The sequence below is a fragment of the Pezoporus flaviventris genome, unplaced genomic scaffold, assembly GCF_033815535.1.
Source record: "Pezoporus flaviventris isolate CSIRO_AGI_PZ_B2104156 unplaced genomic scaffold, CSIRO_AGI_Pfla_v1 ptg000007l, whole genome shotgun sequence".
NCBI classification, from domain to species: Eukaryota; Metazoa; Chordata; class Aves; order Psittaciformes; family Psittacidae; genus Pezoporus; species Pezoporus flaviventris.
In genome coordinates, this window is record NW_026892555.1 from 46,021,285 (window position 1) to 46,309,642 (window position 288,358).

Genomic DNA, 288,358 nt, shown 5'->3' on the forward strand with positions numbered 1-288,358 from the left:
AATAATTTTCTTTGACTAGAAGAGCAGGCTATGACTTATGAAGTGCAAAGGAATAATACACTGTGCTGTCAGCCTTTTGGTATGTTTGCCAGAGAGGAAAGTCAGCTTTTCTTTACCTTCAGCAAGTAAAGGAGCCTAGAAATTTTTCCATCTACACAAACACACAGCCACCATCTCCAGAGTGAGAAAGAAATACAGAGCATTTTGACAATTTCCCTCAACCACCTTAGTTTAATTTCCCTATTTTTCAGCTGTTCCAGGAGAATTTTCTTTCTCTTCTTATTCACAGGACTCCAGGGTGCTGTCACATATATCTCTGTGAATGATTCAGACCAGTAAGAGAGATTGAATGTGGAAAACTTACCTTCTGGTAATACCTACCAGACGTGGTAGTGACTCTGCTTAGCTGACACCTCCTGCATTGCTTGAAAGGGTGAGGAAGGGCTCTTGCTTCAAGGAGGCCATTGCTGGTAGTGGTGGAAACAAACATGCCCTTTCTTATTCGGAATTTTATGTAATAATCAAGATTTTAAGAAGCTTCTTCATTTCCACTCCCACAGTTTATTCCAAACTTTCACAAAAACTTAGCTGTGCAATCACAGTCAGAATTGAACCATTTCCATAGAGCATTTTTGTTTTGCCAAATTCCAGGGACAGAAATATACCATCACAGTTCTCCCAGCCCATTTTATTGCCCAGTGGTGTGTATGTCCGTGACATTTCTGTCCATAAGCGTTGCTGACATGGCCTGTCTGCAGCAATGTATAACATCAGAGGATTTCTGGCCTGTCTTCAATTCATAAACCTTTTGTTATACACCACTTGTCACTAGAGTTCAACTATTTTAGTCTGCTGTTAATATGTGATTTGTTTTCCCTCCTGTTTCACTGGTAGCTGGAGTGCCTAGTACAGAAGGGTTGCTTTCATCTCTGTCCTACAACTCTGTAGCTGCTCATTTTAGAAAAGAGTGGGGATATGTTAACCATGGTGCCAGCTTTTAGAGAACTGTGCATTGGCTCAGATTTTTTTCTTGCAAGACAAGATTCATCACAAGCCACTCTTAAAAGAAATTTTCAGGCATGAAAATTTGCTGCAACGCTGTTTAGCCTGTAGCCAGGAGAAGCTTATACTTTCACAGTCCTAATTTAATTTTGCTCTAACATGCTTATCCTTGTCTGGCTTTCTCAATAAGTTCTTAGCTGCTTCAAGTATGTAAATTTTAATTCAGCAATGGACGTAGGTTATTCTGGTCAATGAAGGTGTTTCTAAGAAGAGTACAGAACAAGACTGCAATTGAGATGGATATTTATCACTGGTGGAAGTAGCTTGGCTAAAATAAGAATGTGCCTGAATTTTCACCCAGGTGCTTTCATTGCAAGTACTTAATCCTGAACCTGCCTTCAGGCATACAGGAAGACCTGTTGGAGTCTGGGTCATTTGAGATCTGTGTTTCCCATTTAATCTTGCAGAATCTCATTAATTTTTTTGATGCTGCTTTTTCATTTCCCCTTTATCTGAAAACTCTGAATCAATTAATGTTTCCTTATGTTTCACCTTTCCACCTATAAGTTCCTCCTTTAAAAGCTTTCCATCTAACTGACAGCCTTCCTGTTGAGCTCAGATGTGTACCTGGTTTTTTTTTTGTTGCTGCTGTTGGATAATTTAGGCTTTGAGAAAGATCTGAGTCTGCTGTCATCTAGTTGACTTACCTCAGATGAGCTACTTACTGATGAGCTTAAACACTGAAGAAGTGTTTAATTGACCTTAACTTCAGCAAGTAAAGGAGCCTGGAAGACTTTACATCTACACACACATACATCCTCTTCAGAATAAGAGAAAAATAAATGTAGAGCAGTTTAACTTGTGTTTCATAAATAGTTACCTAAGCAAACAAATAAATGCTTGAGCCTATTGAAAGGATTTCTACTGAGGTTTCTAAAATCCAATACTTTAAAGAAACACCAGACCTGATGACAATCCAGCAAACCTCTGTATATAAGCTATGTCACAATCCTCAATTGAATGTTGATATGTGCAATATAAGAACTGTATAATCCAAGGCCTCTGCTCTGCTCAGTGAATGGGTGGACTGTGTTCAGGGTATTAGGTAGGAACATCCACCGAAAACAGCTCCTATATGTAAGATGCCTGGTGATATACGGCAGAACTTGGCATCTTTTGAGGGAGAATGGAAGTGCAACAAAATGCTTGTGTAGCTTTCAGTGCTCCCTTGGAGAGCTAGTGTTTTTCAGAGGTTCCAGAGTCATGAAGAGCAAATCACACCAAACTTCCCACAACTGTCCGAAAACAAGAGCCCAGATTCTCAGCGCAGTCAATGGAGAGGGGTGGTGATTGACAACTGAGAAGCCAGATGTCTGAATATATGAATAATTCTCAGTATGTGCTTCTCACTTCCTGGGTGCACAAATTTAGCCTCTGAGACTATTCCTGGTCCCAACTAAAAACATTTGAGAACTGTTATCTGAATGCATAATGTGCTACGTAAACCTAAATCCTGTGAATAATCAGACTTAAACATTTTAAATGTAACTGGAAATCAGCAGAGACAATTCTGTATCAGAGCAGTTGCACATCCACTGCCTTACTGCTCTTGGAGGCTACAGAGACTAAAGTACAGAAGAGAGCTCCACAAAAAATGTCTATGCTGAAATACCCACATCTCTAATCAGAAGAACTGAATAGCAAACAGTAAATGAGTCATAGGACCATATACTGCACAATGCAATTAAAGAAATATTGTTCATTTGTTATGAGAGAAGCCAAGTGGCTGGACTGTACAGCAACACCAGCATTCACAAACTAAGTGAATTACTGGCAGGAAGCATTCTGGTAGGCTTGTAGTCTTGCAAGAAGGGATGCAGAGCAGGAGACTCCTCCTGCAGCAGTAAATGCTTTTGTCAAGTATCCATTTGCTGTGAAGATGGTGATGGCAGCATTTACAGGACATTATAGTCTGGTATGTTCACAAATAGATGGAGAAAAAACTAGTTGGATGATGAGTCACACAAGGTAGACTAACAGATTTTCCCTACTAGTGTACCTGTTACTATTAGATTACTGCAGGGATCTATCCTGGGGGCCATCATGTTATCTTTGTCATTGTTCTAGAGGAGATGATGGAGTGTTCTCTCATCAAGTTTGCAGATCACACCAGATTGGAAGAGGCTGGTTGATGTACTTGAGGGCAGAGCTGCCATCCACAGGGACCTAAATAGACTAACAGGAATCTGAATCACAGAGATTCAGCAAGGACAAATGCAAAGCTGTGCACCTGTGAAGGAAGGACACCCCATAGCCTGGGGACCGGCTGCCTGGGGAACACCCTTGCAGGAAAGGGCCTGTGGATCCTGGGGGACAGCAAGCTGAGCATGAGCTAGCAGTGTGCTCTGGCAGCAAAGAAGGCCAAAAATATATGTATCTGGGTTGTATTAACCAGAGCATAGGAAGTAGATCCAGGCAAGAGATTTTCCATCTCACCCCCAACACTTAGACTACATTTAGAGTACTGTGCTCTTTTCTGTTTCCCCTCTCCTCCTCCCTCCCCCACAGTACAGGAAAAACATTGATAAAATGGAAGGAACTCAGCAAAGAGTCCCCAGAACACTTGGGTCTTGAGAACTTACCCTGTGAGGAGAAACTGAGGGATGAGGACTGGCTCAGCCTGCAGAAGAGGCAGGTTTGAGAGCACCTAGCAGTAGCCCCCCAGCACCTGTTGGAAGGTAATGTCAGAGGCAGTGCCAGGCTCTTCACAGCATGATGAGAAGACAAGAGACAAAGGGGATAAGTGGAATCAGTTGGGGTTGAGACTGGATTTAAGGAAAACCTTTTTTACACAGAGGATAACCTGGCAGTGGAACAGGCTGTCCAGAGAGGCTGTGAACAGCCACATCTTGTCTTACAGCTGACCCTGTGTTCAGCTGGATGAGAGACCTCCTGAGGTCCCATCCAACCTGACTTAATCCCATCAATTTATGACATCAATACTGGAATATGAAGTGGTATGTACATATGTGAGGAAATAAATAAAAATTTGCTGAATAATGAGAGCAAGCCAAAATACCGTTAATGCTCTGCTCTGAGGAAGGCCTGGGTCCTATGCAAAGATACAGCATGCAGCTACCTAATTACTGAGTAATAATGAATATTACTGAAAGAACGAAATTATGTTTTCACAGGCAGTCTGAATTCCATTATTTCCTGACTTTGAGAAGCTTGACTTTTCAGCCTTAATGTCGTTTTAACACAGTTTTCATGTAATATTCTATAAACAACACAAGAGGTTTTACACTGAAAATGTGCTTAGATATTTGTTTTATCACTGTGCAATAGGTTCCTCTCCTTGACAGATTGTCGTACCGATATGGCTTGCTTGCTTTGCACTTAATCATGCATGAAGCATAAACAGGGTGAAGGTTGTTTCATTTCAAAGTCTATGAATGGTAATCTTGCTGGCTGCTGCACTGGCCAAGTACATTAGGGTGTTATGCAGTCTGTTGGTTCAAGTGGCAGGCTTGTAAGTCCCAGGAGTTAAATGCTCATATTTTTGTACCTTCATGTTTGTCTCTGCCAACTGGACCTGTGTCAGACTGGTTTTGGACAGATCAACAGATCAATTCCTCTGTAATCAAACTGACATCAATCATCTTTTCTAAGAAAAAAATTAACTCTATCCCAGCCAAAACCAGGACACTATTGTCAACTAAGACCCAAAATCCCTGTCTACACAGAACTCTCACTGACATCATCAGGAGCTCTGATCATGGCTGCAGGATTTGATAAAATATGAACTGTTAAAAACAGGGAATATTTCAATAAAACAAAAAAATACAGCTCTATATTTAAACATAGAAGTTGTCCCAGTACACTAGTAAGAAATTTACCTAGCCTATATCCCTTCTGCAAAGAGATACATCTGCAAAGTCTCTGCTGCTGGTAATCTCAGATCATCTTGGCCCAATTCGTACATGGAACTGGCATAACATATCCCCTGGTGAAAAAGGTAGATAAACAGCATGGTTGTGAATATTGCATTTCATATAACTACTTCTTCATACAGTAAATAAGGGTTATTTGTGTGTGTGTGTATATATGTGTAATTGAGGAGAAAAAAATTTTTACTTTTTAAAGGAGAAGTAAAAGGGTGAAGACAAAAATGCAACCTATTTTATAACTTGCAGTATGCTCCCATCCTGCAAGACAGGTATACATCTGCTAAACTGGAACTGCTGAATCTTCACTGCCATTGCTGTTCCTTCATCTGCTACCACAAAGCAACAGCAACGACGGGAGGAAGATTTACACAGTTTATTACTATAAATTACTTACTTCTTAAGTGGAAGATAAAAAGTAAGCATACCAGAAAATATTCTTTGCATCATGTCCATTCATCTGTCCTCTTACTTCACCATACCAGAAAGACCCACTTATCACAATAAAATTTGTTTTTTTAAAGATTTTTAATAATGGAAGCATTAGACTTTTGCCACAGTTTGCTGCCACTGGCATTGGACTGAAAAGTTGATAGGGAGCTAACCTGTACTTGGCAGCAGAATAAGTCTCACACAATTTGTTTCAGATGTCACAGAAATGTTGCCACTGAAATTGCAGATATTCTGGTTAAAATAGCACCTAAAAGTAATAAAAAGAAGGCTTTTAATATCTGTTTGTTTGTTTTTAATTGCTGAGATTTTCAGGATCATAGTATCACAAGAATTGCAGTAAGTCCTTCTTATCCAGTACCTGCTTTCTGACCAAACCAGTAGGAAGTAAGTTGGAATTTAAGAACTGAGTTGCATTTTTCTAAACTAATTGCTAATGACAGAAGATACCCATTTTCTGTAAAGAAGGATGATGCACTAGCTGTTCAATAGCATTAACAACCTTCCCCCCGCGTTTTAGACTAAGTTTTAAAATATGACATGTAATTTTGACAGCTGGGACCAGTGGTTGAGCAGGTGTAAGTGTTGGAGTTATATGACCGTATGACTTCATTGTTTAAGCTTACACTTCAGAGTTTAAGGCATACGCATGTGTAGCAACCGCCATTTTAACTGCTAGGAGGAAGTGAACCAGCCATTTCCAGCCCTAAAAATATGAGTCTTTGCAGCTTGAACAGAAGGACTGCATTTGGGAGCTGGAGAATGTAACAGTCATAAAATATAGAGATCAAGAAAAGAACAGGAACTAAAAATTCAGTATATGACAGGTAACATATGGACACCAGTAATCCTGGTTAGAATATGGGAATTAAATTATGATTTAATAATATTATTTTTAAGACACATTCTATTTATTATTAAAAATTTGTAGCTGAATACCAAATTATATTTCAGGAATTAAACATTTCCTTGACTTGTTCTGAACACAAGGCATTATTTATTGGGTTTGCTCAGAAGTATAGATATTTTACTGCTTATCTCTATTGAATAGGTTGTCTCATTTAGTACTTAAAGAGTCTACATGCATGCAAAATTGATAAGTACAACTAGCTTCATAAGCTGCTCAGAAAGCAAAGATACCCATTTTTCACATTCAAATGCCATCTGGATCCCAAAAAGATGCGTTTTATGTATGACATTCACAAAGATTTGACTGATTCACCTAAGGTCTCATGGTTTCAATAATCTGGCATCCCTTCTGCAGTAGATACAAGACATACCAAAGGATTAAAGGTATCAAATATCGCAGGGCATTGAAATGCCATCAAGTAATTTCCAGTGCTGTAAATACTCTCTTGAGATACATGTACATCTTGTAAAAGAAGCTGTTTGCTTCAACGTGAGTTCAGTTGACACACATTTTACTCGAAAGGTAGGAGTTAAATACAGAGCTATTTTTTCTGACAATTCTTTCAATGATTTTTAAATGTCCTTGGACTGTTAGGTGCTTTACAGAGCTACAATATCCGTAACACAATTTTCTGTAATGAGTGAGACGGTACGTTTTTTAGTATTAGACCTAAAACTTTCTTCAGAGATTCACTGTAAGATTATTTATCCTATTGTTAGTGTTTGTAGCTATTTGTTTGTATGCCATTGTGGATTCATGTCAAAGGAATAAAAGAATACCACGTCTGAGTACAGGTGGCTTTTTTGTGTTCTTCAGCAATAGGAAAGCTCAGGTAAATCCCAGGCAGTGCAGTACTTCCAGAACCATGCTGGAGTCCACAGGGTAGGACAGATTGCAGAGGGATTCTACCCTGTTTAGATAGTCTCCTCACACCAAGTTCAGTCACTCCAAACTTTAAGATTTCATGGAGAAACATTTCTGAGCTGAGCAGATGGGTGAGAGACTGCGAGTAATGCTTCATTGGTTTATTTTGCTCCATAAAGCTTTACAGTTCCTCAATTAAAAAAAAAATAAACAGAGCTGAACAAAAGAAAAGCAGACACAACAGCACAAAATATCCCTGGCTCCTCTTCCTATGTTGAATGGTGAGGGCAGGGATGGAGTAGGAAGGCCCAGTTTGAACAGAGGTGGAAAAGTGTTAAGAGGCTCTGTATTTTGTCATCCCCACCAGACAAAGTTGTAGTAATATTTGTACCCTCCTAATCAGGTGACTTATTTTGATGAATTCTCCCTAGGTAAATGAGCCAAGAATGCCTCAATATTCTTGTACTGCATCCCAAGGTCCTCTGCATGACTGTGCTGAGCAGAGTTGCATGCAAGCCGTTTATTCCTTAGACCTATCACTTCATGTTCTCTGTGCACTCAGGTAAGTGGCACCATCACAGTACATCAGTAGCATTTTCTAGCTCTCCTTTGTTCTCTTTTTCAAACTGAAACAAGGATTGTTGGATCAATCTGGATCATAGTTATATCACTCCAAGACCTCAGTCTGGACGTTAGATTTTGCATATTCCTTCTAGTACTACTCACACACACTAGAGTGTCTCAAGAATAAATAAATCTTAAACGTGGTGTTTTCTTTTCACTCCCATACTACTGGCAAGGGGAGGGATTTTTCTGACTGACAGAATATAGGTCAGAAATTGTGTGAAAATACCACAGACTCTAAATGTCTCAGCTAAATCTAGGCCTGAAGTTCATTCTATTCACTTCTATGTTGCATCATGAGGTGAATTCGCAGATTGCACTTGCCTCATTGCCTCATGGAATTCTTTTTAAGTTTTTTTTAAAAACAAAGTAAAAAAGCTACTAGGTTTATTGGAGGATTTGTTGTGCAAAACTCTCTGTTCTGCAAGAGGTCAAGCCAGATGAATGCAATGGTTCTTTTTGGCTCCAAAATCAATAACTCTTTGGAATTACTGAAAAGACTTGGTATACTACTGCCAGCTCTTCAAAAGAAAAAAATCTATTTTCTATGTCCTTATACTCACCCTGTCCACTTTGAAATTATAGTGCTCATTGACAGAATTAATACAAGTGCAACTTCCAATTTAATTGATGTTGCATTTTTCAGTGTAGAAAATACAATTCTTTGTAGAAACTGATTTGTTACAAGTAAATAAAAGGTAATTATGTAGCCTGCTGTGCATTATGCTACATAACCCATTTAAGATCCTTCTCTACAGATGTTTAAGTCTATACAGATGCTTGTCAGCAGACTAAGAACATATTTACTGCATTTCTGCAGCAAGCTGGGACCAAAGTCACTAAATCTGCAAAATGTGGTATTGAGATCATACAGATTTTCTAGTGTCTGTCCAGCATTGCGTTGATCCTTTGTCATGGGGTTGTACACAAGTTACTTAGTTCTGCTTGTGAAGGCATTAATTAACTGAGGGAGAGTAGCCCACAGATGTAGCTATTTTTGCTTTCAGATGCAAACTGTGTGCCTGCAGCTTGTTTGTGTGCCTCAGCATTAGAATCCCCTGCAGTTCCGATTTGGCGGCTGGTCTTTTTGTTAAGCGTCAACTGTTTGAAGGGCAGATTTAGAAAAGAAAGCAACCAATGTGAAAGAAAATACATATTTTTTAAAGTTTAGCTTTTCCTGTTTTAAAAGCAAGGCTACGTACAATGGATCATAAAAGCATGGAAAGCAATGACAATGTCTCAAGTGATACCTACAGGAAACAAAACCCTGCAGAAATCCCAGCTTGCTGTCAAAACCAGTCCAAATGTCATACACATGGCTCGTACAGCTGAGTACCTGGAACCAGAGCGTGCTGAAGTGCTAAACTAGCTTTTGACAGCACTATGCTCTTACAGGACAGAGAGAATGATTTTTTCAATTCACCATATTTCCTTAGTTCCATTCAGTGACTGTTTAATTCAAACCTGAGAAACCAGCTGGGAGCTGAAAAAGCAGAAGGGCTCATATTTCTCCACAGACCTTTCAAAAAAATGGGAGGGGAAGAGGAGGAGATCTACTACCACTTCTGAAACCTTAGTGAGATTGGGACCAGAAAGAACTACTGCTGTTCAATTCAGCAGTAGACATTGTTCCCCTTCTTTAAAAAGTCAGCTACTGAGGCTATTTTCCCCCATTTGAAAATGTTCTCAGTACATTTCAGGCAGTTTTTCTTTCTTTCTGTGAATGGTAATTGAGCTTCAGTTGCTGTCCATATGCAGCTTGGTCCAAATCATAGATAAGAAAGAACCTAGCATTTGGTAAATAAGCAGTGATTTGGTTTCCCATTTTTGTAAAATGATAGAAATACTGAAGATACAGATAAGAATAAATATTATTAATTATTTCATTGTCTGAATCATGAGGGCTCGACTTGTGATCTGCAGGTTTTGTGTAGACTTCCAAGGCAACTCCTCTGACGCTTAGCCCCTTCCTCATTGCTGTCTTTCCCAGTGATTTCTCAGGAGCAAGCTGTGAGGCAGATGAAACTCTGTCGGCAGAAGCCTCGTCCAAGCTCTTCTCAGGGATGCTGCCATCAGGTGAGTGCACATACAGGTATGTCACAAGATGGGGACCGAAGGAACCCCCAAAGATCCTTTCCTATCTATGCACTCTAAGTGTGGGCTATTAATGGGCCAGCCTTCCTCTGACAATAGAAGAAGGTCTGAGAACCGCTATACATAACTTGCTTTAACAAATGTGAGTAGATCACAATGTGTAATAGCAAAAGGAATCAACATTTGCTTTGTAAAAAAGCTTATGCAAAATATGATAAAGATCATCTATTTAAACTGTGGGTTTCAGCTTGCTGATTTAAAATAATATTTTAAACTTTCTGCTTTAGCCAATGCACTAGCAAATAACTATGTCAGTATTCATAAATTATCTGTACCCTCATGTTCAGGTCAGCAAACAAGTCCATTCCCGAGCAGAGAACAAATTAATTCAAAATTGTTGATTTCCTTTAGGGGATTTTGTGTGTGTGAAGTTCATTAAGGGGTCATGTTACTTTTAGCATATCTGAATGAAAATTTAGATTCTTGCACCAAAGTGCCAGCCATGAAATGGAATGAGACATGTTGATTAAAAGGCATCAAGAAAAGGAAAAAAGAATATTGCTTTTCCAGAGGTGCAAATTGGAAGCCAGGCCACGGCGAAAAGCTGCTTGTCTGCACTGTTTTTTTCATAGCCTTCAGCTATCAAAGTTCTTTGAGGGAAACTGGCAGATTACTAGAGGTCTGCTAATACTTTGGAATTTTCAGTTTATATTCATTTCAAGCTGTTTCTTCTCCCTATTAAGGTTTTCTATATTTCAAGAACATAGCAATAGTATGACTACATTGACAGCGCTGCCTATGTGATAAACATAGGTGTTTCTGTGGGTAAAGATAATCTTCTGGATTTTAGTAGGCCCCAAATGGTCTTTATTCTGTATAAGGCTAATAAGAAAATTTTGAAAACCTTCCTTGCTGGGAGAAATATGTAAAAAAATACCCCAGAGTTTGATATGTAAGAACAAATATATAATACTAATTATAGGCAGTTTCTCATTATGATTGCAGAAAAGCTTCTATTACAATATATGACAGGGACCATATCTATAAAACAGGCTGGCTTGAGAGTCATGGCTTTATATTCACACTTTTCCTTTGGCATGCAAAAATAGGCTTTCTTGCTGAGAGAAGGGGAAATGCCTCTCTCAGTTTGGTACAAGAAGCAGCCAAAACCCAGGACATGCTGGTAAGCTGGGACAGTGTCCTGCAGCTGCAGAAATGTTTCTATTCCTTAGTATCAAGCCAGTGCCTAGTGAGAGAAATTGCTAGAAAAATAACAGTAAGCATTCACTGAATATCAATGCATTGGGGCTGTATTTTACTAAACTTCTGATCATCTTCAGCAAAATATAGATTTTCTTTATATTGTGGAGAAGGTAGTTTAGTTTTTTGCTGGCATTGTCATTAAAATAATTTTCATGTTATATACAAGATAGATAACTCCTGCTAACTTTGATCTCTGAAAGTTAAGGAGCCTCTCTTTCAAAAGCTGTGAAAATGCTTCATTACGTTCTTCAGATGGAGGCTTGTTGTGAGAGGGTTAGCAAGAGAGACTTCATAGCATGTTCCATTCTACTCCTGGCTTCCTGGAGTTTTTAAGCTCGTTTCCCTGATCTAAACTCTTCATCCTGGAGAAAGACAGCACAAACATTCCTCTTGTGATTAGGAAACCTAACATGTCCAGGTGTTGTCTAGGGCTACCTGTTTTCTAGTACTTCCATGCCAGTTCATATCCCATCTAGCTTCTCTTCCATTTAGTTGAAATGTAACTAAAACAAAACCAATTTGTCTCAGAGTACTCCTTCTCTGTCAGGAAGTCCTTTTGGGATTCTGCTGGACCAAGGGATAGCTGGTTTCTCTAGTGCATACTGACTTTCACAACCCAACATTTGGAGTGGGGTTTGAACTGAAGACAGTAATACTGATAGCTGCAGCAGTGCCAACTTCAGGCTCATAGATACTGTGTGCAGTGGTTTCCTGCAAATGTTGGATGGTAACCATTTCCATCTAACTAATTGCACTGATCCATTCTTCTTTCCAAACTATTTGGCAAGTTTTGCCAACATAGCTGATTTTACATTCCAACGAAAAAAGTGTTGGTTCCCCCACATTGAAAAGAGGTACAGATTTCCTCCATGAGGTAAGAAATAGTTATCTAACACTTATTTGACATTTTTGATATGTAATTTTAACTGTTCATTACAAACGCAGAACAGATATCGTGTGAGTTAGGGATTGCATTATGGATGACTTACAATATTTCAGGAACATCAAGTTATTAATTTTATTTTCTTTTTTTTTAAGAATAAAAAAAAATCAGTACTCAGTATTTCAGAAATCAAGTATAATACCTGAGCTATTGAAGGGATTTGCAATCAGGCAACCACTAAGGAATAAAAGGACTTTCCATATAGAAATGTTTGTCCAATTTTTGTAAGCTGAATAGTAGAATGGCAGATGCAATTACTGTCTTAGGTGTTTAGAGCAACAAGGTCATCTTTTTAGGGGTATGACATCACTGGAATTAAACACAGTGGAGTAAACAGAAGGGTTGGCAGATCCCATCTTCTTGTCACAGCAGAGGCTGCTAGAGAGTAAGGAACCTGATTTTTTTATTTTCTCCTAACCTAAACTGCCTGATTCAAGAACAACTATTCATATGAAACTGTAAGTACACACAGTGTTTACCAGCTTATTGCCATGCCAAGGGTAATGGTCGATATGAGCAAAGGGCAGAGTGTCGGTGGTATGTTGCTCTGCTGCCCAGTCTCATCGCAGACCTGAGAATGTTCCCATAGGGATTGAGGTACAGAGGATGCAGGCTAAGTCACTGCTTTTTAAGGCAGAGGGAATAACTTGTCATCTGTGGTGAGAGAGGCAGCGCCAGGACTGCCCATAAATACCTCACACAATCCTGTGTAGCAGATGGAGTTAAAACAGGAGAAAAACTCTTACATGCCTTGCATGGGTACATGTGTCATCTCCCAGTACTTGCTGAGGAAGGAAGAGAGGGCAGCTGTAAGAGAGCACCATAATCAATCTCATCATCCATCTGCGTTGGCACGCTCTTACCCATTAAAGGTTGAAGTTTAGGGTGGCTATAAAACCCCACCCAGAGCTAAAGGCAGAGCACTTATGGTAGAAGGGAAGCTGCTTGTAGAACTGTGTGGCACACATACAAATGGTTACTCGAAATTCTCTTTCCAGCTGCGCCTGCTTTTTGTGGCAATAATGTGAAATTTTTACAGATGACTATGCTATGACCTTGTTAGAAAAAGGGGCATTATGAAAGTAGGATGTGTCATAAACAGCCATTACTTCCAGAACTTGCTAAAAAAACACCAAGATCGACAAGGATATGCACAACTTCAAAAATTAAACTTAGATGATGGAGGTCTTGCAATGCAATAACTAACAGCTTTTCCAAGAGCCATATGATGGAATAATTCTCTCAAATGTGCTACCCAGTCATCTGGACATGCTGCTAAGTATAAAATACAGCACAATTACAGCTCTTTCTCTCTCAAATCAAGATCATTCCCTTTATGATTTCCCCCAGCTATATAACAACATAATTATTTTGCTTATATTAACATTTCTTGCTGAATATTGTTTTCTCACTCTGCAACTATTTAAAGTCAAATGGTGAGATTTAATCTTCTTTTTAAAATAATTCAGGGGGATACAAATTACTTTCAAATAAGCTTGCAAGTTTGTTTTCACTTGCTTCTGAGATATAAAAAAAATTGTGTGGCAAAAAACATGGTCTGAAACTTGAATTTATCTGGGAGAAGAAGATACTTTAAATAAAAGAGGAAATATCATACCATAGCAGCCCATTGTCCTATAGAATTAAGAGTTAATGAAAATGATTATAGCACTACCAACAGTGCTAATGGTGCATCCATACTGGTGTACTAAGCAAGGGCTCTTTATTTGTTTGTGTACTCCTTATGCATGTTTTTGACCAATGCTAACTAGTACTTTCCCAGCCAATGCCAGTCTATGGTGAGAGATAGCATGAGCCAGGGACCATCTAACTGGTTGCCAGTGGGGTCCAATAAGTGTAGTAGAAGATAATTTAATCAAGGCACAAAATGTGCAGTGACACTACCTGCAAGGCTAGAGAACAGGTCCCAGACCATTTCCTTTATTAGCATTTCCTACTAGGTTATTGCCATGACTTAAGTGTTTAACAGCATATAAACCAGGATGTGCTAGGATCTTTTCGTTACAAAAAGGTATGTGGGCCAACAAGTTTTGAAGAATATATTTAACCTTGAGTTGCTGACAAAGTTGTACTTTAACACAGCTTGGCAAACTGAGGCTAAAGAATAACAAGCATATATACAACAGGGGTTGACAACATAATAATTATTTGTGAAATGTGGTTACTGTTTTGGGATGTGGTTGATCGGAATATCACTGATGTTTATTATAGACAAATTACAGGATTTTTTGTAACTTACTTCACTTCTGATTTTCCTTTCTGATTTAGACAGTCTACATGCTGTCTGGTGGGTCAGAAAGCAGTCCATGCTCAGGGTTTTTAACACAAAAGTGGAACTGCATAAAACTTAGTCCAAAACATCACTGCTCCTCAGTTTCCTTTTTCACGCCTCCGTATACCCTCCCATTCAAGACTTTTTGGTCAGAGTTTCCAAACTTTGGTACCCGTTTTTACCTTCCCCATTTTACAAGCCCTCCTTTAAGCGTGGCAATTATGTGTCTCAGTGACACGTGGCCCAAACCAGTTTGTTCCCAGAGCATTCCAAAGTGATCTTTCTCTTTCCTCACAGAGAACCCTTCATCATTTTAAACCGCAATACTTACGTATGTGGTCGACAGGAACCCAGCTTCTACCAAAGAGCTACCCAGGGAAAGAGAAGGAGGGGAGGAAAAGAAAAGATGTCCGTCAGCCCCTTCCTTGGTATGGGAAAGGCACAGCATGCTGCCAGGTAGGCACAAAACTGCTATCAGCTGCCCATCCTCCCCTTCTCACTGCTGCTGCAGAAGCTTTGTGCCAAACGCCTGCACATTGAAAAACATTTGTTTTGCACTATAAAAACCAGTGGCTAACAGCTGCACATGTTGTCTCCAGTGTTGTAAACCTGTCATTGGTGCGGTATTGTTTACATATGGCTACAAGGCCCTCATAGCTGAGCATCCCTACGCAGTGCAGCGGCAGCCAACGCTTTCCTGACAGCTGTGTCAACTGGAAGCAGTACAGCCAGCTTATTTGTTTCATCAGAAGCCTCAGTAACCCCCACCCCAAAGACACAAATCAAATTCTTTCATTTTTTTAATGAGCTCTGTGTTAATAATAGATCAACTGCAGTGCAGATGCTGGAATGGAAATAGCTGGCATTTCCCTAACAAGGAACATAATTCTCCTAGAAATAATGGATCTCAACTGAAATAGTTAGAGCCAGCCAGGCAGCACTTATAATGCATGACCAAGTGTCCAAAATGAAATCAAAATCTGGGAAACATGCAAAGGTGCTAATTTTCTACATCAGTGGGATTTATCAAGTTTCTCCTGATTAATATGAAAAGTTGTTTTGTTCTTCCATTGATAGAGCTTTGTTTTGCTTGCACAGACTTGAAAGACATTGATTTAGATATTACAGGAACTTCTACATTGGTAGAATTCTTTTAAACCAGTAAATCAATTCTCTTGGCATTATAAATGGCAGTTGTTAAATAGAGGAATTTTTTTATCCCTGTCTTACTGGCAAGGTTTCTCTCTGTTGAGAGAAACGGTTATATTTTTTTATACATGCATATACCAAGGTTTTTCTTGAAAATCAAAGTTTAATTCATTGTTTTTCCCAACATCTTCCATTACTTAAGAAAATGTTTATTAATCTCCCTTGTTCATAAGGGTCATTTACCCAGGATTCTTCATATAGAATGATTTGAAGTTGCTTGCCAAGAAAGGAAAGAGAAAGAGATAAATGAGCATTTGCTTGAGAGCATGTGTCATCCCACAGAAATCTGTGCCCCCATCATGAAAACTGTTACCTTCACAGTGAGGATTATTCCATAGTTATTCCTTAGCTGAAAGCAAAGAAGTGCAGGCACATATTCTCCAACTCAGCCAGTGTATATTTGCTCCAAATCTAGATTAAAAACCTGGAAAATATCTCAAAGTTTTTCATGATGCTGTGTATGGAGCCCTGCCACATAGCAGAACAATTTCAAATTGGGAGGGACTATCCTCACTAGTTTATGGACTGAGGCAATTTCTTTTCACTTTCCACAGGATTTTATTTTGCACACCTTCAAGACCTTTAAGCATGTTGACAACTTTTAATGAAATGCTGCAGCAATTGCAAGTCATTATCATCAAGAGCTGGTGCCAGCACACAGCACAGAACAGAGCAACATGGTGGATGCACACCTGAGCTTTTAAATGGTTTTATTCTGCTAATACTTTGCTGACATAGTTATTTTGGGTTGGTTTCTGGAACAGATTTGGCCAGCAGTCACAAGTTCACTCCACTGAGCATAGTGTGCAAGTCCTGATCTTGCAGTGTGCTAAACACCTTTGAGTGAAATGCAGATTATTCCACACCTCCAAGGTTTGCAGCATCTTACAGCACTGGTTTCTTATATATCATCTTTCTGATCATTACTGATCTTACCCTTAAGCATTACTAATGCTACAATTATTAGTGGTAGCATACTTCATTAATGACTATAATAGTCCTGGTTTGCTGTTCTCTGCCAATTTGGGCTACAAAAGCCATGATGTTTCAAAACCCTTAGACGCTCATCAGAAAAATGTAGACAAAAATGCTGTAACTGTGCTAGAGAACTTCACTCTTAGGAACAACTAGGAGTGTGGTATGTACCCAGACTCACTGTCTAACATTATTTTGCTCAGAAGGGGTGACCACAGCAGTTTTTCTGCTCTAAGAATACATCTTGGAGGAGGTAAAGCACCTGCTGAAGACACATCTCCCCTCAAATGGAAATTCTACTAGTTAATACCCATACCCTGTGGCTGGGGCTCATTCTCCTGGTGGCTAGTGCTTATGGGCATACTGATGGCACACTCCTCATATCTAACAATAGTAACTTTTGGCCCTGCTTTGATTAGTAGTTCCTGGATCGATGGGTGGTCGCCAGGCAGCTAACTACTCGTTAGTCTTTGTGCTACCCAAAGGGCATTGGTCCTGGTTTATCTAAAATATTTTCTTTAAAAGTTTTGTCTTTGAACAAGGATTGAAAGCACCAGCCTGAACTGGCTCTCAATGTTATGTATTATAGATTATGCTAAATTAGATAGAATTTGAAAAATTACCTCTAAATGTCTCATAATTATTAATCATCACCCAGAGACTGCCAGCCCCCACAGGATGATCAAAGAACATATTTTACCTTTTTGGTGTTTTGCTACACACTGCTAAAGGTTATGACATTCTCATTCAATGCTTCTTACTCCCTTAACTTTAATGACAAAAACAGGCAGTGAAAATGTTAACACTTTTAGAATAGATTAATTTCAGCCCTCTATTTGTATTCATTGGTTTTATTACCAACATCATGTTATCTGATATGGTCTGGCATTTTAAAAGGGAGGATGACTTTATGCAGTAAAGGTAATAACTAATAAAATAATAAAATAACATAATGTTCCAGCAGATAAATATATATTAGCATTTTTTGGAACTAGACTTATTGGCCAGCTAACAGAAAGGGAATTAATCTAATTTATTGTTATATCATTTTAATCTAGGAATGTGTACATTAGTCTTTATGTGATTAATATACATTAGTGCCAGAGCACCCTTTTCATGCCCTTAGTAATTAGCTCTTGATTGATATGAGGCCATAACAGTGTCTACTTAAAAGCAATTACAGTCTATCATGTATTGGCCTATTAAGACTCCTAAGTTCAGGGCTCTTTCTCAAGAAGGTCTACAGATTTTTTATTTTGTCATACTGTAGTTGTTCCACATGGGAGGCCTAAAACTTTTCATGGCAACTTTTGTTGAAAGAAGAGCATCAAAGTAACAACAATAGCTGTGAAAAAAGACATCTAATCTTCTGTAAAAAGAGCATACAGATTGCAATATGTCACCCATTTAAAATGCTGAGTTTAACAAGTGAGGAACTGTGGTTTAGGATGCCTTATAAACTTGATATTTTTATCATTCCTCTTTTCCTTTATCCTCTAAAATATGCTTTTTTTCTGAATCTGAAGGCACCATCCAATAACATGGTACACTGCATGATTAACAATTAGTTGTATATCACTCTGAACCCCTAAAATTTGAACCAGTATTCAAAATTTTTAAATGTTATTAAAATTATTTAGATTCAGATAAGAAGGAATGGATCAATTTTTGAAAAAAACTATTACATGCACTATCGAGGTGTTTGAAGCTCAAGTATGAACTAAGCTAATTACACGAATTGCGTTGATCAAATTCAGTCTTCACAGAACTTGCAAAGAGAAGTTGAGCAGTGGAAAGTTAAATATAAAAGTGAAGGTGTCCTAATAAGGATGTGATTATATGAACAAAGAAGGAGTAGCTGAGGCTGACTTCTGAACAGCTTTGGCTCTTTTCAGATGGCAGAGCTGCAAAATGAAGATAGCATTTTTTAAGGTTTTACATAATTTAAATATCTCATAGCAAAGCTAAGACCCTCTAAAGTCACAGTGTGACCACGGCTGAGTGAGTGAGCCAGAAACATGTGGAAATGCTGCAGTGATTTAGTTGACCCTTGTCATAGAATCATAGAATTGTTAGGCTTGGAAAGGACCTTAAGATCATCAAGTTCCAACCCCCTGCCATGGGCAGGGACACCTTACGCTAAACCATATCACCCAAGGCCTTGTCCTACCCGGTCTTGAACACTGCCAGGGATGGAGCATTCACAACCTCCCTGGGCAACCCATTCCAGTGCCTCACCACCCTAACAGGAAAGAATTTCCTTCTTATATCCAACCTAAACTTCCCCTTTTAAGCCGTTACCCCTTGTCCTGTCACTACAGTCTCTAATGAAGAGTCCCTCTCCAGAATCCCTATAGGCCCCCTTCAGATACTGGAAGGCTGCTATGAGGTCTCCACGCATCCTTCTCTTCTCCAGGCTGAACAGACCCAACTTCCTCAGCCTGTCTTCATACGGGAGGTGCTCCAGTCCCCTGATCATCCTCGTGGCCCTTCTCTGGACTTGTTCCAACAGTTCCATGTCCTTTTTATGTTGAGGACACCAGAAATGCACACAATACTCCAGGTGAGGTCTCACAAGAGCAGAGTAGAGGGGCAGGATCACCTCCTTCGACCTGCTGGTCATGCTCCTTTTGATGCAGCCCAGGATACGGTTGGCTTTCTGGGCTGCAAGCGCACACTAAAGCCAGCTCATGTTCATTTTCTCATCAACCAACACCCCCAAGTCCTTCTTCACAGGGTTGCTCTGAATCTCTTCTCTGCACAACCTGTAGCTGTGCCTGGGATTGCTCTGACCCAAGTGTAGGACCTTGCACTTGGCACGGTTAATCTTCATGAGGTTGGCATCAGCCCACCTCACAGGTGTGTCAAGGTCCCTCTGGGTGGCATTCCTTCCCTCCAGCGTATCAACTGAACCACACAGCTTGGTGTCATGGGCAAACTTGCTGAGGGTGCACTCAATCCCACTGTCCATGTCAGCAACAAAGACATTAAACAAGACCGGTCCCAACGCCAATACCTGAGGGACGCCACTCGTTACTGGTCTCCAGCCGGCCATTGAGCCATTGACCACAACTCTTTGTGTGCGGCCATCCAGCCAGTTCTTTATCCACCGAGTGGTCCATCCATTAAATTGATGTCTCTCCAATTTAGAGACAAGGATGTCATGTAGGACAGTGTCGAAAGCTTTGCACAAGTCCAGGTCGATGACTTCAATTGCTCTACCCCCTGTCCATCAGTTCTGTAGCCCCATCATAGAAGGCCACCAAATTGGTCAGGCAGGATTTCCCCTTACTGAAGCCATGCTGGCTGTCACCAAGCACCTTGTTGTTTTTCATGTGCCTTAACATGCCTTCCAGGAGAATCTGCTCCAAGATTTTGCCAGGCACAGAGGTGAGACTCACTGGTCTGTAATTCCCCAGGTAATCCATTTTCCCCTTCTTGAAAATGGGAGTTATATTTCCCTTTTTCCAGTCATGGGGAACTTCACCTAACTGCCATGATTTCTCAAATATGATGGCCAGCGGCTTCGCAACTTCATTTGCCAGCTCCTTCAGGACCCACGGATGGATCTCATCAGGACCCATGGACTTTTGCACGTTCAGATTTTTAAGATGGTCTCGAACCAGTTCCTCTCCTACAGTGGGCGCAAGGTCTTCATTCTCACAGTCCCTGCATCTGCCTTCCAAGACTTGGGTGGTGCAGTCAGAGCCTTTGCCAGTGAAGATCGAGGCAAAGAAATCATTCAGAACCTCAGCCTTCTCCAAATCCTGTGTGAGCCAGTTCTCTCAAGAGCTTCCTGAGGGGGCCTACATTCTCCCTAGTCTGTTTTTTATTTGCTATGTAGTATGGTGCTCAACGTGTATAAAAATCTCTAGTACCAAGAGGTTACCATTACAGTCACTAAGAGAAATCTTGAGACTCATGTACCTTTTCTGGTGAAGGAAGGAAAGTAAGCTGCACGGGTACAAAATACCATCCTACTGTTAGCCTATTATAGGTTCAAACTAGAGCTGCATGTATGGACTATTTCTTTTAAAATAACCCATCTTTTAATGGCAGTGGTACAGAGCTCCATATAGTCCAGATTTCTGCCTTCTGTGTGAGTTGTATGAGCTAAATCTTGACTTGCTTTGTTGTTTTGGCTTGTGTGGGTGTTGCTCTGAAAAAAGATCAGTGGTGATTGTATGTATGTTCACCTTAAAACCAGTAGCAAATTTCTGTAGGTTTTTTTTTGTTCTCCAAATGATTTAGGTTCTCATGAGTCAGGGAGAGTAGAGCTTTTGATTTTTCTTTTTTAGTGCATGCAGCCTTGTTTCTGGCATCTACATCTTCTGTGGCTTGCTGATTTATCTTTCTGGTCTGAATTGCCCCTTTGCTTGTGTTCAACTTGATTTAAAGATGCGGTTTCATGGACACCACCACACTGAAGTCTCCAGTTTGCAGTAAATGCACCTGGGCCATTCACAAGAGCTATATCCATATTAGTTACTTTAATAATAAAATATTTTCCCAAAGCAATGATGCTAGAGGTGACCAAAAAATTTGGTAGAGTCAAAGCCATAATAGGTACAATCTACTCTATTATTTGAATATGAAGATTTCTTGTTCACTGAAATCTGCCACTAATATTGGTGTAATTAACGGTTTAATTTATGGCAAAAAGGCTGGCATGAGGAAGCCCAAGTGCATTTTATTCATGGTACCTCTTTAGCCTTCCTGGCAGTATACATATATTAAAAACATGGCCCAGTAGTGTAAGAAACACCAGTCTTGAAACCGATCTCCATTTTGAAAATTCTTGTTGCAGGAGCTGTCTATTGCCTACACCAACAGATGTGTGAAATTGTATCATGCTCAGCTACAGTTACAAGCTCTGTGCTGTTTTTCTTGGCCCGCTAAAAATTCACCCCCTGGAATGTCACTGCTTGCCTGCGCACCATTCTTCACTAAGCTCTTGTGGCATCTCTGCTGACCTGATGGCTTAAAACACAGCAGGGGAAAATGTGGAGCAAGCACAGAAGATTTAGGTAAAACAAACCTAACATCTTAAGACAGTGAAATCAGCACAACATTTGTGGGGGTGCAGTGCTGTCTGCTATATGAAACCTGCACCCATGGATCTGGGTACCTCATAAAGCTGAGAACTGAAAATGCACAGATGCCCTATTATGACACAAAATTAAGGCTTTGAGAGAGCCTCTTAAAAGGCTATGCAGGTGCAGGTTCCATAACTGGCTGGATGGCCGCACGCAAAGAGTTGTGGTCAATGGCTCAATGTCCGGCTGGAGACCAGTAACGAGTGGCTTGCAGGCCAGAAAGCCAGCTGTATCCTGGGCTGCATTAAAAGGAGCATGACCAGCAGGTCGAAGGAGGTGATCCTGCCCCTCTACTCTGCTCTCGTGAGACCTCACGTGGAATATTGTGTGCAGTTCTGGTGTCCTCAACATAAAAAGGACATGGAACTGTTGGAACAAGTCCAGAGAAGGGCCACGAGGATGATCAGGGGACTGGAGCACCTCCCGTATGAAGACAGGCTGAGGAAGTTGGGTCTGTTCAGCCTGGAGAAGAGAAGGATGCGTGGAGACCTCATAGCAGCCTTCCAGTATCTGAAGGGGGCCTATAGGGATGCTGGAGAGGGACTCTTCATTAGAGACTGTAGTAACAGGACAAGGGGTAACGGGTTAAAACTTAAAAGGGGAAGTTTAGGTTGGATATAAGAAGGAAATTCTTTCCTGTTAGGGTGGTGAGGCACTGGAATGGACTGCCCAGGGAGGTTGTGAATGCTCCATCCCTGGCAGTGTTCAAGGCCAGGTTGGACGAGGCCTTGGGTGATATGGTTTAGCGTAAGGTGTCCCTGCCCACAGCAGGGGGTTGGAACTTGATGGTCTTAAGGTCCTTTCCAACCCTAACGATTCTATGATTCTATGGGAAGACTTACAGTAAACTTCAGTTCTACTCTCTCACTGAGCTGGTCCTTCTGTCCGTCATATACGAATAACAAATACTCATATGAAATGCTCTTGTAAACCATAATGAAAAAATATCAGCTTAACTCTATATGTCATCACAAGCACAAGCAAAGTGACAACAAATGTATTCAGAGCAGAAATGAGAAGGTCTGTAAAGAGCAGAGCACTGAAACTCAGACCGAGCCTTCTAGGAGGTGTAGTGCAGATGAAAAGCTTGGACAAGTTCCGTAATGAGGCTCATGAATATTTAAGGCAAGTGCTGTCCACAGTAACAAGGACAATACAGATGCAAAGAGCCAGGATGTCTCTTCCTGCGAGTTTTCAAACTATGGTTTGAAAGATACGTACTTTCACCTTGATGTAGTTCTGGAGCAGAAAATAAATTAATTTCTGCAGCTTGGCTGACTCCCTCATTTAATACTGGCAATATCCTATATGTCCACAGGCATAAGTAAAAAGTTATGAATTGGTATTTTCAGAAGGTTAGCTAAGAAGAATATCAGCTGAAAAGAATGTGTAAAAGTCCTCTTTGTATAAAGCTAAGCAACACTGCTTGTGATCATTTATTTAGGTTGTGTCATTATAGGATCCAAGTTAAATGCAGAAATTCTGACAAGGCTTGAGCAGCTCATATGCTCCCCAGGGTATCTACTGTTTCTTATGTAGTTGCTGCTTTCTGGGTATTGTGAACAAACATATGAACAAGCTAAGCCAGGTGGGTCTTATGCCACTTCCAACATCCAAACACCTCTAAAGTGAAACATAGTGAAGTATACAACTTCTTTTTCATTAAGTTTGAATGGATGCATATAGCTATGGGCCATACCCTGAAGTCTTATAATAGCAAAATCCTCTTCGAAGCTGTCCAGCAGCAATTTACACTGTCAGCAATTTACAAGGATCTTTAGTCACCCTTTCCTCAGGCCTTGGCTTGAATGAGAGCTTGCCTGAGGAAAGATCTGAACGTGGTCTTTGCTGATTAAACGAGAGGTCATTATTAGTGTGAGCCATGCTCTCACTGGGTTGGCTTCTTTAGAACTTACACAGCTGTTTCTTCTTCAAGTATTTATATACATATATAAGCATTTGTCAGTCTTGCTGTATAACAAGGAACAAATACAAAGCAAGATTCCATGACGTTTAGAGCACTGCTGGTTTTCATATCAAGATCTTCCTCTGGGTCCTAAGGAAAGCTTTTACGAAACCAGTTCTACTCACCCTTGAAAACAGCACTTTGTACTCTGGTCAAGATGAGGGACGTGTTGCTGTAAGAGAGACCAGGGTGGACACATTTTAAAATGATGTGATCATTCTGCTTTTGCTCAACCTTATCACTGCTTTACATGTCTTTCTGTCCTGCTTTTCTTTCAAGAGGATAGTTTGATATAATTCTTGTGAGTAACTTACAGAGAAGTTAAGACATGGATTTTGTGTGTCCTGTAAAACAAAACAAAACAAAAAACCAAACCAAACAAATAAACAAACAAAAAAAAAACAACAAAAAACCTATAAGAAAATGTTTCAATGTATCATTAATTCAGTTTATTATAACCATAAAGCGTATTGACTAGGAGTAGTATCAGCGATACGGTTTTCAGTCCATTTTTCTTGCTATTGCAATAATGCCTCAGCAAAACTACTTCTTCTTCTCCTTCATGCTGTATACTTCCTGCACACTCATTCTTCTGTTAATACAACAGGGGAAGTTACGATGCTGAAAGCAAAACTTTCACCCTCTGATTTTCATAGAGAAAAGGCTGTATGATTTAATTGCTGTCTTCATTAGTGTAACTGAAAAAGGATTCAAAACTTGCAAGTTGCTAGCAAAACGCAAAAGAACTATCCATAAATCAGTAAAGGCTTGAGGACTTTGAATTATTTAATTCTAATTATTATAGTTAATTTAATGTAGCCTAGAATAAATGAATTGATTATTGATTTTTGTAATGACTTCAGAACAGGGAACTCTCACCCTGGATTAACAAATTGACCGATAAACTGACTACATTGTTAAACACTAGCCTGAAAGTAAAAGATAAGAAAGCACATGCTTTGTCCTCTGATCAAGCAAGTTGTCAGTCAAAGCTGCAGAAATATAGCTAAGGAGTTTAAGAATTAAAAAAACATAAGTTCAAGGCCCAGGAGGGGAAACATAAGACCAGACAATATGCCAATTAATGGAATTAAACCAAAAAGACTTAAAAGAGGTTTCCCTCAGGAGACAGCATAAAAGACAACACATAATTCAATAAGGACAAAAGCACAAAAGAGCTAACTACGAAAGGATCAGAGTATTTACAGATGATGGTGTCTGAAGAATTAAGGAACACTAGTTTGCAATTACTGTGAATTTATTGTGCCCCAGTAGCATGTTCTAATTTGGCCTGATCTCTCTTCTGAACAAATATACTCATCCTTAAATTCCAAAGAAAAAGAAATAATCCCTTTTTAGTTGCAGTCAGACTATGAAACTGATTATGATCAGCAAAAATTCAAAGACTGTAACAAACAAAGGCAACTTCTCTGAAGTTTCCTGTCCATCATCTGTATCAGTGTTTGCAGGCTTCACAGTAATTTATGTTTCATTTTAACAATGTTTTGCTCATGAAGTCCATCAGCAATACAGGTCCTCACTCTTCCCTTCCTGTACAATGCAAGGTAGGGAAGGATAAGACGGAGACAACAGCACAGAAAGTTCCTTTTTGAGAGCTGGACCCTGTCAGGGCTGGGTGTGAAGGTGTGCATGCAGCAGGAGTTGTTCCTTGTGCTGGGTTTATTGCTGAGGAAGCCAGAGCCTCTCCCAGGAAAGAGGTTCCACCACCCAACAGGAGATGCCTTTCAGAGAAGTTTTACAAACTCTGTGAGGAACATCCCTGGCTTTAATAAATGTCTGAGACTCACAGATCAAATTTTACCTTACACATTCTGAAGATATTTTAAACTAGAAAATGTGAGGTAATAAAACAGAAGCAGGAGAAAGTTTTAGTGTCTCTGTGATTGAGATTCAAAGGGCTTCAAATATTTCAACTTTACAGAACTGTAAGTTCAGAAATCTCAGTGAACCAGCATCCTTCACAAGGTGAAAACTGATGCTGAAGTATTCAGAAGGTCCTACAAATGAAACACCCCGGTGAGTAGCCACATCCCTCAGTGAACCCTAAAGCTCTGAACTGGAAGGGACATGGCCCTCAGTGGCTCTTTCAGGTCAGCAGTACGCTGTCAGTGAGTCTCGCTCCCCACTCACTGCTTATAAAGGGGGAAAATCTCATTCCTTTTTTGCTTCTGGCTTCCCACCCTATTTTATGTCAGGCTGGTCTAAATCAGAATTCTCAGTTACTCATCAGTATGCTGCTAATTGCTCATCTGCATGTCTTTAACAGTATTGCTTGCTTGCTATTGGAATGAAAGAGTTAGTGAGCTGGACTGTCAGCTCCAGTGAAGCCTTAGCATCCTATTTTTCAGAGGCAGGGCTGGGGATTTTGCTAGGACAGAGGTGGCTATTTTCTACTGCCAAAGCCTTATCCTAGCTACCAGCAAGGTCCAGGGGGTTTCCATCAAGGGGTTTCCAGCCCTGCCTGTTCTTTGTTTTGTGACCTGTTGTTATTCTGTTTCCAATTTTGCAATACAGAGCTTCCCCCTTTTCTTGCTGTAATGCAGCTTGTTTTGTATCCAATGTTTGAAGAAAAGACAGGAAAATGTAAGCTTCCTGAGGTAATTCTGATCCTCCAGAGTTAACAAACCCAAATATGCTGGTATAGCAAATCCAGACGAATTTGTAAGTGCAAGGACTTGGAAATCCTAAGCTGTTGGGGTCAATTTGCTGCCATGACATTTCTAGGATCAGGGGAGAATTTTCCCAGCAGTAATTAAGCTGTGCCTCTCTGTTCAGGGACAAAGAGGAGATGATCCCACAGTCTTAGGAAAACCTGTAAAGTCACAGGCAGGTACTCTGTCTTAACATTAGGTATTTCTCTCTTCTGACAACTCTACTTCTACCACTTCCCAGAAAGAACAGCAAAGCTATTACTCTGTGTTATGAACTAATAATTTGCCAAATTTATTGCAATAAATCAAATCCCTACTGAGCCATGTGCAGAGCAGAGTGAGTGGGTGGTAGAAGAGGGGAACAGGAAGTATTGGCACTTACACATTTGAAAAAGAGCAAATTGATATTTTTTAATTTGTTTAAACAAAAATTGCTCTGAGATGGAACACTGTGTGCTGTATTTTGCCTGGAGCAAATGTTTATGGCTGAGTTAGAAGGTTGTAGCATCTCATAACACTGCACATGCACGCAGACACACACACACACAAGCCAGTTTCTGTACAATTGCTTTACATCAGACTAAATCTCTGCTGTCTCAGCTATTAGTGGCTGTCTTGGGAGGCATCAAGTTTGAAAAAGTCTCTTATCCAACGCTGTCTTGTGTCAGCTTGTTATGATGATGCGTGGTATGGTTTTGTTATGCCCTCCATGGCACCCATCAGTACTTCAGGTAATGGCACAGGGAACCAAACCTAGAGTAGTCAAGTCCAGAGGAGATATTTTAATGGCAACTTTAAAAGTGGAAATGGTGCTTTGTTTTATTAGAAGAAGATTCAAACAAGTGCTGAATCTTAGCTGTGTATCTGTATAGGCAAAGTTAACTGAAATAACTCAATAATCACCAGTGTCGTTCTGCAGAAACATGTACGATATAAACAAATTCACCCATTTATATTTTTCCTTTCATATCACCTCTGGAGAAAGTGAAGACTTGCTGCTTTTACAATTTTTTTCCTAGCGTATACCATATAGCAAATGATCATTACATGGAATAGTGCCAGCTTGTGGTTCTGCAAATTGCAAATGTTGCAGGAAAGTGGTTCATCAGTTGTCTCCATCAGTGTTGCAAAACTAATTTCCTTTTTATGTTGAGGGAAGTGCTTGCTTCTTTGGCACAACATAAGTTGTTTTGCCCACACTCTATAATAATGAGCTGAGTCACTAAGGTATAATCTTAATAAGCAAAACAAGCAGAATAATAATTCAGAGATTGTGCTTACTGGGGTCTCCATATAGATTTCGAACTGCCTCTAGGACTGTTGTGTACATAAAAATCTATGATGTAAAGCTATGTAAGGCGGACACTGTGTCTTGCTCTAAAATTGTCTCCTGAAAGCCACAGAGTTCAGCCTGTGCTCAGGACTGCCCCCTTCCAATGAGCAAAGTTTCCTTCTATCCTGCCCAGAATCCCATGTGGCAAATGGGTACCACAAAATGAATAAGATCCTTGCAGTGAGAAAAGACTCGGCAAAGAGTTTTGAGGTTGCAATGTGTGCTGAATGCAAAGCGTTTCTGACTGACAGATCCATTACCACTGAGCACCCTGGAGGCCAGCCAAAGCTCCCAAGTTAGGGCACTAAAAGGTGTTTATTTCTCTCTGCCTTCCTCTCTCACACTCATGCATGCATATTCTGTTTTTAAGAACAATCAGCAAGACAATCCGCTGCAGGCATGTCTTTGGGAGCAGAGGTTACACTATCCTTTCTAAATGTCTTTTTTCTTCCTGGGAATTCTTTTTATCTTTTCTTTTTTTTTCTTTCTTCTAACACCGTAATGACATTATTTAGTATTGATAGTAAGGACAACACAGGCAGCACCAGACAAAATAAACATTGTAGAAAATCCCTGGTGAAAATGCATGTCGTCAGAAAGATGAAAAGGTACTATATAAGTAGGAAAGTACATGTCCTACATTCCAGATGCATTAGACCAATGTCCAGGACACAAGTTTCACTCCATGAGAATTTTGAAAATGTGGTAATTTTCTGAAAACAGAGAACTTCAAAATGCTTTACAAAGGGAAAGGTCTTTTTTGAAGTGAAGTGTATGAGTCACATGAGACTAAAAATACAAATTGCTCCCATCTATTACTACTTCTGAGGAGGTAGTATACACATCCCCTTGAATAAACTAAGTAGCATGTGAAATTTCCTCAAACTACTACTTTACATAACTCTCCTCTGGCTCAGGTACTCTTCCTCCTGCTCACCAAAGGCAGTGATCAATGTTCTGCAAAATGTAATAGCTACAGCCTGAGAGACCTAGCAAATAGCCTCTAGCCAAGAGGTGCCCAAGAAAACTTGTCCCCTGGCAGCATTTCTCTGCAATGACAACAACAAGGAACCTGAGACTTGAGGGCAGCTCTTGTGCCTATACTCAACAGACATCAATCAAATGGCTTATTCATTTTGCTGAGACCAGGAGGTGATGGTCTTTTGCACATTGGACTATTTTTTTTGTGCTTCTAGGTTACTGAATAGAGTAGCTTTCCTAACTGACTGTTCAAGCCTTCAGATCATCAGTTGTGACAGACCTGATTCTCAATTATTTTCGTATTTATGTTAGAATAAGTCACAATGAAGTAATGGTATAGTAAAAAGCAAACCAAGTTCAACATATGAAGCATTCTGCAAGCATTGTCCCAACTGAAAATTGGTTCTGGTTCATGAAGGGCTCTCTGGAATAGTAGCTGAATTATAAATCTTTGTAAGTGGGATAGTAATCAGCACCTGCTCAGAGGCGTAGCAGATGCCAATGGAGTCTTTCTGTTCTACAAATAACAATGCATACTCATAAATGCATGTTCTCTCCATGTTGTCAAAGGGAATGAGAAATAGCAAAGTAGTGAATTTTCATCAGTCAGTTGCATTTCGATGTCTGCTGCCAATTGTCTGTCAATCAGCTCTGGGGCAAGAGCACGAAAGAGAAGCTGTCTAGCAGATGGTGGAGAGTGGGAGAGGAGCCACCCACCCCACCAAATTCAGGCAGCAGCAGCAGCAGGACTGCTGCCTTCTGAAGGCAGAGTGTTTTCTTGTGCTTTTTAGGTTCTGAGTTTTTTTTTAACAGATATAGGCCTCATCACCTCTGCCACAGCCTGGTCCACGTTTTGTCATGCTGAATTTCCCAGGGTGTCCTTTGGTGCACAGTAACTGAAGACATTGCTCTCAGGTTTCGTTACAGGTGACCAGAAAGAAAAAGAACTTGCTTCAAGTCAGGACTTTGAGAAAGATCTCCATGTTACCTTCCTTCCCACAGACTCAGTTATCTAGCCACAAGAAAACTGTCTCTCCTCTGTCAGGTTTACCCCCTTCCTCTAACTAGCAATTTGTTTTGAGTTAAAGTAGACACTAACACTGAGGGATAGTCAACAAACTAAAAGACAAAAACAGTGAACAAATTTAACTCATTAAGTCCTTAAAAATCTATCCACCATGTTCGTTTTTGTATGCAAGCAGTCCATTAAAAGATTGCAGCTCCCTCCCATGTTAGGTCCCATAAGCATTTTGTGAAGCTGGTTTATGCCTTGTGATCAGAAGTAGCTGTCTCATCCCTTGGGCTTTTTGTTCTCTGAAGGACTGAGTTTGTCATATGATTCAGTCTCCTGATGTAAACAGCAATTCTTGTGAATTTTTCTATTCACTTTCAAGGTGTATTGTGCATAACAGCTTTAAAGTGTTTTCTCAGCATTTGTGGTTAATAGAATTTGTTCACAGCAATCTGTAAAAATCAAATCAAACACAGAAGAGAGTGTGAACAAAGCAATGTTTGAAAATGTGCATCTATCCTTAGCAAGGTCTGGGGAGGGAGTTACCTTGTGGGTGGTTGGGGGGGGGGGGGTATAGAAGGGAGTGTTCATCTGCTTTTCCAGTGTCTCTTTTGCTCTAGTGTATATTGTAGCCAGACTCATAAACCACAGAACACATTCCAGAAAAGACCTAAGATCTTCACCTCCAGCTATTCATTTCAAAGACTAAAGTACTGCAGACAGTCGTCCATCTGTCCTGCTTCTAAGATATTCCAAGACATTGTGCAACCTACAATCTACTTCAGTCCTCATATGCTTTTAGACCCTTACTTCCTTAACTAAAAAGTATTTCCTAATGTCTAAACTAAATCTCCTCAATTAAATACCTGCAAATAAATTGCTGCAAGTTAAACTTATTACTTCTTATACTACCCACAGTGGACTTAGAGGATAGTTATTACCTTTCTCTTTGGTTACACATCATTGTCCCTCTGTTTTCCATAGACTAGCCGCCCCCAAATCTTTTCCAAATATGTCATGTTTCTCAGTCTTATGTTCTCCCATGAACTGTCTGTCCTTTTTCTGTACTATTATACAACTCTTCTTCCTAGTTGTAATACTCAAACTGGATATAGTGCTTTAGGTTGTAGCCTTGCCAGAAAAAGAACACCTCGTTATAATTTGTTTAGGAGCAATCATATCTCCAATCTTAAGCATTCTCATCTAATGAGATTTATTTCCATCATTGGTAGAGAGCTACTGAAACATTGCAAAACCATTTGAAACCCTTAGGAAAACAAGTATTCTGAGTAAGCTTCATACCATATTATCCATATGAAATCGCAGAAATGTGTTAAAAACAGCCAGGATCATCTTCGTCATTGTACTTGTACTACGGCAGTTGAGAAAGAGCATTTCACAGAGTTTTCTCTAATATCTTGCTTCAAATTATCCATTAAGAGTACAGTCTTGGTTTGCTGAAGTCAGATATATATGAATTTAATTCTAAGTAAAGAATTCATCCAAAGTTACTTCATTTCCTGTCCTGTACTTTGAGTCAGTATGCATATTTGAACATTTCTAGCTATGGCTTAAATATGCTACTCCAGAAATAGGTGCCTGGAGCTGTTCTTAAGAGGATGTGCATTAAAACAAAGTGTTTTTTGAAGTTTGGCCAATCCTGACTGTGTTGCATAGAAAAAAAAAACTAACCAAACCAACCAAACAAAAAAAATAAACCCACAGAAGTTAGTTGTAGCAAAGGTAGAATGTGGTATTTTCATGGCATCAGAACAAAAAAATTAATATTTTACTTTTAAAAGAACTCTTTTTATGTTACAGAATAATACTGAAACTATATAAAATGTTTCATGTGCAAAAATGAAAACAATTTTTGTAACATCTTTTTAATGGTGAAGTAGAATTATTTTTCTTCAATACACATACAAAGCAAGGCTTGTTTCTAAGATGCTTCATTGTATGAGAAAATGCTCCCAATTACTCTATTGACTTTTTCACGCAAAGACAATAGCTCAAATCAGCCTAGCTTCATAATTCAATTTTTACCTAGTAATCTAGTAGTATATACACTAGCAGATACTAGTAATTTAGTAGTATTGTTTTGTTTATCAGCTGGATCCTAATAAATGTGATATACATATACAGTGATAGCAGGAGTAAATGCCAATGTTCTGGTATGTGTCCATTACTTCTATTCATCTTGTATATGACCAGAATTACTATACAGATGATTTATGGTTTGAAGTGGACATATCTTTCAAGGCAGCTAAGTTTTTCTTCTCTTTTTCCCATTCTTTTTATTTTAATCTGGATCATTTTAGAGCACCAGTTGCAACAACACAGCTGAGCATCATAGAAAGCAGTTAAGTCATTAGGCCAAAGCAGACAGGCAGGACCATCTTAATCTGATGGTTAAAGACACCAAAGCCAATACCTTCTTGCACTATGCTGTTCACAGCTCCAGCTTGCTGTCTTGTATTTCAGCTTAAACCTATTTACTTAGACTCTTTATTTGGGCTAAGATGAGTTTTGGGGACTCTGCTCCCCAGGGGTATTGCTCATTGGAAAGGAGACACAGGCAACAAGGGAGTACGCACTGCAGCAAAATTTGTCAAGGAAGATCTGTCAAAGACCATTACAAACATGTTTTAATACCTCACTGAATTACATTGAAAACTATAAATGAGTGTGAACTTCTATAATAGCTTTCCTTCTGTAGATTTCTGTTGTTTCATACCTTTGCTTGTCAAAAAAAGACCACAGGAACAGCCCAAGCTTTCATGCAGTATTTATATTTTTCTTCCCTCTGCCAAAGGCTAGAATATAAAATGAAAGACAAGCAACAAGAAACAACTGCTCTTGAATGTCTGAAGATTTATGTTGAACATACAGCTCTCAACTTGTTTTCTTTTCCAGATTGGCTCTTCTCTGTCTCTTTATTCTACATAACAAAAAAATTGTGCGTGCATGCACATGTGTAAGTAAATGTATAAAATTATACATAATTACAATGTTAGTGTTTCCTGGAAATCAGCAGCCTGAAATGACCGTCTTCTTTCCCTCTCTCTGTTTTTCTCTCCCAAATGTTAAATGTTTGTCAAAATAAGGATAAGAATAACTTGATTTTCTGCATTTTTGCTGCTCCATTAATACAGATGTTGGTGTCTTTTTACATTTATCACCCCCTTACCACATTTTCCATTTAATAGTTCATATCATCAGCCTACATACAAATGCATAAGGACAAATAAATATTGTTAATTTAGTGCTCTCCTGAGTGAGCTTTATGATAGCATTTTTGAATGACCTTTTCTGTTAAACAAAAATTACTCTAGTGCCACATCTAATTTATTACAGCCATAAATTCATACACCACCTTTATTTTTCTTTTTGCATAAATTGTCATGATTGTAAATACATCTACCTGGATATGAAAGGAAAAAAACCTGCTTTTTGTTATAGCACAGCGCTACACTGAAATACACAGTACACAGTGCTACATAGTTGGTGCTGTAGCTGCAAGGTGTATCTCAGGGGTCTGTGCTAGGACCTCTCCTGTTTAACATCTTTGTTATTGACATGGGTACAGTGCACCCTCATCAAGTTTGCAGATCATAGACTCCTAGAATAGTTAGGGTTGGAAAGGACCTTAAGATCATCTAGTTCCAACCCCCTGAATTACAGGGCAGGGACACCTCACAGTAATCCATGTCACCCAAGGCTCTGTCCATCCTGGCTTTGAACTGTCAGGGATGCAGTATTCACAACTTCCTTGGGCAACCCATTCCAGTGCCGCACCACCCTAACAGGAAAGAATTTCCTGCTTATATCCAATCTAAACTTCCCCTGTTTAAGCTTTAACCCGTCACCCCTTGTCTTGTCACTACAGTCTCTAATGAAGAGTCCCTCTCCAGCATCCCTATAGGCCCCCTTCAGATACCGGAAGGCTGCTATGAGGTCTCCACGCAGCCTTCTCTTCTCCAGGCTGAACAGACCCAACTTTCTCAGCCTGTCTTCATATGGGAGGTGCTCCAGTCCCCTGATCATCCTCGTGGCCCTCCTCTGGACTTGTTCCAACAGTTCCATGTCCTTTTTATGTTGAGGACACCAGAACTGCACACAATACTCCAGGTGAGGTCTCGTAAGAGCAGAGGAGAGGGGCAGGATCACCTCCTTTGACCTGCTGGTCACGCTCCTTTTGATGCAGCCCAGGATACGGTTGGCTTTCTGGGCTGCAAGCGCACACTAAAGCCAGCTCATGTTCATTTTCTCATCAACCAACACCCCCAAGTCCTTCTCCGCAGGGCTGCTCTGAATCTCTTCTCTGCCCAACCTGTAGCTGTGCCTGGGATTGCCCCAACCCAGGTGTAGGACCTTGCACTTGGCATGGTTAAACTTCATGAGGGTGGCATCAGCCCACCTCACAAGCGTGTCGAGGTCCCTCTGGATGGCATTCCTTCCCTCCAGGGTATCAACTGAACCACACAGCTTGGTGTCATCAGCAACGTTGCTGAGGGTGCACTCAATCCCACTGTCCATGTCAGCAACAAAGACGTTAAACAAGACCGGTCCCACCGCTGATCCCTGAGGGACACCATTCGTTACTGCTCTCCAGCCGGCCATTGAGCCATTGACCACAACACTTTTTGTGCGGCCATCCAGCCAGTTCTTTATCCACCGAGTGGTCCATCCATCAAATTGATGTCTCTCCAATTTAGAGACAAGGTTGTTATGCGGGACAGTGTCGAAAGCTTTGCACAAGTCCAGGTAGATGACATCTGTTGCTCTACCCCTGTCCATCAGTTCTGTAGCCCCATCATAGAAGGCCACCAAATTGGTCAGGCAGGGGTCAATTGCTGAGGTGAGTAGCTCGAGAGAGGACGCCTTCAACACCGGAGCGGGGGGAGATCAGCATCCAGCAGCCTCAACTCAGAGCGACAAGAGCCACCGAGGGAGCCTCAAGTCCTCAACAGGACCCACCCAGGAGCTGGCAGCTCAGCTGACTCGAGCAGCTGACTCACAGGGGGTGGATCCTGAAGCAGCGGCACCAGCCCTGGGTGGTTATAAACCTGCCCCAGGGAGCATGAGTGACCAGAAGCGCGGCAAACAGAGCGGGTTGATGCCCTGATAAAGAAGATCTCTACTGGTGTTGCCAGAAAAAAGCAGCGGGTAAGGGACTCTATATTGAAAGGGACAGAAGCACTCATCTGTCAGCCTGACCCTGTCTCAAGGGAGGTGTGTTGTCTACCGGGGGCACGGATCAGGGATGTTGCAGAAAGGCTGCCTGCTCTAGTAAGTCCCACAGATTATTACCCACTCCTGGTGATACATGTGGGTGCTAGGGACATAGATAGTAGTAGCCTGGGGAACATAAAGAAGGACTATAGAGCCCTGGGGGAGGTGGTTAGGGGCTCTGGAGCTCAGGTGGTCTTTCCATCAATTCTCCAGGGTACAGGGGAGGACCTAAAAAAAGCTAGGAGGATTGTCCAGGTTAATAACTGGTTAAAAGGGTGGTGTCATAGTCAGGGGTTTGGGTGTCTTGAACATGGGACCCAAGCTTGTAGGCCAGGTCTAGTGGGGGCTGGTGGAGCTGGTCTGGTAAAGAAGGGAAAGAGCAGTTTTGGTAGGAGGCTTGCCAGACTCGTCAAGGAGGCTTTAAACTAGATGTGTTGGGGGAGGGGGGCATCATTCCATCCCAACACACCCAGTCAGTTGCCAGAACCTATAATAAATGCTTGAAGCAATGTAGAGACATCCCAGCCGCTCCAGCCATCAAGCCAGCTTCATTTGGAGCTCGGCTCAGGTGCCTCTATGCAAATGCCCATAGCATGAGGAAGAAACAAGAGGAATTAGAGATGTGTGCACGTCTATGGGGGTATGATATAATAGGCATCACAGAAACATGGTGGGATGACTCCTATGACTGGAGTGTTGGAATGGAAGGTTACAGGCTCTTTAGAAAAGACAAGCCCGACAGGCAGGGAGGGGGAATTGCCCTTTATGTTAGGGATAGGCTGGAGAGTATGGAACTCTGTCTGGGGACAGGTGAGCAGTCCACAGAGAGTTTGTGGGTCAGGGTTAAAGGGAATATAGCTATGGGAGACATTACTGTGGGGATCTGTTACAGACCACCTGATCAAGGAGAACCTGCAGATGAAGCACTCCACAGACAGATAGGAAAAGCCTCCCACTTGCAGGCCCTTGTTCTCATGGGGGACTTCAACCACCCTGACATCTGTTGGAAGGACGGTACGGCCCCGCACAAGCAATCCAGGAGGTTCCTCGATTGTGTAGAAGACAACTTCCTTCTGCAAGTAATAGAGGAGCCAACAAGGAGAGGTGCCTTGCTTGACCTTGTGTTCACCAACAGGGAAGGGCTCGTTGGAAATGTGACTCTCCAGGGCAGCCTTGGATGCAGCGATCACAAGATGCTTGAATTTGAGATCCTCAGGACAGTGAGAAGAGTGTGCAGTAAGCTCACTGCCCTGGACTTCAAAAGAGCAGACTTTGGCCTCTTCAGGAACCTGCTTAGGAAGGTTCCATGGGATACAGCCCTAGAGGGTAGGGGGGCCCAAGACTGTTGGTTGATATTCAAGGATCACCTGCTGCAAGCTCAGGAGTGTTGCATCCCAACTAGAAGGAAGTGCAGCAGGAGGGCCAGGAGACCTCCTTGGATGGATAAGGAGCTCCTGAGGAAAATTCAAATGAAAAAAGAGGCTTATAATAAGTGGAAGCAAGGACAGGTGGCATGGGAAAAGTACAGGGATGTTGTCCGGGAAGCTAGGGACCAGGTTAGGAAAGCTAAGGCCCAGTTAGAATTAAACTGAGCTAGAGGTATTAAAAATAACAGGAAGGGATTCTACAGGTACATAGCAAATAAAAAACAGCCTAGGGAGAATGTAGGCCCTCTCAGGAAGCTCTCGGGAGAACTGGCTACACAGGATTTGGAGAAGGCTGAGGTTCTGAATGACTTCTTTGCCTCAATCTTCACTGGCAAAGGCTCTGTACAAAGCACTCAAGTCTTGGAAGGCAGATGCATGGACTGTGAGAATGAAGACCTTGCGCCCACTGTAGGAAAGGAACTGGTTCGAGACCATCTTAAAAATCTGAACGTGCACAAGTCCATGGGTCCTGATAAAATCCATCTGCGGGTCCTGAAGGAGCTGGCAAATGAAGTTGCGAAGCCGCTGGCCATCATATTTGAGAAATCATGGCAGTCAGGTGAAGTTCCTGATGACTGGAAAAAGGGAAATATAACTCCCATTTTCAAGAAGGGGAAAATGGATGACCCGGGGAATTACAGACCAGTCAGTCTCACCTCTGTGCCTGGCAAAATCTTGGAGCAGATTCTCCTGGAAGGCATGCTAAGGCACATGAAAATCAACAAGGTGCTTGGTGACAGCCAGCATGGCTTCAGTAAGGGGAAATCCTGCCTGACCAATTTGGTGGCCTTCTATGATGGGGCTACAGAACTGATGGACAGGGGTAGAGCAGCAGATGTCATCTACCTGGACTTGTGTAAAGCTTGCGACACTGTCCCACATAACATCCTTGTCTCTAAATTGGAGAGACATCAATTTGATGGATGGACCACTCGGTGGATAAAGAACTGGCTGGATGGCCGCACACAAAGAGTTGGGGTCAATGGCTCAATGGCCGGCTGGAGACCAGCAATGAGTGGCATCCCTCAGGGATCGGTGTTGGGACCGGTCTTGTTCAACATCTTTGTTGCTGACATGGACAGTGGGATTGAGTGCACCCTCAGCAACGTTGCTGATGACACCAAGCTGTGTGGTTCAGTTGATACCCTGGAGGGAAGGAATGCCATCCAGAGGGACCTCGACACGCTTGTGAGGTGGGCTGATGCCAACCTCATGAAGTTTAACCATGCCAAGTGCAAGGTCCTACACCTGGGTTGGGGCAATCCCAGGCACAGCTACAGGCTGGGTGGAGAAGAGATTCAGAGCAGCCCTGCGGAGAAGGACTTGGGGGTGTTGGTTGATGAGAAAATGAACATGAGCTGGCTTTAGTGTGCGCTTGCAGCCCAGAAAGCCAACTGTATCCTGGGCTGCATCAAATGGAGCGTGACCAGCAGGTCGAAGGAGGTGATCCTGCCCCTCTCCTCTGCTCTTACGAGACCTCACCTGGAGTATTGTGTGCAGTTCTGGTGTCCTCAGCATAAAAAGGACATGGAGCTGTTGGAACAAGTCCAGAGAAGAGCCACGAGGATGATCAGGGGACTGGAACACCTCCCGTATGAAGACAGGCTGAGAAAGTTGGGTCTGTTCAGCCTGGAGGAGAAGGCTGCGTGGAGACCTCATAGCAGCCTTCCAGTATCTGAAGGGGGCCTATAGGGATTCTGGAGAGGGACTCTTCATTAGGGACTGTAGTGATAGGACAAGGGGTGACGGGTTAAAGCTTAAACAGGGGAAGTATAGATTGGATATAAGCAGGAAATTCTTTCCTGTTAGGGTAGTGCGGCACTGGAATGGGTTGCCCAGGGAGGTTGTGAATGCTCCATCCCTGGCAGTGTTCAGGACCTGGTTGGACAAGGCCTTGGGTGATATGATTTAGTGTGAGGTGTCCCTGCCCACGGCAGGGAGGGTGGAACTAGATGATCTTAAGGTCCTTTCCAACCCTAATTATTCTATGATTCTACGATTTCCCCTTAGTGAAGCCATGCTGGCTGTCACCAAGCACCTTGTTGTTTTTCATGTGCCTTAGCATGTTTTTCAGGAGAATCTGTTCCAAAATTTTGCCAGGCACAGAGGCGAGACTGACTGGTCTGTAATTCCCCGGGTCATCCATTTTCCCCTTCTTGAAAATGGGGGTTATATTTCCCTTTTTCCAGTCCTCGGGAACTTCACCTGACTGCCATAATTCTTAAAATATGATGGACAGTGGCTTAGAAACTTCATTTGCCAGGTCCCTCAGGACCCGCGGATGGATTTTATCAGGAACTTGTGCACGTTCAGATTCTTAAGATGGCCTTGAACCTGATCCTCTCCTACAGTGGGCCTAAGTTCTTCATTCTCACAGTCCCTGCATCTGCCTTCCAAACTGGGGGTATAGTCAATGTGCTTGATGGCAGAGTTGCCTTTCAGAAGGACCTAGTCCGGCTGGAGGAATGAGCCAACAGAGACCTCATGAAATCCAACAGGGACAAATGCAAGGTCCTGTCCCTTGGGCAGACTAATCCCCTACAACACTATGGGCTAGCGACCAACCATCTGGGGAGCGGATAAGCACTTTCAGAAATGGTAGCAAACATGAATGCAACTCAAGCCATTAGTAATAAGCTGTTCTTTATCAGTAAGATGTCCTGAATTCCTCTTGGTGTGCTGTTTTCCACTGATTCCCAATTTACTTGTCCTCATCTCTGATACTGTGGCTAAATTCTTTATTCTGACAACTAGTAAGCTACAGCAAAGAACACATCCGGCTGAAAAGCAACCTACAAGAGTGGGATAAAAAGAGCTTTAGCCAAATCTAATCAGATACATTAATGGGATCAGATCTGGCTTAGTCTCCAGAGTAAGATAGAGAGAAACATCTACTCTATTTCTACATCTGTCTCTAGATCTTGTGTACAATGCACTCAAAAATAGCTGGTACTTATAAAAAGTTTAAGGCAGGACAGACTTAAGGTGCCCAGACAATTTGTCATTAGTGATGTGGATTGACATACTGTAAGAAAACAAAAAGACTAACTCAAGAGAGTTAATATAAAGTTGTCAGGCTAACAGCTGAAACTGTCACTTTCAAACATGACTTATGGCCCAAACAATTTCAATTCCAAGAGAGCTAGCAGATGAAGCTGACTCACCCATCAAAAGGATCTGCTTTGCAGGAGGTTCTATGTGTTAGGATGAGATTGATTTGTGAGTACATTCCCAAATACAATATATTTACAAATAACACGGAAAATACAGTGAGCAGTAAAGTCTAAAGTTTGCTGATGCCAAGAAGTTATTCAGTGTAATAGGGAGAGAAGCTACTGACAGAGTACCCATATTAGTATTTTAACTTTAATTAAGAATGTGTTTTTGAAGCAAATTTTATAATTCTCAGTTACTGCACTTTGCTTTGAGTTGCCAGAAGTCTTTGAGTGCACAGTCTAGACTGCAGCTTAGGAGAAACTGGGCTGGAAGATGTATTCTGACTACTAAATACTTTTCACTGTGTGCACCCAGGCTAGTCCCAAATAACCAACCACAATCATAGAATCATAGACTCATAGAACCATAGAATCACAGAATGGTTTGGGTTGGAAAGTGCCTTAAAGATCATCAAGTTCCAATACCATGCCATGGACAGGGACATGCTCCACTAGACCACACTGCTCAAAGCCCTGTCCAACCTGGCCTTGAACTCTGCCAGGGGTGGGGCTCCTATATCTTCTCTGGGCAACCTGTTCCAGTGCATCACCACCTTCATAGTAAAGATTTTTTTCCTAACTACCCCCTTTCAGTTTAAAACCCTTGCTCAATCACACACCCGAAAGGCATTTACTGTGAATGTGGGATTCTCAACATCAACTAAACTGTGTCAAATTTCTCCCTAAAACTGAGTTCCTTTAAAATCTGGTTTTACTGGGCTGTACCACTTACTAATCTATATCATAACAAAATGAAGCTGAAATTCAGTTTATATAAACTTTGAGTAATGCACTTTGGGGAGGTGGGGAACCTCTCTAGCATTATATATAAAACACTGGGCATCCAGCAAGATCTTGGGAATGTCTGATCCATGAAAAAAATAGATAAATGGCTCTTGTGACTCAAAATGGACAAAGGCAAAGAGTGACTGAGCAGCCTAGGAAAACATACAAGAAACCCACAACATCCTGACATGAATGGTGTTGATTCTCCAGTGTCTTTTCCAGTACTCTTGTACTGTCAGCCAACAAATGTCACTAGTCAGAACCAGGTTCAAAACAAAAGAAAGTGATTCTTGACCCATCAGCAGTGCACTGGTGAGTGTCATGTGGGTACGAATTATTTTTTCTTCTTTTATTATCTATTCGTGTTCACTGCTAGGACCAAACTGTTAACCTGGTTGGACCACAAGCTGAAACAGAAAAGGTAAAAAGACAAGTGAAACCAAAGGGAAGTGTGGACCTAAGAAAACTCAAAATCGCTGTATTTTAATCTTCATTTGCAAAATCTTCTGTTACACAATCAAAATCTCTTTTAGTCCTCTCAGCAAGGTCAGAAACAAAGTAAGATTTGAGTAAGAATCTCAATGACTTATTCTGTATTTGTCATCTTGAACACAGCATGTTTTATTTAAACTTTTTTTTGTGTGTATTCTTGATTGATTGTTGTGAGTAAGCAAAAGATAAAGTACATTTAAGGCAGTAAATCTTTTAGAGCAATGTTTCCCAACCTGTCTTCCAAGTCCAAGAAAGTCTACTGTTAAGAGAGGCTTTAATCACCGTATAGGAATGTCGTCACCTTCACCGGAATGCTTTTAGAGTACCTTGGCTTGAAAATTACTCTCTCCAAGGCTGAAAGGGAGACCTGTTCCATTTGATTTGGGGTCCTTGAGTGAAACCATTGAGTAATAACCAGCTTCAAGAATAGCCGTCAGTCTATCAGACTGAACTCAGAGCTGGAGGTGATCAGAAAACAAGAGAAATCTGCGTAACTTAAAGAGAGACAGAATGACATTTAAAGACACTTCCCCCTGAGCAAAGCAGAGTCCCTTCCTGAGCACTGTTCCAGACATGCTGGCAGAATTTGACTTGGGGGTGGTGTCAGACAGGCAAGGTAAAGATAAAAGAATTAGTATAATTGGAAGACACAGTTTGCAGGAAGCAAAGAATTGAGTTCTTTCATAGCCATTCAGTTTGTGCTGGCTGAGAACACCAGTTCTCTGCTTGTTTCCATACTACACTGTTCTTTCTGCTGCTTTCTGCAGTTTTGAATATATGTTTCCTGGCCCTGGAACTAACATACCATCTATGGCATGCCAGCTTTTAAAGTGGAGCACCTCAAAATGCTGCTGTAGCATACATAATTCTCTTGCATCCTGACAGTCCTCAATTGAACTTAATAATTACCCCAGGGAGGAATTTGGCCCATTAAGTCTAGCAAGACCTTGTGGTTCATCAAACACAGCCTTATAAACCCAAAAGATGAAAATCTGCCTATATTTTGTCTTCCCTTTTAAATCTCATAATATAGGTAGCTGTCATTTTCCAGCTGCCTATTCAATTGATTTATACTACTTATATTGATGACTTCAGTGCTTTGCTCCTTTTGCGTGAGGAGTTGGCCTGAAATGCTTATTTTCTACTTGCTGCTTTAACAACTTCAGTGCCATAGATCAAGTACTTGCAAGGGCTTTGCAGAGAATCTGGCGTTTCCTTTGTTTCCTGCTGAGTGCCACAGCTTGCGCTACATTTCCTCAGAGGTTTGAACCACCTTGACGCCCATGGCTGCCATCAGAGGGGTTCAAAAGCGTAACAAATGGAGAAGTTGGGACTCTGGTAGCATGTGATCCAGAGCCATGGTGGAGTGAATTCAGCTGAAAAAGCCTTTGAGTGCACAGTGACTGTGAGTATTGACAATGGGACAGGCATGATTCTAGACTGACAACTTTTTAACTGGAAACAGATGCTTGCTTATACATCCCTCTTGAAAGGGAAGATACAATAAGTACGCTGAGAATGTTCTTAATCCTTATCAGGTTCTAAAGCAATATTTTTGAAAAATTCACTAGTGTCTTTTTTCTGAAACAATTACAAACTCTGTGGTCACATTGTTGGTTATAAACAATCATTTATATCTTTCTCAAATGTTCATGGCATACCAAATCTAGAAAAATTGCTGTGTAATAAAATGGAGGACTGCCTGCACACATAAAAATAGAAATTTAGAAGCCCCAGTATAAGGAGTACTTTTATGGGTATATATGATGTTCAGGGAAGTACTGAGATGGCAACCATTACATATTGGCACATTTCAACAGCAAGTGACTATCCAACTGCCACTATAGGTAATTAACTGGGGCTTGTCATTTACTCAGTCCTGCAAAGACAGCCTTCAGTGACAGCCTGCACTTGTGTGAAAGCTAAAGGCTGAACTGCGTGAAGGTAATTTGTAATACAAGGTGACCTGGGGTCTGACTGATAGTCTCCTTTCCTCCTCACACCTGATCTGTAAATTTTAATGGTCAAAAAATCAGCTAACTGGTTAATATGACTTGAAAATATACCATGTCACCACATGGGGCCACCAAGGGGCCCTGAGCTCACTGTCATGACATAGCAAGGACCAATAGCTCCCACAAGATGGGTCAGCCATGGCCAGGATCTGCCTGTGGGGCATCTCTAGGGATGCCTCCCCACTGTCCTGCATAAGCTGAGAGCTGACATCAATACCGTGAGTGGGATGCTCTCAGGGCCTTGATTATAGTAGTGTACTCATAATAGTATCATTTGTTTGAGGAGCTATTTTGCTCCCGCCAAACTTGGATATTCCAGTAGCACAAACAGATCAGCCACATAAAAAAACTTTCTCTCTGCAGTGGGGCGTAAAACCACAAAGATTATCTGAGCTAATAGCTTAACGATAGAGTTCATATTGCCCAGTTTTCTGCTGGAAGCTGGTGCGCAAGAAAAACAGCTTACTATGTAAAAACACTCCTTTTTTAAGGTTGGTAATGACTCCAAACTGATATCTGGCTATGTAGCTGTACGAAATTATGGCAAGAATGTGTCATTCCATTATGAGAAATGAATATTGATGTCTGTTGTATATAGAGACAAATTGAGCTCTAGTGATTTCCTAATAAAGTAATTTGTTCATAGATCACAAGGGGATACAAGCAAGAAAATTTTAATGGTAAGGCCAAGGTAATTATTTTTCAGCATCAAATTGCACCTATACTACTGATCTGGTCCACATTTGCTGAACTAAATGATGATATAGAATGTCCTGCTGAGGTTCATATTCATCATTAAAAGCCAGTCCCGGCCTTTGACAAGAGGGCAGAGCAGCTCCTGAGAGGTAATTTAATATAATTAGGAGGATGTTATGTTTACTCTCTGCATGCTGTGCTTGCTTTAGATTAAATCTGACAACTGGAAAAGTAGAGGGACATTTTTGCAAAAATTAGCCTTGTCATCTCAGATCAAACTTTGCCTGCAGTTTATTCTCTTCCCATCTCTAAATTGCAGCTAATGAGAAGGAAGAAGCAACAGTAACAGTGCGTGGTTGATGTTGCTGGAGATGCAAAGAGAGTTGTGTAAGTTTTACAGAGACACTCAGGGGAGGGCCAGCTCTACTTTGCTGGGCACTGTATGTAGGATATTGGTGTACTTAAACAAGTGGCTTGGTATTTTTAACATGTACTGCACATTTCATGAAACACTTAAGAGAGCTTAAAATTTTCTGCTGTGTTTTCAATTTACAGTTATCAACCAGCAGTTTGTTGGGTTTTTTTCTGTAGGTTTGTTTATGCAAATGAATCCAACTTGTGTTTCATGGTAAGAATAGATTTTAAGACTTCTTGGTTGCTTTTGCTGACTTTTGCTGACTTAGTAGTCTTCACCAGCTCTCATGGAGCTGGTTTGTTGGGGTTTTCTTTCATGAAGGAGTTCCTATACCTTCCAAAGACCTGGGGAAGTTGTGCACATGAGTGTAATCAAAGTTTAAGCAATATTAATTATATCCAGCTTTTGCTCTCCAGCTCGGAACACCAGACTGTCAAACTGAGCTATACTCTACTGCAATGCCTACTTCAGATCTGGGGCAGGAGAGAACAGAATATTTCTTTTGGAGTGGAACTTTTCAAGGCAAGATGAGCATCGTGAGATGGAAAATTCAAGATAGTTTAATGACACCCAGCAAAGGGGTTTTCAGCAAAAATTCATGCAGTCTTTCACAGCATCTTGAGCACATGAGGATTTCTGTAAGCTAAGGCAGCAAGACTCCCACGAGCCGAGTACAAACACTAGCAAGATAAAAAGACTGGTGTCTGGTGGGAATTTATTTAAATGAAAAGACTTCTTATTTCAGTAAATCATCCTCTTGTTGTGTTCTCACATTCTACTCTTTAGGGAACTATTTCCCACGAGGCTCCCTGGTTCTTTTCTCTGAGCAGATCTCCTCTGCACAGGAACCAGACATGTACTCCTGTCATGAAAGGGTACATGCAGGCTGGTCCTGTAGGGATGAGGTCCTGCTGGTTAACATCTGCAAGTCTTCTCTCTCCTGTTGCTCTTTTTCTGAAGAACCCCATTTAGTTGCTGACCTGGAGAGGAAAGGGGTTTTTCTTTCAACCATCCCCTTCAGTGAGTGGATACATAGTCTGGGCTTGTTTGGGCTTGTTTGGGATCTTTTACCTTCCACAGACACTCCTGGAAGTTGATCCCCCATCACACCTGATCACACATTGAGCAAATCTTCCTCCCAGCACTGTGTAAAAACAGGTCTTCCTCGCAGGTGCCTCACACCCACCTTTGTGTCTTCTTGTCTCACACCCATCAGTTCATCTCTTCATTCCAGGTGGTGCAACATACTCCCACATAGCTTCTGAGCTGCTTGTTTTTTCTTCATGGTAAAATTCAGCTCTGGCCCAAAGTCAGCCTCTTTTCCCCCAGTTATCTCTGTGAAGATTATCTGAAGAGATGTGTACAGCACCCCTTAGAAATTTGATTTATAATTTACCTAGCTTTTAAAAACACTTCTTTTCATTACTGAGTTCAGTGTAATAAGTATGGACTATCGACAGTGAGGGACAATATGAGCTAGATATTGAAAGATTTTTCTGCTTTTTATATAACTGGTGCTGCAGTGCTGTATATGACATTGTCACTCTCTGAACATTTTATCCCTATAATACTGTTAAGAACAGTATCAAAATACCTTATTTGCTTTGCCAGTAGCAGTTATATAAATTAAGGATGCTCAGAAGCATCTCACATTCATATCTAGCAGCTTTGAAAAACAATCTAATTTTGATTGCAAGTGGCATAACAATCCCCTCCGTGATAAAACTATGATTTTTTTTTTCTTCATTCTTCAGTCTCAACTTTTGTCATCTACAAACATTAACAACCAGCTTCTATTTACCACCACTCTTCTGCTTTGTTTTACTGTATTTTCAATGAAATTCTGGGTCTGTTCACTTAAAAGGGATATGGAATTGATGCTAACATTTCTCTCTACCCAGGAGAACTGCTTTCTGTTTTCAATGACAAAACTCCCACTGCTTATTTGCAAATGGTGAGTAGCTATATTAGTCATGTGATGAGTCTTATGAGTTTTTAAGTGAGGTGACTATCTTAGCAAGTGAGCTAAAAGGAAGAACTTTTGTTTTCCCATCATGTTTGTTACACTGTCTGGTCAGGTTTATTTTTTGCATGCCGCTTTTCCATGAGTAGCAGGAAGAAACTTGCCTGTGTCTCCAAACCCTCTGGTTAAACAGGTGTAAATCACGACATGCTACTGATATAAAATCTGTATAAATATACGAGGCATCTCAAAATTAAAATAAACAAACAAACCAAGACTCTACTAAGAGTCATATATTTTAGTCATCATTGAAATATTGTGTCAGAGGCTAGAAAATATCTCTTTGTGGGAAGGTCTGGATGATTTAGCGGTAGCTCTGTTTTCAGACTTCTTAAAATACTGATTTATTTGCTACATAAATTAAGTATTGCTTATTTTAACTTTGAGAAACCTTTTACTGGCCTTTTTTTTTTCTCAGCGCACCACAAACTGTCAGTGCAAATTATGTTTGGTCTTTCACACAGGGCATATCCAAGCAAAGGCTCCTGCCTCACTGCGCTCACAGAAAGGATGGTACCTGGGATGGCTCTTTTGTTTCATCAGATGAATTTAGTAGTAGACTGAGAAATGACTGTTCTTTGTGATGGCAATTTCCAAGGAGTCAAAATTAGTCTGTATTTCACGTCAGTCATTAGAACTGTGCTGTAAGGAACTTAAATACAAGGCTGTTAGCAAAATACGAGCCTGTAGCCAGTCAATGAGTTCAACAAACAAAAGCTCTGGGCCAAATCTCCTTTAACTCCCCTTCTTTCCACAACCTAATTCTTCCCCTCTGTTTGCAGGGTCTGTATTGGGCCAGTGACCACTGCTTTCCCACAAAAGCTGCAGAATAGTAGGGCTGACACTCACGGGCAGAAATCCACTGTTCTTCTCTTGACCCCTTTTCCCTGGCACTGACTAATCCTGGGAGCAAGCAAAGTTGGGTGGGTCCAAAATGTATCTTTAAAGCAGACAAACCGAAAGGCTCAGACACAGTGCTCAGAGAACAATCAATGTAAATCTATGTGCCCTGATTTATAGCAGCTGGGGATTTGGCTCAGGAAAACAAGCAGCCTGATGGCATTGTAGAGGTGAAAATGCAGACAGAGTGAGGCCCACCAATTTTATTATGTACAATTCTGGGATGCAATCATTGTTCTTCTCAGAGGGAAGTGTCCTGGTCAGCCAGGCGCAAGTGCTGTCTGGAATTCATCAGCATCTGAGTGCTTACAGCCACCTATTTTAGTGCTGTAAATCAAAAGGATGCACACTAATGTTGAAGAACACTGTGTGTGTCAATTCATTAGTCAATGGAGTTGGAAAGATCAGCGTATCAGTCATGAAGATATATGAAGTCTGCCTCTTAATGATGTTAGCTTGTAGGCAGATTGTGATGGAACCTTTGTGGCCTGATGACTGTGTTTAATATGTGTAATCCATACCCCAATAAATCTGTGGCTGGCAAGACAGCACAGCCGCTTCGTTCAGTTTATGGAAGGAAGCACACCAAGCATTGTGGACAGCATTAAGATTTAACAATATTAGGCCAGAATATAGAGAAACACTTTATTGGATCCAAATTAAAAAATAATAATTATCCAATGAAAACAGTCAGTGTGGACTATGATGCTTTCCAGGGCAGGATAGACATCCATCAGATCCTATTATTGTTGCAGTCACTTGGTGTCTGTAGGAATTGGATGTTCCACTAACTGTGTGCAGCTTTAATCAGTCTAAAATTTGTCACTGCTCAAGGTGCAGCAGCTCCAAGTGCAGGCAGAAACTGACTTGCATCAAAAATGTCATACTGAAACATTGCTGAATGAAAAACAAACCAACAAGCAAAGGAAAGTTAATACATAATAAGGATTTCAACCACTCTTCATTCTTGATATATATACTATGAAAAAAAAAATCCTTATCAAAAGGAAAAGAGCTTGCAGCAAGCCTACTTATTTATAAAAAACTATTCTTCAACATTTTAAAAACCCTGACAAGGGCCAGATCCTCTACTAAGTGAATGGCCTTTTATAAAGTAATTGAAGCAGCAAAAATGTATAGCAACCAAAGACCTGGCCCTGTGTATTGCTCCCAGTTTCTGGCTTCCGTGGCTCACCACTGTAATAATGGGAAGCTGTGATTTACCTCTGCTTTCTTCTGCTCCCACATGAAAAGTGGGAAATTCATCCCAGCTTTTAGAAGACATTATTTTACAGGCAAGGCTCTCTGATAAAGCAGCGGTAGCATTTGGCAGTAGTGTTTTCAGCCACACAAGCTCTCCTCACTGACTGGAAAGCCAAACTAATTATGCCACAGCTAGGGCAACAGTACCATGTATAGCAGTAAGACTGGATGCAGGAATGAACTGCAAATATTCTTTTAATCACTGCATCGTAAACAGTGAGCCTGGTTCTGCTTTGCAAACAAACAACAGTGAGGTAACCGGAATAGCTGGACCTCAGAATAGAGGAGACCATATAATTTAGAGAAGAGGTTGTGAACTGCCTTGGCATTTAGTTCATGTTTATAAAAAATTTCACATCCTTACAGATGTGAGCTTTGTTTTTTTTAAACAGAGTTTAAAGCAATCAGGCCACCAGAAAGACTAATTTGGTGCATTACTGAGCAGGGGCTTAATCCTGCCCCAGGACACACATTGATCCTCAAAGATTTTTTTTGATTGAAGTGCAGCAAATGTTGAAATATTTCCGTGAGTATGAGGTAAGCAGTCATGAAACTTTGCAGCATATGAAAACTCAAGATAAAGGTATGGGGACTTAGCTGACAGCACTGAAACAAGCTTATCAGCTTCTGAAGGTGTTAGCAGTGATTTTAAATACCACCATTTGAGTGACATGGAACACAGAGCTGTACTTTAAAATCTGGATGAGAAAATCAGTAAGTAAACGTGCTTATAGAACAGGGCTTTTTAAATTAATCTTGCATGTCCTGAGTGACTTTCAAATATTGTAATTTTTCATATGCATGTTTATATATATCCATGACAAAGAAAAATGAAACACAAAAATTCAGAAATGTTTAACAGTGTGTGTAGAAACTTAAATCACATCTAGAAAAAATATGTGCTATTTATCAGGATTTTTGCCTGACAGTTGCAGTTTACGATATTTATCCTGCATTTGTTGTTCTAAAGCGCAGGACAGATAACGTACATTCAGCATTTGACACATTTCACCTTGCAAAGATCTACCCCTGTTCAGGTGACATTATTCCTTTAAATCACATGCGTATCAGTGTGAGGAATTAAGCTTGCCGTTAACTTTGTCTGCTTTATGTCAAAGCAGTTCTGTTGATCAATCGGTCAGAGGGAAGCACTGTTAGAGAAAAGGGTGGCCACTCCTGCTTTTATGTAAATCTTTCCGAGTGGGTTGGTTAGAAGACTAATGGCCGGAGGACTTAATTCAGCTGACATTGATTTGGAGCTGAAAAGGGAGGTTTTATTCTGGCAAAAGACTGAGGTATATACAAAGGAGGCTGTCTTAGCTGCCATTGTAAGAAGAGAGAGAAAAGCAGAAAGCTTAAATAAAATAAATCTTTCTTCATTCTCTTCAACAGAGGAGACATTTGCTTTCTGTGGAGAAGCAAAGAAAGACTCGTTTGCTTTAGATGGATTTATCATTTTCTAGGTCCTTATGTTAACAGTATTGTTTGAAGCAGAAAAAATGTTTTAGATACTTCTCTGCAAAATCCCTGCTGTTTTATACCACAAGTACATAGCTATTTTGAGTCAGAGCAAAAGACTCTCTAGCCCAGCATCCTGCTTTGACAGAGGACAATATTAAGTACTAAAGAAAAAGTTTTTTGAGCATACAGGATGTTTATTATGCCAATCTCTGGTGATCTGCAACTCAGAGACTTTATCAACAACTGTTTTCTTGTTTTTAACACACACTGGGGGACTGCTTTTTCACCTCCTGACTTATCTAGTGCTATGTTTGGCATCCAGACCATGCCATGGTAGCGAGTTCCATAGTTTGATTCATTTTTTTTTCTTCTGAACCTGAAGTGGGGTTGTTTCATTTGATGCATTGTTATCCTTCCACACTCACCTTTTCCTGAGTACCCCACAGAGACATTTTTTTGGGGTGGGGTAGTGAATGAGCTCATGGAAAGTCTCAAAGATGCAGAACATCTGGGCACAGGGGAGCCTAAGCAGGGGGGCTAGTGGTATAGGGTATTACACAAAATAAGGCTTGATGTTGAACATCAAGGAACCTCCACAAAATAAAGAAGAGCCAAACCCACATGAATTTAGTGTCTGCAGCAAACATTCAAGTATAGTTAATGCTGCGGAGGGAGGAGTTTGACCAGGGCTGTGACAAATGGTGTCAGCACTTTGGAAGACTTCCAAGGCAAATGCAAGTACAGAATTAATATATACATATTTTACATATTTAAAATGTACACCCAGTTCAGGTTTTGGGCAAACCTCTTTTTGCTGCAGGTGCGCGGTTAGTGATCAGAAAGTTAATGCAGCAAAGCATCTCTTATTATCTTTGGCTGTCTTATTCTATCTGGCTGTCATTCAGAGAATAGGAAGCTCAACACTGCATGGAGAATTGTCCTCTCCACCTGTCAGTGATTAATTTCACACATTCAGCTATCAGGGACTCTGTAGGAGATTCTGGTTATTTTTCTTTCCTGTCTCAAAGCAGAATTTACTGTCTGTACTAAATGAATTTTCATAGTTTGGGGGAAAAAAATCTCATTATTTTTCGACTGCTTTGGAATTAAAAATATTTGCATTTGTTGCATTTGAACCAACCAATTTATGGGTTTAATTTTTCAAAAGTATTATTAATAATATTAACACAAATAATCCCCAAGCAAGGGAAGGGGGGTTTGTTCATGTGGGTTTTTTTCTAAATAGAAAAATCTTGATAGATTTCTTCTCTACTGAGAGCTCTAAATGTGGATTTCTCATTATTTTGACAGGTCAAGAAAAGCCAGGTCTAAGGCTCCTTTTGCTTACAGTACAAGGTGCTCAGAACGCTCTGACAAATCTCAAATGTCCCAGGCACTGAAGAGAGCAACTGTTGACCTTGGTACAACTCCAGACCTCAGAAAACCCCAGTTCTAAGAAACCACAAGGCCTCCAAATGACTCTGTGATGCAGGTAAACAGATCTTTCTGCTACTTCCAGCACCCTCTGAAGTTGCCTTTGTTGAGCAGATGCTTTAGCTTAATTTGTTCTCTGAGAGATTGTGGCTCTAACAGGATTTATAAAAAAGCAAGGTAATGGGGAATAAGGGAATGTGGTAATGAGATAGAGGTGGCAGAGATCCAGATGTAAAGGATGATGCTATTGTTGAGAAAGTAGCTGAAGAGGTAGAGTAAGAGGTAACTCATGCTAATTGAGAGCTGAGCCAGAGGAGGGGAGAACAGGAATTCAGATGTGGAAGCTGGTGAGAAAACTAGCACATAAACAGCCTATGAGGAAGAGGAAATGGATACGATAAGCTATGAGGAACCCAATAAATTGGAAGTGGATTTACTGGTAGAGTGGCAGGGACTTGAATGAAGGGCAGGGGGGAGAAAGGGACAGAGAAATTTGTGAAAAGGGGAGAAAGGGACAGAGAAGTTTGTGAAAAGGGGAGAAAGTCTGTATTTAAAGGATTAGGAAAGAGAAGCAAGGAAGCATAAAAATCCAGGAATAGGTGGTAAAGATGTTGAAGTTGAGAGATGATGGCATTTTATGCAGACCCTGAGTTTGATCAGAAAGGGGATGATACTCAAAGGTCTGGCAACCTAAAAGCCAAATGGCCATGAACATTTACGAATCAGTGCCTTAACAGCAAAAGCTAAGGACAATGTCTGCCATAGGCATTGCTCTAGAGATCCGGGTAAATGATATCTTAAACATGTATTTATAATGTGTGGAGAAAGCAGTGCTTTATCATGGAGGACTTCCATCTGAGTGTCTTGCACTGCAAGTCTCATGTTGCCAGTAATAAAAAGTCCTTGGAATTTTTAAATGTTACTGGTGACAGTTTCTTAAATCAAAGTGCTGTGTGGAGCTCAGGGGATTTCTGTATAAGACTTCATTTTGAAATATAAAAAGGAATTGATTGGTAGACCAAGTTTGGTGGCAACTTCAGAGAAAAGAGACCTCTAACTTGTTAAGATTTGCTACAGACAAACAGAATAAAGTTCATGCTGCTAGCAAACAAATTTGAACTTTCAGCTTTAAAAAAAAATAAAAGATAAAAGTTAAAACAAAACTCACAAATGTTCAGGAAAAAAAACCCAAACCATTATTATTGAGTGGGAACATTAAAGTACATTCTACCATTTAAAGAAAAACCACAGTACAGTAAATAAGGAAGGAGAGTATGCTGCTTAGAAGTAAGAAAAGAAAATAAAACACTATAACTGTCAAATTTCTCTTTCCAATTTATGTACTATCATGGACACATCAGAAATGGGGTAATATAGAAAATTGGTAAGGAAAGACAAATGACAAAATTGTAACAACAGAATAAACAAGAAATTCTTGCACACAGTTCTTCATGATCTTTGTGACAGTGGCATGATCTCATTTCTAACAGAATATGGTAAAATATGAGTGGTGTAAAAAAGACTAAAAAGAATTTCATTTTGAAGAAACATTCAAGTTATGTGGTCACATATGAGCAGGAAATACTTTCCATTTTAACAGCAACTAAGGTTCCATAGCAGGTAGAAATAACATTGGCAGGACTAACTATCTTGTATCTGAGAGTATAAAAACAGATGGATGAGCCTATAGAGCTCAATTGTCAATATTTTTCTGTGTGGAAAGATCTGGAAATTTTGGTGTAAGTTTTAGGAAATACTATATGAAAAAATTCACCTATTTAATTTTGCACTTGTTAACTGTATGATACAGTATTGTTCAGGGTTTCATCTGTGTCCTACTTCCAGTAAGAATCTGAAAAGAAATCAAAGGAAAGAACTATCAGGAGCCAACTGAAGATATCTGTGTATGTGATGAGTGTCTATGCTAAATGAAACAGCTAAGCAAGAAACTGGCTTTTACTCATGAGACTGCTAAAAGTTGTATGGCTGGAGAGCAGTTTTGATGACCTGATGGTTTGTCAGGGCCACCCAGAAAGGGTACCTCCATTGGTTCCAGTGGCTGTTTCCATGGATCACAGACTTTGGAAGAAGTATATGAGCCAGAAAACAAGTCACACACAGGTCAATGGAGAGCCTAGATTTGTGAGAACACATTCACCAAAGCTTTCAAAAGTATTCAGGTGAAAAAGAAATTAAATGAGGAATCTTCGTGGATTTTTGCAATCCAAAAGAAAAATTATTTGTGTAAGTATTAGAAACTAGAAACGCCATTCAGAAACAAGTTTCTCAGCTTCCTGTTCACAGGAACAGGGCTCTCAGGATGTTTCTCTTTCCAATCCTGGAAGGTCTGGGGATCCTGGTTCTAAAGTCACAGCACAAGTGACATGGATAGAGTCAGAGGGAAAGATTTTTTTATTTGGCATTGTGCAACCTATGCTGGAAAAATGTGTCTGTGTCCAGACAGTTCTGGTTTCTACAATCAAAGAAGAATTTTGAAAAAAATTAGGAGAATGTTCTGAGGATTATTAAAGCCCTGAGAAACAAGACTCATAGTTTAGGGTTCTCAGCTGATTTATTTTAAGGAAAGACCAATGGGAGAAATGTTTTACCTGGAAGACAGAAGGTTCTTGCTCTCCAGCAAAAAGTATAACAAAATCCAGTGGAGGAAAGCTAAAGTAAAAATTGTTCTGTAAGTTAGAGTGAAAAATTTACCAATGTTCACTTGTTGATTCTGTATCAATACAAAGATTAAAATTGAAACCTAAATGTTTTTCTAAAGGATCTGCTCCAAAATACAAGCAGAAGTCACATTAGGTACACGACTGGCCCTTTTGCCTTGCAACTAATGAAAGCAAGTTCTTAGAAATGGGAGTGCTGTGACTGAAGTAGCAGAGAGGAGGACATCACTCCTCCTTTCCAGTGAATGGATTTTATTTAGCCAAAGGGGTTAGCTGGAGGAATGGGAAAGGATGAGTTTTGCAGGTAAGGAAGAAGGAACATGGTTTGAAGAAGGCAGAGAGTGGTAGGAGATAGGCATAGAGAGAGGCAACACTGACTTTTTGGGCTCATAATATTGATGGAAGTGTGAAGTGCTTGATTGGATGTAGAAAAGGAAATCTTGATAAACCCAGTATTTGTAATTGAACCCTAAAAAACAAATAGGAGAGGTGACATTCTGGCAGCACTGGACAGGATGACAAGCAGGGGGCTGCAGGCTAAAAACTAAGGGAAAGAAGTTTGACAGTTTCCACATTCACAGGCCAGGGGTGGTTTTTAAATGGGTGTAAGTAGAGCTGACTGACAACCTAAACATAACAGGAGAGGGAGAGGGTATCCTGTGAGTTCAAGCACAGCCAGCAGAGTGGCACACTTCTCTGGAGAGCTGGGGACAAGGCTTGAGGGAGTCCCCAGAGAAGAGGGATTTTGGATACAAAGGCAATGTGACTCTCCTGCACCAGATTAGAGGTTCCAAGGAAGACGTTGGAGATAATGGAAAGAAGAAAGATGAATATGCAGTTTGAAAAGGCTGCTATTTTTAGAGCAAGTAATGCAAGACCTCATCTGAGGCTGATGAGAAGCTGCTAGATCACAGAGATCAGAGAGGAGTCAAGAACAGGCGAAAGTGAGGAAATATGACAAGGAGAAGGGGAAACCCTCTGAGGGTGTGAAGGTTGTGGATGTATTTCTTCTAGGTGGAGATTAATGAGGACTTTGGGTTAGGTTTTGAAACTATTACAACAACTGACCAAGGAACATCAGAGGTAAGAGTTTAAGAGTGGGATTTGTGTCTCAGGAAGGCAAGCTGCTAGCACATTTTACAAATGACACATGCTCTGAGCAAGAATTTTCCAGAGGGGGTTACATTTCAGACCAATTGATTTTTTTTTTCTTTTTAATGCATAATTTATTCCTATAAGGGGACACACTGATCTGATTTAATTAGGCTAATTAAAGGTCTGTGTCAAATCCAGAAGTGAGGCATGTGGAGGTAGGCAGAAGGCGTAGGTGTGGAAAGATAGGAGGAAAAGTCCTTGTAGGGAGCATCAGTTTTCCCTTAGAAGAAAGTGACAGGAATACATGCAGTGCAAAACCTGAAAATCTGGATGCTACATAAATCTTGCATGGCTGAGTGCTAGGATGCTCAGTAGTGAAACCTGAGGCAGGCTGAACTATGGAAAAATAATTGTTTTGCTTGAATATAAAACTGCATGTATACAGGGGTGACGGTGGATTTTCCAACAAGTGCATTTCTTTGTATTTGTCCACAGAAGTAGGAGCTAAAACTAAAAGGGATCCAGGGGCACTGGCCATGAAAGAGAGGATGGAATTGTAACCCAAAGTGAAATTGAATGAAGGAAGTGTAAGAAAGACCAGGAGACTGAAAGTTACGAGGAGATGATAAAGCAGAAATTATTAGATTATCTGTGGCATCTGAAGGATCCGACCAATGTTAGGGGAACAAGAAGACTGAATGAGAGCTGGCAGGAAGGCAACAAAGCAGGATTTCTTATTCTAAGTGGTTCCATGCAGGGGATCCGTGATTCTTTTGAGAAGGGAGAGGGAGACTGTGGAACATCCCAAGTGTCTCAAGTATATGACAGAAGTGATTTAAGTCGTTTTTATCACCACTGAAAATAACAATTGAACTAAATCCAAGACACTGACCTCTGCAAAGGTATTTACTGCATGCTGATGAAGACTGATAATGTAGCCATAAATACAGCAAGTAGCTGGAAATTCACAGCAGAGAAATACTAAGAGCCCTTGAGGCTTTTCCTCCCCTCATAGCAGGTAGTGTATTTCAGCGAAGTGTGGGAACAAAGAGATGATAGCCCAGAAAGATTTATCTTCTTACTAGGGCTCTGTGTTGCATTTTGAGCTTGGATTCACTTCAGCCAACAGTTTTGTGATCTATCATTGCTTTACCAAGGAGCTTCAAATAGAAAGGCACATTACCAAAGAGAAAAAAATAGAAAATTACGCAATTGATATATGTGACCTTAAAGATCAATGAAATAGTTAACTTGCTTATAATAAATGTTAATCTATAGCTGTCCTGAAGCATAAATGGACAGGAAAATATTTATCATTCATATTACATAATTGCCAGATTAAAACAGTGGAGGCTGACAGCCAGGGTGAACAATTTACTGTTGTGAGAAAGGAATATTTTGTCAGATTTAATAAATAGCGAAGGTCAGTTACCACGCAGTCTTGAGGGGGACTGTAAAAGGGAGGTGGGTTTGGAGCACAAGACATTTCATGCAAGGAAAATACTGTCTGCGCCCAAGACATTGCAGCTAAACTACAAGATAACAGTGAAATGCTGCCAGTCCTTCCATTTTCTTTCTTGGAAAACTTGAACAAACAGCCACAGAAATGTGCCCCACGTCCTATTGCACTGCAACCCTATTTCTATGCGCTTTCCAAGAGCATTTGAGCACTTGGGCTTTCCGCGAGAAAATGGTCATCTGAAAAAGATTCTTAGCATTGCCAAAAAAAAATACCCAAAACCAACCCTTAGCAAAAATTAATTTTGAATTATATTCTTGCGCTGAAAGGTGTTAATGGCCATAGTCAAGTGGGGCTTTGATCTGCAGATAATCAACGGATTTGAAGGAGGTAGATGTGCTAATCACACAGGCTGGCACACCACACAGATGGGTATGCTAATAACACGGGCTGTAAGAAAGGATGAAGTAAGTATTGCAGTTTGATAACTGGAAATAATAGAAAGCTGTGCCTAATAGTTTGGATGGCAAAGAAGCTGAATTATCTAAGCTGTTTATAAATGTGAAGGCTTAAAGATCTATTGTGCAGAAGATGATGGGAAGGAAAAAAGAAAGTACAACAGTTCCAGAGAACCAACATAGCCTTAAGGTGTGGAAAGAAATATGGAACAGAGGAATGACTGGACAGTCTTGGAAGCTAAATACATACCTCCTTTTCCTCTGAAGAGAGAGCCTGGAAGCCACAGGCACTGCAGGAGCAGGGACACATGGGGCCTGGAGAATGGGAATGGAATGGGGAGGATGAGGTAGTAACCCAGCTTTTTCATTGCCATCAGTGCTGCAGCACTTTGGAGATGGTGGTGAGTGACTGTTACAAACACATTATTGTGAATTTCTGAATTGCTATTATTGCTATCGAATGCATACTCGAAGCTGTCCAATGGCAAAATAGGAAGTGTTTATTCACCTGTTAGGTATGTGGCTTAATTACTTCATAAATCACACATTTTAGGTAGGTTTCCCTCCTGAAAAAGATCTGGGAAAAAATCCAATTGAGAAATCTTATTAAAAGAGTAATACCATCCTTGGCAGAAAGATGCACTAAAATGCTGGTTCTGTTTAAATTAATTTTAGTGTTCCTAGTGATTTCAGTAGCACTATGATTTCATGGGTAATGTTGAAAATATCACACAAAATAATGGTTAATTGTTTTTCATAATTTGTCTTGTTAAGCTTCTGAGTAAGTAGATAAAGTTCACATGCAACATAAACTGTGCAATATGCAGCACTGGTGGATCAGCAGTTCAGTTGAGACTTAAATATTGAAATACTGGGGACAGAAATTAATATTTGCTTATTGAAGTTAAATAGAATTCTAATAGTACTATTTTGATTTTGCTATTACTGAAACTGAGCATTTGAAAGCTGTTGGAACAGATTTAAAGCAATGTGGGGAGAGGGGATTAGAAAGATATTCACACTTTGAAACTTCTTTGCCGTTGGGGTTTTAATGGAAATTTTTCCTCTGACAATTTAGGCTAATATCTCGTATGTAAGACAGAAGGACATCAACGTTGCTGACTGTGTGTGGCACAGTACTATAAGGACCAAATAAGCTCTTCAAGACAAATAAACAAATGGTTTTCTGAAGTACACACACAAGTATTATCATACTTGGTTTTCAAATGTACTACTTTATTAGCTATATCAGTGCTTGGCAGTCTGAAAAAGTCATTAGTGAGAATCTCTACATTAAGAAGGAGAAACAAAGAGATATTGACAGCATTTTGAATACCAGTGTATTCCCTTTGGTCAGAAAGATGGGTTAGTTCTGCAGAAAAAAAAACATAGCTTGGTTTGCTTTTCACATGGAATCTATTTAAATATATAAAATTAATAGAATTTATAAAAAAATCTATAATATTCCACTATATAAGTTTGTAATATATGTTAAATATGCATTTTTACTTGGTTGATGTCTGTGTAAATCAGCGCTTTTTTTATATGGTATCTTTATTCACAATGAAAATATAAATGAAGAGTGGACAATTCAGAAATGAAGGCTTTATTACAGATTTCACCCTTTGATGGCTTATCTTGAACAGCATCACTTGTTTTCTACTCGTTTTCATTTCATGCCTAGCCACAATAAGACAGCTTGGGCTCTGCCTTTATGATTTTCTTGACAGCCCCAAACCTGCAATACAGAGAGACTGCTGGTACCTGCGTAACAAGTGTTTAGGTTGGGGGCAGAGGTGGTGGGTTCTTAGAGCACAGTATGAGCCCAGTTTTTTACTCAGCATTTGAAGTGTGGGGAATTAGATGGAGATAGAGGAAACAGGGAACTTGAGCATATTTTTATTTTTCAAAGGAAGTAATTCCTGAGGTTTTAATGGTTGCCATTCAGCTCAATGTCATGGATTCTTAATGCGATTCTATACATGCTCCTTAAGATAAAGGAGTGGACGATGCTTTCAATGATAGATGTAAAAATATTTCTTTCCTGCCCTGGATCAGATGCTCAAAATTATCATCCTGAATGACCAGGAAACCCCCACTGGATGACTTGTGTATGGATGAAGAGGAGCCTTGGGGCTTCCTGTCTGAGTAGATATAACTTGCAAAAATGGGCACATGTCTTGAAGTCAAGTGTGATCAGTTCTGTATAGGCATAAAGAGGACCTTAGTGGTAACCTTAATAATTAAATAAGTTCATCCTTAGCACAGTATATACATATATATATGCATACATATATATATATATATCTCTACACTTTCAGCTCTCCTTGACTTTTGGACTGAGGGACAGCTGCTGTGCTGCCCATTGCCAGTCTGCACTTCACCCTGCACATTTTCTAGTGTCTGGCAGTAGATCCTGAGAAGAAGATGCCTCAGTTCTCCCCAAAGCTACCGTAAAAGCTGAAAGGTACCTTCTGGTGTGCCGTCAGGCACTATTTGTTGTTTACCTCACCTGTGCCAGGACTCCTGGCTGCTGTTACCAGTCACAGACTTGCTGAAGAAAGGTAAAAAGCCTGTAAAGAAGTTGAACTTGCATCATGACAAAAAGAGATGTGTTGTATAAACCTTGGTACAAAGAACTTGTTAAAATTGCCCAAAGGATAGAAAATTATCCAAGATCAGTTATTCAGCCGTTATTTGATGATCAAGGTAATTAAAACCAAACCAAACCAAACAAACCCCTCTGGCAATATTTGAATTTGATTACACTAGAGCTAAAATATCATTCTTGTTTATGGCTCTTCCAAAGCAGAACTTTGCTTTGCACTTTCCACAGCATGGATAAAAGGTATGACCTGATCAATGTGCTGTCCTTCAGAGAAGGGATAGGACCTAATGATTTCATAATTGGGTAATTATTTTTTTTTCCCTAGGTAAGTAATACTTTTTACCTTTAATCATGTGTTTATCTGAGACCAGTGAGAATACACAAAAGCAGTGAAAATGGTGTTTGCGAAAATACTTGTTCTTGCTGCTTCTGGTGCAAATATGTACTTTGGGCAGCCACCCTGTGCTGTGGGTGCTTTGCAAACACTTTCATAAAGGAACCGAGCAGGATTTGTTGGGTCTCCGCCAGCGAGGTACAGGCATTGAAAAGGCCTTATTTGGGTACGGGGCTGAAGAAGCACGGTGCAGCCTTTCAACAGGCTACGTTAAGGGTATGCTAGTGACACCTAGTGTTTCATATAAAAATGCTATAAAACCTGATGGATTTGCTTTATAAAGCGGCTTGCAGCAGAGAGTGAGATGGGTGCTGTTCGGGTGCCCCTGCAAGGGGCAGGGCAGCAAGGTCTTAGCATCCTTGGCAGTGTACAAGGGGACCAGGGGCTGTTGTCCTGTGGCCAAGTGGTCTCCTAGTCCATCTTCTCAAGCAGCAAGCAGTGTGTTTGAGAGTTAATCACCCTGCAACATTGCACGGGTTCTAGCAAGGTGACGGTAACAGTGTGGTCTGCCCTTCATATCCTTTCATTTTGCTATGCAAAATACACCTTTCTATCTAATAAACTGGCACAATATTTCGAGTCTGTGCTATTTTGTATATGCTGGAATGCAGGCCAGTCACTGATACACTATCCACCTACATATATACATACATAAAAACTGCAGTGGGAGTGGTACAAGAAGTAGTGTCCTACAGTCTAATCTTAACAAGGAAGAAAAGACAGTATCTTAGACCAGGATTGCAATAAATTCTGAAATAAGGTTCTAGCACAGCACAGAATTCGAAGCTGGTGACACATCACCCAGATTCAAGGCAAAGGAGAAGAATATTCCAAGGTCAATTGATATCACACAGCAACAACAGTTAATAAATTAAGTTGATGAATTCAATGTTCTGACAAGTAACCCTGACGTACCAGCAGCTCTTGCAGCTTTTTAATGTTTGGTTACTTAAAATTTCTGTTTCTAAAAATAAGGATAAAATCAGTTGTGAGATCATAAACCATATAAAAAGAGATGTATGCTTAATGTTGTACGACACATTTAAGGAAGTTAGCATATGAATAACTAATCATGATTACAAGTATCTCAAGACATGATTAATGCAAAAATACTATAATGTTGCTAGTAGAAATAGAATCTCATCTTCAACTATATAGAGATATATGATATTTTTATCCTTTTTTATATTTACCATATCATAGAATCATAGGATAATTTGGGTTAGAAGAGACCTTCAAAGGTCATTTAGGCCAACTCCCCTGAAATGAGCAGGGACATTTTCAAGTAGATCAGGTTGCTCAGAGCCCTGGAAAATCTGACATTAAATGTTTCTGGGAATGGGGTATCTACCAGCTCTCTGGGCAAAATGTTCCAGTGTTTCACCATCCTCAATATAAAAAAAATCTTCTTTGTGTCCAGTCTAAATGTCCTCTTTTTTTATTTAAAGTCATTACCCCTTGTCTTATCACAACAGGCCCTTCTAAAATGTCTGTCCCCATATTTCTTGCAAGCTTCTTTTAAGAACTGAAAAGTGCAATCAGGTCTCCACACAGCCTTCTCTTCTCTAGGCTGAACAACCCCAACTCTCTCAGCCTGTCTTCATAGAAGAGATGCTCCAGCCCTTAAAGCATCTTCTTGGCCCTTCTCCATTCTCTAAACCCCCTCTAACAGGCCCATATCTTTCCTGTATTGAGGACCCCAAAGATGGATGCAGTACTCCATGTGGGGTCTCACAAGAATGGAGCAGAGCGACAGAATCATATCCCTTGGCCTGCTGGTCAGACTACTTTTGATGCAGCACAGGTCACAGTTTGCTTTCTGGGATCACCAGCCCATATCCAAGAAAAAAAAAAAAAAGTAATAACTAAATTAGATCAAGTGAAAAAGTTACTGTAAAAATAAGCTCTCAGGCTGATTTATTGTGAAGAATCCAGACCAAAATTTAAGATTGCTGTGGCTTCTCCAGACTTGCACATATCTCTACATGATTAGATTACATCAAGGCTTCAAGGATGGAAAGCATTTCTAAATCAGAGACAAGCTGCAGGTCTGGTGTCTTACATTAGGTGAACCTAATATGTTTAGTGCTTTGAAAGTCATATAAAGTCACTAGAGACTTCTTGAATTACCTTTTGGAATAAATTCAGCATTTGTGTTCTTCGATAAAAACATGACACAGATGTCTGAAGCTTCTGAAGGTGGGAAATATCAATAGAGGACATATGAAGAAGACTGTGGAACACAACTGGAAAGGACTTAAGTTATCCTAGGAGGTACAATGGGACTGGGGAAGAACTTTGTTTCAGGGGCATAATTTGCACTAATTCTGTTCCTGATGCTAATGTATCAGTGTAATGTTTTAAGTTAGACTGCTGCTAAAAAACATTCATGAGTTAAGGTAAGTTTAATGCAAGAGTGTATGTAAAATTGGAAGAGGGCAAAAGTAAAACATTCCAGAAATACTGGAATACATTCAGATGAAGAGGAAAACAAACCACTGCAAGAATTTATATGTAGTATGGAGACACAATTAAGACATTGCTTTTTCTGTATGGACGAGGGTACTTGGTGTGGCTGAGTGTTACATACTGAACTTTAGCAACAGCATAAGCAAAACCACAATACATCCATAAATACAGGTTATAAAGCCAAGCCATATTTATAAAAAGTCTTACTTTTTATTTAATGCCCCTATATTCTGCAGATAGAGTATGGTACTCCCAGGTGAGTGAAAGAAATAGAATAAGTAGGAAGCCTCATAAGGACTGTGCCATGCTTGACAGTTGTAGTGGATTCTTATTCAGCAATTTCTTCTTTGGAATCAACTGCAGCAGGGGAGAAAAAGATGCTGAAAGGTCTATAGTCATTATGTTTCTGTAGGGTTCATTCATTTTGATTACTGCTGTTACTCGATTTTCTTGATATCTGAAACAAAACTGCAGTTCTCTACAGTTCAGCTCACTTTGAGACACCATCAGATTGGTATAATGCTCACAAGCTTTTGTTGAAGTGATGTTGACAGCTATTGAGTTCTAACTAGCACTGTTTTTATGCTTACTATAAATAATTGTTTTCATCAGCCATTTTCTCAACCATATATCCCTGGAGAAAGATGCAGCACGTAACAGGTCTCCACACGTATTAGCACTGATTTATTGTTTCACCTTCTTCATCTGACTATAAGAATAGTACAGGAAGAGTTATCCCTCCAGGCTCTAATTTACTCTTATTTTCTGTCTAGGTTTGGAGTTTGACTTTAGTGACTTTGGGTATGGCTTTTGCATTGTCTTCATATGAGCAACATTTTAGTAAGGGTATGTTGGGTAGATTCCCTTGTGCAGCATAGCTTTTTACACTGCTAAAGCAGCAACAAGAAGCTCTAATAGGGCCAGAAAGCGCTAGCAGAGAGTCCCCTAGGACAGGAAACTGCACAGCTTGACTCTACCACTGCATATCTGCCTGACTCCGTGCGAGTAGGGGAGAGAATATACTTGAATTCTTCTGAAGGAACTACAGAGGGGAACAGAGTAGAACAATTTTCCAGTAAAAGGAATAATACAGTTAAGTTAGATGGCTGAGAGAGCTTAAACTGCATCAGGCTTGGAGGCCTTCTTGTCCTTGCACTTGCATTGCAAGGAGCAACATCTTGAAGATGTTCCATGAAATATACTGTCCCCATTTGCCATGCAGGAGGAATGGTGTTTGTCTGACAGATTTCAGGAAGAAAAGGGATGCAGCTGGTGTTACTCCCTCACATCTCTCAGAGATCAAATGTGTACCTATGCCACTGTAAGGAACAAGTAAGGATACTGCTGAAGAGGGGATGGGAAAAGGGAGGAAGACAAAGCCAGAGCATCTCCAATGCTGCTATGAATCTACACCCTCAGAGAAGCTACTGACAAGTCTCCTGACTTGGGGTAGAGTGTAGAGCCAGTATGGCAACATGTGCCATAATGTGACAGCTTGCATATGGCACTACTCTGCCTTTTTGCTATATAAAAAAAGTTGGCGCCCAGAACTAAGTGGAGTCTCCTGCTTCCTATGTGAGGACTGGAAAACAATCAAAACAAAGTATAACAAAGTAATTCTATTAAATACACTTGTCACCCATGATCCATTGTATACAGGTCATATGAAGGCAAACTCCACACAGCTGTAGTATCTTTATGGAGTAGCTTCTGTCTTATTTTTTTCCAAAAAGATGAGTGGAAATGGGATTCTTAAGAATTAAAAATATTTTGGGGATTTTTATTCTTTTTTGTGAAATAGGTAAGAAATTAATTTATAGTATATGATTATCTTGACAGCGTCACTTTAATTTTCTCTTAATTGGTTGGCTGAATGGCTGTTTCCATGGCAGCACAGCAAATATACAGTAGGGGCACTGATAAACAGTGATGAATAACGGAGCAGCAGACTTCAAAGAGAATTCTTCATTAGTCTGTTGCTGCTTTTTACATTTGTCAGGTGGAAAGAACACATTTCACCACCATCCGTGACACCAAGATAAAAGTTGTTCAACTTCCAAAGGCCCTGTGTGCTAAAAGACAAGTTATTACCTTTGAAGGTAGGTCAAATACTGGCTTTAAACTATGTTAAACACCTCTTCTAAGAGTTAACTTGCACTACAGTGATGTACAATATTGAACGTCTTATCTGTCCTTGACAAACAAGTCATAAGCCCTTACCAAGCAACAGGGCTCTCAAGATGGAAGTGGCTTCTCCTGACCATTGTCTCAGCTTTTTCCAGTCATGCTCTCCAACAGAAGAAAACTCTTATAGAAAGCAAATTTACTCTCTACTTCGCTGTTCTGGTGTTCATTGTGCAATCTGTGGTGAAAGGTATTGAGATAACTCATTCTTCTGAAAGGCATCAAAGAGGACATCTCAGGAGGAGATGAAAGTGGAGGAGATAGCTATTGAGTGTGAGGCAACTGTATTGCCACAAATGGTGTTTAACCAAGATCCACTTCAGTTCTGCCTTAAATCATACACAGTTGTCAGAAGAAACCTGCCGTTTTGCAGAGTTATAGCAGCTGAAACACTGCTGTTTCAACAGAAGCTTGGTAGTTCTAGATGTGTCTTACTGCAAAATTTAAAAATTTCTGTTTTATAAGGGTTTAGATAAACACTGCGGAAAAAGATCAAATCTTTTCTCTCGAAATCAATGACAGTTTTGTCAAGAACTTAAAGGGAATCGGATTTTTTTTCCTTGTTCTCTGGGTTTTTTATGGTAATTCCCTGTTTCAATGAAACCAGAAGAGGCAGTACTGAATAAAATATTAAAATAATTATGTGCTTGTTTAGACAATCTGCAATGCAGGTTGAAATAGGAAGCTCATCTGCATGCTCCCAAGTTTTGTGGAAAGTTTTTCTGAACTTCCCCATATTCCAGCCATAAACGATACCTTTAAAATTTGCTAAAAAAACAGTTCTTATTGCCAAGACAAATTAGTACCCTATGTGAGGCAGCTGAAGATTTGCTACAATTCTTCTTGTAAAAAAAACAACCAATCTTAAATGGTTATTATAGCTTACCTCGATTACTATCCATCAGATTTTAAGGGTTTAATACAACAAACATTTATTTTGGTGACAGTCCTGGCAGAAGCAGCCTTCACAGCTTTGCATCTGTGATCAATTCCCATTCCTCCTTCTCCTACCTTTCCCTAAAGCACAAGTCCTACTGGTTTGTAAGACTTCATGGTTAACCATTGCTTTTGGGGGGCTTTTTTTCTTTTTAAATACACATCAGTTCTCATCAATTGCAATTGCAAATCTCAGAAAATGTCTAGTCACCATTTGAAAAACTTGCTTCCATCAAAGATAACTGAAGTTGGACTGAAGGTAGAAATGCACACAAATGCTATTTGTTTTTTAAGGTTATATTACTGTCCAATCCAGGAGCTTCAGAATTCATCATTACTTTTTCCGTCTCCCTAGATTTGTCAGGGTTTTTTTTTCAGTAGTACTAGTAGGAATCTCTGCTTTGCTTCATATGATTGTAGGGCAAAATATGACTTCCAGAAAAGATCAAAGATCACTTCCATCCTGTTCTAAACCACTCAGCAGTTGTTATAAATCAAGGCTTTTCCTCTGCAGTTGAAATGTGAATGATAACTTTCATATTCTGGCACTAGGATTTCTTTAGTGGCACACTGTGCTGGCACCCAGGATAATACTGGATAACAGAGACGTGTGGCATTTCTCAACCATTCCCATTATACAAGGCAGAGTGAAGCATCAGCATGGTGAGCCATCTGTGCTAATGCCGATGATGTTATTAAATCATTCATTACATTTCACAATTTCATATTAGATCATTTGAATTCTGATTTTGGCATAGTGCAGAGATTTCTTCCTTTAGAAATATGAACTCAGTATGCAAATGTGTTTGCCCTGTTTTCTAATAAATTCATGTTTGGGTTGAACATCCTTACAAGTGCTGTGGCTCATGTAATTATGCCCTCAGATCTCAATAACAGAAATTGAGCCCTAGTTCGTGCCTGATTAATTGATCAGTTTTTAGCACAAGTAAATTCGATGCATCCATTTCTGCCAACTTTTTCTGTCTACAAAACACAGTGCCACCCAGAGTTCTACCCTGTCCCCATTGCCACCTTTCATTGCCAGCAAGAAAAAGTATTTTTCTCTCTCTTTTGATATCACTTAATAGTAGGAATATTGCCCTAAAATCATATTATAGAAGTAAAATAACACTTCTGTTTCACTGGTCACCATCCTGGTACACACATAGTATGGTAGCTGACCTATTAATTTTAAGTAAGAGCTGAGGATATTGATAAGCAGACATTGCACTAGGCACTGTTCACACACTGAGTCTGACCTAGAGACCTCACAGCTTGGGTGAGAGTGCAGCCCAACAGACTAAGCGGGACAAAAGAATGGTTAAATAGGGAAAGAAAATTATAAACTCACAGCAAAATTATTTCACTGGAAATTTTCACTGACAACCTGCTTACATCTGAGAATTGCCATGGAGACATGGGTGACCTCTATATAACTAAGACAGTGTTATGGTTTTCATTTAAAACAGAACAAAGAATCCTTTTCCATGCAATTTAGTGGAATTGCAAATCACCACAAGATAATCAAAATATCCTTGCAGATGAGATAAAATAGCACATATGTGTCTGTGACTGTCTTATGGAAGTATAAAATATTCAACATGAGAGGCTGATGTTTAGATAGCTAATGAAGAAAAATATCTCACCTTACTGTCACAGACAATTTGCTAGAAGAAATACAAACTATAAGTGTTTTACATGATTGCACCTTTCATAAAAGAATTGTATATGACCTGCAAGTGCATAAGCCCCTATTCTGTTTTGCTTTCATGCAGTCCCCTTCAGTCTTTTGAAATACCTGTAAATAACAAACATAACTGTGAAGCGGGAGGGAGTGGAGAATCTTCACTGTGTAGATTTTACACCTGGTTTCCAAAGCATATGTAAGCTAAAAGGCAAGGGACTGTAAGATGCCTTAAGTCTTTGGCATGTTTGACAAAAGTTTGACCACACTCAAGGCCCAGGGAAGTGTCGTGGTTTAAACCCAGTCAGGTAATTCGTTCGCTCACTTCCCCCCCTTTCTTGCCCTCCCCCTGCTCTCGGAGGGACGGAGAGGAGAATCAAAAGAATGCAACTCCCACGGGTTGAGATAAGAACAGTTTAGTAACTAAGGTATAACACAAATCACTACTGCTACCACCAATGATAATAATGATAAAGGAAATAACAAGGGAATACAACACCTCACCACCAGCCGACCGATAACTTGCCCCCCCAGCCCCGACCAAGCACCGACCGATACCTCCTCCAACCCTGCAGTCTCCCAGCCCCTCCGGCTAACTCCCAGTTACATCCTGGGCATGACGTGCTGTGGTATGGAATAGCTCTTTGGTCAGTTTGGGTCAGGTGTCCTGTCTCTGCTTCCTCCTGGCTTCCCCTCCTCCCTGGCAGAGCATGAGGCTCACAAAGTCCTTGGCCAAACCAAAACATCTCTATCAGCTCTGTTCCCGAGCTGAAAGTCAAAACACTGCACTGCACCAGCTACCAAGAAGGAGAAAAAATGACTGCTACTGCTGAACCCAGGACAGAAGTGATCGCCTTGCCCAGTAAAGTAGCTTTAAGTCATGTTTTGAGTATCTCTAGCAATATGAAGGTGTTTCTGCAGGGTCCAAGGTCTGTCTTTGTCTCAGTTTGTGAAGTATATATAGTACTACCAGTACAGTCCACATGGTCTGGATGTTTGTTCTGAAAAGGGCTTCAGCAGTTAATGAAATTTTAAGAGAATAATGTCTTCTTTCCCCAAGTTGGTCTAAATGTACAGTGCCTTCTCCCCCTGCAGAGGCTCCTCACCGTCGCAGGGACTTGTGTGAATGAAGCCTTTCAGAACTGGCTGAGAACATAGGGCAACACAAAAGGCACAACAGGTCATGGTTAAGAATTGCTGCAATTAGTCCAGAAACCCAATGTAATCACACACAAAACAAAAACAAAACAAAACAAAAAAGAAATCCAACCAAGCAATCAAACAAACAAACAAATAACAGAGGGAAAAACATTTCTTTAGGATGGGGTTCTGGTTCTGCTATCCACTGACCATACACCTGATGGATAGTGGATAGTAGGACACAGACTCTGTAGGAGCGAATATTCAGATGTTCTCTAGCCAGAGGAGATTTTTTACAATCAGTCCGTCTCTGCACTTCTTACTCTTATTTTATAGATTATCTCCCTACTTGTCAGAACTGTAGCCATCTTACTGAGTCCAACTCGAGGAAAAGAAAGGGGGCAGAGAGAAGGCATGTTAGTAATGCAGAAGGACATGGGGACCTCCGGTGAGATGTGACACAGTCAATTTGTGTGTGATTGTTCTCCAGGCCATGAGCTGAACAATACAAGCTCAGGAGGTTTGCCCTCACAACACTTCCTCAGTGAGAGGGCCGGGATAGCTCTGGATGTCTCTGTTTCCTAACATGAATTCAGCTCTCATATGGAAGCATTTTCTTGTCTTCCAGCTAGAAAATCCTCATGAAGCTTCTAGGGTCCATTTTGCTTTCAAGCACCTCCATTCTGAGAGGCTCCTGATGTGCATGGTCAGACACACAGAAAAGCCAGACATACTTTTTAATCAACTTGTGCAAACTAAAACTTTTGGGAGCACATAATACAGATGAGAAGTCAATACTGTTTCAATTGTTCTTTTGACCCATTTTCGTATCCATTTTACCAAGTGCTGAAAAGTCTTCATTTTCACTTTGTCCACTATCATTAACAATGCCTCATGATGTTAATTAATACTGCAAGAGGCTAAACCTCAGGCTGATGGTCTCACATGTGGGAATTAGTTGTGTGGGTTTGTGGAGCAACATCTGCCTGTGAGTAGATTTTAAAAAATAATAATTAAATTAAACAGAAGAGAAGCTCTAAGCTGAGTCTGTGGCTAAATGATTAATATCGCTTCATGTTTAAGATTTTTTTCCCAGCCTATTTTGTTTAATGATTTTCAGCTATGAATATTGCATGTCCTTCTGCAGTTAATTATTTATGCTGATGAAACATGGCACTCTCTGTACCCTTTTTGGATCCTAATGGAAAGGAACACATTTTCTAGACAGTTCCTTCTGAATACTGATGGCTCACAGAGGCTTCTCTCATTGGAGGAAAGATCATCCTCAAGCCAGTTTAAGGAGGCTTGGAATTCATGGACAGAAACTATTATGAGAGTAGGGTCTTCACCGCTGGCCACCAGCTGTGCATGTCAGGCTGCCAGCTCTGGGTGGGCTTCAAAGAGCCTGGCCTCAGAACTCCTTTTGTTCCTGGTGGTAAAACCTTTCACATTAAAGATCAATTAATCAGCAGGATTTATATTTCAGAATTTTTGGTGCTTCAGGAACAGTTTGCATCTGCCCAGGATTTTAGACTGAGCTTGGAGTCTGGCTAAGCAGAACTTTGACATTTTTAGCTTTCCTTTCAAATTGGCATGAAAGCAGTCATCAAATATTGAAAACCTCCGGAGCTGGAATTATCTTTTTCACCCAGCTCTGATAATTACTGTTTATGGATCTCATTGCAGCCAGATATGCCTCATTCTGCGAGCTGATCTAGACAAGAGCTTTGGCTGAAAAAGATCTGCAGATATTATCTCTGCTATTGTGTCATTTTTAGTCAAAGAAACGTAAGTCTCTCCTGCACCACAAGTCCCTCTGAATTACCAAATCTCTAACAACCACTTTTGGTTGAGGCAGGTCTTCAGAATTTGACCATCAATCAATAAAGTGATGGCACTCAAATAGCTTGAATGGTGAAGAATCCAATGAAATATAAGCCCCAGAGAAACAAAGCTTCTTGTAACCATCATGATTACAAGACATTGGGTAAACCAATCCCACTTAGAAGCTCAGTGTACTTTGGTATCCAGGGAAGCAGAGCAAGGTGTTACAAGCTTTACAAACTCCACCTATTAACTACACATGTACTGCTATTAAGTTAAGGAGGATTCTTCTCCAGGGACAACAAAACACTATTACAAGGAACAAGAGAAGCATTTTTTACTGAACTCAGCAGTGAGATATAGAAATAACATTTGGTGGGACTTCTCTAAATTAGTATGTCTGGTGCATTGACTGTGATTTATACCTGTTTAATTAATCCTTTATGTTGGTTAATATGGAGATACACTTGAGCAGCTGCAGAATGCAGGTGCTGGAAAATTTGTGCTGTTGTTATGCACAGACAGCTGGAAGCAGACCCAAATAGCACTGGGATCTCAAACACCCCTTGCTCTCAAATGCAGAGGCAATGGAAATGGTACAGCCATGGAAGGGCTTCATCCCAAGAACGCCCTGAGGCTCCTACACTCCTGCCCTGGCAGGGGCCCCATTGCTGTGCTTGGCTCTCTGTCTCCTTGTTTTCCTCATCCCGCTAACCTCTTATGAAGAGAAAAATGAGACTGGGCTGACATCTGGTTTTGGGAAGTACTGTGTCTCAGCACTATGCCTATCGCTGCCACACACAGAAAAGTCTCAGCTGCCCTGGGGAGGATGAAGGTGTTCACAGATGTATTTATACGACAACTGGATTTTCAGGTGGTTGTTCCCCAAAATACTCATTCAGCCTTATATGATATAAGCACAACATACTGGTGAGAGCATCTTGGATGTCTGTTTAGGATATGGGCTGGGCAGAGAGAAGCAAGAGAGAAAGAGAGAGAGAGATTTCTCAGGCCTAAGGCCTGGCATTCTACTGGTAGCCACTTACATGAAATCAAGCTTTGACTCCCTGGGTGTCAGCCAAAATTGTGCCTGTAAAACCTAAGCTATTCTACAAGCATCAGCTACTCATAAGGAAGTTTGCGTATGTTCTTGACAATGTTGTGTGATTTTCTTTATCCCTTACAAAAGTTGTCATTAAATAATTAAAATGAAAGTAACTGCAACAACTCATGCTGATGGGTCCTGTTCAGATGAAATTTTCAAAAGCACCTGAGAGTATTTTCAAATAGCACTTTATTACCCTTGACATTTTAACAGGACTACTCAGGCTGGGTGAAAGTCTGTGCTAATGCAAGCTGTACCACTGCAAGCACCCCAAGCTAGGTCATTGTCAGCTAAATCCAGCAGCAGCTAGTGTAATGTAAACATATTGTCACTTCCTTTTGTACATTTCCCCTAAGTCCCTTTTGCCTTGAAATTTTCCTCTTCTCAGGATTGTCTAAGTTAAAAAAAAACAAAACAACAAACAAAAAACCACGTTTTCTGACTCCTAACAGTGACATCTTAAACAAAATAACTTCCTGTAATTCTGATAGCAGCCACCATCCTTATTTCCATAGCTTTCATCATTCACCTCTAATCCTTTTTTTTTTGCTTGCCATTATTTGTCTTTGCCTTTATTCTTTCTGATCACTATTGTTATCCAATTTCCTTCCTTCTTTCATCTTTCCCTAACTCCCACTGCATTTGTATCCTGTCATTTTACAATTTTGTTTTCACTCCACATGTAGCTTTCTATCAAATATAGAACTTTGTAACTGTCTTTGCCTTCATCTTCCTACCTTTTTTCCCCTTTTCTTAGTCATGCTCTGGGGATCAGACAAAGGCCAGCAATGCAGGCAGTTGCAGACTCTTCTCACACAAAATCTACAGAGCACAAGTGCTCAGTCTGCTTCCCTGATGAATGGCAGAACGGCCTTTGGCTTCGTTTGTGACTCATACTAGGCTGGAGGCTCTAGAGGATAGCAAATATCTTTTACCATGTAGTATGCAGTGCCTGGAACATGGGAGATCTGATCCTAATTGAGGTAGATTTTATTGGAGAAATAATAATAGTAATATCAGGGATTGTGGATGAATAATAATATCATCACAGGCTTTGGATCACTTGAGTAATGCAGGAAGAGATCAGAGAAGCACCTCTTTTACATGGGCTAATTGAGAATTTATTTATCCATTTACTTAAACTGTTATTTAAAAAAAAAGGCAGAAAAAAACAAAGTGATAAACCAATGTTTCCACTACCACCCCAGTAAAAACAAAACCAAGCAAAAGCAAAATCTCTTAAGAGATTATTCCATCCTAATAACCAGTTAGTCTAACATAAGGTCCATAGCGTGGCTTCATGCTATGTAAGAAAGAAGGTGGCAGAGGTAAACGAGATATTTCACCAGTTGCTCCCACAAAATTTCCATACCTGGGCTGTATCTGTCTTGCTCAATTTGATTTACTATTGTAGACCACTTGGCTATATATGACATGCAGTCATTTTTGAGGGGAAGGATTGCTCCCATGCCAGCAATCACGCAAAACAGAATAAACCTGAATATTTAAGGGAATTCCTCTTTCTCCTTTTTCTCCTCCCAGGTGGAATGGTCTTCAAAGTTCATAGATACGCTATCAAACAGACAGAAAATGCATATTTGATATGCCTTTTTGGAATTTAAGAGAATGGAAAATGGGTCATCAGCTTTAACAGCATTTAAAAATTTCCACGATACTGAGTTACTTAACTGAAGTTCTCAAATACAGCTGTATTTCTTTTAGTTGTCAAACATGGCCATAGTGAATGATTTCGTATGCTGTTCCAAGAGAAAGTGATCGTGTCCTTCTCTTGAGAAAAACTTGTCCTGACAGAGGTGTCAGGGACAATCTACTTCACTCAATTCAGGACTCGGCTCTCTAACCCTGAAGCCATTTGCTCAGCAGAGACAGATAACTCCAAGATGCTTCTCAAGAAAACTGAGCTCAAAGACTATGAGATTGGCAACAGACCTGCCCTATAATCACATTTGGGATGAAACCCTGCTCACCTCTATGGGAATTGTTCTTAGGGCTTAAATAGGTAGTGTGAGTAAGGCTTAGACCTATAAGGTATCACCTGAACAAAGGGTTCATTCTGTGTCGCTCTTGCAGACTGAGTTCCCTATCCAAACACATGGGAGCAGAGGCTCTCACGGACTTGCAATCACCAGTCACACTTCTCTGTCATTTTCATGCTTGCTCTTGCTGCAACACTATCTCTTCCCTCCCTGTGACTGTCTCAAAGGAAAGGAGGAGTGTTTGATTTCAGGCAGGCTGGGTTTCAGAGTTTCAGGTTGCTCAATTGTTCTGGATACTACAGTCTGCAGAAATTCTCCCTTCCTGCCAGCAAACACTGTACCATGTAACCCTCACTGATGTATTTTCATGAGTTACAGAAGAGCAGAATGACTGCATAGATAACTATATGTGGATATGGTTGTATAAACTCACCATTCAAATGCAGGTACTCAAGTAATGCCAGAGCTGATCAGGTAAACCCTCAAAACTCATGATTTGATTCTGACCCAGTAGTTGTCTTAAAACATTATAAGTTTCAGGGTGCTAACTTCAAGAAGCTGAACTGAGTTAGACATGCAGCCTCCTTCTATAGTCAATGAAAATGAGAAGCCACCTCCCTGAGAAGCCATCTCAAACCCTAACAGCACTGTTTGTGATAGGTCTGCAGGTGAGAATTATTCTTACATTACCTTATTTATATTAGAAAGGACTTATGGAGATCAGCTGTATGGGCTTGTGTTGGAGTAACACAGAGTGATGACCCACAACAGCAAGGAGGAGCAGTCAGTGCAACACAACCAAGGGCTAAGCACAAGCACCCTGTAGCCCCTCAGTGTCTCCAGGTTGCAGCTGGTGAGCTCTTGTCTTGGAAGAGGGCAGGTTGCAGGCTCAGCAAGGATGTGTAAGCTGTGAAGTGAAACAGATGCTTGCCTGTCATTTGACCTGCAGAACACGCTTCACTTTACAGTGCTCATTAGGGGGAACTACAGTTTCCTCTGCCAGCTTGGTAAATCTGTTTTCACTCAGACTGCATGCTTGATAAATTTATTTGTCCTGTAATGAATACCAATTTAAACTTCTCATGCAAACTTTTGTATTGTAAACCCATCCTACTGCATGGCTTTTTTTCTGTGCTGTGTGGAAAGCATCTCTTTGCATTTGTGTTTGTGCAGCACCAAAAGCTAAAGTATTCTTGGGCTGGAAGTAGGGTTCTTGGCCCTGCAACAATGAAAATGAAATTGACATTATTTGTTTTGTGGTGCTGCCCCTAGGCCTCAATCAAAAATGACACAAGACAACAGATGGATGCAAGTACGCAGGGAAAACACAAGACAAAACATTTATTCATTTAGTAAGCATCAGCCACAGTGCACCAGCTGCTTTGGCATTAAATATTTTGCAGGCAGCATTGTATAGATATAAAAATCCTAATAACTGTTGTTATAACCTAGCATATATGAGAGAAAGAAACAGGTTTTTATACTGTTGTATCATGGCACTGGAAAATGTGGCCATTAAAAGCAAACACCTCTGTAAGTATAAGCATTCAGTCATTCTTCAGCTGTAAATATTACATTATCCTAGACTGAGTCAAAGCTGATAGCTGTGTTCTCATTTAAAGCTGATAAATATCATATTAGAATTTTCTGACAAGCTCGCAGTATACAACTGGTTATACTCTGCACTACTGGCTAATTTTACATCTGTTCAGATATTTAAGCTATTCTGAAAATAAAACTTACCTCTTCCAAAAATGCTCCAGAACATATTAAAGTGGCACTGGTATATGAGACACATAAAAAGGAAAAGTGGATGACAAGTTTCATTGTAGACAATTAAATTAGAACAATATTTTTAAGATAAACTTATGAAAAAACAGAGATCATGACTGTAGATGTTATTATTTCAATAAACATGTATTAACTATTTTTGAAGCCTGGCTCAAATGGGAAAATATTAGACCCCAAGCTTATCACTCATTTACCTTCTGAATGGCATGGCTGTTTTGCTGAATTCATGGAACCACTGCGAATTTTTTTTTGACCACTGTGAAAGTTTTTCCTGTTTTTTCAGTTGGAAAAATCAAAGCTATAGTTTTTCAGGGCAATGTCCCAAGAATGATTAAACTTTGCTCAGGATAATTTTCTCAGACTTTTAATGTTATTCATGCTACAGCTGAGGGGGAAGAATTAGGCTTACCTAATTTCCATGTGTCTTTTAGTGACAAAGTTACATGCTGCATGCTGTGGCTGGCCCTTCAAGTATGACTATTGCGTTTATCCCCATGTCCAGAAGTTAACATGAAAGATGCTTCTCAAGAGCACATAGGGAGAGACAAGGAGATTTAGTTCAGGACAGATTCATTTAGGTCTAAAGTAAATATGTTTTCCCAGCAGCCTTTACTGCCAAGTTACTTTGTTTGACGCTTAAAAGCTCCAATTACCTGCTATCAAATTTTATAGCTTTTTCATCTGAGATAGTTTTTGTTGTGTTTTTTGTTTGGTTCTACGAGACCCAAAAAATTTATGGAAATTCTTCCCCCCTTACTTTTCAGCAACAACCTAAAGCGATTTTACAGCAAGCACACAAAAACATATGGAGAAAGGAGTTTATGTATGTAGCACATTGTATACTTAGACAACATACATAATATTTCTTCTTAGTTCCAACTATTTCTTTCTTTCTTTTTCTTTTTTTTCTTAAAAAGAGGAAGAATGACAGCAATACTGACTGAGTCCATTGAATTGGTTCCACGTGTGTTAAATGGTCTGGAACTCATTCCCAACCAAAAGAACTAACCACCAACTCTAGAGAAGGCATGTCAGATAAGGAAGCAGACCTCTAATTTTTCCAAACACTAGAGAAACATGACATGAGATTTGTTACTGCTTATGTTGAGGTCTTTTCTCTCATCAATAAACAATAACTGTCTTCCAGGTATTCGTTACATGTTTTGACAGCTGACAAAATCTGTAAAATACAATTCCTTGGTATATGGATTTTATGAGGTTCAGATGTACGTCCTCTGTAAAATCAAATTGTACCCTTTGCTACACACTTTTTAATATTCCCATTAGCTTTTTTCTTCTGAAAGTGGCTATATTGCTAGGACAAATGGAAGTAGCGAGAACCTTGGCTGGTTCCCAATTGAAGGAATGTTTGTGTAGTGAGTGTGCAATTTATAAAGCGTTTGTAGGTACTTGAGACGGAGCATATATTATGATAAATCTATTTTTCCAGTAAACCTTTTTTAAACTTCTTGTCTTACAGCTGGATTTAATATGTATTTTAGAACAGCTAAAAGATGGAATATCTGAAGCTATCCCTCTTATAGCTTGTCTTGTCTCCCCTTCTGGTAAAAATCTAAACTAAATTACCCACCACAATGGCAATACCCTTCTTTGAATAACTGTCGAGAGGGCTGGGGTGGTTCAGCCTTGAGAAAAGAAGGCTCCAGGGAGACCTTATAGCAACCTTCCAGTACCTCAAGAAATCTGGAGAGGGACTTTTTTCAAGGTCATGTAGTGATAGGATAAGGGGGAATGATTTTAGACTAAAAAAGGGTAGATTTAGATTAGACATTAGAAAGGACTTCTTCATTGTGAGGGTGGTGAGACACTGGCACAGGTTGCCCAAAGAAGCTGTGGCTGCCCCATCTCTGGCAGTGTTCAAGGCCAGGTTGGACAGGGCTTTGAGCAACCTGGTCTAGTGGAAGGTGTCCCTGCCCATGGCAGAGGGTTGGAACTAGGTGATCTTTAAGGTCCCTTCCAACCCAAACCATTCTATGGTTCTATGAATTGTCCTCCTTAGTGCTGAATTTTCAGTTTGGAAAGACATTTCTGTAGACAATTGTATTCCCCATTAGTACGAACTGAAAGTTACATATATTAACCTTTACTTTCCTCCTGGGGCTTTTATGAACAGAGTTAATTAGTTGAATTACAGCCTCATGGTTTAGGATGTCACTACAGCATGTTGTACACAATTACAGCCTTGTTGTATGCCAAGGAGGGTGTACTATTGCTTATAGTCGGATATTTTCCCGTCATGGACTAAGAGCAGCTTTTGAATTTTGACCATCTTCTCTTCTGGGCTCTTGACAGCCTAAAATGTCATGCTCTTAGAAAGTCATTGAGACAGTCAGAGTCAGCCCTTAAGACCTCTGCTGCCTATGGTGGACACTTTCTTCAATCGGGAAGTCGTTCTTTAGCAATGCTATTCAGTTTAGTTTACCACAAGGGGTCAGTAGAAATCAGTGAGAAATATTCCCTCCTCCTCCACCCCAGAAACTATGAAATGCTCACAGCCACAATGCCATTCCCTATTAGTTTCAGGAATTCGGTAAGGGAAAAACAGACATAATTGTTTTTCTTTACAACCAGACAGCTTTCAATACTAAAATATATGAGTGGTTTCCTAATATTACATAGAAGTTTTCTTTTGATCAAAGCCACTTGGAGTTCAAAAGCTTGTGTTCATTTATTTTTCCAGGAAAACTTTGTCTCTATACTTCTTTATTACATTTGCTAAAATGGGTACTTTGAATGTGGCATAGATTTATGATCAGGAAGCACATTTTTTTGTTTCTTCCAAACTATTCATGGAATTGTTTTTCTTTTAAAATTAATAGAATTAAGTTGAAAATTATTTTAAAATTAAATCAAAGCATGTGTCCTACTAAGCTCTGCGCAAGTAAGCAAGTAGTTGGGAGCAGTTGCATATCTTTTCTCTCCAAATGCTTATGTAACTAATTTTTATTTTATTCATGATTGCCCCATGAAAACTGTTCATCACACTTGCACTGTTCTCTCTGTATCACATTCCTTTCATCCTAAAGGATACTGGGGAAAAAAGATCAGTGGCTTGAAGTTCGACTCTCTGTCACTTTTTTGACAAAGCAGTATGCCTAGGGACCCTTCCAGACATAAATTACTGCAAATTAAAGACCTGTGTACACCACAGAGGGAACTGGCATCTCATAAACTTTACCAAATGCTATCTGACTATTTTCCTTTAGGCAGGTAGTGGGTCAAGCTGATGTCAGTTAATCTTAAACAGAAGCAGTGCGTTAGGTAGTGTTCATAAAGCCCTTGAAATTCCTTACTTTTTCTTGCCATAGCCTTTCATCCTGAACAGTTCAGATGTAAGGAAATGAAAATAATGCTGGGAAATAGATTGGGAAATATTTTGATTTTAATTTATTCAGACTGTTGCAGCAAAGTGGTCGAAATACTGGTAAAAAATAAGTCCAGTTGAAACTATCAGGGAATTATGGGATTGTAGATTGAGTCATTTGCTAGAAGTATTATTACACTTTGATTCATTTTTATGATATGGACAGCATAAGTGGTCGAAGACAGAACTAGACGGGGGGGGTTTGCCTCCAACAAATCAGAGTTTAGCCAATCCTATTGATGCTTGAGAAAAAAAAAAATCCATTAGTATCGCTGTACATTGACTTCACTGTGCTTTGTTCAGAGCTGGGGTATAATGAATGTGTGTTCAGTGTGGCATGCAGAAAGAGTATGCACAGTGAAAAAGGTTGATTTTTCATGTGTATTGCAAAGCCAAAGCCACATTACTCTTAACTCAGGCCGTGACATTCTTTAAGACTCTCACTGCTAATATGTACAGCAAAGCAGAGGCTCTGAAACACCATTTTTCTTTTGCAACATTCACAATTCATTGAGTATAAAATGCATACTCATCAAAAATTGTTAAAAGAATCTGATTTCAGTTGTAGAGCTAAAAACCAGTAGATTTGGAGTTGCATTCTGTTCTGTGCATTGAATGTCACAGGAAATCCTGAAAATGTAGTAAGAACCGTTCCCATTCTATGTTGGATACGGTAACCAGGACATAGAGTGTCTGCTGTTGCTGCACAGATTGCAAGATGCATATTAGCTGATGGCAGGTGAAAGTGGGATAATGGCATTGAGATGTTGGTGACACATGCTACATCCAGCTGAAATTTGCAAGACCTCACTTCATTTCCTGTTCCCTAGGGAACCTGGAGAGTCACTGCTACGGATGGAGGGAAAGGAAAAGCAAAAATGAAGATAAGATGCCCGGATTTATTTGTGATGAGGGAAACCAGTGCTGCTCTTGCTCCTTGACACCCAGAGAGGGTTACAGGCAACAAAATCTCTGTCTTGGATTCAGAAGACAAACATCATCCAGCATTCAGTGCATAGCAGCAAAAGCTATGTCACCACTAGTGTAAACCTGGAACATTCATGTGTTTCTTTGTTATCCTGATATGCAGCCAAACTCCAAAGAATAAAAATAAAATGTTTCAAACTGTAATTTCTCTCCTTTTTTTTTTTTAAACATGATACCTTGGCAAACTCAAACCCAGAATTTTTGAGGTACTAGAACTCATTTCCTCCACTGTGCAGTGTCACTCTTACTTTGTTAGGAACGTCTGACCAAAGTCATAAGGTTCAAAGAGCTTTTTTGAGTAATGGTTATGTCTGAATGCCTAAAGTGAGAATGGACCCTAGATGTGCCACATGCTGTAAATAGATATTGCTAGCGTACTGAATAAGCAAGGCAGAGAAAAACTGCTACTATCCCCATGCAGACTTGGAGAGCTGAGATACTGGTAATGACTAAATGACTTGCCTCAAGTCACATCAGAGCTAGAAACTGAACTTCAATGTCCTGAATACCCTTTCTGACCCTTAAACGTCCTTTCTTTATCTACTTACTCCTGCAGCCATGATCCAAACTGACACATGGGGCCTGACTGATGCACCTTATTGAGGACGGGCACTGTGCCGTGTCCTCAGGAAGAAAGGTGGAAAAGGGCCCCTGGAATTGAGCTCCAACATGCCAGGTGCTCACAAAAGAGCTCAGGTTGAAAGCTTCATAGGAGCTGTGAGAAAAAAATTATACTCAGTAGTGAGGAGAAAGGAAACTCACTTGATAAACACAAACTCAAGACATACTTAGAATCTGGGTATGCCAGCTGAACTTTCCCTGGGGCTAATTGCTGTAATGGCATGTTAAATAAATCCTCACTAAACTTGGTTGTACAACAGGAATGCTGTTTAAGTAATGAAGTGCTCATGGACAAATTCTCAAGAGTATTAGACAGAAACAGGCTTTTATTTAACTGGAATTGTAATATACAGGTTTGGGTTTTTTTCCATCTAGTTACTCTGGCCATCACAAATCAGGTAATTTTTTTTCTGTTAATCTGGGGCTGTTGCTTCCTTTTGCTATCCTGGGCACCTATGAATATAATACATGCTCCTCCTCTTTGCTTTTTTGCATTGTTCCATGTCAGACACAGGAATGTTCTTAGTCCATTACTGAACAGTTGGTAACTTCTGGGCTTTTCCTTTTCCATTATGTATGTGCTCAAGACAAGATCAAGCTGCTGGGAAATGGAAGATATTTATGAAGCGACAGTCTCCATGGTCAAGCCTCTTGAAGAAGGGTACTTCAGCTGATGAGTTAGAATGGGCTGTGCCTCATTAAATCTGGCAGTCCACTCTAAGGAAATGGAGGAAAAAAAAGACAGAGGAGTAAAGGATATTGCTAAAATCTAAAACTTAAATCTGAAAAGTTGCTCTCAGTCTACGTATATAGAAATTGCTAGATACTGTCATAAATTTCCTGATATGCTGATCATAATGGACAAATTACTGTAAGAAGGAGTGGAAAGGCTCAAATGGCTAATTGAACTGGAAAAATATTTCAGAATATTATCTAGGGTTTTGACAGATTCTCCACCCAGCAGGGCTGGAAACATGCCAGTATCATCATTCTGTAGTATTTTGGGCATTTCTGCTTCTTGTTGCATTAACTGGGATGAGCATCCTCATAGACAACTAACATACTGCTAATAAAATTCTGAAACCTTTGTAACGGTTTCCCTTTCCAAGGAAATTAAAGTAATGGTTAACCTAATGAGACACCCCAAAGTGTCAGCTGCAAGACCACTCCAGTCAAAGAAGGTGCTTTGTACCTGATTCATACTTATTCCTTATCTCTTCTGTGATCACTTGTGTGTTGTAAAGCAGCAGAATCACCATTTCAAATACATAGCATGAGTGGTCTTTGCAAGAGGTAAGCAGGAGATCCTTTTCTGAAATCCAGCCTCATGTCTGGACAAAATGCAATCATATTGAAGTAACCTTGCAAACTCCTGCCTTTTAGTGTTCAGAGATGCCTTTTATTCAAACAAATATAAGATAAAGATAGGAGTTTAGATGTCGACTATGGAAAAGGTGCATTACATATGTGGTGGCTTTTTCTTTTCAGGGAAAGTACACAACATTTTATTTTATTCTTTTGATAAAATATTTCCTTCAAGTGTTTTCAGAAGAGAACAGAAATAAAAGTATATGATTCTTCTAAGCCTTAGAATACTATGTTTACATATTAGGGAATCTATTTCATAGAAATCAATATATTTTCATTTCATCTGGGGAAGAATAATATTAGACCTTGTTGGTTCTTGGCATTTTTCACGCTCTGTTTGCAAAGGGAAACAAAGAATTTTACAGCTGCTTCCAAGAGAGCATATTATTAGATCTTAATACTGCATTTCCTCACAAACATTGATTTGCTGTTGTTATTGTTGTGACTGCATGCAGGTGGTCGTATAGTTTGAAAGAAATATACAATTAAATTGGTATCACAAAATTACACTTGGTATATTTGTGTCTGCCTAGGTCTTGGACTCAAAAGCAAGTAATCTGATTTTTCTTCAGAAATGGAAAACTCAATTTCCTCTTATGAACTCTTCAAGTGCTAACAACCACCAAGAGTGATAGAGAGGGAGGTTGCTTCTAACCAAGAAGCTTGCCAGTGGTGTGGGAGGCTGTTGTTGTTTAAGCCCAGATCTTCCCATTCTTCAGCAGCTTTCAACAGTCTGGGAGACATCCCTTTTTAGATTCCCACACACATTCCAGAGAAGTCCCATGATCACCAGGTGGTGTTTGGGCTGGATTGGGGGAGAGAAGGGAGTGTGAGGCAGAGGAGCTGGAGGAAGGCACTGACCCACTCTGAATGGTACCCTCAAAGTACTTCCCATTGAGCTATAGCAAGGACCTGAACCTTTTTATTCCTCCACACCAGTAGGGTTAGAGACCAATGGATAACTGGTGGTACATGTACTCTGATCAGAGATTCTTTACACACTGAAATTGTACATAAAGTATTGATAAGCTTTCTTTCACAAACTGATTTTTCTGTCTGAAAAATGTTTTCCTCTTCCCAGCCAGCTCCATTATGTATTTGCTAAAGACATGAATACATAATCATTTTGCTTCATTATTACTGGGGTTTTCTTTCTGTTGACCTTTATTCTGTCTGTTTAACATCAGAATTATAAAGACCATGTGAAGTGAATATTAAAGTATCCTATCTAGAATACATTAAAAGAGCCTGATTTTCATAACATTTGGTCCATGGTTTCCCAGCATCAGCCATATTTAAAAGTCTTGCTGTCTGTTTGAGCTTTTAGGCAACTAGATACTTCGTATATGTTTACATGTGTTGCAGCAAGGACATGAATTCTAATTGTCTCTAAATATCCCTGTGGATTTTAATTGCACAGTAGTAGGATCATGATATTCTTTCTTCTGAAAGGTTTGTTCTTACACATTAAAATTTATCACGGTCAGCAGAAGTCTTGTCCAAGAAACAATCATTTAACCCAGGCCTTAGCTCTGTGGTCTCTGAACAACAACGGTCTGCTCAGGTGTATGGTTATTGCATCTTGACTTTCATCTGTTAGTGCAAGGGATCTCCACTAGTGCTGAAAGGCATCAGGAGAAGACCAGTGTTGGCAGAATGAAAACAATGCTAACTCTTTATTTGATTGTTACTGTGGGATTATGCCCCTGCTTATTATCCATGATCCGTAGTGTCACAGCAAATACATAAGAGTCCATGATCAGGGATGGCTTACAGTGTTGGTACTGTGTTGGTACTACCCTCGGCTGTCCACCCTGACCATGGCTGCTGCTTGCCACCTGAGCCTCTCACTAAAACAAGCTTCATGAGCACAGGCAGGTCGCATGAGCTGAGGTATCGATGGCTGGGCAGGCAGATGGACAGGAAAGGTAATCATTCCTGCTCGTGAGCCTGGGCATGCAGTGAACACACTTGTAGCTAGCTGGAGTACATCATGATTCCTGGCAGGGCTTCAACTTGCAGAGTTAACTTTACTCAAAAGAAAACTATGCCAGATTCTGGCCTTTGAAGATTTCGGTAAGCTTCTTTTTGAGGGAAAAACGATTGCCAACTGGGATTTTTCATGAGTTGACTGCTTTTCAAAGATTTCTGTGAAAGGGGCTTGGTTAAGGGCATTGCTGGGGGAAACCAATTATAATTTTCAAATATCTTAGACTTAAATAAACATTTAATTAAAATAAGACCAGCTCTTTCAGCCATTGCCTGTCTTCTCCTGTTTGTAGAGTTGGGGAGTTCTGGGGAATTCCTGATACTACATATTTTTTGACAGCGTCAGCAAACTTTTCAAACTAACCTTCAGTATTTTCTTTCCCTTCCCTTCCTCCCAACTTCTTTTCTCAGATGCTTTAACCTACTTTTTAGTCTCTTATTTTTCCTGGTTTTCCCTACTTCTTTCAATCTCCAATTTTCTTTTAATCATTCTCTCCTTGCCCATTTATTCCCTGGTCCCTTTTCCATACTTTTTTCCCTGCTCTTTCTTCCCCCAGCCCAACTGTACCTCACCACAACCCAGGTTATCTCCACAATAGCCTCGGCCTAATGACAGAGGGAATACCCTGAAACATCAACTTTCAGCACCTGGGAGTCAGGAGGGTATATGTGATATGGCTTTTCATCCCCTCCCTGGTTTGCGTCACTCTTCTTCAAATGTCCATCTACCTTTGGAGGCAGCAAGAGATGTACCTAGGCTAGCAAGAGGCAGAATGGAAAAAGAAGATGATTTTTTCATTTGTTGAGCAGCTCCAGCTGCTGCCAGGCAGCCCAAGAAGACCTATGGGGAGTAGAGGTGTGACAGAGGGCCACAGCAAGGGCTGTGGGAGGGAGGGGATCCACCTGAATGACATGCAGCACACAGAAATCTGTTTCCACTATGGTACAACGCTATATTAAGCATTATAACCACAACAGCACATGCAACACTGAATGCTGAGTGTGAATCTTTGAAGTTATTAAAGCCTATAAATATCTTCAATAAAAGCAAAGGGAAAGTGTTGGCCACACCATGTTTTTATTTCAAAAACATCCAACTGGTAGTAGTTTGCCCCAGGTTTAAAGTTCTCCCACCCTCCAATATAATTTGATTTTAAATTGTCCTGCTTTTTCTTTTCCCTTTTTGCCCTTTTCCTCAAGGACGTCCAATGCTTAAGTATGTTTTCTTGGTAAGAAATTATTAAAGAGCATGATATTGCATTGAGATACAGTAAATGTAAACAGTATTATCATCCCTATTTTACAGAGGGACAAAGAAGGTATTGTGCAGTAGCTGGTGACATTGGCTGCTATTAGACATGCATTAACGCAATAAATTGTGACTGTTTTCTACATGTCTTCAAAAATACAAAAAATGCAGCTTAGCAAATAAGGGCAGCAAATAGATGTGTACCAACTACAAACAAATAAACAAAACATAGCCTTAGCCATTCCTACAGCTTTGTTAGATCTATGGCATTATTTGCAAAATAAAAAAAAGATAATTAAAATAACCCAGTAAAAAGCTCCAATTCTATTTAAAAGAATGTGACTGAATTCTTAAATAAGACTTCCATGCATGTTTCTGCTCAGGCTTGTCTTTCTACTGCTCCATGCTAACCATAAAACATGATTTTTATTTGCTATTTTAAACTATGCAAAATGCACAACAAAATCCTGTAAACTTTGCCTGTCAACCTTAATTTCAAGGCTTTTCTAGTTTTTAGATGTTTGATCTTATAAATCTTGTTTATCAGTAATGTCAGCATTCTTTGTCCTTTTACTGTAATTAATGTTTGGGAGATATTCTCCTTTACATCTGTGAGTACTATGTGAAGAACTATCACTTTCTTCACTTGTTAACTCATTCTCAAAAGCAGAAGAGCTTTTTAAATTGTCGTAGTGTAGCGAAGTTAGTCCAGGAAGATTCAACAGACTGGGGAGTCTAAATTAATGTGGATCAGGTGAGGAGATATTTCCAGAGTCACAGCGTGATATCCAGCCTGCTTACAAGTTCTGCTTCTGCTGTGACCAGGCTTTTCAAGACTAGAGGCATTTCAAATAAGGAAAATATTTAGATCCTATTGAAGTTTAACAATTTCTAAGTATCCAGAAAAAAGTAAAAACATATTCACAATAACATGTTCCTCTGCCAGCTAAAGTTTTTAAACAGAACTGGAAAGATAAGACTAAGTGTAGATCGCAGTCAATATCTTTTGTGTCATGGGTTTGATAGTGGTGCTCTGAATTTTGGAAAACAAATAGTTACTCAGTTGGAGGTTTGACTGCAAGCACCTTTCTCTGAACTCTCATACAAAGAGTCAGTAAAAAAATATAATTTTATTATAATCTTCTAGTAGATACATGTTTAGCTATGGTAAAGAAAAACAAAATGCAATAGTTGTCATTAGTCTTGTCCACACCATGAGACAACTACCAGTTTCTTCATAACTCCTGTCCCTCTGATAAAGATTAAATTCTGCCATCTGTTAAAATACAAAATGTAATGTAGTTTAAATTCTCATAAAGAACAAGACATGGAACGTAACTCCTGCTTTTCAGTTTCAAAGGTAAATTGATCTATAATCAATGTGGGGATTTTAGTCACATTCATGGCTTTTCAATTAAATGAAAACAATCATTTCAATTTTCTCTGCTTTCTAAACACCATTAAAATACAGATTTGGTGTTCTGTAAATAGAATAAAAATTTATATTATACCTATTAATATACATATGCATTATCTTGACTTGCACGTATCAGTTATTGCATAGTACATAGGAATCACTAAATACTTAATGTATTTTCACCTACGGAAAAAAATCCAGTGCATGACATTTACCAAACTACAGACATTTGACATACTAAGCATGTCTGAAAGCATCTCTCTTGTCTGACCAAATCACTAAATTAATAGTGCAATCATGTAAAACATCTCTTTCTACATAAAATTTTCATCATATCTTAATCGTCATTTGATATGTCAGGTCGATCATTTAGAGGAATAATTTCCACACAGGAATGAAGAAAAAAAAAATCAAAACAAAGCCAAACATTTCTCCTGTATTTAATAATATATATAAAATCATGTATATAATATTATATGTATATATATTAATCTCACAGGGTCTACTTCTTGCTACTAGGAATTCATGCATGTGAGTAAAGAATGGCAACCTTACCATAATTTTAAAACTCTAAATGTCTTTCTCATGTAAGGAATTAATAGCCAATGGGATTTGCTATATCTTAAAATATGAATAAAGACACAGAGCTCTATCTGAGGAATTAGATCTTGTAAACCATGTGTTTCTCTGATTTTTATGTCTTTCAGTTTTGTCGTGAAAGTTCATAGAATGTTATATACATCTCTGAGGACGTGTTTTGTTTAGTTCTGCAGTATCTGCATTCATATTTCCCCTACAGCACTTTTGAAAAATACTGCCTTCAGCAATCTGACAGCTGAAGCCACCTCGCCGCTACAGCACAGTGACAGCTCCAATGGCAGCAGCAGGAGTTTATTATGACTATCCCATGACTGCATTTCAGTCCTCATCAGTCAGGAGATATCCCCCTCTCCTGCACCGCAACATTTTTGATGTGTTTTGCAAAGCTGTAAATGACACTACTACTTGTGAGATAGGACTTTTAGATGGTGAACACTCTGTAAAGAATTACAAAAGTATCTTTACCTATTAACTGCTCCACTGTTTGCCAAGCTGCATTAAATTTAATTTAAAACTAAATTCTGCCTGCTGGCAGCAAAGCATCTCAGCCAGGGCTCGTGTGAGACTAGGATTTTGTTCTTAAAAGAAAAGCTGATGTTGGTTAAGTTTTGTCTTAGGCATGTACAGTAGTGGCAGATGTTCTTGGCAATTGTTAAATGAGCTCCAGATGGTAGCTTAGAAGTTTGACCTTAAACATTTTCTAACCTTCAGCTGTAATTATTAAATAAAGAGATGTATAGATGCATGGCTTGTTCAGTTTTTCTCCTGGATTTAGACTGAAGATAAAATGATGAGGTTCATCAAGAAGATGGATGATGATATTACCTTGTCTTGAATTCATTGAAAGTGAAGTTTGATAGAATCATCTGTTCGCCATTATCTATAAAAAAGATTTTAAGGGAAAGAAGTAGCCTGTTAATTTTATTCTTTTTAGTCCTCATAGAAACAAAAGAAAACCAGTTTTCTGTTTGAATCTTTTATTCATTGTTTGATAAAATTTCATCCATTTACACAGATTGTTTCCTGCTAGGCTGCTCAGAGTAAAGCCTGACTTGATGTGTTTATCCTAAGAAAGAACAAACGACTCAGCTCTCAGGTTTAAAGAATTCTTTTAATTTGCTTTGTTCTTCAAAATATAATGTGCGTATTTTTAGATCATTTACTACTCTTAGCAGAGTAATCACTACATAGTTTGCCAGAGACCATAAGAAAGACCATCTCTATGGGAAGCTTTATAATTTTGAAAATAACATCTAAAATCACTGGAATCTCTTGCCTACTAGAGTTATTCTTTACATGCAGAGGTAAAGAAGGATAACTCATTATTCATTTTCTCATTAGAAAATTAAACAACCTGTCATTGCAGTAGAACTTCTGTATACCACTTCCAGACTGGGTACATGTACAAGTGGGTGATTCTGAATGCACAATAGGCATATACTTAACACCATTGTCTGATTTTAAATTAATTGGCTTTCTCCATTAATTTCTTTTTTCTTTAATACACCCACTATTTTACCATTTACACATTTATTCTGAAGATGTATTCCTTCCAGCAGAGAGCAGGTAAAAGTCCATCACAGAACGGCATCAGGCACAGGACAGGAGCCAGGCCCTTTAAGGGCACAGGGCAAAGGCAGACCAGTGGGGGCACACCGCAGCTGGGCTCTGCACACCCCACTTCCCTTCTAAGGAAATTTTGGCAATGGGAACGGACAGGGCTGTGCCCATGTTTCACCCCAACATGGGCTTGAAGTAACAGGTTAAATGTGATGCATTCATGGACACCAGAGTACTAATGTATCTGGTAATTTCGACATAGTCATAATAATAAAAACATCAGATATGGTCTGGTCCTGTAGACCTGCTTGACTAACTTGATGTCCTTCTATGACATGGGGACCCACTTAATGGATGAGGGAAAGGCTGTGGATGTTTTCTATCTAGACTTTAGATTTTGACACCGTTTCCCACAGCATTCGCTTGGAGAAACTGGCTGCTCATGCCTCATACTCTTCGCTGTGTAAAAAGCTGTTTGCATGGCTGGGCACAAAGAGAGGTGGTAAATGTAGTTCAGTCCAGCTGGCAACCAGTCACAAGTGGTGTTCCCCAGGGCTCAGTACTGAGGCCAGTTCTGTTTAATATCTTTAGTGATGATCTGGAAAAGGGGATCAAGGACACCTTCAGCAAGTTTGCAGATTACACCAATCTGGGAGTGTTGATCTCCAGTACCACAGGCATGGGGAAAAGCATCTGGAAACATGCCTGGTGGAAAAGGACCTAGGGCCGTCGGTCAACAGCTGGCTGAACATGAGCCAGCTTGTGCCCAGGTGGCCAAGGCGGCCAAGAGCGTCCTGGCCTGTATCAGAACTAGTGTGGCCAGCAGGACCATGGAAATGGTTGTCTCCCTGTACTCAGGACTGCTGAGGCTGCACCTCAAATCCTGTGTTCAGTTTTGGGATCCTCACTACAAGACAGACACTGAGGTGCTGAACCGGGTCCAGAGAAAGGCAACAAAGCTGCTGAAGGGTGTAAAGCACAGGTCCTCAGAGGAACAGCTGAGGTTGTTTAGCCTGGAGGAAAGGAGACTCAGGGGGGACCTTATCACTCTCTACAACTACCTGAAAGGAGGTTGCAATGAGGCAGGTGTTAGTCTCTTCTCCAAAGTAATAAGCAATAGTACATGAGAAAATGGCCTCAAGTTGCTCTAGTGGAGGTTTAGATTGGATATTAGGAAACATTTCTTCAACAAAAGGGTTTTCAAGCATTGTAACAGTCTGTCCAGGGAAGTGGCCGAGTCATCATCTGTGGATGTTTTAAAAAGATATGTAGGTATGGTACTGAAGGACATGGTTTAGTGGTAGACTTAGCAGTGTTAGGTTAATAGATGGACTCAATAATCTTAACCATCTTTTCCAACCTAAATGATTCTATGATTCTATATCCTACTGCTTCAACCACATTTGGCACCTTCTAGTGGTAAAACACTTCTTTCCTTTTGAAGGAAAACAACTCTGGAAATATTGACTTGGAAATATTTAAAGGTTGCCATTGATCATATCTTTGACCCATAGATAATTCAAGAAAATAAGATCTAATAACATAGCTTATTAAAGCTGATGAATGTAATCAGCAGCTTTCAGCCTGACTGAATATTGAATGTTCTTTCATATAGCAATAATTCAAAAAAGTAAGAAGCCATTGCCCAAGGTAAATGGAAAAAAAAAAACATGAGGCCAAAAAGGGTTCCCTAAATTTAACTGCAAAGTAGTCAGGCTGTGATACTGATTTATGCAAATGTGCAGCAGGCAGGCAGGAGGACCCATCATTTAGGGACTGACCCTGGGAGCAGGCAGAGAGGTATGGGGACAGCTCTGGGTTGCTGAAACAGGCACCTCGCTGCCCGTGCCCATGCCCCATGGCTTGAGGGTGTAAAAGTAGACCCACAACGCCCAAGCGGCACCTGGATGTATAATCTGTGTCTCTACCCCACAGACTCACACACTGTGCTGCAGCCAGATATTTCCAAAGTGCACAGATCTAAAAGCTGTAATTAATCTTTCTGCTGTTAGTTTTTACTACACTTCACATATTGCCTGCTTCCTGGCAGAGCACTGTGCCCCATACACAAAGTAAAAGGTTCCTTACACAAGTATATAATCAGCACCAATATGATGTACCTGTCTTTCATAACCATTACTCATATTTTGGAGAGTGCAGATTGATTTTCTTGTCTTTGATGAAATATATGGAAAGCAGTTGAATTTTGATTTAAAAATACTAACTTGTACAACGAGTCTAATCACAGTTTGCTATAGACTTATTCATTATTGTGTTCAGACAAACAAAACCAACTGTTCTTTTCTGCATTTTCTCCTCAGAGACATCGTGGAGTGAAGCCTCGGTCCAGCTGACCATTCCAAGTGAGTGTGGTACAAGCTTATGCCAAGTTTGGGCTGTGAAGAAGGGAGGAAAAACAGTTTCTTTCTTTTTTAAGTTGCTGTAGAATGGAAGTTTTTATCTTGATAACCACGATGAATTCATTAAGTGTAATCTGAAACCAGCCTGGTACAAAATTGTCCTGAAGTCTGTTAAAATCAATGTAACTGTGGAGTGAGTAATTAGAATTCAGTCAACAGGGGAAGTTGCTGACTCTTAAGACAGAGAAATCAATATATATTTTGGCAGAAATCATAAATTGCAATGGCTACATTCAGAAGGCAACTTGTTTTATACTTTAAAGATTACCAATTAGTTACATCTTTCACCTGTACTTCCTTTGTAGGACTCTACCCAGTGCCCACAGAGATCTTTCTAGCCATACTGGCAGTTTTTCCCTCAATTGTGGAAATCTGACTCATGATTAGCAATTTTAATGTTCTGATCAACTTAGGAAAAATGTCAATTTAAAACAAGGAGCAGAGAGACAGAGACAACTTTGCTCATGGCATCGAAAAATTCACTCAGGCAGATTGCCTTAATACTCATGCTAACCATTAAGGTAAATACAAAGAGTTAGTCTGAAGATGTCACCTCACAAAAATTGTTTTGTTGGTATATCTGGGATTTGGAGCCTGGTCTAGGATAAAGCTGCACAAGGTTCTGGAATGGACCTAGAGGTGTGGAGAAGGTAGCTGAAGTGGTTACCACCTCACGGTACAAACTTAGGTGTTTGAAGAAAGAGGTTAGAATTCAAGTACAAAGTGTGCAACTTCCAAAGCTGTTAAGTTGGCTTCACAGTGAAGCTTTGACACAAACTTTGACACAAACTTCTGTGTTTTATTTTTAGTTTTGTTGTTTGTTTTTAATACCAAATCCCACTTACAATAAAAGCACAGAAAAACAATGTTAAATTACATGCAAATATATTTTATTACCTGGCTTGAGCCTCCTCATCAAAAATGAGCACTAACAATTATACTAAAAGCATAGAAAAAAAGTGAAACCACATGCAAATATATTGTGCTACCGGTCCTAAGCCATCTCATCAAAGATGAGTATTAATAAATTTAGCAGGCTTTTTGAGCAAGGCCCACCAATTTCAGTTGCTGAAGTTCACCTCTGAAGCACGAGAGAAAAGCAAGCAAACAACTTTCCAGAGTAAAATAAACAGGAAAGAGATGAGAGAAGAGAATGACATGCAGTATGTTGACCTAGAAAAAATGCTAAGTAATAGATTTTTTATCTGTGATCTGTAGGAGATCCTCAGTTCATCTGCACATGGTCTTGCTTATAAAACAAAAAATCCTTTTCTCAATCCTGCAAGCTAAGCTTAGCAACTACCCCATCTGTTGAGATATAGTAGCAGGCAGAGGCCATACTCTGTCACTGGGTGTTATTTGTATAAGGGGTACAGTGTAAGGTTGTTTTGCAGCAAGCAGTGACCTCCTTTTCAGCTGCCTGTTTGGGGATTTGTACTAGGCACCTCCAGACCAAGACAACATTTGTGTAGCGGCACGCTGACATCATTCCTTTGTTCCATGGGGACAGCAAAACAAAAGATCAGTGGGTTGCAAGTGGGTCCTGTATTTCTGTCATGGGCTGGTCGAGTCTTGCTTTCCTTTAGGCCAGAGTACAAAACCGCACCTCTTTGCAACTCCTCTGTCTCCTGTTCAGGTCAGCTGTGTGACTAGAGGCTGGTCTGTGCAATCACAGGAACTTATTGCTGATCCCAGGATGCCCTGGTTTGGCATTAAGGGTAAACCATTTTAATAATCTAGTGTAAATCTCAGTTTTGTGCATGTCTTCAGCTCCATCCTGCAGAGAAGCTCTTAAACTCTTTAGGAGACTCTGCCATTTCATATTATGCTAGGTAGGCTCAGCTTGCAAAAAAGGAAAGTACATCGGCACCAGGCTTTCTTTTTTTATCACTGCTAAATATCAGGCTGACAAGACTGATAATCTTTCTTGATTACTTCCTTCACGTTTTATTAGAACATGTTCCTGCATTCATTCAGATATTTAATTTCACTATTGATGGCTGCTTCCTAAAACACAAACACTTCTGTCTTGGTTTGAAAGAACGTTTATATGATATCCAATAATTGCCTTAAGTGACAGCAACCACCATTACTAGCTGAATGCATTCTCCAAGGTTGCTGGACTCAAGAGCATTTTCAACTACTAATTATTTTTCTTCATGCTTCTTTGTTTTTCCCTTAGTCTGGTAATTAATTTCTTCATTCCTTCCTCAGGTTTTCATGTTCACACACTAATTTTCTTCCTCAAGCTCCTGAAATGTTTTTGTGTACCTTAACCTCCGGATAGAGCTGCTGCCCTCCTGATCATGCACCTACTTATTACATGGGGCTCTGCTAAATGAGGTGACTCTAGATCTGCCCTCAGAAGAGTCCCTGCAGATTTATGCAGGTACGGCTAAATGTGGGATTAGTTATTTACAGATAAAATACCTTTTTGTCTGCAGGTCCTCCAAGCATGAAACATTTGACTGCTACATGTAGTGGGAAGGTCTAGACTTTTTGCACTGGCTTCCTGGCTGGGAACTGTCTTGTCAGAAAGATCCTGAGGAGCTGCTCTTTTGCTGCTTGATCAAGGGACAGACAACGCCTAAAGGGATTTTCTAAATAGTCATAGCACCACCAGGAGTTACACAGATAAAGACCTAGATGTGCTCAAAGGGAAAGCAGCAAGGAATTGCTATGGCTGTCAGACTGCAGAAATAATGACTCAGCCTCTGTGAATATGGAGGAGGGCACTGGCTTGGGTGATGACAGTGAGCTGCCATTATCTTCAGCACTCTCAACCCAAAGTTTTTGGCAGCATTAGTATGAAAATTACTCATGATCAAGCAGCAGAGCTCAGACATGCCAGAACAAAATGCGTTACATGTGCCCATTATAAACTGTTAGTTAGCAACAGGATCTCAATCACTCAGCCCTATGAACTGCTATTTTTGCTGTGACACGCATTCCTCATAGATTTTGCAATATCTGCGTGTAAATACTTTCAAATATTTACACTGATTTACAAGATCACTGTATGCAGTGGAAATGAGAAATGTGAAATTTGTTGACCTGCTCTGATCAAGTGATTAATATCATCTCAAATGAGAAAGTGTGCATTCTTGGAATACAGGATCTTTCATTATCTCATTTAAAGGAAAATTTTGTGTTATGAAGCATGTAGGCCTATTAAGTTATGGGAAAGACATTCTGTCTGACTGTTCAACCTACCCATACATGCAAAGCTCCTATACATTAAAAAGATGGAGAACTTATATGTACACTCCAAGACATTAAATTGCATGTAGTTGATATTGCAGCTTTTCCTGTCAAATTATTCCATCTTTTGGTTGTAATGGTGATAGAGATAATAGTGGCAGTTCTGGCTTTCTAACACTAAGATGGGTGAAAAAAGACATTGCTAAAGCAGAAAGTGTGGTCGTAACAATGCAGAAATGAAAAAGGACGCTCAGGGGCAAATGTAATACCTGGAAGGAGCTGCAACTCATTTATTGGAAATGACCAGGTTTCATACCACCCTCATCATCTTAAAGGATCACATCCAGTCCTCTCTGATGGCTTAAAAGTCTCTTTCCCTATATAATGCAATCTTTACAGACAGCTGCTAGAAAATCATAGAATCATAGAATCAATCGTTAGGGTTGGAAAGGACCTTAAGATCATCTAGTTCCAACCCCCCTGCCATGGGCAGGGACACCTAATGCTAAATCATATCACCCAAGGCCTCCAATGCAGCATAACGAAGGCAGGCGCTGAATATAAGATACATTTATGTTATAAGGTGAATTTCATACATTTTAGTTGAAGTTGATCCATCAGTTGCACACCATGATCTGATGTATCTAAATGAGAGGCCCCATTTTGCTGGTAGGGTCACAGAACGAAAATCGTATGTATAGCCTGCAGCCCCAGTATAGTATTACAGCACTATGCATGCACTTGCTGGGGACAAGGAGACCTGAGCAAACACTGCTAACTCTTTCACTCTGACCTCCTGTAGAGGATACCATAGCCTTATATTAAAAACACTAGTCTAAAAGCATGTTTGCAGATACTTGGAAAGAAAAGATTATCTCAAGGCAAACTGCCTCTATCTCATTTGCTAAATATAGGATAATTCCTTTACTAAAGCATCTCTCTTGTCCCATTCCCTCCATCCCACCATGTAAATTGGCAGTTGGTGATGGTAAGACTGGTGATTCAGCGGGAGCCTGATTTTTTTTCCATCTTGTTAGTCCCTACTGATAGTTTTGGGGCAATCCTCCATAAAATCTATTGTTTCACAGTTGGCAGCTAGCAGCTGACTATTTACTCTACCTGGAAGAAAGGATGTGGCAGTAATTTTCTGCAGGTCCTGGGGTGTGAGAAGAGCAATCACAGGTGAAAACTCTGGAGTAGTCCATGCTGCAGGCACAATGGGAGCCGAGTTTCATGTTGTGAGGGTCTGGACTTCCAGGTTAATAAATCCGAACTGCAGTGAGAGAATGTATTTGGTTCTGTGTGGTGTATGGACCTCTGACAGCAGGGTGTCAATGGGATTTGCTGATAATGGTTTTCCTGTGAGCTACCTAACATATAGGATTTTTTTACAGCAGACAATCCTGAAAATCCTATTTCAATTTATTTGCTTTTGAAAACACAGCTTGGCAGTTGGTTTTATTACACTGACACAAGCAGCAACTGTGTACCTAACACCAATTTGATGTCTGTGAAAGAGATAAAGGAAAATAAACAAAAAATTCCTGTTACTTTAATTCATTGCTGGAAGTTTCAATTGGTTTCATAAGCTTAGCTCTTTTTAGATGACCTGCAAATTTGAAACAAAGGAACATACAAATATATTGATAAATCAAAAGAGCATAAAACATCACATATGCATGTAAACTTAAACATGTCTTGACCTTACATATATAATCAAAAAATAGCTTAAGACAGCTGCAGATGGAAAATGTGGTCGATGACAACCCAAAAATGTCAGGTTAAGGATGTAACTGTGTACAGGGCCCACATTTCCTGCAGTTTCTTCTCCTAACATTCAAATAAAAAAACTTCAGTCACAACTGACAGAGCTTTGCAGTTTATAAACAACACAATAAATAATTTTATCTGTGCTTTAGTTTTACTGACAAATATTTGCCATGATGACTGTAAAGCTTTCCTAAACAATGTATTTTGTACCTAAGCATTTAGCTTTAAAGGGGTAATCATGAAGCAGAGCACTTATTTGTACAGCAAACAAAAGAATAACAGGCTGCTTTGTTTATTCTTTAGCTGTTTTCCCATAGTAATTAGGATAACCCCCAAAATTACAAAACAGCAAAAACAGTTAAGTTTTTCCATTGCCAAAATTTCATTAAATTCCCAAATATACGTTAAAAAAACAAACCACAAAACAAACAAAAAAAACAACCAAACAAAAAAACAACCAAAAGGAACCCCACCAAAATTAAAAACAAGTATAAACAATCATTCTACTTGTGAAGCCCAAATGAGGTGTGTATTAGTGTACTAGGAAAGGCTACATTTCATTAGTTGTTAGCAAGTGCTTAATTGCGCATAGAGGTGTTTTCCTACATAAAGGTGAGCCCTAAAATTATTTCAGATTCTCTCATGGAAGGGGTGATAGATCACATTCCTCTCTCCAGACATGGAATAAGTCTATAGCAATGAAAGCACTGCAGGAACGCATTTGCAGAAGTCCATAGTCTGAAGCCCAAGTTACTTATTGAGTAGTCTTAAATTTCATTCCAAAGATGGAGAGAGGGAAAATAACAACACCATCTGGAAATGGTGAATTCAATAGTCACAAATCTAAAGAAAGCCCTGGCCAGGAGAGTAGGTCATTTAAAGCATCCTTGAGAAAACTACCTTTATTCACCAGGTTTACAATGACATAGAGACAGAAAGAAGGTGGCTTACACTGAATTAATGAGTGAAATAGATAAATCCACTGCAGAATTCAAACACAGGGTAAAGGATGATTGCTTCCTATTAAGGAAAGAATCTGCTCTGGGTCTCGGTTTCTTTAGGAGGAAGCAATGATCTACCACCTAAGAGCTTACCACAAAGAATAGCAGTAAGCTAATCTGTGTCCTTTGGGAAAAAAATAAAGGGCATGAAATCAATGAGGGAAAACTAGATTGGTTATGAGGAAAAGTTTCCTAAAAATAAAGAACATCCTGGGAAACGTAATTACTAGAGAGAAAGTAGCCAAATCCTGGAGAGCATGGTTTATACACAATTGAGCTGAGCTGAGGCAAGGGAAATTAGCAGGAAACCTGTGAGATGTGTTAGATTTTATGATTCCATGGCTCCATCATGGCATTCACTTGCACTTTCTTCTACAGCATTTTGCAGCAGTGGAGCCTGAAGGCAGGAAAACCAGCTGTGGGTATGTGACAGGAGGGAAATCCCCATAGCTAGAGAACTTTCTGCCATCATCCCTGTTTCCAGAACAGCTCTAAGCCTAGTTACCAGCCTGAGCTGAAATAATGCTTCCAGATCTCCTCTTTGAACACTCCAATATTAGAAGCATACTTAGTTTTCCCAGGCTACTGCTGATTTTCGTGTGCAAAGTTATGCACTTTAGTGTTTGGAAAGCTTTATTATGCTACTATGAAGATACAAAGTTTAATTACCCATGCATGCTACTAGCTCCCAAATCCGTCTCATCTCCCAGTCTTAACTAAAAGCTCTTAGGAAGTGAGGTTGCTCCAGAACCAGGAGCACACATAATTCCAAGTAATGATCCAGCTAGAAGGAAGGATAAGACAATGAGATGTGCAGCTTCATCCACCCTGCTAGATCTTATGAAAAGCAGCACCACGATAGTCACCTCCATCAAATACTGCCAACAGATCTAGCTACATTAGCATAGTAATTAAACTAAAAGGTTATAGATAAAAGAAGATGGCCTACCAGACCAGTTAGCATTGTCCCCGTGTAATATCTTCATCTAAAAACCCAGCTGTGTTGCCTGCAAACAACAGGCAACAATGGGTTAACCTCTTGGTTATGCCCCCTCAAAAGCTATCCATTGTTTTATATGTATCTCAACTTCCAGCTAAAGGAAAGTGTGTAAAGAGCAGTGAAATTGCTTCCAAATCTTAGGCTAGCCAGCATGCAACAGACTACACTCAGTACAGAGCATCTGACCTTGTTTTCCTGAGACTGCCCTTGTAATGGTACTTTATGGAGCTGCAAGGCATAGTACAATACTGAAACGTGGCCATATGTAAATCATTATATGATGACCAACCACTTGGGATTAATGCCCACACTAGATTAAAATAAATAAATAAATAAATAAGTGTATTTCTTTTTCTGTCCCTTTCCTACTATACAGTGATTGATTGTCAGTCTGCCTAGTCTTTATGCTACTTTCTACCCTCATGTGCCCTAGAATTTCTCAGTAACTTTTTTTTCCTGGCACATATGAATACCATAATGTCATAGTTTGCTCAATGTTTGAATTCAGGCTGTCAGAATGGGTTCAAAATATGTCCGCTGGTTCAAGTAAGCAATGGAGACATTCAACATGTAGCACAATGCTGGGACTGGCTAAGAGAATTCTACACTGTTTTATTTCAATCTTCCTTTATCTGTGCTTCAGGGTGGCTGCCAGCTTGCCATGTCACTGTATTTCTGTTTTTTATTCCAGGTATTTTAGGCTGGAAGAGAAACTAGAATAATGGAATTACATATTTAATGGTATGGTGTCCTGTTTCAACAGATTGTGAATCACTTTGGAGGCACACTCAGTTTCATGTATCAGTTCATTTCTCTGTCGATTTATATAGACAGCTTGTCAACAGATGTTGAATCAGTGCTAACTTTCTACTACCAGGAGTGCTGTTGGGAGTAAGAGAATTTTGTTTGTCTCACATTCAGGGGATATGTAGAGAACAGAGCACAATATTCAGATTTTACTTCTCTGACATTTAGTAGTTATGTAAAAGACAGTAAAATTGGTCTAAGAGGGGTTGGGGGGGAGAAGAAGAGCTCAGGCTGTGTATTGCCTAAGAGCAGTCAGTCTTAGCTCAGAAATACAGACTCCACAGCAAGGAGGGAGATGATCTGCTAAGATCCCTTCAATCAAAATTGAAAGACAAGCATGAAGAACATATCCTTCAAGATCTTCATGAATGCCTTTAAAGTATTTAAATCAAACAATTAAGAAATTCACAGTTAATTTTGTGGTGAACACTGTGATACCAATAATTGAAACACCAAAGAAACTGTCTCCCAGCTAGGCATTCTAACACAATAGGCTTTTCTTTTCCAGGATGTATCTATCCTGGAAGAAAAAAAGAGAAATGTTTCCTGTTTTCTAGACCTAGGGAAACTAGAAATTACAATGTTACACAGATTTTACAAATACTGTTCAAAAGTTCTGGAAAAACAGACCTCTTTCAGAATCTTCTCATGGGAGTGATGAAGGTTTTCAGAGGAACTTCCTCCTTGCTTTACAAACCACATTTCAACAGAATCCTTCTGATGATAGTTCAGGACTTCATTCATTCATCTGTGGCAGGGTAGCAGTCTTCAGATCTCACTTTTGGAGATGAGACATTTCTGGGGAGAGCATGACAATCTGATTTTTAGATGCCCTATCCAGGAAGACAGCATAGGACAACTCACAAAGGATGGGATCACGGGAAACCCTTAGTCCAATCTGCAGCACACGGCTGGGTCAGCCATGGGGTCAGGCCAAGTTGCTCAGGGCTTTGTCCAGCCTTGTCCGGAAAACATCCCTGCATGGAGCCTGCAAATCTAGTACTTTAATCTAAGATGTAATGTATAATATAATAGCATGAGAACATACATACACTCTGATTATCCAGTGTTAGAGAAGAGGGAGTAAGAGAAGGGGAGCTAATCTTAACCTCCCATTCATATCTGTGACTGGAAGACCTCACCAGACTTTTAAATACAGAATGAATTCACTTTTTCAGAAAATCAATTTTTAGGACATCCTGAGGCATTTTCCATCCCTGCAGCTCTTGACAGAGTAGTGGCTGCCATTTGAAGAACATTTTAGAATGGCAGTAAGATAATACACAAACCTTCAGAAAAAAAATACTGCAGCTACTGTTTTCTTTCTGCTGTTTTTTGAGAGAGGAGCCCGTTAGAATAAAATAGCTTCACAGTTAACTCACTGAAGTGCTTAAGTCAAGTTGGGTTTGCTTTTAGAGACTTAAACACAAAACTTTGTAATAGCTGAAGAACAACAGATACTCTGAATTGCCTAATATTTCTGAATGAGCGCACAACTTGCTTCAAAAGGCTTTGATAATTACCCCGGTATGCCAGTTACTGAGCAAATGAATTTTATACTGAGTTGCTTGCAGTTTTTTTAAAGAAACAAGCAAATGCCCCATAGCAATGCTTAGTAGAGGCAAATTTTAGCCTCCTAACTGAGAAAAGGAGCATGTTGTAGGTGGTGTATTTCTAGCTAATTAGCTGAAAATTAAAAAAAAAGCTCAAGGAAATAAGATGAAACTACTCGCTGAATGGTTTATGCCCTGGAGCAAAAGATACCTTCATAAAGCTCTATATTGATATACAACACACAGCACTGAAACTGTGCCAGTATGGCCCGTCCCAAAATTCACTGCAGTAAATGATAATGGTACTTGGAATGAATTTCCATAATCTAAAAAACCCTCTGAAGGTCTAATCTTTCCCCTTTGGAACAGGATCAGGCCAAACAGGCACAGTTTTGTCCCAGCTGCTACCCGAGTCATGGTTTTCATATTAAATTATTCTTTAAACATAAGAATCACAGTTTCTGACTCTTTGAATGTGTATATGTGTGTGGGCGGCTGAGCTAGCTTTGCTGTAAACTTTGCAAAATCTCAGATGGAAACCTGGGCTGTGTGGAAAGCTGAGCAGGAGCAAGAGGTTTCCTAATAGCTCACAGCAATGGCTCACGTGGTTTCCATCCCACCCCACACCAAGGAAAGGCCCAAGTGCCAACGGAGTATTTAGGGGACTTAGGCAGTGTGCACTAGCAGTCGTTAGAGAAGCACTTGTGAGCACTGGTAACTGTAACCTACCCTCCAAACCAAACTTTCTTCCATGGCTGTTGCTGCTAAGCTGAGCTGAAAATCTACACAGAAAATGTGCTTAAAGAGCTTTAATTGGTCTTACTGTGGAGTAAAAGTGGTTTTATTTCTGCAAATTGACCTGCAATTTTTGTCAGGTTTCAGTTTCAATTCATGGCCCGTTACATTTCTTCTCCAACTGCACCTACTGCTCCTGTCATGGTAGACAAGCAGCTCAATGGTTAAAGTTAGCAGCGTCATCTTTTGCAAGCAGTGAGGCAGCTTTAACCATTTGCTGCTTGTCTACCATGAGAAGCCATGAGAAACATGCAGAAACCTGCCAAGAATAGGGTTTCTGATGCAGGCGCTGGCTCTGTACCAACCCCGCTGACACAGACAGACTGCCGCCACCTTTTTGTAATTCGTTTCTTTTTCGCTCCACATCAGGCTTCAGAAGGTGCTGATTACCTTTACGTAGCTGATGAGCTTCCTAACCCAGTGTCCAATTTCACCTGCATGTTGAATTTTTAATCTTGTAAAGAACTTAAATCCATAGCTGGAATATGCCCTCTGCACTGGAAGAACCTGTGGTGGAACAAGTATTATATAAGCTAAATGCACAGAGGGGAGGAAATTGGAGGGGGAGGGTATTTATCAAGCTGTAAAACAAGATTTGGCTTTATCCCAAAGCAATTAATTTATTCCTTTAACTGAAAAAAAAAATAATCAAGAAATCTGATCTTTTCACTGTTATATATAACTTCAATCAGTCAATGGGTACAGTCTGAGCAGATCAATCTGAAGAAATATGTTTGCAGCATGTACTTATTGAGTGAAATTAAATCTACAACACTCAGAAGGTTAATCTGTATACCCCTATTAGAAGCTTCAGTGACTTTCATTACAATCTTCTGAGTGTATTACCTCAGGAAACTAAAATTCAGTAGGCATGTTGTTTTTCTCTAAAATCTCACTGGCCATCAGGGACTAGTAGATCTGTAATCTGAATGCGAGGTTGCATTTTTTTTTTGTGAGGGCATATGGTTATCATAGTATCGCATGCCTGCCAGGTTGTCTAAAAAGGGAAGCATGCTCAAGTCTTGAAATAGCAAACAACTAGCATATTCTGCTGTTAAACCTACTTCCCTCCTTCCTCCCCTTTTATTTCGAATAAGGAGGCAGACAAGCTACAGATGTGAGGGAAGTAGTCTTTTCTCACCAGAACTTCAGAAGTAGATCGATGGGTGGCTTTAAAGGAAAATAAGGAAAAATCTGTGTTCTCTGGGTCTCTTCTCATCTGCTGACCCCTATAATGAACTGTGACCAGGGAGATACTCAAGTGAGATAAAAGAGAGAAAATTTATAGCACCACAGTGAAATTATACATACTCACACAACCAAACACAAACTGGAGCAGGATAGTTTAGTGCTTGGATTGGAAACCCACAGGAACTCCCCTGTGCACAGGTCTTGCCTGCCCATGGCTGCTGCAGATCCTGGGGCACTTTTCAATGAACATGTCTTATCCCCAATGTCTAAGCTCTGGTCAGGATAATTACACTCTGCTTAGTTAAACCCCCTGGAAATCAGAGCAGCACACAGCTTTCTACCCTGTTCTCTGAAACACTGCCTTGGAGCAGGTTGGTAGTGTTCAGCTTCACACCGAAAGTGACTGTTCTGCTGGCTGGAGAAGTGATCCCTGTGTGCTGGCTATAAGTGTGTGAGACGATTTGAGACCTGTTAGGGTAAAACATGTAAAAACATGAAGTGTTATGTCACTGTTATTCTAAGAAAGGCCTTTTGCCATAAGTGAGCAATGGGGCAGTGACTTGAAGCATGTCAGAAGTGTGTGCTGGGGTAATTCTAGGCATGTAGCACTGCAGTGAAATGCCTGAAGGGGAAGGGCTCGATAGAAGTGGTTTGAGCACAGCTCTGGAAAGTCCAGACTCCTCTGTGCTTACCCCATTTTAGCAAGAGCAAGAGCTATCTCTTCCAGGACTTCCTTGAAGAAACATAAGCGAAGCAGTACGCCCGTTAAAGAGAAATAACGTTATTTATCTACATGGCTAGTCTATTGTCAGAATAAGCTGATAACGTTTGCAAGGCACATACGAAGTGCTAATAAGCACTAATTAAATATTTTTTCTATGCATCCCGTTTCCCATAGACGACAGTAAAGTTTTTATGCTACCTGTTTCAGTAGCTAACTTACAGGTACGACTTGCCTTTACCTGGCAGTTTAGCTACATTTGTTTGCTCGCACAGGGAGCGGCTACCTCCGGATCTGTAACAGCAAACAAAACCTGTTAGCAAAGCGCTTAATCTCCGGGGCGCTCAGAGGTAGGAGCGGCGAGCAGCAATCCGCGCCGTCACACGGGCTCTGCAGCCACCGCGCCGCCGGGCAAACCCTCCCCTCACCTGCCCGGCAGGAAGAGACGTGCCCCCCAGCCAGGCCTCGGTGGGGGCTCTCGCTCAGGCCGGGGCCCCAAAAGTTTCGCGGTGAAAGTTTGAGCTCCGGCGCCTCCCGGGAGCGGCGGGCAGGTGAGGGGCTGCCGCGGGGGCCCCCACCCGGGGCGGAGGGAGGATGGGGGGGAGCGTGTGCGGTGTGTTGGGGGATTGCTGCGGGATGTCCTCCCGGACCCGCAAGCGGTGGCTCCCCTGGTGCAGAGCTCCGCCGGCACCGCCCAGCCCCAGGGCGCCGGGAGTTCACCCAGCGGAGGCAGCGCCGCCACCCCGGTACGTTTGTCGGGGACCGCCCGCAGGAGACGGATCGAGGGGGTGAGGGGGGTAAAGCGGGGCCAGTTCCGGCTGTCTGCGGCAAGGGGCTCTCAGCCCCCGGGGGCCGCCGCCGAGGGTCGTCCGTTCTCGCAGAGGGGGTCTGCCGGTCGTCCCCAAAAGTTTCGGGTAATGCGGAGCCCCCCTCCGCTCTGCAGAGCCACCAACTTTTCTGCTGACTCCTCGACCGCCCCACGCACCGTCATACTGCGGGAATCGGGAATTCGGGGCATGTCTTCACAGTTAAAAAACTCTCTAGTGGTGCCCGTGCGTTTTCAAGCAGTAGAGTGAGTGGCTGGGGCGGGCTGCAAGTCTGTTTGGCATGCTGTTAACAGTTCTGTTCGCTGCAGTCAATAAACAGCATCGTGTAAATTCACCAGTTTAAAAAAAATGCAAGATCCTGCGTTGACACAGTCCTTTTCTTACTCTCCCCTATCATAAGAGGACGAAGAAAGTCCACCTGCAACCCTGCCAGAAGACTGAGAGCTACCAAGTTGCCTTCCTGTTAGCTCCAACTTCCCAAAATACAGGTGACTTCCGTGGGGACTGCTTGCTGACTTCTAGCTGTGCTGCAGGCAGGTAAGAGCTATGCATGCCAGTCTTTGTCTGCTGCGGTGCATTGGGGTCCCCAGTCCTGACCGGGTGCTGTTGCAAAGAATAATAATGCTTTTTCCTTTTTTCAAAGCAAGATGTCCTGCAGCTGTAGAATGAAACCCTTGGTATGGAATAGTCTGGTAAACTGGTGAAGTTACAAACCCAGCACTTTAGTGCTGGAGTGTCTTCTCTGTTCTCTTTATATAAGCAAAACTTTTAATGACTCTGATGTGTTAACTTATGGATAGGACATGGATAGGACAACTCTGCATTTATCTGTTGTTAACACAAGCATACTTTTGTTTGTTTCTTTCTAAAGAATAATTAGTAGAACTTCAGCTTTGAATTAACCCACAAGTGGCTGAAAGTTGACATGTGGATTAAACTATATAGTCTGAAGTCCAATAGGATTTCTGGTTGAGGAGCAGGACCAGGTAAGTGGTTGTATTTGTGCATGTTCTCAGAAGCAGTGCAGGTGCTATTGACTACTTTCAGTCACCTAGTATGAGCCCTATAGAAAAATTTAATGGCATCAGAAATTGACATATGCTTCTTTACTAAAATAAACCTTGTTTGCGTCCATTGTTTCATTTAAAGGAGTTTTTTTCCTTTGGAAATATATTGAAAGGATAATGAGGAACTAGTGACTTTAATGGCCAAATCAAATGCAAACCATATTTTCTTTGCCACATTAATAATTCCATATAACATGTTGTATGCTTTAAAGTGCATTAATAACAAAACATAATTGCTGTAACAACATTGTGGTCTGCAACGTAACAAGGGAGAGTGAAGCAGAAAAATGTTAAATATATGCAACTTGGCTGGGTGGGAAGTTACTTTGATGGTGTTGGTGTTTGGAATTTCCTGACTGCTCTTGAAATTTTAAATTTTTAAGCTCTATTTTTTTAAAGGGGTTTTACTGTCTCAGGATTTTCAGTGGGTGAATGAAGGATGCTCGTTTTGTTTAAACAGTTCTCTCCTTTGACAAGAAATCCCTGCCTATTAATACAAAATACTTAATTATTTTTATCTTATGGAATGCTAACAAAATTCTCTTAACTCGATTTGCGAGGTTGGAAGGTAATAATCTTCCATTACTGCTGGTGATAAAAGTTGTGCAGGCCAGATGGTGTCTTCAGTTACATCTTGTCACTTAAAAGCATCTCTTCAGGTGAAGGAATTGCTGAGGTATCAGCAGCACTGATGTACCAATGGGCCTGGATGCTCTGTATCTCCCTCTTTGGCACCAGGTACTGAAACACTGTCTGTCATGGGTTGAGAGAGAAACTTCCCACTACGTTGCGCTGTCTGTACTCAGTCCTGTTGTACTGAGGCCTGCCAGATTTTTTACCATATCCCTGATCTGCCTCAGTAGATTCCTATGGACAGGAAGGGAAGTTTGGTTTGGTTTTTATTTTTATTTCAGCAAATTTTCTCAGCAGCACTGAGTTTGGTTATCTTGATCTGGTTATGCACTTAATTCAAACTTCTGGAAGGACTTTGACTTCACTCAATCATAATACTCAGTGTAACTTGCTAGACAAATTAAATGGCAAATATTGTATGTTTATTCTCAGCAAACACTGGAATAAACTAGAATGAAGAGCAGCCCTACCTGACAAGAGGAACTGTACAAGCGTTGTCGAGAGCAGGAGGTGTGCCTTGTGTTAGTTGTTGTGAAGCCAGAAAGTTGAGATGTGAACAGTGGAAAGGTGATCCTGGAGGATCACCTATGCATGAATTAGGACAGAAGCTAACAGATGAGAAGTGAGGAAGGAGGGGGAGCATTGAAGTGAGAAGATATCATCTTATTCTGCTGACTGAGCTAAAGTAGCCTGGGCCAGTGTCCAGCAGGACATTCCTTGGTACGAAATTTTCTTGCTGTGATGCTTCAGTGGAGGCATCAGAAAATGTGTTGCTTCTTGAGGTAAGGAAGGAAAGAGGGAAAAGAAGTGTGGGATTGCAGTGTCCTTTTCCTCCTTTTGCTTTCATTAATTAAGTTGCGTCTAAGGAGATGCTGAGAGGGTGGGAATTTGTGGTAACCCACACTAATATGAATGCTTTGACCATTATAAAGAGCATCTGTTTTTTCCCATTAGTATTCTGCTGGCTAAGACATGCATCTTGATCATAATTTTTTTGCAGGTGAAGGAAAAAGGTGGAGGGGAATTGACAAAAACATTTCTAAATTGTTTGAGGCAATCTAATGTTTTGCTTTTATATGGTTTTGATTTTGTGACTAAGTGGTGGTGCGGGTAACAGTAGCAAGGAAATCTGAAGTTAGCCAAGCATGCTGCGAAGAGGTGCCGTTGGTTTTGTGTGGTCTGGAATATGAAAAAGCCAGTAATGGTACCTGAGTGCTGGAGGTGCCTCTCCTCAGCTACAGGTGTGTTTGCTTGCCAGGAAGAGAAGGGTGGATGATGTACTGAAATTAGGAATCATGCCAAAAGCAGGAGGTGCACTCTTCCCCATTTTTGGGTGTCTGTGCTGCTTCAATTGCTTGTGTTGGCCCTGTTCAGGAATGTGAGTCTTCCAGCTGGACCCAAAACAGAGTTGGAAAAATGCAAGGGTTTTACATTAGAGGAATGTGGATTCCTGAAACTGTTAAATTTGACAATGGCATTAAACAATTTGGCCTCAGAAGTGAATGAATATACACGTATCAAGCTTCTAAATTTTTGGTGCAAAGAGGTCTGTGTTTTCATCTAAGGCATGTAGTGGTTTTGTCTGCCAAATTAACCATTTCTCCATGATAAATAAGGACAATAGATAGTAAACTCCAATAGGACCTGAAGTTTTGGGGTGTTTGGGTCACTATGACATTTTCTGTGAAGGCTTGAGTTGAAACATTGGGGTCCATACTTCCAAAAGAGATGGGAGGGAAGTCAGGCTAAAGTAAGAATCGAGTTCAGCATGGGTGAGAGGGATACAGCAGTTTCTTAGGCTACATTAGTTTCCCCTTTGCAAGCATCCTATTCAGCAGGATGGTCAAGTTATCACACCGTGGAGCCATGTTGCCCAGAACTGGAGGCAAGGAAAGATTTACAGCTTAACTAGGAATGCTGAACCTATGTCTGGATACAGCTGATCTCTTCTGAAAATACTTAGGTTGAAAGTAATTGCTTGTTGTCTCTTCCTTCACAGCCACAAGAGAGCATTCATCTTGATTAAAGAATATTTGCAGGTATTTCCTCTTTGCCAGGATGCTAGAGAGTGTTATTCATGACCTTTCCTTTTTAATACTGAAGGAGCAAATTTGTCAGTGTTTTGCAGCCATTTTTCAAGTCCTACTAGAAGACTGCTAGACACAGACTTTTCTTAATGTTGCTATCATTTTTTCATATGTGGGTTACAAATCACTACCTTAAATAAACTACTTATTCAAGCTGAAAAGCCTGAAAAAATCTGATAAGGTAGCAGAATAGCTTCAGATTTTGGATGGGTTTGATGTATTTAAAGTAACCTGTGCTAAAATAGGTAGTCTTAATTAAAACTGATGCTACTCCTGTTTAAAATTAATCTTAAAACTTGGACAACACATAAACAAATGATACAGTTTCATATAAATTAAATTTAAATAAAGTAATTGCAAGCAGCATGAAAACTTAATACAAAGATAATTTTAGTGACTGTGATGGTGGAGTAAATTTGCTGTAGGGTGTTTGATGGTTAAAAAGTGCATCTTGAACTGCTGTTGCCTTCTAGGAACTTCTGTCCACACAAAACTGAAACTACCTGTTCTGGATTCAGCAGTAGCAGTCATTTTTTTTCCTTCTTGGTAGCTGGTGCAGTGCTGTGTTTTGACTTTTGGCCTGGGAACAGAGCTGATAACAATGATGTTTTGGTTTGGCCAAGGACTTTGTGAGCCTCATGCTCTGCCAGGGAGGAGGGAAAGCCAGGAGGAAGCAGAGACAGGACACCTGACCCAAACTGACCAAAGAGGTATTCCATACCACAGCACGTCATGCCCAGGATGTAACTGGGAGTTACCCGCAAGGGTAGACTGCAGGGTTGGAGGAGGTATCAGTTGGTGCTTGGTCGGGCTGGGAGGGTGAGTTATCAGTTGACTGGTGGTGAGGTGATGTATTCTCTTCCCTTGTTATTTCCTTTATCATTGTTATTATTGGTGGTAGCAGTAGTGATTTGTGTTATACCTTACTTACTAAACTGTTCTTATCTCAACCCGTGGAAGTTGCATTCTTTTCAATTCTCCTCTCAGTCCCTCCGGGAGTAGGGGGAGGGCAAGAAGGAGGGGGAGTGAGTGAACGAGTTGTCTGACCGGGTTTAAACCACGACACTACCCTAGTAGAAGAAACATCTGTTTTCTTACCCACAGATTAAATTTCTTGGAAGTGCTCTTGATTTTACTATGCATCTGATGATGCAGGGCTGATACATGGTGCTGCGTGCAACCATGATGGTGTTTGCGCAAGGTCAGCTGTATGTCATGTGCTATAGATACGTGTGATGGCTGGTATAGATAAAGGAAGAGCCATCAGCACTGTTCCTTAAGTAAATCTTTTGCGGGCTTTAGTTTGATTAAACCAGCATTTTCTGACTTCCTGAGGCAGTAAGGTACACATTCCTTCTTCCTGGAACAGTTTTTAGCTGAATGTTACATGGCAGATGTGTGAGCCCTCCTGGTGGTGACAAGAGCTGGGCAATAAGGGATAAGGAGAGCAAGTGGCTGGAGAGGGTAGCAATGCCAGCCTCCACGTGTTGGAAAAGTTCATGGTTCATGGAGATGTGGTGTGAGATACTTTGTTTTCAGTATTATCCACGTGGCCTGAGGAAAGTTTTCTTGCCCACTCAAGGACACTAGGTCTCAGAAAGGGGGATTGATAATGCAACAGATTTATGTAGTCAGAGATGGAAACAAATGATAAAATCACAAAAGTGGGCTTATTTGGAAGAATGCCACTATTCATGGTTTGTGTCTGGATCACTAGCTTTTTTTATGATGAGAAACTTAGGAATCCCAAACAACTTTTCCAAAGGAAACTGATTCCTGCTTTCTAGTACCTCCAGTTTGATTAGTTTCTGGCAAAGATACCCATTCAGAAGTCCATGTCTTATTTATTTGGCTTTTTTGTTTCTATTCCAGATGCTGTCAATGTCATTCTACATGAACAACACAGCTTTTGTCTGGGGAAAAACAGAAGAGGTTTGTATTTGTTGGTCCTTTGACTAATGGTTCTTGAAGCATTGCTTATGCTGGGAAGCTTCTGTCTTGTCAGCAAAGTGACTTCTAAAGACATGCAAACAGTGCATTTGCTGCATGACTGAAGTTAGGTGCAAAGACCTAAGTAAACCTTTTGGCATAAAAAAGGAAGACTGCAAGTCCGAGAGTGCTGAGAGCACTGTAGGAGAAGGTGCAAGAGATAACAGCTAGTGAAGACTGGTTTTGCCCACTCTTCACTACTTCTTTCCTGTCCTGTGCATCATCACAGTACCTGCAAACAGGTACATGTATATAACACATAGGTAACGCCATATCTGCAGAATCAAGGCAGTAGGAACTAGGTGCAATAAAGCACCTAGCTGTCTTCCTTCCATGTTCCAGATTCAATCCAGATACTTCATGGCCATACAAAAAACTTCAGACAGAACATTTACGTTCTGTTAATGTCTAGCTGTCTTCTACGGAACAATTATGTATAAAAGCATTAATATTTAAACTCTGGTTTACAGTTTTTGCAGGCTAGTGTGTTGCTTTAGAGCAATGTATAGTCTTAATGGCACAGAACTGGGGAAAAAAAACACTTTAAAGCTCTGAATGCAGTTTTGTTGTTCTTGAAATCTTTTGTCTTTTGAGCACAGTTACTTTGTTCATTCAACAGCTATTTTTTAGTGGGAGTTCCTGCTAAGCCTTGTGTGTGTGTGTGTGTGTGTGTGTGAAGCACAGCAATTATAGATGTAACAGTGCTGAGTTCCTTAAAAATACAAACTTACAGAGCATGCAGCACTTGTACACTTCAGAATAACTCTTAAATGCCTGCATTTTTCTGTTTATTTGGATGCACATGTACTTTAGCTCTGTTAACAGATTTCTCTTGCAAATATTTTTCAGTAAACTGCCTGCCTTTAAAAGCTTGAGTTTTTCTTTGCATTCTTTGAGGGAGTTTACCAGACACATCTATCCAATCTGCACTTATAAGGGTTTCCATTTTGTTGAATTTTAACGCTTTTCCTTTTGCTGACCAGGTCAGTTTCAACAGTTGCTTTTCAGCTTCTAGTAACATGTTTCCAGCATTCTGATTCAGGTTAACGAGTTGGCTTTTTTATGACCCACAGTGTTTTCTATGTTCTGTTGTTATAAACTTAATTTTATAGCCTTTTCTCTGGCAGGGGCAGGGCATCAGGCATAATGCTTCCTTTTTCTGAGCCCTCTGCAAGAAAGTAATCTTTTTGGTAAAGTTTCACATTCAGTCTCATTTCTGTTGAACTTAGTGGTGAGAATTGGGTTTTTGCAAGTCCTCCAAGTTGCAAAATAGCTGAGTAAAAAGTTGATCCACTCATTTCCCTTCTGCAGCATTACTGATATTATCTTACAATGACATCTGCAAAACTCAACTTGGATTCAAGTTTGAGGGTAAATATCAAAGTGTGACTCCCGGAAGCATAGGCTCAACTGATGCCAAGGCACTTGTGAGCGGAATTGCGTTAAGGGGGTGACTACAGACATCCTTCCTTGGGCACACAGGGTCATGCAGTCCAGAAGCAGAGGCACTGTGTTGCCCATCACAAGGAACTGGCAGCACCAGAATGCAACCTGGCCACCCAGGATGCCTCCAGCTGCTGCTGTAGCTGCTCAGCTGTGATAGTTGGTGGGCACTGGTTGACTGGTGTGACACCTGGGCATCTCACTGCGGGTGTCACCTCCCTCCATTAACAACAGCAGGTGATGTTTGGTGGTGTGGAGGTGGAATGTTTTCTGCAGCCACCTTGAGAAACACTTGGAACTCATCCAGGGGTAGAAGGAGCATTGAGATTGTGAGCAAAAATCTAAGCATTGAAAACAATAGCTTGTAAAAGTTCCAGTTTGTATATAGTATGCTGTTTGCACAGTCTCTGATGAAGAATAAAAATGTAACACAAGAACTAGCTCCATCTCTTGTTTTCCAGCTTGGTGTGTCAGGGGAAGATGCTGAAGAAGAGGCAGGCATGCTGAAGATTTCAGGGAAGTGAGCCATGTGTCCCTCTGAAAGCTGAAAAGTAGCTCCCTGCTAGGGTCATGAACCTAAGACAAGTTTTTGTGTCTGTACTGATGTTTGGAGTGGCTGGTCTACTCCTCTTCATGTATCTGCAAGTTTGGATTGAAGAGCAACATACAGGTACAGTAGACTTTCTCGCTTTCTCTTTCTTTTTTTTTTTTTTTTTTTATGTAGTTGTGTCCTTTATTTAAAAGATTACTGTAATGTCTGTTGAATACATGTGGGTAGTTGGGGGATTCCCCCCATTTGGCAGTAGAATGGCACTGAAAACAGACTTGTTTTAATTGCTGCGCTTCATAAGCATTAAGAGACTTCTTGAGTCACATAAGATGCCCCCAGCTACTGGATTGTATTGTATCAGCTTCTTTTGCAAAAGCAAGTGATGCAAAAGCATACTGTGTATGTGTGATGCCAAGCAAGTCCAGTTTAGAAATAGTTCTGTATGGTGATTTTCTGTGGGTCTTGTACATTTATTGTGGCAAAGCAATTCTTTGAGAATTACTGCTATGTCTCGTAGACAAAAGCGGTCTTTACAGCAACAATGCTCATGTGGAATCATCCTATCCCATTTTTTCTGTTATTTGAGACAGAGTTAGATACTTAACTTACAAGACTTTTTTTATATATAGCAGCAGAGTCATATTGCAACTTCCGGTAAATCCGTGCTAGCACTCGGAGTTAGGCTTCCAAGTTGAATTTCTGTTATTCCTCATTTACCGTATTTTGGTTTGCACCACAGCTTGATCTGATTCCTTTATGGATGAAACTAAACTATGCTATTTATATCAGCCTCTAGCAGATTGTTAGTTCACAGGGTCAGCCTAAAGTTAGTCTGAAGTAACCCCCCTGGAAATGTGAGTAGGATGGTTGTCAATAAGGTCCTTAACACCCATTGTTATGCTCTGCAGGTCTACTTAGTTTGTGCCATGTTTCTTGATGTCATATCTTATCCTTGATTTTAGTTGCATACTATTTTTTGTTTTGGGGTTGTTAGGTTTGGCTTTTTGTTTGTTTGTTTCTTGTTTGTTCATTTTCTCACATTAACAATCCAGAATATTCCCAGCTTGTTAAGAAGTCCTGACATTTATGTCCTATCATCTCTTGCTCAGCTTCCATGTCCTCTGTAAAGCTCTGTAGTATGCTGATACCATTGTGAAGAAATACATCTCTAAAACTACATTAGTCTTCTGGCTTTATTGATCCGTGCTTTTTTTCTATATGAGCTGCTAGGCTCCAGGATGTTTTAGAGAGCAGTGGTGAGGGGGAGAACCTAGTGCATCACTCTTGCAATTGTTTGACAATGACCTTGAGGTTTTTTTTCAACTAAACTGCAATGATCACAACATTAATTTCAGATTGTTAATGTCTCTGGGCTGGTCCAAGATATTTGCAATCTTGTGTTTTGTTAACGTATGTTAATTTTGTTAATCTGTTAAAAGAGGTAGCACAGACTCCCCTGGGAAAGGTTCTCTTGTAATCAGCTGTTGACACCAGGGTGCTGGCAGAAACAGAGCCTGCTGCTGTGGGGGGGAGGCTTCCTTGAAAATCTCTGCTCTTGTCAGGAATGTAAAGGGCAGATATCCTTGCTTTCAAGGTAGTTCAGGAATGTAGATGAGAACTGTAGATTATTGATTTATTTACTTGCTGACATTCTTCACATTCCTTGCATCTTTTCTTGGGCTGCAATTAACCTTTTTTTCCTTGAAGTCCTCCTTGTTCCTATTTCTCACTGTTTTTTCCTTTCTTTTTGTCTGTATCTATCTACCATTAAAAAGAAACAGGAAAAAATATACAATAAAAGGGGAGTTAGAACACAGAGTATTCTTTTGGGCAACCAGATGCTTTCTTTGGGGTTTTCTTTGATGTATTGCCATAATCTTCAGGAGAGAGGCTTCTCCTTGTACACATAAGTCATTTCCATGTGAAAACATTTCTGTAATAAAACAGAAACCTTTGGAGAACAACAGAATGGTTAGAGAGCTTAAAGTGTGGCTGCAATTTTGAGTGCCCTTTTATCCTACTGGACTGCTGCTGGGACTGCACTTCAGCAAGATCCGAAAAGAAGAATTTTGGCATTGTCTACAGTTGCTAAGTCCTGCATGCCAGAAAGATCATGGTGAAAAATCAGTCTTTGGTGTCTGCTCTTGCCTCTTCTTCCAATTTACCATGAAGAGAGCCATTCTTTTTTATTTCAAACACCTGTATCTCCTCTAAACCTTCTGCAGCTCAGTTCTCTAATGTTGCCCCCTGTATGCTGCTTAAGAGCTGATATGAAATAAAACATATTTGCATATTCACAATATATGTTCAGTTATGGGCATTTTGCAATTTTTATGTTTTTTCCCCTCTTCTGCTGTGTTTTTCATATTGCTGTTTATTGTGCACTGTGGCTTTTTTGGGATGAGCTCTGTCTAGAAAATCCCAAATTGACAAGTATCATTACAAGGATTTTATGTGTTCCTTTAATCGTATCACTAGTCACAGCTGTAAGACAGCGAGATTTAATCTGCAAGTGGCTGAGCATGTGATTTGGTGTTCTATTAAGAAATGGAAACTGTGCCTCATGCTTCTCAACTGCCATGCTATGAGCCTGTAGAGACAAGTGTGTGTTGTAGGCAGAACTATTTTTATCTTCCACAGTGCCCTGCTCAAGACTTACAGCATTCATGTTTGTATTTAGTTGCAGAAGGATGGAAAGTTGGATGTGTTCGAGTTCAGGAAAGTATCTGTTCTGCATGAGTGAGGTGCTGCTGTTTGCCATGCATTCCTCTGAATATCTGACTTGAAGCCTTTATAAATCCAGAAGAGAGAGTACATTTTATTTGGCTGTTGTTTGTAATGTTCATATTTCTCAGGCTTTCCTAGCTGTGGTGTGAATGATTCCGAGTCAGATGTAGATACTGTAGGGAATCGGAAAATTGTGTGGTAATTTACTATTTCCTCATTAGAGTTTGTCCTACTATATTAAAGTCAGACTACTGCTTTCACATTACCATTCTCATTGCTACCTTTTATCTTTCTAGCTTTTCATAATTTTTCCCACTAGACCTGATGCCACTTTTTTTTTATAGTTGGATTCCTTTCTCTATGTCTCTCTTCTTTCTACTTGCTCTTCATACCTCTAAGATCCTAACTGTGATTTGATTCCCCCATTTGCCTTATTTTCTTCTAGACCTTATTTTATCTAAGCGTGTTTTTTTTCCTCATTTACTATTGCTAACTACTTCCCTCATCATTCAAATTATCCAGCCCAGGAACACCTTCCCTAATCTTTCATCCTGTCTGTGTACTTCAGATGCACCTGCAGGCTCAGCAGCTGTATTCACCTTTCAGCACAGCCACGTCTTTTGCTCCCTCTCACTGGGAGCTTGGGCTCTTCAGATTATTTCTAATCACGTTCATAATCCCTATAAATTAAAAAAGAGAAAAATCTTTCATTTTACAGGTGTCTAAGAAACAGATGGTATCTACACAGTGATCCTCTCTGATGGCTTTTCAGAGACATTAGCAGACTGAGAGAACAGGCGAGTTTCTTGGTTTGGCTCTGTGCACAGAGTTTATGAAGATAGGATGATTTATCCTTACCCAGATGTAGAAAACCCCTTCTGTGAGTGTCTTCAATTCACCTCAGTGGAGCAGTGTGGAACAGGCTTGTCAAGAAGAGTCCAGCATGAGTGTCAACACATGCAGACTTCATCTGTCTGAAAAATTCAGACATAATTGCTGATAATGCAATATATATGAAGAACTTCAGGTTCTGCATATATAAATAAATTCACTTCTTACATATAAACTCATATACATAGATAAAGCCTGATGTGAATTCACCTAAATCTCAAAGCTTTACTTGACAGTCTTCCATATGATCTTGCGTTCTTCAGTGAAAGCATCAGATATTGCGGCACTGATTAGAAAGCAATTACTATTTATTGCATGCTTAGTAATTTCCAGCACTGTTAATCTTACACAGGGGAAGCGAACTGCTGGGTCTTCCAGAACTGATGTGAAGTTTTATACCATGAATCACCTAAATTAGGGGGGTGTGAGGTGCAAGGGACACTTGCATTTTAATCCTGCTGTGTTATAGATGTGAAATTGATTTTAAGTTAGGGATTCTGATTTTGTACTTTAAAACTCTTCTTTTTTATGGGTTGTCTGATGTGATTTAGTGTGACTGATTACTACAAAATAATCTGTAAAATCTTTGCTGTCTGTGTGGGTTGATTTTTATTTAAACCTTGCCTGAGTGGAGCTACATGAATGTGGCTTAAAGTTCATACATAATGCATTGCAAAGGCAACTGTTTACACAGAAGTCATAGTTTTCCTAGGCAGTCTTCAGTAAAGACATTAAACTAACATATTTGTAGAAACCAGGTTTGTAAGTAAAGGAAAAAAGGATACTGCTCAATAGTAATTAATAGTCATGAATAATTTAGTTCTTTTAGTAACCTTGAAATATTTCTGTTGTCAAAGTCTGTGTAGTTTATGGGAGGCTTCTCTGCTGGAGAATGCTAATATGCAGGCATATCTTCCTGGTTTGCAATGTCCAGCTACTAATGAGGCTGTTCTGATGAGGCTTTACCTTTCTGGTTCAGAATATGCTGTCTTCTGTGTCAAAAAGTGTTTTTTGTTTCTTTGCTTTTTTAGAAAGCTGCCTCCTTAATGGGATTGAACAACAAACAAACAAACAAAAAAACAACAAAAAAGGAGGATTCAGTAGGATCAGTAAATGCTGCTTGGTGACCAGTTATAGAGTTGTTGGAAGTCCCAGAAATACTAGGTGAATTTCACCATATAATGAGTTTCCTTCCCCCTCTCTCCACCTCCCACCTTTAAGCTGTAGCGAGAGAACAATTGTCTGCGTTAAAAAAACTCTATTAAGAAACAGGTAGATATTGATACTTTGTCAAACCATAATGATCTAAAAACATAAATAAAACCCAAAAATAAGAAATCACGGTTTTCAGAGCTAGTGATTGTAGAGTCTCGCACCATCTTCAGCAGCTGCAAAACCCAGAAGCCTTAAGGAAAATAATTTAAATTTTCATACTGGTGCATATAACACGTAAGACTGTACTTTTCTGTTTGTGAGGATGTTCTTCCTAGATCTGTCTGTTTAGCAGCCCTCAATCTTGCATCTCCTTCACTTTTATCATTCCTGCAGCTAAATTGTATCTAATTTTAGAAATCCTTCTTTTTTAAAAGAAATTCTTGCCATGCTGGGTTTTTTGAGGGCATTGAGGAAGAGCATGTTTAAATTGGTGGTATGTTTTAATCATTCGGTATTTAGCTTCCGTGTTGTAGTGGTATTTAAAAAAAAAGAAAACTTAACGGGATGAGTTTTCTGTGGCTCCTCTCAGCTATAGATTCAGTAACATGTTTCTGCAGAAGAATGTGACATTTTACTTGTTATTGTGTATAAGCTTTTGACAACCTACTCAACCTTGTTCACATCTGGACCACAGAGATCTACTTCTAGAAAAGTGTAGCACATACCTTAATTATACTGGGGACACCTAAACATACTTTTTCTTCCCTATTTTCAAAATACGAATTTGAAAAAGAGGCTACTATAATTTTATTATATCTATAGGTAATATAACTGATCTCACTTTAGAATTTGTATTGTAACTGCTGCTGGAGGGTTTTGGGGCTCGGTATTGGAACACTTACATAGTGGGGTGCCCTCTTCCCTCAGAAGGTTGGGTGTCAGTCATGCTGTCTTCAAAATGCTGGTTTGAGTTGGATATGAAACATGTATTTTCCAGTTATTCAGATCCTTGGAGCAGAGCATCTATATGACATTTGTAAATGCAATTTTACATGGAGCTTTTAGCAATCATTCTATTTTGCGGCTATGCTTTGTTTTACATGGTATATGTTATTCAATTTCTGTTTAATTTTCTAGCAGATGTGCTGTCAATGAGCAGTCAATTTTCAGTTATTGTCCACCAGTGTTGTTGCTTTTAAAAACTTTCAGTTCATAGTACCTCTTCAGTTCCAGAAAGTCCTTCTCTTAGAAGCTGATCATTCAGGCAATGAAGCCCTGCAGTCTTGTCTCTTCAGTGTGCTGATTGTATGATGCAGTACCATTTAAGAAATATATATAGCTTTACACAGCAAGACTACCGTAGAGGAAATTTTCACCTGGCAGGTCACTTAGAAGTAATGGTAGAAAAACTCTGAGGTGAAAGTTTCTCTACTCCTGACTTGTTCCATTTTCCTTAAGTGTACAGCACGTTTTTAGAATAGCAAGTGGTTGCTGCTGGAGTACATTTAAGGCTGCTTACCTCTGTATCTGATGTTGAACTACTTTGATATGTCGCTTGATTACAAACAGTCCTGTTAGAGCATGTGATTTGGTCTCTGCCAAAAACCTTTGGCTTCTTAACTAGAATTAAATTAGAAATTCTGGTATTTGTTTTTAGTGTGAGTAAATGCATATATGTATGCATGCATGCTTACTTTTAGTATCCGCTTTATTTCCCTTCTTTGTGTGGGAGTAGGGACTGCTGGTGTTAGAAATATTTTGAAGAGAAATCTCATGGCTGTCAGGTATTTGGATACGTAAAGATCAGTTTATATGGAAGAAATGTTTTAGTGTTCAGCCTCAAGAGCCTTTGGTTCTGTCATTTTACTTCCATTTTACTCATTTGGTGTTACTATAAACAGGTTATTGCTATAAATTAGGGATAATTCTTGATCATCTTTCAACATCTGTGAAATAAACACTTCAAGAGGCTGACAGGTTACAAGTAATGGGAGCCATTTCAGTATACAAGGGATTAATGTCCTACAAATGACGTGTATGATTTAGCTGAAAAAAATGTGATGTACATCTCAGAGAAAAAGGTTCAGGGAGGAAAAAAGTATAGAAGATTTCCTTAGAAAAAAAATCAGTTGTTTATTTTTTCCTGGTTTTTTTGAGGTTTTTTGTTTGCTTGCTTTTATTTTTAATTGAAAGGTAAACATTATTGCGTGGCAGTATGGAGATTGGCTGGCTTTCAAGTTTGGGTTTCTGCTGCCTCAACTATCTCACTTGTGTTTTTTGGGGAGGGGGTGTATTTATGTTAATGGCATATTCAAAGAAAAAGAATGTTTCTGCATTTTTACAGTATTTCTGTGGAAGGCATTTCATGACTGCCAGTTTGAAACTGGGAAGATTCATGTCACATCAGCATATAGCGTTTGCCTTCCCAACTTTGAGCCTGGTGACTGTATCTGTAGGACTGAATGTAACTGTCTTCAGTCACAAAGGAGAATCTGTTGAGTATTATCAAATGCTGTGTTTAAACAACAACAACAAAAAGCACCTAAGAAACATTCCAAAGTTTGTTCACATCTATCCCAAGTCGGGATGAATGACTGAGTCAGCTTAAAGGCTCTTCTTTTGGTAAAACTGTAAATATTCATTACTCAAGAAAAACTGCAAGATATGCTGTATTTTAAGCATTGCCCTGTATAAAGATAAAACTGTTCCCAGGCATGTATGAGCTGCACTTGATATAAAATGATGGGGAATAAAATAGCACACATTCCATTTGCTTTGGATTTTGATTGGTTTGATCTTGATTTAGCTAAGATGTGCAGCAGCATCCTGTGCTGCCTGGAAAGCCTTAGTTGGCAGCAAGTGGTAACAGTATTTTGCAACCTATAAAATATTATTCCCTACAGTAGTTCTTCAGGAACTCCCACGCTTTCTAGTCCCACTCATATCCACGAAAAATGGTTGTTTCCTTACTACATTGAGAGCCTCCCCACAGTAACAGCATCCAGCACCATCATTGACCTCTATTAAACCTGTGTGATACCTGCTAGCAAATACAATTTGTTCCTCACAGCTTTGTTGTTTCAAATGACTTTGTTTATATTATAACCATGAAGCTTTCTGTCATGCAGTTCCTGGCAGAAATTCACAGGGCATAGCTCTAGCAAAATCTGTCTGAGTAGGCACAGTTTTTGTCTCTTAATCCTCTGGCTTCTTAGCAGCTTTGCTTACCACCATCTACAAGGGATGAAAACATGAGTTATCAAAATGTCTGAGCAATGATAAAAATCTCCTTTGTTTTTGTTTTTTTTTTTTTTGAGGTGACTAAGAATGCTAAGCAAAGAAAATTCAAGTCTTCACATCACCTATTTAATAATAATTTTCCTGTTTCCAGTTCCATTATAATCTAAAAATTAAAGTAAGACATGGTCAAAGCTAGCCTTTTCCAAACTAATACTTTCGGTTTGGTTTGGTTTGGTTTGGTTTGGTTTGGTTTGGGGATTTTTGTTGGCTCAAGGATGCTGCAGTGCTGAAGCTCCTGTAATGGCAGGAGCAGGATATGGGGTAACTGGTGTGAGGCAGTGGTTGTAAGGAGTTCAGTTCACGTGCAAAAACCTGCTGTGAGCCAAACAGACAATGGGATGGAAACCCTTAAGAAAGTTGTTAGCATTGGAGAATTGAGTTTCTTGAGAAACAGATATCACAAGGCAATACTTGTCTCCTGGCAGAGAATTTCATTGCCCTCAAATGTAATGAATGATGGCCTAATAGCCACAGTATTTGACATGCACCTCGGGGTATGTCTTCTGCGTGTCATGGACACTGGGTAACATCCAGAAAAGTAACTGAAGATCAGCAGCCTAAGGTTAAGAATAATCAGAATCAATATTAAATTTCACTGTGAGCGAATGCCAGGTGAAAGAAGATATGTTAACTGATTTTTATATTTAATGTGATTGGAATGGAGCAGGTCATTTCAGTACCAATTATGATTTAACAATAGAAGAACTTGCCCAGCTGTATGTACGTGTGTAAGAGCATAGATGGAGGAAGAAGCTGTTAAAGGTTTATAATACTTTCTGCTGCAGATATATTATAATCTAGGCTTAACACAAGCATGCAGTTAGAAACAGCTCAAGTGAACTTGGGGTTTCTTAGAGTCATGCAGTACCCTAGGTGTGGGAATATTGCCTCTTGGTAAGAGAAAAGAGGGTTTGGGGAATTTTGGTTTTGATTATGATCAACTAGGGAGATGTACGTGAGTTCTGGTAGCTGCAGCTGGAAGCACTCAGTTGTATTAAATAGAAACAGGGAAAATAGCAGTGCCTGATGCTTCACCATTCATCCACAAAATAGCTCTGTTAAGGGAAGAAAATATGTCCAATAGGAAATAATAAGTATAGTAAACACTGCTTACAAAGGCAATTTTCTCTCTGACTTTTGATCATACTTGATATTCTTGCTTAAACTTTTGAAAAGAGCAGACGCAGTTGTTCCTGCATTGCTGACAAAACCTCGTACTTTTTCTGTTGTTCAGAGGTGTATGCCATGCGAAGTTACTTTGACTTTCATAACCATACTGTGTTTTCAGATAATGGTATAGATAGGAGATAATGTTATGTTTAAAAAGAAAAGAATGTTCCTGCTCTCATGTAGGATGGTTCCCGAACACACATATGTGCAAGTCTTAATGTGAGCATGTCTTGCTTGCTTGCTTTGGGATGGGAGCCCTGGATATCCAGTTACACCTATTTGCTGTGATGTTCAAACAATGTTTTCCCTGCATAGCTGTGAGTTGCGGCATGATTCCCACCATTTTGGTTTGCTTTTAAAGCTGTCTGCTGTGGCCATTGTTGGCAGCATTCCAGTGGGAATGAAAATAGTGGCATGCACACTACGCAAACTTTGTGGGAGGTTCAGCTACTCCACTGTGCTCCACTGAAGGGGCCACAACATCAAGTTCATGCTCATGAGGGACACAGACTGTGCAAAAAAGCTGTCATCGATGGGGATTGTCAGGGGAAAGGCCACCATATATGTCCTTTGTAGAGGGCTTTTCAGGCAATAGTGGAGTAAGAAAAAATGTAGCTCTTTTGGTAAAGGCTGGCTACTAGTCATGGAAGCTTTTTGTTCCTTCCACCAAATATCCTTATGCCCTGCTACTTTTCAGATTTATTCTTCCTGACTTTGGTCTCGCAACAGTGGCAGCTAAGAGAGAGACTTTAGTTAGCAAAAGGTTAAAATTGGGTCAATAGAATTATACTTTTTGCTCCACTAATCTGTGCAAAATTATGTATTTATTCCTGGAAGAATGTTTAGTGGCCAAATAATGCAATGGAATCTATATTGCAATAATGTTATTGTATTAAAAAAAACCATACTACAGCATATTAAAGTATTACAGTATACTTTTCAAGTGAAGTATGGCAAGAAAAATTAAGAAAACACAGATGCATTAATTTAATTTTTCTTTTCTATTTTTTTGGCTCTTTCTTGCTCTCATTAAAGATTCATTAATGCACAGTATGCCTTGTCCACTGCTGAGAATTAATAGGATGCAATTTGTTGACACAGGTCATCACACTTGAATTCTGTGCAAAATGCGGCCTGTTACTTTAAACATGTTATATGTACATAATTCATTAAATGTCATTGCTTTAAGATGATTCTATAATTATGGTCAAGAACTATGGTACACTTCCGAGGAAGGTCTTCATCTCTGTTGTTGATGTAGGGCCAAAGAATCAAGACTTCTCATAAATTTCATCTTGATTTGTAAGCTATTTAGAAACACTCAAGCTGAGTAACTCCACTGAGCAGTTATTAATAAAGGCAGCAGAAATCTGTTTTCCTTAGAAACTGAAATTTCCACAGGAATATAAGATCCTCAAGATGTCTATACTATTCTGTCTACTGGCAATCTTCTAAGAGGTCACTGAATACATAAATTACTGACACTGGTGAAGAAATAAATCTGTCATGTTCTGTGATGGGAGGAAAAGAAAAAGGGCAGGCACAATGATAGAGGGACTGGAATTTACTTGGATGTTGTTTTCTCTTTTTTACACTTTTGCTATGGCAGATGCTGAATTATTATGCAATAATAGAATTCATTTGATATGAATAGACTCCTAATCACTAAAGAAATTACTTGTAGGAGCAAAATCATTAGAGTGAGAGCTGGCTGACTGGCCCCTGATTAAATGATATCCAGTGAAGCGACAAAATTTTTAAAATACACATTTTTACAAGAATTATTTGATGATTTTTTTTCTTCCTCTCTTATGTTAATGATTTGCTATTGCAGTCTTGGGACTGCTGGCAGAGGAAAAGAGATGATTAAAATAAAAACCTCTCAAAAAACCCTGGGTTTTTGCCTGACTTTCAATTTAGTTTCACTGGGTTGGGGGAGGCAACTCAATGTAACTGTGCAATATAAGAAATAATACAGGCATGAATATTATACTTTCTGGCTTTTTTTTTTTATTTGCTTTATCCTCTTACAGATGGCGAAATTAATTTTACCCTACTTCTTTTCTGTTACAATTTTTCACTTCAGTGTGTCCGTGTTGAAGATGAACAGGCAGATGAGACTGGGCTTATGTAGGCTGAGATAGTTGCAGTGAGGTATAAATACTTCATGATTTATTTAACCTTTGAGCAGAAATTCCTTTCTGGTAAAATTAATCTGCAAATAGCTGTGGTGTGCTATCTCTTAAGTTATGATTGATCAGGCAATATAACAAAACTCTATTGGCATCAGGTTTAGGACTGATGTACATATAAATATAACCCAGATAAAACTGCAGATGCTGTGACTGACAGGTGGGTTCAAGGTATTCTAGGAAAGTACAGTCAGTCTTGCCTCTCCTGATATCAAAATATGTATAGTATTGTACAGCTGGCATTAATATGCTGTGAATAAAACATTCTTGAGCCACAGCTGGGAGTCAGTTTAAGCAAGGACTAGTCTGGCGTGACCACACACCAAATAAATAATGGACTTTTTTGAAAGTTAGAAGTTAAACTTGGTATTTCAAATGGGCTAATACATACGGACTAATATCAGCTTAAAGCGATCGTATTAACTATTTGGGAAGGTCAGCTGTTTATTTTGGAAATTTTTGCTGTCCTTTCAGCATTCATTTGTGCCTGAAGACCAGGTAGTTTCACTGGGTCAGAAGACTGCCAGAATATCTAATTACAGAGCTGGTAGCACAGCACCTTTTTGGTTTCATCCCCCCTACAGGGGCCAAAGATCCAAGAAAGTATCAAAAAAGGGCTAGTTCAGTCTGTTCAGTAATGTGTTTCTTAAGCTGACACATTCACTAACAAATGTGGTTTGCAAATGTTTACCACCTGAGGTAAGCCAGAGAAAAAAAGATTCAAAAAACGTTAGGGAAAAGTGAGTGCTTTCCTGATCCTCAATAGGAAAGGAGGGTAAGCCAGGTATAACAGTTGTTTAGTTCTAACTTCTGTTACAAGAAATGTGCTAAATGCATATTTATTGTACATGTTCATGTTTTTCATGATTATGCCTTACTTTTGTCCAGCATTTTTTGGTAGCTCCTATCAGCAAAATATTTTTGCCCTTTGACAATTCTGTTTCTCACATATCAATAATTAGTTAAATTCTCTATCATTAAACCCTATTCCATTAAAAGGCAGCTGTCAACACACAGCCATTCTGAAAGGTAGGAATTGAAGAATTAATTTTGCAGGTGCCTTAACCTGGCCTGACTAATCTGGCCAAACCTTTTTTTTTTTTTCTTTGAGAAAACTCATGATATTTCAGGTTTTTCTAGAACTCCAGTTCTCACTGCTATTTCTTTTCCTGTCCTCCAAATATCAGGAAGAAGCTAATGCAGCTGCAGTTTGTAAAGGCTTAGAATGAGTGGGTGAATGTGTAGGAGCATCACCTTTTCTTTTTAGTGAGAAGTATATTCCTCATGGGAAGATCACTCTGTGCTTCCAAGAATGATGGTAGTTCTGCTGATCATTCAAATGATCAGTAGAATTAACAAAGAATTTTTTCATGTGAGGAACACTGAAGTTTGACCACTTGAAAGTACTTAAGTGTCTGTTCCTGTTTTCTTTATAAATACTCTTTTTCTTTGGTTCTTGTTTTTTTTTTCCTCTGACGTGATAGTGCACTTGTGCAACAAATAGAGGTAATGTTTCAGGTAGTTAAATTGCTACAGTCACATTTTGTTCTGAAATAAATAGCAATAAAACTGAACAAATAAATATGTTTGCATTTCATGTAGCATCAAATACTCCATCATCAAGAATGTTCGATTGAAACTGCACTTCTCTAGGAGCATTTTCCAGCTACTAATAAAACAAAATATTTGTTGTGGGCGAAGAAGTCCTAGCCTGACATCTAAACATATAATGGGAAGTAACAGGAAGTATTTTTATACGGAGGCATTGCTTTGTAAAGTTGCTGTGAGCTGTGGAAGGGAATGAGGAATGATGGAAGGGAGGGACGGCAGAGCCTGAAAAGGAGGTAAAATAGGTTTGGTGGTGTGACATTCAGGAAAACACATGCCTGGGAGGGACAAACTAGGTGGGTTCAAAAAACAGAACAGAAAAAAAATCCCAAATCAGAGTCCTGTGAGTTTTCTGAACAGGAAAGTTTAATCAAGTGGATCCATAAGTAGTCTTTTAAATGAGGAATGGTTATAGGACATAATGACTTAGCCTTAGACTGCTATGAATACCAGTGAGGGGAAGCATTCAGACTGCTACAAAACTGAAAGCTGTAAATTTCAGAGAAATGCTGCTTGATCTAAGCAGAGGGTAGTAGTGTAGTGATGTGATCACCATCTGCCATGTAAGATGTGTCACATAACCTCTAGCTTCAAGTATCTCAAGCAGAGGCTTATGAAACCTCCCACATGTGTAAATAAACTGGCTTTCAAGGAGTGAAATTTTGATAAGAGCAGGTCAGAGATCTGATAGACATTTAAGGGGAGAGCAGGTTGTGTATAAAGCATTTTTTCCGTAAAAGGAAGATAAGTATTTTTAAAAAAAATCAGTAACAGGTAGAACTGCATTTCTCTGCCAATGAGGGACTGAAATAAGGATTAGGTTTTGATTAGGATATTTTTCCATGCTTTTTAACAAAACATGCATCTCCTAGTGCCTAAGATTGAGAGGGAGAAAGAAATAAGTGAGGATTTCTGTGGGTTTTATATGAAACATCATGTCCTGAATGCTATGTTTGCTTAATGTTGCTTGTACAGTGATTAGAAATGGAGCTGACAGTATGAGTTGGGCAAAATGCTTGCTGTGTATGGATAGCAAATAGAATAGTGGCACAGCTTGTTTTTTTTTATCACCATGTAGAATGAAAGTTTAGTATATCAATCAGCTGCAACACCTTTGGGAACAGAATAATGATTAAACAGTGTTTGTGAAGCTATTGCCATCACCCTTGTGACTGCTTAGAGGAACTGATCTGCTGCCATTTCATCTCTGAAGAACTGTCTATCATTAGTGGAGATAGGTGCGCCAATTCACTTCTTCAGCTTAGAAAAACAGAGCATATGACCGCATCTGAGGGTGTGCTAGCTGTGAAACTGCTGCCTAAACTTTAGCAGACAAAAAATCAGTTTTCTTGTCTTAACTGACAATTAATGGGGAAGGTGACAGGAGAGTCAAATGGTTTCTGCTGAATGAAATTATTCAGATGTGAGGAATGCATGAATGGAAAAAAGTAACTTTAATAATTTGAAGCAACTTAACTAAACACCAATAACCATAATTTTTTTGAGGAAAAAGGTCCAAAAGCTTTGGTGGGTCAAAGACAGGCTCTAAGAAAAATAATGCTAAATACTAAATAGATGTAAGTAACTACAGTAACTTTCATAGAAATTTTCACTTGTTTTCCTGACAAGAGTTTACACTTGAAAACGTAATAAATGGAAAATGAAATTGTAAAACCTTTTTCATATTTTTGTGAGGACATGTTTTTCTTTGCATCCCAGAAGAATAAGGATCAAGTCAATTATGATTAAGGCTATGTGGAAAACTTTTAGAATAAAATTTACTGAGAAGTATCAATTTATCAAAGAAGGAAATAAATACAATAAAAAATAGAGGCTTGTTTATTTTAAAGAAAAATGTAATAAAAATTATGTTATTTAATCTCTGGGTTTGCTTTTTAAGAAACTGTCTGATTCAAAGCATTATATAGCGTATAGCATAAATTCACTATCCTGTTAAAAATGGAAAAAAACTTAGAATGTCAGGCTTTCCTTAAGAAGAGTAATTGAGGTTTCTACTAGCTGTAACAAAGGCCCCTTAAATTTATGCTGTTATATTGGAGATGTATTATAGATTGCAATATTTGAATTTTAAGAGTGAGAAGGCAAATTATAGGGTATCAATTTATTTGACAAAAGTACTTTGTTTAATTAGGTACAGTACTGCATAGACTGTTAGCAAACATTTTTCAGACTGTCCTCTAAAAAATGATTTCCCATAAAAGACCTTGCAACAGCAAATGATTAAGTTTTGATTTGAGATGAAGGGATCTCAGAATTTTGTGAGCAAAGTCTGCCTGTGCAGTTTATTGAGGGATGAGTTGGAGAGTCTGATAGAGAAATCTTATTTTTTTCTGTCCTTCATTGAACTTATGGGGAGATTATTTTAATTCTACTAAGTTACATTCTCTGATAGAAACTGTACTGTGTTTTGTTGGAACTGTTAGAGAAAGGCTACATTCCTTTTCTAATCGAATTCCTGAAGTGAAAAAAAAGGCAGCATTCAGTCACAGATTAAATAATCTCCAAAGCTGATCTGATCTAACATTTGAAAGCTTTCAGAAACTAATAAAAGCTCTCTCACGCTATAATTCCTTTCTTTTATGCAGAGAAACCTTGTGTTTGTAAACAAAATATATCCTTCTTAAAGACTAAATTTTCTTGGGGAAGACGTCCTCAAGAAGTCTGTTTCTAGTAATTGTCCAGTTAGGAGAGACAAGAATATGCATCTTAGACTTCTGAGTCTCTGCTGAAAAAGTTCAAATGCTTTGTTCGGTTAAAAAGAAAATAAAATTATAGCCAGTGCCTAAGCACATGGCAACTGTTTTGAGCACATGACTTCTAACCTGATAGTTTCTATCAGCCTGTCCTAATGCATGCTATACTGAAACAGTAAAGGCTCACTGTTGAATATAAAACAGCATTTGAGAAGGATGAAGAGCATCATGCCTTCTATATGTATAATGCAAATGGATGGGAGAAAGTGACATCTGCACTTGCTTTTCACTGATATGGTGACAAGAGATGGATGTGACTGCAGGTTTATGCATGCTTTATATGTTGGGGTTTTTTTTGCCTGACAGTAGAAATGCCAGTATAGATTTGACTCCTCTCTTGCTTAAATTGCAAAGCGTCAGTCAGTAGTTGCAGTGGTTTATGGAAATGAGGGTAATGTCAGCTTACTTCAGTGTTACGTTTTTCATGCTTTAAGCAAATAAGAGCAATTTCATAGCTTACTTTTAGACTGAGAAATTTTATCTGTTTTGGATTTGAGCAGTAATTCGTTGTAAAATGTTTCCCACACAGTACTGAACATGACATGACTGTTGTCACCAAGACACCTGAATGCTTTCAGCTCTTAATTTTAGAATCCTGAAATGAGCATCTTTAGATGCCCTTGTGTGTAAACCTGGGACATTAGTATGTTATGGTTGTGGAGTCTTTTGACCCCCGATTTAGTTGAAGAAGACCGAGATTTTTCCATTTCTCTGTTAAACCATGGTGATGACACAGGAATAAAGGGATTAGGAAAGGCTTTGTGAATTATGCATAAAGATTCATCGAGGAAGATGTAAAGAGATTTCAAGGCATAAATTGTATCTTAAGCCTAGGTACATGAATCATGAAATACAACAGAAAGAAGGAGACATGATGTAAAGGAGGGAATTTGAAAATAAATGTTAGGGTGAGTAGGCTGATCTTGACCACTGCAGTTGGTGGAGAGGGGGATGTTTCCCTTCGCCCTCCAAGATAACTTCAGATCTATTTTTCTCCTGTGGTGTAGTGCCAGTAAGGTTGGTGTCACACACTGGTTTGGACTAAGGTTGGCCAGAGAGTTGGTAATATTTGTTTGGAGCATGGGCAGACTGAGGGGAATAGGAACATTTGTCTGGGTGAAACTGAAAATGGATTGAGAGCAGACAGGTACAGTTGCAGTCAAGTTACTGGTTTGATGTTTCAAAGTAACAACGCTTTTTTCTTGTTTTTTTTTTTCTTCCTTTTTTTTTTCTTTTGGTTGTAATTACAAATCAAGTTTAATTATCCTTTTCTGAACACCTCCTGTGGAGCCGCTGTCTTTCCTGGGGCTTAAGAGAGAGTCTAGAAAGAGGCTGATTTCCTCTGCCTAAAATTAGCCTTGTGAATACCCCTTAGAGGTACTACAGTTTGTGTTCTCTATATATAAACATCTTAAAGAGGGTATGCAAAGGAAACACAGCCATGAATAGAAAGAGGTTTCATGTTGCTAGGTTATATAAAACTGCAAAGGTTTGCCAGATTCTTCCTTGGTTATTTAGCTTAGTTAACACTTTGTATGTTGTATAGTTCTGTCATGGTTTAATCCCGGCCAGCAGCTAAGGCACCTCATTGCTGCTTTTCACTACCCCCACCCCCAGGAGGATGGGGGAGAGAACTGGAAGAGTAAAAGTGAGAAAACTCATGGTTTGAGATAAATACTGTTTAATGGGGCAGGAAAGGAAGAAAATAATAATAACAATAAAAGAATAAAAAAAGGAGGAAATTCTTTCCTGTTAGGGTGGTGAGGCAGTGGAATGGGTTGCCCAGGGAGGTTGTGAATGTTCCATCCCTGGCAGTGTTCAAGACCAGGTTGGACGAGGCCTTGGGTGACATGGTTTAGCGTGAGGTGTCCCTGCCCATGGCAGGAGGGTTGGAACTAGATGATCTTAAGGTCCTTTCCAACCCTAACTATTCTATGATTCTAATTAGAATATGCAAAACAGGTGATGCACAATGCAGTTTGTCACCACTTGCCAACCGATGCCCAGCCAGTTTTCAAGCGTAGTATAAACACTACTTAGCAACAACTAAAAAATTCAGTGTGTTATCAAAATTAATCTCATACTAAATCCAAACCGCATCACTATACCAGCTACTAAGAAGAAAATTAATTCTATGTATCTAAACCAAAACCAGGGCAAGTTCAAGTTAACATATTAAAGATCCTTTTTAGAGATAAGTTCAGGTGATAATGAAGTGGAGATGCTCCTCTGTGCAATAGGGGGGTAATAATGCAAAATAGATCTGCAACATAAAATTATGCGGGGAGAAGGTTTATTTTGTGTGCTGCACCTTCTTTCAGCCATTATACATTCAGGAAGCTTCTTTCTGTTTTATTAAGGTAGATAGCTTTCATAGGAGAGGTGCTTCAGCCCCCTGATTATCTCCATGGCCTCCTCTGGAGTCGCCTTAACAGGTCCACGTCCCTCTTTACCTCTTGTGTTGACCTCAGAGCTGAACACTGTACTGCAGGTGGGGTCTCACGAGAGTGGATTAGAGAGGCAGAATCAGCTCCCTTGACATGCTGCTCGCACTTCTTTTACTTTCTTGTTTATCCTAGTTTAAGAACTGTCAGTAACTGGTATGTCAGTATGAATATTTAGTTTATTGCATTTAGAAGGCAGTTCTGTTACCTGTCTAAAATTTTCTGATTTTGCATGTCCTTTTGTTTGGCCCAATGAAGCAAAATAAAAATGAAAAAATAAAAATGGCAAAACACCCCCAAGAAATAGATATGCTTGGTTTAAAATAGCAAATATTTAATTAATAAAACAAATTTAAAAACTCAAGTCTGATGAATTCACAATGGAACTTTCAATAAATATGTCAATACCTATAAGGCAGCTGTGTATAACTTGAGTATTCACATATTAAACAGCCAAAAGAAGAGGAAAAATAAGATTTATAGTTCACTAACCTAATTTAAACTAGAAACACATATGAAGGTTAGTCTTGTATTTCAGCATCCACTTTGTCCAAAGGAGTGTTTCAGAGCTGTTTATATTAATGTTATTAAAGCTGATCATGGTGGTCTAACAAGGGTTGTTTCATAAGCCAGATATTTCATAAGCTACTTTAAACATCATAGATCTGTATTGCGTGCTTACTTTGGGGAGAGAAGGTTAATGTTAATATTTAAACATTTTGCATCAGGTAGAATAAGTCTTGATAGAGTCTGAATATTTCTGTATATAATAAGTTTTTACCATGTTCTATTTCCCTTTCTGTTGCCTCTCATTATCAAAAGCAAAGTAGACATATTTTTGATGGGTTTTTCTGAGCCTAATACAGAAAAATCTATGGATTCATACTTGAGCTGTAAACTGCTTGAATAAAGACTTGTTATAAAGTGGCAAATATTGGAGCAAAGACAGTGGAAAATGCATCTCGCAGTGGTAGAGATGGTAATTTGTGGTGTTTAACACCTCAACTGGACAGATAGTTCTTATTAAAAAGGATGCACTTTCTCAAGACAAAGTTGTTAAATCTTCTGTGCAGTGCCCAAACTATCACCCATATTTCCTTGATTATTCTTTTTATCTGAGCTTGACAGATTCACTGTTGCTTTTTGTTCTCCAATTTCTTTTGCAATTCCTCAGGCAGAATATTCTTATGGTTTTAATTTCAACAGCTATATATGATAAGCTATATTAAAGAAGGCAAAAAAAAAATTCAGAACCAATAAATAAAGAAGAGCAAGTTAGCTTAAGCACATTAACTTCCTTCCATTAACTGCTTTTCTGATCTGCACCAAAGAGCCTCAAACTACTTCCTCCTTTTGCATAAATGTTGTAATATTTTGTTGCTATGGTGTTCATTTCTTTAAAACAAAATGTTTATAATATAAGCTGAAGTGAAAAATTAGTCCAGTTGTACCAATAATCAGAGTAGGGTAAAATTGTTCTTACTTGTAGTAAAAAATAGAAAGCATGGCTATTTGTGGTTCATTTTCTCTTCTCTGGTGGATCCATAATTTAGTGCTGTTCAATGACTTCTTTTATTTGTACTGGTTTTATATACAAGTGGATATAGTTCATTATCTTGCCATGCTTACTGAAGGAAAGCATTTATTCCTTACCAAGGCTTAGATAGCTTCACCCATGCTTTTAACTTTCTTAACAGAATTTAGGAAGTGTTGCAAGTGATGTATGAATTAGAGGTTGCCAGACAACACCCTCCTACATGCTTGCTTTATATGTGGAGCAGGAAGAACTGAATCTAAGAAGACACTTGTAATATTAAAAGATTAAACTTCGGATAGTTCAGTGGTTGTTTGCTGACATAAAAAAATAGAGTACACTTTTCTCATAGGTGTATGAAAATAATGAAGTATAAAGTATTTTTGTGACTACTTATAAAAATAAAGAAAAGAGCAAAAAATGGAAATAGACTCATCCACAGATGCTTTGTTATATTATACTGCATTCTTCATGGATAACTGATCTTCCCTGCAACTTTATATGAGCGTGAGTGTGAGGGGACACAGAAACAAGGCAATTGAAGTGCTAGTCTTATTCTTTTTGTGATTCCAAATATAAATAGTTTATGCATTCAGTATTTTGGCATCTTAAAAGTATGTAAATTGGGTAAAACATCTTAGTAGTGATTCAAGTTTTCCATGGCATTTGATATCTAAATCATCTTAAAGACCATCCGAGGTTTAAAAGAAACCCTGAGAGGCAAAACCAACATAGTTCATGTTTTCCTATATATGGAACATAAAGTTGTTGGATTGCAAAATTCCTCACTGGATGTTGAAACCTCAGAATACAAATGGGATTTTAAGTCTCCTTCTTTTTCTCCTTTAGAAGATGGTGGCACACCCCTTTCCCTTTCTGGGGAGCAGCTAAGCCATAGTAGAAAAGATGGCTTCCTTGATGTTCAGTTACTCGTTTTTCTAATTTTGTTGTATGTCCCCCTTACTTATTGGTATGGTTTTGATAGTCTATAGGGGACTACCTATATTGGAAAATTTGCTTCTGATTTATATATATAATTTTTTTATACCTGTCTTTTTGCAGTACTTTATTTTTCAAAGTTGGGTTTTTCTGCTTCTAGGTCTTTGGGTTTTTTTCTGTAGTAGCAGTAAAAGCTCCTGTCTTGGCAGAATCTGCAGGATACCATAAGAGTTTGATGATAACATCTATCTACAACTGATATATTTGATTTTCAGCAGAGTTTCAAACATTACCTTAAGGGGGGTATTAACAACATAGACATTGATTCTTGAAATTTGCTTAAAAAGGCACTTTTAATCAGACTGAGTCCTATTTTGATGTTTTTCACTTAATAGCTGCACTGATGGTTGGATGTTATTATAGCATCATACTTCTCTTAAGAAAAAAAAAAAAGGTGAAATCTTTTGCTCTTTCTCTGTTGTCATTTCTCTTAATGAGTTATAGAATTGCTACAGAGGAATACTGTGAATTTGAAAAGCTCTGGAGAGAGAAAATAGTGGGAGAAAAAGAGTGCTGCAGACAATAACTAATTAAGTTAGTGATCAGTGCTACTTTAATAAACATTTTGGGGATGTATAGTCCATACTATGGCCTTCATGTTTTTCAATTAACAATAATTGAATCTAAAGCATGTTTCAAAGCATGCCCTAAAACTTGTAGAGTACTCTGGAGATAAAAATCTTTTTTGCTTTCATTTTCCTGTGCAGGAGAGATCTGTTATATTTCTCTGCCTCTTAATAATGAATGTTTGTGGCTTAAATTATAATCATCAGTTGAGACTGCAATTATTCTGTTATGAACAGAATAATTGATATCTGGTGGTCCATGGCCACCAGATATCAAATGCAGTATCTTGAGGCCAGATCTCTGGAGCCAGATCTGTTGTTTGGAAAGATAGTACAGAAGGATGCTGTCAGGTGGAATCAGAGTGGAATTCAAGTGGAATGACTTTTCCAGATCATGAGACATATTTTATGAGGGATGAAGGTAACAAAGGTTGGGAAAGACAAACTGTATTTAAGAGGAATTGTTTTCAATTAAGGTAGAAGAAAAGAACCACTTCTCAAACTTGGAAGCTCACTGCCCTGGACTTCAAAAGAGCAGACTTTGGCCTCTTCAGGAACCTGCTTAGGAAGTTTCCATGGGATACAGCCCTAGAGGGCAGGGGTGCCCAAGGCTGTTGGTTGATATTCAAGGATCACCTGCTGCAAGCTCAGGAGTGTTGCATCCCAACTAGAAGGAAGTGCAGCAGGAGGGCCAGGAGACCTCCTTGGATGGATAAGGAGCTCCTGAGGAAAATTCAAATGAAAAAAGAGGCTTATAGTAAGTGGAAGCAAGGACAGGTGGCATGGGAAGAGTACAGGGATGTTGTCCGGGAAGCTAGGGACCAGCTTAGGAAAGCTAAGGCCCAGTTAGAATTAAACTGAGCTAGAGGTATTAAAGATAACAGGAAGGGATTCTACAGGTACATAGCAAATAAAAACCAGCCTAGGGAGAATGTAGGCCCTCTCAGGAAGCTCTCGGGAGAACTGGCTACACAGGATTTGGAGAAGGCTGAGGTTCTGAATGACTTCTTTGCCTCGGTCTTCACTGGCAAAGGCTCTGACCGCACCACCCAAGTCTTGGAAGGCAGATGCACGGACTGTGAGAATGAAGACCTTGCGCCCACTGTAGGAGAGGAACTGGTTCGAGACCATCTTAAAAATCTGAACGTGCACAAGTCCGTGGGTCCTGATGAGATCCATCTGTGGGTCCTGAAGGAGCTGGCAAATGAAGTTGCTAAGCCACTGGCCATCATATTTGAGATAACATGGCAGTCAGGTGAAGTTACCAAAGACTGGAAAAAGGGAAATATAACCCCCATTTTCAAGAAGGGGAAAATGGATGACCCAGGGAAGTACAGACCAGTCAGTCTCACCTCTGTGCCTGGCAAAATCTTGGAGCAGATTCTCCTGGAAGGCATGCTAAGGCACATGAAAATCAACAAGGTGCTTGGTGACAGCCAGCATGGCTTCACTAAGGGGAGATCCTGCCTGACCAATTTGGTGACGTTCTATGATGGGGCTACAGAACTGATGGACAGGGATGGAGCAGTTGATGTCATCTACCTGGACTTGTGCAAAACGTTCGACACTGTCCCACACGACATCCTTGTCTCTAAATTGGAGAGACATCAATTTAATGGATGGACCACTCGGTGGATAAAGAACTGGCTGGATGGCCGCACACAAAGAGTTGTGGTCAATGGCTCAATGTCCGGCTGGAGGCCAGTAATGAGTGGTGTCCCTCAGGGGTCAGCGTTGGGACCGGTCTTGTTTAATGTCTTCATTGCTGACATGGACAGTGGGATTGAGTGCGCCCTCAGCAAGTTTGCCCATGACACCAAGCTGTGTGGTTCAGTTGATACACTGCAGGGAAGGAGTGCCATCCCCAGGGTCCTCAACAGGCTTGTGAGGTGGGCTGATGCCAACCTCATGAAGTTTAACCATGCCAAGTGCAAGGTCCTACACCTGGGTCGGAGCAATCCCAAGCACAGCTACAGGTTGGGCAGAGAAGAGATTCAGAGCAACCCTGCGGAGAAGGACTTGGGGGTGTTGGTTGATGAGAAAATGAACATGAGCTGGCTTTAGTGTGCGCTTGCAGCCCAGAAAGCCAACCGTATCCTGGGCTGCATCAAAAGGAGCGTGACCAGCAGGTCGAAGGAGGTGATCCTGCCCCTCTCCTCTGCTCTTGTGGGACCTCACCTGGAGTATTGTGTGCAGTTCTGGTGTTCTCAACATAAAAAGGACATGGAACTGTTGGAACAAGTCCAGAGAAGGGCCACGAGGATGATCAGGGGACTGGAGCACCTCCCGCATGAAGACAGGCTGAGAAACTTGGGTCTGTTCAGCCTGGAGGAAAAGGCTGCGTGGAGACCTCAGAGCAGCCTTCCAGTATCTGAAGGGGGCCTATAGGGATTCTGGAGAGGGACTCTTCATTAGGGACTGTAGTGATAGGACAAGGGGTGACGGGTTAAAGCTTAAACAGGGGAAGTATAGATTGGATATAAGGAGGAAATTCTTTCCTGTTGGATGGCGAGGCACTGGAATGGGTTGCCCAGGGAGGTTGTGAATGCTCCATCCCTGGCAGTGTTCAAGACCAGGTTAGCGGAGGCCTTGGGTGATATGATTTAGCATAAGGTGTCCCTGCCCATGGCAGGGGGTTGGAACTAGATGATCTTAAGGTCCTTTCCAACCCTAACTATTCTATGATTCTATGACTCTGTGATTCTAAGTCTGAGCCACACCAAGACATCTGGATATTGCTGTAAGGTAGGCATAGACTGTAGCTCTTGAAAAAAATACACTTGTGGTATTAGCTGAAATTTTACTCTTGTTGCAGGAACCTGGAACTTCTTGAGATGTTGAGCTGCATGCGCAGAACTAGCAAAACAGGATATGTTTGGGCTCTTTTGTGTATCTGATTAAAGAGTGAAGGGAACAGACCTAAGTGTGCTATATGAGCAATGAGAATCTTTCAGAGAAAGCCTAGATATAAGGAAAAGACTTCACTGAATGCACTGTTACAGGAAGCAGATTTTGTTTGATTGGTTAAATGAGGAGTATAAAGAGCAATGAGGTCAGAAAGATGTCTTGGTGATGTCTGTGAAATAAAAACTGTTAGCACTTAAAAAAGGCAAGTCAGCATTTTAAGCTCAACAGCAAAAAGTCAAATAGAAGTTGTAAAATGAGAAGTGCGTCATGATAATAAGGCATCATTACTCTGAGAGGTGGAGAACCTCAGTGCAATAGGTATTACCACAAAGTTTACTTGCACTTAGGACATTAAATTGTAGAAGTGAGCACTAAACCTCCATGCTCAGCATAATAGTATGAGGAGGTTCATACTGCATAGATGAGTCTCTAGAAATTCAAGTCTGGTCATCTAAAATACCAGCAGTAGGGGGATTACTCATTAATCACATTTGTGAGTCATCTCATTAGGTCAAATAGTAGGTGTTTTGCTATAGGTTCTTGAAGAAATAGCTGCTCATTAGGAGAGAAAGTAATTTCAGTTAGCTTTAAATCACCCTCACAGACACTTGATTGACAGATATATTTTTGAGGAGCCGCTGGCTATAAATTGAGCAGTTCTGGAGAGCTGTACTCCAAAACCATACTGTAATGTTCATGGGCTACAGGAGGCTCCATGCAGATGCTGTCTACAGCAGTGCTTCACTGGTGTGGTCCCCATGTTGGGGACTGCAGGATGAGAGGAACTTATCTTCTAAATGGGGAAGAAACTATCCACTGCTTCTCACTATTGCATTTGGGGATGCTGAGGCTGCATCAAACATGTCTTTTACTGAATTTGCCCTGCATGCTTTAATTAAGGTTCCTTACAACAAGATGCTACCTATTTAAAATACAGCCACAGTTCCAAATACCATCATACAAATGATAGGAGGGACAGATGGCAATTGGTTTTTTGTTAGGATTTTTTTTTTTTCAAGCATTTAAAGAAGAACAGCTATGAAATAAAACAGAATTCAGGTCTCTCTGCTTTGATCCCTTGCCCCTTTGACAGTGCTGCCTCTTGACAGACTGATGCTTCTTGGGAAAACAGCTTGGGTATCACTGCACATACTCTTTGCACATACTCTTTGAAGTGCTCATATCATCTCTATCTCTGCTGTCCTAATAACTTATTGCTGAGATAGCTAGCAACAGTTATAGGAAAGCATGGTAGCAGCAAACCTAAATTTAGTGAATGAGATAAAAATCTGCATGCAAAATCTGAGGTTTCCTTTCTGCAAACCAGTAAATCCTTTCCAATGAAAGCCATGTTTAGCTCTTTCCACCCATTAAACACAGTGCGACTGAAGTGTGGAAGAGCAGTCACTAACTCACAAAGTTTTAGTCTGGATCCAGGCAAGTGTCCCACTGTAGTGGTAAGAAGACTGAATTGTTCTTTGGATTTTAAAGCTCAGCTAATCTATGTAGTGGGAAAAATGGATGAGGCAATTCAGGAAAGAAAGGACAGGGCGAAAAGGAGGGGTAAGCTATCAAGTAGTTTTCTTTAAAGACAAAGTGGGAGTGGAAACTCTTGAATGATTGATCTTCTAAATGAAACTGAACTGCATCTTCCTTGAGTGAATTTTAAACAAATGCTGTAGTGTCAGAACAATTTATTTGTAAGATTTTAAACCAAATAGCTCTTCATTGATGACATAGCTACATGGTATGCCATAAAAGAGAATGTCAGAGGTACAAGCCTTCATCAGTATGACTTTTAGTACGTCAGTAATGATGTATGTAAGTGTTTAATCAATAAAGTACTTTGAGGTTGCCATATTCCACTTTTAAAACCAAATCTAATATTTTTTTTCAGTCTAACTAGTGATAACTTTATATAATTGTATGTAAAATAGTTTTTCTATGGCAGAAGTCACTTACGTGATTTGTATGCATTTATGTTACTTCAGGCTGCAAAACTTATTTAAATATATATGAAGGGTGCAAAGCAACAGCCATGTTGTTTGCAACTAGATATTTGGCAATTACTGCATTCTCTAAATTGTGTCTAAAAATAGCAACGTCACTGTGTTGGAGATGCCTTGGGCTACCTTCAAGCCAGGTAATTGTGTGTAAGTAGCAGTCTTGCTGCAGCATGAAATAATTCGGGGCTCATGACTTACCCTACTTCCCTAAGTTGTAGGCATGATTCAACTTCAGCGTAATTTTTCAGTCTTAAGAAATTGCTGCTCTGTCTGTATATTCCAAGTAGGATTTTTGACCTGCCAGAACATTTTCCCTTGTTCAAGACAACCAACTTGTAAGTTGTTGAGCCTGTATTACATCCTTTTCATCTTTTCCTAAAAAAACCTGACATTGTTAAGTCTTCTTCACTAAACTGGCATGGCTTCTGTCCTGCTGGCCACTTCTTCATTGTGGAAGAGAAGCAGTACCTCACCATACATGTCAGGCAGCCAGTCTTAGCTTTGTGCAAATGTGGCATGTTTTTACTCAAGATTTTTGAATGTCAGTATCCAAAGTAAAAAATATTTCCTTTTCGTGTGTTTTTTCATGCTATTTGCATCTGAGAATTTGACCATGGGATGATGTGAATACCTCTCTAACATTAGTCATAAACATAGCCTAGGACAACAGATGAGTTCTTGCTGTGAATAAGACACCAAGCTGATGCTTTTGATGGTCAATTTGCATATTTGTAAACTGGCCCAGGTTTCTAAAGTTCTCCTTCCCTTAGGCTAGAGAGTTTATAGTGCCATGAGCAGGACATTCTCTTCCTAGGTTTGTTTGCTATGGTTCTCCTTATTCTGCAAGAGCAGCTGCATTTGTGTTTAGGACCTCTCCAAAAAGTGGGAGAAGGTTTCTTCTCCCTTATGACAAGTTCTCATCTGACTTGTCCTCAGATTTGCTATAAAGGCATGAAGTAATTTTCCCGGGATCGAACAGTCAGAAATCTTATCACCAGCACTAGCTTAGTCCCTGGCATTGACGCTTTGGCTTCATCTGAGCCTTCACAAGGGAAAACATGACTACAATTAGGAATCTTACACCAGAATTGGTGCCCAAAACATGCCTGCAGGCTTTTGGATTTGTTGTGGACAGCAACATTTTTGTGTCTTTTTCCATGAAGAATAAATAGAATTGAGTATCAATTGAAACAAACTCATTTGAAACTAACCAGTAGACATTTTAAAACCCAAATGACTTGCCCAACTTAAAAAAAAAAATAATATCTACTTAGACACTTAAGATTCCAGTGCTTAGTACTTCTGAAAATGCTGAATGCAAACTTCTCTAAGCCTGTAATTTTAAAGCAGAAATGAAAGTTAATTGGAAATTATTTCTTTTAAAAAGGAAACTGTCAAATCATTCTTCCATAAAACAGACCTTTTTGTATTGTTTTCTGGCAAGACATGAATGCACTGCAGTAATGTATTCCAAAAGTATTTTGCATCCGTTTTTCTCAGGAAGAGAACTGTTTGCAGTTGTTATTTGGAAGGCACCAAAACATTAGGTAGCAGGAGTTTAAAAAAAAAAAAAAAAAGAAGTCCAGTGTCATTGCTGGTCTCTGGAGGTCATTTTTTGGTTTCTTAATTCTAGAGATGGTGAAAACTACTTCCATTATGGGGTTGATGGTACTGATTGCACCCATGTGTTTCCTGTGATAACCACTATCCAAGGCAGGAATCTGTATTGAAATTTCTGTAGCACTGTTTACCATCACTTTGTCAAAGCTCTGTGTTTGCTTTGAGCAAAACTTCAGAAAAAGGCTTACATTCCCCAGACACAGAGAAGATTTGGCGCAGTGTGCTGACATTCAGAATTTTTGCACTTCAACAGAACGGATGAATAAGGTGTTGAGTGCCCACTGTGTTGACTGGGTGCTTCTGCTTCTATGTTTTTAAGTGCTACCACCCAAATTTCTAGATAAGCAAATATACCAGAAGCTGATGCTCTCAAAGCTGATGCTTTCTGTCTTCAGTGATGGAAGGGGATCCTACAGAGATGGAATTGATTCTCATCCATTTGAATACCAGTGGGTATCAGTACTCCAAAATTCTTGGAAAGTCATTCAAGATCGTTTTTTTAGCCCATCCTCTAAGTAAGAGTGATGTATTTCAGCTGTGTACAACAGCTTTATGTTGTAAGTTAGTTTACCTTCAACTGTGTGTAGACAAACTGGGGCAGAGTGGAAGGGAAACACGGTGGACTGTCTTTCTTCAATTCATTAAGGTGATTTAAGTTGTAACACAGACAAGATCTTTTGCAGAGTTTTAAATGTGGGAGCAGGTTGTATTAAAGGACTTGAGAGAGTCAGAGAACTTAGTCCTGCTATTGTGCAGTACAATTATACAGGGCCTTGTCTGTGTTAGAGTTTTGCTTCATGTTTTCCAATTCACCTGAATGACTGCTTCTCACTACGCGAAAAGAGCCATTTAAGTCACATCCCATTCTTGTGCTCCTTAACACTTTTTGTTAGACAGAACTTTGTAACATGTAACTTAAACCCTAGTCAAGTCATTGGTAACTCATCCTAAACGTAGCAGATATGCAAGTAGGATGTCTGCAGGAATGAGTGGCTACATGGTACCCCTCAGTGGGTGCATGTGGACTGGTAGGTATGGCCAGTGGGATTTCATCAAGTTGTTTTACTTCACAAAGTGTTTGTCAAATGTGTATCTTGTGTTACTATGTCAGAAGGGCATAGAATGAATACAAATTTATATGTACATAAGCTCACACCAATAAACTTATAAACAGTATGTTAATTTACTTCATATATATGGTATTTTTCTTCAAATTATATGTAGCATGTTTCTGTTCATTTCACTGAATATTAGATAATACTCTCATCGCTAAATTATTTTTTTATAAAGACATGTCTTTAAGGCTCTTCCAGCAGTTATGAGACTGAACTTTGGTTTTAATCATTGTTGTGTATCTTAGTTATCCAAAAGGTCCATGTTCCAAATGAAATTGTACTATGCAAACTGTAGACTATGTTGGGGTTTTTAACATTATTTTTTCTTGTTGATGCATATTCTGAAAGTCTTGATTTTATTTTTTGTTTTTAAATCGGTTTCTACAAGGTGGTTTTCTTGTCTCAGATTTGTGTGTTCCTCATGGCACTTTTTAACAAAGAGAAACATTAAGCTTAAATGAACATCTCCAGGTAGCCTAGCAACAGGATATGATTAATAATACCTTTCACCTAACTGTATGCAGATAAATGTCTGAAAGTGAAAGAAAATTCAGAATTGGTTGGCCAGAACCTGGCAGTGAAGCGAGAGAGAAAAAGTAATATGATAATATCTTGTGATCTTTGTTAAAAAAAGGAGAGAAAATTAAAGATATATTTAATGGGTTGGATCTGCCTTACGGAGTAAAATACAGGGCATAATGGATTTTTTAATAACAATTAAATGGTGTACTAAGAGAAAGTATAAATGCCCTTGCTTCTCATTATTGGTTATCATCACTAATTTACCAGGCATGCTTTTTCATATGTGAGAGATAAGAAACAAATCCGTAGTAATTATGGGGCCATCACAGCTAAAATGAAATCTAGTATAAATGAAATGTAGTATAATTTAATAAACAGTCAATGGCTTTATAGTACCTTACCAGTGTTTTTAGGCCTGAAATGGACTTCCATACTAAGTGCTGTACTTTAAAAATATACTAAATATTGGATATGGCATTAAATTTATAATTAAAGATTTCTAGCAGAGAAAAGAAAAGGAAACTGCTCTGGACTTTCTGTCTGAAATTATACTACATTGTTTAGGTTTTCCTTAAAATTTTGTGTATGTATATTTAAAAAAAAAGGAATCTGAATTTTATTACTATATTTGAATTTTATGTATTTATGAAAGATTGGAGATACTTACTTTTCAAGCACTCAGAAAGTGTTAGAATGTGAGTTGGCCACACAAGCTTAATTCATTCCCATTTTGTATTCATTCTGTACAAAGAGGAGGTGCTGTGGGAGTAGGGTGAATATGGGATTCATTGTGTGCTTATTTTCTAATAGTGGAAAATTGCTGTTTGTATAGTAATAAAATGGAGTAATGCATTTCTGTGCCGAATGTAGAAGATCTAGTTATCTTGAGACAATCCCATGGACTGGCATAAAATCATAAATATTTGCCTTTAGAGAAATAACCTATTACAATGCAGAAGCACAGATTTCTGTCCTGCTCCTCAAAACCTGCAGAACCCGTTTTTTTCTATTTTCATATTACTTAATTATACTGATTGTGCTCTGTCTTCTGTGTGAAATCAGTAGAGATGTTTTTTTCGAGTTCATCAGATGGTATACTTTTGTATTTACTGCTCAGTGACAAAGCAAACCTGTGTATGACAGAAGTTGCAGGGGAAATGCTGTGAAAGGTTAGGTGTTGATTGTGCTCTTTGAAACTGTCCTGACACATTTTCATGGGCTAACATCCACCAGCGATCATTTCAGTCTTCACTTATTTTTTCTTTACGCAGTGTAATTCTTTAGTGCCTGGTGGAATTCCAGGTTTTGTTGCTAAAACAGAGAGGGAAGACTTTCTGCGTTTAAGAGGAAATTTACTTTTTTGTTCAAATTCAGTGTCCTACTGTCAAAATATCATTGTTCTTCTGAATTAGTAAGTAGGTCTATTTAAGCCTTGACATTTCAAGGGAAAGTTGCTGCTATTTTCTGTAACAGCTGCAAACCCCAGTTATTCAAAGTTGTTGTCATAGGTGTATTACGGTGTTTTAGGGGTGTAGCAGGGGAATCATTGCCTCATACCTAAGAGGACTGCCCCTCGTTAGCTGAAATGCCCTCCTGGAACAAGTCAGGCCCCAGTATTTGGGTTCTGTTAATTCTCTGCTGGAAAACTCCTGTAAGATTTCCAAAAAAAACCCTGGCCGTGGCCTTATCTTAGACTCCTTCCTTAGTTAACTGATGTTCCCTCTTTCATCTTTAGTTGTCACCTGAATCCATTTGGCACTTACCTGAGACCGACAGCAGTATCCTTTCCTGTACTGCCTGCTACATCTCCTCCTGTGAACATGTCAGTGGCTCTGCAGCTCCTCAGCCATCATGGCTGGTGTGGGCACAGGAGCATGACAGACCCTTGTGGAAGAGTAGGTCTGTTTGCCTTTGGTTTGACACCGTCAGGCTTGCAGCTACTAGCTGTGAAATTATATCACCGGACTACATGATGGGGCAAAACACTATTAAATGCTGCCTAGTATTACTCCTTGTGTCCGTTTGAGTATGGAACTGGAAACCATTGATCCTTTTATTGGTCACCTACAGCTACCTGTTGCATAGCAAACACTAATTTTGTTGCATATTGTATGCAAGGATGTGGGCTGACTGCATGGTGATGACATGTGCACATCTTTAGTTTTTCTTTCTTTGCTTAAATAACACCAAACCCATCAGTGTTGAGGGACTTCTCTAACGTGTCTCTCTAGTATTAGTAGAGAGAAGAATTCCTGGTTAGGAAACAAATACCATCCTTAATCTTGAAATCTGAGACTCCTCTTTTTGAAATTACTGTTAAGTTGTGCCATGAACTTACCTGAGATAAGATAGTGCCCTTATTTTGTAGTTCTTTTGAATGAAATCTTTTTAGATCTTTGCTTGTAACCTATCCTAACTAACTGGCTATGTAAACAACTCTTGGTGCTTTTACTTCTTTAAAGCAGCATTCAGCAAAGACTGTTCACAGAACTAGTTCAACTTGTATATCAGGTAATTATATATTTTCTGAGAATTACAGCTTCTAGTCAGTGCAAGATACTTGTGCAGCTGTTCTTCAGCTTTACTGACCTTCTATTTCGAATCAGCTGTGTTTGCTTGGGTTTTCTACTCTGAAATATATTTGTAAGTTTTTGGTTGAAAACCAACGAACAAGAAAAGAATGAAACTGAAATCCTCCTTTCTTCCTGGACTGCAGTTTCAGGATAGCATTTATTTTGCTGGTAAATCGTATTTTCAGCTGAAAGAAGAGAGACTTTTGTAGGCAGTTCTGTAAACTTAAATGATATCAGAGGTGATTGTTTTCAGACAAACTTCATTTTCCAACCAGTCAATTTTAAGATGGAGTATAAGTAACGAAACAGCTGCGCACTACAATTTTGCAAATGAATAGGATTTTGTTGTATAATGCAGCTCTGAAAAATAGGACATCTAAACAAGCAAAACAGTTCTGAAATTAAAAATTACTAATGTTTAAAAAAAAAAGATACATAGCTTCACACTGACTAAAGCCAGATACAGAAATGTTTCTCTGTAGTCCTTCTACTGTATTTGAATAGGTGGATGCAATAACCATCAGTGAAATAGGCTGTAATTAAATTGTATGCCCCCTGCGTAATTACTAATGAAAGAGTAATTACTTGTTTATTACACATTACCAAGTCTGAATTTTCAGAAGTTATGTGCAACCTGGAATGTCTCTGTATTGTGTAACTCAACCAATATACCTCATAGGAACCTCCTTTTGCAAGTACTGAATTTTCAGGTAAAGTGGTAAGTGTGTGAAGCTGCATCCATTCTGTCTTTTCATGTGAATCATAGTTGTGAGTCTCTTTTCCTTAGAGAACTGAAGAGGGTGAGGAGACTTGTTTGGCTTAGAAATGCAGAGGGAATTCTAAATGGAATTTTTTGCATTCTCAGGGTGTGTGAATGTGCGTGTTTTGCCCCTCCTGCCCTCTACCTCAGCTGCCAAAACACATTAGCATGTATCTCTGCCTAGCACTAAAGTGCTCTGTACTTCCATCAGGGGAACAGGTGTCCCTGTGTTTCAATTGGCAACTGCTGTGTTGCAAAATGCCCCCAAGATCCCTCTGCTGTTGACAGGGTCTTGCACCAGCCAGGATATCTGCTGCCTAAATTGCTTGTTACCAGTTAGCATCACCCCACACTCCATGTGTCTTAAGTAGTGGGAGACAGAATTAGACCTGCTCTTCTCTTTAATATCTCTCAAGGGTCCACTGGATCTATTTGATGGTGTAATATTTATGATGCAATCGTTAATATTTTCATTCTTGTGGAGGTCAGTGACATTCACAGAAGTCTGAGCAAATCCATTTGTTCACTGAATCCTTTTCAGCCATATCCACAGTGTTTCTAGATGGCCTTGCAGAGTTTTCAGTTTCACAGATGTCTGAAATGTTGACTATTTTATTTTTTTCCTTGGAGTAAGCAGAATTGGTTTATTTAATGAACAAATGGAAAAGAGAGGAAGCAAATACATTGGTTCAAATTGCTTCTGCATCCAGTTCAGGCTGAACGTGGCTGTTTCTCTTTTGTTACTGCTGCTTCATCAGCATTTACTTTAGTATTCCTTGATTTCAACTGTTTCTGCACTTTATTCTCGTATATTTGGGTCTATTTTCTTCCTGATCAATCCCTATCATGATTATTTTTAATATAGTTATTTTTTTAATGTCTTACTATTAAGAGTCACGTCTCTTTTGACTTCATCTCTTCACTCTTCCTTCTCCTTTTCCTTTCCCAGCTGTGTTCACACATTTCTTGTGGTGAACACTTCCAGTGATTTTCTCTTATTGCTGAAAATACAGCCCTTGGTCAGAGATCCTCTAACTGTCCTGCAACAACATCGTCCTTCCACTGCCAAAAGGAGAAGCTGTTTTTCATGTGAAACTGAATTAGCAGATGTTGTTACCTTTTAAGCCTATAACAAGTGATTTATTTTATTTATTTTTCTTTGCCATTTGAGAAGCTGCATCATGGTACTTCAGTGTGGTGGTGGTGGGTTGGTCTTGTCTTGGACTATTGGGCTGGGGTGGGGGTTTTAGTGGTTTTGAGGGTTTTGTTTAGAGGTAGCTTGTTTTTTGCTGGGCAGATATATTTTGGATCAAGGAAAATATACTTAAGAAAAAATAGGTGTACTATAGGTGTACACAGGAAGTCTCAATGTCCAATGGGACCAGCAAAGTAACATATGGAAAATGTAGTTCTTAACTATCAGCTCCATTTGACTGAATAAAGTTTTGTGGACACAGTGGACATGCCTATTTAAAACAGAGCCCCCCAATTCCTTTGTCTTTTTTTGATCTTTTTTTGGTGACTGCAGAACCTCTGGTCTGCCATGTATGGGATAACATCTCAAACCGTTTCTACCATTTGCAGGTGCAGAGGGGGATTGTGTGCATGTCAACTTAGTAGCAAGGGGAGAGTATAACAGGGAGGTTATAAAACAGGTCTTACCAGAGAATGGCAAAAATAAAGCTTGAGAACCCAAACGTAAATAATAAAGAGAATGAGGAATCTGAGTGAATGCTGGTCTACACTAGTAACAGAAAAAGGCATGAGAAGAACTGGCTTGTGCAGAAGGAGGACCTCAGAGCTCCTCAGCAGCGCCAACATCCATGCTTTATATTCCCACTTCCTCCTTCTGCAGGAGGTAAGCCCTCAGAGCTAATAAATGAGGCTTGTGATTTACTGTAGTTGATTTTTTTCCTTCTGTAAAGCTTGTGCTTAGCTTGTAACACTTGAGTAGACCCTGAAGTCAAGAGAGACTTTTCATGTGGTTAAAGCTAAGGGAGTGCTGAAGTGCTCTGCCTGGTTGATTTGTGCTTCTTGCTGCAGAACTGAGTTTTAGCACGCACAGTTTATTAAGGTCAGAGGAGGCAGATTTAGGAACAAAAGTTGCTGTACCTTAGGTTCTATTTCTGTGCTTCTTTCCACAAACTTTATCCCCACCATGCAGTGCTTCTTTTACCATGGCAGGGTCCATTTTTGCGAGTGTTTTGTGACTATAACTGGAAGAGCTAGTGAAATTAGAACCATAAAAAACAGGCAAACAGTAAATGCATTGAGAGGTGGAGTAAAGAAGATTATTTTTCCTCAGCTTTAATAGTGGAACCATAAGCAGCAAGACAAATAGGCTTAGAAAGGATAAATCTAGCCAGATTGCTTTTTTTTACCTTTCTGATAAGATTACAAAATAAGCAGATAAAAGGCAAGTGATATAATGCATGCATTTTAGTAAACCTTTTGATACCATCTTGCCAAAGCATACACAAATAATACATATTGGCTTGGAGAGAAACATGGTCATACAGACTGTAGATGAGTTGAAGGACTGTAAATAATGAGCAGTGATGAATAGTGATTAATTGAAACAGGGTGAATTGTACTAATGAGGCTCTGCAGGAGTCAGGATTTAAGCTTAAGTTTTTATTCTGTAACATCTTTATTATAGCATCTTTTCCACATGCTGTTGATTTTGCCCTTGTCAAAATTACCAGTGAGACTGCTAAGTAAAATATTGGTACCTACAGGGATTAGCCCTGGACAGAAGGCAAAATCAAGTAGTAAGGAAGATAAGCAAAACTTTTCTTTTTTTAAGTTTCATAAGGAGGGACTGAACTTGCTACTACTATTGGTAGCCATAGAAAGGTGTAATGAATAGTGGATTAAACAAGTGGGCATTCAGCTGGGTTCCAGAAATCCTTAAAGGGAATTTAGTTTTCTGTCAGGGATGTATTGCAAGTTATTGATCAGCTTCTTAAAGAAAGTTACTTAAAGCTTTGCTGCTTGATTTGTCACATTCTGCAGTGGAAGAACGCCATTAAATGTGTCGAAGGAAGATGGTGTGAATAACTTCTCTCTCTATAGTCTTTGTCTGTTCATGTAAACCCCAGATAGCTGGCCAGCAGCGTCCTATATAGAAAGTGCTACCCCCACTCCAGCTCCCACCCCGAAAGTCCCATCCTCCATATAGGAAAAAATTCTTTACAATGAGGGTGGTAAAATACTGTAACATGTTCTTGCCCAGAGAGGTGGTGGCTGCACCATCCCTGAAGAGATTCAAGGCCAGGCTGGATGTGGTTCTGGGCAACCTGATCTAGTTGAAGGTGTCCCTGTTCACTGCAGGGGGGTTGGAATAGGTGACCTTTGAAGGTCCCTTCCAACCCAAACTGTTTTATGATTCTATGACTCAATGCCACAATCTGACATCCTATAGCAGAGAGGTATTTGATGGTCTTCCCCTGGTGTTTACACCTTCTTTCTTGAAAACATGGAATGAAACTGAAAATGTCAACATGTAGTTAGCAGTTCATACACGCTCTCTGCAGCATAGCAGAAGTGTTCAGCTGTGTTATGAAGAATGACCAGGAAATAGCTTAGGCTAAATAACCAGTTTTAGAGTGCTGTTGCTCAAAGATGTTAACAACAGTAATGTAGCAGAACATCTAGAAAATGATGCCATACTAAATACCATCAAAACAGGCAGGAATGGACTAGATCCGCTCTGAATTCTTTTGTAAGGTTATATTCATAGAATCACAGAATAGTTAGGGTTGGAAAGGACCTTAAGATCATCTAGTTCCAGCCCCCCTGCATTGGGCAGGGACACCTCACACTAAACCATGCCACCCAAGGCTTTGTCCAACCTGGCATTGAACACTGTCAGGGATGGAGCATTCACAACCTCCCTGGGCAACAACATGTTACAGTATTTTACCACCATCATTGTAAAGGATTTTCAGTGGAAAGTGTTCTTTTTAAAATCAGCACTAATGGAAAAATATTTGCTTGGAGTTTTATTTTAGCAGATTGCCACCAAGTGTTGAAATAATGATTTGAATTTTTCTGGAACTTGTTTGTATTTTCAAAATATTATTAGGCAATAGGTAATAATTCCCTTACAAATGACATGACATATAAGGCGAACACATAAATGGTGTGTTACAAGTGGTCTAGGTAAAAGCCTGTGTGAATCTGTCAATGATACAGTAATCAACACAGTACTGGCTTTTTTTCACCTAAATCTGCCTCTCTGAGATTGTAATGACAAGTTATCACTTGCACCTAAATGTGCAACTGCAATTGTGATGTCAGGAAATAATGGAAATTTGAAATTGGCAGTAGAAATTTTCTTTAAATTGTCATATGGGATGCTGTGGATATATGTTTTGTTTTGTTTTTTTGTTTGTTTGTTGTTTGTTTTTTGTTTTTTTTTTATTTATCCTCATTTACCATGCCCAGAAGCCACCTTGTTTAAAGTTTTCTCTGGGGATGAAATTGTGTCTTTCAACTAGTTCTGAAATTACTGTTTTACTTTAGTTGGCATACAGAGTATCTTGCCTATGTATTGGGAATTAAACAAGGATATCAAAGGATATAACAACAGCAATGTTTTATATCAGCAATGAATTTGAAAAAAAAAAAAAGGGAGAAACAATTACAGTTGCTGCAGAAATCTGAACTTGTAAATGCAGACTTTTAATTCCCTAACCATCTTGAGGGAATTCTACCTTTGTTATTACAAAATGCATCAAACTAATTTTGCTATCCATTTCATGTGGCAGTTGTGATAAGTATATGAGCCTGAATAGCAAATATGAATCCTGTATGCAGGCAGTAAACAATTAATAGCATTTCTAAAAGTTTGGGAAACATGGTTGATAAATTTTCCCTACCCATGAAATGTTGCAGGTTCATTCTGCCACTTCTGGTAATTAAACCTGTATGAGACGTAATTAAGCGCTGTTACATTTCTCATGTTGCTGCTGCTGCTTGTCTTCTTAAATCTAAGCTAAAAGAACAACAAAACTGTTTTCCTCCACATCTTTTAGGTTGAGTTGATGCAGACTTAACACAAATGATTATGAAATTAATTAGATGTGAAAGTATAGTTTTAGTTGTGTGCATAGCATGAATTTAGAAAAAGGAAGAAAATACAATTAGAGTAGTAAAAGATGTGAGTTGGATATAGATTTGTATGTAAGGCCACAAGGAAACTAAATAATTAGTTTGAAAGACTGGCAGACAGTGACAACTGTTTTGTATTTGAAGTATATCTCATAGTACTGTACACTTCTACCATTTCAGTTGTGAAACAAATTATTTTGTTTTGTGATAATTTACATCAGCACCATTAGAAATAGTTTTTCAATGACTTGTAATGCAAACAACTTTGTGACTAATCTAATAAATCAGCAGGAACATTTTGCTTTATTTTTAATGGATATTAAGCAAATTATCATCCATTGTCATACCAACAGCAGAGTGTAACTGATGTGGTCAAGTTGGATGTCTAACCCTTGCATCTTTCTGAATTCGGGAGAAAATTGCTTCTGTCTCATCCAAAGCTGGTACTGCAGTGTGTTGCCTTTGATCCTATTCAAGCAAATGAAGCCTTGTCTTTATGGTTTCTGAACAATCTGAAATATACATTGATGCATAGGCTAGTTCTTTATTTCTTTAAGGCTAGAGAGGATTGTGAATGAGATGCCATGGCTCTGGTGTACACCCTTCACCTGATCTGCTTTTGATCATCTGGAAGGTACCCTGGACATCCTTGAAGTATATGCTTCCTTGCAGAACATGCTGCAGGGCCCTGGCCAGGAACAGCATCTTCCATTCAGACCCACAAACTGTGCTGTCCCAGCTAAATCTAGATGTCTCATGACCTGGATTGAGTGGTGGCAATCTACCCATTTGCCCGTCCTTCCCTATCTTCACATATATTAAACCAGGTTTGGAAATTACAGGTTTACATGGTGACCAGTAGGCTTTCCTAAAGCAAAAAAGAGTTCACTCAGAAAAGAGGAAACATGTTATAAATAAGCTACACGTATGCTTAGTCAAGAGCAGGTCATCTGTCTTCTACAGTGGGAGAATTAATAAATACATATTAATACACATTAATTAATACATATAGAATACTATTCTGGGTATGGTGTAGAACGTTCCTTTTCTGGTATTGGTATCCACAGCCTCCACTGATCACTTGTTCCTGCAGTAACTTGTCTCCTAGCCACTTACACAATAATGCAATCACTAACAAACTCCTATGTGTAACACTTTTCATAAAATTAATCCAGTAATCTTCAAATGTCTGGTGATTCCACAGCATCTTGCCCATAGTTCCCCTAGCCACACTGTATTTTAAGTGCTTGAAAATAATGTTGGAGAATGTGTTTTATCAGGAAGCTACAAGATGTACAGATTTACCATAATTCATTCCAAGCTATGAAGTGAAGATGCAGGGCAAAGAATGCAGTAAAATGGGAATAACTAGGTAATATTAGAGCCTTGATGCATAGAGGCATGAAGCTAAAAAATTAACTGTGATACCAAAAGATTATTTCAGGGTAATACTAAATGCTGGTTTATATGTTCATATATAGTGAGTATCTGTTTTAGCAGTGGGAAATGAGTTCTGTTTATGCAGATGAATTAATACTTTGGATTATAACTAATCTTTCACTAGTCAGTTTAGTTGTCTATTTTGTGTATTTTCTTTTTAAATACTCATTAATTCAGGAAATGAGAGAACAGAAAGAAGCAGGTAAGATGCTGTATTTTAATTCCACTCCCCTAAGTATTTTATACCTTCTTGTGTCAGTGATTTTCCTCTTGAAGCCTGTATCAGCATCCATCCTCAGCTCAAGAACGGTACCTCTGTCTGCAGCTTTGCCAGTCTTATCTTGCATGGCTCTAGCCTGTGTACTTTCTCACATCTTTGCCTCACAACTTTCAGTGCTTTTCTCAGAAATCTGAGCCAAGGTAGCACAGTTTTGCAACACTGGCCTTGGGCCTAGGATCACAGGCAGCTGGATCCCGAGGAGGAGTGTTGTAGTACTTATGTAGAAAAACATCTTTTCAGGCCTTGATTCTCCTGGTGCTAAAATACAAGTAAGCACAGAACCCTAGAGCAAGTCAGGGATCTTTCTGACAGAATATTCTCCTTCAGAAAGAAATGCTGATCCAGTGCAATTGTGAAACAGTGTGTGGGGAAGAAAGTTTCAAATTAATTTTTTATTTAAATCCATTTCTTTGGAGAATTGTGTTGACATTATTGTTTTGACATCTTCTGGATAAAAGAATCCTTTCTTAGTTATTCTGAATTTGTCAGAGTCTCCAGCCTGAGAAAAAGGACAGAATGTTTTGAAATTATTTGGAAGATTCAGCTAGTCAAAAGAGGGGTTTTTGTTATAAAATAAAATGTAATCTTAAACTCTTCTTCCTGATTTAAAACAGAAAAGCTTTTGAAAAACACCAAATATTTTTACAGGATAAGAAAAATTACTTTAGCTGTCAGGGTAACTTATAATTACAAACATTCTTGATAATAATACTTTTTTTTTTTTTAATAAATGAAAACATTGAATTTGAATTTTTTTTTTTTTTTTTTGTCTAGCAGATGAGGAGGAGATCAGTGATTAGAGGTTCCTCTTATCTTAAAGAGGAAGAAGATGTAGCATGTATATGCAAATTCCAGAGCTAGGAGGCTCAGAAAGAGAGGGGTCTTTCTTCTTATGGTGATTGAAAGACAAAAGGCCAGGCATAGCTGTGCTCATTTTCATATTATATCTTCATCCCAGATCATTTCTGTCCAGTATCCTGTCTTTATTAATGGGTTTGGGTATGTATTCTCTTTTTGAAAATTAAGTTATGCTTTCAGGCTCACTTACGTAAGGAAAAAGAATAACATGGGGAAAAGTGGGTTACCATGAGCCTGTTTGTGACACAGAGACTGAAAATTGAGGAGATAAAAATAGGCAGGAAAAAAAAAGAATTAGCAGATTTCAATCTAGTCGTGCCTGTCATTTCCCATGTGAGTGTGTGGGATTGTCTGGGCTTGTTTGTGCTGGGCTGACTCAGCAAGGCTCATAGCCAGAGACATGACTCCAAAGAGGTATTTGCAAAAGGAAGTGCATTATCTATGATGGGGCTCTTGATGCACAGGCAAAATCCCTTAGCACAATGTCTAAAACCACCATCTTTTCAGAGAAAAAATCAAACCCTTTGTGGTTACACGAATATTATGAGATCTATCCTAGATTATGAATGAAGTCTGTGTAGACTGCAGGTGAGACCTGAGGCAGGGATGTGGTGTATATCATGCCTGTATAGAGAAATTTGCATTTACACATGCTTTTTTCTTGAAAGAATATCCTGTTATTACCTTTTCCAAATAAATCAAAATGGGTCATTTTTTCCAGAGGTTTTCAAAATCAATGAATTACATATTTAGCCTGCAAAATTTAGTCTGACCAATTTGGTGGCGTTCTATGATGGGGCTACAGAACTGATGGACAGGGGTAGAGCAGTTGATGTCATCTACCTGGACTTGTGTAAAGCATTCGACACTGTCCCACACGACATCCTTGCCTCTAAATTGGAGAGACATCAATTTGATGGATGGATCACTCGGTGGACAAAGAACTGGCTGGATGGGCGCACACAAAGAGTTGTGGTCAATGGCTCAATGTCCGGCTGGACACCAGTAACGAGTGGTGTCCCTCAGGGATCTGTGTTGGGACCGGTCTTGTTTAACATGACAGAACTGACATGGACAGTGGGATTGAGTGCGCCCTCAGCAAGTTTGCCGATGACACCAAGCTGTGTGGTTCAGTTGATACGCTGGAGGGAAGGAATGCCATCCAGAGGGACCTTGACATGCTTGTGCGGTGGGCTGATGCCAACCTCATGAAGTTTAACCATGCCAAGTGCAAGGTCCTACACCTGGGTCAGAGCAATCCCAGGCACAGCTGCAGGTTGGGCAGAGAAGAGATTCAGAGCAGCCCTGCGGAGAAGGACTTGGGGGTGTTGGTTGATGAGAAAATGAACATGGGCTGGCCGTGTGCGCTTGCAGCCCAGAAAGCCAACCGTATCCTGGGCTGCATCAAAAGGAGTGTGACCAGCAGGTCGAAGGAGGTGATCCTGCCCCTCTACTCTGCTCTTGTGAGACCTCACCTGGAGTATTGTGTGCATTTCTGGTGTCCTCAACATAAAAAGGACATGGAACTGTTGGAACAAGTCCAGAGGAGGCCACAAGGATGATCAGGGGACTGGAGCACCTCCCGTATGAAGACAGGCTGAGAAAGTTGGGGCTGTTCAGCCTGGAGAAGAGAAGGCTGTGTGGAGACCTCATAGCAGCCTTCCAGTATCTGAAGAGGGCCTACAGGGATGCTGGAGAGGGACTCTTCATTACAGACTGTAGTGATAGGACAAGGGGTAACGGGTTAAGGCGTAAACAGGGGACTTATAGATTGGATATAAGAAGGAAATTCTTTCCTGTTAGGGTGGTGAGGCACTGGAATGGGTTGCCCAGGGAGGTTGTGAATGCTCCATCCCTGGCAGTGTTCAAGACCAGGTTGGACAAGGCCTTGGGTGATATGATTTATCGTAAGGTGTCCCTGCCCATGGCAGGGGGGTTGGAACTAGATGATCTTAAGGTCCTTTCCAACCCTAACGATTCTATGATTCTATGATTCTATGAAAAGCTGAAAGTGTATACACCTTCAGTGGAAAAATACACCCCATTTACTACCTTTAGAAGAGTTACCAACCCAGCTGCAATCTTGACAAGTTTGAAAATGGGTCTTTAATGCTATCCTCATAGTTTTACAATCCACGTGCATTGAAAGCTACCTATCAAGGATTTTGCCTCTTAAGATGGAGATGCATTTATGCTAATGCAATTTACTTCTATCTAAAATAAATCTACAGGAATTTTGATTGTGATTTAATAAGAATATTTTCTTGGAAAGGTATGCATTAAAGGTCAAGTGCTAGAGTGTTTGGAAGAAACCAGAACCATTTGCATTAGCTTCAAAACAATTTCTTACAATATCTTGTGTGCTCTCTGCACCCTTTCTGAGCTTTCTAATTGGAAAAGGCACTTACTCCTGATATTGGGACATCAAATTTCTCATATTCTTTCTACCTTTGTCACCAAAATTATGCCCCAATAAGTGATATCCTCGAGATAGTGTCAGAGAACGTTGGTTATGCTGCTTGGGCATAGTTGGGCAAGCTACTCTGTCAATGCAAGTCCTGAAGTCCTGAGATTGAACACCAGCTTGGTTCTGTCTGCTGGCTTTCTGCGACGTCAAGGGATTAGATGTAATTGTTTTGGGTTGGCGCTAGAGAAGGGAAAGGCGCAAAAGGAGGACAAAGTTTGCATTTGGGTACTGCAAGAGGAAAGACTTTGTGACTCTTCTGTGGGACTGGTTCCTTGTTAGCAGAGTTTAGGAGGACACAGACTGACATGACAGGGCTGGGCAGACCTTCAGACTCCTTTCCCCACACATCCTTGCCTCTGGTCTTGCAGCTCATACACAGTCTTGCTTGGCCGAACAGCCACTTACCCAGAATAAAGCCTGCCTCTGAGAAGCTGAAAACCCATCCTGGGAGGCTTCAGGCAGGTGATGTTGCCTCTCCTGACTCAGTTGTTCTGTGTCAAGGGTGGATGCCACCCTGTGTCCCACATCTTTTCTGTTACAGAAAAACAAGAAACTGTCCAAGCCACTCCTGGACTTGACCCTTTCAACATCCACTTATGAGCTCAAAAGTAGGAAATTTGCTGAAACCATCGTTCAGAAACATCAGGAAATCATTGCTGAGACTGTCTGGGTTGTTTGTTGTTTTTTTGTTTGTTTTTGTTTTTTTTTTATCTAGTATTTCCAGTCCTTTTTATCAGATGGAAGGAAAATTTTATATTGCTTTATTGTAACAGCTGCGCTCTGGGATTATAACATCCAGGTCTCTGTCTGCCTCTAATGGCCGAAACAGCACTTTGTAAGTGTACTTTGAGGTAACAGATGTGGATTTTTTTTTTGTTAAAAACGTGGATCTGGAACGTTTGATATCTTGCCTCCCTGGCGTTGCATTGAACAAGCAACATCCTAAAATTCTTACATTGGGTGAAGAATTTTTCTATCAGACTAGTAAAATTGACAGCCTTTTTTCCCCCTCATCAAAGTGACCTCTTTCTTCAGTATCCAGATATGACTTCCCTTGCTTTTCTGAGTTAAACTATGCACAATTGCAGCAGAACATTATTCTGAGTTTTGTCATGCATAGTAATTTCACTGTAAGCACTTAGGATGCTTTCACACTTGGGTATTTACAAGTTGATTAAATGCTTTGGTTACCTATTTGCATAGCAGTTGTTACAGAGTTGCAGCATTTTGGAGGGAGGGGAGTTCTTTTTTCTTTCTAAAAACCTCTCAGTGCAGTAGCAAAGGTATGAATGTGGGAAGCTTGGCTGCAGTGATGAACCAGGTGCAAGCAGCAGCTTTTCCTCTCAGCTTTGCTTCTCTAGTCCAGCATTTCCTTGCTTGGGACCTGAGTTTCTCTGCTCCACAGTGTCTGGGCTGTAGGTTGTGTTGGGCAATGCTCAGAGGTATCTATAGCATATGGTAGTATAGGATTGAAAGGGAAAAGTGGGCACAGTGCAGTGAAGAGGCTCTGTCAGTGCTTTCTCTCCTTCTCCTGCTACGGGGAGAGCTCTGGGACATCCAGTGCATCCTTCCATACCACTCCATGGGCAGGTCTGTGTCTGTGCCACAGCATTTCAAAGGTCAGTGTGCCGCCAGTTATAAATGTACTCTTTTGTGAAAGTGCCAGATCAGTTATCTGTCCCAAGTGAAGAAACCCAGGAGTGAAAGCCTGCTTTAAGAAATTTCGCCTTCTGCTTTCCCTATCAGGGATTGCAATTCAGACTTGAGAATGCCCTCCTACCTACCAGCCCCAGCAGTGCCACGTTTATTTTCTTAGGAAGAGTCTCTCCTTCCCATAGAAATATGTAGTAATTGCTGTTTAAATGGAGAAAATATATTAGAAATAGTTCTCAGGTTTGAGAAGGTTTCATCTTGCTGCCCTGGGGTTTATATTGAGCTGATCTGAGAATCTGTATTTGTACTTCCATTTTCTTTTCAAAATCAAATAACGCTGGGTTTTTGTTTGTGGATTATTTTATTTATTTATTTATTTTTAATTTCTCAGGCTTTCAGTAGAATAAATGTCCCTTCCACTGTCTATACATCCCGGCATCATTGTTCTATACATTATTACCTTGATGTCTAGTTTACGATCGCTGAAGACAGAAGTTCTCAAAGTGTTACTACTCCCCTTGCTGGTGCGTTGTAGTCATGGCAGTTAGATACCCGGCTTGCCAGTGGTAAAACTGCTTGCTATTTGGATTCATGAGAATGATTTTATGGAGAAACAGAGCAAAATTTAAGAGAATAGGGTTTTGTCACCTTTTTATATCTTGCGACTATTAAATTAATAGAATTTCTTTCACCTGTCTTTTTGATTTATGCAGGCGTGGACCCTTGGACATGTGTAGACTTGTCAGCACATTTTTATTTGTAGTGGGAGCTATCTGGACAATGGCATGATAACTGTTTTATCTGGTTTGGTTTTCAGAATGATTTACTCTCCCGAATAAAAAATCAGAAAGGCTTGTAGACATTTGCATAAAGATTTACTGATACTGCTGTGTTAAGGGATAATAATAATAATAATTTTTCCAAAACCTAAAAGATGGAATTGTTTAACATAGTAGCTATGAGGGTTTTTTCTGGTCCCATGTGACTGATGAGATGAAGTGTTACTACAACCCCAGTTTCACGTAAAATCAATTCTTCACCCTGCAAATGGAAAAGTGTATGCAGCTCTTTTGCCTCACTGTACAAATCATTAAAATACTCATTTATAGAGAAGAGATGATGAAGAATCTAGACCAGGTTTTCAGGGACATTGGGATATTCACAAGGAGCTTGATGAGGTTTTCCTTCCTTTTTTATACCTTGACAAATGGTAACAGAAACAATGCAGAACAATGTTTCAGGAATTTGTCAGCTGCAGTGGAATAATGATCTCCTCCTGCATCTGGTGGTATGCTGGAATAGCTTTCAAATGATTTTATATAAGCAGGACATAATTTGGTTGCTTGTTTGCCCAACAATAACAGACCACATAGGGCCAGCAGAAAATCTGCTGACTACAGTTATCTGGTCTCCAGAAGGTAACCAGAAGCAGATTGCAAACGAAGAATGCAGGAATAAAGGAAAAACTTATGATCCATTCCCCCAGGGCTCTCCCAATTCTACTTAGGTAATACCCTAATGAGAGTTCAGAATAACTTTTAAAAAACCCCAAAATTATTTTTCTTCTTCAGAGGGCCCACTGTGTAGAAAAGTTGTTGTTTCTGGGAACGGCACTGAGAAGTGTAGCAGGGCTTTAGGAAAGGTGCAGGCAGCTCTGCCTACGACATGTTGGTGCCCCAGGGCAGTGGATTAAGCATACACACTGAGATGAGACAGGCATTGTAGCATATAGTCTTGCAAAGTGTGCCTGCATTTTGCATGGGGTCTATATCTTGATGTGATTTTTTCCATTTCAGAGAGTGGGTCTGTGTCTGAGGCCAGCAGTGTGGAGCCCCAGTGAGCCACTAAAACAGCTCAAGAATAGGGAAATGTGCTTTTTCAGTGGTCATTTCTGTGAACAAAGTCAAATCAAGTGTTGCATCAGGGTGGACCCAGGTCTCAGCTTGTGATGTGTGTACCTCTGGCTTGTGAATATTGAGTCTGAGATGTAAAATCTAAATCTTAGCCATTCATTTTCATTGTAAGAAACCAATCCATTTCACTCAGGGTGCTTTGTCTCTTTTCATATAGGCTGTCCAGTTGTGTTCTGACCATTTAGGACCTATAGAGGTGCTTGGCTTTTGTGGTTAAAGTAGGTGAAGGAGTGGGGGGGACTGTCACCCTCATCCTATCATCTGTCACTTCAGTACTATATCCTGCAGGACACACAGTTTTTACCCTGCTTTTCACTACAAGCAGTAGATTTTCCTCTGTGAGGACTTGACATGAAGTCTGTTCCTTATGCTTCTTTAAAAGCATTCATATTTAAAGAACAACATTTTCAAGGCATATAGTTAAAATACAAGTTGAGACTTTTTTTTCCCTTTTTTTCATTGTTTTTCTGCTGGCTTTGTCTGGCCTACTGGAAAAACTATTTAAGAGATCTGTGTCTGCAAAGGTTTCTCTTTGAGTGGGCTACATTGCCTCTTTTATAAAAAGCCTTTTTTTTAATTAAACCCCCCAAGGCTAAATGTGGCTAGTTGAAGGCACTATGGGATTGTAATCCAGAAACACAGAACTAATTTCCTTGTTTTACTTTTAAATTGGGTTGTGTTTTTTTTCCTGTTAACTAAAATTGAAATGTTTCAATTATGAATAATGCCAGGAAGAACTAGCACACTTGAGCAGGTTTAATGAATTGCGTGTGTTCTTACTACTTTGTGAATGTGTGCATGGCGGTGGAGTTTCTGAGGCCTGTCATTTAATATGTACTGAAATGCATGTTTTATTTATGGTGTATTAATTTTAACTATCTTAGCTTTTTTGTTTTATGAGCAGGGTTTCTGTAGAGCCCTAGGATCATTTTAATATGTTCAGAAGAAATTTCCACAGACACTGAACTGCAGAGCTTTATGTCTCATGAAGGTGTAAGAGGAGCATGTTTCTTGTCTACTTTTATTAGCTTTAAGGCAGCACTGGATTTTTCTGTCGTGATGGAGAAAATGCTAAAAGGTGGTTTATTCCTTTCCCTGGGTAGATAGTTAGTCTGCATTTACAGTCCTTGATATTATATTGCAATTCTAACCAATATTAGCCCACATGGACAAAGAGACAGCAATGTATGTACTCTTCTAAAACTTGAGAACAGGTACTAACAATAAAACTGTACCCCTTCTTGACAGTAATTTGAAAGGTCAAAATGTAATTTAGAGTATCTTAGTATTGCTGTTTGTTGTTTTTGAGGAAGCAGAATTTCCTTAGAAGATTTGAATTTCCTTCAGTGCATTTTTATGCCGTCTGCATTTGAACAATTTGTCTCTTTGCCATGTCTTTTTTTTTATGAGCTGTTCTTTATTTTCTGTAAGAAATTGCTCACTGAAAAGCTGTATTTTAACCCTTTGATTTAATGTTCCAGAGGAATATATGAGTACTTTTGACTAAAACCCCAGTTTACAGTAATATGGGAGCACGCAGGCTAACTACTTATCTAGCTAACATCAGCGATTATAATAGTGCAAAGACAGTGAGTGCAGAAACACAAATTAATATGGTAAGGTTATTGCTTCATTAGAGAAACTGGAAAACATAATTCATGCTCATTAAGTGTGGAGACAAATAAATATGTTTTCACTGAAGTGACATTCACTTAAAAAAAATAAAAATGCATAGCAGACAACAGTGTTACTTAAATCAGTCATTGTGGGTCTTTTAAAAAATTACCCAGAGCTGGTTTACAAACTGAGGTGTAATTGTCGGTGTGAGATTCTCCACATTAAAAAGCGAAAGACAAAGCATTTGAAAAACATGGAAGAACTACTATTTGCAGAAGAACAATGAATAGTTTTAAAGTGATGTCAACAGATCTGATCACAGATCTGCAGCAGGGAAGCACACACACAGAGTTTTCTTCTGTATTAACAGTTCGAAAGTAGAGTCTGTATCTTTTCTGGGACTTCTCTAATTTCACAAATTGAAAATGTTTGAAAGACCAAAAAAAAATAGGATCTTTGCTTTTGGAGGTACTTTTGTTTTGTAAGAGCTCATTTGTAAGCCAAGCTTCCCTAAGTACATGTTTTTCACTTAGATCTTCAGGGGCCATAACTTGGCAGATGAAGCTATATGCATGCTCTTTAGACATGTTTGCTCCAAACAAGTCCCTCTAGACATATTTGCTCTGAGGGAGGAATGACTGATTTGAGGTGTGTTTCAGTGTGTGGAGAGAGGGATTTGGAGCAAGAGGCAAGAGTTACAGGGCTAGCCCAGAGTTTACTCTCTACTACTTTTGCAGTATCACCACTCAGTGGCAGACATCTCTAAGTAGTGTATGAGTTTCTTGGATGCTGTGGAATTTAAACTATCCACCACAAAGATGACTATGCATCTCTTTTGAGTTATAGATAGCATCAAAGCTAATGTGAATATTCCTGCACCTACTTTCCTACTACCTGCCGGAAAAGACTGAAGCATTTGGAGTCATGTTTCAATGTATAAGGCTGTATTTAGGCTAACACGGTGATTTGCTTGTTTGTTTGTTTGGGTTTTTTGGTTTGTTGTTTTCTTTAGATAGGGGTTGGTTGATTGTTTTGCTTCATTTCCTTAAAAACAAACAAGCAAATGAAACAAAGCAAAACAAATCAGAGATAACTGAGGTACAAAATTGTGTAAGGAGTGGAAGTGGCTGTGAAAGTTATTTGAAGTCCGGCTTTGTCACTAGGGGGCACTTAGCCACACAAAATTAGCCATGTTTGGGTTCAGGAGTTTTTTGTAAACGCTTCTTTCTTTAAAATATCTTCTAAAATATCTGTTGATTTCTTTCTCTCTCTTTTTTTTTTTTCTTTTCGTTATTGATTTAATATGAGACATGTATAGGCAACCCCCATGGCAGGGGGATTGGACCCGGGAGATCTTAAGGTCCTTTCAAACCCTAACTATTGTATGATTCTATAAATATCTGCAAACACAGAAGAGTTTCAAGGCAGTGATCTGAAGTGAAACATTTACTCTGGGACAGGGGATGAAGGGGGAAGGCTAAGGAGAGGCTACAGCGTACAGGATTTAGCACAGAACCCACTCAAGTTTAAAATATACTAAAAGGCTGCTCAATTAGTATTAACTTAATTAATAAAACCTGAAGTGGAACAAATTAACATATTTAGCAGGGTGGTATTATCACAAACACAGATACATTTCTTGAGCATCAAAATCTCTCTGCTGTAATTTTACAAGTGCAAAACCTCCTGTTGTTAAAAACAAACAAATCAGAGCCCTCATTTACACATACCAATCATGAAGTGCTTAAGATACTAAATGTAGTTTTATAAAAGGGTTTAAAGTCCTTGACACTTCATTGCATACCACCTAGATTCATTATGCTCCAGTGGTTTGTTTTGCCAGACCCCACTTTACCTCAGTGATCTCCTGATGGGATTCTTGAGGTTCACTGGCAGCCTGGCCACACAAAGGCATATTGGCAGCTCCTAGTACACCTGTAAAGCTGTCTTTGTGTCAGGAAATAACACATTTTATCTACCAGCTGCATGGCCAGGAGAATTTGACATGGGACCTTTTTCCTCCACACCCCTCTGATGGATAAACAATCACAGTGGGCTGGAGAGTGAACCGAGGTGGAGGTATCCCAGGCAGATGGAGTTTGCTGTAATTTTTTTCAGGCTGTTACTGCCAATCACAGAGGGTAAACAAGGTACCCAGGGACTGCGTCTGCCAGGCCGTTTAATGCTGAGGCATGCAGAATGCAAGTATTAGTTTACAGATAGTTTCAGCAAGCACGGCATGCAGTCGTAGTGTATCTGTTTCTCAGTGCTGTCCTCAGCTTCTGACCAAAGCTTACCGTAGAAGGCCTTGTTCCAATGTTACGTGTGTTTTTTTATCTGTCTGAGCAGTCTGACAGGCTAGTTATCAAATTAATTAGCTGTAGCAAGTGGCTGGAGCCAGCGATGAATATTCCAGGGCAGTATCACTTCTTACTCTTGTAATCAAAAAGAAACAGACTAGAAATCAGTTATAATCAGAGTGGGTTTGACCAGCTTAATTATAAGACTGAGAATTCTAAAAACTGGAAAGTGGTTTCCTCTGGTTTTGCTATTTAGGCATTTTAAATGAAGCAGGTAGAGGGCAGTAGGTGCTAACGTTCACGATATCTTCTTCATTGTACCAGTGCTGGGCAAATCACTTGGCTGCTCTTCAACTGTGATTGTAGGTAACCTGATTTTACACCGAAATAGACTGGGAGCAATCACACAATCCGTTAACACAACTCAGCAGTTGGACTTGAAGCATCATAGATGGCTAAAAGTGGGCCTTCTAGCAGGACTTAAGAATCAACAATGAAAGTAGTGCAGCAGCTGACATGGGGGCTCTCCATGCAAGTGAACTTCAAAGCTGACAGCTGATTTTGCCTATAAAATTGTGCCTATGAAATATTCAGTGTGCTGTGCAGATTTTGGTTTTAACTTTTAAAATAAATGAAGTTATAAGCATTATTTTCTATGAAAACAAATCTCTAGAAGAGATTCATTTCCTCCTCTAGAAGGAGAAAAACCATAGGAGGACTACTATATGAACAAAGCTTAATTAAAATATAATTGTATTTAATCAATGCAGTATAATTAGAAATAGTGTTCAAGAGCTATGGCTGTTAGGCTGTTTATGTTCTTTAAATGAATATCTGCTTTATGAACAAAAATCCAACACAGCTTAGTTCTTAAAAAGGCTTGTTTGTTTTTCCCTAGTGGTTTTTGTACAGTTCCAAGGAGGAGCAAAACCTGAAAATCAGCAAATTGACAGGTGGTAGGAAATTCTTGTAATACCTCCTGAACACTTGGTGTTTTCAGCCTGTGGCATGGAAGAATGGTCTGGTATTAGCATGTGGCTTAGAATACTGCAGGTCAATCCCTTGCTTTCAGCACACTTTCTAGGTAACTTTGGAAGTCACTGATGTATCCGTGTCCAGACTCTGAAGTATTTAAACTTGGACCCTTTTTTTTTAGCATCTTGTGTTGTTGCACATAACAGCAGCAATACTGGATGAGGCCAGAGCTCTGTCGTGCTCAGTATCCTAGCAGCAAAGTGAAACCTCCTCATGTGACTTTCCCAGACTCCAGCAGTTTGTGTTTCAGGAAGTTCCCGTGCCAGAGGTGGTTTGTGTTTGGTTATAAACCCCCAAAGGATTTCCTGTCTCTCAGCTTGTTTGGTTGTCCCCTGAATCCATGTAAAGTTTTAGCAGCCGTAACATCCCATGGCGAAAAGTTCCTGAGTTTCCTTTTCTAGTTGTGTGGAGAGCTGCTTCCTCATGTTTGTTTTGAACATGCCATCTGTCTGCTTCATCAGATGCCTCCAGCCTTGTGATAGAAGAGGCAGCAGTCAATTCTGATTCACCCCTTCCATGTCACTTATGATTTTACAGATCTTTATCCTATCTCCTCTGGATCATTGCTTTGCCAGGCTTCATAGCTGTTGCTCTTTGTAAGGCAGTCTGTACTTTCAGTCCATCCCCTTACCCTCTTTTTTTCTTCTCCAGTTCTGTACATGAGTAGAAGGATCACAGTTGCATATGATACTTAAGATGCAAATGTGTGTATATACAGAAACACCCTGATTTCTTTTGGTTTTGTTTGTTCTTTTTTTCTCTGTTCTTCAATTTGCTTTCACTTGTGAGCACAGAGATGATGTTTATGCAAAAAATTTTACCCCCCCAAGACCGCATTCCTGAGTGGCAGTGTGCTCAGACCTCAGTTCAGAGTCCACAACTTTAGAATTTAAATGAAAAGTTTTCTCCTAAAAGTTTCCTAGCATCACTTTGCATAAGTTGCATTTCATATGTCATTTCATTATCAGCTTACTCTTGGAAAAAGTTCTTTCACCTCTATCATTTCTACCCCAAATAAGTTAATATCACCAACAAATGTTCCTGTTTGGTCCCTTTCTCAGGTTATTTTAAGAATATGTTGAGAACATGGGTGTCCTCAACATGAGCTAGCAGGATTTCGCTGATGACTTTCTTCCACAGTAGACTCTTTTCTCTCATATTCCTGTGCTGTTTCATGTCTTTTAGACATTTGTTTTTTGAAATCTGCCCTAACATGATCCCTCTGATTCTGTATCTGCTAAGTTTTCTTAAGAAATCTTGTGAGAGAAATGTTATCAAATACCTTTTGGAAAGCCAAATAGACAATGTACCTGACTATTAAAAACATGGAGTCCCATACAGTTGGAGCCCTGAAAGAAAATAGCAGGTAGTCAGGAGACTGATCTATTCAGTCGCTTGTCATATTTCAGTAACAGTGGGGTAGATGAGGGCTCAGATAATGTGGATTTATGGCGTGTTTATGCTGATCCACATGTGAGCTTCCCCAGAAGGGGACTTCTTGCACCCACTGTTGTTCCCAGCTGTGCATCTCCATTTGCACAGCTAATGTGGTTGATCTGAGTTTATATGGTTGGAAATCAGCCTATTAAGCAAAATGAGAATTTTTAGCTGAATCAGCATTGTGGTATGTCTTGACCTCACAATGCAGCTGTGCTAGTGCTGGTAGGAGGGAGGAAGAAGAGTGTGTCATTACAACTGCAGCAAGGGCTGGGCTGTCCATTTTTACCAGCCGTTGAGCAGCTTAAGCCAGCCATGAAACCAAACCTGTGTTGGGTGAAACCAAACATGAAGACAAAAGCTGTGGTTCTGTAGCTTGTCTGAAGTAGTATTTTTAGCTAGGATTATTTAGGTGTTGAGTATTAGTAGATGATTGCATGATCCTATTCGTTTTCCCGAAAAGGAGTCCATGATGCATTACTAGAATTGGTCTATTCTAGTCTCAGAAATGAGAATGAAAAACTGAGAATGAAATGAGAATGAAAAACTGAATGAAAAGCTTCTTTATGATTTGTTTCCTCTGTGCATGTGTGTCTTCCTCCTGTGATCCGTAAGCCTAGCTTCCATTATTCCAGTGGGTTTGTTACTATGTTTAACTTAACACACAGTAGCAATCAGCGATGTTTCCAATTTTTTTGCTGTGATCGTGGGAGCTAGTTATCTGTAATCCAAGGGACAAAAAGTATTGTTGAAAGTAAGGGCGTTACTGATATGTTTGTATGGAGAGAAGAAATCTGAAACTCCAAGCTGTTTGCACCTCTGCTGTTCCAGAGTCTCTGGCTGTACATATAATTAACCATCCATTTCAAAATGCTGGCCAGTCCTTTCACTCCCTGCCAGAAACATCAAGATGTAAAATTCATTTTTCTGAAGGTTTACTTGTCATATACTTGTGATAATTGGACTTTATATTGTAAACAATTCAATGTACACAATTGCCTTAATTACAGCAGTAGGTCGATATGTTAGTGGTGCCCAAAAGTTGTCATAGGGGTGGATGCTCAATTATCACATTTTCTTTTTTAGATCCCTCGGAAGGCAGGAAATTCAGTTCTGTCAAATTGGATTTTTTTACTCTTCACTAATTATTTAATTAATAGGAATTGGTGTGGCTTTAGTCCAAAATGCCTTCTAATCTGAAGAGAATTTTTCCACATTTCCTTTGTGTTTCTTTTCACATAATTTAATTAAATTTCATGTAAAGAATTGTGTTCATTTGCCCTTTCCCCTTAATCTCTGGAAATGTTTGAAGACCTTGCTCCTAAAGTTAGCAAGAAGCCAATAACAGGATTTGCTGACAATCAGATACAGCATTGACTGTGTTCGCCTGTCAGAAGAAAAAGTCTCATCCTGAGAGTTCAGTTCCACCCTGAGTGCTCAACTCATTAGAAATCAGTAATTTACATGTGAGTAAATGTGCCATATTATGACTATGTCACTTAGTAGTTGCTGAAGCTAACTTGGTTAGTAATTCACATGCTGATTCGTGTCAGGCATGCAAGATTATTTTTTAATGCCTAAAAATTTACAATTCACAGGGGAAGAAGAAACAAAGTGAGTTTTTTGGTTACAAGAAATTATTTTTACTTGTTAATAAGGACTTTCTCAGAATTCTTTTTTCACCTCTGAAGAAGATGCATTAAACTTACCCTCAGTTTGGGGTGTTGCCATCGCTACCAGTATTAGTACACACCCATGGTTTGCAAACTGAGACTGGGAAGACTTGTCTCTTAAATCAGTCTGCCAGTCATGAACGTGACTGATTTCAGATGTAAATTGTACTTCTCCTTGCTGTGCTTGGCATGGCATGTTCTGTGGGATGATTACTTAGCTTGTTGACTGAAGGCTGCTATGTAAATAGTGGTTGTGTGCTATATGGTCATGTTCTTCTCATAGGTCTCCATAAAACTGCACCCGCACATTTTGTGGATGCAAATTGTACCCTGGTACCAGCTTTTGGTGTGTACATATGGTCCTTTGCAAGCAGCAGTAGTATATGTTGTGGGCAGAAAATGCTTGTGTGTACAAAGCCTGCAGGTGTGGCTTAAAAGCCCATTTGACAATTTACCCTCTGTGAAAAGGTGTGCTCTACCTAAGAATGTCTACATAGCCTCTGCCCTAGTGATTGAATTGATGCAGTGCATCATTTACGCTTTTGGTGTTGGGGTACTTTGTAGTTTCTGTGTACTGGATAACACCTTACTGCTATTACTTTCAGTCTCTGTTTAATTATAGAATCATAGAATAGTTAGGGTTGGAAAGGACCTTAAGATCATCTAGTTCCAACCCCCCTGCCATGGGCAGGGACACCTCACACTAAACCATGTCACCCGAGGCTCTGTCCAACCTTTCCTTGAACACTACCAGAGATGGAGCATTCACAACTTCCTTGGGCAACCCATTTCAGTGCCTCACCACACTTACAGTAAAGAACTTCTTCCTTATATCCAATCTAATTAAAAGGAAACATTTAACAATGTTTACAGTGACATTTGTGAGTTCAATTCTCATAATGATTTCTGCAGTTGAACTTGCTGCATCACCCCTTCCACTTTCCAGTTTTGAGCACTGCCAATATCCAAGCTGTTATTGCAAAGATAACAAGCAAAGGGAGGCACAGTGGGCATTTCTAAAGCAAGCAAAATGCTCCTGCCAAAACAGAGTATGGTGCTGTTTGTGAGGCTTGGAGCATCAGGGTATTTCACCTGCAGGAAAGGTGGCGTTTGCAATTAGCCACAGTATGTATACTCAGTTGCTGCTCAGCCAGCCAAAGTTAGTGGTAGGGCAGATTGAGCTGCAGGTTTGGCTTTAAAGACATTAAGCATACAAGAGTTTGGGGTTGGTTTTTTTTTTTTGAAAAAGCTTAAACATGGTCTCGTACAGTGGTCATGAATCCTTTACAGATTGTCTTTCAGAATTGATTTGGAGTCTTTGGGGAAGTGTTTTCAAAAGATCTTGATTAAATAACAACTGTCAGATCCCTCCTATATGGATTTTCTTTTTTTCCAAGGCAACTACCTTGTCAGTATGGAGGGTACAGTTTGAATTTTCTGATGTTCAAAGAACACTTTCAGAGAACATGACTAAAATGCTCTTATATGTCTCTTGAACTTTTCTTGTTGAGGATTGCTTGTGCATCCTTATAGGCTCTTCTTGTATGGAATGCCTTAAAATATCACCCATTTAGTACCATTTTGAAAAAGAAAACAAAAGCAAAAACAAACAAACCCCCCAAAGAAAGAAACAAAACCCCACAGACAAACAGTACTAATGTTGTTAATGCAGGAAGTCAGGTATAGACATTCTATGATTTAATATGGTTATAAGCTATCTTTATCTGAGAATGTTATTTCTTTATACCAATAAAAACTGAGCATCCTTAATATTTTCGTAGAAGAAACAGCAGGAATAAGAGGTTTTACCATGCTCTAGAGATAAAAAATCTACTCAAATTGCTAAGTAGCCTTATTTGGTCAAATAACCTCCTTTAGTAACATTTCAGTAATGTAGTCATCAGTGACAAATGTAAAAGCCATGTGTTCCCCCATAATTCCCATTCACATATTGGAAATTGATTACTAAGATTAAATACTCTTGTCCAATATCCAAATCCATTTGAGAATTAAATGGTTGAGCTTCCACCCCCCATCTCTCTCCCTCTCTCCCCAGTTTCTTTTGAGCGGCACAAACCTGATCCTTGTGCATCTTGAATTCATATTATATTCTCAGTCATGGATGACCTTTTATAAATGACTTCCAATAGCTACAGATGAATTCAAGCACAAGAGTTGATCGCAAAAGGTCATACTCCAGTTATACAAAATGTAGATAAATTTATACTCCCTGCAGCAATGGATTGCTGTAGGGTTTGGGGTTTCTTCTTTGTATCTGATGAATCTTAATTCAGAGCCATGCATTAGGAAAGGGTATATTTTACCTTTGTTTCTCTTTCCCTTTCTTCTTCTAGCTTTCTTTCACCATAAAATTATCCTGGGTTTTGAGCTTTCCAGGTATTAAGGATCTGTTTTAAAGGGTGCCTATTTCCATTTTTTCTTTTCCCCTCTGTTCTTTACTGGGGTATTAATTCCAGAATCTCCTTCTAATGTGTGGATAGTGTCTTTCTTTAAGTGTCACATTCTTAATGGGGATATTTTACTTCCAAATAGATTAATTTCAGAGAAGTTACTTGAGGCCAGTCTGCTAAGAGCATGCATGCCTTAGAGGGGCACATTTAGACCTTAAACAAAGAAATATGGCAGATTCAAACAGTTACAGTTTATTTATGTGGGCATAGTCAGAATGGGTAATAAATTGAAAGAGTATTTGCTCTCATCACCACTAGTCGCTTCCTGGCTTTATGCTGTATAGACAATTCATCTCCTTTTTATTTCTGAAATACAGAAACTGTAGACTAAGGTTTCTGATGGAGACTTTGCTGTGGGACTCTAATTAGTGTCAAGAAGCTGTATTTTTCCACCCTTGTTTGGGCTTGCTGCATTCTCATCTTTCACACACCTCTCCTACTGATTCACACCAGAGAAGCTTTGTAGCTCAGCTGTTTGTGGTGCAGTTGTCCTAGCAGGTGAGTCAAAATAAGCTTCTGTGGGTCTAACACTGTAGGAGCTTGTGTGGTGCTTCCCATTGGTACTGAGGCCTTCATCTTCATATGCTATTTCCAGGGTATTCTAATTAAGGTTATATGGGGACTGTGTGCTTTAGAGCTGGATATCAACTCATCTTCACTATAAGTGAGAAAAAAAGCAGCTGACCTTCTTTACAATATACTAGATTGGATGGTCATGACTCCATGCAACTTTGCTTTAACATGGTTAAATCTGACAGCAGATTTCAACTGCTGTCACATTCCTCATCTGGGTGGGGGTAACCATAGGAGGTAACCATATGTTCTTAATATGGCTAGAAACCAAGCAAGAACCAAAACCAAAGGCAAACTACTGCAATGTTTCAGCCCTGCTGTGAGTGCAATATAAATCTTCAGCTGCCTAAGATCATAATAACGTATATTAAAGATACAGATGTATGTGTACGGCTTTATTTCTGCATGGTGTCTGTGTAGTTTGAAACTCTAGTTGTTCTCTGTGGTCTTTTCCATCATGACAGCTTTTACCATGCTGTTCTTACAGTAAGTGCCAGATAGTTTTCATTCAGAAGAAAAAGACTGGGGTCAGCCATCCTTCATTTATCGCATACTAAGAACCTTGATATAGGAAAATGAACCCGCTGACGGGCAGAAACAGCTTCTTCTGTCTCAAAGCCCAGAAACCTATTTTGTGGAAGATAACTGCATAAGCAATTGAGCTTGATACTGGAGCATAGTCAAAAAAGGCATTTTAACAGGTGATGTGACCTATCCTTTAGATGATCATAATATAAAGCACCATAAAACACCATATATAACTTGTAACATGAAAATGGAGCCTGGTGGTCCATGTGATTTCAAATAAAAAAGCAATAGTCCTTGCAGCGTGAGAATTGAGGCAATTTCTACCTTGGGATGTGGATCCCATTGTGATAAGGTTTGAGGATGTGCGTCTGCTAAGCCGTAATTCACTGATCTTTACCTGCCTAATTGCAGATGAGTAGAAATCCATGATTCCTCCATTCAATTTCTTGAGAGCAGGAATCTTGAAAAAGTCACAAATTAGTTGGATAAAAGGAAAAAGCATTTCCAAGCATAGTGAGCATTGAATAGTGAGCTGTAAAAGAAAATTCAAACAAAATATTCTTGTTGTTAGATACAGGATAAATGCCAAATAGACATTGAAAATATACATGATGTTCAGCTGGAAACCATCCAAACCATGATATGTATCAATATTGTGTTAATGTTAAAGTTAAATACGCTGCCTGACATGTTTCCATTATCTCGAATCTGCTATCCTTAAAGAAAAAAGGTGTCAAATTTTGTTTTCCCTTTCCCCAGATATATAAAGCACAACCTTCTAGGAAAAAACTGGCAAACAAGCATGCCAACTAACTCTGTTAATGGAATCCTGGCAGTTCTGTCTCATTTGAAAATATCAATGCTGATGAGGCAGAGGGGAGGTAAAGCTTCAGATTTTTAAGCAACTTATATTCTAACATCTCCTTGACATAAGTTTGGTTATATAATGTTAGTCAGTGCAGGATTTGGTCCAGGAATGGATTTGGGTTACACCCCCACCTCCTTTTTACACACAACAGAATGAATGAATGAGTCCTATTAAGACTAATATTTCTTTGTCAGTCCTTTTTTTTTCCTTTGGGATTTCTTCTTGTTCTTTAGGTGAAAATTGAATGGTGTGTGTTAATCAACGCAAGACATTTGGCCACTTGAGCTTTCATAAATGTTTGGTTTCCCAGGGTCCTTTGAACGTCCAGGGAACAGTTCTCCATCCTTATTAGAGACTGACAATTAAAGGTCTGTTTTCATATCAGAAGTAATAACAAAAAATTAGCTAAGGAGACCTTGGAATGCTATGAGAGTTTCAGTGTTTTGAGATGGCCAACTTTCCTTCATTTGCTTCAATCAGTATCAACTTGTGTTTCTTATGTTTCCTACTGCCAGGGTGCCTTACTAGCTGGCATTGTGACAGCTGAGAAGGATTATGCAATACCGTGAAGATGTGATTAATGCATTTTAGGCCACTGTAATCATATTCAGTTGCATAATTATCACAGAGGTGCAAAAGTAAGCCAAACTAGATTTTGAAGGCAGTGCTATAAATGAGCAATTTCAGTTTTCTGAATTCCTTGTTAGAAGAAGGAGGAAATGCTACGCACTTCTGCAGGAGCTGTATTGCTTACAGATCTTGGAGATCCTGAGGATAATTTACAGGAAATGTATGATTTTGGCCTAAATATTTTAATCTTTGTGTGCCATGTTACAGGCTTTCATGGAAGATAATCTGTTACTGTCACACCTTCTCTGTTTTAAGTCTGAAAAGCAAATCTGAGTGTTTCTTCCTCAGGCTCTGGTACCATGGAAAATTGCTGCAAAAGTTTGTCATGAATGAGTGCTCTGGTTTCCTTCCACCTCTCAGAATCTGCTCTGGTAGATTAGGAAACCAGTAATGAAAGTGGGGTGGATCATAACTAAATAGGCTTCATACGTGTTTATTTAGGTCTGTAAAAAGAAAGTAACATCCAGAGCTGTTAGTGTTTCTGTCATAAACTGGGAAAACAAAATTAAACTGATACTAGAGTATCGAATTCCCTCTTCAAAACTGATTTCTTAGTAGTGCCATTCCCCCTTTCAGTTAAGTGACGTATGGCTGCTTCAGACTATACATATGGCTGTTTCAAAGCAATGCTGAGGGTCCCCTTTGCCCCTGGGATTCTCCCCACATTTTTTTGTCTGCTTGGAAACCCTTAGACTCTTGGGAACAAGGAGACAGAACCAGAATTTCTTTCCGTTCACCTCCTGCCTTGCTGCCATAACACAGATATTAGTAGGGCTATCTGAAGACTTTAGGAAACAAACTTTTATTCCAAAGCCTTCGTTTTATGGTTGCTTAAAGTATAAACTGGGATTTGATTTTAGGGAGAAAAAAGAAGAAAAAGAAATCCTTTGTTGCTAGGACTTACAGCAGTCATGTCACATAAATTGGCAGATCTGTGTATTTAGGGGATTTTACACTCTAATTAAATGCAGTAGTAGTGTTCAGCCTTTTGAAATTAAGCCTCTTTTTTTTGTTTTCTTCTGCTACATACTTAGGGAACAAACATGCTGTCAAAATCCTTAATGTATCCAACCATTTGAACATAAGAAACAGCATCAAGCTGTTATTTTTGCTGTTGGAGTGTACTCATATTTCCAATCTGAATGCTTTGTACCTGGTGATCTTAATTATATTTGAGCTGGAAGTAGTTTAACATTAAAAGGAATTACAGCAGATTAATCTGTAAACCTGCACAAATATCACATTCCTTTGTATGGAGGTAAGCAGGGCATAGTGTGCATAATTACATGTTGTTCTCCTGTAGGTTGTGTGCGTAAGGCTGAGAAGTCAGTGTTGCAGATCCTTATGGCAGCATTGGTTATGTCACACTCTTGTGTCTTGCAGTGGTCAGTTACATTAGAAAATATACATTATGACTCTCAATAACTTAATCTTCTTTATAATAAGAACAAGCAAGAAAAAAAATGAAAAAACCCAACTTGCCCTGGAAATAGGAGTTAGTATACTGCTTAGTGTATGGCAGTACAGAGAAATCTTTTAAAGAGTATTTGCTGTAAGTTTTTTCTTTCTAAAGTGATATATCTTGAGGTCACCCCAAGAAGGCCATTTATCTCAACCATCTTAACCATCCTTTAGACTTTTTGCAACTGGAGAGACAAGAGAAAATCACTAAAACTTGAGAGAGGTCTGTTTCTCCAGTCCTGATGCAAAAAAAATCATCAGTATCCAGTTGCATCAGTTTAGCCTCAGTTAAGAGTGGAAGGAGAACAGAGCCTCAGCAAATCAGAATCGTAGTTTGTACTGGTAAATACATCTTTTGACTCAAATTATCAGTAAAGTATACTTGTCTATAATTAAGGTCTTTTGATTTGCTTGCACTTTCAAGGCTGATCATATGGCACTGTTGAGCTCATTTAGGAACAGTTTTCCAGATGACAGAAAAAAAACAAGTTACTGGAGAAATACAAGATAAGAGCAAGCCATTCACATGCGGTCTGAGTTGCAGAAGATGTGTCTCTTGGACTATGCTACCTGCTGGGCAGCTTCCATATACATGTCTAGATGGCAGTAAATTTCCCAGGTAGTTTGATGCTTATGTATCCATTCATCTTGCATAAGCTGCTACCTCATTGCAGTGGCTCTGGAAAAAACGTTTGTAAATTTTAAATTTAGCATGTGTAGGTCTACTGGTAATGAAACTTCTGTCTCAAGAATTACCTGCATTTCATGAGACTAGTACAGGTGTTGTCTGTGGGAGTGACAGACGTGTTCTGACAGTTCTGGCTTTATCAGCATCCCATTGCCTCATGTCTTCTGAATTTGGAGCGCTCTCTCTTGAATCCCCATAGTGAATGCTGATGCATTCACTATGATTCACAAGCGAGCACAAGGTACCTAAAGAGAAATGACCTTCTCAAAACTGAGGGTGACATAAAAAAAAACCAAAAACAAAACAGAATAGTGACTAATCATTGCAAGAGAATTCTGGGAAATAAAATAATAAGAATTAAAAAAAAAGACAGGGCAAACAAAATTCTAGCTACTTTCAATGACAAAACTTTCTACTGCCCCACTGTTAGCCATCAGCTGGAAACTGAACCTGCTTTCAGCACTGTAGGTAGTAGTCATGTTTTTTCACTGCTTTTGTAGCTTTTGTCCTAAAACAAAAGTACAGTACACACCAGGACTTTCCAGGCTTCCCCATAAAATGGTGCCAATGTATTTCCACCTTAATTTGCAGCATCTCTTTTATTACAAACCTTGGTCTCTTCTGAGCACAGCTGCTGACTACGCCAAATTCACATAGTTGTTCTGTGATGAGGACAGGGATCATCTAGTGGATAAATGGAGAACACAGTATTCAATTTGCTGGTGACCTTAAATTTGATCTCTCTTCTGTCCTTAACAGCCTATTCAATCTCTGTCCTGTTTAACCGATGTCATCATTACTGGTATATCATACAGACACTTCTGCAACTGCCTTTTCCTTAATACTGTAGTATTTAAATCAGCAAAAGAAAGAACTAAGAGTGAACAAGGAAAGAACTACCATAAATTCTTCTTCACCTTTTCCTCAGCAGTGTCAGGAATGGCCACAAAGGTCTTTCCCAGTCTTCTGTTCATTTTCTATATTTATCTGAGGTAGAAACCACAAGTTTGATTGATAATGCAATTTGCATCTCAAGGCATCACTGGAAATACAATGGCATGAAAGGCTACTCTGGCAGAGCACACTTTTTCCCCAGGGCTGACTTTAGAAACTCATTGATGTCACTTCCTTCCTCAGTCAGCAAGTGAATTTTCACTAATTCTCAAGACCAGCTGTCCATGCTGTCAACAGAAAGTTATTAAAATTCCTTTAAAGTGAATCAAAATAGCCTAAAAACAAATGTACTGGGAAACAGGAAAGCATCAGTATTCAAAGTCCACAAACCTTTGAGCAAAATAGGGTTGATCTAACCAAAGATTTCAACACTGTGCTTTCCTGCTAACTTGTATATCATTAGACAATGCTAAAAACACATATTCCTTTAATCTTCTATTACCAACAATTTATCTGGTTAAAATAATAGTTAAAAGAATCAATTCTATTTCTCCCAAAGATGAAGTCAATGAAAAAGGAAATACATTTTAACAAGTATCCCCTAAATGATAATTTGGTGGGTTTGGGGTTTCTTTTAGCCAAAAACTCATGGGGTTTGTTGTGGGTTTTTTTTTCTATATTTAGCAAATAAAAGCACAACACAAACAGGCAGGAAATAATTATCACAAGAAACAATTTTATAATGTTATTATCTTTATTTGAATTATTTATAAAGCTTTCATTGAGAGGAGAAGTGTTCTCTGGGACAAGTAAGGAATATAATTTTACTTTAAACAGAGTCTTCATACTGTATTTTAACACTTAAAATATTTTCAACTCATCTTAAAAATTCTGTCTTGTGCCACAAGTATTTGAATGAAAAAATCCTGTTGAAATGGAGTATCGTTTCCAGTGCTGGAGGTGGCAGCCACCCATGCTGGGCAGGGTCCCCTGACAGTTAATAGTGATACTGACAGGTTGTAAAATGTGTCCTATCATTATTACTCAAAAAAAACTCTGGGTACATTAGTCTAGCTGGATAGGTTAAGTGTGAAATTCCTGACTTTCCCCAATACATGTGGATGATCTCCAGTAGCAAAGGGAGGGTAACTGATATCAGCTGCCCCTTTTGACTACTAGTGCATGGAAACAGTAAATGAGGCAAAATTACTATCTCTTTTGATCTAAAAAGAAAGAATAGGTTTGAGGTGTTGTTGCTGCTGGGGTCCTGATGGTTGTAGAAAAGCAATGTTCTGTCCAGGCTTTGAGCATGTCTTCAGGAGCACACTGAAGGACACTTCAAAGGGCAGTCAAAATAAGGAAGCAAGACCATAATTCAGCTTGCCACTTTGTGAATATTATCAGGATAGAATTTCTCCTTTGAGCCAGCTGGTGCCTAACCTCAGTCTTGACATAGGCATGTAATTTTATTTTAGGGTCATGGCAGAAGCTGCTTTTCTCCTCCAATGGTCAAAACCTGAGCTGGATGTTAAGTCTCTTAGGCACATATGCATGCAGCAGTACATCTCACAACACTGAGATAATTCATAGCACATATTTGAAATCTGTTGTCTTCATTTTGAATGTTGTAATTTCATATGAGACTCCAGGTTAGCAAGGTTGTCTACCTATCTTATTGTTCTTCTGAGCACATATCGATTAAGAGGGTCTTCTGTTTATGTGGATTTCCAGTTTAAAGTTTCAAGTCATTTGTACATGTTAAATTCTGTTTCTCAATTATAAGGGTTGATTTTATTTTATTTTTTTCCTGAACTCACTGTTTTTTGTTCTGTATGTACACAGTCATATTCAGTAAAATAAGTACAAAGTAATTATTTTCTTTTTCTTTCAGAGTCTGGAGAAAAACTGCAACAACAGATAATTAATCAGGTACTTTCATGCTTTTTGTTACTTAACTTTTCTTGCAGAAGAATTGTAGCAGTTAGAGGACTTCACAGGACATAATATTAATTATGTAGGTGTGCTAATGACCATGTATCAGACAAATGCTTGGCTCTGCAGATATGTTGAATTCATAAAAGCAGCCATCATTTTGATTTAAACCTCAGATTTGCCATTTAAGCAATTTAGTTCATCTACCTCTCCATGTGTTGATAGTGAGGACAAAGCCTAGAGGTAATTTGTTCATTGGTATCAAATTTTGTAGCACACAATTACGTTTTTTTCTTTTTTTTTTTAAGTATTATTTCTCCTGTTTGCTAGTATTCCTTTTAAAAAACCAAAAAGCTATCGGTACAAAATACTTGCACAATATATGTTAGCAGGGTCTTTCAGTGTTGCTTCGGTTTCAATTTCTGCCATGAATTTTCACTGAGGCTTCACTAAACTGTGACATTGGTTATGCAGGCATTTTCTGTCTTGTCTTTATTACTGTACTAGTTAGGAGTAATTATTTAGGAAAAAAAAACTTTCTATATTGCAATTTAACATTTCAGAATCAGGAAAAGGATACAGGAACTGTACTGAAAAAAAAAAAAAGATAAAAATTCCCTATCAGAAAGAGAGGAAAAAACCCAGAGTTTGCTTTCTAAAATTACATGCTTTTCTGGATTGAAAAGATCTGACTTGTACAGAAGCTTTGTGCTGCTTCTCATTCTTGGCTACTTGTCCTCTTACTGAATGCTGTTACCCAGATGGCCTATAAATGGGTATGTTGCTTCCAAGCTATAAATTGAGGCCTTGAGGTCTTTCCATTACTGTTATCTGTGAATTGATTATCTAGATGGAAGACTGACCCACCAGGTGACTGACCACCTAAAGCAGCCTGGTTTGGCTCTAACAGTGTTTCACTGCAATGGCAGAGCACATCGCAGGTGTCACTGTATCAGTTTCAGTGGCCTGAGCTGGCACCCCTGCTGACCAAGTGAGCCCTTGTGTGTCCAGAGGCTTATGAGAAGCTTGGTCCTGTAACACCAAATAATACCTAGAGTTGTTACAACCCTTCTTGAGAAATTGATGGGTGAGCATATTTAGCCCAGAATATGGCATTACAGAAGCAAAGGAAAATCTTTTTCTAAGTAAGTGTAGAAATAATTTGAAACTTAATGGAAGTTCTGTGCTTCAACTGAGAGTTTCTATCCCAAAGCAAGTCTAATTAACTTGTATAAATTAAACTGCATTTTAAAATTCACCTGAAATTCACCTTACAAAGCCACTTTTGGAAGTCTTTATTGGCCAGAAGGGGGGGCAGTTGTATTTTTAAAACACAACTTGAGGCTACATTGACAGGAAAGTGTATGGCTGATTGGAGACATAATTCTGCACATTTTCTGTGTGTCAAAATCAGCTCTGTGGATGACATTGCCCTTTTCTGAGGATGAGTGCACTGCGATAAAAAAAGACATTTGTCACAGTTACTAAAGGTGGATTAGGTGCCGTACCTTGTGTATCCAGTCTTGGTCTTTTCCTGCCACTTTTTCCATGCCACTGCCTTGCCCTTCTTGAATTGCTCGCCTGTTCTGTCTCTCTGTAGTTGACTGAAGAGCATCTCATTTTGAAGGAAAATGGCATTGTCTTGGTATATGGAGTGTGTATCTAAAGAAAGCTGTAAAAACTTGATTTGGTGACAAATGGTAGACATTCACTTCTAAATGGATACTAGAGAAGCTGGTGATGCTCCATTCCATACAAGTTCCTTTGGACTTCCAAGAAATGGAAGAATATTTCAAATTAGAAATCAATTTCATTTTCAAGTCTATAATTTAGGGCACAGTTGCAGAGGCACTGCATGTTTGATTTGTAGTAATACTACTTCAATAAAAAGATTTAAACTGGGGTTGATCCTAATGGAATATCTCACATAGAAGGATTCAGTTTATTTTCAATACTTGAAATATTATATGCAGGATAAGATACATATCTGGCTTAGGATCCTGTACTCCCCCTTAAGTCAGTGCAACAACACTGAGTTAAACTGGCTGCCAGAAACTTAAGTGAAGGGAGAAGTGGCTCTGCAGAAGATGAATGATGTTACAGCTTGACAGAAGAAGGAGTGCAAGGGGGCAAATAGCCGGAAATGTCTTGTTGAGAGATGAGTGAAACAGAGAGGGGAAGGGGATATGGTAAAGCTGCTTTCCTAGTGATTTCCAGCTAGGTAAACCCTCACTATCTGTGGGTATCTGGAACTTACCACATCCTCAAGACCACTGTTGTTTCTGCGTAAGGCTTAGCTCTTTCTAAAGCCTAAGCAAAGTTTGGTGAAATATGACATAGATAAAATACTAAGGTAGCATCTACTTCCAGAAACCTTTGACTACAGTTACCATCTTGACTAGCTCTTTTTTTTTTTTTTTTTTGATCATAAGGCATTTGCTGATTTTTCTTAAGCACCTTATCATTTATATATATATGTATGCATGTTTGTTTAACAGCACCAGTCATTTACCACTCTACCTGAGTAAAGACATCCAGAAATGGTATGCACTGTGCTTTTTAATACCTGTTTTTAACGACCTTTGCAACTTCAGGGTAAATACTGGAATCGATGTACAGTGTGAGTAGCTGTGGCATGTTACGTACTGCTAAGGAAAATGCAAGGAAACAAGAACTTTGTGCTTCTGTTTCGTACTCTTGACTATAAAACATGTTACAGACCACCAATCAAAATGCATCTGAAGGCAATCCTTTCTGTTTCATCTTTACCACTCAGGTTTGTCTGTGTTGTGGTCTTAATGTATACTCCTATGTGTGGTTTTGCCCAGTGCCTCTCTGAACTTATGAAGGACTAACAAGAATACTTGCATTTAAAAGTTAAAAGATGATTGCACAGTCAGACTTTTGAGTTAAAGTCCCATCTGTGTTTCAGCTCAGGCTTGAGCCTGTCCCTTGCACAGTGAATCTGCCAGTTGGGTCAGGATGCTGGTGAGAGCATTCCACAGCATCTGCCTTACTGTTCTGTCCCTGAGGAGCTCTTTCCTCAAGGCAGACTCTCTTGCTGTGGCATATGCATCTCTTTTTTAGTCTTTTAACATCTGTCAGGGAGCATTTCCCTTTCTACACATGAGGTTGAGGGAACAGTAACACAGAAAGAGCTGTAACGAAGGAATGTACTTGCTAGAGCTATTGGACCAGAGATAGAAACATAGAATCATAGAATAGTTAGGGTTAGAAAGGACCTTAAGATCATCTAGTTCCAACCCCCCTGCCATGGGCAGGGACACCTTATGCTAAATCATATCACCCAAGGCCTCGTCCAACCTGGTCTTGAACACTGCCAGGGATGGAGCATTCACAGCCTCCCTGGGCAACCCATTCCAGTGCCTCACCACCCTAACAGGAAAGAATTTCCTTCTTATATACAACCTAAACTTCCCCTGTTTAAGTTTTAACCCATTACCCCTTGTCCTATCACTACAGTCCCTAATGAAGAGTCCTTCTCCAGCATCCCTATAGGCCCCCTTCAGATACTGGAAGGCTGCTATGAGGTCTCCACACAGCCTTCTCTTCTCCAGGCTGAACAGCCCCAACTTCCTCAGCCTATCTTCATACGGGAGGTGCTCCAGTCCCCTGATCATCCTCGTGGCCCTTCTCTGGACTTGTTCCAACAGTTCCATGTCCTTTTTATGTTGAGGACACCAGAACTGCACACAATACTCCAGGTGAGGTCTCACAAGAGCAGAGTAGAGGGGCAGGATCACCTCCTTCGACCTGCTGGTCACGCTCCTTTTGATGCAGCCCAGGATACGGTTGGCTTTCTGGGCTGCAAGCGCACACGGCCAGCCCATGTTCATTTTCTCATCAACCAACACCCCCAAGTCCTTCTCTGCAGGGCTGCTCTGAATCTCTTCTCTGCCCAACCTGTAGCTGTGCCTGGGATTGCTCTGACCCAGGTGTAGGACCTTGCACTTGGCATGGTTAAACTTCATGAGGTTGGCATCAGCCCACCTCACAAGTGTGTCAAGGTCCCTCTGGATGGCATTCCTTCCGTCCAGCGTATCAACTGAACCACACAGCTTGGTGTCATCAGCAAACTTGCTGAGGGTGCACTCAATCCCACTGTCCATGTCAGCAATGAAGATGTTAAACAAGACCGGTCCCAACACCGATCCCTGAGGGACACCACTTGTTACTGGTCTCCAGCCGGACATTGAGCCATTGACCACAACTCTTTGTGTGCGCCCATCCAGCCAGTTCTTTATCCACCGAGTGGTCCATCCATCAAATTGATGTCTCCCCAATTTAGAGACAAGGATGTCGTGTAGGACAGTGTCGAACGCTTTACACAAGTCCAGGTAGATGACATCAACTGCTCTACCCCTGTCCATCAGTTCTGTAGCCCCATCATAGAAGGCCACCAAATTGGTCAGGCAGGATTTCCCCTTAGTGAAGCCATGCTGGCTGTCACCAAGCACCTTGTTGGTTTTCATGTGCCTTAGCATGCCTTCCAGGAGAATCTGCTCCAAGATTTTGCCAGGCACAGAGGTGAGACTGACTGGTCTGTAATTCCCCAGGTCATCCATTTTCCCCTTCTTGAAATTGGGGGTTATATTTCCCTTTTTCCAGTCATGGGGAACTTCACCTGACTGCCATGATTTCTCAAATATGATGGCCAGCAGCTTCACAGCTTCATTTCAGATAACTCTGATGTACTGTCAGTATGTACACACCTTCTGCCAAAGTAAAGAAATGAAAGAAAACTCAAAAATCTATTAATTGACAATGTAGGTTTGTTAAACAGACCATGTTCGGGAATGACTTATGACCTGAAGGATGCTTGAAGTATGCATGTGGTGTAATAAACCTATACTAATATAAGCAAAAATTAGCCAGTTCAGCCCAAACTCTTTGGTTTTCCTTGTGCATTGCTGTAGTTTACTTCAGTAGTCTCCTCTATCCCCTTCACCCTCTCACATCACCTAGCCAGGGAAAGTTCAATCAATGTATGCCAGCTTCTAAGTGCTGCTAGCTTGAGTAGCACTGAATACTTACTTAGCCTTTACCCTCTTGGCCACTGCTTGTCTCCCCTCATGTTCAACAGTGTTTAAATTGATATTGTTCAGTTTTTAACAGCAGCCATATGTATGCACTGCAGAGCCTGTTTCCAGCTCTCCACCCATAGTGATGGTTAACCATGTGCTATATACTTTATTGCATACACTCCCTTCACCACTCCATGTACTTCTCTCCCTCTTTTTGCTTCTCCTTCTGTACAAGCCTCACTAAGCTACAAGGCCAGATTACCAGCAGAGCAGCCTCCTTTCTGCACTTTATGGAGGTGGGTGTTCAGCATATTGTACACCAGGATCTCATCCTCTCTGATGCTCCATTTCTCTCTGCCAAGCAGGGTAGGAGCTGCTGCTTCCAAGAGATTCTGGAAAACTTAGTCTATAATTGCTTGTAAACCACTAAAGTAGTAAGTGATACAGAAATCCAAAGTAGTAATTGTAATAGAGGCTTGAGATGAATTCAAATAAGAATAGCACTTTCGTTTGGGAACCTTTGGAAGGAAACCGTTTCTCAGGCTGTATAGACAGGAATATACATGCGGTATGTGAAGATAAAAATATCTTCAGCTTTATGAATAATGATTCTTCTTATGAAAAAAAAAAAAAAAAATCCCAAACCCAAACATTGTAGCATTCAACAGACTGGATGCTCAAGTATTAAAAAAAATAGTGTGATGTTCAAGCAATGAAAGGCAGTATGGGCGGAGAAGCTGGGTTGCAATCCTGATTTTCAGATTTCCGAGTGTCCCTTTGTCCTGGGTTCAGCAGTAGCAGTCATTTTTCTCCTTCTTAGTAGCTGGTGCAGTGCTGCGTTTTTGACTTTCAGCCTGGGAACAACACTGATAACACCTATTTTTTTAGTTGGTGCCCAGTAATGTTTACTCTGACCAAGGACTTTGTGAGTCTCATGCTCTGCCAGGGAGGAGGAGAAGACGGGAAGAAGCAGAGACAGGACACCTGACCCAAACTAACCAAAGAGGTATTCCATACCACAGCACGTCATGCCCACTATATAAACTGGGGGCAGTTACCCGGAAGGGTTAGATCACTGCTCGGTCGGGCTGGGTATCGGTCAGCGGCTGGTGAGCAGTTGTATTCTCTCCCCTTGTTATTTTCATTATCACTATTATCATTGGTGGCAGCAGCAGTGGTTTGTGTTATACCTTAGTTACTGGACTGTTTCTATCTTGGCCCATGGGAGTTACATTCTTTTGATTCTCCTCCCCATCGCTCCGGGAGCTGGTGGGGAGTGAGTGAGTGGGCTGTGTGTTTTTTTTCTGGGTTACCAACTGAGCTTAAACCACGACACCCTTCTTACTCTGTAAAATGGCAAGGGTTTTCTACCAGTGTTAATCAGAACTTAGGAGTCACAATATTCACATGGGATAGGCAATTATCATCTTTCTTTGTTTTCCAGACATGGGAAAACTGAAGTGTGAAGGTCAAAGGAGTTGCTCGGAGTTACAAAACCAAACACTGGTTCTGGCTGGTGCACCTACCCTTAACCATGGCACCGTTCTTTCTCATTATTCCTCTGCTTCAAGGGGGCTGGTGCTTTAACTAGTTAGTGTTTGGATGGCACACTGATCATGTGTAGCACTGCTTTCAGATTAATATATACCCACTGTACAAAAACACTGCTACAGAATAAACTAGGGTATTTTCTTTTATCTATGATAAATATGAGATAGCTACTATCAGTGAAAACAGGGTATGCTGCCTTTAAATCAGTGTGAGGAGGGAGTGTGCAGTGGATAATCCCCTTTCTAAATTCACTGCCTGTTTCATCTTACAGTAATTTATGAACACAATCAATTCTCAAGTATTAATTAAAAAATATATAACACATTTATTAGTTTAAAATGTATGAATACAGGCAAACAGATTTGAGATATTTGCCAATCTAGAGTGCATTATACATTTCTGTTTGGTTTTTATTTACCAATAAAGTCATCTAATTTGAATTAAATGCTAATTGTGATTGGGGGAAAAATGCTTTGAGACCTCTAGAGATCTTACTGTCTCTTCCAAAGCAATTTTTGGGAAATTGAATTCTTCACGCCTGAATGTACATTAATATTCTTCAGCTGAACCTAGTTTCATTTGAAACTTTTCTTAATATTTCTAAAAGAGCAAGATGTCTTGTTTATGTGAGAAGATAAGTGTGTTTACCTGCAGACAAGATAGAAATGGATTCTGTTTATCAGCAAAAACTCCCTGTGGATCTTACCACAGCCACTAATGCGAGAAATACTGCCATGTATGCAGAAGCACAGCATTACATTACAGGCCTGTCTTCTCAAAAGGGATGGTGGGTTTTGTGGAGAAGTACAGTTGTTTATTATCTTCATCTTTACATTTCACTAGCTGTAAATGCCCCAGTGCCCTAGGGAGACCTGTCTAGTCATGCTGCTGGGCCATCTCCCTCTCAATCCTCCTACAGTAACATTTGAAGCCGGAGTAAATTTTAGCCAACTTTGCTGCAGTTATGAGAGAAGAGCTCAGCCCACAGCTGCCAGTTGGGTATGGTCAGGAACTGGAAGTGCTAGCTAGGGAGAGATGGATGTGGAAATGTGATTGAAACTCCATCAAAACTAGACTACCACTTGTAAGAACACTGTTGAACAGCTCGTTTGTGGCTTGATGTTTGCAGCTGATGTAGCTCTTTTAAAGTAATTGAGGAAAGGATTTAGTACCGGACTCAAAACCTTCTGGGCTTAGAATCACATTGTTTCCCTGTATAACACATGATTTGTGCTATGTTTTATTCCGAATATCTTAATAGGCATTCAAGCCCCACATTTGGCTACTCAGTAAATCAGCAAAGCAACTATTTAAGTAATTATACCTTCATTGTAGTTCATGGGAGTCAAGTTTGGAAAGAAAGTGAAGTACCTAAGTTCAACTCGAGTCCTCTGCTCCTTCAACACCTCCCAAAGGAGTCAGCTGAGCCTCATAGGCTTGTTCCTTTGTGGGTACAGGTATGCCCCAGTGTTGGCAGGACCGATCCAACCCAAGTATTTCTTACCTCAGTGTGGTGAAAAACCACAAATGGCCATCTCACTGGGGAAGTTCACACCTGCCAGATTGGACCATGTGAGTACAAGTGTGCTGGGTGGTTTTCTTAACACGGTATTGGGTGCCTCTGAAAACTACATCAGTGATTCCCTGAAGTAGGAACATCCAGATTTGTTTTCTTTCTGTACCCAAGCAGATTTAAACCTACAGTTTCTACTACCTGTAATATTCATCCTATATCCCTCCTGTATGTAAAAGTGAACTAGAGAGAGAGGCTCATGTGATATTTGGTGATTACAGCACTCCCTGGAGGATGGGAGCCAGGGTTTCAGTACCAGCATGCAGCCTTAGTTAACCTTCAGGGTCTATTACCAGCAAGTAGATCACCCTCCCAGGAAAGATGTGTCTATTCACACAGATAGGGCAATGGGGACCATATTTTCCTTGTGCAGGGTTGGTGTTGATCAGCAACTGCCAAGTCATGGTCCCTAATACCTCTGAATAAAAAAAATGTTGTCATCTAGCCTCAGGCTTCATCCCTTGTCTTTGGAGCAGAAAATAGATATTGTTTAAAATATGAAATGTAATAAAAAATTAATGCCTGGTTTGAGTTGTGAACATGCAAAAGGCATTATCTATTTTCTTCTTCATAAAATGACTGTGTATATGAATTACCATATACTTGGAAGTAAGAATTTTAAGAATTTTATTTGTCCATAGAGGGAACTTTTTAGGTTATTTGACTTGCTTCTGTACTTTAAGTTATGAAAAAGTACGCATGTTAACATTGTTTAATATAGTCAAATAAGAGACTGATATGTAATATACAAATTACCTGAAAGTGTCAGCTTCTGATTAAAATACCTTGTATACATATAGTAAACCTACTAGTCAGTGGAACCCAAGAGTCTTTTTCAAATATTATTCTTCATAAAATGAGTATTGCATGCTTAGTTTGAGTCCATTTTGAATTTCAGGTTGTTTAAGCTGCTTTGCTCTGACATTGTTCCGTATAGAAATGAGTGAATACTGATGAAGATTTATGGCCACTGACTGCAGTGCCTGATTTAGGTTTATTAGCAGAGTATACACAGAGGAGGAAGACTGAGCTCAGAATTAAATGTTGTTTAAATATACTGGTTTACCTGTGCCAAAAATGAGCGTGACTGCATGGGAAGGAGGTTGGGCTAAATATTGCCAACTGTTAAGTGGTCTGTGATCTGAAAGTTGCCTTCTATTAACAGTGCATCTTAGCTACTGTCGTAGTTTAAACCCAGTCAGGTAACTCGTTCACTCACTCCCCCCCTTTCTTTCCCTCCCCCTACTCCCAGAGGGATGGAGAGGAGAATCGAAAAGAATGCAACTCCCACGGGTTGAGATAAGAACAGTTTAGTAACTAAGGTATAACACAGATCACTACTGCTACCACCAATAATAACAATGATAAAGGAAATAACAAGGGAAGAGAATACAACACCTCAGCACCAACCGACCGATAACTTGCTCCCCCAGCCTGACCAAGCTCCGACCGATACCTTCTCCAACCCTGCAGTCTCCCAGCCCTTCCGGCTAACTCCCAGTTACATCCTGGGCATGACGTGCTGTGGTATGGAATACCTCTTTGGTCAGTTTGGGTCAGGTGTCCTGTCTCTGCTTCCTCCTGGCTTCCCCTCCTCCCTGGCAGAGCATGAGGCTCACAAAGTCCTTGGCCAAACCAAAACATCACTATCAGTTCTGTTCCCAGGCCAAAAGTCAAAACACAGCACTGCACCAGCTACCAAGAAGGAGAAAAATGACTGATACTGCTGAACCCAGGACAGCTACACATCTAGAGACATGCACTCTATGCAAACTGGCAGTAGGCTCTGCCCAGACACAGGCTGCCCAGGCTGCAATGTCTCTGTGCTCAAGCTTGTATTGCAACAAACCAGCGCCTTGAAACTGTTGTCCAAAAGCTAGAGAAACAGCATGAGCATTGTACTACCTAGCAGCCAATTTATCATTGCCATTGATTGACCTTGACAATGACTTCTTTATTAGTAATAAGGAGGTGGGGTGCTTGTTTTTATTTTCAATACTTAGTTGCAGTTGTCTTGGTGAATCTTTAATCTGTCACACAATCTTACGTGTTACTTAGTTTCCGATAATAATAGCATCTTTATTGATACTTTTTCTATTAAGCATGCCTTGATCTTTCTTATCCTTCCCATTCTGAGCATGTTTTGGAGAAACCAAATGTTTTGACTGTGCAGGCAGAAACAGGAGGGAGTTAATTACAGATTTGAACAAGAATTGGCAAGTAAAATTAGAGATTAATTTCCTTCCTCCAAGTTGATGACCATATGAATCAGCTTATGGCAGTGGCTTATGCAGGCTGTCTTGCCTCATTAGCATGGGTGGCTTTGTGCTTTCTGTAGATGAAGGCAGGGGGCAGGGAGAGGAGAATAGCCCTGCACAAAGCTAATGTTTTTTTTTCCCTAACTTGGTTAGCAATTTTAGAGATGCTTGGTACAAGTGCATGTGTTTTGGGGATACATATTTTATAGGAAAATGTGGTGTCTGTTGCAGTAAGGCTTTGCTTGTCAGGACTGATGGCTCCACACAAAATATTTCTAGATCTTAATCCAGAGGAAAGGTAAGCTTGCTGCTTTTTTATGGTTTGAGAACTTTAGAGGCAAAAAGAATGGTGAAAGTTCAAAGCACAGTTGTTTCATTCTTCCTCTTCCATAATGAAATTCTGTATCCACCACAAGGTATCTCTGACAGAAGTACCTCCACCGAACTTGCAGCATTCATAAGGAATACATATGTCAGCTCTGGTTTATGAGGAATGTAGCAGTGGTGATTTGCCATGAATAAATTAGATAAGCCAAATATTCATTACTCCACTGGGAGGTGAGAGGTTAGTGGTGCCTGTCTCTGGAGTAGCTCTTTTAAGCGCAAGTGATGAATCAAGAGGTTTATCTCTACTACACAGAAGGTGAAGCACATCATCAGCAAATATTTCCTGTTACTTATGGCCAGCCTGGATATTCTGTCCATTGAGAGCTCCTGTAGGGATTTGTTTAGCTCACCAGTGTTACACTATACAACTGCTATGGTATGAGAAAGCTGTGAGCTCCAGGCTTCACTGGCTTGCTGAAGATAGGAGTCATGCAAACTTTTCATTGTATTTCAACTACATATCAGTTCTGAGCCATCTGCCATAATCGTGGACCTCTGCTGAAGAAATCCTTCTAACTGTGCCCAAATATGTGTATAACTTAATATTTTAAGCAAATAAAGTTTAGACTGGAGCTATATGTCACCTTTTCAAAGTCTCACATGTACCTACAATCCAAGTAAGACTTGTGTTAGTTTTATAGCCCTCAAGTATTCAAGATACCTTCATCTGAATACCAAAATTAAGAGACTGATCAATACCAAATCAGAGAGTGAATTGGAAAATGAACCTTGTCTCTGAAAAACCTTTGTCTGTTTTCTACAGATAAATCCTAGATAAACTAATAAATTTGAAATTATATGGTCATTATAATACAATCCTCACATAAGAAGCATCTTAAAGAATTACATTTATACTGTGAAATAAAGTATCTAATGCCTTCAGTTCCTGCTGAACTTTAGCACTGCTGAACCCATCTAGTACCAAAGGACTGGGATGTAAGTAAAGATAAAATATACTTCAAGCATGTATTTCAAACTCCTGTCATTTCATCACTGGGGGTCCTGTGCTTCTCATGGATAAGTTTCTTAGAGTATGTACTGCAGAACACCTACCTGAATTGGTCAGAAAATGCAAATGCTTTGTCCTTCTAAATAATTGTTTTTCGTAAGTTTCATCTGGAAAAAAAAATAGAAGATCAACCTGTTGTTGTCTTAACAAATGAAGCTTATATCATCTTTGGATATCCATGTGTTTGCAGAGCACCCATATTAGTTATTTAGTATAATACTGCTGTAGAGGGTCCTGAGGGTACTTAATCCTGCGAGAGATAAGTGCAAGCCACAGCAAAAAGTAGAGTACAGTAGGCTGCCAGATGATTCATGCAGTTGCTTCTAAGAAGCATTTTAGAGGACTCTTTCAGGAAGCATGTTTGAGGACAGAAGAAATACTAGCTAGATATCAAAAACCAAACTATACATTACTAATCCTTACAATGTAGATATTTGGCAGCACAGACGGGCAGAATAAAGCAGAATATTGCTTTCTGCCACTATTCTTTGTCCTACATTTTCTGTTGGGCTCACTTAATTTTATTATCCTTGTTAGTAAAAATGAAGATCCAGCACTAAAGCATTTAGGAAGCACACAACTGTCTGCACTGCAGGCCATTAAATCTTTGTAAATCAGCCCTGGAATATCATCCTTTTCAATACATCATTATCTTTTTGCATGGCAGGTTGCTCTAATTGCAGACTGTCTAGATGAGATCCCACCTGTGCATTGTAAAACCATCACAAAGCATAATTGGATGAGTCTTAACCATTCTTGGCAGTAGTCAATCTCTTCTACCCCAGTGGCTTGTGAAGGTATTGAAGGAAAGGACGGCTTCACTGTGTGTAAAAGAAGGTATTGGCTACTTGTTCTTACAGTGAGGAGAAATCCTTTTGTGAATGGGGAGGAGCAGGGAATCCCCAGCAATAAAAATGTCAAAAAAAGAAAAAAGAATAATAAAATCCATAAACCTATTAATGACTCAAAAATGCCTTTTGTTTCAGCAGCTTCACTGAGTTGCCTGCCAGTAGCCAAATACCATGCTAACACTCTGTTAAATTCTTTTTCCCTTGTACTTGAGCTAATTTTTAAATGTCTTCAGTTCCTGCCTAGATACAAGGAAAAAGAGACGATGTACATACTCATCTAAATTTGACTCACAGCCATTTCTTAATTTTTTTAAATGTGTTAATGCAAACAGAGAACAAGGCACTCTGCATAAATACTGGCAAAGGTGCAACACCTCACTGGGTTTTAATTCTCAGATAAAATGTACACAACCTGCTGCAGAGGTTGACAGCATGCCTCAAGGACAGCCCTGCATCTGCCCAAGGTGACCATGGAGTTCATCTCCCATGCCAGGCAGCAGGTTCCCAAACTTAGCAGCTCAAAGTGTTTGGTAAGGACTGTTTGCATGGGAAGATCTGGGTTCAGACTTACTGACCGATAAGGTTTTACCTGCATCTGCCTGTTGTTGGTGTATGTTCATGTGTTTTCCAAAATAATGGTGCCCAGCAGCTTGTGGGATGGACTGTTATGAACACTGCTACAATGGACAAGGGTTTTTAGAAAATGTTTATTGCTTTTGCAAGTTTCTTCTTTTCCTGTTCTTACTGTGAAAAAAAAAAAAACCATAACATGGAGATTTTCAGATCTTTAAAGTGTCATAAAATGGGCATTGAAAGGTCAGTGGCATCAAGAGGAAGCCAAAGAAGGCACCTCACTTTGTGTAAGCCTACTATCACAAAAACATTTAAATCCTTTTAGTGTGTGGCTTTCAGCTGTCTCATGCACATTAAGAGTGCTAGCAGCTAAATATACCAGACTGTCAAGCGGTTTTGCTTAAGAAATATGGCACTATCTATTCAACAATTTGTTAGTTTCCAAAAAAACCCTTTCTAGTTAAATATTTCTCATAAAAATAAAGCTTGATTCATCCCATCTTTCATTGCATCTTGACTAGCTATTAGCCTAGTTACTTAGGCAAGCATATAGGAAGGTTTGTTCTCTTTTTTTTTAATCTTGAATTGGAAAACTTCCATGGCAATGTAACAGCCATTTATGCCTTTGAAAATAACCACTATCCATTCCCATTCTTAAAGTTACAGCCAGCATTTACTGCAAGGACACCATCCATTGTGGAACTTACAATAACATTTAGTAACCGATACTGTTGTGCTCACCGTGGGATACATGTCTCATTGAGAAGGGGAAATGGAGAGGGGAAGCAACTAATGGTATTTTACATATTGAGATAAATTTTTTTGTCTTCAGAACTTCTCGTGTCATTGTTTTTCCCCTAGTTCTTCTTCCCCTCACCCCCTTCAGATTGGGGCTTCTTTTTACCCTGATAGATTCTTTCTTCTTTTGCCTCATCTCATTTGGAGGAAACCGCTTTCAAGTGATTCCCATTGTGCATATGTTGTTCCTTTAGGGTATTACCTGAGATTTCTCTGAATAGTTCTACTCATCTTTCTCTGAAGTCTTTAATCCCACGAAAAATCCTTCAGTAGTACTTCCTACAGCTGATTTCACAGTTCCTGAGACTGAAATGCAATCTTCTTCTGGCATCTCCTTTGGCTATTCTTCCCTGAGGTTGGTCCTGCATCCCAGGCAGACTGAAATGAAACAAAATCAAGACCACACACCTTTCAGTCTGTCCTTTTCCCTCCTGACTTGGTGAAATCAATGCATCTTCCACTAGTTCAAGATGGCAGGCTAAATTCAGAATGCTGAAATTTCCTCTGAAATGTAAGGCTCATTTAACAGAATCACAGAATCACAGAATGGTTGAGGTCATCTAGTCCAACCTCCCTACTCAAGCAGGGTCACCTAGAGCACATTACTCAGGATTGTGTCCAGATGGCTCTTGAATATCTCCAGTGAAAGGGACTCCACATCCTCTCTGGGCAGCCTATTCCAGTGCTCATCACCCTCACAGTAAAGAAGGTCTTTCTTATATTCAGGTGAAACTTGCTGTCTTTTAGTTTATACCTGTTGCCTTTTGTCCTATCGCCTTCCACCACTGAGAAGAGTCTGTCCCAATCCTCCTGACACCCTCCCTTCAGGTACGTACATATACTGAACAGATGCCCCCCCTTAACCTTCTCTTCTCTAGGGTGAACGGGCCCAGCTCCCTCAGCCTTCCCTCATATGAGAGATGCTCCAGACCCTTAATCATTCTAGCCATCTTAGTGGCTTTGGCTTGAAATTCAGATGGTTCAAGCATCTTGACACTGAAGTCTCTTGAAATAGACAGCTAAATTCAGATTGTGTATCATAGGAAGTCATGAGGTACTACTGCCCACCCCCCCACCCCCCTTTAATTTTCTCTTCACTGGGGAGCACGTATCACTGGAGACTGTCTTCTAAATTCTAAAATTCCCCAGAGCCACACCAATGAGTTTACAATACTTGATTACTTTAGCATTGTAATGTAACTTTATTCCTACTCCTGTTAAGCCTGGTATTGTGTGGTTGGTTTCTGTGTATCTCATAGTTTTCATTTTCACTTTTTTAAGTGTAGGTTTTCCTTTTAAGGTCAAAGCATTTCATTTATTTGTAAGTCTGTGGTTCTGCAGTAGCACTTGTAAGTCACCATTCACTGTGATGCTGAAATGCCCATTAGGCTCATAGTTATCCCATTTTGCTACTATTGCTACATGCTGTTACTTCACACTAACTGTGTTTCTGAATTCTTTCCATCCTAGGGCAGAAGGGATAAATATCTGTGTTTCGAAACACACAAATCTGTGTTTCATTTGTTTTAAAGAATAAAATGTTAGACAACAGAATTAAAAAAAAAAACAAATTATATTAGAAAAACTGACCACATCCACACACCTTCTCTCACAGATGTACAAGTCCTACATGGCTTTGTTCTTTTATTTGCTTTCACTAATACAAAACACATTTTACTCAGTTCAGTGATAACAAAGACCTGATCATCTGTGGTTTGCAGCAATACAGAATAGCCTGATTGCTGTTTTCTTTATGTCGTTGGAAATTATTGCACTGCAAGACAGGCTAAGTTTTCTTGGAACTGCTTGTTTTTCCTTAGGCTTCATTACAAGCTGGAATTTAAATTGTGTTCCATGCATTACCATTTCTTTCATTATTCCTCTGAATTTTTAACATATTTGAGTCGGCCTATGAACTTTCCCATCCCCCCCAAATCCAACACTTACGGTCTGCCAGTCCACAAATAAACTTTCCAGTAAATGTTTAATCAGCCTATGGCAGAAGAGTCTTTTTATGTAGTTTTCAAAAAAAGCATGACTTACAAAAAAGTCAGGTAGCCTGCGCATGCGTGTCCAATGTGTGTCATTCTGGCTATCTAGTATTTGCAATGGGATGTTTAAAAGCCTGTTGACGAGCATCCCCCCTCTCCAGAATTGTGATGAAAATAGACAGCTATATAGATGTACCAATGCAGCACGCTTTCCTACTGACACGAGAAAAATTCTACAAGCCTTAGCAGACACATGAGACTATACTCAGGAATAAGCTGCAACGCTTAAACTGCAAGAAACTCTTCAATCAACTTGCATGATACAAGACCCTAAAGATTTTGACGGCAAAACACAGATTCATGCTTTGCCATTTTTGCAGCTTGTAGGTTGCAGACTGGCTGGGAACATTAAAAGAGATGTCTGGGAGGATAGTCTCATCTTTTCACATTCTTTGCAGAGTCACTAGTTGATGTTTAGTTAGTTGATGTAATTAATGTTGATGTTTAAAAAAGTCAGATGGAATAAGCTCTAAAGGCACCAATTTTGCCTTAGTTGTGAAAGCATGTAGCTCAGGTGCAGGCATCTGTGTTGCAAAGAGAGGGCAGGAATAGGAGCTTTTTGGAGTGGGGATTTCATCTGTCACCACACCCAGCTCAAAACCACTGCTGTCAGCTATTTAGGAGCCCTAGGTTTGTCCCCTACCACTGGGGGACAGGGCCTGCTCCAAGTCACAGTGGTGGAAGCAGATTCAGCAGCTGTTACTGTGGCTGTGCCAGCGTGCTGCAGAGAGCTGATAGCAGCCGTGCAACTCTATCAATGCTGTTGAGGGGGAAAACGTGTTCAGTTGAGAAAAGCACCTGGCTACCCCTACCAGGACTATCAGCCTCCCTGTGTGAACCTCTTCTGATTTCCTAAAAGGTGTGGTATAAGCTATTTATTTTTGCAGGAAGACCTACTGTGCACTAAGAGGTAAGCTTCAGAAGCATTTATTTCAGTAATTAGCCCAGCTTGTTGCTAAATCAGATATATCGATCAATTGGTTCAGGAAGGGCTTTGCAGTAGTGGCTTCATCAGGAATATGCACTGCCATCCTTGCTGCTGTTGCAATGTGAATGGTCTGGGCTGTTGCTGTGTTTTAAGCTCTGATCCTTTCCCTGTTTGCAGGATTTCACACTCCCCACTCTGGGGATGCCAAGGGGAGCAGCGTGGAGCAGGAGCACTCCTCCTGACCTCAGTAAGCATGAGATGGCCATCTTGGGCAGCAGGCACTGGCAAGGCAAGGCTGACCCGTTTGGTGTGGTGGCTGCCTCCTTGGTGAGCCAGCTCTCTGACCAGCAGAAGATGAGTGAGTCACCTCTCAGCTGGCTCAGAGGGGTGTATTTACCTCCTGCACTGCACCATTTAAGCAAGACATTAGTCAAGGATGGCAAATGGAAGGATGTGGATAGCACCCAGGAAAAGCGCAGGTCCTTCCTGCATGACTTCTGTAAGAAGTACAACAGCAGAAAGAAGTTTCAAACTCACCTTGTGCACCTGGTGTCAAGAATTTACGTGGAGGACAGGCACAAGGTCCTGTACTGTGAAGTGCCTAAAGCAGGCTGCTCCAATTGGAAAAGAGTCCTCATGGTGCTCAATGGACTTGCCGCTTCAGTACACAACATCTCCCATGACGATGTGCACTATGGAAAGCATCTAAGGAAACTAGACAGTTATGACCTAAAAGGGATATACACACGCTTGAATACATACACCAAGGCTATATTTGTACGTGATCCTATGGAAAGATTGGTATCTGCCTTCAGGGATAAGTTTGAACACCCAAACAGCTATTACCACCCAGTATTTGGGAAGGCAATAATTAAGAAGTATAGACATAATGCAAATGAAGAGGCATTGAAAACAGGATCGGGAGTTAAGTTCAAGGAATTTATCCAATATTTGTTAGATTCCCATCGCCCAGTAGGAATGGACATTCATTGGGAGCAAGTCAGTAAGCTTTGCTATCCCTGCCTCATCAACTATGATTTTATAGGAAAGTTTGAAACCCTGGAAGAAGATGCCAATTACTTTTTGCAGCTGGTTGGTGCTCCAGCAGAGCTGAAGTTTCCTAAATTCAAAGACAGACATTCCTCTGATGAGAGAACAAGTGCAGAAGTAGTGAAGCAATACTTGAAAGAATTGTCTAAGGAGGAAAGACAGCTGATCTATGACTTCTATTACTTGGATTACTTAATGTTCAATTATACATCACCAACTGTATAGCACCAGAATAGCTTCAGGCTTCTATTAGATATTTATCATTTTAGTATTCAAATCAACTACTTTGATATTAGCCCTGAAAGGAAACAAAGTTGCTGCTAAGTGGAGTTTTCTTGACTTAGTGGGGCTTTTAAAAGTTAGAGTGATATCAATTGACATTAAATTATAGGAGAATGCACAAAAAAAGACCTGTAAACAGCATAAATTGCACTAAAATGCCTGAAAAAGCTGCTTTTACCATAATGGATTATACTGTGGAAGCGGTAGTGCAGCCAGCTGTTGCATTAGCTTACCTAATGTTCTTTTAATGGTTTAAGAAAAAAAGTATTCAGAGAAGCATGATTCTTTTTCTTTTTGGTGTGCCTGCTTTAGAAATTGTTTTCAAAACTATTTTTGAATGTATTTTTTACTTTCTGTCACTTACTAGTAAAGACGCATTGTCTAATTTTCTAAAATGTTTGCAGTGTTCTCAGTTGCAAGGTTTGTTTTTCTGATTACCATTAGACTGTAGCTGGTTTTAGACCTGATTGTTTTTCATTGAAGGATGCTCTTGAATACAAATGCATAAAACTAAAAATAACATGGCAGCTCAACTGCTGAGCAGAGTAAATCTTTGTAAGCCTTGATCTTAAGTCCCTGTCCACAGCCACATTTTGATTGATGCACTAGAGATGACAAATATGACCTTCCTTTCAGAGAACTGCCACATACATTAAAATTAACATTTTAATTTGCAGGAGAGTCTACTATATGTTGCATGCGTTCCATTGTCCCAGTATTCAACATAGTCTTAATTTTTGGTGATAGGACAAAGTGTTGGGGTGGTCACTATGGGACATTATAATGTCTATATTAAGAAGCAACTTCATTGTAGCTGGTGTGACCACTCTTGGTCTGCCAGTGTCCTACCATCAGCCCAGCTCCCACAGTCTGTTACACAGGAGGTGTGTGACCATTGCCTTGCAAACCCATCAGCTGGTTTTGCTCCCAAAGCTGACTGAAGTAAGCTTTGGGACACTGTTTTGGTGTCCTTCCTACCTTGTCAGCAGCCAGCAAACCCCAGGGTGGAGTGGATACTGCAGTATGTTGTGGGATAGGCAGTAGTGATTCAGCCAAGAGGCAGTTATGTCCAGAGCCCCACAGTCTTGGCTATAACAAGGAAAGGTACCTTCTCTCTTCCCTTTCCTCCCCTCAACTGCTATCTGACCAATGCATGTGGTCATTCCTACAACCTGCAGTTGCACATGGTATTGGAGGAGTGGCGAGGGTGTCCCAAGAGGAGGATAAATCTCTGCAAAATGGATAGGGAGAAATCCCTATGCTGTTCCAAAATAAAGATGACTCCCTTTGTTTTCTGGAGTGTTTTGGGGCATCACACATAATGATATAACAAGTTGTAGAATAAGGAAACAGCCTGGCAGGAAACTGATGCGAGTAAAATGACCTCTTTCTCTAGATCCTCTGCTCTTGTGAGTATTGAATCCCACCTCAAGCCCTGAATGAACTCTCTTGCTTTGTAGGGAGGTCATTGAAGATATTACATAAAAAATAAATGTAACCAGCCTTTGGATGTCTATATATTTGCTTTGGGTGGCTTGTCTGTTTTAGATGTGTTAATTAATTGCTAATGTACAGACAAAAATGTGGCTCATGTACCAATAGTTTCCAAAACACTTATGAGGAAAAAAAGTTTAACATACTAAAAAAGACTAGAGGCCAATTTATATATGAGTTTTGTATGAATTCTTAAATCCAGACAAATAAATAGTAGTAAATAGCAAATTCTCTGAAGAACTTAGCCTTCACCTTGAACTTGCGTTAGTGACAAACTTTCAGCCTATGTGATCAGGGAATAATAGAGATTCAGGAATGGAGGGGACATAATTGTATTGAAAAAGCTATACAGTCTCGTAAGATTTCATCTACCAATTGATCTTAGATAAAGCTACTGTTATAGTCAGGGAAGGAGAGCAAAAGAAGTTATTAGCAAAATTTTGGCTTCTGTAAATGAGAGGGAAAATGACATTGATTTGCATGCATCTGTGGACATAGACATCAGGTGCCTGGACTCTCATCTTGAAAAATCTGGTATGGTTTGCATTTGTGATTTAAAAGGAGAGGACACTGCATAAGCATGTATGCGCACAGAAGCATAATTGGTTTAGCCGCGCTGTTGTTCTACGGCTCTAGTGAAAGTAATTTAACTTCTTTGTATGCTCAACTTCAAATTTCATAGGCCCTAACTGCACTTAAAAATTCATTTTTTTTACGTCTAACCCAGACTTCTGTAAAGAAGAGCCTCTCCATAGTCGTCTTCAGCTACCTAGGGATTCAGATGATCTCAGTAGCAGAATCTAGATTGTACTTTGCCTCATTAACCACATTTTGAAAATCACCAGCCTGCTTTGCCAGGAATTAAGTTACATGATTTAAAATTAACATAAGAGTTTAGCATAATTGAAGTGGGACTGTGATATCTGACTTATGGGATTATAAGAGATAAAGGCATAATTTGCAGTACAAAAGATAACCTCTATTTTTAAAAGTAAATTTTAAAAGGTCAAAGTGTGAGATTGGGTTGTAACTTCACTTATGTTTTGTAAGACTGCTAGGCAAATCCAAAACATGAAGGTCATCCACTGTAAGTAGTATAAAATCCCACCTCCACAACTGTGCACAGATGTTTGTTTTACTCAGAAAATTATATTGAACATATGCGGAAGAAGAATGAAAACATACTCTGCAACATTCGGTGCAATTACACTTATAGTAGAGATCAGCTGTGGCATGCAGAGGGGCTTCATTACAGTAAATGCTTTTTAGTTATGAACTTTTCTTCATTTGAAGATCTCTAAGCACTTCTCTAATGTAGGTTGGTTGTCAGGGCACGTCAAATGTGCTATAAAGGCATTACAGTGAGTCCATGGGAGGGCTGGAGCAGGAGCAGAGTGCTCTCTTGTCTATTCCAAACACCAGGCAGTCGTACTCCCCTCCTGAAACAAAAGCTTGATTTTTGGAAACTGATGTTCCATATTTGCCTTTCTTTTAAAATTATTCAGTATTAATAAATAAAATAAATTTTAATTATTTTAACAAAAAAGTAAAAATAATTTTCATAAAGATAAAAAGAAATTTAAAAAAAATGCATTAAACTGCATCAGTCTGTATTCTCAAGTTATGATATATTAGTCAGCATAAGTCAGGTTCATTTTTCCAGGTAAGGTTTGGCTTGCAAAGCTCTGACACAGCCATTACACACATCTCTTCTGAAAACACCAGTAAACTTGCTGAAAAGTCAGAGGTATGCAGCCAAAGTGCAGTCAAACATGGCCCCTCGTCTTGAAATGTCCTCTGGTGCAACTCTCCCAAATGGCCAAATTTATTGGAGCTACTCCTGCCTCAGGCTGTTCTATCTTGGTGATGTGTCATTGGAGATCCCCACTGTAATTTTGAATGTAATTTAAATTTAAGTGAAAATTATACTATGACACTTTGCAAAAGTCTGAGAGGAAAATATTTTACTAGAGCTTTGTATTATATATATAGATTATATAGAAAACTCTTTGTTGTATGTCCCTGCAGGCTAACGATACATCAGGTAAGTCTTTTTAACTGTAATGTTAATACCAGTTTATTTTGGCTTCAGACCATAAATTACTACACTTTATTAAAAAAACAGATGCACCTGTACTGTATCAACCAATTCATTTACAGTTCTAGAGGGCAAGGTAGAACACAAACTACTGAGGAGTGCAACTAACTGACTCAGCAAAGGGAAATCTGTCCATAACCCCAGATACTTGGGATTGATTTGCTTTCTGCAACGTGTGATGTGGATGGGTGGAGGAGACAGTCATATTATTTATTTTAATAAGAATGTTTTAGATTAAATTTGGTATTCCTAAAAATGTCTATTTTGAGGGAGAACTGTGGAGGTCTTGGCACTGTAACTTACTGAAGTGAGTCCCACAAGTTTCTTGTATGTTAGATTGTGTCTGGAGTAACAGGCTTGGACTGCAGAGACCTGGATCTTCCTCCAAATTCTGCAACTTTATGGATATGTTGGACAAACATGAACTGCTCCCTGACTCAGTTTCCCCACTAGTAAAGTGGTCATGTGAATGAAATACAATGATACCATGTGCCTTCTAGTAAAATCATTGAACTATGTGGATGAATAGCTGTGGTTAGAAATTAGGTATTAATATGTAATTTAATTCATGGGATGTTCATGGCCTTTCTTTATATTTTCCTTCCAATGGTTTGGAGGAAGCTGGGGACTTCCCAGCTTCATTCCAAATGAGAAGGGTGGAATATTCACCTCTGTTCTGGGCAGCTGGCAGCCTTAAGAATGCAAGCTCTGTTTCAAAACGCTGTGAATCTGCCAAGCTTGCCCAAGCACTGCCTCAACATAAAATGAGTGCCAGGTTTTCTGAACAGGGGAAAATGCCCCTCCAGTTCCTTTTGTACAGAGAAAGGCAGACAGAGACAGGATGAGAATCTTGCTGTCTCATTTTATTACAAGCCCAAATAAAGATAAGCTATTTTATTTCTGTGCAGTAGCCCTAAATAAAATGATGCTCAAGAGTTCCGCAGAAGAAGTGGATCCCCTACATGTATGCAAACTCCTGCCTTCTCCCAAACACCAGGGCTGCGTAAGCCAGCACCGAGAGCTGTGTTCCCCCAGCCATTCCCGAGGCCCTACCAACCCTTGCGGCAGTCTCCCCCTGCTAGGGATTCTCAGGATTTATCTCCTACTAGCATAGCCACTTTTTCTATGGCTCTATGGAGGCTGCTAACAACAAGGTGATTGTATTGATACAGACTGCATTACTGCCTTCTATTTGTCTTCAGAAAGTGATGAGTGGAAAGAGTCCTTACAAAAGGAAAAGGGAAAAGCTCAAAGTCATGGCGGTAAGCTTTTTTCTCTTTTGATATATGTAATTATTACTTCCTTTCCTCTGTTTTCTCACATACAATTTCCCTCCCTCTTTAAGTATGATGGCACAAATAGGTGAGAACAATTGCCGGTTCTCTCTGAGATGTCAAGTATAAGTCAGCTCAAGTCCATCATGCCTATGTTAATATGGCACTGAGGCTACACTAATAAGCCTTCCAGAGAATATGGTATTGTCAGTCACCATCTGTGCACACATACCTGTCTTGTTCTTCTCATGCAGAAATTTCTCCTATCTCACAGGTTTTTTCCTCAAATTACTTCCAGAAAACACTTTCCACAGAACCTCCCAATTTTCCAAGATTTGCAAATTTGAGATGTCCAATATAAATTGCATTCAAGAAACAGCATTATGAGACATAAAGTGTAGGAGCAGAGCAGGTTTATCTGGGCCTTTCAGCACACAAAGATGTAAATCAACACTCAGTGGATTGTAAATACATGTCGGTAGGATATTAAATGCTAAAAGTTTCATTTTCCCAAGGTAGTTACTTGGGTGTATAAACTGGATGTAAGCAGACTAGCACTTGCCTATTAAATTTTCTCATTCTTGATAAAAGCAAACACAGAGTCAGATTTTTAAGTTTTAGGAATTATGAATCACAGTTCATCTGAGAAACAGCGCGTGTTCAGAGAGCCAAGTTCAACTGCATGGCAGGTCCCTCCCTACAAACTTACATAAATGCACGTGTAAATACTTGCACATGTTTTATGAATGCACGTGTTCACATACAATATATGTACATTCATTCATAACATTCAGCCAGATGTCTTTCAACAGTGGTAGTGGCAGCTACTTAGTCCTGCATTTGACTTTAAAGATCTTAAATGAGTATTAAGATATATGTTCTCTAAAGAAACAGAGCTCCCACCACTTGAGATGTACAGACAGAACTTAGATTAACTCTGTTTTCATCTCTGGCTATTGCAGAGAATGAATATGGTAGCATATCAGAAATAGCGTGGGCAGCAGGGCCAGGGCAGTGCTCATCCCCCTGTACGCAGCACTGGTGAGGCTGCACCTCTAGTCCTGTGTTCAGTTCTGGGCCTTCACGGCAAGAGAGACATTGAGGTGCTGGAGAGGGCCCAGAGAAGGGCAACAAAGCTGGTGAAAGGCCTAGAGCATAAGTCTTATGAGGAACGGCTGCAGGTACTGGCAATGTTCAGTCTGGAGAGGAAGAGGCTCAGGGGGGACCTTATCGCTCTCTACAGCTACCTGAAAGGAGGTTGTAGTTATGTGGAGGTCAGTCTCTTCTCCCAAGCAACAAGTAATAGGAAAAGACGTAACAGCCTCAAGTTGTGCCAAGGGAGGTTTAGACTGGATATTAGGGAAAATTTCTTCACAGAGAGGGTGATCAGGCAATGGAACAGGCTGCCCAGGGCAGTGGTGAAATCACCGTCCCTGGAAGTGTTCAAAAACCATGTGACATGCCCTCAGTGACATGGTTTAGTGGTGGTCTTGGCAGTCGGGGGGTAATGGTTGGACCTGATGATCTTAAAGGTCTTTTCCAGACTAGTTGATTCTTGTAGGGGGAGAACTGGGCAAGGGTTGCAGCATCTCTATGCTTTCAAGGGAGTTACAGTGTTACCACCTATAATGCACTCCAAGCCATAGATGCCAGCAGTCGCCTTTGCTGTGACTTCCATTATTCTCTTTAAAACAAGACAAAACACACGCACACACACAAAAAAAAAAAAAAAACCAGAAAAGAGACAGAAGGAAAACCTCTAATGAGAAGGGGGAATGTTAATTAGAGCTGGAGGTGACAGTCTACAATAAGAAATTGCTGGTTGCTATTGTATCTCTGATGAAGTGACCCTAAGACTACATCACAGCAAAAGCTCAGCTCCAAGGGAGGATGGTGTTTCTCGAAATCCTTGTGATCCCTGCAAGTTCTTGTGAATAGCAGGGAAAACACCAACACAGAACCAAAGTTGCATGCAATTGTTCTGGGCCTCAGCCATGCTGCCAACAAATTCCACTCTCCATTTCTCCCTGAATCTTTCTGGCTCTCTCCAGCCAAGTGGCTGCAGTGGGTCCAGGACACTGTGCTGCCTCTGCACACAGAAACCCCCCTAATGGAAGTGCTGAATCTGGTTCACAATTTGTCTTGTGCCTTGCTTTATTTAACAGTGATGCTAAGACCGAAATTTCCGTCTTAAGCTGATATACATTAGGATACTCAGTTCACAAGTTGGTAGTTGGAGATAGCAGGCAAAGCTTTGCAGGCAGGCCAGCTACTGCTGCTGCCAGGCACATCACCAGGGGCTGCAAGGGCCGCCTCTGAAAAGCAGGTTGTCCCTAAAGGAGACACCTAATTGTGGCTGAAGAGACCAGTTCTTAGGAAAGTGTGCCTAACATCTTTTCAGTGTAAAAAGAGATCCCTAAACATACTTTAAGTGGAAGCAGCAGAGGCTGCTTTGCCAAACCCATACCTTTCTGAGCAACCTACAGAGAAAGGGAATATCTTTGAGAGACTCTTTATAGCACTTTCAGTTTTGTTTTTTGCTCTGCACACACACACACACCCTGCTCCTGCGAACATGGAGGCATTCCTTTAATTTCTTGCAGTTACCAGTGGAAAATAAGCTCTCCCACTGACATCTCTACAGCTGAAATCTGCTTTCTGTGCTGTCATGGTTGCAGAAGCAAGCACAGGCTGAATGATTGAAGCTGGCAACTCATTATGTAAAATCTACAGCAAGTGAGCTTTCCTAGTGCTATTATGCCTTGACCCCTTATTTTGGTGCAGTAACAAAACCACTGAGACTGGACAGTTATAGGGTTTCCCAGGCTCTTTTTTTTTTTCTCTCTCTTTTTCTTTTTGGCCTCATCACAAAACCCAAGTGAACCAATGGTGTGCCCAGACTTCTGAAATCATCTAGGACTTTCAGCATCTCCTACATGCAAAGAAACAATGAGGAAAGATGTATATTTTATTTATTAATTATTTAATCAGGACAGAGTCCTGCCTAAAAATCCTTTGCTCTGGATCATGATAGAAACCTCTGACACATTTTTCTAATTGTTTGATATTTGGGCTACACTGCAATCCCTATTGCTTTAGATTCACTTTGTTTTTTGTTTGTGTCTTAAATTCTCAATTTTTCCAGTAAATTGCACTTTTTTGTAACTCAAGTGATTATTTTTCCCCTCCAACACTTGACCTTTGTTCTATTTCACCATCCTCATTAAGTAAAAAATAATGATGAATTACAAGTTTCTGACATTGGACAGCAAAAATTCCATTGTAAGACTGTGTGGAAGTGCCTTTCTGTGCCTTTTGTACCAAACAGGTTCTGTTTAGAAGTAAAAAATAATTTTCAAAGAGCCTATTCTTCAAACTCCACCCTGCAACACTGAGGACCAGGCTGGGTGGTATTCTGCCCCCCTTCTCGCACCCCAGGGATCGGCCACGCTGTGGCAGGAGCCCCACAGATAACAGTGCCAGTAAGGCATGTAGCTGGAAAGAATCCCTTTCACTGGCATGTTGGTTCTGCCGCACCGCTGGAAAGAAAAATGTGCTCATGTCAGTCAAGTATTCAGGGTGAAACTGAAAATCATTATGTGTTGTAGATGTTTAGCTTGTACAAAAAGTGTCACATGAAACTGTAAACCCCTCAGAAATTTTCCTTTCTGTGCATGCACGCTTAGAAAGGTAGATCTGTTTTTAACAGGGATCCGACTATTTTGGCTTGTATCCTTGAAGAGGTACCATTAACCATATCTGCTTCCTTTATAAACACTAAATTAATATAATAACTATCTTCACAAAAATAATTGTCTCCACAAAACTCATGAAATCCACTAAAAACAGCTTGGCTATCTGCAATCTACCTGAACTGTGGATGCACGAAAAGGACAAGAGTGAGGAGTCTAAAGAGGGAACCCATGAAGAATGGTCTCAGACTAGCTCATGGAATCATAGAATCATTTAAGTTGGAAAAGACCTTTAATAACATCAAGTCCAACCATTCACCTAGCAGTACCAAGTCCACCACTAAACCATGTCCCTAAGTGGCATCTACAAGTCTTTTAAATACTTTCAGGGATGGTTACTCTACCACTTCCCTGAGAAGCCTGTTCCAGTGCTTTATAACCCTTTTAGTGAAGAAATTTTTCCTAATATCAAGTCTAAACCTCCCCTAGAGCAACTTGAGGTCCTATTACTTTCAGGTAGTTGCAGAGAGCAATAAGGTCCCCTCTGATCCTCCTTTTCTCCAGGCAAAACAACCTCAGCTCCCTCAACTGCTTCTCATATGACTTTTTCTCAAGACTTTTCATCAGCTTTATTGCTCTTCTTTAGCTACCAAATGGATTTAACTCCATTCACCACAATTTGTTGGGCTTGGCCATCTAGCCAGTTTTGTACCCAGCAAACATCCAAACCATGATTTTGGTTGCTCTGTATTAAGAAGTCTGCAAGCAAAGTTTTCTGGAATCAATGTCTTTTGGTGTTGTTTTTAATTATTCACACAGCTCGTGGGGTTTGTTATTTTTTCCCTCGCTTGGCTTTGCAAAAGAGCAGCTTGCTAATCTGTAAAGTGACCATAGAAGGCAGTCATGGAGGTTAGACTGCAAAATGTTGTTTATAAAGAAACACAAGATGTGAAAGTAGCGGAAAGCAGATTTTTCTGGCCCTATGCTTCATTCTTCTTCGCAGATTGCATCCTCCACTAAGCTTCCATCCCTGTAAGGTGCCAACATGTGTGAATGCTGGACTAGAGGGACTCAAAAGACTGGTTTAGGTGGCTTTATGTGCACCCAAAACATGCTCACTGGACTTCAGTAGCTGAAGACAAAGCATTGTGAACTGTTGAGTTCTCATGTTCACAAACCAACAGTCCATCCATCCATGCAGTAGATATAAAATGGCATCGGTAAAGATGGCAGCCAAAAGTGTTTGTTTCTTTGTATTAATCTCTATTGTCTTTGTTGACAATTGATCCAACACAAAAATTTCTAAATCAGTACAGCTTCTGCCATAAAAAAGAGATTGAATAACTGCTGTTGGCATTTCTGAGTTTAAAACCTTTCTCCTAGTCCAGTAAAAATGTGGCACCTGTATCAAAAGTTATTAGACTTTTTTTTTTATTTTAAGCTGCAAACATGAAAAACTGTCAGAAATGAAACTAATGTTCTACAAAGGATTTCAAGAATAATGTACTGTCAGATTTTCTTTAGAAGTTTATGGACAAAAAAGCTTGAACTTGTAAATATTCATAGTCAGACCCTGATTTTCAGTTAGTTCAATGAAAGATGATCCTTTGCTTTAAAAAAAAGATCAACATCTTCATTTCTATGGCCCGAGGTTTTAGCTTTTAGAAGGTATTAATGTTGAGAGGGAAGAAAACTCCTCTAAAATACATAGCGTTAAGAAGACAGTTACTATTGTAATCTACAAAGCCTGAATGGTCGGAAGCAAAATTGTCTTTCGCAAAACATGCTGCATAAGCCCATTCATGGCATGCATTTCCACTAGGCATATAAATTCTATGAATATGAAGCTATATATGTATTCTATGTATCATTATATTGCATACAGCAGATTGCTTGGACGAAACAAATTCCTAGCACTGGGACACGTATCAACAATACTAGGCTACTGAGGCCTAGTACAAAACAAGCAAACCACCACCAACACAGGTCAGATCTAATTTTTAAAATTACTCTTGGTTTGACAGAGGTAGCTGTACAGAGCAATGGGTTTGAGAGTTTCTAGGGGCTTTACCACAACACTGAGTGACATTTGCTAAAGCATTACCGCTGTACATTAGCCATGGAGCAGTAAGTGGATTCAGACCTGTTTGACAGATCTCTGAAAGTACTTAATGGACTAGTCATGGCAGCAGTTGGGAGGGATCTGAAGGGATCATTGCAAGGCCTCATGTGCTGCAGGGTTTTCTTCAGTGAGTAAATCTGGAAGTGAATGTAGAATCACTGCCAGTATAGTTTGGACATGACTTAGTAGGTTGAAAAAAGGATGGCCAAACACAGCATAATGGATTTTTCTCTAATCCCTGTCAGACAGAATGTCTCCTAAATTTCATGTCTCAGAATGAAATAAGACTTACCTACAGAATGAGGGCTATATCACAAGAAGGTCTGAGGAGTCACTGTGGAGATGCAAGAAAAAATGGTTCCTCAATGTGATACTGCAGTAAGAATGGATAATTCAATTCCTAGGTGTGCTATAAGAAATGTTTTTACTTCAGAAAATGACTGCTGGGGGTCAGTTATTAAAAATGCATTTTAAAAATCATGCTGAAAAAGTGGTGAAGGCACAATCAAGAACTGAAAAGAAAGAAACTAAAGAGAAATTTCTTTAAAGTGAAAGACTTCTAGAGCTCAGTCTGTTTAGCTTATCAAAAGATGAAGAGATGACTTGATCACATTATATAAGTATCCTCATGGGGAGACAGCAGAAGTACAAGAGGCTTTTTAATCTGGGAAAGAGCAGCATAATAAGAATCACTACATGGCAGATGAATTCATACAAATTCAGTTTAAAGGCAAAGATCATTTCTGATGATGAAAATTATTAGTCTTGGGAATAAGCTACCAAGGGAATGGATGGATTGTCTATCCCATGAGTTTTCAAATCAAGCAAGAATGCTTTTTGCAAAATATATTTAACCAAGTATAAATTATTGAACTCATGAAATGTGTCATGAGGTAAAGTGTAGCGGTCTATAATATATGAAGTTAACTAGAAAATGCTATGTTGCCATCTAGTCTTAAACTCCCTGATTCTTTGAGCTTTGTTTCTGTAGGGAACTGAAACAGCAGTGAGGGAAGAGGCTGAGCATTTGGAACTGAGGATCTTAGAAACAGCAGAGGGACTGTAACTCAGATTGGTCAAGAAAGCATGGTCAGATGCTAAAGAGCGTACATCAGTGGTATATTTATTTGGACTACTACATGGTATGTGGCTGATAAAATCCATGAGCACTTAACCAGATTTCAGTGTCTCACCTAGCAAAGACAAATTTATTTGGCCCCACTGGCTAAGACTGCACAGAGACACAGACCACCACCATGTTGTGCTGCTTGCCCCTCCCTGCACATGCAAAGCCTGCTGCACTCTGCCCTGTGCTGCTGCATTTCATTGTCCCCTTCCACAAGAGAGCTACTTCTCTCCCTCATTTCCAATTGATTTGAGATTCTTCCACCAACTCTCCTGTAGCCCTCAAGAGTGCTCAGGGCTGCTTTGCTGATCCACCCCTCCAGTACATCAAATTCTGGCTGTCTCTGCCACTGATGCTGCTTTTTGCAAGAAGAGTTGGAGCAGTTTGTGGAAGGAGGGGAGAAAAAAAAAAGACTTTTTTTTTTCCTCCCATATTCCCAGCAAAGGGCCTGTCCATGCCATGGTAAAATTAAACTGTTTCTAACGATGAAAAGCCCCCAGGTGGTTCCTACACTACCGAGGTCTTAATGTGGCTTTTCCAACAATAATTGCTGCCTATTGAGATGGGGGGAGAAAGCAAAAAGAAAGCAGTCAATCCAAATTGTCTCATAAGGGAGGTAATAGAGGGCTAAGGAAGCTCAGCAGTCATCACAGCTTCTTGTAAAACCTTTCTGAAAAGCCTCAATGAATCGCCACATGAATGGCCATTTTGTCCCTTTCAGTTCTCCTTCTCTAGCACAGAACTCAATGTGCAGCTTGTGGACAGACAGATTCCACAATAAATAGGGAAGGAGAGTAAAGCTAAACCCGCTGGAGCTTCGCCAGCAGCAATGTCAAATCTCTTGACTGATTTCCCAGGGAATTCTTGCTCTAAATGTCAGGAGAACATAGCCCTGCAGCCAAACCTGGACCAGGCTGATAGCAGGGCGTGACAAAATGAATGACCTAAGTAACAAGATTACAGTGTAGGAAAATTATAACTTCAGAAATGTGCAAAGATCACATTTCAGTAAGCGGTGTTTTATGTAAGATCCTTTTAGTAGACAAAGCTTAACCCAAACTTATAAAACATAAATTGGTGTGGGGAGGGGGATTTATTAGTGGCAACAGAATGAAACTTTCAATCAGTCAGAAAAAGTCTGAGTATTTCTGCAAGCGTCAACAGTTTCTGAAAGGCTTACAGCCCGCTCTTGTCGACAGCAGCCAAGGAAGGTCAAAGGAATTTAGTCTCCTAGGAGTCTGCAGTACTCTGAAAACAGCAACTAAGCCCCTCCATCACTGAGGCACTTCTGAAAATCCTCCTGGAGCCTCTCCTGCCAGCAGCAGCCGGCGTCCCTTTTGCTGTGGTTGCCTGCAGCCACTCACTCTCCTGGGGCTAGCAGGAGCCCTAAACACCTTTGGGATTTCTGATCCTCCATCAGCTGTAGCTGAAGCTGGTTGACGGGTTCAAGACCTGGTGGAAAGAAAGGGCAGGACCACCCAGAGAAAGAGGGAGGAAGAGGGCAAACGCATGCATGGAAGCCTCATTGGTTTTGGAAATGAAAGCCTGAAGTGGTGCTGAGAGGAGCTGAACAAGATAAGAAGCTTAGCAACAGTAGCATAAGGGAGAACAGTCCAGATCTGCTGGGTACAAGTGGAAGAGGGGGCACTGGAAAAACACACAGTGCTTCTAAATTAAGTCTTTTGGTTTTTTGGTTGTTTTTTTTTTTTGTTTTGATTCTGATCTTTGTTTTCTCTGTTTCAGTCCTGTCTGACAAACCCCTCAGTTTGACAGAGTTGCCCAGGGTGAATATCCAAGATACTCGCCATAGAAGTGAAGGGACTCTTCCCACACCGTTATTCAGTGAGGTGACAGAATCTAGTGCAGGGAGTTTTTCTGCCTCTTGCCCTCATATTGTTTTAACTGGAATTAGCTGCTTGCACATTCCTCTCTGACTTTGGCAGCATGCCCTCTCCTCCATAACAAACCAAACTGAATTCCCAGATTCAACACGCTTCAACTGTCTGGGAAGTCCTTGTTCAGGATGAGGATGTGTCTTACGTGTTGCAGCATCTTCTTACCATGGCTTGTGTTCCTACAAAGATCTTTAATTCATGATGTCCTAAAAACTACTGTAGAAACCCAGATTTAATATTCAGTGAAGAAGCAGAGGCACAGGGAGACTCCACTGCACATACCCATGCTGTCTGCCCTTCCCCACCATGACTGCTTTAAAACCAGTTTTAAATTTTTCATATATATTCTTTTGTAAGTTATTTGCTTAACTGTGTTGAGCACAGCAGCAGAAGAAATATTTCACCCTTGCACAGAAGTCCAAAATGTGTCAACCCAGGTTTTATAACGATGAAAACATATAATTAAAAACTAACAACCTTGTATATTTCCAAATCCCAAAATTGACAAATTTATCCCTGGACAAACTGGGGCAGCTTTCCTCTGGTTTTCAGTGCCATCTCAGGGGCTGTCTTCCTTGCCTTCTCTGTTTTCAACAGAACATAGTCTGTTTGTTTGATCAGAGCTGGCACAGTGCAGTTTGCTGCAGGTTTGTGCCCGAAGCATTGCCTTTCTCTGTTTATGTGGCCACAACCTTTGTCTAATCCTCCAGAAGATCTATCACAATAAGAATGGTAGCAGTGACAGAAGCTATTAATGTTCTTGCTTCTCCATGTGGCAGTGATCTGTTCTACGGACCAAAAAGAGCAGATATATGCTATCTGCAAGAAAAGGAAAAGCAATTATTAGCTTTGCTAAGTGAATTTTATTTGTGAACAAACAATTGAGCTGCAGGAGCAGAGTCCACAAAGTACCAAAGAATAAGCATGTTGTCAGGGCAAAACTACGAAAGCAAACTCAGCGCTGATTTGAAACAGCCAGCTCCAAAACTGGAAAGAAATTTGAGTTTATGTAGGCGCCTTTTGTAGTCTTTAGAAAAACAGAGGAAAGGATTTGTATGGCAAAGGTAGCTGTGGCATAAAAGGCTGAAATTATCAGATAATGACATTGCAAAATGCAGGTGGAAAAAGATGTGGCACATTCAAGCCACATCAAGGGAAGCCACAGGTGTTTAAAACAAAGCCCTGAAAATGAGCTTTTTATACAGTAGTAGCAGAAGGGAAAAAAGGAATGGGGTAAAAAATATTACGCAGAAGAACATCCTAACTGAAATCCTTGAATTGTGAGGTACTGCTACTGCAGCCTTGATGGAAGTTGGTCTGTGCGTATATGAAGAATTCAATGGTTTTATGTGCCATTAAGACAGTGTTAGGAGTCGAAGTTTCTTGATTCACTGTAGCAGGTTGTCAAGGGCATAGATGGAAAAAACAAATTCACCAACTGGAAGAGCAGAGCTGTGCAATGATGACTGCACCTCCTGTGAATGTCAGTTTTTTACTTTTTGTCCTTTATGACATGGCTTTAGGGGAAGAGCAGGCAAACATGAGAGAAACACCTACACTTGTATTTTATGATCACCTGCATTTAACACAAACTGTGATTGGTAAGTATTTAACACGAGCTTGACTTTTTTTATTGCTGTGTGTACAAATTTGTCTAGGGCATCCTGAACTGATAGTGTTATACATTATACTTGCTTTTCCCTGGTGTAAATTATTACCTACAGTCCCCTAACAGAGGAAGACCTTCTGTCCATGGTTTCCATGGCCAAAGTAGTTCTTTGGATCTTGCACTGTTTTCTAATGGTCAGAAGGATTATATGTTACAGTCTGTCCTGGACGGGCTGGCTGACCATTATGACAAACTTTGATTCTTTCTCTGTTGCTGCATGAATGCACAGCAGTAGATGTAGTTTCTCTGTGTGTGCTATTTTAACCTCATTTAACACTTGAACATGTCACTTACAATATTTTTGTATAACTTATGCAAAGATTCTTTTACTGCATACAGAGGCCTAAGCCAATATGGGGGGGGGGGAATCTAAATACTTTGTTCCATTTTCACCACTGTCTTCTTCAAGTGACCGTTTCTATGCATTCTCTAATGAAATAATTGTGCCTGGAAACTTGGGCAACTTTGGTTTTTTTCCTTTTATGTGAAGGGTTCTTTTTTCATTGGATTGTTTTGGTGCTGTAGAATCACGGAATCATAGAGCCATAGAATGGTTTGGGTTAGAAGGGACCTTAAAGCTCATCCAGTTCCAACCCCCCTGCCACGGTCAGGGACACCTTCCACTAGACCAGATTACTCAAAGCGCCATCCAACCTGGCCTTGAACACTGCTGGGGATGGGGCAGCCACAGCTTCTCTGGGCAACCTGTGCCAGTGCCTCGCCATCCTCACAGTTAAAGAACTTCTAATATCTAATCTAAATCTACCGTATTTCAGTTTAAAGTCATTACTCCCTGTCCTATCACTATATGCTCTTACAAAAAGCCTCTCTCAATGTGGGCACCATCTGAGTTCCTCCTGTCTAATTTCAACATTTCCCTTCAGTAGCCTCCCGCAGCTTTCCTCACTAGGCAAAACTTTATTGAATTTAGCAGCTTCCAACAAATAGCACCACTTTGTCTCGTCTGTAACCAGTAGAGTTCTAGTAAGGTTCTAATAGGCATTTTAGATGGATAAAGCTCCCTGGCTGCAGAGTTGTTTAGACCTTTTTTTCCTTCACACACAGGGCTTGGCAGAGAAAAAAATGAGAAACCGAGGAATGCTTCCCCGTGCTGCAGAAACACAGTGGGCTCACTTTGGGCTTCTTTTAAGCCCCTGAATCAATCTGCATATCCACATGATCTCAGATGACCCGCGGTCGGGGCTGCGGCGGCAGTTTCTAAGGCAGCCTTGGCCCGCCCGGAGCAGCAGGTAGGGGAGGGCCGCATGGTCGGGAGCCGTGCCACCCTCCCGCCCCGCGCCCCGAGCAGCGCACCCGCGCCCGCCGGGGAGGCATGAGCGACGGAGCTGCAGCTCCGCGCCGCGGGTGAGTGCGCGGCCCTCCGCGGGGCGAGGGGGGGAGGAGGGAGGGGACCCAGGTAGGGAGGCAGGCACCCAAACCGAAGATGACTTTATGGGAAAGCTTCGGGAGGGGGGAGAGGGATGCGCAGGAGGGACCTTCTCAGAGCCAGTGGGGACCCCTTCGCTGTCCGGTCTCTGGAGGAGCGCCCTGCCGGGAGTTTTGCCCCGGCGTTTTGCATCCAGGGGCGGCTCCCAGAGTACCGGGCTGCCCTCTCCGAAGGCACCGCCGGAGCCTTTCGGTCGTCCTTGGAGACCTTCGTTCATGAAGGGGGGCAGAGGGTTGTAAATCACTCTCTTTTTCCACACCCTAAAACTTTGTTTTATTCGGTGCTTGCGGTCCTGCAACGGACAGACGTGTGTACAAAAAGCTCAGCATCTGCACCTCCAAACAGCTGAGGTACCATGCTCCCAAAGCTCCCCTTCCCACCTCCTGTAGATACCCACGGCAGTCACCCATTCAACATCGTATTGGAAAATGAGGCAGAGTGGTTATACGCAAGTTCTGCGATAGTGTATTTATTTTGCTACTGTAGCCTTTCCCTCTCCCCCCCCCCCCCCCCCCCAAGCTGGCAAGCTAGTGCTTAATGTCCATTTGAGCTATAGCCGGCTGTGCCAGCACAGGTCGGGGAGTATGTGAGTTTGCTGCGGAGATGCCACTGTAAATAGCTGCGGCATGCTCAAACCTTTAGTGTGACAGTAGTGTCGTGTAGAGTGGCTGGCTACAAGCCACATCCAGGCTGTTTGCGTTTGCTCCACTTCTGGAAATGATACCAGTTAGAAAAAGAAGATTTTTTTGAATACTGACTTTTGTGCTAAAGACTTTTTTATTACTTATATTGTTAGGGCTTTGAGGCCATAATCATGCCTGCAGCCCTGATGGTAACCTGCTGTCTAAAAAACCACCTTGCATCCAATTAAACACACTGTGTAATCTTTTAGTCCAGACCAGAGAATTTCAAGTATGGCCACATGTGAAATTAATGTGTGACCGTAACATGAAAGTGTCTTTCTGGTTCTCTGTTGTATTTAAGGCAATCATGAGGAACTACTGCAAAAAAATTATTTTGCAACTTTAGTGGCAAATCTTAGCTGTTGGAAAGTCCCGTTTTGGTTTCAGACCTGGCACAGCCATCACACTCTCTCTGTCTCAAGCCTTTAAATTAACTGCATGCTAAAATATTGGGTGTTGGAAATGGTGTTGATTTCTGAATTGCTGAAAGCCTTTAGATGTGAGTGAAAACCTGGACTCAGGGCTCAAACACAACTATGAAGCTTTTATTAACATTTGTAGGGAGGTTGCTGTGGGGAAGAAAGGTGTGCAGGTAGAAAGAAAAATTTGGCCATGAGATCAGTACATTTTACTGGGTGTTGAAATCGCAGAAAAACAGACTGCTTCAGAGAAGTGTATATGCATTAAAAATAGATGCTTAGACCATTAACTGTCAAAGTACGGCTGAGGGTGTAGCTCTGCCATTTTGATTTTGTTTCCTTGTAGTATGCCATTTCAGAAGAACAGAAACTTCCTTTATGCTGGTGAGCAAGATTCTGTGTTTGAGTTATCCTTTTGGTTTGCATGCAGCACTTTTGCATTTTCAGGGCTATAAATAATATTGGCTGAATTCATTGGACATCATCTCAGCTGGATAAACAGTGTGAGATCTGCCCTTTGTTAGTGGTAGTCTCCTGCTAGACAGGCCCATGAGCAGTTCAGCAGATGGTGTGATCTTCTGGGTCCCCTGTCCCACTCTTTACATGTGTGTGCATGTGCACACACACCCTCACTCTTAATGTGTTCTTTCATGATGCTCCATAACTAACTCAAATTATAATATCAAACAGAAAACCCACTTTATATCCACTTCCACAGGATGAAGGGGTGTAAGTAATTTGCAGATCTCACTCTTCTCTGTGTAGAGAAGGAGATGGTCAGGCATACTCAAAGAAGTCAAGAGTCACCATGTGCCTCTATTCCATGCTCCAAAAACATGCATTACCCCCATAGAGCCTTTGGTGGTTAGGAACTTTGCAGAATTCTGCAGTATAACTCCAGAGCTTGTGTTTTGCTTAGCAAGTGAATGTTCGGGTAAATCCAGGTTGTGTCCCGACTGAGCTGGTGCTGAAAGGGTAATGAGTGCTGTTTCTCTTGTACATTCATGTTTCTTTTCCATGAGCTTCAGGATATGCTTCATTCCTATATAAAATGTTCGCTTGGGATATGCCCTGGGAAAATGAGCTTTTGTCAGAATGGATATAGCACCTGTGTCTTAAGCCACTAAATTCTAGTGAGGAAGTAGTAAGGGTGTGAGAGGTAAGCCTTTAGGTTTCAATCAGAATCTGGGTGTGGGATTCAAAGGTAAGGCTGACTAAATACCTGTGAGCTTCAGCACTGGGGAAGGCAATGATTTTGGAGTCATTTTGAGCAAAAAGTCTAGTCTATGTAGTTGGTCATTAACTGACTGTTAATATGAGATCTTACAGAAACATCTTTCTGTTTGTCTTGACTTTGACCCAAAATCAAAAGATTTTGGGGATGATTTTATTGTCTTTTGAGGTTCTACTTTCAATTCTTCTCTAGGAAAGCAAGTCCTTCTCAGGTCTCTCAGGTCACTTCACAAGCACTTTACAACAGCCATTTGTAGGAGAAAATGTAATTCTTGTTCTCATCTGAGAGTCTAGAGAGCTAAGATAGAGTTCAAATGACCTATCCAAAATACACAGTAAATTAGCATAAGAAATGAGACAGAAAAACAAATTATTTGCTTCAGTCACAGGATTAAATTGCCTTTCCCTAACTCACTGCAACTGTTAAGAAATTCATGGGCCATTCCTCTTGCAATAACTTGAAAAGGGCAGACATGCGTTTTATGCTTCTTTCTTATCTAAGTGGCATTAAATATGCATTTTAGCTCAGTTACCTTAGATAACTGAGCATAAATTCATCCATCTTCCATTTGAAATTCAGTTCCCAAATGTAGCAGCTGAATATTCTTTCCTTTGTTTTCTACTTTTTGGAGGCTTTGGAGGTTTTTTGCTTTTGTTTTTAGAGAGGAATCTTGTTAGCATTCCTCAGAAACTCATTAAAATGCTTCCCTTTTGGCTTATTCTCCTAATTTATTAATACCACAAATAACTTTTCTTTGGTGACCCACTTTCGTAGGTATCTGAACATCTAGCAATATTGTAACTTGTCAGGAAGGCAGTGTAGACTAACAAAAAGCATCTCCAGGCTGAGGGAGAAATCAAGACACTTCTTTCTTTGCCACATAGAGTTCTACACACCACACATACATAAAATACTGCTCTATTCCACAGCTTGGCATCCTCAGCCCAAAGGGAAGCACTTTATCGATTGCATGATTGATTTCAAGGTCAGAATTTAGGACTGCATCTATTCTCCTGGCTGTATTCAATTTTTACCCCACATCCACAGTGAAGAAACTGCTCTGCATAAATATAAACTGAAATACTGGTCTGAGTGTTCAAACAAATAGACTTTCTCTTATAGCTCCCAGGACAGCCTCCCAACACCACATTGTTACTAAAATCATTAGGATTTGATTAAGATACTCTTTTTTGTTGAATTATCATACCTGTTTTGTGAATAGTACAGATTTGCTTAGAAAAAGGGAACACATACTCATTTAATGAGCATGATGGTTAACAGGCCACTGGAAGTGGCAGGGCTGTACAGCCTCTAAGTCAGGCAAAAGTCAGCTATTGTGGAAGAATACACTTATTTGCATACTCATTTATTTCAAAAGATACAGAGATTGCTTTTTTGTGAACTGAAGCTGCAGACACTCAGTGGTCACATTCTAAAGGCAAACTGCTCCAATAGTGCAGTCTGTAGTTGTCCCAGCCTAAGGGTGCTCAACATTGCTATGTTCTCTCCAAAGTCTGTTGAATAGCAACCCTTAACAGGAGAACCTAAGGCTTATTTGGTGACTCCTAATGAAGCTTTGTTTTCCTTTTCAGTAAGTGTGGTCACCTCTGTAAGTGTGAGAGCATCATGGTGGCATTTAAGGGAGTCTGGACTCAGCCATTCTGGAAAGCAGTTTCAGCGGAGTTTTTGGCCATGCTCATTTTTGTCCTCCTCAGCCTCGGTTCCACAATCAACTGGGGTGGAGCAGAGAAGCCCCTGCCTGTAGACATGGTCCTTATCTCCCTCTGCTTTGGACTCAGCATTGCAACCATGGTGCAGTGCTTTGGACACATCAGCGGAGGCCACATTAACCCTGCTGTGACAGTGGCAATGGTCTGCACTAGGAAGATCAGCCTCGCCAAGTCCATCTTCTACATTCTTGCCCAATGCCTGGGGGCCATCGTAGGCGCAGGCATCCTTTACCTCATCACACCACCAAGCGTGGTAGGAGGCCTGGGAGTCACTGCGGTAATCACTTCTCCTCTGATTTGTAAAGTAGACTAGCTTAGAGACTAAGAAAATGCAATCAGTGTCATGCAGAATAAGGAGAGCTCAAGTAGAGATTTTGAGAGCTTGCTGGTTTATTTACAACATCTAGAGAGGGCTTAAATGTCTTCTTAGGATGGGTTTATGCAGCGTAATATCTATAGCTGTTCTTTTTATAGACGTTCTCTTTCCTAGAACTTCCCCAAATCTGATGACAGCAGGTAATGTTAATTTACATACAAAATTTAAATAATATATGCGTGAAATGCCTTTTTTTATGGGCTGGGGAGGGGGGAATGGATTCTATGCCGTTATGATGGAGATTGAAAAAACATCAATTTAAAATGACATACTTTTGAAATAGATTGTGGCTTAGATTTCAGCTTTGTTCTAAACTAATAAGGAATGCCATCAGTTAGCCCTGTTGCAGGACTTATTAAAAATGCACTTGAGCCACACACTGCTTAATTTTTAATTGAAATTTAAATTAATTAAGTCAGGGCTAATTAATGAATTTATAATTGAATAGTAAATTACAGTGCTCCCAAGAAAAAAAATGGTGAAGGGGAAGTGCAGCATTTGCAAATCCCTGTGTAAAAATAAACTATACTTCTGCAGTCTTAACTTTGAAGTTCTTTTTGGATGTTACTGTGAAGCCTTCTGTTCTCAGTCCAGCAGTAATTTTCCATGGCTCACAAAATAAAAAAAAATTACAACAATTAAAAAAAAAAAAGGTATAAAGGGGGCAAGGGAAAGGGATGGGATGACCTGTACCTTTTAAAGTTCAGTGGTGTCTTTCACTGTGTACCATTAGAAATATCTTTAATTGAAATACATTTAATGTACGTAGTGGCTTTTTGATTTACAATATCACCTTTTCTTCATTTCGGGTGTTTCTTTCCCTTCTTCCAGGTACATGGAGATCTTTCCGCTGGCCATGGACTCCTGGTGGAGTTGATAATTACATTCCAGCTGGTTTTTACTATTTTTGCCAGCTGTGATTCAAAACGAAGTGATGTCACTGGTTCAGTAGCTTTAGCAATTGGATTTTCTGTTGCAATTGGACATTTATTTGCTGTAAGTTAACGGCTTCTCTTTAAAAAAAAAAGAACTATTTTCTCTTTATAACTACTTCAGAAGTAAATGCAAACTTCTGTGGCCTTTGTAGATGCTATAGCTATATAGCTGCTATATTCTTTATGGATCCACACCAAAACCCTTTGAAGTAATATGGGGGTCTCCTTGGGTAGGGTGTTGCATCAGAACTTTTCTGCTTGTTTACGTAATGACTTTGTTAATTTTGTGATAAGACTAATGAGAGTGACAATAATCACTGTCAAGATGAGAAGCCAAATAAACCAGTTTCCCATAGTACAAGGACTAACAGAAATTAAATAACTGCCTTCATGACTTCATACCAGGTAACATTTTGTCTCTGCTTTAGATCAATTACACCGGTGCCAGTATGAACCCTGCCCGATCGTTTGGTCCTGCTGTCATCATGGGGAAATGGGAAAACCAATGGGTAACTCAGCTTTCATGATTCCTTCACTATAGTGACAGATATCAGGATTTTCCATACGTCATTTGCTCTTAGTTACCTATCCCAGTACACCCCATAGAGACCGTCCCTGAGGAAGACAGGTGCTGACCTGCCACAAGCTTAGGTGTAATTATACTCATCTGCTAGGACTGCAATGCAGTATACAGCACATTGGAACAGCATCTTGCTGTTCAGAGGCCATTTTATGGAGGCAGTAGCTGGGGTAGAAAGGAAATCATATAAAAAGTTGAAAACAGAAAAAAACACAACCCAGGGAGAGACTGAAAGAATTGAACTATTAGAGAGAAAAATCCTCCGAGGCAGATTGCAACCCCCTGGTCACACTGGTGAGAAGTTATGGAAGTAGATCTGTCGGCTTCACGTTTCACCTGGTTCTGCAGCAAATTGGGGCAGACGTATAAAATGAGAGCAGGGACCCTCTGCGATCTGCTTCCCAGGGGACAAGCTGTCTCAGCAAATGCTTGCAGTCAGAGATGAAGGGGTTGCAGTCTGGTCTTTGCAGACCAGACCAGATGCTACCTGCTTCAATTTGAAAGCATCAGCTTAACTAGGAGTATTTGTGGAGGAAACGATTTGATAAACTGATTCTAAATGATGCAGTCATTTTCTATAGCATCCCACTATTAAACTTATTAAAATCCAATTCATATATTCACATTTTATAAGGGAGAGATGGATTGCAGCTCAGCCTCACCTAATTATACACAGGGAAAGCACTTCTAGGAACACTTTCAATACTAACTGTAAGAGGTGCATATTACAGTACATATATGGATTTCCTTGATTTTTAAAGTATGAAGCCCACATTGCTCCCACTGCAGCTAATAACAGAAATAGTATTGTCTTCAGGCCCTAAGGCTCCAATTCTGCAAACACAATCCCATGTGTAACTTTGTTCCCAAGAGTTATCCTATTGAGGCAGATTTCCCCAGTTATCAGTGAATGGCTTGTTCATATGAAACACTGCTGTAGTTTTTCACAAGATTAATTATCCATACTCTGAGGGAGCCTGTAATTTCTAACTAAAGCTATAAACAATAAACAAATGTACCATGGAGAAACTTGTAGGAGAAGCTTATCTACTGTCCTGGCCACTTGGAAAGACAGCCTCTTCCCCTCCTCCAGGGCACTGACATTAGCATGCCATTGACAGAATCTTCTGCACCTACTAATGTTACCAAACTGCTGCATGTCATGCTGAAATAGATAGGTACCCTACAAAGTTGTGCGTGTCAGTTGTATTGGCCTATTCCGATTAGCTAGTCAGGTCTCTGACTGCCTGTTGCATTCTGCAGGATCAGAAGCCAACTTTGGATTATTTAGGAAATGTAAGTCCAAAATACTGAACTAGATCTGTGTATACACTAGGAAAGGTTTTGTTTCCTTAGAAGTTCATTGCCACCTTGAGTGAAAATGCAGAAAGAAAATCACTTTTCTACATTGGTGCTTATTTTGCGTGTGATCTTGCAAAGAGTCCATTCATGCTGTCTACAGCTGTCAATGAGTGACAAAAATTTAGAGGAGGCCTCTTAGAAAAGGATGGATCAATGAAACTTGACAAAATTATTTATCTTTGAAGCTGTGGGCCTGCTTCTCAATCGTCTTACCCTGTTAGTTTAAAAGGAAAGCTATGCCAGAGCAACTATATGTTGTATGTGAATACAGAGCTTTATTTGACAAGCACACACGATCCCACCAGGATCTGTGGCCTTTCTTTATCTTGAGAAATGTTACAGCTATCATTGATCCAAATAATGATAATGAAGGACCTGTACTTTTGCTTTACTGGACAAAGTTTAAAGAGGGGATAAAAGCTACTTTCTGTTAACAGGAGAAGGTAGGGCAGCCTGAAAGGATGCCTATGTGTCTATCCATGGGAGGCAACCGTAGTTCCACTGCCACTCAGCCAGTCTGCACCGTAACTTTGGTAACCAGATATGTAGACTGAAATCTTTTTCAGACATCAGAGTAGGAACTGTACCTCACTGACATGTCAGCATAGGTCCCTCTTCTCTGATCTGTGGGCTCCACTGCTTGGTGATTCCCTAAACTGGCATGAGAAGATTTTTTAGGGAAGAGACAGACCCAGGGATGTGAGGTATTTTACATGACTGGATTTAAACTGAGTAAGGAGTATTTCTAAAGGGGGTGAAATGAGAGAGAGAGACTGGGATGAAGCAGAAAAAAATAATTACCCAGGACTAATGCCATTAGCTGCCTAAGAGACTGCCTTTTGACCAACTTCATGTGTGATTTTACAGCAATCACTTAATTGCTGAGCTCCAGGTCACCATCTGTGATACCTATGTTAGTTAAACTTCTCTGCCTCATAAACTGTTATGATGGCAGATAGTCCCCTGGTTCATGAAAGCCAGGGGACTATGTGACCATGCAATTCTGGAAAATTGGTTTTAACATTTGGGCCAGGCATTTTGCAGAACATTTTCTGGGTGAAGTCTGTAGTGACATGCTTTTCTCTTGAGATCATGGCTTCTTTATTTGCTCTAGAGCCTAATGCTTGTCTTTTTTCTTCCACTTTTTGCAGGTATATTGGGTGGGACCAATAATAGGAGCAGTCCTTGCTGGTGCTCTTTATGAGTACGTCTATTGCCCAGATGTTGAACTCAAGCGCCGTTTTAAAGATGTCTTCAGTAAGGCTACCCAGCCATCCAAAGGGAAGTACATCGAGGTGGATGACAACAGGAGCCATGTAGAGACCGATGACCTGATCCTGAAGCCTGGCATAGTTCATGTGATTGATATTGACAGGGGTGAGGACAAGAAGGGAAGAGATGCATCCAGCGAGGTGTTGTCTTCTGTATGACTAGCAAGAAGCACTGAAAACAGAGAGCAGCCTCCTAGCACGTCCACAGATATCCTTCCACCTATTAAAGAAACAGATCTCCTCTAGACTGAGCATCTACCATTCCTTAAAAGGTATGGTGTGGGCAGCTGAATGGTAATGGTGTCACCAAACCATACTCCTGCTCAGTTGCAAGATTAGGACTTTGTATAATTAGGATTCCCCATCAATTATTCCAAATTAGGACTTGTTCCTAGTATTTCTCTTTCCTTCTTTCTGGAACAACCAAAAAGTAAAAAAAAAAAAAAAGAAGAAGAAGAAGAAATGGAAGTATTCTTCTTTAATAAATCAGTCAATAATGAGACAAAGATAGAGATGTTTAACATTCAGATTGACAGTTAAGACATACCAGGAAATGCCTATAGACATGAAGACCTACTTATCAGATTGTTCTTCTGACACTTAATTGGCTGTTGTCAGCTCCGATTAGAACATCGCATCCATTAAGCATTCTCTGTGAGGTTCAGGGACAGCAGCAACAGTACTTAAGAGTTTCATCCACAGTCAAGCAAAGGAGTATTGTTTCCACTCATGTACATCACTATTGCCTTGCAAACTACCTCTGAAAAAATGATACCCTAATAGGTTTAAAAAAAAATAAATCTATCAACCCATCAAATTTCACTCATGTGATTTGCAGTATTAATATATTCCCTTCATCCCATTGAGAGTAAATTCACGGAAATTGAATGTTGAAGTCTACTGTAATAAGGCTGCAAAGCATTTGACTGTACCTCATGCCCCTTCTTGTCATTGTCTATCTGGCAAAACATTCTCCTGGGGTTTGACTATTGACCATTTCATGTTAGTAGACTATCAAGGTCATGCAAAGAATATAAAGGCTTTCCTGTTACTTAATAACTCAAATAAGAGATACAAGAAGAAAAGAGGGCATATCTGTTTTCAGTGCACTTGTTCAAATACATATTTCTGTGCTAATTTATGTAAACTAAAGGTTTAAATTACTTACCTATTTTCTTACAAAATGTTTTCTTACAAGATACAGGTTGTTCTTAATTTATTAGTAATGTAGAGGGGTTTGAACTTTTAACTGTATTGAAACACTGATTGGGAAATATTTTTTTTATAACAGATGATAAAAATAAGACTCTGCTTTTTTGTTGCAACTGATGCCTAACTATTTGAATGGGATCCATGCTTGTTCCAGTGTTCATATAGTCTTAATTACACCTCTGGTAAAGGTTTCTGTATCTGTTGTTAGGAAAAGATACGTGCATTTGCAAGTTTTTTTAGGGGAAAAGGGACATGAAATATGTTCAGTAAACAGTCCTTCCCTTACAGAAGTATTTTGACAGACATAATCACCCCAGCAGAACATTTCTGTAAAGCTGTTACTGATTTACTGCTTTTGTTTCTGATCAGTGGCTTTGAGTTTTACAATATGCAGCTGCAGAGCAGTCAAGAGCATGGTATTATTACTGTAATTATATATTTTTTGGTTTTAAATTGAAAAGCTACTCCTACCTATTTAGCAATAAGAGGGGAGAAAAGCATTATTCCTGACTGTGGGCTGTAATAGCCTTGTCTGTTCTTTGACATGCTCTGCATGCAATCTTTATTACAGGGAATTAGATGTTTCTAATGAGATAATAAACCACTGCTACCCTCAAATCCGTGCACTGTGATCCAAGGGCAATTCTACTGTCCCAGCTTGCAGTACTGTATGGTCCCAGCATGTCCTGCCATACTCATTTGGTGCACGCTCTTCCCAACCCCCCCCCCCATTTTTTTTTCCCTTCAAATATTGTAATTATTAAGGGAGCACAGATTAAACCTTTTGTAAGGCTTAAACAGGTGAAATAAGGAGCAATGAAGATACCACTGGTGGATTTTTAAGCAAAGGTTTGCATTTTTGTAAAGTTACTCATTAGAAGTTCTTAATTTGTGAATTTTGCATGGTACTGTGTTATTTAAATAAGAAGCTGTGATTTGTTTTATGCTTAAGGGTCCTTTACACAAATGGCTTGATGCACATTTTCCTCACCAGGCTGACTCTGCTGCTGAGGTGAGCATAACAGGAACATAGCATCAGCCACCTCAGTTAGGAGGATAACTTTCCTTGAAACACTTTGTATTAATGAAGTGTGGCAAACAATCAGAACCAGTCCCAGGAGAACTCCTCACTCAGAGAGTATCAGGGATAAGATACGGAGGCTTCTGAAAAGATTAGGGAAAAGAAGGGATGCTAAAATAGAGACCACTAGACAGTGAGGGATGTTGCCATGCCATTAAATGTTAGTAGGAAAGCAAAATACGGTAGGTCTGCTCCTGCTCCCACAGAATGAGACTCATGGAGGAGTTTTTCATTGAGTGCAGTGGAAATGACAATGAGATTTTGGGGGGGGGGGGGGAGGGAAGGAAGGGAACTGTCTTCTCTAATGCACTTCAGTGTGTATTTTTTCCAAAATCAGAGTCTTTCAGCAAGATACTTAATTCTGGACGGAGATGTGTTCAACTTGAATTTTATGACCTACCTTAAAGTAAATTCTTAGAGTGGCCATCATCACAGATGATGTTGCCCCACTGCAACAGATCACTGTTCATGTAAGGGAACATCACTCTTCAGTATCACTTAGGTCTTCATTTAACTTTGACCTGCAAGGATATGTGCTTCTCTAAGTTGTTTTGCAGTGGTATCATCACTGTACAATAGTCGTATTTGGTTAAAAAACAGACTAGCATGACCTTTTTATGTATTGGCAGTCTTTTGCTTTAATATGATTTTAATATATGTATTTTATTGCTGCTTGGGTGTTCTAAAGATGTTCAGCTCTAAATTGCACCTCATAACATAACTTAGTGTTCTTGGTTGGGGTGGGAAATGGTAAATATCTTTTGTTTGTGATGGTGGATGGATATCAAAGAAGTCTGCCACACATGTCAGCATTCTGGGGTACTCAAAAATCATTGGAAAAGTCTTGTACAACTCTATAATGGCATGATTGTTTCCAATGCTATATTTGTACTTTAACAAACACATTCAAAATATTTTGTCACTGGATTTCAGAAAAGAAAGGATGGAAGCAAAAGATGGTTACGCTGAGGTATACAAATACCTTTCAGGTTGCGTGAACTCTGAGAGTTCATCAGCCAAATTCTAAGTATTCTCAGGAAAAAAAAAAAGAAAACAAAAGGAAAAGAAAAAATTAATCCTGCAGCATTTGAGTTGTCATCATAACCCTTCTGTTGAAGTAGTTGGGAGCTGTGTCTTTCATTCATTCAGTGGAAGCAGGAGCGAGACTCATCTCATGTACTGCTTTGGCTTGTCACGTGTATTTGCATATGAGCTTGTCAATATGTGTTTTGTTTCTGATTATTAATAATTGTCAGAGTGTCTGCTTAGAAAGCCTTCAAATTTCTACCTTTCTAATGCTTGGTGGCAGAACAGTTGCTGCTGTGCTCTGCAGCATTTTACCTGCAATCTGTGTAACACATTCAGGATATAATACACCATCCAGTATTTTTAATGTAACTAAAATATGGAAGAATCTACACTGTGAACCTTTATTTCCATAATAAGAGATGAAAACACTATACACAATTTCTTTTGCATCTCAAATCAGCCTGTGTGTAACTGAGTTTCTCAATGACTTAGTAAATAGACAAGATGCAAATATAGACAGAACTGTTTATTACCAACTTATATGATCTAAACAGTACTGTTGCAGTCTGTAGTTTAGGACAAACGAACTAAAGCAAACTATGTACATGGGTTTTTCCACAAGACTCCTTATTGAAATGCTTAGTCACCATGATATCAGAACTAATGTTATAGCACTTAAAATTTCCATGTGTAACATTTGGAATAACCTACTGAAAAATACACTATAAAATAATACATGATTATCTGGTTCCCACTTGTATTCTACATCTCACATTACACATTGCAAATAAATTTCTGTTAAAAAAAAAAAAGATGTCTTGTGATCACTGGAAACATTTAATGGTCTCAAAGCTCAGGACTGAAATATAAGGAAAAAGTCCGATCCAGCCAATATAACATGTCTAAGAGGAGTTTGGAAGTGTAAGAATGAATGACTTATTGCTGAAAAATATTTGTCAGTGAAGAGAGGTTGATTGTGAAAGAGATTTAATATCTTTATAGCAGTGAGCTAAATCAACTAGAGCAAAAAAAATTGCTGGTGTATGTTCACTACTGATTTTGCCAGATGGTTTGAAAACTCAGAGGACTAAGTGAAGAGCTAAGATTTTGAAAAGGCTGGTACTACAGACTCCTTTTGCTAAAGCATGGCTTGTGAGACCAAGCTTCTGTGAGCTACTTTATCAATGGAAATTGGGTCCTGTGGCAATTACATTTCAGGTTGTGCGCACCTTGCTTAGAATGCAAAATTTAGCTCTTAAGACACATATGGCATTCCTGGAGTTAAACTAGGATCCTCACAATGATTAATTGTCCTGGTTTGGGTTGGGATAGGGTTAATTTTTTTCCTAGTAGTTGGTGCAGTGCTGTGTTTTAGCTTTAGTCTGAGAACAATGCTGATAACACACTGATGATTTAGCTGTTGCTCAGGAATGCTTACCCTGATCAAGGACTGTTCAGCCTCTTCGTGCTCTGCCAGTGAGGAGGGGCACAAAAAGCCCAGAGGAAGCAGAGACAGGACACCTGACCCAAACCAGCCACAGGGGTATTCCATACCACAGCACGTCATGCCCAGTGTATAAACTGAGGGGAGTTACTCGGAAGGGACCAATCACTACTCGGATCAGGCTTAGGTCAGCAGGTGGTGAGCAATTGTATCGTATATCACGTGTGTTTACTGTTGGTTTTCTTTTTCCCATTTAGTTTAATGTTCTCTCCTCTTGTTATTTCCCTTATCATTATTATTATTAGTAGTAGTATATTGTAGTATATTTTAGTTATTAAACTGTTCTTATTGCAGCCTGCAGGGTCTTATCTCAACCTGTGTGGTACTTTGTTGCCAACTGGATTTAAACAATGACATCAATATAAAACCCCATCACCTGGGATAGCATCTAATCAGCAAGAAGGGCTGAAAGCAGACTCTCACCAGGAAGTCACCACTCACAGTGGTCTGGCTCTTTGCTTTCATATCCAAGCTCCAGAGGCATCTCTCTATAGATGCTTAGTGGGGCGCTTTGTCTGTGTGTGTGCATATAATTTCCAGCACAAATGATCTGTACCTTGCTGAAGCAAGTTCTCATGGGAATTTAGGCAGAACTGGTAAAATTAATTTGGGGTATTCAACATTTTCAGACACTCAAGAATCACAAACAGAAATCTAGCTGTCTGGAGAGTTAGAAAGACAGACAAGGAGTGACATAGCTGTCTGCAGGGTTAAGAGGAAAACGGGTCCTGTGAAGAACAGGAAAGCAGCAGTGCAGGCAAAGGAGATCTTTGTAATGTACCTCTTACCCAGTGGTTACTGGCACCGTGGTATCACTTATAGAATTAAAGCATGGTCCCTGTTTTATGAGGACATGCATGTAGGCTTGCGGATCACATCTGAACCATCTAATGGAAGAGGCTGAGCCATACTGGGTGAGTGATGTCCTTACTCTAAACTTCACTGGCAACAATAGCTTCAGCAGCGAAAACAACAATCAGCAACTGTGGCCCAGTCATCTCCTTAAAAAGAGAACTCAGACTGTAGATATTCCCAATATCAGCGTCCTTTTAAATCCTCCTTTAGCTTTAGACTCCTTATCTGCTGCAGATTGTGGTGTATAGCAAACGTTATAAGCTGCTTTATTTATATCAGACTGATAACTGTTATCTTGGCTATTAATTTCTTTTGACCTTTCTTGCCTCATTAGAAAAGCAACCCTTACAAGTACAAAGTCTGTGGCATAATCTACCTTAAAAAGCTATCACAAGGTTCTTTTGAAAAGCAAAAAGAGCTTATATAATTTGTCTCTCACCTTGCCATGTGTGGTAGGGAGAGGTAGAGGCTATCTGCGTGTGTGCCTGACAAACACAGCTCCTAATCACTCTTCTCCACTCACACCCAACAGTGACCTTCCTGTGATGTTTCATCTTTACTTCCCTTTTCGTATGTGTTTTCATAAAAAGCTATGGAATTCACAATGTGCCTAAAAGTTCATATTAATAGACTATGTATATACACACGTGCACAAAAGGGGCACAAAGATGTTCAGCTCTGCACAGCCCTTGCATTTACTTCTTCCCATCAGTGGACAAGATCAGTGGGAAAAACCATGGGAGATCAGCTGCCATCTGAGACTACTGCATGCCTCACTGGGATCCTAATGACTTGGTCATTTATTTTCACTTATTTCTGAGCCATATGGCTTTCAGCTTGAAGAGGGGTCGTGGCCATCTCCTACTGCCATGGAGCAATTTGGGTTCTGCTGCTCTCCCTCACAACGTTTATTTGCCATAAGGCTTTCCAACCCCCCCACGACCCACAAACCATTTAAAAAAAGATTACCTTACACATTTTGGAACCTTCTAGCATGAGAAACATTTCACCATTATCCCACTCCACCTTAGGGTTAGCTCCATTTATTCTGTGGGGATTGTTGCTTTACTTTGGAACTGCAAATCTCAGGGCATTGGATATTCATTCATTTTTCCTCAAAAAAATTCCTTTTATAATTCCAGTGATATCTCCACTATTCTGTTCCAGTGCTTAATTATTTGCATTTGCATGGTATCTCAGTGCCTAGCTGCCTAGTGATTCCATCTTCAGATGGGAATGCATGCTTGTTTTGTTTTGCTGTATTTGCTGCCTTTCCAGCTGAATACGCTCATCAGAGCTGGAATGAGGTGGTTTAGTCTCTAAAGCATCCTCCTCCAAGCTTCTTCAAGATGCTACTGCCACTTTGGACTTGGGGCCACTTTCTCTAGGCAACATCAGAGCTTCCCCAGAGGGGGGCTCTCATCTGCCTTGACTTGCCAGAGCTGTAGAGTACACAGGCTAAATCCTGTCTTAGCTTCACAGAAGAGATGAAATTTGTTTGCACCAGCCAAACCCAGTCTTAGACAATTGTGATAAACAGTGTCCCAGCAAAGAAGTAATCAATTTTGAAAAGATAGGATTTGGGCTTGTGGCAAGTCCCTGGGATCTGATTTGCAAGAAAAACATCAATAGGAAAACTAGAACAATGGTTGATTGGCCCTGTAAGTTCTGAACATATGTACATGAATATCCAGTAAGAAAAAGCCTAATGCTTCGTGATTAAAGATGACAAGAGTAGGGACAAAATGAACTCTGGAGATCAGAAAGATATACATAGATGTTGGACTCTGCTGCTGTTTGCCCACAGGTATTGCTCCAGAGAAACAGCTGCACAGCATCTTCTCAGAGCTGAGTCAGACCAGCTGCACAGGGTAAGATGCACACAAACACAAATGTTTCAGACACAAGGCTTTTCTGTTTTCCCTCTCTCCTTTCACAGCTGCCCAGCATACTTCAGATTTACTGGAGGCAACCATTGCTAGGGCAGAAGCTTCTCTAGCCTCAAAACTAAAATGTGAGAATAAAGCTTTGTGTCCTCCAACCTTTTAGCTTTGAAAAAGCCCAGCAAGCACCACAGAAGGAGATTTAACGAAGGAGGTCAAAAAGTCCATCTGGATCCCTATGCATCCTAACCATTTGTAGAGCTACCCTTAGAGAAGCGACTCACAAGTTAATTTATCACTGCATAAATAAAATATCCCCCAACTTCATTTACCACAAGCCTTTTTGAGTTCAAATAAATATCCTTTGGTTGAACGCAGCTGAAGAGCATTGAAGGTTTATATATAGCAGCTATTGCTATTGTGTCTGGGTGGTGAGGAAAAGGTCAAAGCAAAATGATTTTACTCACTCCCCAGTTAGAAGAATTGCTTTGAGTGTTTGTTGTGATGGAGTGTGTTGGTCTTTTTTCCTCTCACAGAGCTCTGTTCCTTTCAGGTTGCCCACAGTTTATTTTATCTTTTCTACAGGTTGAATCCTCAAACATTTTACGGAAGAGGAACAATTTGTTTTCTTATCTAACAAAGTCATTATCCTTTCTTTTTAACTTTGTCAAAGAATGTCACCTGAAGATGCTTTAACTTCTCTGGCTCTTTGATATGCTTGCTCTGCAGTATCTGATGTCACCCTCCATCTCATGGTCTCTATTTGTCTGCATTTTTTGCATAGACAGCTGTCCCTTCAATGAATGTGGAACCCTACAGGGACTGCTGAGTTTTTCACAATGAAGTTCCAAGCTTCTGAATTTTTGAATTTGATTCTTCATTTTCAATTCAGATGACATTTTTTTGTAATAAACACACACTTTCTGTGAACTTTATTTGATGATGGACCTATTTATTTTCTGCAGACTCCAGCCATTTTTATTAATTTTCTCAACCTTTTGCTAATTATTTAGTATTTATCATTAAAATCTCCATATTTGGTACAATTGCCTAAATAATGTTTGTGTTTCTTAGATTCCCTTCCATTTGTTTCTCATTTTCATTGTCTGAGGGCCAGAGTTGAGGATGAGGCAAGCTGAGGGCAGGCAAAGGGGGTGAGTACTTGACAATCAAGAAATGACCTGTATTGCTCTGGGCTGCTCCAGAGACGTGTTCTCTAGTGCCATGCAAACAGAGTTCTTACCCCCACCTCCAAGAAAGGATGTGTTAGAAGGACCTAAATAATAATCAGCTTTCTAATTCTCAGAAGGAAATCCTATAGGTAAAGCAGCTTTCAAATACTGAGTCCTGGAGTTACAGGAAATGGGTAAAATTGTTTTTACTATTACACTTATAAATGCCTCTATATATATATATGTAGTTTTAAAATTTGCATTTATATAGATGTATATATTTTTTTACATTCTTTTATATATATACATATATGTGTGTACATGTAAATGATATATACACATATATTACAAATGGTTAAGCAGTCTTGAAGTGTTCTGGTTACCCCACAGATTTAATAGTAAACTTTAACAGGAAAGATAACACAGGCACCCTGACTCCATCCCTCTTCTCAGAGCACTGGTATTTTCTCTCTTACGAGTGTTAATATTTCTCCAGCCAACAGAAAGTGTGTATTCTGCAAATAAATCTGGAAAAAGAGAGTCTTGTCTGCTCTTATGGATGTTACACCAAAAGCATTTTCCTTACAGTTTGCTTTAACATAAAGCTACGAATGCTCTCCATAAGTACCAAATAAATAACACCTGCAGAGTAAAAGTAATACAACTTGCTTTTGCTGAAACATGATGTTTTTTTCTTGCCTGCTTTGTACCTTCTTGAAGGCAAACTAGGTCAGGAAGTCCCAAAGATCAGCCTGTTTGTTTCCAACCATTGGCTGTAGGTCTTGCCAGATCCTTTTCTTCAGAACATCAACTGAACTATCTAATACAGACATTTCTTCTTTTCTTTTTTTCTCTCCCTTTCCCTTTCCCCCCCCTGCTCCTCCAAGTGTGTATGAATTCTTCTGTCTGCTTGGAGCATCTCTGGTGGTGATAACCCATTGACAAAAAGAACCACAGATACATTTCAAAATTCCATTTTTTCCAGACCACAATTTACTAGTGAGGTTGATGCTTACGATACATCTGTATAACCCAGGCATGACGATTTCTGTAGGTCAGTTATTTTTCTCCTACACACCTAAAGAAGAGCCCAAAGAAAGGGTGATGACAACAGTACAATCTTGATTATATACATTTACCCTGTGGCTGTCCCTCCTTAGTGGCAGTAGCAGAGCCTTTAAAACCTGCTCAGTCACAGGTGTGACTTTTTAACTGATGATACAGGGGTCCCTTCCCCTGCTCCCTACTGCCAGCTCTCCTAACTGAAAAGGCTGCAGAGGGCGGTCTGATATTATTGAGCTGCCCCAGACCCACAGATTTGAGTTTGGGATTGAAAGAGATCATTAATGGGTACTTGGGGACATATAGCTGCTAATAAATAGGGGAAGGTTTGGTCTGTCTTGGTTTAATTTGGTTTGTGTTGTCTATTTGGTAAAAACAAGACAAGAAGACCAGATTTTCAATAGCATTGGAAAAGCTTTACAATAACTGCAAAATCCAAAATATTACCAGTTGTGTGGTAGGACTCAGAATCACAATATTTCTTTCTAAAGTCAGATGAGTTTTAAACTAAAAACATTTTGTTTGTCTGTTTTCTTAAACCTCATGTAATCACCTGTTACAACTGTGAGAGCTGGAAACATCATGATCTGAAACTCCAGGGTATAAAGTATACACCTGGGCTGATAATGAAACACTTTATGAGCAGCAATAGTGCTATACACTTGCATTAGCCCTTTCTTCTTAATGATACTGTGTTTCTTAACAAATGAAGCATGTAAAGTATCTGCACTGGAAATGATTCAGGGATTAAATGCTGTCATGGGATTAGGGTGCTTATGCCACACACAGCAACGGAAGGGAGATTGAAAACCCTTTAGACAGGGCTAGATCTATTGATAGCAGAAGTCTTGATCTGCAACTAGGAGGTAGCCTCAGGTGGCTTGGAAGCTGTCTCAGACAATGGTTAACATAAATTGCCAGAGATGCTGCAGTAGTGGTGGTGGTGGTGGTGTGTGTTCTGTACAGTGTGACCCTGCTAACATAAATCCAAAGAGACTATGGGAAAAATGTTTGTGTTAAGAATAAAATTTGTTTTAAAAATAGATGGTGAAATAAAGAGCATGAAAGGAGGCACTTCAAAAGACATTTCACAGCAAGCCATATCTCACATTAAGTGTTTCACATTAGGACTTGCACTGTATTTTAGTACTTTGTCTTCAATTTATCATCCTGAGTCGTCTCTCAGAACGTTTCTTCCATGACCCTCAGAGCTTCTGTCAGAATCCAGTTGCAAGTCAACCTCATAAGGGAAGCAGGAGTTTATGTTGCTAATTAGTAAGGACAACTTGAAGATGAGCTCACAATCCCAGAGGCAGCAATAACTTGTTCTAATCTCTGTTTAGAAATTAGATCTCCTTTTTCTGCTGCTCCGATTCAGTCAAAGTATGGAAACAAAACTGTAATGCACTGCAAAGATAAGTCAGTACCCTGTCCAGCAACAGCAAAAATAAACCATTCAAATGACAGCATGATGTTCTCTAAGTCCTCATTACCAGAACTGAGGTTACCCAACTGGAGTGTGCTCCATAAAGCAGCCAAGCTCCTTAGGAGAAGCAAACCTCTTGAAAGTAGATGTCAGGGCTCTGAACCCAAAGTTCTGTAAATTCTTTCCTCTATCATCAACACAGGCAAAGGCTGTGGGATCTTGAAAAGAATCTGTCAACATGCATCTTTTCAATGACTGACCGTCTCACAAACATGCGAACAGTTTGTGCTCACCTGCATGGGTGTCAGGCAACCGGTTTTACAGCATTTATCTTTGTGTATGCTGCTGTTGAGTGCACTTGCTTGTGTCAAAGCTTGAAAAAGTTACAGTGTTCATAGGGGTGGAAATTGCTACTAAGGGACTTCAGCAGATAATTGGACATGTCTGCAGAGATCTAGTAGTAGCAGACGTGTATAACTTCACTTTGCTCCAAATTACTCATCTCCCACAGAACATGGAAAAAAGCAAGTGAGTGCTCCTCTGTGGAAAGCACCCGTGGTTAAGTGGTCTATGACAATTGTTTATTCCAAGCTAACAGAATTGGCACTGATGTGTTTGAAGACCACTGACATGATGGAGTTTTGCTCAGGAGGCAGCAAAGGGACAGCATGCCACTGATAGAATCATAGAATCATAGAATAGTTAGGATTGGAAAGGAACTTAAGATCATCTAGTTCCAACCCCCCGCCACGGACAGGGACACTTCACACTAAACCATATCACCCAAGGCTTCGTCCAACCTGGTCTTGAACACTGCCAGGGATGGAGCATTCACAACCTCCCTGGGCAACCCATTCCAGTGCCTCACCACCCTAACATGAAAGAACTTCCTCCTTATATCCAATCTAAACTTCCCCCATTTAAGTTTTAACCTGTTACCCCTTGTCCTATCACTACAGTCCCTAATGAAGAGTCCCTCCCGAGCATCCCTATAGGCCCCCTTCAGATACTGGAAGGCTGCTATGAGGTCTCCACGCAGCCTTCTCTTCTCCAGGCTGAACAGCCCCAACTTTCTCAGCCTGATGTCCAATAGCACATAGACTCTTCTTCAGGAGAATGTCTGACCATTCCTACAGTCAGCTGGATAGAAAAGCAACATGCAGTGCTTGCTAATATCATGCGGTATCTGCAAGCAACAAGTGTTATCCAAGTATTTTTAGGGGGCCGTTAGCACAAAACACCAGTTTTGTCTTCTTGACAACAAGCAGGCTGACAACACTCTGCAGGACCTGTAGCTTTTCTAGCAATCAGAGATGTGGTAATAGCTTTGTCAACTGTTTTAGGAAGGCTGTGAGTTTGCTCATTGACATGTTTATTACTTTTTATTACATGCAATTCTGTACCAGCAGGTCAGATAATTATTATTAGGAGTTAACCATAGTATGATGACTGAGGTCAGGGCTTCACTGTAGACAATTTGGAGGTATAAGAATCACATCTGTCCCAGTAGACTGGCACTCAAACTAGAGGGCTATTGGCTAGAAAGCTGGTAAAACAAACAGCCCTGGGGAGAAGAGGGAACATGAAATAGTGCAGAGACAGCCAGGAAAACAAGCATCACATCAAACCAAGTGTGAGCTACAGGAGATTCTCTTCAAGTTTCTGAAATGCCTCACTGAGACAAGAAATTTCCCAACAGATTGAACTTTTAAGTTTGGTGTGCGTTATAGACACACATGAGAATTTAGTATGTTTCCAGACTTTTTAAAACAGAAAAGGAAATAACACAGAATATGTGTTTAGGCTTCTGGCTGAAAAAAAAAAAAAAAAAAAAAAGGTATCCTTTATTATAATGCTAAATACCATTTGAATCCAAAAGTAATTCATCCTTAATCTCTTCCTTGTATATTTATCAAAGTCAGTAAGTAGGTAAAAAATGCTGAGTACATCCAAGGTACCCCTCTGTTAGGGACAGATTTTTTTGCACAGTTCATGTAATAATACTTTTCCACCCTACCTGCAAAAGGATTTTGATGTTCTTGGTTTGAAAATCAGGAGTAGATTTTTAGTAGCCTCTTCTTATTTGATTTTCCTATACCCTGTTTCTATTAAGCTATGCAGCATATCTCTACCTGGTAAATTTATGGCCTTCAAATATCATGGTTTTCTGTTTTAACCAAAGACCACCTGCTGTCCTTGATTTACACATTGATCCCTTCACCTCATTGATCATTTTCCTTTTTTTTGGCCATGCTCCTGATACTGATAATGTCAGATTTTTTTTAGTAATATAAGGCCTAGAACTCATTGCAAAAGCTCTGCTGATGTGGCTCCTTTGATATACTCTGAGAGATCTACCTCTCTTCACCCCAAGATAGGATGTCTTTGTATGTGCCTGCTCTCTTGTGCTCACTAACTACAGCACAGTCTCCAAAACAGTGTTGTGTGCTCCCTGGATCTAATACACTAAGCAAGAGAAACTACAGATTCATCAAAACTGTGGCTAGAAATACTAACTTTAAGCAAAACAATTCTGCAAACTTTGAAATTTCCACTTGAAAGCAGTGCAAAGAAAGACTGCAAGGGTTAGAGGTAGGCTGAGGAGGGAGAAGCCAGGAGACAAGCAAACATTTGGCAAACTTAATAGAAAGCCTTCTAAACTTTCTTCAGTACACATGCTGATGGGGAAAGCAACTGGAACTTCTCATTCCTGGGATAGATCTGCTGGGCTGTGTTGAAGCTACAGCTGCAGTGTGCCCTCTCATGGCAATACCATTTCCTTTCTCTCTGTTTTGCACAATGGCATTGCACAGGGAGCAAGGGTTGCTTTGATTTTTTTTTTTGTTCTTCTCTTTTACTTTTCCCTGAAAAAAAAGATACATAAGAAGAAAATATTAAAACAGTATGTTGTGGCATGTTTAGAAAACAGGTTTGACACTTCATGTCCAGAGCATCAAGCAGTGCCCCATCTGCCAAAGAAGATGAAATAGTGAACAAGACTGAAAGGCTAAATGGCATCAGGTTTAACATATGCTAATGACACGTATGGCTTTCATACCAATGCATATATAAAGTGAAGGAGAATTGTTGGTTAAAGGCACTGCATTTAGCAAATAACATCAAGTTGTCTGACTGAATGTTTCTATGCTGGCTCCTCCACAAGAGACACCCTGCTCCTGTTCCTTTGTATTACTACAGCATTTCGAGTAAGAGGATGACTAAAGTGTTGTCGTTAGTTTGTAAATATTCTGTCATTAGACCTGTTTTGAAGATTGTGTTCCCATGGCTTCCTCTGCTTCTGATACCTTATTCTCCTCTGACGTTTTTCCCTTGTTTCCTCTCAAACTCTCCCCCTCCACCACCTGGGATCCAGTGCAGCACTCCTACAGTTCCCCTGTATTCCCAGCAGAACTCTCCTCCTCTGCTGACTGAAGATGCTCCCTCCCAGTCTCATGGCACTTTCCAGCGCAAAAAAATCATAGTTGGAGTACTCTGTGACTCATACAGCTCATCCTTTCACATCTTTTGTATCAGAACAGCCACATCAGTCTTGTTTATTTGATATTTTCCCTCTCTCACTGAATGTTTAAAATCACACAGAAGTGTCTGAGAGCTCAAGGCAAGAGTTACAACTGTAGCATTAATACCTTTTAAAGTAGTGATTTGGCACTGTTGAAAAGCAGAGGCAAGGGGAAAATTCTACCTTTTCCAAATTTTCTGGTAGACATTGAAGATCCAATATACTCTGATCACTTCAAATTTCCAGTTCCACAGCTGAGGTAACCTTATGTGCATGAAGAAAATAAATGCATTCCCCTGCTAGGCTCCTAGCTTCTCCATCAGGATAAAACCAGCACCACACAGGGGTATGTGCAAGTCCTTGCTGATGACACTGCATGCTCCAAGCACACACTATTCTTGGAATGACCTGTCGTCCTGGGGTGCAGGTTCATAATGGTGCCCAGGAGCCATGCACGCACATCCTGGTATTTCGGACTGCAATGTATTTGTGTTACTACTTTCCCTCTGGCTCATTGCCTTTTATATTTACTTCAGCATGCCCATTCACCTTAACATTAAAAAAAAAAAAGCAGAACCAAAAAATGAAACAACCACAAATAAGAAAATGGTCTAAATGCTTTTTCTGTCAGTCAGGCAGCTTCTGCTGCAACTCATTCTGCTGCAGCTGATCTTCCTATAATCTGTCCTTCATTGTAATAACATCAAGATCAGCCAGTTCAAACACCTATGATTATTAACACTAAGATCAATGATATTTACTACAAAAAGGTGAGGCTGCTTTTAGAAACTAGAAACCAGCCTGCAGGCTCACTTTGGATTTCAACAGAACCAAAACCCACTGGAATGGTGCTGAAAAACTATAACAAAGCTATCCAAAATGTGACGATTATCTTGCTCCTGCTTGCCTTAGAAATGAGGAGTTGTAAAGTGATGCTGTCTAGTTACAGCACTTTTGCCCATCACTTGGGAACACAGTTCAATGACCCTTAAATGTTCCTTTTGTACTTTCTGTTTGACAATTTGACAGGAATTTTGTAATTAAGTCAACTTCCATCACCAAGTTACAGTTTTCTATGTCAGAAGAAATACTTTTTTCTGGTAAGTAGGGAGCAAGTGTGTCAGAATGTGGCCCTTCATACATGTGGCCTGTGCAGAAACAGCTGAGAGTTTCACTGTTTAACACCATTCCCCCTGGTGCATGCTTGTTTGTTCCTCAAGCCTCACATTTGTTTTACTGTTTGCAGTAAGGTTTGTGCTATGCAGGAGATTGCTGGTGGGGAAGCTCTAGGAGGAACAGAAAGGTTTCTGTGTCTTTGAGGTGTTTGTTCACATATCCCCAGCTTGATACACAGCAAACGAGTGCTTCGTTTAATTAGGAACACAGATCAGGAAAGACTCTTGTAGGCTACAGGGCCCAGTCTTTTACTGTGTCCAGTAGCCATAAAATATAGTGCTTTCTACTCAACACATCAACCTTTCTTAAGGTTATAAGTGTTTTTTCTGTAGCTGCTCTAATTGGAAGCTTGCCCCAGAGCTTACAGTTCTCAAAGATACAAAACTTCTCTTAATTTCTAGCCTGAATTTATTCCTGGCTAGGTTACACTCACGTGTCCTTTACCAACAGACCTTGCCTTACAATACCTCTTTTTCCTCCTGTTTCATCATACCCTCCCTATCCTTCTCAATGAAACTCCTTCTTCATTCTTGAGTTCTCCTCTCAGTTGCCTCCCCGTGCACCCTGCCTGTACACCTGCTGCCTGTGGGGGCCATCCTTCACCCACAAAGCACAACCCTTTCCCTCCCTGGGATGGGATCTGTGTGACAGCCACTGGTGGCAAGGAAGGGGCTGTGCCTCAGTCAGGAAGCCCATCACCCTTCTCTCACCTCTGCTGCCAGAAGCTCTCGTGAGCATTTACTGGTTTCCCTAACTGCATTTGTCTGCCTTCATATCTTTCCTTCTTGTTTTAAACACACATATAGAAAATTAAAGTGTGAGTGCTCTTTCTTGAATCATTACCTTAAGGCTTCTGGTTTTCTTCCTTAGCTTCCCTCCAGCACTCCCCAAAATAAAAGAATAAATTCTGAAAGGATAAAAATAATATAGACCTGTGCAAGGAACAGGAAGAGCTCTCACCCAAATGAGTGCCAGTAGCTGCCAATTCTAGTGTCTTGATTTTTGCTTTCAAGCCTGGGAAACTGTCCATATATCTGCAGGGATATAAACAAGCTGATACTGGATAACACTCAAATTAGTATGTTCTATGAGAGTTGAAGTACATTTTGCAGAATATGCATACGTACTCTGCTAAAGGACTCTATCCAAAATTGAAACCATGCACCTACCTCTTCTTAACAAAATCATGGAGAAAACAATCCTCTGCAATTCTCAATGTAAGAAGAAAGTAGAGAAAATTTAGGAGTTTGAAAATATACTGCGGTGGGGAGTACACAGTGAGGATATTTTTGTGTTGCAGTTGAGCTGGAGCACTGCATTGGCTCCACTTTCTCAACTGTTCACACCACTGACAAGTTCCCAGGGAGCAACTTTTTTTGTGTCAATATTCACAGAACATCCTTCTCTCTAGAAAACATCACAGTTCTTCAGTCCTGGCCCAGAGAGACGATGTGTCCTGTAATCACACCTGGTGCCTCGCAGACTTCACCAAATGTTGCAGATTAATCATTATTTAATTTTTTATATTTACTAGATGCAGCCTATGTGTTTTCACAACCAGTGAAGGTTAGTGTGTGCCTCTCTGTGTGTGTTCCACTTGTGTATGCTCATTTTAAGCAAGGATCTGCTTTACCCCAAAGACATTTTGCTGTGAAAATCGCATTATAACGGATCTGTGTTCATTCATGATGCTATGATAATTTATCCGAGGTTACCTACAAATTTACTTTCTTTTAGTAATGAAGTCTATGGATTTGAGTACACCTAGGAAGCAAAATGTCATCTGCAATGGCATGTCAATAAAAAACAGAAATACAGAAAGTTTGATTAAAATAGTGAGGGTTCAAGCAAGGATGGGTAATTATATTTAAGTTCTGGAACTATCACTCTAAGCAAGTTTTCTGATTTCCACCACCAACCAGGAATACTGTCATAATCTATAAGCCATCACAGCAGCTGTTGAAGATAAGATCTTGAAGATATTTTAAGCACCTTACCTGCATTGGTTCAGCTGTTAAAAGCAAGAATAACAAAAAATTGAAGTATGTGGGACAGACTTTCTGTGGGTAAATGAGGGAGTGTGGAAGTTTCACAGCATTCCATTAGCACTGCCCAGTGTAACTGTCTGTGAGGGAGAGATGAGGCCGCACGTAGTCTCTCTACCTCTCCTCCTTCTTTTCCTAGCTGCCCATTAGAAGGAGGTACACAGCAACAAGTTTTAAAAAGCTAACTAGGGTGATGAGGACAGTCTAACAGCAGCACTGTTGTGAATTTATGCCATTGCAAATAGCAGATCTTAATGCCTGAACAAAGTTATTAAAAGCTTGCTCGTATATGTTTATATAACGCTTTCAAGTGCTATTTAGACACACTCTTTGCTTTAGATTTGTGATAGGGTAGATGAAGCACATGGTGCACTACCAGTGATGACTGGCAACATACCCCCCTAGGTAGCTGGTCATCAGGGTGTGTAGATCATGCCATGCATTTATCCTCTTTTGAATGCAGTCCTGGCCAAGGGATGTCATTCTCCCCATTTTCAGGTGCCTGCCTGTCACCAGATATGCCTTTCTCAGAGGCTTTGAGCAGCAAAAGGCCACAGTGATGTACTGGTGGATGCTGTGGATTTGATCTCCAGAAGCACACACTTTGGAGCCGGCACCGCATCTGCAGAACCTTTTGCAGAGCACATATGCAGTAGAGTTAAACTATAGATACTTTCCAGCAGTAGAAGGGGTCCAGGAAAGTATCTTCAGGGTACAACAGTACCAGTTATTCCACAGAGGACAGAATAGGGTGTATGGGATTTCAGTGTTTTTGTGTCCATGCTTCTAATGACTCTATCTTCAATTGCCCATGACACCAAGAGGCAGATGTTGAAAATAAATTATATTAATTGAATAGTGTTAGTTAAAAAGGGCTACACAAAGGGAGATTGGATGCTTAGACTTGGAAGTTCTCATTGTATATGTCACTGCTCTTCCCATGACCTTGAGATCACAAGCTTCACCCGACTTCTTCCAGTCATGTAGTACGGTTAACTACAGGCACAGAGAGGCAGGTGGAGTTTAATGGGGTGTGAACCCTATGCGATGACCTGCCTGAAATCGTTCTGCACCCACTCCACTGCTGTCAGAGTCTCTCTCCTGGTCTTCTACCTATAACCCATTAAGCATTTCTCAGCACATCTCTTCAGTCACTCTGTGGAAAATCACAAGAGCTTACGTGGAGGTTTCAAGGGAACTGGGGTCTCTGGGCCCACACCAGCCTGCACGACTGGGAAAGATGGAGAGCCATTTTTCTCCTCTCCTGCAATCCTGAATTACTGTCTTCGCCATCCTTTTGCTTTCTCACAGGGGATAAAGACCACCAGGAAACACATTTAAAAATCATCTGTGGCACACAGAAGGAGAAGAAAGTTGTTGGTACATTTCACCAAGCCTCGTTAAAAACATCTCTAGGCACTACAAAGTGCATGTTATCAATATGCATATGCGATGTCTCTGAGGCAGAGTTGCCTTTAAGGTACATATTCAGCAGGACAACATTTTCCCATGTGAGGCAAGGAACAACAGTGAATCATATGTGTGGGAGGGAAAGGCCTTCTGGCTATGTACAGTATTTATTCCCTTTTGTGTCTTGCTTTCCCCCTCCCCTCTTTTATTAATGGCTTTTGCAATTAGTGGTAACAGGGTATTGCTAGCTGGCAGAAAGCAGTGACTTCTGCAGTTGATTGTGGATATGTAGGGGAAGGAAATGATGTTTGTGTGCTGGCTTTGCTCACCCCTCCAACCCCCGAGTAAGAGCTGGCCAACACACTATTTGTGTATAACACTTGCCTCCCCAGATGAACGTCACATTATTTGACCTCACATAAACACATATACAGATGTAGAAATGCAGAAGGTGAGGCCTGCAGTGCACACATTAAAAATTCCTACTGAAGATGTCAGCAGGGGACCCACAGAAGCTGATTTAGATTTAGAGGGAATCTGAAGGAAAAATGTGGCACCCTGCTCTGCCTGTACCACAGGGGCTGGGTATAGCACTTGAGGTTTTATTTTTCACCCTACTAAAGAGGGTTTCTACCCCAGGGTCATTAGCACTAGAAACCATTGCAAAAAGCAGGCAGATGCACCAGGGCAGGTGATGAATGTTATGGCATCTCAGGATGTTAACTGACTTGTGGGCGAGCTGATGGGGCAGCACTACAGTTCAGCATCTTCCTAAGAGCTGATCAATAATTGTCAACGGATATGAACTGTGACATGCAATCAGCAGACAGCAGGTTGCCTGTGTTTTTGGCAATAAATTACAGCTGAGCAAGATGGAGTACCCGGGAGGGTGTGGATGACGTGGAAGAACCCCAATGTCCCAGTGGTGAGCAGGTTGTGGCAGTGGGGAGGTTTTCAAAAACCATACTTCTAACAGGTCTGGAGGCTGGAAATATGCTTCCCAGGGAACGTGGCAAAGGTAAAGGCCAGGTCATTTCAGAAAAAGGGCTGTTATGTTGTTTTTAATGGAATTATGTAGTCTAGGAGCAGCATGATCCAGCACCAGTGTGCAGAGGTGGAGCACTTGTGCAGCTGTGACTGTGTAAGCCCTGTGAAAACATGTACTTCCAGGACAGAAGTAGTTGAGAGCTACAGCTTCCTTACTTCTTATTCCCTTACATCTTCCCTCTTCTCCTTTCCTTCCCATTTTCCCTTTGTTGAGCTGCGTATGGTTTTAGAGACTCCTGCTTAAGCTGACGTGTCAAAATGCTGTATAATTATGGAAGTATAAGTGACCTAATAAATATTAACTCTGGATAGAGCAAAAGAAAGAAACTTGAAAGCTATCATCACTGAACTAGCAGAGCTATCATTTGCAAGCATCAGTATTAAGATATCTCTGATTGGTAAGTTCTGCTGGAAAAGCAGAGGCACACTGACAAGATGGGAAAGAGTAGCAGGGAAAATGGACAGGTGAGGTGAGCAAGGTGAGGCTCATAAGAGATGCTGTGAGAGGGGTCACAAGAGGGAATCAAAGCAAAGAGCTCAGTTGAGGAAAAAGCATCTGGAAAAGAACTGAAAGGTTTTGAGGCACCAGCAAGTGGAAACGGTTGGCAGTTTCCTGTCAGAGTGGAAAGGATGTCATTCTTTTCTGTGGAAAACACCCTTTTAATAACTGTCCATCAGACAAAAATTCTCTAAAATTTTCCAGTTTTACCTGACTCTTACTTTAAATTTGTGTTGGGGAGGAATTGTCACGCAGCTGGAAGCTGACATTTCTGGCAGGGTCTTATCATTCATGTTTTCTACCTCGAGGCAAAGACTGTGAGATCCTTCCAATCTGGGAGCTACAGCTGGGCTGACAGGGAGGCACTGAGCCTGGCGCTTGCTTCCAGCCATCTGCCTGGAAGCCTCACACCATGGCAATTCTCTTCCCCTAGGCAAAAGTCAGGCTGACAAGAGCCTTTCAAGACAGCAACCAGCAAATCAAACAAAGTCTTTGTTCCTTCAGATTGGAATGTTTCCCTTTTCTGCCCAAATGAGACATGGATGTACAAACAGTTTTGTGAGAAAAGTTTGACTCTGCTGATGACCTTAAGGAGTACAAAGATCCTTTGGTAGCTGCTTGCCTGTGCTTCCACTGGCTGAATTTTTCTTGACAGACCAGTTATTTTGTACCTGAACTGCACATGGTTGTAAGCAGGACCAGTTGTCCTCTGGAAAAGTTTCCCCTGTACACTGTTCTGTCCCTAGGTGTGCTCAGAAACAAGGAATATGCTTGACTTCCCCTCTCCTCTGTCCCCTTGCTATGCTCGTCGTGGGCATCTGCTCTGCTCTTAATGTGACAGCTCTCTAGCTAACACAATTAAGCAGGGCACTGTAAAATGATCACAGCCTGGCATCATTGCTGATATATGTAACAGACTGGAAATTCCACTGGCTGCATTAGGGAGCTTTAACCAGACTACCTGAGTCCTGCAGGGTCTGATAGTTTCTGCAGAGGGCCCCAGAGACCAGGCTCTATGATGGGGTTGACCCTGTAGATAGCTTCTCGGTGGGCTCCAGCTGGAGCATCCTCTAAGAAAAGATGATTTTGAGCAACTGAGAGAAAGCTCCTTCATGATATTCCTGAAACACAAAATTGAAGGAGAGTTGTTTTTCCATTCTACTCAGAGTACCATGAGGTTGGGCACTGAACTGCAAGAAGAAGGTAGGCCAATTGGAGACAAACTGGAGACAGTTGCAGGAAAGCGACAAGAACACTCAGGGGTCTTGAAAAATGGATGCTGGAAAGGTTAACCTAAATAATTCTTAATCTCCAGAATAATGTCTGGAAGGGGATACTGACAAATAAGTGATGGAAAGGGAAGGAATGAGTGGAATTAATTTAAATTAAAAAGAAAAATCATATGAAATGCCAGAAAAGGTTTGACAATATAAGGATAAAGAATGCATCAATTGGAGAGAGTCCCAGGTAGATACCCTTGGAGATCTTCAGAAATAAGTTAGAGACAGATCTGTCAGAAATGGCAGTGATTCTGTCTTGGGTAGGGGAAAGGGAAAGGACTGGATGACTTTTGATGTCCTTTCCAGCACAATGCCTTAGTGTTTTATGCTCTTTGATAGAAAACCAAGGTTTGGGTTCACATGCTTTTACTTTTTTTTTTTTAATCGTGCTTTTTGCATGCTTAAGTTGGTCAGGAAGCATATATGTAGACGAAATCTGAATGAGTAGGGGCAAAAAAATAGGTAGAGGAAGTCTGGGCAGCTTCAGACAAACTAAACAGACTGTCTGAACCCTTAGTAGGGGAAACTCCAGGCAGCTACTCACCAGTTATGCTAAGGACCCAGGCATATGCCTTAGAGTTGTATGAAAAATGTTCTGTGGGTGCGATTGATGTATCTGCTATTTTGGTTTTGCCTGCACTGCATTTACCTGTGTTAAATAAACAAAGAAAGTGCTCTAAGAATTGCTCTAAGATTGAATAATAAGTGGAACATTTCTTCTTTTGTTAGTAGCTTGTGTCCTTGCTTATTAAGTCTCAGACTGAGCAGCCAAAGGGAGTGTTTGAGACATAAATGCCAGAGGGGACTCCCACTGCTGAAAGCAACCAGCAAGCAGCTTGAAATGTGCTACTTCTATTCCTGGAAGACCATAATGATCAGAAATACAAGCTCTGTGTCCTTTGCTCTCTGCCCTCTCTTCTCGTCCCTCTCTCTTCTTCCATCCCTTTGAATAGCATTCAGGAAGTTCAAAACTCATCCGTAATTGCAAACTGGTGACCAATAAAGCAAAATTTTTCTTTTGTCTTTTGCTAACTCAATTAGCATATATCAGTTTTGGACAAGCTCCTCATTTTAGTTAGCAGTAAAATGAATACTAAGATTTCCCCTGCTTCTCTGTCTCTTTGTCTTTTAGATTCAACTTTTAAATCGCCACACCAAGGCTTCCACTACTTGGAAAATAATCTACAAACTGAGAATATAAAAGTATCAAGTCTACAAAGAGTCACTTGCCCTTCCAAAACCAAATCTATCTGTCATAAAAAAGAAAGGATGTGCTTATTCAATACTCTGGAAAGTAACGATTGCTTACACCGAGCCGTCTTGTGTCTTTTAAGTCATTTCCTCATGAAAGCTTCCTCTGCCTTACCAAAGTCAAATACCACAGACAAAGCCAAGCTTTGTTAGTTCTAGCAAGAAACATGAGTTTCAGTGCTAAGGACAGCATGGGAAATTTTTTTTTATCCCCTTTCCATATGTCTTGTAAGATTTTTAGCTCCAGCACAACTGCTAATCATAACTGCTTGCTATCACCCAGAGAGCAAGACAGTCTTTCAATCTATACCTGACACTTCCAAAGAAACTAATTGGAGCCATTGCAGACACTGTAAAGTGCTCCCTTTGCAAAGCAGCTGCATGACAAAGAGCTGATCTAATGTGGAATGAGTAGTGCTGTGTATTACTTTATAACAACTCACTCCTGCAATTATTGCCAGATGTTTGCAAATGTTCTGCAAGTCTCTCGTCTAACGTTAACTGCTCCTTGCAAATTTTCTGCAGCATTCAAAGACTGAGGGTGCTGTTTAGCTAATGCTGGCAAGAAAAAAAAGCAGTATTAAACAGGCTATTTTCTTTTGTTCTTTCTGTTAATGGTAACAAGGATGAAACCACCTTAGTGATAGAAAACTCCACAGTGCTATTAAGACACATGATAAGAATTTGATTTTCAGATCTCTTATCTAACCAATATACCTCAGCCTCAGTAATGTGAGCTGCACTTCTATTTAGTCATATAATTGAAAAGACTGATATTTCTCAGCTAGTGTATGTCATAATTTTATAAAGAAAGAGCACCTACCTATTCAGATAATATTTATAAATACACAGATTAAATGGCTCAGATAAAAGTCTGTTGACACCATTCCCTAATAAACTCCTGTTTGCAGGCAGCAGAATGAAATGTATTGACCAGTTCATCCTTCTTGGGAACAGCTGCTGGAGGATTTACCTCAATTACCTACTGAAAATGAAATAAAAGATTAGTAGAAATAAGATGTCACTTCAGACTTATGGCTCCTGTTGCTAGGGAAACCTTAGCATTAGCATCCTGGTTAGGGCAAAAATTGCTGTAACCTAGCTGAACTTTTGTCAGCATCAGTGTTGAGCAGAGCTGCAGATAGCCTGTTTGTCTGGCCAGGGACAGTGACAGCCCACTGTGGTGTCCTGGTTGACTGAACAGCCCTTTCTGTTGGTGCCTCATCCAGACACCAGCTAACAAAGATACATAGCAAGGACTGTTTAACTGGGTGACACAAACACACCACCGGTCGTATTAGATGGGTAAAGGGGAAAGGATGATGGAGGAAGGTTAATTATGTTTAATACACACTACCTCCAGTATCAAATAATTCAGAGCTGCCAGTGCCTTGCTCCACTGTTTCAAGTCCCTTTGCAGGTTTTACTGCCAAGCCCTCACCTGACTGAGGTCTCTCCATTGTTCTTCTTCCTGTATGAAATGTGGTCTTATAGGAATGTGCCATTTTGGTTTTCAAAGTTTTTGTTAATGTGGTGCATTACCCATCATTTTAGCCAACACAGATACTGAACTTGAGCTATATGGAAATTAGAGTGTAAATCTATGAAATTATTTGATATTTAAATGATTGGATTACTTTGTCTCTGACCTTTGTAAAAGAATCACTATCTTTAAGAGAAGAAATGCAAATGCTGCATGATTATTTCATGACCAGAAACACCAAAACCAAACCACTTCATTAGTTCTTTCTACTTTAATGTTACCTAACTGCAGACTTCTTAAAATAATCTGGGCTTAATATCTTAAATATGCACAGACGTTCTTGCATTCTTCTATCCACAACTTCAGTACCAAAAGAAACATCATAAATGCCAGAACTGTAGGAAATAGCTGAAAGGAAAATTACATCCAGAGTTCAGGAAATATTGCTCGTCTCTGTGCTTGTGAAACTAATTCCTTACACATTTGCAAACGTTAGCACTGAAATTTAATCATGTTAATAGTTGATCTTGGGTCTTTTTAGCCACAGTGACTTAACTACTGCTTTCAGCAGCCCACCACATCTTTCTGTAGCAGGTTATACCATGTTGTATAAGGTGTGGCAAAAAGGAGGGTGAGCCCATTCCTTAACCATCACAGGTCACAGCTAAATGAGTCATTACACTGAAATTCTCTCACAATGTCCCAGGCTGTCAACAGTGAATTGCAGTTCAGTACTTACAGTTATGGGAGTGCTGCATTTCTAAAGAGAGAATTTGTATGCTCAGCTTTTTGCTCAGGTAGAAAACTCCTTTCTCCTCTGTAATTCTGAACAAACTGTCATCTAATTGCTAAATATGATGAAAGCATTTCCTTTTATTGTCTTATAACTCTGCTTAATTGAGGAAAATATTCTCACTTTTTTTTTTTTTTCATTTTTCCCTATTAGCTGCAGAGAAGGGACCTTCCATTGGAAAATACTGTGTGTGTTTGTAAAAATAATTATTTTAGTCTCCAGTAGTGTTTTGGCCAGTTCATAAGAGTTTAACAGCAGAAACTTTGCTACTTCTGAGCACAAGAGACAATTTCATGAAAGTAAAGAATCAAAATATTCTGGTTTGCAATATATTACAGTATATGTTACTCATACCTGTGTATCTCTTCTGTCCTAAGAATTGAAGGATCAGTAGTAACAAAATAAGTGAATCTTATTATGTACGGAAACACAGCTGAAGGGTTGCTGTTCCAGATATAATAAGAGGATTTCCTTTGTTCTTTTTTTCCCATGAGTTTTTGCAACTCATTACAAGTTCGGTCAGAAGACAATGCAAGGCATAAAAACTTCTCGTTAACCCAAATGAGTGAAAACATAAAACTGTTTCTATTACCTACATGTCATTCAGTAGCACAGAGGTGAGATTCATACAGCCATTTTAATGGGTTGACCTCACCTAACAGCCAAACACCCACACAGCTGCTCATGCAGTCCCCTCTTTAACTGGATCTCTCCCCTGATGTTATGGTCTGACAAATTTACAGTAACTTCTGCTCTGAGTGGCCTTCCTGCTGTGTTCCTGCCTATCACTCTGTAAGGATTGTTCAGCAGAAGTCCTCTCAGATCTGGAGAGTGTAGACAGCAGTCAAGGTCTGCTGCATACGTACTGCATTGTGTTGGTACCCAGTCAGAATCTGCTCACTCTCCTCTCCCTCAGGACAGAGAGAAAATAGGAGGAAACCAAGAAGACGTGAGAGAAGATCCTCTTTTCCTCTGATGGTGCCGGACATGCTGTCCCAGAGGAGAAGAAGCAAGCAGACCACTGCCTTTGAGAACACCATGGCTGAGACAGAGACCCAACTCCAGTGATCATCCCAGTAGGCAGAAGGAACACTAGAAGGAGAGGTCAGCAGGTCTGTATGTCCTGGGTTTGGCTGGGATAGAGTTAATTTCCCTCCTAGTATCTAGTGCAGTGCTGTGTTTTGGCTTTAGTCTGAGGACAATGCTGATAATACACTGATGTTTTAGTTGTTGCTGAGTAGTTCTTACCCTGATCAAGAACTTTTCAGTCTTTCATGCTCCGCCAGTGAGGAGGGGCACAAGAAGAAGGCAGGTAGCACAGCCAGAACACCTGACCCAAACTAGCCAAAGAGGTATTCCATGCCATAGAACATCATGGTCAGTATGTAAGATGTGTGGAGTTGGCCAGGAGTAGCTGATCACTGCTTGAGGACAAGAAGGGCAAGCAATTGTATTGTGCATCACTGTCTTTCTCAGATTTCATTTCTCTCTCTTTTTTGTCTACCTTTTTGTTACTATTTTTTTATTATTATTATTATTATTAATAATGGTAATAGTAACAATAATAACAACAATATTTTTACTTTAATTATTAAAATGTTCTTACCTTACATTTACCTTTTGTATTTCTGATTCCCTTCACCATCCCACAAGGGCTGGGAGGGAGTGAGGGAGCAGCTGCGTGGAACTTAGTGGCCAGCTGTGGTTAAACCACGACACCATGCCAGCATTCCTCATAAAAGAGAAAGGGAGGATTTGTGGCTGCATTTTTCATTTCTAGAGTAGTAAAGTGCTCTTTTCATGGCAAATATTCACCACCAAAAAGTTGGGAATAGTGCCATTCTTAGTAGCATGAGAGGATGGAGAGGAAAAAAGCCATCAGCAAGAGGCAAACATAAATTATTTTCAACTCCAGACATAGAGGAAGTTCAGCATTAGGTGCCTGTCTATTTGTGGTGCCTCATGGTGTTCAGAGCTTTAATCCGAGCGGGGACAGAGCCTTAAACAAAAGAGCACCATCTCAGCTGGGATTTTCTTGATACTTTCTACAGTCTACAAAAATAAGAAGTTCTGGAATTTCTGCTCCTGAGATGGCCTTAAACTCCAGGCTGCTCCTATTAGCTGCTGATATTAGAGGCATTTTCACTGTAAGAGCTTTAAGGAAATTCTGAAGAAAAAGAAAAAGTATCTGTAAAACTAGGAAAAGCAAGAAGGAGACTGCAGCTCGTCTAGTGAAGAAAATGCTTCAGTGTGTACACCTTATTAAGGAGTAATCAAAACCACAGTGTGATTCCATTGGAGTATTTTAGAAACAGGGTGTTTTCTCTTCTAGATTAAGTTTATGGATTACTAGAACTCTTTAAAAAATAATGATCAGAGACAGGTGCTGTCTGAATTAAATGAACAACCATTGCACACAGAAGCAACAACCTTGAGGAAAAACACATTTGAAAATATCCCTCACAAGCATCCATCAAGCCAGAATTTTGCAGTTCTTTTCATGTTCCTTCTGTCCAAAAGATAGCTCCTGGTAATGTCTGTCCTGGTGATGAAGGTAAAACTAAAATTTATGCTGTACAACAGAAAGGAAAAACACATCTTCATCCTACTTTGAGATTTTGTAGCCTTGCACCAAAGACAAAGCAAAACCTAGAAATGAAATCCTGATTCCATTGAAACTGATGCAAAAATTAATTTAATTTAGTTATTTTAGGATTTATACCAGAAGGGCATCTAGAAAGTGAGGATACAGAAGTAGCCGTCCCACCACAGCAAGCCTAAGTTTAATATACGGGCTGTAATGTAGGTGGGTGACCTTGCTCAGATCCTACTGTGGCTGGTTTAATTTGTTCAGGGCTAACACACTGAGTGCAAATGTAAACATAACCTAAGACATACAGAGCAATAATTAATATGAATTAAACAAACTTTTCCAGGTGATGACAATTTGCTGTGCCAAAGACTACAAGTAAGAGCTTTGGTGAAAAGTTCCACTTGACCATGGGAAGACTCTTCCCTTAAAATCCAGGGTTTTTTTCCAATAGATTATGTCTTCTAAACAGTGGAATTTGAAGTTGAACATCTGTGAAATGAATATTTTCAGTACATGCTAATTCATAATATGCTGCAGGCAAAAAAGGTGCAGCAGCTGTGAGCACCACAGGTTCTGGTTGGGTGCCAGTACAAGGCAGTAAGTATGCAGCAGACCTTGACTGTTGTCTACACTCTCCAGATCAGAGAGGACTTCTGCTGAGCAACCCTTACTGGAATGATAGGCAGGAACACAGCAGAAAGGCCACTTAGAGCAAAAGTTACTACAAGTTATGTGGAATATATCAGGGGAGAGATCCAGTTAAAGAATGAGGACTAGAAAGTCTAAGAAAGTTCATAGGTAATAATCCAATGGCTTGAACGAGATACTGGAAAAGAATAAATTTAAGAAACATCCACAAAAGCCAAGAATAATCTTTGGACACTGGCAGGATTGATTTTCTACTCAGCAAAGAGGCTGCAGCTGGAAAAAGTGTTTGTCCCTGGGTTTCCTTTGTATATATGTATATGTGTGTGTGTGTGTGTATGTGTGTGTGTGTATAAATATCTATAAAGACAGGAGGTGGGGCTAAATGTTGAAAAATTATTCCAGTGTCAGAAGTGCTCAATAATTATCAAATGCCTGCTTATATTAAACAGGCAGCAACAGATCACGTCTTAGTTTGATGATCCATTGTGTTAGATGTTCTGTGTGGGTTTCAAGTATGGTATATGTTAGATATAATAATGTGAGAGGTACTCAGCTCTCTTTAGAAAGATCATATCAGTTGAAAGGCAGACAAATACAAGACAAAATGAAACGTTATTTTCATTTCTGTATGTGTACAGCTATAATTTGGAACAGAATGGTAGAAGAGGAGGGAAGGAACTGGGGAAAGGGAAGGCTGAGAACAGAAGGAAAGGAGAAAGGGACATCAAGGAGGTACCTGCTGAAGATGAACAGGGCCAGCTGGGGTCAGCAAGAAAGAAGGAGCAGGCAAGGAGCAGCGGCAAGGAGGTAAGAACAAGTCTGGCTTGATTAAACCTGAGGCAGGAGCTGTTCTAGCCCCTGAAGCAGGAAGGTGGCAGAGGCCACCACCAGCCTGAAGAGCTGTAAAGACTGCTGATCACATCCAGTGCAAGTGTGAGCAGGGTGTCCTGCAGAGCCTGTCTCAGCACATAATAAAATGGGGCAAATATACCTGAGACCTGGCTGTTAGTGCTGCTGAGTCCTGGAGTAAGCCCAGGGCAGATAGGGAAGGAAAGGGTGAAACAAGATACCACAAATGCCAAATATCTGCTGAATTAAAGCTTTCCTGAAAAAGTGAGAATCAAGAGTAAGAGCCAAGGGTCCTTTCTTATCTCCAGCGGGACAGCACTAACTTTCACCTTCATCTGCTCTCAGTCCAGGTAGGAGTCCTATATATGTGAATTTTGGAAGTTTTAAGTTCTTTTGGCCTTGTTCCTGATTCATTAGGGATGGAGGGAGAATCCTTTACCTTTCCAGCCCCCTATACTTCCAATGTTTTATCGTTATGATACTATATGAGCATAAGATAGTTGTTGAGAGATGTCAAAAATGGCCTGACGTCCTACCTCATGATCATGAGGCTTGGTCTCTTCCATGCTTGTTGTGGCTCTGTCTCCCATCACAGGGTTGCCTGTGGTGACCACCCATTCCTGCAGAGAGCTGGGTGTGCAAGAGCTCTCCTTTCTACCATGCTCCTGAAAAGATCCTGGTGCAGAAAGTGCAGTTCTGTTGCTAACTGCCTTACATTTCATCCTCTGTACTGACAGTAGCCACCCATTTCCACTGACTTTGAGAGGATTTAACTGCAGGCCTTAATGTGACAATAGAGAGATGCTGTAGTGCAGTTGCTGAAAACAGTGCTCTTCCTCAGCTAAAAATTACCAAGTGCAGAGAACACATGATCTGACCCTTCAAAACCTACATATACACAGTAGGTATGTATATTCCCCCTCTCTTTCTCAACATTCTTTAGGCCATGTCCACCAAGTAGTTTAGGGTGACACTTTCTTACAAAAAGTAGTGATAGGACTAACAGAGAGAAGAAGGGAGAACACTTTTTCTTGGCCAAGTTAAAACCAGTCCTACACAAACCTGAGCAAAACAGATGAATATGCATATGCTGGTTTGAATATGTGGTTTGCCAGCTATTTGACTACATGTATTTAACACCCACAAAAGGCCCAAGGCAGCAGCCATATACTTTCTTCCACTTGCTTTTTGCAGAGATCTTACAGAAACCCCAAAGGAGTTAAATTACTGCCATTATGATGCTATGAATGACTGATAGAAATATATTACTCTTCAAAGTGCTGGTTGGCTCAATATAAGCAAAAATGCAGCTAATGTGTAATGGCTTGGGATTAATTCTGCTAGATCCTCAGCAACAGCCCTTAGGAGCTCAAGAAAGTTGCCTTGTGTTTGTTACATAGTCATTTTCTTCTCTTTTCTTTTCTGCTATATGCCTCCAAAAGTGATATAAACTATGTCTTGGGGTTAACAATAGTGTTTCATTACCTATATGTAGGTGCAGATTAATGACAAATTGGGGAAGATAATTGTTTCTGATTTCTCCACCTTCTTGCCCCACCTATTCAAGCTGTCGAATGTGTTTAATGTGGATTTGGCTACTCAAAAATAGCAGCGTGAATATCTGTATGCTGAAACACCTCTGATTTTTCAGCTTTTTGGCAGAAGAAAATGTATTTGTTTCTAGGACACCGTGTTCCCCTATTTTAAAATTAACTTTATCCTGACTTTAGTGAAACCAATTAGTGAATGGTTTATTGCAAGTAGCAATCTGAATCCTTGATTCTGTTGAAATTAAAGGTAAACGCAACTTTCATCTGAAATGAATTTTAAAGGGAGAACATGAAATCCCGTTTGTACACACCATTTCCACTGGGTCTATAGTAAATTTATAAAAATGTTCTACAGCCATAATTGAGAGAAGCCTGGGTAGCACAACTTGTTGGAAAAAATGAAGAAACCTTTGTCAGAGGCATACATCTCACAGAAATCTTTTTGTCCTCCCTCCGCCATCCACTTTAGGACACATCATAGAATCATAGAATAGTTTAGGTTGGAAGGGACCTTCAAAGGTCATATCTTTATGACTTTGTGCAATGGATCTATTCACTTTTAGCTCTGGGGATCATTTGGAGGACTTATAAGTATTCAGACTCTCACGTTTCTGTCTTGCTGGCTTATCCTGTCTCCCTTTTAAACATCTGAGTATAGATGGATGCTGACTATATGGTTACGTTGATATGACTGTTTTCTAACAGACAGCAGGTATCATGGTAATTTGATGTCCAGCATCAATAGTGATGCCCTTTTCTTCTGAGTGCAAAGGGGTTTCCTTTTACTAAGTAACAAGCTGGTGGCCATGTTGGGAAAAGAGAGGGATATAGGTAGGTGAAACTGTGTTCATGTATAAATTTGATTCTGAGGCCCACAGAAAAAGAAATGCAACACATGAAAAAATTGCAAATAGGTGAGAACACCAGATAAAAGGCTTTCAGATAGAAGCGTTTGAGGGAAAGATATTACTGAAGCTGGAGACAGAGGGAAATGGGGCTGATGCAGCATCACAGACAGTGGGAAGCTCCGAGTTCTGCTGGGTGCCATCATGGGGAGAAGCAGCAGTCTATTATTTTGGCAAACCCTAAAGCCCAGTGTAGGCATGAGTTACTTCTGTTGCTTAAAAAGGAATATTGTTTTCCCATCAGTATTATAAAGGGAATCTCAAAAGCATTCTTGAAAATCAAAGAACAATGAGGTACTCCTATTTGGTAAATCCAATTCCTTTGTCATTGGGGAAAAACTGGTATTTTATAGGATTCAAAATGGCATGTTACAAACTGGAGCAAAAGCTCTTTGTTACCCAAATTCCTAGACATTTTTAGACATTCCTAAATGTTTTTAATGGAAAAGTTGGTTTACAGATTACTATTAAATCAAATTACAAATTACTATTAAATTACAGATTACTATTACTACAAATTACAAATCAAATTACAAATTACTATTAAATTTTAAATCACTTAAAAAAAAACACACTTTTAATTTCCAAAGTTTTGAAATCTTTCTTCCTCCCACCGTCTCAATAAAATACTGATGTGTCCTCATAATCAGTTGCAGTATTCAGAGTAAATCGTTTGGTAGTGTATACTTTAATACATTTTTGGCCTGTTTTCTGCTTTTGTAGTAGAATGAAACTGGGTTTGCATGCTGTTTGGGTTGGTTTGGTTTTTTCATCTTAAATAAAATCTTTTTGACTCCTGCAATTCCAATGTGCCAACTTTTAACCCAGGAGGATGGTGAAACACCTGCAGAAACCCAAATATTAGCCAGACTGATCCCCTCTGTATAAGACAAATGAGCACTGTTTAATTACAAACCCTGTGTATTTGTTGATTTCCATCCTCAGACTTTTTTATTCTTTGAACTGCAGATAACTTTAAGAAAATTTCACCAGTCTTTGAACAATCAGAAGACTTGCCCTGTGACCTGAAGAAACAGAATTGTAATGCACAAGAAAGTGTTATAGATGAGGACAGAGGATGAAATGACTTGCAGATACGAAGTCTCTTCCAAGGTCTTTGTTAACATCCTGCAGTCAGTGTCCCTTTCCTCCTCCCATGGGTCTCTTGCAGAGCACCACAAACTAAAATCATGCCCAGCAATCCTCTGTTATGCACCACTTTTCATTCCTCTTCTTTCACCTAGAGTGCAGAACCCCAGGAATTCTGCCCATGGCAAAACACCACAGCTTCAAAACCAGCTACTTAGTTCTGCAACACATTTCCAAGCCCTCCTGCCCAACAGCTCTCCAGTCTCTCCCATTTTAAACGAAAAGCACCAAACAGAGCATGCAGAATAGAGAAGATGGGTCTTCGCTCTGCATCTGATCCCCAGATGGGACCTTCCAGCCTGCTTCCTGGAAACACTTTCAGGAAGCAAGTGGTTGAAAGAAGTGGAGAAGCATTTGCACCAAAGCTTGGGGATAGAATCGAGTAGAGTAGAGTAGAGTAGAGTAGAGTAGAGTAGAGTAGAGTAGACTAGACTAGACTAGACTAGACTAGACTAGACTAGACTAGACTAGAGTAATAATCTTCAGTGTCCGTTTTAATGTTTTTGCTCAGAGATATTCACACAAAGTCTTATCTGTGCCTCTGTCCTATTGCACTGCTCCATGCAGGAGAAAGAAAAATGGGAGAAAGATATCATTTACCTTAAAAAAAAAAAAAAAAAGAAAAAAAAGTGTGTTTTCTGAGCTACTCCAGAGAATTTGGACATTGATTAGCTGGGAGTCAGCAGCTAGAAAGCTTAGAGATCTGCTAATGGAATGTCAATACTGCAAACCTTGCAGGTTAAAAACTCAGGATACCCATTCAAAGGATCCTGTGAGATTATCCTACTTTCTTTTGAAACCTCATTATATCTTGGTCATCTAAGTTACTAGATTACTATTATTTTTTAACTCCTGCATTATCTTTTCCAAAGGGGAAAATTTTTCAGTAAGATCCACCAGAAACAGTGAAGAGATCCTCTAATTCCTGATGGAGGGCTGGGATGTTTTCCCTCTTTCTAGTCTGCCCCTTAACACTGTTGTGACTAAGATGTTTGTTTTCACCTCTGCCTCCCCTTCTATGAAACTCCATCTTCTCTACCCTACACTAGCAAGACAGGCTGTGGTAAGGCATGGGGCACATCTTCCTTTTTATTGTTACCACTGCTGGCCTCCAGGATCTGAAAAGGAAGGATAGGACCTTTCACTTCTACATAACATCTAGCATCCTTTTGCCCCCTGTAATATAAGAGAGCAGCAGTTTCTCAGCTGATGGTGACAGACAGCAGCACCTAGTGACTCAAACACTGTTTCAAAGACACCAGGAATCTGACTGCGCATTGCAATGAAGTATAATTTCTCCAAGTATCGCTACATTTGTGAAAGTATGCCATTTGGCAACCTTGGTGAAAAGAGAAGTTTTACAGCTGGGTGAGTACTTTGAATAGATGACCTCCTCTGTTCAGACCTGATGGCCTCCATGTAATGACTCGAGATCAAGTCAATAGTGAGCATCTGAACACTGAGACATGTGAAGAACAAAGGAAGAAAGAAGCTGAACAATATGCCAGTGAAGCACAGCATGTGATAGCCATGTCTGTAGAACCAGACTGATGAATAGCTTCCTCCAATGCTGCCTGCCCATCACCAGCAGGCTCTTTTGGAAACTGAGCTGCTACACAGAGGTAATCGGTTGCGTATGCCAGTTGATAAACACTTCTGTTTGGTGTGCAAATTCAGCAGATGAGCCTACAAACCAGCTACTTGCCTGGGCAGAAAAATAAATGCCAAAACTTCATGCTGATTTCCACATAGAAAATTTTGCCATGTACTGTGCAAAGGAGTCTGAATATCAGACTCCAATACCTTGTATCAAAGAGGACTTTCTGCTCCTGTCTTTCAAGGGCTGCTAAATGAAACAGCTGCAGATACTTACAGAGGCTTTCCCCATTTCTCTAGACCATTTCCATAAATCTAAGAAATTATCTGAGAGATGTTCCGTGTTAATTCTGTGCCTAAGTTTCTTCTGGGGAAACCTTCAGAAAAGGAGGGCCTTATTTCTTCCTTTCTTCCTTATGTTCTTCTGCTAATACAGGCAACATGTATGCTCTGCAGCAGTTTCTAGAGAACATTACTGATTTCGAGAGCGCAGGTTCTGCCTAGTGTTTAAGTTTTCCTCTGTTCAAGGGGTGGCAAGATTAAGAATTTGAAAGAAAACATCCAGCAGCTTGGGAGGTTCTGGTGCCTGCCACCACTAGGTTGAAAGTTGAGGTCTTCTTGCCAGTTGAATGACTTGAATGTTAAGTACTGGATGTTTACTGTAAACAAGGATCAGTGTGGTTTGGCAGACAATCTCCTGATAAGCCTATTTACCTGCAGCCCACCCCTTTCCCCTCCTATCTAATCTCTGGCTTTACCCTATTAGGTCTGCACACATATTTAAAACATTTATGCTTGTTTTCTATGCATAGCTCTTTCCAGTCAGCAATTGGTCTTAATCCCCAATCATTACTTACTCGGATTAGGTTTACATATCTGGATCTCTGGCTCCCTTGGGTTTAATCTGTATTTTTTCTCCCCAGTAGAGAGCAGTTTGGCCCTCTGAGCCAGAAGGAGGAAGCATTTACTACCGTTGCCATGCCTTACATAAGTATGTGGGTTTAAGTACAATTATTTTACATGGGATTTCTCACCTGGCAGTGAATTACTGTGGGAGCATGGTCTGTGTAATTACCAGTGTGATATAGGACTTCATCTAAACACACCTCTTCAAGCAGATTGGAGTCTGCTTTTATTCTGTTGGTAAGTTCCTTGATGTTTGGGTTGTGCGTTTTTTTTAATTTGAACAAAATATTTGCCATGCCAAAATACTCTGGGGTGCCTGACCCTGACTAGGTACTGCCCTCCTTCGAAATCCCCTTTTTTCAGGGATCAAGCCTCCTTTCTATCACTTCCCAAAACAGAGCATCTCAAAATGACCAGAAACTGTGCAAAGGGAAGATTAGATCAATCTAAACTAATTCTACATTTGAGATGTAGCCACAAATTGTAGACAAAGTTTGAATTGGTCACAGAAATCACCTGCATGTGGAGGGAATTGTATGTAGATTTTGCAGCATTTTCCAGTGCAAAGGAAAAAGGGACTGCAGCAGACTGGTTTTGCACAGAAGTCATCCCTGACAAAGTGCAGCAGTTCATGCTGGCTTAACAGATACAAACCTGTATTGCATCAAGTTATCAGATTTGTCTCTCAGTGCTCAGCTCTTTGCCTTGGTTGCACCATCTGTAAATTACCTGGGAGCTTTTGAAGGCATTAGTGCCTTTTCTGTTGTGTCTGTAACGACATTAGGGCTGAAATGACTTTCTTACGGGTTTAAAGATGATATTGTACTGCCTGCTTCAAATCTGCCTGAACTTAACAGGGATTGGTTTAAGTGAATTTCAGTCAAGGTCTGGGGACTTAAGAAAGTTGCTTATAGTTACATGCATTTATTACATGATTGCACGGTTGTCTGAGCTATAGCAGGTGGGGGTCTCCTAGCTAAGGCAGTTTTCTGAAGTAGCAGCTACTACCACCACTGCTCTACAGGCAGGAAAGCAGTGCACAGAAACCATCACTGCATTAACAGCCAAAGTTTTGACACTATCAGCCAGCTCAGCTCCTCCAGCACAAGATGTGACCTCTACAATCACAGCACATCACTGGCCAGCAGCAAAGGCTTTGCCTCAATCCCCCTTTTTCCCCTTGGCCATCAGAGAGGGTCATTGAGCAGCCAGGTGGCATTAGCCTGTCCCCAGCTCTGGGCTGCCCCAGGAGGCTTCTCCTTCCAGAGAAACCTCCTTCAGGGGGCAGCTCCAGCTGGTGGTTGTACCCCTGCACATCTGCAGTCTCATTGCTGGTGCTGCAACAGGTGTCACAAACAGCATTCCCCACATCCTCAGCCTTCTCCTCAGCCAACAGGATTGAGATGAACATTTTCTAGGAGCAGGAGTGTTATGGTCTGGTTCCTTCCAAGAACTTACTGCTTTGCTAGAGGATCCCAACAGAGAATCAGCTCTTTCCTGGGGCTGACCGCCAGATCTACATACAGTACTGACAGTATGTCTGCCCTCAGGAAGCCCACTGTCAAGAATTTTTACTAGGGTTACTTAATGCGTTTTTACTATTTTCTGCTGTGTAATTTTACAATTTTATGATTAGTAAGGGAGCATGGTGTTTTCTGCCTTGCCGGGCTAGTCTTTCACATCATACCACCTTCAGAGGGGGAAACTACAGCCTCTGCCTGGGACTCAGGGAGAACAACCAAGAAAGCAAACCGTTTGGGGAAATACAGCAAGATCTGGAAGGCATCTGTACTCTGAGTAGGGTATATTAGCCCAAAAAGTTGCAGCTACTAGAGCCAAAGCTCATAAGATTTTCTGGTAGCTCTCTGACAAAAATCCATGCCTTCTGGAGCTTGTCTATTTTAGAAGACATGAAGGAGCATGTAGGAGCTGTGACACCTGCTTCTGCTTAGCTTAGAGCTCATGTTGGTTTACGTTCATCTCTGCCCACTGTCGGTCTGAGAAGCACCTTATTATGTGAGATCCTGACTGAAAATGCCTAACTTAGAAGCTTCACACATAAGCTTCTTAACCTCATACTTGTAATTTTTTTCATCCAGCCCTCCTCCCAAGCCCAGAGGTTGCTGACAACACCTTTACTTCAAAACACCCTAATACCTACACCTCTCTCCAGTTCTTGAGTTTCTGATGCGCTGCAATGATTTTTGTGTTGGCTTTTTTGGAAATGTGGGGTAAGGGAAAAATGCCTTGCACATTAGAGCTACAGTTGACCCCTTTAGGCTGACTGTTTGCCATATTCTCCTTCAAAGAGGTGCTTTCCTTATGTAAGCATGCTCAGGACAAGGGAGGGAGCAGCAAATCCAACCATGAAACCTTATGCTCAGTAGGATCTAATTCTTCCTGCCAGAGTGTGAAACAATTCCTGTATCCCTGCCAAAACAACTGCTTGATGTGTGCTCCCTAATAGCTCATAATGAACCACAAACAAGCTTTTAAAGTAAGGATAAGGACACACATGCTTATAATGTTCATAGGCTGAACATCCAGAGAATTGAACAAAGAGCCAAAGAATAGATCAGCTAAAGGGGGATGCAGCATGCTCTTCAGCACTTTGCAATTAAAACAATGGGTCTCTGAATTATAATATTTTCACTTTAAGGGACACTTAAACACTCAGATTCTTCCAGAGAGACATTCCTCCAATCAGTGTGTTGGAAGGAAAACAGAGTCCTGATCCTGAAAATAGATGCACATGGGTGTTTCCCTCTCTCTTTGGATTCAGGGAATATTTGTGCAGGAAAATGACTCAGCCAGGTCATTTGTTTGGGATCATGTATGTCCTCTAGTAGTGGCAGGCTGTGGATATTGTGATCCAGAACATTTGACTTAGAGCAGTATCTGTTTAATGCATTTGACATTCATAACCCGTTTCAAACCTGCTGAAACCTGGGTGCACCTCTCCATTTACTTGGGTGGCCTTCAGTTTCTGCCCTCCTTTTTTATTTCTTTACTTTTTAAATTTTTTTTAATTTTTTTTTAAAGACTGTTTATTCCTGTAATAAACCAGATTTTAAAAGGAAATTAGTGTATACCAAAAGCACTTGCCTACTGCTTTCTATCCACATATCTCAATCATATGAAAAATTGAATATATGTGGGTTTAAAATCCACTTTTGACCACTGGGATAATAGAAGTACACGATGCTAAAATGGCTAATCTAAGGTCAAAGCGAGGCAATGGCTTAGAAAGAAATTCAAGTCTCCCTAATTTCCCAGGTCTTAGCCACAAAAGTCTGTTTCTTTTTACATGAAAGGACTGGGGAAAAAAAGTTTTATTCATTTATGGGAAGAAAAACCACAAGTATCCCTGAGGATGACAATAAATTATTAGTCCAGACTTCACAGAAAGTTTTTATGCTGAATGATTTGCAACATCCAGCAAAATTCAATGATTACAGTATTAAATAATAGAAAGAAATTAAAAGCTATAAGCAATGGTGAGGGGGGAAAGCAGGCTTTTAATAAAATGGGGGAAGGAATTAGGAATCAGCAAGACAGGAAGCTGAAGGCAAAAGTATTACAAGGGACTGGGAGCATGAAGTCTCTTCACCAAGATGGTGAGTTTATATCAATCTGTTTATAGTTACCTAAGTTACCCAACTGTTTAGCAGTTACCCAAGTTGAAAGTTATACAGTGCATACATGCACATACAGCAACATGTTAAAATACAGCTTTATGTTGAGCCTGAGATAACTCCCTATTGCCTTAATTCATGCAAATAGTTCCAGCACAGTTGTTGGTACTCTGTGTGACTAAAAAGAGAAAGGTCTCTGGGACTCAGGACAGCTTTTAACTTAGTCAAAAGTGAGACAGCTGCAACATATTTTAAACATTTTTTTCCCCAACTACTATTTCCAAGGGTATTCTCAACAAAAGTCTTTTTTGTTTCTCCTCTTATTTTAGCAGCTTCTGAACTCTTCAGAAGTAACAAAGTGATAGAGGAGAATAGGGATTGATGGAAGAAGGAAAAAGGAACCCTGTGGTGGCTAATGCATAACCTGTGACCCAGAGTAGTCCACCCTTCCTGAAGCCAAGAGCCCTGTTTATCCTACTCTTGCTTTTCTTCATACACTGCATGCCAATGGCAGGTCAGGTCCATGCCCTTGTTCTCTATATGCTCCCATAGCATAAAATGCAGCATAATTGCAAGTGTTAATTATCCGTATAGCCACCAATGTTGTGTACGTATATTTGTGCAGCTGTTTAAAGTACATGCCAGTATACATCAGCTGTAGAAGTGTGTGAATGGAGAACTAAGTTATGTTAGGCATAGGACTCAAGAAAGAAACCTTTACGGAAAGAAATTGGCATGTGGAGTTAAAAGCAGAGGACACAAAGTTCTCAGTGAAGCAATGAAAACCACCCTCTTAGGTAAGGCATTGAACTCAAGGGAGTTAGGTTCAATTTTCCAGCAGTTCAGTTGTTTCATTCTGAGACGGTTATATAGATACATCAAAACACAGGTGCAGACAAATTAAAGCCCATGAAAATTATCTCCCATCTTCCTGTATAAATATCTTCATCCAGTGTTTCTCAGAAACCAGTAGCTGCTTCAAGCAGCCACTGAAACTCCAGATGAGCTCCTCTCTCTGATCAGTTTCCTGGTGATGAGAGGCCTGTAAATTGACAGAAGGGCGTTGGGAATTTTCCCCAAGAGCCACATGTTTCTTTATTACTAATACTAGGTAGCATTTAATTCACTTTGGTATTAGGAATTACTCTGAGGCTTGAGCTGCTTGCCTCCATGTTAGTAGAAGGTTTTCCATTGCCTCCACTGGATGTACAGCTGGGCCCAGTGCACAAATAGCCAAGGCATGTTTTTTGCTACTGACACTATTATTCATCCTTTATACTTAAGCTGCCTTCATGACAAAATTCAGAAGGTGGTTGTGTAGAATATCATTTGGGCACATGTCTCTGAAGGCACATGGAAAAAAAGCATTAATGAAGTCATATCCTGGCATCACTGACCACTTTTCCTCTTAAAAAAATAAACTAATAACATTTTCATTACATCTACAACCACTTTTGACCCCACTGATCCCAGAGGGAAAAGAGCTGTGGAAAACTATGCTATTTCAAGGAAGGGCTGTTTCTGAGCTGTACCAGTACATTTAGAGAAAAAGTTACCAGGCCAGAACATGCAGCTGCATTTTCTCTAGAAGGAAGGTTTCCTTGCTAATGCATGCAGGCAATTATAATTAATCAAAATGGGTTGGGAATTCCAGACTAATCTAAGATCATTGTTGGACGTTTTTGTGAAGACATGTGGTACGTTGTTGAACTTCGATTGAGCTGTAGATGTTTACTCGTTCCAGTCCTTCATCTAGGACCTCACTTAAAACATTGCACATGTTAGAAAAGCACAGTAAGAATAGCTCCCCCATATAAAAATGTTTTACATGTAAAAAGGTTGGCAGCTTAAAAGGTCAAGTTAAGTGAAATATAATCCTTTTTTTTTTTCTCTCTAGAAGTCCCATATTTAGGTTCATATGCCCTAGAATGTTGGCCAAATGTCCTTTATTGTCCTGTTTCACTTAAACATTTAAATATGTTTACAGTTATGAGACCTTATATGGATGACAAGCTGAGGCAGAGCAAGAGACTATATGTTTGAGATGGATTTTATTAGTATGTCAACTTTTGAATTAAATACTTTTTTGCTTCAAAAAAGGGACAATAATTTAGCAGTTGTACTGAGAGGGAATATCTAATAGATGGCAAAATAATAAACTAATCCTGCCCAGATTTAAAACTTGCTATTTCTGCAATATGGTGCAGAGGTCCAAAGAGGTCCAAAGCAACTGGAATGTGTAATTCACACTGCCTTCCACTTGGTTCCAACACATGCAATAATTTATCTTCCTTCTAAGCTGTGTTGATTTTTGTACAGTTGAGTTTTATATGGAAGCCACAAAAAATTCAGAAAAGACTGAGTTAAGCTGTTAGTTCATCAGTAGAAGGAAAATAAAATATGTCATCTGTACAAGGAAAATACGTTGATAGCATAGCTGTAGAAATATTCGTACGTTCTAAAATGAAGATTCAGAGTCACATATTTACTTGTACTTGAATACAACATAGAGACTTAAGAAGTTATTTTTTCCCATTAATCTGAACAACCTACTTCTATCCTGCTCTTGTATGTTGAACAAAAAGTTTCAGGAGCTTCAGCAAAAAGCTTCAGTGAAAACTCAGTCCTACAAATGAAGACTTAGAATTACTTATTCTTGCTCTAACAGCAGCACTCTCCAATACACCAGATGATACACTGAAAACATAATGCAAATCTTTGCTGGCACCCTGCTCCAAAATCCAGGTGTGAGCTCCACATTCAGTTCTCCACAGTGCGTGGATGATTGCCCGGGGATAGAGAAATACCAGGATCTAATCCCTGTGCACCTCTTTGTTGCATTGTACAGTGGCACTGTGACCCTGCAATGTCCTTATGATACTGAGATTCCAGAGGGTCTTCCCCATGACAGCTCATGGCGTTCTTCAACCATTACATATCTTCAGAGATCAAGGAGTCCCAGGGACCTGACCCACATGCCACAGGGCACAGATTCACTAGGTACAGCTCCAGGACAGCTGGAAAGACATGTAGAACTTGTTGGGAAAGCCCCTCATCAAGCATCCCAATAAACTGATCTAATGAAAAAAATCAATTTGTCCTGGCATGGATAAATAGCTGGCTGAAAAACAGGAAAAAAAAAGAGAGCAACGATAAAACGCGATGTTTCATGACAGACGGATGTTACCAGGGCAGTGCCACAAGATATAAATTGGAATATGTGCATTTAAAAGTTGTTGAAGGTCATCTGGACAAAAATATTAAAAAGCAGGCAAGGATGTCTGCAAAATACACAGAATTATTTGGGAAACTGAAATGTGCAATTGACTGCAAACAGCAGTGGAAGGATCTCACAGTACTGAGTGATAACGAGATAAAATCACAGGTGAAATTCAGTGAAAATCACAAATGAAATGTCAATAAAAGCAAGTAAGGCACAAGAAGGAGAATAAACCAACTATATGACTATTTTCACAGTGAAAAATTCTAAATTAGCTATTAGGTAGGGGAATTAGCTATTACAAATCAAGCAAGAGATGTGGGAGTCATTATGGATAGTGCTTTGAAAAGTCAGCTCCATAGCAGAGAAGTGGCAAATAGTGCATTGGGAATTACTAGGGAAGGAACTGAAAATAAAGCAGATAGATAGCATGTAACATTATATAGCTCCATGGTGTGTCTGCATCTTGAGCACTACTGGTAATTTTAGTTAACATCTTTGGAAAAGTGTATGCTAACACTGGGAAAGATATTGAGAAGGGTCACAAGGAAATGTGAGAGAGTTCATAGGACATTTCTACATGGAAAAAGAGATGATGGAACAGGTATATGACAAAGCAAACAGTAGGAATTGCCTCTCTAATGGGAGCAGGAGAGAGGAGTGACAAATATCTCCCAGGAGCCTACAGAAAGTCTAGGAAACTTTCATCTCTCTTTAGCTCTTTTGTCCACAGTAATTTGTTTTTTCCTTTATGATAGCTTCTTGAGACATAGCATTTGCCTTGCAGCAAAGGTGGAGACAAGAAGCAAGTAGAACCAAAACCAGCTCAGGCTGAGGTCCACTGAGTGAGCAGAGATGAACACCTGCCTCTCACCAGAGCCGATGCTAGATAGGGCAGCTGAATTGCTGGGTTACCAAGAGCCAGGATGCTAAGGGTGGTGTGGGATTGAAGTTATCCTTCACCCTGCAGTGCAAACAGCAAGTAAGAAAGGGAGATCCTGGTCTCAAGAGGACTTCAGATGTTTTTGAAGGAGGGTCCTTTGAAGTTCTGGAGTTATTTCATAAAGCTGATATAAGCCCAGGACTGGCTTTGTTGGACACTGGCATGCAAGGACTCAATGAGGGGACAAAAATTACATTTCAAAAGAGGAGGGGGGGAGCTGGTAGATGGGCTTTATTTGGGAAAGGTCAAAGAATGAAGTTATCTAGGCATATATGATGGGAAAAGATAAGGACAAAGAAGAAAAGAGGGATAAATTGTTCAATCTGAATACTCAATCAGTTTAATTATGATGTAGAAAATCATGGATGCTACAGAGATGGCAAACAGAGAATGATTATTCAATATTTCATATAAAACACCCTGAGTAATAATCAGATGGCAGATGAGTGAGGTACAGTGGTACTAATTGAAACGATGAATTGACAACATAATCTTTTTGAGGTCAGTCACTCACTAAGGACCACCTTGAAGCCTAGTATGTTCATCACTGTGCATCAGCTTCCTATGTGGAAAAGCTCTGAGTGTGAATGGGTGTGATTTGTAAATCACAAAGCAGAAAAAAAGCAATGTTTCTACACTATAAATTAGTTCTTTCTGGTTTCTTCTACACAAAGCTGTAGCTTCTACACAAAGCTACCTAATGTAGCTCTTAAAGTATGTTTAATAGAAAAAGTACTGCTTTACATGGAAACTCACCATTTCAACCTTTGAACTGGATTTCCTAAGTAAAGTGTATGCTAATTCTGTTGCTGACACCAAAACCAGCAATATTAGGCTGTCACATGGCAGACTAGGAAGTATTTAATTTGAACGTGAACATGGTTTGGTTGAAAGTCAAAGGCAAAACTCCTTTTAGGCCCAATGGATCTCTCACTGGGTTGTTTTCCTTAAAACAGGATTAGGGCAGATTTGGTTCCTCTGCCTTGCAAGGAATTTCAGAAATAAACCAAATGCTATAATGTCTGCCTGGGCATCACCATGTAAATTAATTCAGGGCACTTACTCTTACAAGAGCCTAATAACTGTGTCAAGTTAATGAAAAAGATGATGCTAAACTAACCAACTTGAAGCTAGTTCAGCTTCTCTATGTGAACAAACCCAGGCTTAGTCAGGTGTGTTGCGTACTTGGGTTCATGGAGTCTTTCTTATTCTCTTGCCTTTAATCTGTTGAGCAATTAGCAAGCACAGGCTAAGAAAACGTTAGACAAAAGCTCTTACAGGGCTGTATATGTTTGAGTGACAGTAGCAGTCAGAAACATCTCCTTGGATACATATCCCAAATTCTGGAGAAAAAATGTCTTTGCATGCAGAATAATGACACAACTACATTTCAGTAGCTGAAATCACTGTTGTGACTCAATTAGACCGTTCAGATAAGGGGAGGGAGAGAATCATCTTCCTTGGCAGTGCAGAACTCATGTATTTACAAGGGAAGTCATCTTGAAAGAGCATGTGTTATCTGTACACTGCAATTTCCAGGGGAGATAAACTTGATTTATTTCTGCAATGTACTTGTGACTTGTTTCCCCTTGAAATTCTTTAAAATAGACTGGTAAGCTATTACCACATAAAAGAGAAATAGAATATATAGTTAATGTCAAGATATATTCTTGCTGTACCAACATAACTTCCATGCTTAATTCACAGTTAATATGCCTGTGTATTCACTATTTCTTGGTCAGAATTTTCCTGAGTTGCACAAAGCTTTTCCTTTTCTCTCTCTGTTTCTCCCTCCCTTTTCTCATAAGAGTGTGGTTATAAAGTAGGAACTATATTACAACAAAAGAGCCTCAGACTGAGGTTCTGCTCCAAAGATCTATTGCAGCAATACTCCAGGAGAGCAAGCTGCCAACAACTGAGTAGGAAGACTGGGTAATAGGCCGTATTATTCAAAACATGACAGGGGAGAGGAAGAGCCAAAGCACAGATCTTCTACTGTTGGAGGGTGAAGCTCAGCAAAGAACCAGTGAATGGAAAGCTGCTCTGCTTACCCTCTGCCAGGCAGCAGCAGGAAAGCTGCTGGAAATGCTAACACTGCTTTGTTTTTTTCCTAGCAGGAAGATTCTTCACAAAGGGATAAGGTCTGCACCTGCCTTAATATAGATTGTTAGAAATGTAAATGATCCAAATGAATTCTCTTGAGTTAGATAATTCAGAGACCATGGAGAAAAATCTGCATTTTTCAACTGCAGTACCTCTTCATGAACTGTTGGCAAAGTACGTATTCATAGCCTCCACCAGTACTCTGAATCTCATTTAAACAAATGTTTCTCCCACCTGCAAAAAAGCCACAGATAAATGTCGTGAATACACACTATTTATGAAGCTCTTTCTTCCCATAAAAAGCAGATGGATCGTATAAAGTTACTGCAGTTTTGCTCCTAAAAGCAATGTGACCCATTAAGGATGTTAGGATAGTTAGGAGAGAGTACCTGGCTCTGAAATGTGCTCAGGAGACATGCATTTAATCGCTCTCCATCCTAGATTTTGTTAATATTTTCTTGCTATCACCACTCCTCAGTTCTTCACAATAAAGTAAAATAAACACTTTCCTACCTTCTGGGATGTTGGCAAGGATAAATATATTTAACATGTTTAGGTACTATGGCATGGAGAGGGAATCTATAAAAGTGTCTAAGATGGAGTTTATTCTGCATTGTAATATACACAACTCTCTGCTCTCACAAGCACTTCCACGAAGTGATTCGTATTTGGCAGAGGGGATCAGGCCGAACACCCTCTAGAATAAGATCTATAGTATGTTGCAAAGTATTAATTAATGCAATGCTTTTCTGCCTTCTTTAAACTCCAAGTGTAATCTTAACAAAAGTATAGTGCCGACAGATTTGTCTCAAAGATGACTATGCAATGCATTAGATACTGCACTGGAATAAACCATTATAGCTTTGGTGAAAGTATACTGAATTGCAACACTGAAAGATCTAGTCTAAACTTTAATTGAATGAACATATACTTCATGTCTAAACAGTTAAGAGAAAGGTGCTGTCTCTGCCTCTATAAAATTATAGGAAATGTTTATACCAGGGCAGAATCCAAGAATAAACTCTGGACAGTTTGAAATCCCTGAAATAATATATATTTCCCTAGTTTTGGTTTAGGTAAGTTAAGATAATTAACATATTTTAGCCAGAATATTAGAAGAGAGAAAAAAGGAAAATCAATCAAAAACCTGATATTTTCTGAAATTGTTATTGTGCTTTAGATCAGTGACTTCTGAAGTCTAATCAGTCCAAAGCATGAAGACATTAAAAGTTTGTCTTTGTAAATCACTTTCTCTGATTGATTTCTATTTTATCTTTCTTGGCTGAGCAGTGAAAAAATACCCAAAACTATATCTATCAATTTCTAACAATTTCTATTTACAGAAATGCTTCTGGGAAAGTGTGACCAGGTGAAGAATCTTCCTTTGAAGACTATTCCATTGCCCAGTGGCTCTGATGTCCAGGTTCCCTTGGGCATGGTTTGCAGCTCTAGTTGGAGAGAAGCAACGCTGCAAGCTGATTCTACTGATAGTATTTCTCAGTTTCATTGGAAAATTCCTGCTAGAACAAGTAGTCTTCCTGATGTGCGTTTCTGTGGTATGACAGTTTTCTTGAGCTCCATGAGGTATTTATTACAGTACCATGTGCCCCAGAGTTCAGAGGCAAATGCATAGATCAAACTTGTGGCTGGTTTTGCTTCTCTCTCACAACCCCTGACAAGGCGACAGAGGTGTAAGGGTTAAGGACGTCATGATGGTCTACATCACCCACTGTCTGCCAAAATAAACCTTCCATGCAAATGGAGAACAGGGAAGCAAGTGAAGAAATGCATCATGGACCACAGCTTTGCCTTGGAGGGATAATGTTTCCTTAGAATCATAGAATCTTTAGGGGTTGGAAAGAAACTTAAGGTCATCTAGTTCCAACCCCCTTACCATGGGCAGGGACACCTTACGCTAAATCATATCACCCAAGGCCTCGTCCAACCTGGCCTTGAACACTGCCAGGGGTGGAGCATTCACAGCCTCCCTGGGCAACCCATTCCAGTGCCTCACCACCCTAACAGGAAAGAATTTCCTTCTTATATTCAACCTAAACTTCCCCTGTTTAAGTTTTAACCCATTACCCCTTGTCCTGTCACTACAGTCCCTAATGAAGAGTCCCTCCCGAACATCCCTGTAGGCCCCCTTCAGATACTGGAAGGCTGCTATGAGGTCTCCACGCAGCCTTCTCTTCTCCGGGCTGAACAGCCCCAACTTCCTCAGCCTGTCTTCATATGGGAGGTGCTCCAGTCCCCTGATCATCCTCATGGCCCTCCTCTGGACTTGTTCCAACAGTTCCATGTCCTTTTTATGTTGAGGACACCAGAACTGCACACAATACTCCAGGTGAGGTCTCGTAAGAGCAGAGGAGAGGGGCAGGATCACCTCCTTTGACCTGCTGGTCACGCTCCTTTTGATGCAGCCCAGGATACGGGTGGCTTTCTGGGCTGCAAGCGCACACGGCCAGCCCATGTTCATTTTCTCATCAAACAGCACCCCCAAGTCCTTCTCCTCAGGGCTGCTCTGAATCTCTTCTCTGCCCAACCTGTAGCTGTGCCTGGGATTGCTCTGACACAGGTGTAGGACCTTGCACTTGGCATGGTTAAACTTCATGAGGTTGGCATCAGCCCACCTCACAAGCGTGTCGAGGTCCCTCTGGATGGCATTCCTTCCCTCCATTGTATCAACTGAACCACACAGCTTGGTGTCATTGGCAAACTTGCTGAGGGCGCACTCAATCCCACTGTCCATGTCAGCAATGAAGATGTTAAACAAGACCGGTCCCAACACCGATCCCTGAGGGACACCACTTGTTACTGGTCTCCAGCCGGACATTGAGCCATTGACCACAACTCTTTGTGTGCGCCCATCCAGCCAGTTCTTTATCCACCGAGTGGTCTATCCACCAAATTGATGTCTCTCCAATTTAGAGACAAGGATGTCGTGTGGGACAGTGTCAAATGCTTTGCACAAGTCCAGGTAGATGACACCAACTGCTCTACCCCTGTCCATCAGTTCTGTAGCCCCATCATAGAAGGCCATTAAATTGGTCAGGCAGGATTTCCCCTTAGTGAAGCCATGCTGGCTGTCACCAAGCACCTTGTTGATTTTCATGTGCCTTAGCATGCCTTCCAGGAGAATCTGCTCCAAGATTTTGCCAGGCACAGAGCTGACACTGACTGGTCTGTAATTCTTAGCTAATTACACATCATTCTGCAGACACATACACATCAAATATATGGGATTAAAATCTCAGTTAGCAAACGGTTTACTCACTTCTCCATACAAGTAAACTTTTTCTCTTCTCGTGGCCCAAAGAAAGTGAACTACCATTTTTCTTTATAAAAGAAATGTTCTTCCAGACCTAACTTCCATCGTCAAAAAAGTGTGAGCAATTTCATATTCTGAAAGGAGCATATTTTCTCTGAAAAATTAAACTGGGACCCTTACCCATCCAAACAAGTGGGTCCCATAGAAGTACCTGATCCTAGTGAGGCTGAACACATGAGCAGAATTTACAGTTGTAGGTCATTCTGATATACTGTGACTTCCAAAAAGCTGTAATGGATAGATTTTGTCCCCTAGATGAAACACTGAGCGTTAAACTTGTTCTGTTGGGGCAGCTGATCATCAGAAAATCGTTTTCACCAGAGGCCTGGACTTCTGAAGTGGATGATGGCGGTGGTGGTTGCTTTCGAGTTGTGAGGTGCCCTCTACAGGTGTGAAGGCATTCCTTTCTGTGGCCAAATCTGTAACCACCGTTCTGCAATGCTTTATTAAGTACTTACAGCACCCTAGCAGGCTGTCAGTGCATCCTTTGCTGTGCCAGGAATGTTCTCAGGAGACGCTACTCAGCTGCTGAAGCCTTTGTGTAGCCAGTTCTTGAAAACAGTAATCCCAGGATTTTGTTGACCTGACTAACTTTATGGCTTGCAGGAGACCAGAAATCCCCCATGAACATCTGAAGTGTCAGCCAGAGGCATTACCTGAATTTCAAATAAACACAAGCTTTACAGCAGACTATGCACTATTATATATTTTGTTGGCTATTAAAAATCAATTGTAAACAGAAGGAAGAGGGGGCAATCAGACTGTCTGTTAAACAGAAAAGAGCACTAGTAATTAACAAAACAAGGTTATCAAAGTTATCATATTCTCATATCTTGTATCTTTCAATACAAATGCCACACCAACTGAGAAAGGGAAAATTTCACTTGACAGAAGGATTATTTACCAAAATGTACACCCCATGTATTGACTACAAAAATTGTGACTGCTTCCTGACTTCCATCTGCTTATTTTGTAAGCAGAAGGGGAAAGAAAACACAATAACACTGATGACAACAAACAGAAGAAGAATCTTTTTAGGTTTTCCTTAAAGTGATAAATAAATACATAAGCCAGGAAAATACATACCAAGAATGGTTACTCATACCATAGAACAAGAAAGCTTTTTTTCAGTGCCATGGGAAATATGAAAAGGAGTTAATGAGGCTACAGGTCATGGAGAGTTCAGCTGACATAAAGAGGAGAGTGGTAGAAGTTTGCCTGAGTTTAAAGCAGCAATAGTAAACTTTAATAATAGTAAAGTGTTTAATACAAATACTGCCTTAACTAGATCTATAGTTACAGGCCTGAGCTATTGATCCATAGTATTATATTGATGCATTATAGCTGCAGGGGACAGGAACACCTTATTCCAGGGAACAGCCAGCATGCTGCCATGTTGATTTAACGTCTTCCTAACTGCTGTGCTTTCAATACATGTAGCTCAAAATGCAGAGAGTACATATGTTCTCCATCTATTTCTTCTCTAAACTATTATACCATAGCTGATAGACTCAGAGTGAGTTTGCAGTGTCAGCAATCACTCACGGTTATACACCCTTTGATGATAGCTTTTGGACTGTGTCTTCCCTGTTCAGTTTTTCAACCAATCTACTACTAGCAAAAATAATGGCACCATACAGATCGATTAGGAGCTTTAAAGGAAAAAACTTCTATTGTAGCAATAGGTACAGGAAAGTAAAAGCATTGAGATGATTTCTGAGTCTCAAAGCTTCACAAACTCCCTCAGCTTTGAGCTAATGTGACGTGTTACTGAGACCTGACTATTCCATAAAAATATTTCCCCTCTTTCTCCCAAATCTGTTTTAAAGGATTTTAAATAAATTCACAACCACCCACCCTGCTCCTCTGGGCTACCACAGAGTACTGTTCACGTTGTGTTGATGCAGAAGTGCTGCAAACTAAGAGTTTAAGGCAAAGATGTTCAAATAACCTGGCTTTCTGCAGCACCCACACACATGCGGCTCTTAGATCAGAGGCGTTATCCTCCCCAGGCACCCTCTCTGGTGGTTCAGCTGCCTCTCCCACCATTGTGTGAGCTGCCCATGGAATTTGCAGGCAAATTCCTCGGACATGTCATCTCTTGAGTCCCCTTTCATCTGGTTGGGGATGGAGACAGGTGTTAAATCAGTGTTAGCACCCACCATACCACAGATGCTGGTGGGGAAACGAAAAGACAATGTCCCCTTTGTCCAGACTATAATTTCTGTGTTAAGACATAACCTGTGTTGCTTCTTCACGTTCAATCAAGTTCTTTGTCACAAATTCCTTGTGCTCCATCCACTGTTTGGATGCCTTCAGAGACTAGGATAAACCTTTCTTGCCACAGTGACCAGGAACAGATTATGTGCTAGGTGCACACTGTAAAGAAAAAAAAATATACAATTTTGAGCATGGTTGAGCTGGATTTCACTCCCTCTTCCAGAAGAGAGGTCTTTCTCCCATTATCCTCAAACCTTAAGAAACAGAGGACATTCTTGGGCATCCTGTACAGACATAATTTTAACCTTGAAAGAGTTTTCTTCTCTGCATTGTGTAGCTTAAAATAAAAATAATCATGATGAAATCTTAGTATAAAGATGATAGAGTTTTCAACTTTGCCTTGTATTTGTTTCTCATATTTTCTACTGTTCAAAACATTTAGTTTTATTTATAGTTGAAACACCTTTGAAAACATCTTTGCAATTATGGTTCCACACCCTAAGTAGTTCATTAAAATACCAGATTTTAGTGCAATAAAATCTGTGACAGAGTAAACAAAAATCCCTACATGAACTGTAATATGTGCACCATTGAACTTAATTGCAATATAAAAAGTACATATAACAGATAAGATTAAAGTAAAAAGCAAAGGAACGTGCACAGTTTTCAATAACCATCAGTTAGAGCAGTACAACATATCCCCACCTGTATGCTCTGAGCAGTGGTAACATGTTATGGAAGTCTTTTTTCTAGGTGCACAACACCTCCTCCAGCCTTCCTTCTTGGACATACAGGAAGTCTCACTCCTAGGTTTACCAAAGCTCTGCAAAGCAAATCAAGACATTGCAATGAGAGGCATCAGCTTCTTACCACCCATCATCTTTTATATCAGACTCCCTAATGTGTTCTTCAGCCCTCTGGGGACCAGCAGGTACAGCAAAATCTCCTTGCTTCCATCCAAACACTCTGTGAGAGGTCTTTACCGAGACAGTAAACTAGTCCTCTCCAAACAGCTGAAGTAACAGCTATGCTGTGAGTGGTATGACAAGTCTTCAGGCAAGGATGGCCATGTGTAGCCATGTGGTGGCTGCTCCATCATTGTGGCCCTGCTCATCATCAACAGCATTCTGCCTTGAGAGAGGAGCATCTTGGCTTGACTCTGAAGTGGGAGATCTCCTCCCTCCAAAAAACATCACAGAGGAACACGTGCTTGATCTAAGGAAGTGACAGAGGTGTCCTGAGCCATGAAGTCACAGCCTGAGGGTATGCTAACCCACACATGTCTGTACTCATCACCATGAGGACCACAACACTCAGCAATGTCTTCACCATGCTACCACATGGAAAATGGCATGGCTGTCTCAACAAATAGATGTATGGTGGGATGAAACTGGGGGAATGCTTGGAGATGTATAGCTCAGTTACCCAGCTTGTGTTATCTCCCTGCAGGTCATCATGGAACAGCACAACAGAGCACAGTGCAGCACCTGACCATATTTCCTTAGTACCTATGTTGAAACACAGCAGTGTGTCATGGCACAACTTAGTCAGCAGTTGATAATACTTGCGTGCACATTACTCATGCAATAGGGGCTGCAGATCACTTAATGCAGGACATGCAGGAACCACAGTAAGTGCTAGGTGTGAACATGCCTCAGGTTGCATTGGTTGAGCCCTTTGCCTGGCCCAGGTCTTTGGATAGGTGTAGAAGGATGACTCCACACCCTTCCTTCCCCACAGCTGCCCGTGAGCCAAGGAATGGCTTGGCACAGGGAAGCGTGAAATCTTTTTGTCCAGAGACTATTTTGAGACCTGAACTTGTAGGGAATTAGAAACCTGAATGTTCACCTGAATCCAAATTTCCAGGGTGGGGGCTGAACCAAAACAGTGATGTATTGAATTAGAACCTCCTCTAAATAGTCCCAACAGTTAGGGTTAAAATTCTGAGCAGCTCCAATGATATTACTAAACTAATAAACCACTAAACTAACCCTCCAGGTTGAGGTGACAGGGATCTAGCTTCCCTGACTTTCTGAGTGATGTTTCTGAGACCTGGCCTTTTGCCCTGCCCTGCTTTCTATCTTGTAAATGCTATTTTTCATTCCCACTCTCTTCTCTCCTCCTCATCCTTTTAACATACCAATAGCATCTGTTATACATTTTAAATACTTAAACATAAAAATTTTGAAAAAGGATTTCTAGGCTGTCAGTCTCTTATTGTGTCTGTCATCTCCTATTACTTTCTGTGACATGACAGACCCTCATATGAATATGATGCATTATGACATGACGCATGACACCAGTTACCCAACATTGCACCTCATTAGAGGAAACTGAAAGGGCATAAACCAGGGGTGAGCCCTTCCTATTAGTCTCTTGTTCCTTTTACTACTGTCATTAGGATTTCATGCGGTTGTTTCTAACTTTTCCCCATGGTCAGTCTCTTAACTGCTTTTGAGTATAGATTAGAAACAAAAAGAAAAAAAAATTAAAAAGTTAAAATCCATCCCACTCTTTTCTCTGTGAGCACAGAAAGAAAATCTTTTGAGATAGTTGATCCCTTCTTAATATCTGGAAGGAAAATAAGAGTTTGTATATCCTTGACACAGAATGGGTTGATTAGAATTACTGTTGGCCAGGCAGAAAAGAATCATCATGAAAGATACTGGGTTCACTTTTAGCCAGTTTGGGGAAAAAAAAATTTAAAAAAAGACAATTCTCAGATAATAGTAACAGGTTTTCTGTCAAAATCTGCCAGAGAGAAAAAATGCAAATGCTAATGTAGGAAAGAAAGATTATTGTTGCTGCTGCTTCAAGTTTCTCCTTTATGTTTGATAAACAGCATCTCTGGTTTTTGCTTCCTAATTATTACCTACCAAACATCAGCTCCTAATACAGCAGAATGAGCCTGCATCATTATTCTGCAAAATAATGTGGAAAGAAATTGAGGCCAGTTTCTCATCTGTTTCTATGGAGCTCATAAGTTCCAAGAACGGGAAGAAGATGTTAAGTTAGATATTTATTAGCCACAGTAGATAAGCCTCGGTCTGATTTTCAGTTATCCCAGCTGACATGGCCTCTTTTTGTTGAGTGTGGGCATCCTCTGGCTTGCACTAACATCTCAGACCAGGTTAGCAAACTGCTACTCTGTATGTGGTGACCACAGCTCACGAAACTCTAAGGCTCTCTTTTTATTCTATACAGTTGGATCTCATGGGCCTGTTACTGAGCTTGCTATTTCTAGACAAACATACTCTACAAAGCAGAAAGATAATTTTCTGTTTCTTAGTAAATGCCAGATATTATACTGCACCTCAGTGGAAGAAATCTGGGGCACTTACCTTGACTAATTGGTACAACTAATTTTGGGATGTGTTAACATGGAAAAGATTATTGATATCCTCAAAATCCTCAATCAAAACCATTTCTGACTATTTGGTTGCATATTTCTGACTTCTGCCAGGGAAAAAAAACAAAGCCCTGTAGAAAAGCTACTAACCTTCTTTTTCAGTCTGCTGAGCTTTTTATTTTTGTTAGCTGGGTTTGCCACAGAACTCCTGACAACTTTGACAGTCCATTATAAAGAATGAAAACTCTCTAATTGTGGTTTTTTTTCATCTTTAAGTGCCCCAACTAGGTAATAAGTTAGCTATATAAAAAGCTTTTTACTACAGAATGCATATTCTCCATTTATAATGGTTTTCTTTTGACATTGCAGGTGCTAAAAGCCGTCTACCACAGCAGACACTTCACTAATGAAGTGCCAGTAAATTCTGGGTTATAGAAGGCCTCATCTGCAAAAAGATGTGTGCATGGGCAGCTACCAGCTGCCAAATAATCCATCTGCATGATCCATTTCCAACACCACAGTCTTACTTCATGCAGGCAATCCATTTTGATAGAGGGAATGATCCTGGATAGCTACTCTATCTTACAGAGCCATTGTCTTGTGTAACACATAATATGGTTTTGGATCTGTGGCTTTGTACTTTCTTAAAGTCTGTTCTGATGCTACCTATCCTTACTAAAGACTTAGGCATCTAGAAGACAAAGTTTACCAAGAGGGTTTCACTTAGCATTGTTCTCCATTATTCTCAGGTGCCACATTAGACCTCCAGTCCCTAGGTAGGTGTCCAGGCTCCCCACTAAAGGAACAGTTCCTGGTAAGCAGGAAAAGCTCAGCTAACTACCAACTACCAAAGAGACAAAAGTGGGGCTTAAAAGATCAAAGATAAACCTGGCTAATTGCAGGTTAGAAAAAAAAAAACATTTCTTTTCATCAGGATTTATGGCCTGAAACCTTTTCTGAAAGCAGGATATGTCAGAAGAGGTTCGGGGGGGGGGGGAAATGGTGGTGATGTCAATGGACATAGTGTTACACAGTAGGTTAGCACCTGAGCAGGTGGACACCTTGATCTCAGCAGACTATTTTACTGAGTCATGGAGAGATTGACTAAAAAGGCAAATCTTTCTCAATAGGTTTCTATTCAATTTAGAGCCAAACAAAATTTGTAAGGTTCTGTAAGCCAAAAAAGGATGAAAACACACAACTTAATTCCCACTATTTTTTTTTTTTTCAAAACTGGAAAGACAAGACATAAGTGTTTTAGGCAGCTAATCCTACACCCATATCTAAGGCAGAGCTCATGTTTTATGATCAAAGCAAAAAGAAGTACCTACTGTCCAGAAGAAGAACCAATTTCTAGCAAATCCAGTCCTTGCCTACTTTCTCTGCATTTTCTACACCTCCTATAGGCTGATTTGGAGTGGTAAACATGCTGCTAGGCTGGTTTCTGCTGATTTGACCCGAAATTACCATCTACACCTCCACACAGTACATAGGTTGGCTAACCCAACACTAGGATGATAATTCCATCTGCTAGAAGGCCACATAAGGATTACTTGCTGCAGCAGTGCCTGAAGCATAATGCTTTTGATCAGGCAAGTATTGTAACAACAGCTTAATCCATGGCATACTGAAGTCACTGGAAATATTTCCACTAATACAAATGGATTGAATAAGGACTTGCAAAATTTTAGGCAGATATTATTCGTCAAGGATAGTTCCTTTGTTAAATATGATTATATATATATATATATAAGCAAAACCCCCAAAATTAACTTTGAAAGATAAGTCATTGTGTCATAGAATCATTGATGCTGGAAAAGGCCTTTAGTAACATCAAGATCAGCTGTTAACCTAGCACTGCCAAGTCTACCACTAAACCATGTCTGTAAGTGCCACATTTACACATCTCTTAAATACCTCCAGGGCTGGTGACTCAAACACTTCCCTGGGCAGTCTGCTCCAGTGCTTGATAATCCTTTTGGGGAAGAATTTTTTGCTAATATCCAATCTAAACCCCCCCTGGTGCAACTTGGGCCTGTTTAGTCTTGCCCTATCTGTTATTTGAGAGACTGAAACCAGCCTCATTGCAACCTCCTTTCAGGTAGTTGCAGAGAGCGATAATCTCTCCTCTGAGCCTCCCTTTCTCCAGGCTAAACAACGCCAGTTCCCTCAGTTGCTCTTCATCAGACTTGTGCTCCAGACCCTTCACCAGCTTTGTTGCCCTCCTCTGGACATGCTCCAGCACCTCAATGTCTTTCTTGCAGTGAGGGGCCCAGAAATGAATGCAGTATTCGAAGTGCAGCCTCACTAGTGCCAAGTACAGGGGAATGATCGCTGCCATGGCTCTGCTGGCCACACTATTCCTGACATACACCAGAATGCCATTGGCCTTCTTGGCTGCCTGGGCATACTGCTGGCTCATGTTCAGCCAGCTGAGACTTGCATTCCCAGGTCTTCTTCCACCAGACAGCTTTCCAACCACTCTTCCCCAAGCCTGTAGCATTGCATGGGGTTGGTGTGACTCAATGCAGGACCCAGCCCTTAGCTTTGTTAAATTTCATACAGTTGCCCTCAGCCCATCGATCCAGCCTGTCCAGAGCCTTCCTACCCTTAAGCAGATCAACACTCCTACCCAACTTGGTGTCATCTGCAAAATTTCTGATCTAGACAAGGGTACATTCAATCCCCTCGTCCAGGTCATTGGTAAAGCTATTAAACAGTACTGAGCCCTGGGGAACATCACTTATGACTGACCTCATGCTTTTAATTGGTTGACAGTGTATGTTCTTCACCATAGATTGATGTACAAGTAGAACATAGGATATAAGACTCCAAACTAATTTTTGGTATGTTTTAGGTCCATATGTTTATTTCAAAATTACTTTTAGGTAGTTTTATTCTGTCACTTTGTGGGTTACTTTTCAATCCTTTCTTAACCCTTGGAAGCCTGATACCCTGACTACCAATCCATGACTTACATGCCACTTTCAGATCTTTCTTACTTGAAAAATTCACTTGCTGCTTTCAGCAATGCTCATACAAATTGAGTAGCTCCCTCTGAAAAACATTAATATTAATGGCACTTTTGCAAAGAAGTACTGCTTAGTACCACCTGAGCCACTTGAAAAATGAGGAACACTGAAGCATAACTACCTTTAATAAGTGACTTCAGTATCTTCACTCAAAAACTGTGATGCTCCTTACACTGTCAGTAGTCACAAAGGTGGATTTATAAGAAGGTGGAGGGGAAGAGAAAACAAGAGGACTGGGGGCTTTGGTCAACATAGCAAGTGCTCTTGATCACATAAGGACAACGCAGAGTGCCCGCCTATCTTATGATAGACCTGGCCTTCGGTAATACTAGTGTAAGGGGACTTGCTGTGAGGAAGAAGGGATGTTGCAGCAGCAAGCCTATTCAGTGGGGCTGGAGAACCCAAAGGATAGCTGAGTTTCTGTCCAAAGAGAAATTTAAATTTGCGACTTCTCTCCCAGTATTGTCTGGGACCCACCCAGACCCTCCCCAAAAGCTTTTCCTTACTCCTTTCTCGATCAAAACCCATCTGCTTCCATCTGCTTGTTGGTGGGAAGGAGGCAAACAAGATGCACCTAGGCAGGTATGAAGGGAGTGGGTCTGTAAGATCTGCCTCCTGCCAGCTGAAACTGCTTATTTTACTTTAAAACCTCCTTTGAAGGAAAATGATCTTTTGCTCTTTGTTCTCAGTAAGGGCTGGGCTGTGGCGCAGGTGCAGTGCAGCTCTGGCACCAGCTAAACTCAACAGCCCTAAAAGCAGCTCCCAGGGGAGGGAGCCCTAGGAAGACAGCTGAAATCCTAGAGGCAGAAGGAGTGTGCCCCGGGCTCTAAGTTACCTTCAATATTAAAGTGGCTTTTTCCACTGCAAAGGACTGGCTCAAGGTGTTCACCTCTTTTTAGCCTTTGCCTGAGCATCTGCTATATGTGGATGAGCCTGCACAGGGTTAGCTGAGTTACTAGAGAAATGAAAAATTCATTTCTTATTGAGGTGGTCTCTGCCAGCTTTATTTATCTACAAGGCTATCAAGGATGCTGAAAACAGCCTGAAGGGAGAAAATGAAACTGAGTTTTAAAGGCACATGACAATGTCTGTATAATCCCAACAGGTTACCCACTATTCCTCCATACCATAGCAATTTCTGTTCTTGTAATTCCCTGCGTGTCAGCCAGATACCATATTATGGGCAAGGGAAGACTTGGGAAGAATTAGGGTGTGGTATGAAAGACAAGCACAAGCACAAGACTGATGTATCAGGTTTTATGCGAGGATGCGCAGCACAAAGCTGCTTTGAGTCAGGGGCCTGCTATCATCTCCCAGGGACACTCTCCTGGAGTTACCCCTTCTTGTGTGTGCAGGCGTGTTGCTGGAAAACCGCGATATGCTCAGGCCTGGGTTCAGCTGTGTCATGACCTAAGGGTGGGAGGAAGGGAAGCTTCACCGTCAGACAGCTGTCACCACCTCTCCTTGTGCCTGCTAGGTGCTGACAGTGAGGAGGACTGTCCCATTAGCCCCATTCTCCATAAAACTGTGCTGGCAGGTGCTGATTGTCACACCAAGACTTCATACCTCCATGAAAAACACAATCCATGCTGCTAGAACGCTGTCACTGCCAGCATCACTAGAAAATGATTGCTTGGGTTTTTCCAGGAGGGGAAAGGCAAGTGAGGAACACAGTGGGGTCACAATGCACACACACATATCCTTCTCCATGCATCCTCATCCAGGTGTCCAGGCCAGGCTATCAGAGGAGCAGGACTGCAGGGAACTGCAGTTAAACAGAAATGGGATGAAACTTGGAACACCCTCTTGCCTCCCTGTTCTGACTTCAGCTCTGGCCTGGAACAGGAAAGCTTTTGCTGTAGGAAGCTGCCTACCTAAAATGGACCAAAGCTTAGATAAGAGTTATCTCACTGATCTTGCCTTGGGTGACGCCTACAGTGCTTTCTTGAAACTCCTTTGAACCTACGGTTTAATTGTTTCCTCTTGTGAGCAAGACTGTGAAGACTCAATTAAATGGATTTCTTTTCTGTTCACAGTCTTTTTCTCTAACTGGCTCTAGTCCCATTGTAGCAAGGTCTCAAATACTACTGAAGAAAGCACATTGATGTAAAAATATGTCACTACAGAATATCTTGGGAACATATTTTTAGATGTAGATTTTATAAAAGCTTGTGTTCGCTTTAGTTAAAATTTGGACCAAGCAAAGCTAACAAAATCTTTTTAATACCAGTAGAGAGGCAGCTGGATACAAGTCAGAAAGGGAAGAAAAAAGGAAGCACTAACTTATTGTAGTGCTGCAGTACATGCAATATAATCTATTCCCTCTGACATCAATCAGGTTTAAGCATGCTTAGCACAACAGGCTCCTTCTAAAGCTTTTGTATATGTTAAGGCAGAATTTACATTGGTTTCAATAACTGAGCTTTGTTAAGATGAAGTTAAAAGTTTTTAAAAGCATAAGTAGAAACAATAGAACTGGAGAAAGAGTCTAACTGTAATCATGTCCAGAAGCATTTGAACTGAAGGATAAATTAAAAAAACTGTGGAAAACAATAGCCCTTTACAACAGCAAAATCCATCAGCTGAAGAAAGCAGGGCAGACATGGTCAAGGCATAGTGCTTAAAGGATGTCCATAAGATACACACATACAATAACAGAGAGTGACATTCTTCATGTTGTATCAGTTTAAAAATCCAGATAGATCTAGATATAGATGTCAGCTACCAGGACAACCAGGCTTCATCGCCCATGGACATCAGCACAGCCAGCACCTGTCTGCTCAGCAGGTTGTGTGCCTTGTGGTGAAGGGATAAACACGATCAGCTCCTCCGAGCCCCCGCAGCCCCCGTGCACAGGCCATGGCACCGGCAGCCTGCAGCCCACGGTGCACCTCCCACCAGACTGTGCTAGCACATGGAGTGCAGTCAGGAGAGGCCACTTATAATTGTTTGGTGCAGATTGCAGATGGTCAGTTCATTAGCCTTTATGCAGATACACCCCTCACAAGGTGTAGGGCTGCCTTTGTCCCCCTGCAAAGGATCGTGGCTTGCTTGTTCTCATCTTTTAATGCCTCTCCCAGGCCTTGATCCCAGGAGGTGCTGAGAAAGATCTCTTGCATCAAAGCAGAAAAGATCAAATTAACAGCCTTCTTGTATAGAGGCTTGAAAAGGAAATTAGAGAACAAGATTTCTGCATCGTAAAATATTAGGGACAGAGTGTATTAAATTGCTCCTAAATGGTGACAAAGGAGATCTGTTTCACTGTCTGTTTTATTAATTGTTTTAACTAAAGGATGTGTCTCTCTTGTGGGGTATTGACTGCTAATTCTAAAAGTACAAATATTGCTACTGGGTTACAATTAAGCTACTATGCTATTTTTTAATGAAATAATAATCAAGTTATGTATAGTGTGTTTCCAACATTTACTTGTTAAAAGGAGGCCTTTTATATTGAGAGCAGTTTCATGCATTCTTTCACCAGTCAAGTCAACATTACTGTCTTTTTAAAACAGCTGTAAATCTCTTTGATTGGGACTTCAGGCTGGAATCGTTCGTGCTGTGTTAAACTAAACTGTCTTATCTCCTTGAGTGCTATGCAGCCTCTAGCATGTCCAGAGCTGCATCTGCCCATGGCCTAAGGAGGCCAATATTTGAAAGCTATTAATAAAGACATCTGGGGAGGAGACAGAGACACGCCTTTAACCCTCAGTGCAATGTGTTAGAAGAGATGACAGAGTAGGAGAAGCATACTTTTTCATTTTCAAGGATAGGGGTCATTTTTTTTTAACATGGGGACAATCAGTGCCCTGCAAAGAACCCATTATTTTCAAAAGAATGCAGGTTGCTGAACATCTGCACCACAGGACTGAAGTCTAACCCATTGTCTAAATGATTTCTGAAGGTCCCTTCCAAACCAAACAGCTCTATGACTCTATAAAGGTTTCAGACTGAGTATGGGAGGAAAAAAGAAATTGCCATGCAGCTGGACCCCATCAGCACCACAGCAGAGAGACCCGCACCTCTGCTGGCTCCTCCTGCCCGTGCTGTCCCAAACTGCTGAGCTCCAGCCAGAGGTGAGACCCTTCCATGGGCTTGGAAATTTCCACAGGGCTGAGTTGAGTAGGGCACTTTTACATGGGGCCAGGACTCCTGTTGTATGAGGGACTCCTGCCCCCCCTTCAGGCAGAATCTGTCTTTTAATGTTGAGGTGGACTAAAGGGAGTTTCAAACTGGTCCTGTCGTATTCTAGTATTAACCAGGAACTGAAGTACTACTGTGATGTGGAGCATGCGGTTCCCCTGGAGACATCAAACTGCAAAAGATGGGTCAAATATCCAGCCTATTTTTCCATTTACCCCATCTCAATGTGCACGATAAGGAGCAAGCCCTTGGTGAAAAGCCAGACTTTTGAGGGAAGTGGTATTAAAAATCTTTAGGTTGCTGGTGACAGGTGCAGTAACTTCCCCAGCTATTCAAAAGCCAGGCATTTAAGTCTTTGCATGACTAGCACTGAAAAATGGGGTACCTACAGAGCAGAGTTATCACATCCATTGTGGACACCTAACTGGAAGGGGCTTAATTCCTTCCAGTGTTACAAGTCAACAAGGCACTGAAGACACAAGACTCCTCTAATTTCAGCTTCAAAGCAACATCTGCAACTTTGCAAGGGCAAAGCTACTGGCACTGGTCTCAAATGTACCTCATAAAGCCAAGGCGGATGGGGGGAAAGGAAGCTGGGATATCACTCTAGAAAGCATCGCTGTTCCTGGTTTTTCTCTGAGTAGGCTTTGTTGGGGATATTAGCTTTCTTGTTCTGAAGGTGTTGGTGATATGTACTGAATAAGTTGCAAACTGCTGCCCACACACTCCTTACCCTTGCATCTCTGCTTTCAGGAGCTGACAGTTTCTCAAAACTCACCAAGTTTATCCACATGTTTCTCTTAGAGATTACATCCAGAGCTGTCTGTTGTGCTTCCTTCCAGGCTGGGCTATCATATTTACCATCAGGCAGTCAGGAAGGACCATGCTCATGGCTAGGGGAAAGGCAAACCAGTTATCGCATTGCAAGGCAGGGTATGCCTTTGCAGCTGTCATTGCTTATTACAGTAGAAGAAGGAAATGTCCCTCTTTCTTTGAAACCAAGATTTGGCCTCAGCTTTCCTTCTTGTTGTGACCTCCTCTACAGAAGTGAGAAATCAACGATAACGATTTTCTCTGCTGCCACAACTGCCTTTTTGATCTCCACAATACTCACCGAAGTAAAATAAAAACCTCAGGTACCAGCTGTTACAAAAGTCCTCAGGGAACAGAGCACTGGTAAGATATAAAAGGCCATCCTTGCCCCTAAGAAAAGCAGCACCTGTCTCAAAAGAAAGGTTCAAGAATGGACTGTAAATTCTTTCAGAGACAAATCTGATAGTTTTTCTCACTAAAACAAACTCTATAACTGGCATTTGATGTCTATTTAAATTAAGAATGTCTCTTAGTTCTTGGATCATTTACCTATGTGAGAAGGCTATAACATGATGAACTGAAGTTACACAAAAGCCACAGTATCTACTTAAACGTGTCAAAATATTACCATGCAAAAAGCTCAAAGTGATGGGACCTGCTTCTTCAATGCCAAGTCTGGAAAGTCTTACTGAAATCACTGCTCCCTGGATAGCACATAAACGGATTCACTCAGCAAGCCCCCAAGCTCTGTCCTCACCCAAATCTCAGCTGAGTTGCACAAGAGTTCATTTTCCTGGCCTTCAAAATTGCCTTCAGCTTTTTCTCCCAGAACAGTCTCCTTTGTTCAAATTTTTTTTGCCACGACAGAAATCCTATTACAAAAAAAATGAAAACTTTATGAATCGATGTCACAGTTATAATAAATTTAACAATCCAAAACAAACGTGTGATAATTTTCTTGCAATTAAATTTGTCAGGTTTTTATGCAGACTTCTCATGGTTTTGTCCAAAACCAAATGATTCTATTTAAACTGAAAAATTATGAAGATAGAAAACTGCAGTTGGTGGAGAAGGGGACTGTGAAGATTCCTCCCACAAAATATATTCTATTTCCTGATTACCATTTTCTCTCATTTCTCAGCTTTCCATCACTGCAGTAGCTGAGCAGCCTGAAGTCCAGATCACATTTACTTTCATTTCAGAAATGCTGGAAAGATTAAACACCTTTCAGATTGGGTGATACTGCATGATATGCCCTGTTGTCCTGGTTTTGTTTGAGGTTGAGTTGCTTTTCTTCACAGTAGCTGGCATGGGGCTGTTTTCAATTTGTGCTCAGATCAGTGTTGATAATGTAGATGTTTTGGTTACTGCTGAGCAGTGCTTACACAGAGCCAAGGCCTTTTATGCTCCTCACACCAACCCAGCAACAAGAAGGCTGGGGGTGCACAAGAAGTTGGGAGGGGACACAGACCTACAGCTGACCATAGCTGACCACAGGGATATCCCATAGTATTTGGTGTCAGGCTCAGCATATAAAGCTGGGGGAAGGAGAAGGAAAAAGGGGATATTTGTGGTGATGGAATTTGTCCTCCCAAGTAACTGTTACATGTGATGGAGCTCTGCTTTTCTGGAGATAGCTGACCGTGGGAAGAGGTGAATGAATTCCTTGTTTGCTTTGCTTACACATGTATTTTTTGCTTTACCTATAAAACTGTCTTTATCTCAACCCACAGATTGTTTTCTCACCTTTTTTCTGGTTCTCACCAGCAGGTTCTCATTCTATTCTCTTTGCAATCCCACCAGGGAAGGCGAGCCAGCCAGCAGCTGTGTGGTGCTTAGCTGCCAGCTGGGGTTAAACCATGACACCTGTACATAATCATGCAGAAACTGGAGCTCGACTTCCCATTAATTGTGCATTGATTCACTTTAAACAGACTCTGGATAAAGGCTGAGATGTATTAATAGTATTTTATTGTATTTTAACTCACTTCTGTTCTTATTAACTTGTTCATTTGTTTTAATGAATTATTTAGTTTTTCTCATAAGATTTATTAATGTGTCAGACCATACCTTCACCTGTAGTTTTATATTGTAACTATGGCTGAGAGGAAATGCCAAAGAAAAAAAGCAGACATAATTTTTGTAGAGTATCTTTGCTCCAGTTGTACTATGTTTTGTAATTTATTATTACTATTTTATCGCCTTACACTGCACAAGTATATTAACCAATGAGTGCCTAAGGACATGTAGCACATGTTCAGGGTTTGTGGCATAGGAATGGATAAACAAGGATGGTAATACCATCTAATAGAATATCACATCCCACTAGGGACTTTCATTTCTTTTCTTTGTACAGTTCCAATAAGCAATGCTAACCCTTTAAATGAAGAAAGGCATTTGTTCCTGTGAGGTTTAGGCTAGCAGGACATAGGCTGTCTGGTTGCAACTATTTTCTTCCCAATCAGCTTGCAGTTGAGTGCAAAGTCATGCTGTTTTGAAGTTTTCCTACCTTCATCTGGCCTTCATGATCTGCAGTGTTAGCTCTTTAGCTCAAAAATCACAATAGACTTGGGCAGAACTGGCATAAGAAATCTATGCTAGAAACCACAGCAGCTCAAAAGAGGGTAAGGAAATTGGTGAAGCCGTGGTTATTTCCCTGCAATGAAAGAGAGCCTTTCCTCAAGCAAAGCTTTGAGTGCCACACTTTTGGTAGAACCAAAGAGAATTCTGCAAACGTTGAAAGTCTCAGCAGCATTACCTTTATAATGAAGAATCTGTTGTTGCCATTACACTCAGAACAGAATATTCAAATCAGTGTTATTCTTGTGACACTTGGACTTTGATCATCTTATATCCTTTAAGTACCTTTTGCCATTACAAAATCAAAATGTCTGTGTGCATCTATTTTGTGCAACGCAGACCCTGAACCCTAAATATATTTCCAAGCAAGCACAATCCAGTACATTCACTTACAACTCATCTAGGATAAAAGAAAGATTCATCAAATTTAAGACAAGAAAATATATATTCGTTCAAGTTATTTATTCACCAATTTAACTTGATTTAAAGATACCAAGAAACAAAACCATCAGCAGTTCCCTGGCTACCTTATTTCACACCTAACCACCCTGACTGAGAACCTGTATTTAACTTCCTGTGTAAATTTGTGGGGTTTCAACTTGAAGCCACCAGTACTCATTCAGGAACCCTTTAGGAGCCTACATTTCTTCCCTCTCAAGGTCCTCGTACTCATACACCACAGCACAAGTAATTCTGTGACTTTCTTCGCTGCTGTTTTTCAGTTGTTCCCACTTCCCCTTTACCATGTGAACACAAGGTCTCTGGGCAACAGACTAGTGTTGGCCTCATCAAGGCTTTCACAGAAAGAGTACTCCTTCCCTTCTCCTACCTTTGCAGACCTACGGAGTCCCCCAGGAAGTTTATTCTCAGCTCCTTCTCTGAGTGCTCTCTGCCTCCCTTGCCTTACCCTAGGGAGCACCTCCCATGACCCTCAGCCACACCTTGTATTCTTAGCATGGAAATGCATTCTGTTTAAATGGGCCTGCTCTAGGAATTTTGATACAGCAATGTCCCCATTGCTGTATATCACTTAGAGCTGTCTGCAAATTTTGCCAGCAGTGATGATTCAACACCAGACCACTGAAGAGAATGTTAAAGAACATCATCTTTAATGTCTCCGAGGTTTTTTCCCCCTATTGGTCACAAACCACCGATTTGCTGTGCTGACACTCTCCTCTTTTATAATGTCTGTGGTACAGCTTTTTCAGTGTGATGTGACATGCAATTTGTATTTCCAGTTGTTCATCTTCTTCATCACTCTTCAGGCTATGATCCAGGAACCTTTTCTGTCCCATGGCAAAAATAGCACACCTGCAGCAGGTCCAGAAGCTGCTCCTGCTACATGTCAATTCCTTCCACTTAGGTGGAAGGCATCAGCCCTAAAATTTCCCTCAAAACTTCTGTTCACCCACTCAGAGTGTCAGTGCTGAGGTCTCCTTACACAGCTGTACACTGAGAGAGGGCCGATCAGCTGGAGGTATCAAATCTTGGATTTAATCAAGGGTTCAAGCCCTGGGTTCTTCATAAGAAGCTACATAGCTGGAGGCAGCTGAGACCCACAGCAGGGTAACACTTGTGTGTGGCATTTGGTTGATCTCAGAGAATGGGCAGAGCAAGCCCACATCTGCCCACCAGAGGCCATGTAGACATACCCCCGGGGTACAAACAGCAGAGCTGTTTCATGTGGCCTCCCTTTTCCCTCCAGCACACACTGAGATAGTCAAATAGAAATGCAGAATTTATGCACTGAACCAAATGGGAAAAAAAAATAATCAAAGAGATGTGCCTGGCAGCTCTTTAACTGTAGCAAAGGTCTATATGGAAACATTTTTCTGTAGGGAGTGAAGAGGGCAGGGACAGTGAGGAGGAATGTCCTGACTCCAGCTCTGGCATGGGAGCTACAGCATTCCAGGCAGTGCAGGCAGTTCAAGAGATGGGTCAGAGATAGCACTTCGTCCTGGGAGCCCTATTAACAGGGGCTTGCCCACTGCCGCTACACCTCACAGACCTAGGCAGTAGCCAGCTTCTTGGCTGAGGTAGCTGGAAGGCTGCTTCCACTTTCCTCTACCTCTTCTCTCTGCCCTTATTGAAGCCAATGGGGGATTCTTCTGCTGTTTTTTAAGCAGACTGAAAGAAAAAATGCAGTTGGATTGTATTTACTTACCCGCAGCCAAGTCTCAGACAGAAGTTTATGAATTCAAAGAAATACAGATAGCAATCTTGACTTTTTTGTTTGTTGTTTGGATTGCAAAAGTATCAGGAAGCAAAGGTGCCCTGGAACTAATTTCTATTGTATTCTTCAGACAGCTTGCTCAGTAGCGTAAATCCTATTAATAGATGACCTCAGAAGTTGCCTTTTGAACAGTGGTAAGTTTTTGAAGAGCATGAGCAATGTTTATCTGTGGCTCTGTAATTTCTTTACCGAGTAAACAATCTTTCTTCCCAAGTGTGACTGCTTCATCAGCACTTCCCTGGCTGTGCATGAAGTACAGGCATGATAAACAAAACCTCTGTTTTCCACAGCTGTATTTATGCCAGTAAAACTCTTTGTCCCCCTCTTAGACTAAAAGCTCCTACTCTTCTCCCATTCTCCTTGTGTGCATGCCACAGATCCTCAGGGGAAAACCTATCTTGTTTAATCAATAAGAAGAAAGTTACTGTAATATGTTCCATAGCTGCGGTCCTGAAGAGCCCAGCTTCCAAAAACGGAGGCAGGTAGCTGAGGCTGGAAATAGTACATGATGCTAATAATTTCATCTGCTGAGCGCTCAAAAAAAGGACTTGTCACCTGCCAGTGCAGTGAAAACTCCTGTGTATGCCACTCTTGGAAAGACCCTAATCAAGAGATAAAAAAATTATCTCTGAGCTGATGTTCTCTCCCTCTTCCTCTCTCCTTCTCTTGCTATCCTTTTCGGGTTCATGGATCCTGGACTTGCTGATGGTAAGTGATCATCTCAGAATGAAGATGCTATAAAAGAAGAGAGCTGAAACCAGGAATATCAACATTTCAGCTCTTAGAAGGGATTTTAATACAGTCATATGCAAAATTCAGTGATAAAGCCATCTTTCATTTTGTTTTGTTTATTTTGTGGGCTCTTACCAAAATCCCTTTAGCACAATTTGCCTGAAGTATGACAAAACCAGGACTCACCTCTGGGAAGAAGGGCCAGAAAGGAAAGGGAAAGTTACCTCTGAGCTTCCCCAGGCAAACATCTGCTCAGACAAAAGGTGTTGTAATTTCAGGTTTTAGGACCTACCATGAAAGACCCACACACAGTCAACTTCGAACTCTTCATCCCATTCACCTTGAAAAGCCATGGGGCTGAGCCAACCTTTTTGGGCTGTGAGCTGCACAAGGGTTTAACACCTACGTTGGTGTTCTGCATCTGTCACTATGTGTAATCGTACTTCCATCCTGTTGTTTGCACAGTGCGGTACCACCGCGCGGAGCTATAGCTCTCTCCTTATTAAAGTAGTTGGATTTAATCAAGGTTACACCAGCAGAAGAATGGCACAGGATGCCCACAGAACAAACAGCCTCCCAAACTAGATTAACCAAC

General features: G+C 40.2%; 2 protein-coding genes and 1 long non-coding RNA gene across 7 annotated transcripts in view; 2 read left to right on the forward strand and 1 right to left on the reverse strand.

Moving 5' to 3' along the window:
- Nucleotides 1-3,872, reverse strand: part of LOC133266364 (uncharacterized) — an 8,462-nt gene extending 4,590 nt beyond the window's left edge. The window contains exon 1 of the long non-coding RNA XR_009742344.1: nt 3,645-3,872. This is a non-coding gene — a long non-coding RNA (uncharacterized LOC133266364). The remainder of the gene's footprint in view (nt 1-3,644) is intronic.
- Nucleotides 3,873-102,917: 99,045 nt separating this feature from the next.
- On the forward strand, nt 102,918-195,273 carry CHST9 (carbohydrate sulfotransferase 9). Of its 4 annotated transcripts, none has more exons than XM_061448604.1 (6): nt 102,918-103,004; nt 103,681-103,817; nt 108,940-108,999; nt 110,961-111,169; nt 175,705-175,742; nt 192,947-195,273. In XM_061448604.1, the coding sequence occupies exons 4-6, from the start codon at nt 111,070-111,072 to the stop codon at nt 194,042-194,044; spliced, it is 1,236 nt and encodes a 411-aa protein (XP_061304588.1). In that variant the 5' UTR covers nt 102,918-103,004; nt 103,681-103,817; nt 108,940-108,999; nt 110,961-111,069; the 3' UTR covers nt 194,045-195,273. The 4 variants fall into 4 exon arrangements, with proteins under 4 accessions (XP_061304588.1, XP_061304589.1, XP_061304591.1 ...); XM_061448605.1 differs by lacking the exon at nt 102,918-103,004 and adding an exon at nt 103,253-103,525; XM_061448607.1 differs by lacking the exons at nt 102,918-103,004; nt 103,681-103,817; nt 108,940-108,999 and adding an exon at nt 109,954-110,039.
- Nucleotides 195,274-210,545: 15,272 nt separating this feature from the next.
- Nucleotides 210,546-219,976, forward strand: AQP4 (aquaporin 4). Of its 2 annotated transcripts, none has more exons than XM_061448610.1 (5): nt 210,546-210,721; nt 214,847-215,261; nt 216,192-216,356; nt 216,724-216,804; nt 219,389-219,976. In XM_061448610.1, the coding sequence occupies exons 1-5, from the start codon at nt 210,648-210,650 to the stop codon at nt 219,665-219,667; spliced, it is 1,014 nt and encodes a 337-aa protein (XP_061304594.1). In that variant the 5' UTR covers nt 210,546-210,647; the 3' UTR covers nt 219,668-219,976. The 2 variants fall into 2 exon arrangements, with proteins under 2 accessions (XP_061304594.1, XP_061304593.1); XM_061448609.1 differs by having other exon boundaries at nt 210,547-210,836.
- The last annotated feature ends 68,382 nt before the right edge of the window (nt 219,977-288,358 follow it).

Excerpts from the sequence above, each read along its gene's own strand:
- CHST9 (XM_061448604.1), top strand. The coding sequence starts at position 111,070 with ATGAACCTAAGACAAGTTTTTGTGTCTGTACTGATGTTTGGAGTGGCT. Across the intron at positions 111,170-175,704 it reads GATTGAAGAGCAACATACAG|AGTCTGGAGAAAAACTGCAA; the intron begins GTACAGTAGACT and ends TTTTTCTTTCAG. Across the intron at positions 175,743-192,946 it reads AACAACAGATAATTAATCAG|GATTTCACACTCCCCACTCT; the intron begins GTACTTTCATGC and ends CCCTGTTTGCAG.
- AQP4 (XM_061448610.1), top strand. The coding sequence starts at position 210,648 with ATGATCTCAGATGACCCGCGGTCGGGGCTGCGGCGGCAGTTTCTAAGG. Across the intron at positions 210,722-214,846 it reads TGGCCCGCCCGGAGCAGCAG|TAAGTGTGGTCACCTCTGTA; the intron begins GTAGGGGAGGGC and ends TTTCCTTTTCAG. Across the intron at positions 216,357-216,723 it reads CAATTGGACATTTATTTGCT|ATCAATTACACCGGTGCCAG; the intron begins GTAAGTTAACGG and ends TCTCTGCTTTAG.